Here is a 288,358-nt window from a genome sequence, read left to right as displayed (position 1 = left end):
ACAAAACAGCACAAACATAGCACAGACGTTTGACACCCATTTCGTCTGATTTGAAGAAGGAGGGGGAGCTGGTTGACCTTTGATGACCTTTCATGTCCCACTGATTATTACAAACAAAGAGCTCCACAGCGACATCTGGTGGGGCCAGGCCCCACTGGCCCCAACTGCAGAGACGCCACAATGTGTGTATATATATATATATATATATTAGTGCTGTCAAACGATTAAAAATTTTAATCGCGATTAATCGCATAATGTCGATAGTTAACTCGAGATTAATCGCAAATTAATTGCATATTTTATCCTTTTATTTCTGAAAGTGTAATAGCCTGTTTGGGCATTTTAATATGCAATTTTGCAATAAATGACACTAATAAAATACATGCTTGTACAAAAAATATTTTTATTTTGTTATTTTTCAAGCACTTTTCAGAATTGGAATGAAAACATCCTGGTGCCAAATGTTAAACTATAATGGCTATATGACTAATCATGACGCCCTGATGTTTACACGGCATGAAAACAGGTATTTATTTACACATTTGTTTACACACTAATTGTCAGGATGCAGCTTATTGGCTGCATGCTGAGCCTCTCTCCCTCTCTCTTGTTCCTGCGCAGCCTGATCAGTTTCACCTGGCAGGCTGCAATTAACCCGCAACTGCTTCCACCTGTTTCCACCGCTTTATAAGACTCACCTCTTTCTGTTCCCGTCGCCGGTCCATAGCGTTCACTCCCTGCCAGTATTCTTGTCAGCTCCGTTTGTTACCGTCAGCCTGAAGACTCCTTTCACCTGGTTTTGTTACAGTCAGCCCAAAGACTTTCCGACAGTTTGTTTTCTCCAGAACTCGGCTCAGACGTTCAGCCCTCCACTGCACGGCTCAGACGTTCAGCTCTCCACTGCACGGCTCAGACGTTCAGCCCTCCACTGCACGGCTCAGACGTTCAGCCCTCCACCGCTCGGCTCAGACGTTCAGCCCTCCACCGCTCGGCTCAGACGTTCAGCCCTCCACCGCTCGGTTCAGACGTTCAGCCCTCCACTGCACGGCTCAGACGTTCTGCTCTCCAATGTTCGGCTCTGACGTTCTGCTCTCCACTGCTCGGCTCTGACGTTCTGCTCTCCACTGCTCGGCTCTGATACTCTGCTCGCCACGGCTCGGCTCTGATGCTCTGCTCTCCAGCACTCGGTTCAGATGTTCTGCTCTCCAGTGTTCGGCTCCAGAGTTCCTCCCGGTCAGTCTCTCCACACTCCTCCTGCCGGCCAACTTCTACACCCTACACCTCCGTCTGTTGAAAGACTCTGGTCTCATCCTCCATCTTCCACACTATTCAATAAAACTCACTCATAAGAACTGACTCTGTGTGTGCGTGCTGTGTCCGGGTTCCTCCCAGAAAAATATCATAACACTAATATATATTTTTTTGTCTCTTAAACAAAGATAGACATGGTTTTCTGCACCATGTAATCTACTTTCAGCATTTATCACCGGTTATTGCACCGTAAACTGCAGAAAATACGTGCAGAGTTGCTCTGTCTGCCTTTACTACCGTCGGCTTCTATGGCGGAGGGATATTTCAGCTGGATACACTCAAATGTAGTGCAGGCAGGTCTATTTCGTCACTTATTTTAGAGCCTAAATAAGCGATTTCACTTTCAGAAACCTGCCCAAAAAAAACTGCAACCCGTGACTCATGAAATTTAGAAGCGCTTTTAGAAAAAAGAAGCCCAAAGTCGCATGTGTCCGAGGGTAAAAGAAACTTTGCGCTCACTGTTGGCAACAGTGAGCACAGCGCGGGTCTGTTTTGCTACAGTTTTCTAGCACTCTTGAAACTACGGAAAGCGCCGAGGGTAAAAGAAACACAGTCCGGAGAGCGCGGCGGGGGGAAAAACATTAGGGAACAGTGTGTGTGTTTTGACGCGCGAATAACGGCGACAAAAAAATTGTCGGCGTTAAAATGGGTTTACGTTAACGCCGTTAATAACGCGTTTAACTGACAGCACTAATATATATATATATATATATATATATATATATATATATATATATATATATATATATATATATTTAGTGTGTGTGTGTATGTATGTTTATATACATTTTTATATACATCTATATATGTAAATCTCCGGTTCCTATACGTTCTGCACAACATAAACCTGCAAAAATGCACATGTAAATATGTGCCATGTTGTTCTTCCTTTGCAAATAGTTATTTTGATATTATTATTATTATCTATTCCTGTATTATTTTTTACACAACTTGCATTTGTGTTGCTTATTCCACACCATATATTTCTACATTTACTTGTGTCAACTGTAGGTTTGTCTGTGTGTATCACATTATTAAAGCAAATTTCTTGTACTTGGAAAATAATACAATAAACCTCATTCTGATTCTAATTCTGATTTTGATCAGCTCCAAATTTATTGCTTACTGTTATCCTCACTGTCGTGAATCATCCAGAGACCTACATATAAACAATGAGAAAAAAATAGGTTTGTTGCTTTTGTTTCAGTGTTTTCCTTATGCTTTTCAAAATTCTGAAGTGGAAAATCATATTTCATTATCTAGCTGTGTTTTTGGTATAACTATACAGTTGTCATTTAAAAGAAACAGACAAAAAGCTGTAGAAAAATGAAGAAACTGCAGTCCTCTGATTGACCTTAAACATGTGCCTTTTTTGTCCCTTGTTTCAGAGTTTATTACTGTCAGTAACAACGTGGTTGGATGCATATACAGTATATAGGCCCAGCCTGATTGGCTAAGTTAGTTGTAAAGCCCCTGTAATATCAGGCAGGAAATGTACAAGTAAGGGTGCATTGATAAAATTCTATGAACAGGTTGTAACTGCTTTATGTAAAGTACAGAATTTTTTTTATATGAATTGATGCTTGTGAAATCTCACTTTTCTGCTGTGTTGCCTAAGCAAGTTGTTTAGAAGAGCTGGGTAAAATGTATGAGAATAAAGTTGTGAAGAAGTGAACATTTATTTACTGAAATATCAAAGTGTGCACTGAATGACATGACAGCTGCAGTGAAATGTTCTCGACATGCTGTAGCTGTAGGGGAGCTGTATCTAACAGGGCGAAACGGCACATATGCTATTTATGTGTGTTCATGTGTGGTGTCAGCGTGTTTGTTTGTGTGTGTGCCTCCAAAAGCTGACATTTATTAGTGTGGTCCACTGAATGTGGGTCATTTTTTCTCGCACGTTAACCCAAAGTGAGCAGTACCTCCAGGCATGCTGACTTGTATGGTTTCCAGGGCTGCAAAACCTTACAAGCAGTGGACTGTTAATTCTCCAGATTGTAAAGAGACAATTTTCAAGGTCAGCACAACAAGTTAACTGACTTATAACCTCATCAAATGTCTGGGAATGTGCAATGTAATCCTACTGTCCTCTGACCTCTGGATTGTTCTTATTCCATATCAGATACAGTAATAGGAGTCTTTCAGATCGTGGTCTTTTACGTCAGCATTTAGCTGCCCTTTGCTGAACCAAACAGTGAAACCACACGGATGCTTGATAAACAATGTTTTTGTTTATCAAGATTACTTTTGGAATATGTTCTCCACTGGTGTTGGATCCTGTGCTGCTTGAGGGGTTTTTGTAGGTGTTTTCTTTTTCTTTTTTCCATTTTTGGAACATTTCTTAAGATGCATAACCATAGCAATTAGTTGGTTTTGTACACCTAGGAGTAGCTGATTTACATATCACAAGCTGAAATAATACTTCAACTACATCCCCAAATTCCAGATGAGTTGACAAGGAGGTGCCAAAGATGTAGTGCAGGAGCAAGAAGAAGATAGACAAGGATGAAATTAAGGCATCTCTCCCATCAATTATCATGGACAATGTGAGATGGGAAAACAAGCTAGATGAACTCCAAGCTTTAAAAAGGACCCAGCCCGAATATAGATAATGCAGTATTATGTGATTCCCTGAAACATGGCTTCAGGATCATATTCCCAACTCCAGTGTTTCCCCTCGCAGTCTTTCTGACCATACGAGCAGACAGAGATTGAAAGAACAGCAGCCCACATAAAAACTCAATAACTGTTTACAACATGCAAATGGTTGAACGGGTTCTGATTTGATCATGAATCATTTACATTGTCTCTCAGATGGTGATGTCCATTTGCAGATATGTTTTTCCTACTCTTGGCGTTGCTTGTACAATCGTGCATATTGCATATTTTTTTCACATCGTTGTGTAAAATCAGCTTCTGTATTTCCTCTATTCAAGAGGAGAGATGTAATTAATTCCTAGTGTGTGCATCTGTCAATTAATTTCATTTAAATTCAAAAATACTTTAATCATTTCAAAAAGAAAGTAAATGCTGTTGTAACTCATGTCTATGTGTTTTTGCCACAGTCACATTCAAATTTGCCCACTGTGGAACTATAAAGGAATTTCTTATTTTATCATGTCTTAAGAGCAAAGGGTGTGCTTGTGGTGGTGCTTGTGAATAAGAGATGGTGTCATCCAGAACAGTTTCTGTAACTTTATGTGTCTGCAGCTCAAATATTTAAATTTTATTAGTGAGTTTTGGTCCATATTATTTACCCAGTGTAACAAGGAGCTGAGCAGGCTGGACTCAAATGACAACTCAGATTCAGACAGTTTCCAAGATTCGGGTTTTTAATGATGGTCCAAGGGTCGGTACACAGAGAATCAGTCAAAATAGGCTGAGGTATCCAAAAACACTGGGCAGAGGCAGAGTCGAGGCACAAAAAGGTTCAAAAAATCACTAGAAGCTCAGGGAGAAAGGGCTGGAACGCTTGCTGGAATAGGCTAGACGAACTGGCAAGGAAAGAAGGGCACCAACTGCTTAAATACACTGGAGGAGAAGATAGGTAACAGGTGTAATCAATCAGGCTGGTGTAGGGCAGGCAGCAGAGGTGGGGCATAACAAGTTGCCATGTCACACCCAGAGAGTTTGCCATCGTTATCACCATCGTTATTTTGGTTCCAGCGACGGCCGTTGCCGATATTTCATGTGATGTCATCAGCTCAGTTGTTACTAAGCTACAGACTTCAATTCGTTTGTGAAAATAGCTGGTGATTTTGATCTATATCAATTTCAAAGGTAAATTTAATTTAATCAGGCCTCAGTTTCTGCTACACTACCAAGTTTTCAACAGTTAGCTCAATAGCTCTACTAGAGAAAACAAAAGGACTCTGGACTTGTTTTATACAAATATCAAGAACGCATACTTCTTTAAAACAAGACTTCCTCTTGGCAGAGCAGGTCCCAATGTCATAGTTGAGTTCTTTCTCAGTTTAGGTTATGTCTTAGTTTTGGTTTATGTCATAGTTTGGATTTTGTTTTGGTTGTATTTTGTTTATGTAATCAGCTCATTCGGCCTGCTCAGATCATTTCTCTGTCATCAGCCTCTAATCAGTCACTTCAGTTCACCTGCCAGCTATCTGCAAGCTCACCTCACCACCCTATCTATTTGCTTGTCACTCCCCTGTCTAGTCAATAACCAATCAGTTCTTCTTCTTTTTTTTTCTTTGTTATTTTTAATGGCGGGTGACATCTAACATTAGGATATATTATCGCCATCCACTATGCTGGAGTGTGGACCAGAATATCTCCCTTTAATCTAAATTCTTATATATAATCCTGTTTCCTTCAAAAATGCAATAACTGCTCTATTTATTTTATGTTTAATTAATAACTTATTAAGTTTTAATGTCTCTTTATCATATTTCCTAATTTCTTGTTTTGACTTCTCTCTACTTGCTGTATATTTCTCACAATGAAATATTACATGTTCTACTGTTTCCATGTCCATACCACACTCACAACTACCTGTTGGATGTTTACCTATCAGATGTAAAGTTTTATTTAATCCAGTATGTCCAAGCCACAATCTTGTCATTACTACTTGTTCTTTTCGATTTTCTCCTATTATTTCCATATTCCCTACTTTCTTTTGTATTTGAAATAGATGACGATCTTTAGTTCCTTCCTCCCACATTCGTTGCCATTCAGATTTAATTTTTCTCTTTATAACTGATTTTATTTCAGATTTACAATATGCTATTTCCATAATTTAACTAAATAACACTTAAAAATTTTCATAAACTAAACCCATACGACTTTCCGATGAAACATTTAAAATAGACATTAGTGATGATAATGAATCTGAACATAAGAACTTTTTCAATTTTATTTTGCTCTACCCACTGTAAGGCCATGAGTATTGCTAATGTTTCCACTGTATACACAGCTAAATTATCAGATGTTCTTTGTTTCATACATACATCTAGTTCAGGAACAGCATAAGTGTCAGGATTCAGTAGGCTGCACTGCCTGCGCTGCCTGCGCTGCCTGCTCTCTTCTCTTTTCCTATCAAAGGTGATCGTAGTTGACAGGTGGGTGTGTGCGCACCTGCAGCTAGTTTCGGCAGCTTCGCCTTGGAGCTTAAAAGCAGGGTGCAGTCAGCTGAAGGACGCCGGAGTGGTAAACCGTTGTGGTACACTTTGTGGCCACTGTCACTCCACAGTCTCTCTTTCCTGTGTGATTAATGTTTCCTGTTCACAGTACTAACTCATGTCTCCTGTCTCTTCGTAGTTCGCTCTGTGCTCTAGATTACTCACCGGCCACTCCTCCGAGCGCTGAAGTTTCAAGCCAAGTTCCTGAATCCTCGCCGCTCACATCTTGCTCTGGCATTCCCCTCAAGCCCCCTTGGTCTTAGCTGGACAAGAGTCCCCCCCCCCCCCCCCCCCTCCTGGATTCCCCCTGGTTCCTTTGGCTGCTTTCTGTTCCCTGCTTCCTGCTGTGGTGCTGCTTGGGCTCCCCACCTTTGTTCCTCCTGCTGGCTTACCTGTCACTCTGCCACCTAGTTCTACCAAGAGAAGGAGCTTTACTGAGTCCGTTCTTCCACTCCACTCCCCCCGGATAGGTTACTCATACCTGGCGGTAAGCATCACGCCACAGATCTAGATTCCTGCACTTGCCCACATGTAATCTGTTCCTTTCTTCCCACAGTGTTCCGATCTCGATGTCTCAATCATTCGGCTGCTCATTCTATGAGCATAACATCTCTGTGTACCCCTGAGTTTTCAATAAACACCTTTAACTGCTTTTTGTCTCCCGACTGTGTTCTGCATGTGGGCCAAACACCTAAAAACCATGACAATTAACAAATCATGTCTTATTTTAAACTAAATCTTTTGAACCATCTGTAAATATAATTGTAAAGGATTTATACATATTCTCAATTCTGTCCTTTACAAAATTTACCCAGTTATTATCTTTATTAATCTGCATTTCTTTATAAACCTCTAGATCAACATTTGCATAAGGAAACAACCAAAAAGGTGTAATTGGATAAGGCACCACAGCACAGTATCTCTTTCCCTGTATACCTATTTCCCTAATGCATTTATCCGCTGCCCATGCAAAACAGTCTATTTTAGCTTTTCCACTCTCCCAGCAAGGTCTCAGGATTCTTACTGCTGGATTATTCTCCTCCTTCTGTCCCTGCAAACTCACCCAATAATTCAGCATTTTTTGCTTTTGTCTTAATTCTAAAGGAATCTCCCCCAATTCCCACTTGCACTGCCAAAGATGGAGATGTTTTCAAAGCTCCACAGCATAATCTCAAAGCTTGATTCTGAATTACTTCTAATTTACCAATCACTGTCTTCGCAGCCTGCCTATAAACTACACATCCGTAATCCGGATGACTGCAACACTGATCTGATCAAGGCTACATAAATCTTTTTTAAATTAATCTTATTTGCGCCCCATTCTAATCCTGTTAAACACCTCATTATATTTAGAACTTTTCCCATCAATATACTTTACATGATCACTCCATAAAAGCTTAGAATCAAATACAATTCCTAAAAAAACGAAATTTACTTACTTTTTCTATTTTATCTCCATACATTTTTAAATCAATTTCCTCAATTTTCTTTCTACTGAATACAACCGTCTTTGTTTTATCTACTGAGAATTTAACCCAGTAATAAGCCAAATTTTCAACCCAGTTATAAGCCCAATTTTCAAAAGATTTAATAGCATTTTGTATTTTGTCATTTTTGTATTTTTACATTTTTTCCTTTTCTCCAAAAAGCTCCATCAGCAAATAATGACTGCATGACATCCTGATCTAATTTTGTAAAAACATCATTAATCACGATTGAGAATAATAAAGGACTGATCATTCTTCCCTGTGGAGTTCCATTATCAAGTTTACGTTTATTGGATCTTGTTACTCCCATCTGTACCTGTATAACTCTATTAAACAAAAAACCTTTAATCCAATTATAAGCCCTTCCTGTTAGCCAATCAGTTTGGTTCACTTTCAGTCACCACCCTTCCTTTCATTATTTGCACCTGTTCACCTTCTTATTTAAACCAGTTTCGGTCCACCAAAGTCCCAGATCATTTATGAGCCATTGGTGAGTTTTGTTCCAGTGTTCACTTTACTGATTGACCTGTCGATAAAAACCCAATCGCCTCCAGATTCTGAGCCAGCCTGATCCCTGTTTTTCCTGCCTGTTCTTGCCTGCTAACCTGAGTACCAGACCTAGCCTGTCTTTTGAATTATATGAGCTTGCCTGATCCCTTCCTGTTAAGCCCGCCTGTCTGTGTACCGTTCTAGACTGTTATATGACCACCGAGCCTGCCTGTCCTCGTCCAGCCTGTCAGCCTGTCCATGTACCGTACCTGATTCTGTTTCCCGACTCTGAGCCCGGTTTTTGCTTTGGACTATCTAGCACTTCTGATTACTCGGTTTAGACATAGGACTGTTTTCTGACCATGAACTCTATCTTGTCCAGCTCTGATTACTATGTTGTTGTAATCCTGAGTCTGATCATTACCCATCCTGACAATAAACCTTCTCTTAATCTCGTCTGCTTCTCTGGCCTGAATACAGGGTCCACCTGTCCCGTGCATGACACCCAATCCGGTTTATTCTTTACTGGGTCCACTTGTCCTGTGCATGACACCCAATCTGGTTTATTTCTAAACAGAATATAAGATGCTTTTTCAGAGGCAACCTGCAATAAAGAGAAACTTGTGAACATGGTCACAGTAAGCTTATTAGGCCCTTCAGGGTTGGTTTGAGGCAACAGACGGAGATGCACTGTGCCATCCACATGGAGAGGACAACATTGCCATGACTGAGTTTGTGATTGACCGTATAAACCTCTGTGTGGATAACACCAACCTACTTGAACAGTGAGATGCTTACCCTGTCAAGTTGATACTTTCCATATTTGAACCAGAAACAACAAACTCAGAGACAACCGTGTAATGTTAGAAGGTTTATTGAAGATAGGGAAGAAAGGGTTGTGGTTCTGTGGGTTTAGCCGGCTGGGAAGGCTCTGGTCGCGGACTATGGGACGTGAAAGGAAAGAAGTGAGCACCGACAACTGGCGGTATGGCAAGATGGAGAGGCAGATGCTGATTTACGGACATTTTGGTGACTAATAAACCAGAGTGTGGGAGGAAGGTAACACTTTCTGTGGATGGATGTGAGCAGAGGTGTGGCTCAAGGCTAGTTGGTTCTTTCACCGTGGTGTTTCTTGGATACATATCTGATCTTGGATACGTATCTGATCTTTTCAAATGCGACCTGTGTCTGTGCGGCCAGGTCACATTTATCCAACCTGTACGTCACTGATACTCAACAAACGCCAGTATTCTGCGTCCTGCTATGCATAAGCGGGAAGAAATACAACACCCATGGCGGACAACAATGAGGAGAGCAGTCAATGGAGAGAAAGCTCTGATTAGAAAAGAAATTAAAGATCGCAAAATGTGCGGCAGCATTATAATCCATGTTTACTTCCGCAAACACTGAGCATGCTTGCTATGTGTGATGTCATTGTGTCCTCAACTGCGCATGCGGGACACTTAAGTTGCATGAATTCAGTCCACACAGGAGATCACATACAAGTTGCATATATTTGGAAATGTGAACGGCCACGCAAAGAAATCAGATTTCACAAAAAAATTGAAATTGAGCATTAAGGCCTGCAGTGTGAACATAGCCTTAGATTCAAGATACGCGACTGCAAGGAGATGTACAGGAAGAAGCCAGAGAGCAAGCTCCAGCAGAACAATATAAGATGTTTGGTCTGCGATGAAGATGATCACAGGCTTCAAGCAGATGGAAGATCGGACAGATGGAAGTGTAGACAAAGCCAATGAACTGAACACATTTTTCAGTAGGTTAAATATAGGAACAAGCTCAGTATCCTACTCTCCTGCCCAGAGCCAAAGAGACAACCCACCCTCTTTTGACTTGACCCAAGTCTTCCATGTCACCCCTCAGATGTTTTATCCTCTACCTCAGCCATGCACCCTTCATTGAATTTGTTCTCAACCAAATTTGAAGATAGGGCTGCTGCCTTTGCCTTTTCCTTCCAATTTTGTATCCCTAGAAGTCAGGTGAAGAGGCAGCTGGAGAGACTGAACCAGAATAAGGCTACAGGTACAGATGTATACCCCAGTGTCATGAAGTCCTTTGCAGAGCAGCTCTCTGGGACTCCACAGCACCTCTTTAACTTTAGCCTGACCAAGGAGAATGTTCCAGAGTTGTGGAAGTCAAATTCAGCTTCTGTGCTGTTAGTGTCTCCGCAGTGACCATGTTAATCAATTGTGTGGCTGCACCTATTCTTCTGCCAACATTTGCCTGCCTCAGTCAGTGCGTTGCTGCCAGATTCTTGAAAGCCTTTGTGTGAGTAGACCATCCAGCGTTCCTTATTTGCCTGCCAGTTGTGACCACTTTTCTTGTAGATTTTTGCCTGTTGCTTTGCACTTGTTGGACTCTCCAGGTGGCTTCTGTATATGGACTATGACTAACTGAACTGCTTCTTGACCAAGTCTGCCTGCCTGTGCCCTTGTCTGGACTATTATGCCCTCATTACCGACCATAAGCCTGGACCTCGGTTGGGAGCGCCGTGATGCGAAAGCGGGCCACTTTCAAACAGGCACCCTTTCCACCGGGACGGAAGTCGTGTGCACTGGCACTTCTGCGACGCTCCAAAAGTGGAACTTGGTGGAACCGTTCTGACTGTGTGGAGTTGCAGTGATCGGGCGCGAAGGTGCAGTGCACCCTCAAAGCAGTGCTTCCTCGTCCAGTGGAACCCTGGGGTCAGTCTCACTTCTCAGATCCCGAGGTTAGCTTTGTTGCATTATTCACTTTACCCCCTTGTGTGCCAAATGGCCACTAACCTCTTTCCCTTTCTTTCAGCGGTTCCAGTGTGCACTCCAGACCATCTATAGTCACAAACTTTGTGTCGTAACCGAAAGAACGAGATCCCGGATACAAGCGGCTGAAATGAGTTTTCTCCGTAGTGTGTCTGGGCTCTCCCTTAGAGATAGGGTGAGGAGCTCAGTCATCCAAAGGGGACTCAGAGTAGAGCCGCTGCTCCTCCTCGTCGAGAGGAGCCAGTTGAGGTGGCTCGGGCATCTGGTTAGGATGCCTCCTGGACGCCTCCCTGATGAGGTGTTCCGGGCACGTCCCACCAGGAGGAGGCCCAGGGGAAGACCCAGGACACGCTGGAGGGACCATGTCTCCCGGCTGGCCTGGGAACGCCTTGGGATTCCCCCGGAGGATCTGGCCCAAGTGGCTGGGGAGAGGGACACCTGGGCCTCCCTACTGAAGCTGCTACCCCCGCGACCCGACCCCGGATAAGCGGAAGAAAACGGACAGACGGACTGTTCTCTAGTGAGGGTGTTTGCTTTCTTGTAGGCCATGATTACAGTTTGCTCTTTGTAAGCTCTGTTTAGAAATCTTAGACTTAGACTTAGACTTTCTTTATTGTCATTTTGTATACACAGAGTGCATACAGAACGAAATTTCGTTTTCACACAGCTCAGAAATATTGCAGTAACTCTACAGGATACCTTGCAGTGAATTACAGTACAGGATAAAGTGCAGTGATCAATCGCAGTCACTTACAGGATAAATTTCAATTTGCTTCCGGATAAAGTGCAGCAGTGAACAGTAGGCAGTTGAAATGTAGACAATGTAAACCAAATGTAGACAAATATGCAGTAGGGTGCAGCAGTGATTTAAAAGTAGACAGTTGCATTGTACACAGTTTTGCAGTGCGTTTCCGGTTAAGGTGCAGCCTCAATTTTTCAGGATACGATACAATGTGCAAATGTGCAAATGTGCAAATCAGCGAATCTAGTGTGGTACACTTTTGTACTTCAGCAGTTCAACAGTCTGATGGCAGCAGGGAAAAAGCTTTTGCTGAACCTAGTGGACCTGCAGCGGATGCTGCGGAACCTCTTTCCAGAGGGCAGCAGGGAGAATAGTCCATGGTGGGGGTGTGAGGGGTCCCTGATGATGTTACGGGCTCGAGACACACAGCGCTGCGATGAAATGTCCTTAATGGAGGGAAGAGGAGCCCCGATGATCCCTTCTGCTGTCCTCACCACTCTCCTCACGTTCTTCCAGTCGGAGGCACTGCAGCCTCCACACCACACAGAGAGACAGCTGGTCAGAATGCTCTCTATGGTGCTTCTGTAGAAGGCCGTGAGGATGGGCGGGGGCAGGCGGGCTCTCCTCATCCTCCGCAGAAAGTACAGTCGCTTCTGTGCCCTCTTCACCAGTGACGTTGTGTTCACAGTCCAGGTGAGGTTGTTCGTGATGTGCACCCCCAGGAACTTGGTGCTGCTGACCACCTCCACCGCTGAGTTGTTGATGAGCAGTGGAGCATGGTGAGGCCGGTTTTTCCTGAAGTCGACGATGAGCTCCTTCGTCTTCTCCACGTTCAGGATCAGGCTGTTGTCTCTGCACCAACCCACCAGCTGCTCCACCTCCTCTCTGTAGTCCTGGTCGTTGTCGTCTCTGATCAGGCCCACCACCGTTGTGTCGTCTGCAAACTTCACGATGTGATTGGTGGTGAACCTGGGGACGCAGTCGTGTGTCATCAGGGTGAACAGCAGGGGGCTCAGGACGCAGCCCTGAGGGGAGCCCGTGCTGAGGGTGACGACATCAGAGGTGTTCTGTCCGACACAGACTGACTGAGGTCTGTTGGTGAGGAAGTCTAGCAGCCAGTTTCGTAGGGGTGTGTTGAAGCCCAGATGCTCCAGTTTTCCCACCAGATGTTGTGGGATGATGGTGTTGAACGCTGAACTGAAGTCCAGGAACAGCATCCGCACGTGCGTGTTCTTCTCCTCCAGGTGTGCCAGGCTCAGGTGAAGAGCAGAGGAGATGGCGTCCTCAGTGGAGCGGTTCCGTCGGTAGGCAAACTGGAACGGGTCGAGTGTTGATGGGAGACTGGAGACGATGTGTTCCTTTACCAGCCTTTCAAAGCACTTCATCATGATGGGAGTCAGTGCAACAGGCCGGTAGTCGTTGAAACAGGTGACTTGAGGTTTCTTTGGCACCGGAATGATTGAGGCAGACTTGAAGCATGCTGGCACTATGGCTTGGTCCAGCGAGGTGTTAAAAATGTCTGTGAGGACACCAGCCAGCTGACCTGCACACTCCTTGAGCACCCGCCCAGGTATGTTGTCGGGGCCTGGGGCCTTACGCGGGTTGACTCTCCTCAGAGTCTTCCACACGTCGGCGGTGTCAAGGCAGAGGACCTCCTCTTCCTGATGGGGAACAGCTTTCACTGCTGGAGTGCTGTTTAGTGCCTCGAACCTCCCAAAGAAGTTATTTAGTCCATTGAGGAAGTCAGCATCAACTTCACCCACCGGGGGGGAGGGCGTGTTGTATTCAGTGATCGCCCGGATGCCTTTCCACATGCTCCTGGTGTTGCTGGCGTCATGGAAAAGCTCCTGGATTTTCTGACTGTGGTTCCGCTTTGCTAGCCTGATGGCACGGTTCAGGTTGGCTCTCGCTGTCCTCAGTGCCTCCTTGTCTCCAGACTTGAAGGCTGAGTTCCGTGCTTTTAGCGCTTGACGGACCTCCGCAGTAATCCAGGGTCGTTGGTTGGCTCGGGTGATGATGGTCTTGGTGGTGCTGACGTCCTCAATGCATTTGTTGATGTAGGCTGACACAGTCATGGCGTACTCATCAATGTTGATCTTGTCCTCATAAGTTGCTGCAGCTTTGAACATGTTCCAGTCAGAGCACTCAAAACAGTCCTGGAGCGCCTCCATTGCTCCCTCAGTCCACACCCTCACCTGCCTCGCTGTTGGTTTTGCTCTGATCAGCAGGGGCCTGTATGCTGGGAATAGCATCACGGAAAGGTGGTCTGAAGAGCCCAGGTGGGGGCGGGGGACTGCTCTGAATGCTCCTTTAATGTTTGTGTAGACTAAAGCCGGGCGTACACTGTACGAGTTTTTCAGTCGTGGTACTTATATACATCTCAAACTGTGCGACGGAACCGCGGGGTTTAAAAAGTTCACCGCTCACGATCTGTGCGGCGCGACGCTCGGACGAGACCGGACTGCTCACACTGTACGTCGTGTCCCCTCTGGGACCGCTCGCTGTGGTGGCAGAGGCAGGCGAGCGACGGTAGGTGACAGGGACCCAGAGCAGGGGTTCGAGCCCAGCTCTGGCGAGGTCCGCAGGAGGCACCGGGCGTCGGGGGAACGGAGGGGAGAGAGAGGAGAGACGAGACGCACCGGCGGCCGCGCAGCACGGGAGGTCGCCTGGCCCGCACCCCCCCCCCCCCCAGCAAGCGGAGGAGTGCCGAAACAGGCGGCCAGCGCGTTGCGCGGACCGCAGAGGAGTGCCGAAACGCGCGGACCGCGGAGGAGTACCGAAACAGGCGGCCAGCGCATTTTTTCGCGGACCGCGGAGGAGTACCGAAACAGGCGGCCAGCGCATTTTTTCGCGGACCGCGGAGGAGTGCCGAAACAGGCGGCCAGCGCGTTGCGGACCGCGGAGGAGTGCCAAAACAGGAGGCCAGCGCATTGCGCCGACCGGACGGCTCGCCCTCCCCAACACCGGCCGGAGGTTGCTTCAGGGACGCCCGCTTCCCTCCCTCCGCTGGCGGGGACGGAGAGGAGGGGAGGGCGCCCCCTCGTAGCTCTGCTTGAACAGCAGGATGCGCTCACAAAAACCTCACGACAGCCGACTGAATTTCAAACATGTTTGATTTTCACGATCGCCCGATTCCTGATCGGGAGGTAGTCGTGAGAAGCCAGTCCCCCCTCCTCCCCCCCTCTACGATCAAGCTGAAATTCCGCCCGATTCAAAAAATGCTCGCACGACTGAAGAATCGGCCCGAAAAGGGGAAAAACTCGTACAGTGTACGCCCGGCTTAAGTCTAGAGTGTTCTCTCCCCGAGTTGCAAAATCGACGTGTTGGTAAAAATGAGGGAGAACAGTTTTCATATTTGCCTGGTTAAAATCCCCAGCAATGATGAAAACACCCTCTGTGTGTGCAGATTGCAGCTCAGAGATAGTCCGATAGAGAACAGTCATAGCCTCTGTTGTGTTTGCGCTGGGAGGGACGTAAACCGCTGCGATGATAACAACAGTGAACTCTCTAGGCAGATAAAAAGGTCTGCAGCTAATAATCATAAGCTCAATGTCCGGAGAGCAGAGACTTGTGACTAATCTAGCATTTTTACACCAGGTGTTATTGGTGTAAACGCAGAGTCCGCCTCCTCGGGACTTACCCCAGAGTTCTGTCTGTCTGTCGGCGCGGAAAGTAGCTAGCCCCTCCAGGCTAACGGCGTTGTCTGGGATTGATGATGAAAGCCATGTTTCGGTCAGAATGAGAGCGCAGCAGTCCCTGAACTCCCTCTTTGTAGAGAGCTCGAGTTGTAAATGGTCCATTTTGTTGTCCAGTGAGCGAACGTTGGAAAGCCAGATGGATGGTAGCGGTGGTCTGAATGGGTTAGCCTTTAGCCTCGCTGCTAAGCCTCCTCGGCACCCGCGCTTCTTCGGCCGGCTACACCGCTTCCGCGTCGCTCTCCTCCGGCGTGAGCTGCTCGTCGCGGCCGCCGCTTCACAGGCCTCCGGGGCTGGTCTCCGTAGGACGCCACAGTCACGTAAGCAGTCGAGCGTGGTATTTAAAAGTCCAAAAACACAACTTGATCGTAACTCCAACAGGCGCTCGCGGTCAAGTACTGATCGGCTGGGTAGATGAGGGGTTTCCAGCGAGTTTGGCGGCATTTTTATGCATTTTTATGCAAAAAGTCCGCGAGTTGGTGCAGAGCTGTGTTCGGCTGCTGCCGCCAGGGGCGCCGCCGGAAGTCTATGGCTCATATCTAGAGCATGTTCTTCAAAACTTGTTTCGGTGTCACAGATTCTACAGTTTCTGAAGCTGACTTTAAATAAAGGCTTTTTCAGATGAATCATCACTTTTTGAGTGCCTCAGTTTACTGTTCCTTACCAGTTGAAACTGATCATTGCACTGAAGAGCACCAAAAGGACACCAACACACAAAGGTTTCTTTTTATATCCAAGTAGCACTCCTGTTTGCTTTGACCTTTTTGTCTGTATTTGATTATTGTGACCTTTTGTATATGTGTGCTTCCGCCCAGTGTCTTCACAAGATTGACACAGTTCATCATTCTGCCCAAAGATTTATAACAAATTGCCACAATTTGACCCATCATTGCGAGTTATATTCTCGGGTTGGATGACCTTCTTTGACTACCCGCAGGCTCAATCATTGTTGAATTTTTATATATAAGGCCTAGGCCTTCTTCAATTCTATTTGTGTGAAGTGATAATACATAAGAGCGCCAACCAGTACGCTTTGCATTCGAATGACTGGTACTTGCTCTCTGTCCCGAATGTTCGCAATGAACTAACAACTTAACAGATTGATCTCCCTGAATGATTTTAAAGCTAGAAGCTTGATGGTCTTAGAGATGACTTCTGTAAATGGTCAGTGTTTTTAATTCTGTCTGATGTAACATTTCACAGTTTTGATTTTTTAAAATAGTCTTTATTTATATAAGATATTTTACATGAAATGTTTTTTAACAGTTTTTTTGTCGTTAATTTTATTTGTTTTTATTTCTTCCAGGTCTCCCTTTATAAAGAGATTATTCATCCTGATGCTGACTTTCCTGGTTAAAAAAATGTTTAATAAAAAAGTATAAAAAAATTAAAAACTTACATCATCCCATCATTAATATTTGTTGAATTCAGCCAATGAATGCTTTAGTCGGTTTAGGTTAAACACAACAATAGCTTATAACTGGACCATAACTGTATTTACCTTTATTAAACTTTATTTCTATGTCACTTATTTTGCCATGCCCTTTTTGTGCTGACTGCACCAAGACACATAATCAATGTGCAGACATCCACTTTATTATGTTGAATTATTGTAGTGTGAGAATACAACTTTAATTTTCCATCAATTACCAGTCACACACTGACTTATTCACTCTCCTTTTTCAGCAGCATTGTTTGTTTTTGTTAATTATGTCTTGATATTCTCCATCTCAATAAATATTTCTAATTCCATTGATGAGAAATGCACACGGCGAGGGTTCTTATTTCCTGTTGTTACCATAGTGAATTGCGTTTATCCATTGATGAGGGCTTCTTTCATGCTCACGCTGACCTCAGGGTTGATTGGATGCTGAACTTAATTACCTGTTTGATATCACCTATTCATAAAACCAAAAAGCTGAGTATGACAGAGTGAGGTAGAACTACTCAGAGTATCTGCTCTATACTCAGGGTAGGCCGGCCATTCTTTCTGAAATGGGACCTTGGAAAATTAATGGAAACATTTAATAATAATCAGTGTTATCTCCCAACAAATCAAATAACACAAGATTAATGACAGTAAATACATAACACAAGATAATTGTTTTAGCATTTATCTGCAATTTAATGTTCAACTAATTAAGTAAATTCCTATTTGCACATTATTTTAACTATTTTAGATTAGTTAACCTAAACCTATATGCTAACAAGGTTGAATTGGTCTACTGCAGTGGTTCTCAAATATTTTCTGTTGCACCCCCTTCAAGACTTATAAAAAATTCAGGCCCCCACACCAAAACAAAATGGGTCAGAACCGGAACTTTTATTGTTTTCTCTCTTAATGCATTGAAACAATTGCTCTGAAGATTACCCAGAACAACTTTTACATGTTATAACAGTTACCGTAAATACAAAACATTCTATAACATAAGATTTCTAACAACCAGAACTTTTCAACATCAGCACGTTTTATAAACTATATGATATTAACAACAGTCTGAAAGATGTTTAGCCATCCCAGCAGTCAAAACAAATGAAACTAAACACATCATATTCTCTCTCTGGAAAGACGGCACGTTACTTTTAGGTATGCATGAACCTTATCAATAAAATACACAGAAAATAGATTACGTCAAAATATCATAAAAAAATATGAAGCCATGAATATCAAAGACAAATTTATGTTACATTAAGGGAGGGGGGTTAGTAGCTCCGTTTTGCTGTCATGGCAAGAGCAGATTCAGTCAACTCCATCTCATTTTTAACCAACTGGACATCTAGACATGGAAGTAGAGATGTTTTACTTTTGTTAAGAAGCGAAAGAGGAGTGTCGACACTTTATTGTTCAGTCAATGAGGTGAAACAGATAAAAACACAACTGTTCTCCCGTGATTGTTTCAAAATGCCAAGACTGCCCAATATGAGGAGATTCACTTCTGTTTAATGTCTATTCACAACACTATCGCTCAATATTGCACATCTTAAACAAGTGAACGGCTCTGTGGTCCAGTTTTCTGCTTAGATTGTCACTCATCTCCAGGTATTCTGTCTGCTGTCTTCAAAACTCCCCCCTCTTGAGTCCATTCCAGCTGTCTGCTTTATTCTTGTAAAGTATATTTTGTTTCTAGATAGACCCACATGAATGGATCAAATGAAACAGACCCCAAATGTCCAAATAAAATAAAGTAATAAAGTAGTACTATTTTTTTTTTTAAAGAGTCCCACTCGTGCAGAGTTCCTCAAGGCCCCAGTCTTGGCCTCTTCCTTTTCTCTCTTTACCCCATCTCTTTGGCATCAGTTATAAGAAACCTGTGTTTAGCCTTCTTTTTTAGGTAGAAGACAGTCAAACTTTTATGACACACTAAAAAGGAAAATAGTTGCTCTAAAAATAAATTTCTCAAATGCATTTCAGAACTCAACAAAGTTTATGTTTTTTGGGTGCCTTGATGTATCTAACATCAGTGTTGACCTTAAAGTCGGTATCTGACACATAGAGCAAGACTTGAGAATAATATTAACTTTGATGCTGAGTTAAAATCTCTGGTCCAGTCCACCTTTCCCAAGCTGACTAAAGATTTTAATCTATGTTTTAATTACAACTTGCTTAGATTACTGCACTGCACTTTACTCCGGGCTTAATGCAGAACACAGTCGGGATACAACGAGCAGTTAAAGATGTTTAAGGCTCAAAGGTACACGAATATTGTGCTCTCCGAGAGAGCAGCTGACAGAGATCGAGACGTCGCGATCACAACACTGCGGGAGAAGAAAGGAACAGATTAATGAGGGCAGGTGCGGGAAATAAGATGTGTGTAGCTCTGCTTACCGCCAGGTATGGGTAACGTATCCGGGGGGAGTGGAGTGGAAGAACGGATTCAGTGGAACTCTTACTCTTGGAAGAACTAGGTGACCGAGTGACAGGTGAGCTGGCGGGTGGAACAGAGGCAGGGACCCCGAGCAGTATCACAGCAGGTAGCAGGGAACAGAGAGCAACCGAAGGAACCAGGGTGAATCCAGGGAAGGGAAACTATTGTCCGGCTTTTAATACCAGGGGGTCTCGAGGGGAACGCCAGAGAAAAATCTGAGCGGCGGGGATTCAGGAATCTATCTTCAGCGCTTGGAGAAGCGACCGGTGAGTAATCCAAGGCACAAAGTGAACTATGAAAAAAAAGGAGACAAGAGTTAGCACAGGGAACCAGGAACATAAGAAGCACTAGGACGAGAAACTGTTGTGAGACAGTGGCCACTAAGCGTACCACAACGGTTTAACACTCCGGCGTCCTTTAGCTGACTGCAACCTGCTTTTAAGCTCCAAGCCGGAGCTGCCGAAATGAGCTGCAGGTGTGCACCATGCCCACCTGTCAACTACAGTCACCTGTGAGGGAAAAAGAGAAGAGAACAGGCAGCGCAGACAGCGCCGCCTACAGAATCCTAACAGTTTTAGCAGCAGTTCATTGGCTACTGGTTCACAATCGGATTGATTTTAAAATTATTTTATTTGCTTTTAAATATCTTCTTGGCCTTGCTTTCTGTATGTGTCAGACCTGCTTTATCTGCACACTCCCTCTCGTTTGCTCAGGTCTGCAGATAAGTTTTTATTAGTCATCTGAAAAACAAAGAGAGCAAAGAGGTAATCACACTTTCACTCTTGATTCAAGTAGCTTTACATATCAGACAGGCCATTTCACTTTCTGCGTATAGTTTTCTCTTAAAACAGATTTTTTTTGGCCTTTTACCTAGTTTAAGATGTTAGCTCTCGATGTTTTTATTGCCACAGTCCCGGCCAATCACATGGACTCACCGACTGCCACCAGCCAAGACCCCAGACCAGGTGGCTCACTCCTTCTCCAGGCCCCAGATTCCAGGTGGTAAACAGACAATAGAGTTGTGACAAAGACCCCGAGCCTGCCTCCGCCTGCTCAAATGTCATGATGTTGCATGTTGTTCTCAAATGTGTTTAAAACTGGGAGTGCCAAAGGGGGTGTTCGGCACCATCCACCACCCCTCCATAAGGTAGGTGGTGCCAGCGCCCCCCCCCCCCCCCCGCCCCCCAAGCAACCTACCCAGAACCCTCAAAATCTAAGTGCAAGTGGGGGCAGGGGGCCTACACAATAAGCCCCACCCCAGATGTCTTACCCCCCACCCCCTCCAATAATGCACAAAATTGGGGTCAAGGACGTCACCAGACAGCGAGACCTTCTCCTCGGCGACACCCCCGCCCCCCAAAGTCCTACATGTGTGCCAGCGTGATGGAGCAGGCAGAGGGAGGCATCTGAGGATGGGGAGGAAAGGACTGGGGAGCATCATGCTCACCCAGGAAGCCAGCTCCCCCGGTGACTCCAACAGGCACCCCCGTTCCCCAAAAATCTACCCGGTAATGGAGGCTCCGTGAGCAGCACCACCGTAGGACATCCTAAAGATTAGAGGATCAGTTTGTACATTCATATCAACTCCAGAACCAAAGCTCTATGTGACTGGAACTTATCTTGACAAAATGTCCCAATTCAGACAAATAAACTACAAAAGCTTAGAGGAGATCATTCAGCAGCTAAGGTCCTCCTTTTCCTGTCATAGCGTCTGATTTGACTCAGACAATAAACACGTCCCTTCTATTTTGTTTCTACATTTTATTCCTACTTGCTTTTATTCTGTTTTTTCTTTTTGTTTTTTCCCTGCATTTTAATCATGCAAAGCACTTTGCTTTATCTCTGTACTGAAATGTGCTATACAAATAAATTTGCCTTGCCATGCCTTGCCTGGCGGTGGTCAGAGGTGGCGCCGATGTATGGCAGCCTCACCTCTGTCAGCCTGCCCCAGGACAGCTGTAGCTACTAGCATAGCTCACCACCGTCAGGATGTGAATGTGTGTGTGAATTAGTGAATAACTAAACTGTAGCGTGAAGTGCTTTGGAGGTCGCCAAGGCTAATTAAAGTGCTATACAAGTACAAGCCATTTACCATTTACCAACATCTGTGCCAAGCCTCATTAGCCTAAGTAGGAGCTCAGCCTGTTAGCCTAATATTGTTCATAAAAATCCAGAAAGGAATGGAGGCCAGCATGTCAGCAGTGAATTTTGAGACCGAACAATGGCCGCAGCCAAAATAACTTACTCAAAAAAATAGAGAATAGAAGACAATACCAGGACCTTCCAGCAGAGACCAAAATATGTCTGAAAAACCAGTCCTACAATAATTCATGAAAAATTCAAATAAAATAAATAAATTGGAAGAGAGAGCTGCCCAAAATACGACACGAGACAGTTATACTGAACAATGTGAATAAATACTTTTTTTAAAAAAAAAATGTATTTGAAATTTAAATTTGGCAAGAGTGTGAGCATTGCAGCCACAAGCTATATTTGAGATCAGCCTTGGTAGAGCTACCCCCACCCCAAGTAATGCCCTACATATATGTGTGCTGTGAGAATGTAAATTGAAAGTGTCTAAGATTTATAATAAAATTGGGGTCTTCACCAGACAGTGGGTCTAGGAAATCCTCCCCTCTCCCCAGTGACACCCCCACCCCCAAAGGTCCTACATGTGTGGCAGCGTAATGGAGCTGGCAGAGGGAGGTGTCTGGTGATGGGGAGGAAAGGACTGGGGAGCATCGTGTTGTCCCAAGAATTCAGCTTCCCTGCTGTCTTTAGTAGGCACCCCGGTGCCCAAGAAACCCACCCCGAGAGGGAGGATCCACAAGCCGCACCACCATAGACCACGCAGCCAGAGATGGATGGCAGGGTCCAAGAGCCAACCACAAACCAAGACCAACACCACCACCGCCCATATCACCCACCCACCTTCCAGACCATCCGGGGTAAAAAAACAAAAACAAAGAAAAAATAAACATGCAGACCGAATCATGCAGACCCCTGTTCCCCGGATAGAATCAGCACCGAGAGCCACCAAGAACCAGGACCAAGACTCCAAAGAACCCTGCCAGGACACCTGCCCAAAGACGACACACCATAGGAACCCAGGGCCCCGGACCCACCCCAGACCCACCTAGTGGCAGCACAGCTACCAGGCGAGTAACCCACGTCCACTGGCACAGAACCCCCCAAGAGCATCACAAGTGGCCACTGGAGGCCGCCCTGAGGCCCCCCTAGCCCCACTCCACAAGCTCCACAATTCCAATTGTAGCAAGCAGGAAAAAGAATAGCAAAGCTGTCAAAGTTAAATAATGTAAACAGCGATCGTTAACCACAAATTAAATATATATTTTTTACATTCACAATAAAGTTCTTTATTTAAATATCATATGCAAAACACTCTTTTTGCACCAAATAAGGATTCAGATTTATCATTTCAACATTTAGTTTGAAACATAATCTTGTTTAAATAGATTTGCATCCCGCTTGAAAAGACAACGATTGCACATGCTCTCCTCAGGCTCCAAGGAACATCGGAGATAAACTAAACAAAGTAACTGCGGATGTAGTAGGCTTTGATTTTCACGGACTCAAGGAAGTGGTCTGGAACACAAAGGACATGTACAGTAGCCTTGGCTGTGGAATTACGGGGATAGAGTTAAAACTGCTCAAGCAGCATCATAGTCTAGGACAAGCCTTAAGTCTCATCTATGAAATCTAAATGTTCTTAGCAAAAATTTAAATAATTTATAAAAGTTATTTAGGAAACAAAAAGCAGCACTCACTTCATTTAGATGCACTAAAATGTCAGTTAATATTTAACTAACATTTAAATATTTAAACATTTTTCATTTCAGAAGGGCATAAAGGAAAAGGCTCCAACTAATGTCGAAGAAATAACCAGATTGTGGTTTATAGATGGAAAGCAGGCACCTTGAAATGAGCAAGATTTCCATTTCATCCCAAGAGACCTTCAAAGCACCTTGGAACATGATCATCTATTCAACAGTGATGTGGCAGTATCCAAACTAGAATCAGATGCTGATGGAAAAATCTGTGTTGAGGTTTGGGGTTTCATCAAAAGACAGAGCTCTCAAGGACGTATATAGCCTGCATATAGTAATTTAATCTATCCAACTAAGGAAAGAATAATAAAACAGACATGGCAAATTTGTGTGTAAAGTATTAAAACAATTACTGGTAAAGTTTAATCTTGAGCTTTAGAGTGTATTTACACCAGGAAATTCCATTTATCCACTTGTTTGGTCTGAACCAAACAAGTGGATCAATATATATTTTTTTTGAGTAGTGTTTTTTGTTTTGTTTTGCTTTCACATTGTAAATTTTGCAAGGGAAGTGAGTACTTCCATTGGACAAAAATGACAAGGGTGGAATGTAACATAGACCTGTGTCCACACTCACAAAGAATCCAGGCCTCTAAGCTACATAACACTAATGTGTTTTGGGTTAGGCATTAAGGTTATGACAAACTTTTTTCCCATGTGGGATTTAGGCACTGATGGGACTCTAACATTTGAGTTTCTGATCTACTCAATAAACTGATATATGTATAAAAAGTCAGTTTAAACAAGATTTCTGATCTTCCATTAGGTGAAATGCTAATAGCTTGTTACAAGTCATAGCTGTTTAAACATGGTGTTTGTTTATGTTTGCTCTGCTCTGCCTGATAATTAGTTAAAAGTAAGATTAATGTTGATTACTGGTACTTTGTGGAACTTAAAAGGATGCTATTCAGCTAATTGCTTTGACATCAGCAATCCAATAGATATGCTCCGATATCATTCTATTATTGTTGGAAAAATAATTACATGAAACAAAAATCAAATATCCTGAAGGTTATTGATTTTAATTTGCCATATCATTCTTTAAAGTATTGTTTTCTCACATACTGTTTATTCTAACCCTATGAGTTTATTGTGAATGATGATTCTTCCACTCCCTGCCAGAATGTCTTATCTTGTCCCACCACTTGCATGTGTCTCTTCCCCTGTTTCTCCTTTGGACCTGCCCCCTGGTGTTTAAAGTGCTGTAAAACCAAAAATGTGTATGAAAATAAATTGGTGATTTGTTTTAGAAACTTTAAAGCCTCTTTTTTCAAAGGATTTAGAAAAAAAGAAATTTTTTGATCTAAATCTAATGCTGGACAAAAAAGGTGCATAGCCTCGGCCTTAGCAGCCAATATAGTAATAGTAGTAATATCGTCTTTATTGTCATTGAAACATACATTATAATGAAATGTGATTTCTGCATCTTAACCCATCCCCTTGGGGAGCAGTGGGCTGCCATGTGCGGCGCCCGGGGAGCAATCTGGGGTTAAGGGTCTTGCTCAGGGACCCAGAGTGCCGGCACAGGGGATCAAACCGGGTACTTGCATCCTTCTCTGAGTGCAAACGCACTGCTCTAACCACTCGGCCACGACACCTCCGAACTTTAAGGGATTAAGGTTCAAGGGTTCTTATACCAACACACCTGCTGGAATGAATGTGTTGTGCAGTTTTCTTTACAACTTCCCTATATGTCATTAAGCTGGTTTAAAAACATGTTTCATTGCCTTTCATGAAAAATGGTATTCATCTTACCCATGGTATTCAAATTACAGACTGATGCCATAATGTTTTCTTCTTAATTTTCGGGGATTTATGTTTCACAAAGTCAGAAGGTCCAGCTGAATAAAATATTTTTGTGCAATATATTGGATTTTTGTGTCCTTTCCTTGCTACATTTTCCAAGAGGACTCACTCTATGCTTTCTTTAACCCTCGTTTTTTAACTAAACTTTGATTGCAAGCAAACAATTCACTGATAACAAAAAGTACCCTGTAAGATTAGCCTGTTACAAAACTATAATGATGGTAATGAAAGAGTTGGTTATGATGGATAAACATCATAATTGGCACATTGACACAGTGCCTCTATGATCTTTTTGTGAGATGCTCTGTCTTCTCAAACCCCTTGTTGTTTTTAATAGAGCCCTGTTATGAGGTATTGCTGCAAAGTCCACAAAAAATGCAAGCGACTGTCCACTCTTGCTACAGGCTCATGCAAGAGGAGTGAATGCTCATGCAAGAGAGTCAATGACTCGATGCAATCTAGTGGACTTCCTCACATGAAAAAAACTTTTAACTAGTTATCTTTGTGAAGTGCCTTGAGATAACCTGTTGTGAATAGGCGCTACATAAATAAACTAAATTGAATTGAAACACACCAGACAATTAACAGAAGCAAATTCCAGCTTGTGGCCATTCATGCTTCTGTTTAAAACAGGGAGATTTGAAAAAATGGCAAGTTGGTTCAACAGGAGAGGAGCCTAATAACTAAAAATGTTCTACCTTTAGAAACTCTAGGAACCACCAACATACCTGCAGTGTGAGAGCGAAGGGCTCTGTTGGGAACTCGTGGAACTTATTTTAAAATCATATGCTGGATTTAACAAGGAACCAATGAAGGGAAGCTAAAATATGAGAAATATAATATTTCTTTAATTTCCAACAAATCTTGCTGCAGCATTTTGGATAAGCTGAAAGATTTTTGATAGCATTTTGTGGCCATCCTGATGGTAAACAATTACAATAGTCCAGCTTTTAAGTAACAAATGCATGTACTAGTTATTCATGCACCGTCACTATTTTACCGGTTATTTCTAATTTAGCAATATTCCAGAAGTGGAAGAATGAATTTCTAGAAACCTATTTAATATAGGATTTTAATGACATGTCCTGGTCAAAAATAACACCAAGGATTTTTACTTTATTACCCAAAGCCAATATAAAGTCATCCAGATTAGATGATTAAGCAGTTTCCTTTTTAAAGACTGAGTTCCAAAGATGACATTTTCTGTTTTGATGGTTTTGATGGCAAACCTGGATGGTTTAAAATCATCCAGGTTTGTATGTCATCAAGACATGCCTGTCGTCATATCCTTTGTACACTGATGTTTCTTTGGTGATGCAATTTTTAATATGTTACTTTTTAAATATTCTCTATAATGGCCACATCAGGAGGCATCTGTCAACTCTGCACTGGAAATATTTCCATATACATGGCTGCTCTTAGACATTGTATACGAGTAAAGATGCAGATTCTCAGTCTTTCCATATCCATGCACTCATCCATTGTTACAGTCACATTATGCACCTTATGCTCCCTAAGCTGAAACATACTCGCATCTCTGCTGCACCTTTCTTACCTCTCTCAGCAAAATCATGGCTAGAGATGTTAGCAGTGATGATTTCTCTGGCTTGAATAGTCCCATCATCCTCCCCCGCACAGTTAACATCCCAGACACAGCAGAACTGGATGAAGGCCAGGTCCCAGCTCAGCACACTGGGCTTGACAAGGCCTGAACACTTCCAGGCCTTTAGGAGCTATGTATCATTTTAACTAAGCTTGGTACTAGAGAGTCAGCCTTTTAAAAATAGCTCCATGTGATGCGTAATTAAAGACACTGCAAATGGAGCTGGGTCTAAATTTAAAGGTTATTAGATTTGTTAAGGGTTTGCACAATTTTCCTCACATTAGAGAAGGACAAAAGATAATTTGAGAATCGCTACTAAGCAGGCAGAGGAAACAATCACAATGAACATGGCTCCCTTTCCCTGGCTGCTTAAGATAAGAGCAGCTAAAAAGGTCACAGTGAAACTGTGGTTTAATTTTGCTGACAGTGTTTTCTGGAATAGGCTTAACCAATCCAAATGACATCGGGCTGAATGGGAGGTAAGACATTTGCCACAGTTCACACACAAACAACGTGAAACAGTATATAAATTGAAAGAGATTTTACATTGTTTTAATAAAATAACATCCATTTATTAATGACCCCTGTCATGTCTGACCAAACGTGTATCTGGAAGATGACAAGCAGCTCAGTCTGTAGGTAAGGTCAAAGCCAGCTTTCAGCTCTGTCCTGCATAAATAGTGTACAGCAATTGCTTGTGCTGGATGGGTGGATAGTCTGTGGTCTTAAATAAATATTTAATTACACATTTAGATTCTTTGGTCACGTGCTGAATTAGTCATGTCTGATAATGGTGTGCTATGCAGAAGACTGGGCATGGCACCCTCCGGGCCAGTACGGTCTCCCAGAGTCGTACAGAATAGCCTGCTTACCTATATTACTGAAGAGAAAAGGGAGGTCCCTATTTTGAAGAGAATCCATGAACAACAGCTATATGTTTGATTATAGCAGGATATTAGCTTATTTGATTTAATGGCTGTTTACAAAATAACATTAATACCAGTTTCATTGTTGTGTCTCCACAACTGAGAGAGCTTCAGGATAGATTTAATCTGTTAGAACACAGAAAACAGCAAAAAACACAAAACAGGCAAGGAAGCTCCTTACTTTCTGTTGTTAATGACAATTAGAAATGTTCACATCATTTTTCAGGTACATGTCAGGTCTCAAGCTTCTAACGATAAAAAAACTTTGCTTCATTAAATCCATGTTATCTATTTTGTGTCGTTTTTTGGGCCGTTGTAGCCGGACCAAAGTGTAGACAAGAATTTATTGTGAACAAAATAGCAAAAACCTACAGGGTAGGCAAAGACAAGGACTAGGAATACAACAAGGAACTGACCAGAACAGGGATAGCATAATGGAGGATCCGACAAGGATGGAGAGGAAACCAGCAGTATAAAGGGAAGAGACAGAGGGGAAGGCAGAGGAGAGTAATTAGCAGCAAGTGAATGACATGACGGTGATGGACTAAGGGAGGGAGAAGGTAATGATATGAAAGTGACAAGGAGGAAAGCACAAGGCTAACAAGAATACAAAAAGCCACAATGAAAAAGCAGACTATGGAAAAACAACTAACTGAACTAAAGACACAAGATTTAGAAGGAGTAGAAAAAAATTGTGGAATAAGCTTGATTGCAAAGGATTTGATTTGTAATAATTGCAGAGATTGCGTTCTTAATCCCATGCAAATCAACCATGTCAGTAAATTGTGAAGTAAAAGTTTCCTCGCAAATTATCTACTGTATTTTGCTGAACTCTGACGTCTTGTGATAATACTAATCCAATGTAGGCATCTCTGTAATTTTGACAGAAACGGGAGGGATCCGATTCCTGATTAGGCAGTGTTTGTTTCCTGGGTGCATTTGTTTTTTGTTTTCTCGCTTTTTAAGAAGAATGGAGGCCGCATTGAAGTGTTTAGAAAACCTTTTGAGTCCTAGGCCAGCAAAACCCTATAAGCCTGTAAAGTAGAGCAGCAGTATTTCCACTATATATATATATATATATATATATATATATATATATATATATATATATATGCAGTAGCGTCAACATTTTCCTGTAGTCCCTTCCATGGCCTCTACAGCTAAAGAACGAGAGACATGAGCCTACAGCAATCAATAAAGCGCCTTTCAAAACACTTTAAAAAAAAACAATAAGTGGTAAAAGAAACATTGTCATAATTAAAAGAAACAACACAAACTACACACAGGAAAGTAACAGAAAATCATAATGAAAAGGCAATCTTGAACATGTGGGTTTTGAGTTTGGATTTGAACACGGGTAAAGACTCAGTATTGCAGATGTCAAGGAGGAGAGAATTCCAGAGTGTGGGCACAGAACGAGAAAAAGCTCTGCTCCCCATGGTTCTAAACGGGCTGAAGGAACAACTAAGTGAGTGGTAGAAGAAGATCTAAGTATGCGGGAGGGAGTAAAAATTTGAAGTAAATCAGAAAGATATGGCGGGGAGAGATTGTGAATAACTTTAAAAGTTAGTAGGAGGATTTTGAACTGAATTGTGAACTTCACAGGTAGCCAGTGGAGCTGCTGCAGGACTGGGGTGATGTGATGAAAAGAGGGGGTTCTAGAAATGATGCGAGCTGCTGAGTTTTGCACTGTGTGAAGCTTGTGAATGGATTTTTGAGGAAGACCGAAAAGAAGAGAATTACAGTAATCGATGCGGGAAGTGACCAGACTATGAACAAGAGTGCAGGTGGAGCTAGTGGAGAGAGAGGGGCAAAGGCGATTGATATTGCATAAGTGAAAGTAAGCAGAGCGAGTAAGGTTGTTAATGTGAGAGGAGAAGAACAAGATACTATCAAAGATGACACCCAGGCTCTTGACTTGAGGTGAGGGGGAAATTATGGAGTTGTCAAATGAAAGGTAGAAACTGTCAGCTTTGGATAAATTAGATTTAGTTCCCACTAGGAGGATTTCTGTCTTCTCATTATTTAATTTAAGAAAGTTGGAGGTGAACCAGGATTTTATTTCGGTTAAGCAGGATATTAATGAAAGAGGTGGGATTGAAGAGTTTGGCTTACAGGAAAGATAGAGCTGGGTGTCATCCGCATAACAGTGAAAATGAATGTTGAATTTCCTGAAGATATTGCCAAGAGGGAGAATGTAAATGATAAAGAGTAGGGGTCCCAGGACAGACCCTTGGGGAACACCGGTAGTAACTGGAGAGGATTTGAAACGATAGGATCTAATCTGAACAAACTGAGTGCGGCCAGAAAGGTAGGAATGAAACCAGGCTAGGGAAGTATGAGTGATGCCAATGGAGTAGGGTAGAATGGGAAACTGTGTCAAAGGCTGCACTTAGATCAAGAAGAATGAGGATGGAAATATACCAGAGTCAGCTGCTATTAAAAGATCATTGGTTATTTTTAAGAGGGCGGTTTCAGTGCTATGACGGGGACGGAAGCCAGACTGGAATTGTTCATAAAAGTTGTTGTAAGTTAAGTGAGAGTGAAGTTTAGAAGCGACTGTTTTTTCCAGTAATTTTAAGAAAAAAGGTAAGAAATCCAGCTGGAAGCTCCCAGAGAGGGTTCCTACTGTTTTCTGTCATAGCCAGGGCGTTTAGGTTTTCCTGTAGCTCAGGTGAAAGTCTGTCTGCTCTCTGTTTTTCTTAATGGCCCTGCTGAGGCTCCATTTCACGTCTTGCTGAGGATATATAAGTGATTACTGTTAGCTACCAAGTAGCCCATTCTGAGTCAGCCCCGTTCAACTAATGAACGAGGCAGGTCAATGTGAACAGAAAAGTCATTCTGACTTTTCATGATCAGACAAACCGCAAATCCGCTCTCATCTCCTCTCCTTGTTGTCTCGCCTTTTCGCATCGTTTGTTTCATATGGTTTGTTTCTTCCTGGGTCCTTTCTGCACAGGCACAGCAACATGGGCTGATCCAATGTAGTGAAGACTGAAGGGAGTTGGCCGCGACACACATTACAATATGCATTCTGATGGCATTTTGGTAAAAGGAATTTAATCAAAAACGCAATTAATGTGCGGAAATAAGTAATAAATGTACTAACCATACATGTACGAGGAGTTTTATGGGGCCCAAAGGAACTTGAGGCCATAGGCAACTGCTTAGTTTATCCTAATGGTAAGTCCGCCCCTGAGAAGGATGTGTGCGAAAGCCGTATCTCTATAAGTACTTTTTGCACAAAAGTTGTTTTTAGAGAGCTGTGCTTTTGCACTTTTGTAGACAATGTGGAGCTGATGGTCAGCATCAAATTTACCAAAATCTCTATTTAAATAATCTGGCAGTTATCAGACATCAAACTAGAAAGAACAAGGGAAAACGTGTGACAGGTGCAGCTGGCCACCCATCATCTCCCACTTCCTGTATGCCCGATGACCTCACCATTGACTGCCCGAAAGGTCCACAGAGAAAAACATATGGGAAGTATAGGCGGCCACCCCCTTTCTGCCTCTTTCGTATTCCCTGACCCCCCCTGCCAGTCCAAAGTGTGAGCAGCTTTGGACCGGAAACCCCATTATGGGCTAAATGCCTACACAAAGGGCTGTTTAAACTCTTGTACCACATGAAGGCAGTAATTCTGTGAAGGGCATTGTATTATGTAGAATTCAACTAGTGGCAAAGAAGAGCGTAGACTTAGAAATGAATAACAACCTTACTTAACCCATTTAAATAGCTAAAGAGAATTATCTGGCTCATACTATGCATTGTCATCACTAGTTGGTGAAGAAAATACTCAGGACTCTACTGAATGCCAGAATGAAGGCTCTTGAAAACTGATTCTTTTGTTATGCACAATCCTACAAGATAAATTTTGATCAAATAAGTTTTGTTAAAAAGTTGATCTGTAGTTAACCTGCCAATAATAAACATGACTGGTAACTACAGTAAACCTAGTAATAGGTTATACACCCCCCCCCCAAAAAAAAACAAACAAAAAAACATTGCTGCTGTGAATTCTTGAAATTGTGTCACAACAGGAAGGATGTTCGCAATTAAGGCAATGTGCCCTAAATTATAGCTGAAAACATAGGATAATGTGAAAGACTTACTACACTGCTTTCAATCTTCTGTACATCACAGTAACATTCATTCATAGCAAGCATAATTAATTCCAGGAAAATTGTTACTTATTGCTTCATGTCACTGTAAGGAATTAGGTGATGAGTTATTTCCTTTTTTTTCCTATATTAACTCACCTGGTCACATCAGCTTCTCCCTCATTCTCATCTCCACATCCATTTTGACTTCCAATACTTTAGTTGTACATAATTCCAACATAAAGGGTCTCCAGAAATGTACACAGTTACATGTAAATGCAGTTCATGCTATTGCTGCACAAAACGTTATGCCAGTAACAGAAATCCTTATGGCTGCAACAGCAAAAGAGAATGTTAAGTGTACAGATAAGTGTACTGCCCTTTAGCCTGAAGACAAGATAACCTAAAATATATTTGATGACCACTTGGGACATCAGAGTAATAAAGAAAAGTCTTGGAAACTTCAACGCTTCATTCATTCAACTGATGCCCAACATAAATTATTCATGTGAAACAGCTTGCTCATACGCAGATCTGACAACACCGTTTGTTAAGTGGTCCAGAGATGCCTTTCTGTGTCCTTATGTGCGCTCGCATCCTTGACAGAAGTCGGGACAATGCCAGTGATGAAAGAAAGATGCATTTGTCTGTCAGATCTTTCTTAATTTCAAACCAAACGGGTTTCTCAAGCTGTGTGCATGCACACTGTGGTAATGCTAACTGTCCTCATGAGTTTATATGTGACTAGCAGTGTGAGGAACTCTGCCAGAGGACATATTATGTACATATCAAGTGAAAACGTGAAACTGTGGGTACAGATTGAGACAACACTATAATTACTGTTTGTCCATGAGGATTTAGGGTCATACTGCTACTCTTGAGGAAGGCTAAACCGAAATCTCTCCAAATTCAAAGTGATCCAAAACTGACAGCCTATTTAATAAAAGACTATTCAGAAGTAGAGTGTGCAAAGCTTGCTTTTATAATAAGATGAGGAAAATGTCTCACTTAGAATTTGACATAAACAATTAATACAGTCGTATGTCATATATACACCACAAACTGAACGATAGGATACATGTATAATACTCAGAGGGTATTGCAACCCTTTGATGCACAACATTGGTCAGAAGTGACCAGGCTGAGTTTTCATGTTCTTTGCAAAAAAATATTTACATCAATTATTTTCCAAGTAGGCTACTCTTTTTATGCATCACTATCTTTCTAAAGCATAAGAATAAAAACATTTAATTTTCTATGTTATTTCATGAATATCATGTGTTTGATATACTGTATCTTTGAATTAAGTGTATTTAAATGTATTCACTGTTGTTGGTTTTTAGATAATGACTGGGTTTGTTTGTTTAGCAGAGACCATCTATTTTAGTTGTTGGGATCTACTTTATGAGTCCAGCTTTTTTTATATTTACATCAATGTTTACACGCTCAAGTCACAAATGATTCATATACATTTAAGATATGTAGATTTGTAATCCATATAGGGAAACACCAGTTCCATCTATACAGGTGTTTTGGAGGAACCTTAGATAGTGGGTTATGCAGCAGTTGTTCAGTAGAATCAGACAGACAAGTGAACATACTGTAGAGTTTAGAGCTGAATGTACAAGTTTTAGCTCCCTGACTTCCAAAAGTGACATAAAATATATATATTTTTATTTGATTTCTCAAGAGATTCTTTGTTGCACAAACATATCATGCTTGGTGATATTTCAACAGTTTACAATAGTTTCAGGACAGATACACTTAATAGCTGCTTTATCTTCCTCGGAGGTATGTATTAGAAGAACAAAATGAGAAATAAACAAGTCTAAATGTTTGACAGTTTGGTTCCAATGACTGCTAAGGTAGTTATTTAAAGTAAATTCATGAATTATTTGGCAATTTCATTTTAAAGCAGGTGTGACAGAATGGGTCGTTTTTTTGATGTGTAAATGTTGTGTTTAAAATGATTATCCATCCATCCATTTTCTGAAATGAAATATGAAAGATGAACTTGTAATAATATACTGGAACACAAAAGAGAGAGCCCAGAAGCATCCATGTTTGTTACAATTGTAAAGACCTAACCCTCACACATATGAATAGCTTTTTTGTACAATCAATGAGGTGAATGAACGTTTAAATGACTTTGGGGGTAAACACAACTCTTACTCTTTAAGTTTTTCAAAAACATTTTTTTAACAGGCAACATAAGCAAAGCTTACATTAAACACCGATATTTAACACACATGCAAAGAAATTATTAAATTTTGGGCAAAGGAGCACAAGCCTACGTATCAGTTTCAGTGTAGGGGTAAAAAAAATTAAATAAATGGTTGGTCAAAGGTTTAAATACTGGGTCCGAAATTAACACTCGCCAGACGCCAAATGCAAGTAAATCGGTACATAGCAGCGTTGGTACCTCCTGCTATGCTGGGCAGTCCCCTGGGGGCCTGTAAGAGTCTCACATTTCAGTGGCTTTAAACTTACAATCTGATTGTCTCCCATATGGCTATTGCAACAACAGGAGCGAGCCTTAATATGAAGGTAACATTTATGATGCATCACACTGAAATTAAAGACGTGTACCGTTCAACCTGCCACTTTTAATATCCAAACATGATTTAAGAGGCTGATTCTTTTATTAAGTGTTTTTAATGTAACACAAGACATAAAAAATATTTTTTTTTCATGTTTCAACTGTAGGCTTAGCTCCATAGTACGAAAAGCGTAGTGTATAGGTGTGAACTTCAACTGGTCGTTCCTGCATTCTGAGGAGATGCACACCAACCCCTAATCTGTGGGTTTTGAGCTAGAAATGCATAACCTCTTCTTTTGTATGATTGATTGCTGCTATACCTGGAAGATTGCTCCATGAGATTATTTTGTAATTACAATGAGAAATGTTATCTTAACATGTGGCCATAAAACGCTTTTGGAAAGTTCCTTTAAAAACAGAATGAAAAAATAAAAAGCAATAATGCCATTGCATGTTTTTGTGTCTGCAAGTTGGATCATGCACAAAGATAAAAAAAAATCTAAACATTTACCAATTTTGTAAATGATGACTGTTTTTACTTAGTTTGTGTGTGTGTGTGTGTGTGTGTGTGTGTGTGTGTGTGTGTGTGTGTGTGTGTGTGTGTGTGTGTGTGTGTGTGCTACACACACACACACATTACAAATTTGTTGTAATTTTTTGGACAGTTGAAAGATGTGCACAGATCTAAAACAAGTAGTGTAATGCAGAGTGTAAATTATCTTTAAATTACTGTGCCGCCCTCGCATCACGGAGGAGGGCGGCACAGAGAGCCGAGCATGGAGTAGGCAGAGAGCTGAAACTTGAGGAGCAGACAAATAATAGCTCATGGTGTGCTCTGGCGCTACCAGGAGCATGCAGTGCTATGGGGTGGGATTATTTTAATAGGATAATTTATAGAGGAAACGCTGTAAGCAGGGGCGGTTCTAGACGGGGGCCAACAGGGGCCAGTGACCCTGTAGAAATGGTTCTGGCCCCCGCCATGGCCCCTGTACTAAAGACATAACATTAAATTCACTTACGATTATATGCACTGGCAAAGAAAACATAACTGATTGGTAACTCTGATCATTTTTTTTTTTTTTACGTTTACAGTTTTACATGAGACATTAAGATGTCTCACGTTTAGCTTCAGCCGTGTTGAGCTGGGATTCACAGTTTTCATCTGCTAGATCAGAGGTCTGAAACCCGCAGTTCCAGAGCCACCAGTGGCTCACATAATATTATTGAACTATTAAATATTGCCCAGTTTTATCATTTAATTATTTTGTTGTGTGCCCTTATGATAAAACACTGGGCCCGCCTTGGCCCCCCTGGTAAATCTGGTCTAGAACCGCCACTGGCTGTAAGTGAACAGAATTAGCATGTTCAACCACTTAAACCACCAGAGTCGAACTGCTGGACTATGCGTCTGCAGTTTGACAGATGTGTGGGAAATTTCCAGTTTCCCAACCTAAACAATACCATTTAAATCCTGTCCAATAAGAGGATAGTGGTCGGGCACCCTGTAAGAAAAATGTTCTGCCCAGATGTTGGGTTCATTCAAATACTTCTATTCGGTAATGACTCTTCAGCGAAAGCAGAAGTGCGTCAGCGGTCGCCATAGTGACCAAATGACCAAATAGTCCAAAGCTCCTTTTCTCCCCATGATAGTGTTCTTACTGTTGACCCCATGAAAGGTAATGGAAGAGAAGCTAGAAGCAGGAGCTGGGAGCTATTATTGACGGGAATTCGGATAGAGCTGTTGTGTCAAGAATGAACAGGGAGAAAACAGAATGATTGTCTCGTTTCTTATAGAGTATGTAGCACTTTTAATCCTGACCCTAAGCATAAACCTAACCATTACCATGCCTGTGCAAATACTCCATTATCCGGGTCATCACAACAGCAAAAAGCCTTAAAGGGGAAGTCTGGTCAACAAGGAAAAATCAGGGGATCATTAGCTATAACTAAAACTAATACATTTGTGGTTATTTAATTAATTTAGCATTAATCAATAAGAAAATAAAAAGCATAAATTGTGTCTGGATCACTGTGTATGGGGGCGGCCATTATTGCCCAAATATGGGCAATGATGTCGGCCTGACATCACATCCTTTGATGAAGAATCACGGAGAGCTGAGGGCAGTTCTCCCCGCTTTAAAAGGAAACTCAACAGGAGCTGTTGTACACAGCTGAGATCAGAAACAGATATTTTGGATTTCCAGAGGACTTCACCATTGAAATTTGCGAGAGCTATTGCTGAAGTAACAATGCCTACGTGCATGGCAGTTGGATGTTCCAATACATCGGGTAAAAGTGGAAAAAACATTAGTTTTTTCACCTTTCCGATTCATCATCCACCGTGGGCTGTTCTGTTGGAATACCTACTAGAAGAGAGAGGATTTCGTGCTTCTGGCCAGAGAGAAAACACGTCGTCTGTAGCCAAAATTTGGATAAAGGATGTCTTCAAGATGACATCAGAGCGAGGATTTTAGGTAGGGTTTTCTTTTTTATGATGTAGAATTTGCGGTAATATTTGTTTACCGACCAGAGCCGCGGAGGGATACGACACACTTAAAAAAAATGCTCACTATTGCGAAGCCCACTTATTTTATGTGACTTTGGTCATATTCTTTCTAAAGTCGCTTGTAAATTTCAAGAGTTGCGGGTTGCAGGGGTTTTTTTGGGCTTGTTTCTGAAAGTGAAGTTCATTGTTTTGGCTCTAAACTAAGTGACACCGAAATTTCCCTCCGCCTCATAACGTGCTGCAGCTCATCCTGACAGCAGCAGAGTAAACTCTGAAGGAGCCGATCTGCCCGTATTTTCTGCAGTTTACGGTTGCAATACCTGATGATAACTGCTGAAAGTAGATTAGGCGGTGCAGATCACCATTTTGAGCAGAGATTGGTTCTAAAGATGAGTTTTATACTCATCTTCTAACATTGCAGAACCCAACCCATAAACCATACTTTAATGCTTATTTGTTGTCTTTTTATGTCTCTAAAATGTAAAATTAGTATTAATATAAATTTAATTGCTTAATGCCGTGTCTATCTTTGTTTAAAAGGTTTAAAAAATATTTTGGCATCAAAACGGATATTTATTTACAAGGGGACAGATAGGGCATAGGGACTTGCTCTACAGCCGATACCGCACAGTGACGTCACAGACTGGGAGGAGGCAGTACTGTTCTTCACCAAGATGGCTGCCCCCATAAAAGGGCCTTCAAATGAAAATTACTCTTAATTAGAAAAGCTCATCATTTATTGAACAGTATGTAATAATTTTATATTTAAAGTACTTTCAGCAGTTTGAATTCTGATTTTGACAGGACTTCTCCTTTCAGTCTGTTGCAAGTATAAGTTAGGGCAGGATGATATAGAAAAAAAGCATATCAATAAAATAGAAATCATTGATCAATATCGATAATTATAAAAAAAATCCAAAATATATATTTTAAGTGCAACCTTGGCCGTTTTATGCAGTTGCTTAATGACCTATTTTTAATAAAGAACTCTGAATTTAAACTCAACCCTTTATTCAACCAACTTTTTACCAAAACTGTAATTCTTAAAAAAGGGGAAAAAAACATGCTCTCTTAACTCTTTGAAGCTTGGTGAGGGAATGTTCTTGCGTCTGTGTTTGTAATTGTTTGGGAGGATATAATGACTGTAGTATTTACCTACATGATGGGCTAAAATCCAAAAGGAAGGAAAACTGTTCTTCTACTGGCCCTATTATTGACCCCATTTCTTCTATTGAACCACACATCTATTGATCGATATATATTGTTATTGAATTATTGTACATCTGTAGTATGTACACACACACACACACACACACACACACACACACACACACACACACACACACACACAGAGAGACCATGGTAATTTTGGTGAATGAAATTAGAAATGCTAAATTATTATGACAATTATGCCTATGATGAGTGTATGTAGACATCTAACTAGAACACTAAAAGGCAGTTTGGTCAGTTTTGACCTCCAATGTAATCAGATTGTGTTGATTTACTACAGATACATAAACAACGAAGTGTGAAAGGTCCTTATTGTCACTAAATGCTCATCCTGCTGATTTTAAATTATGGGGCGGGGAAGCTTCACCATTAACATGCAGTGACTGATCACTACTGTAGGACCCCTGCCTTAAAAGTGTACCAAGCTTGAGGTCAAAACAATTGAGGACAGATGGCCATGGCTGAGGATGTTGTTGGTGGAGCATTTTAAACATTTTCTACTATCATCCCTAACAAATAAATCTTCCCTGGCCCACGACCCTACAAAAGCTACCACCTCCCTTGAATGTTTTTATGAAAACGCAGCTGAACACTGATGTGTCAGCCATCTGTCCTGATTACTTACTCCCTATAACAAGACATTTTTAAGTAGAGTAAGAATTTATGATAATCTAGATTCACATGGTTATTGTATCAATTGTTTTTTAGATTTGACATATCATTTACATCTAAACAGGTTGTTTACCTCACCAATTTCTGGCAGAAATTTGTTATTCATGAATTAATTGGGTAGCATTTTCAGAACACCTGACTCAAGGGAGTAAAGTTACAGCTGTTGTCCACCAATTCCAATAAAAGATAATTGCAGCCGTGGAAACTACAAAACACACCTCCTGTCCCACACAACACACCCACATACGTGCAACACTCCCACTGACATTAGTATTAGGGGACAGGGAAAGGTGGACTTAGCAGGGGCGTGTTCTCTGGTGGCTGCTGCTGCAGCTATACCCTTCTCATCAGTTCCAATTGCAGTGATCTCCAGATCTCCAGCATGATCTCCAGTCCCTCCTAATATCAGTGTCCTTCCCTCAGTGCATCCCACTACCTTGTTGTTTGTCAGGTAAGCTACATACACTGAGATAACACCTGGTTATCAAAGAAAACATGACTCAAACACCCATCACCTTCTTCTAATGCTCTGTGGTGCAGTTCAAAGTTCTTTATTGTTATTATGTAATCATAACAAAATGTTGGTGAGAAATTGGCTCAGAACTCAAACATAACATATGAACACAAATCAAAACATAATGTTCAAGTTTAACGCACTAACAACACCTCCTGAGAAGCTAAAAGCGTGCAAAAGGTTCTTAACATTTGATAATATTTAAAAGTTTACATCAAAACAGACAGCAGTCACTTTACAGAATGATGCAACTGTGTGAATGTATCAGACAAACATTCTTGGAGAAACCAAAAGTGTACAGATAGTCACTGGCAAAAATTTAAATGTTCACTTTGCTATTTGCATGTATGTCCAAACAGATACTACTTGAGAAGCTTAAAGTGTGCAAATCGACATTAGCATACGAGAGACAGTGTAAAATATTATTTTCAGTTGGGGACAATAGCCTTCACAGCTTTGGGAAATAAGCTGTTTTTAAGTCTATTCGTTTTTGATTTAATGTTCTTCAATCATTTACCTGATGGAAGTGGGACAAACACTGCATTGCCAGTGTGGATGGGATATGTGGCAATATCTCTGGCCCTTCTCTCGGCTTATGCAGTATAAACAGTATATAGACCTTGTAGATGGCATCCCAAAATCCCTTGTGCTGTCCTCCTCACCCATACTAAATTGTTCCTCTCCCGTGCTATGCTGCTCCCATGCCACACTGTCAAGCTGAGACACTAAATGCTTTCAATTGTAGCTCTAGAAAGGTTTATGGGCATCTGAGGAGAAAGTCCAGTCTGATTCAGTTTCCTGAGAAATAATTGTCATTGTTGGGCCTTCTTCACCAGGTGGGAGGTGTTCACAGTTCAGGAGAAGTCAGAGGAGATGTCACTGCCCAGGAACTATATGCTGTCCACACATTCCAACACTTCCCCATGTAGGCAGAGAAGAACATGTTCAGTCTTCCTGGACATCCTGTAGTCCACTATGACCTCCTTGGTCTTGGTGTTCATGATGAGGTTGCTCCTGGAGCACCACTGTGTAAGATTGGGCACCTACTGTCTGTAGTTATTCTCCTCCTTGTTGGATATGAGACCCACCACAGCGGTGTAAACCACTAACTTCACAACCACGTTTGTGGTTGTGAAGTGGATAGCAGAGCAGTCGTGTGTGAAGGGGGTGAAAACGGCAGGGCTGAGGACACGACTCTGCAGCGTGCCCGGGTTGAGCATCAGTGGGGCAGATGTGAGTTTCCCTATCCTCACCACCTGGGGCCTGTTGGTGAGGAAGTCACAGATCTAGTAGCAGAGCAGTGGAGATAATCCCTGGCTGTGGAGCTTCATGGCCAGCATATCTAGAAACATGGTGTTGAAGGCTGAACCGAAGTCCACGAGTAGCATCCTGACATAGGTGTTGCGATGTAGATTAGCCAGGACCATGTGAAGTGCTAATGAGACAGCATCCTCAGTGGGACAATTCTATTGTTGGTGCTTTCAGCTGTTGGCAGTGGTCTGGGGCTGTTCAGCGCCATTCACAACAAACCACAGCACACTGTGAGTTCTGACATGTTTTTATTAGAACAGTGATGTTCAAACTTTTTGCAGTGAGGGCCAAAAACACAATGCTGAAAACACTTAGGAACCAAAAAATGATTTTTTTAAATAAAATTTTACAAACAATTGTTTTTATTTCTTATTTTACTTGATCTGCTTGATGATAAATTATACATAAAAATATTATTGAAATAAAGAAAATAGTCTGATTTTTGATGAAAAGTGAGCTGTAAATCTTTGTAGAGCCAAAACATGATGTCTTTCTTTTTTGGGCTAGAAGTCCTAGCTTATTAAAAATAATATAGCATGGGTCACTCTTGATAGATCTATCAATGGAGGATGGGGCCGGACCACCCAAGTCTGCTTTTGAGTAAAAGTTGCCTGATGTTTGTGGTTAAGTTTACTACAAAATTCAGACGAATGCAGAAAACTGGTCAGTAACTGATGAATATTTTGCTATACCTAACATTGTTTTTATTTTAATAAGATTTTCTTTGCCAGTGGAAGTGTTCCTAAAATGCCCTAAAAGCTAAAGTGTCCATCTGTATCAATCACTTGTCCTTGGAGGCTCAATTTTTTCCATTACAGAATTTTCAGGGGCTGCATAAAATCCTTTAGAGGGGCGTAAACAGTTCCGGGCCTCACTTTAAGTACCCCTGTATTAGAAATGATCAGTTGTTAGCATTGATAGATAAGAGATTTGTTTTGGAATTGTTCTGACTGAGTTGTTGATTTTTGTTAAAAAGTGAGCTGTAAATCTCTGTAGATCCAAAACATGGTGTCTTTTTCAATTGCATTATTATAATATGTTTTTATTTGAAGTTGTTTTCTTTTTTGGCCTTTTTTGGCCAAGAAATGATCCACTGTTAGCATTGATAGATAAAAGATGTTCTGACTGAGTTGTCTACCTAACATAAACTGGCCCATTTCAAACTCATTCAAATCCTTATGATGCTCATTTGTTCGACTTCCAATACAGGACCAAATGTTCTTGTATATGGGCAACTATTAGGTGCCAAAAAGAAGAGACAAAACATTTGTTTAAAACATGTATTTCTTGTCTAAATGTGGCAGCTACAATAGGGTTACCACATTTATTTGGAATTTTATTTGTGATTATTTGGTGATTTTAAGTTTCAGTATATTTTTCCCTGTAAAGGTTGGGGGCAAAACTATTGTTTCTCTCTTGTTGCGCTGGGAGCGGTAAAAGGGCGAATGCTTCCGCTGTTTGTTCAGACGTGATCTGGAAGAGAAACGATTTGCATCCTGTTGTGATGATCAGAGTGGGGATGAATCCGGTATTCAACCAAACACGGTCTCCATGCGTTTTATGGTGTTTATTAAATGAAAACAGATGGGTGAACAGAATCCAACTGAACTTAGGCAGACATCCGGACATCAAACTGACAGCGAACAGAACTGGGCAATAACAGACAGGACAGGTTAACAACAGACAGGATCAAAGTGCTGATGGTTCTTACCCAACGGGACCAGAACTGAGGCAACGACTGAATGGAAGACAAGAGACAAACCGACAGGGAGCAGGGAACTAGAGCAGGTTAATATAGGTGGACAGACAGGTGAGTGGAGGGAAACTAATCAAGGACAGGTGGAAGTGATTAAGGGAGCAGACAGGAAACTAGAAAATAAACCTAAGACAAAACCAAACAAACCAAGCACAGAACTAAAAACAGAGCAAAAACAGGGACCAGATAACTAACACAATAAAGGGGCTAAACTAGAATCCAAAACGGAAATAAACCCAAAGGCGGAAAGAGCTACTTAACCAAATAATAAACATAAACCAGAACAGAACGTGACAGAGCCCCTCCCTCAAGGACGGATTCCAGACTGCCTTCGAACTGAAAATAAAACAGATTAGACCGGGTGGGTGGAGGGGGTTACAGGACGGAGGGACACAGTCCATACAAAACAACCCGACACGGTGAACAGATGAAACAAAATCCAAAAATGAAAATGAAAATGAAAATCAAAACCTGAACCAAAAACAACCCAGACAGGGTGAACTAACAACTGACAGAAAAGTATCAAAAAACAGACTTTTAGAACAAAAAGTCTGGCGGACGTCCCGGAGCACGGGCCCGGCGTGTCAGGTTCTCCGGCGGACGTCCCGGAGCACGGCCCCGGCGAGTCAGGACCTCAGGAGGCCGTCGGCGGACCAGCGCCCTTGGTGCTTGACGCCTGGAGAGGGAGAGAGCAGAACCTGGCGCCTGACTAAAGACTAGAGACGGCGCCTGACTAAAGGCTGAAGAAGGCGCCGGACTAAAGGCTGAAGAAGGCGCCGGACTACAGGCTGCTACAGACGGAGCCTGACTACAGGCTGCTACAGGGGGAGCCTGACTACAGGCGACTGGTGCGGGAGCCTGGCTACAGGCTTCGGGCAGGGCCTGACTACAGGCTTCGGGCAGGGCCTGAGTACAGGCTTCGGGCAACAGTGCTTTAAAGCTACGAGGAGCTGGCACTGGAGACAGTGCGCTAAAGCTACGAGGAGCTGGCACTGGAGACAGTGCTTTAAAGCTACGAGGAGCTGGCACTGGAGACAGTGCGCTAAAGCTACGAGGAGTTGGCACTGGAGACAGTGCGCTAAAGCTACGAGGAGCTGGCACTAGACACTGAGTCTTTGAGCTGCGGGGAGCAGGCACTGGAGCTGATACTGAGGGCGGGTCCTCCAAGGCCCCCTCATCGCCCGCTGGCGGCGGACCCTCCTGGGTCTCCTCGTCGTCCGCTGGTGGCGGACCGTCTTCGATGGATGCAGGTGCCAAGGTGTCAGCCGGACCCTCGGGGACAGGTTCTGGGTTCGAGGTGTCAGCCGGACCCTCGGAGACAGGTTCTGGGTTTGAGGCGTCAGCCAGACCCTCGGGGACAGACTTCAGGTCTGAGGCGTCGGTCAGACCCCTGGGAGCAGGTGTGGGTCGGCTGTAGAATGTCCTGAGAGCCATTCTGTAATGCCCCTCCAACTCCTTTAATTTTTCCTCCAAACCAGCCGAATAATGAGAAGCTAGAGCCTCCCTCAGACGCTTGATTGTAGGGGCAAAAGTTCTTATTTTATCCTCCAGAGTTCTGTAGTCGGTCTCTGGGGCGGCACTAGGAGGAGCTCTGGGCGAACCAGTTATGGAGAGTGGAGAGCTCCGGTCTGCCGGACAGGAAGTGACAACCGGAATGGTGGGGTCCACTGAACGAGATGACGACTCGGCGATGGATGGGCGCTGTACTGGCCCGTCCGTCAGCCGAACAGAACGGGAGAGAGAGCAACCGACAGGTCTCCGTCCCCTCCTCCGGTGGCGGAACGGCGAGGCTTGCTGGAGGTCTGAACGAGCCGGGATCGGCGGAGCTCACGGCGATCCCTGCGTCTCTTCTGGAAAGGAGAAAAAAAGATCCGGGCGAAGATCCTGCACCACCTCCGCTTCGACCTCCATAAAAAAGTCCGGATCTGGACGGAAACGCACAGAGGAGGGCTGACTGGGAAAATCCGGTGAGTGTCCAGGGAGAGTAGGTGGAGTGTCTGTCCTTACTTGTATTGCTGCTCCGGAAAGGAGACAGCGTGTCGGTGACGGATTCATCATAGTTTGGTCGGTTTGTACTGTGATGATCAGAGTGGGGATGAATCCGGTGTTGTGCGCAATTCGAACAAACCAAGCACAGAACTAAAAACAGAGCAAAAACAGGGACCAGATAACTAACACAATAAAGGGGCTAAACTAGAATCCAAAACGGAAATAAACCCAAAGGCGGAAAGAGCTACTTAACCAAATAATAAACATAAACCAGAACAGAATGTGTCACCTGTTCTCACTTCTCCTCTTTCACCTGCTTAAAACAGGTTAACATATTTGTTAATGTGGTCATCATACTTTGAGACCCGTAACATATACAAAGCTGCATCCTAGCTAGCCTTTCCATTGATCACTGTATTTCCATTTTTGTGCCACATTTCCCATCCTTTGGTAAAAGTGGTTGTCAAAGACTGCTAGAGATTCTTTCCAGTATTTTATGAAGTATACTGTTGATGTAATTGTTGATGTTTGAGTTCTGTAATTGTAAATAATACAATTAGGCTAACAATTAGGAAAAACATCCATGTTCAGTAAAAAGCGGCACCCCAAGGTATGAAACATAGTAAGAGAATATGAAAGAGAGAAAAGAGATGCAGAGACATGACGATAGGGGAAAAATAGGGCAGAGATCAGTTAAGGTATAGTTTAAATAATCTAATTTTACAAAATAATCTAATATTTTATTTTGTACCCTGAACAACTGTACTCAACTTAGAGTAGCACTACAACTACAATATTAAGAACATGTTTTTACCTAAGTAAAAGTTGTTGTGCAATCATTCATGTGCAATAAATCAGACTGTAATTTAGAAATAACATCAAGCGTGACACTTTTACAGGCACCCAGGCACTGCCTCTCACAGCAGGGGGCTCACTGTATAAAGACGAGCTGCCCAGGTTTATCACTCTCTTTTGCCCACTGCTTGGAGCAGCTTTGGGGAGAACACTCATCTCTTTGCCTGTGAGCCCTCCTAACGAGTGGCTTGTACCAGGGAGACAAGCCATGGGCCCACATGGGGTTTGAATACCCACATACGTGCTCAACTGGGAATGGAGCAAAGTCTGCACTCTGTCTTCTGCCTAATCAGACACTGGAGTAAGGAACCAGTCTTTTACAGAAACCTGGTTTTGAAATTTTTCTCAGTTTTTGCAGGAAGCTGATCCGAGACCTCATGAGACAGTTTCCCCATGGCTGGACGATGCCTAAACATTATGACAACGCCTCCCCACCTGTGCACCGCCTCACAGGAAGCCTAAAGAAATACCTGTGCTGCACCGCTTTCACCGCCCAAGCACACCCTTCCCTGAAGCCGTGTACAGCTCGCCCAGGCCTGGTTTCCCAAACGACAGCTGTTTCCACCTTCAAGCTAGCCTCCTTGTTTGTGCTCAGATAACCATCTTTACCAAGGAGTAATTCACTGCAACTGGATGCCCCATCGCTACAACCATAGACAATGGCAGAGGTTTGGCTAGAAATAAATAGGGAAAGTTTAGAATGGTTTAACTTTAATAAGTTTTTTTTCTGTTTTGTTTTAAGCTTTGACCAAGGTAAAAGACCTCAAGCAAACAGAAATAGCTCCCACTAGCTTCTTTGAAACCATGCTATGCTGATGTGGTTTCAGTGTGTTTTTAAGGTTATAATCAGTGTACGATTTACAAAAAAAACAGAGGGGGGGATCATTTCAAGTGTTTTATAAATGAACATAACAACAAGGTTATGTGGCCTGCATACTGTCTGGCTGGAGACAGCATGTAACCTGTCCTGGGCGGGAGGGTGGAGAAATCGGCTGCTGCTGCTTCTTGTCTTGTGACGCTGCCTGCAAATCTTCATCATCCACCAAAGTTCGTCCTATAACATTACCATGGCTGTTTGTCCCGTCATCTACTCTTGACCTTTTCTGTGGATTTTTCGGGCCGAAATATGACAAAATACTTTGTTGCCGTTCATGCTGCCACACATTCTCATTCATTACTTGGTTAGCTAGCAGGTGCTCTTTCAGGTAAATAGCTAGATCCAGTAGGTTAGACTATTGTTTTTAAACTTGCGCCATCTACTGTCTGGACTTAGGAGTGGGTATTAGTTTACTTTAAACACTTCGAGCAGAAAAATTTATATACATTTTTAAAAATCCATAATATTACCTATTTAGACCAGAGGGGGGGAGGAATGTGTAACAATAGTGCTACCACCGAGTAAACGTGACTACAGTTCATTTTAAACATAATGCTGGTTTTCGTTTAGGTCCACCATCGTTCAATAGTGCTGCAAGCGTTATTACAGCATCAATATGGAAGATTAATGTCGATTTAATGGTGTTTGTGTAACTTACGTGAACTCACAAAACTATTGTAAACATGACAAGGACACGCTTTGACACACGTCATTTCTGGTCGTCATCCGTTTACAGCGCCCTCGAACCTCCTAAATTACCAATTTGAGTGTTAGCTATGTTCTGGAGAAATAATTACATTTATAGAAATCAAGTTTCCTAAAGGTTACTGGTTTTTTACTGAGCAAATCATTCTTTATAATGTTAATTCCTCAAATAATGTTTTATGAAACTCAGGTTTTGCATCATGAATGGGTTAAACATAACAAATGTTGTTATAAATTAGTCAAGCTAATTTTTTGTCATTCCATATCCTTTAAGATGAATTTTGGTTCTCTAACTTGGATCTGCAGTGAACCAGGATTCACTGAATCCTTCTGATGATGGTATTTGTCCTTTTGTTTCTTTTGTGTGTACATAGTTCATGCAGAAGAAACACTCCTATTCAATTGTTTCAAAACAAAACATTTGAAAAAACATTGAAGAGAATGTGTAATCGGTACTCCACATTCTCCTGATCTCTTAATGGCTCAGTAGATGGAAACTAACATTAAAATAAAGCTTGTGTTCAAAAAGGAAGTCTCACTTTAACATAAAAGTAGGTGTGTGTCTCTTGTCCATTTTTAGTTAAAGCAGTCAGATCTTCTTTCAGTGAAGTTTCTCGTGGTGTGTCTAACAGGCAGAAGTTTTGGCACGCTATTTTCTCAGGAAGGTCTGATTGTACAGTCCTGTATATGAAGGCTTAAGATTATTGCACAGAATTTAATGCGGGCATGAGCGTATCATCGAAGAAGCTTCGAAGGATTAATACATGCAACTACACAGTAATTCCTATCATTCAAAAAAGGGACTGATATCAGACTTTCAGAATTTGGTACAAGCCTTAGCAGACCCTAAGGACTAGTTTGCATGCTTACACTTCTCAGGAAGGGTATTTGAAAAAAAAAGAAAAAAGGAAGAGTATTTGGCCAGTGCAGTCAACTGATTTCACACACACACACACACACACACACACACACACACACGTATATATATGTATATATATATATATATATATATATATATATATATATATATATATATATATATATATATATATATTTCACTACAGCAACACATGGTGACAATAAAATCCTCAAGTAACAGTGGAGAATACTTTAGTATAAAATAACTGAGGTGAAAGCAGAAAGTAGACTCCAGTAATACTACTCCTGAAAGCACCTCTTTTTTTAAATTAAATGTAACTACACTCAAAAAGTAAACAAGCACTTTTGTCCACTTTATGTTAACATTTAATTTCTGGTTAACACATAATGAGGGGTTTGTTGGAAATCAATTTAACCCAACAACCATTTTTATGAGTTAACATAAAGTGGGCAACACCCCTGCTTCACATTTTTAAGTGTATTACTCATTTCTGCCAATGATTAAGCATAAATTTTGGCAAAGCATTGTTTCACTAATACTACATCACAATATTAAAAACAATGATGCTAGTTCAAGTAACACAGTAAGTTGGATAAAATGTCATCTTGTAGCATTATTTGATGATAAAGGTGTACAAAGGCAAGCCCACTCTTCTTGTGTGGCGAATAAAGGTTTTCTTAATTCTTAATTCCTTCTGCTAGTTCTGTTAGTGCTAGCATGTTGTGCTGCTTCCTGCTGGGCTGTTAGCAGCTATTCTGACCTCCTCCTCAGTCTGTCCCAGCTGGGTCACATCTCTCTCTCTCCTCTTCCTCCTTCTTCCTCAGTCTTACTACTGAGCACTGGGTGGGACCAGTGCCATGTAGCGTTATCTATAACGCTCTGGATGGGACTACTTCTGCATCTGACCCCCATGAGCCCGCGGCTCCAGTCACAACTGTGGTGCCAAATAGATGTGTTATTTTGGTAAATTTGGCTGCATCCACCTGTAGGTTTTTGAACCGATTCTCTCTGGACCCCCCTTGTGTTTTTGTGGTTTATTATCCATTTTCAGAGATGGAAACTGTGGCCTCTCTAACTCCTGTCAGCTCAAATGGCTACATTTAAAAAGCTTGGCCGGAGGATGAGAGGAGGGGCGGCCTGACGAGGGTAAGAGATTTCAAGAAGAAGACAAAACAATGCGGCTTTTGTATCATACCGCTGCAGTTGATAAAATGTATGTAAAAGTTATTTTCTTCATGAATTAATTCAAATGATTAATAAAGTATTTGTTATTTACTAATTATTAAATACAATATATATGAATATGATTATGATTAAATTATGATGCTGTTGTGCACACATCATGAGACATGATTCCCTCTAAATGTTGGAAAGAGTGGTATTGATTAGTTAAGTTGATCAAACTAGTAAAAGATTACTGGATCCCGTATTCTCAGAGAAACTACCAGGGCATGATTTATTCTTAATGTTTTGTCTGTGTGAGAAAGGTGGTGCCACAGCCCAAAGAGGACTTCTTTTGAGGCTGTTTGACTCCAGAAGAGGGGGCTGAAGGGTGAATTTTACACTGAGCTTTGTTCAGCTTTGAACACAGTAAAGATATAATGTGGCAGGAAAAATGGCGATTTGGCTTCAAAATAAGAGTATTCCCATGAGGAAGGTAGAGTGTCAGGGCTGGACTGGTGTGTGTTCTGTTAACAGTTTACACCTGGGGGTAATTGATATTTTTGCTAAAAAAAAAAACAAACAAACACTGTGACATTGTAGACTTTTCCTTCCTTCCTTCCTTCCTTCCTTCCTTCCTTCCTTCCTACTTCTTATTTCCCTCTTTTTCATCACACAAAACATATATATATATATATATATATATATATATATATATATATATATATATATATATATATATATATATATATATATATATATGGTCCCTTTTCTGGCATTTAAATATGTGCCAATAATGTTCTAACAGTGCAGACTGAATAATTAGGAATGTCCGTCTCAACATAGGCTTACTCTTTTCAAAGGGTATCCCTCTACCGCTTTATTGAACCATGGATTTATTTTGAAAGATTTGCCTGGAAGTCATTATGGTGTAATTTGGCTCTCTTGATAGCAGTGCGAGCCCCGGGCTTCCAAATAAGGAATTTGGCTGTCGCCACGCGGACACACGGACGGACAAGGACGCTCCAGAGCCGCGAGCTGGAGACGGCGGTTCCCGAGACGGGCGCGAGCTTCCCTTTGATCTGCGGCTCCGTCTCAGCTCTCACATTCACCTGGAGGAGCGTGCGACGTGCGTGCGGAGAGGATTTCCAATTTGGAGAATCGCCTAACTTTTCCAGACAATTAGGCTCAAAGGATTTTTGGAATTTCTAAAAACAAACAAAACAATTTAAAGAAGAAGACATATGAAGTGAAATAAGGATATTTCTGTCAGAAAGGAAGAGCAGTCGCGGGGAAGTTTGATTTTGGAGCAGTGGCTAAATATATCAGAAGGGGAATACTGGATTTTCTGAATCCGTTTTACGCACTGGGAGCGCATCAAGCGGACAACCCGAACTCCTGACAGTTTTTCTGTATTCTTCATCCCTGAAGCGTCGCACTTATCTTGCTCTGGGTGAGGCGAGTTTTGTCAGAATAAAAACGCGTTTTGTGGACTTACCCCTTCTGGGATTTGTGAATACCCCGTGGACGCACGGAGCACTGACCACTGCCATGCCACGGACGGAGTGGTAACTTATTCAAGGTAAATGATTTATCTTATAATTTCTGCGTCCAGTTCACTGTAACTGATGTGGTAGTGGCTGCTCTGCTCATCTCAAAGTTTCTTGTAGAAACATTTTGGAATACGGTGCCTTTTTGGTTTGGCAGACTAACATTTGGCTAAAGGACAAAAAAATAAAATAAAAATAAAAACGCAAAAAGATATCAGATATTAAAATATGTGAGCTGTGGTTTAATCTGGTAGTTGATCATCTCTGTGTCAGGTCAGGAAGCCGCTGAGTTGTTCCCAAAGCTCACACGCCCAGTGGGTTTGGGGCTCCTCTGTCCGTGGGGACGGAGTGCGGCGCGTCTCTCTGGGGATGCGGTGTGTCCAAACCCAGCCCTGTTCAGAAACAAGGCAGCTGAGCCATTCTTTGTTCTTCTGCTGGAGGTAAATAGGAGCAACAGCGTCCACCGAAAAACAGCCAGAAGAAATAAGCGCAACTACGTGAAGTAGCTCGCTGCGCACCACAGAATTACACGCTTATCCACATTCACTTAGATTTCTCATGTTTTTTATTTTAGAAGGTGCATACTTGAAAATAAAATACCAACATATAACCAGCTATCTGAGTGCATATTTAAAGAATGGAAAGGAAAATGTAAACACACGCAGTAAGCGACTCGGGTCCGGATTAAAATAATTTCTGGCTTTTAATTGATATATTCTACACTTATTCACACTTTAAAGTAATTTCCTAACATGCATTTATTAATTACAAAGACGTCGACCAAGCAAAGTGCAGGACTGCCCCTCAGATTTCTCTATATGCAGCTTCCAGGTGACATGGATCTTCTTTCAAACAACCTGAAACAGGAACTGCATCTGCAGGAACATATCACTATATACTGAAGTCATGTATTGGGGATACTGGATGAATAGGTGGTGTAATCATGCCTCCAGAGTTTATGGGGGGAAATCCGAGTCTTTGCAGTAGGAGGCGGATTAAGGGGCTGTGGCGCACTGTCTCCAGCTGATGGCCCTGCCTCTCAGGAGACCTCTTCACCACAAAATGAGTTGTCTTTCACGGTCTTCTGCTTCGATAGGCCTCCCTTATGTCGTCTTGTGCTAGAGTAGGACTTAGTCTGCCCAAGTTGTGACAAGCAGGCAGGGCACACTCAGGACCTGGGGAGGAGGAAAGTTTGGAAACATTGCAGATATTGGGATTGCTGCGGTCAAATACAAGAGCTAATAATTCATTTTTATTTACAGGCAAAGGTCGATATTTGATCTCTTGAGGTGTTTTTTATAATAGTTGGATCATACTGTTGGGGGCGCTATAGAACACCCATTCCTGCCTCTGCTTATTCCTTGTATAAAATAGAAAGCTTCAGCTTCATTGGTTGGAGACTGAACTGCCGGCTGTTGAATAAATTAAGAATGCAGGGTTTTTGTTTCAAAGAGATCTGAGATTTCTGACAAAACAGCCATAACCCTAACCCCCTTCAGTTTTACTTGTTTTGTGTTGCCAGTCCTAAAACACAGCATCAAAGATCAGTAAGTTTTGAAGGCGTGTGCAAATATTGTTAGTTTTTTGTTTTGCATTTACATAAAAACGGCACAACACCTTCTGTTGAAGGCGGATTAATGCAATTCTGCCTTGGAACTAATTAAAAATCTCCAGTGCCACCTGTTTTTAAAAAGCTTATTAGATATTAATGGGCAAATAAGGCTTGTATTAGAAGCAGCCACGTCTTTCTTGGTAACGCTGATCATAGAAAAGCATTAAACATTATCAACAACAGCCGGTGCATCTCTGACGTATCTTTCAACATTCGTAGCTATGACACGATCTAATTAATTTTACTCAAAGCAGAGTTAATTTTACTCCTGCTGCAGCTAAAACAACGTAGTGTACTTACTAATGGAGCTATAATAATGCTATGTAAAACATTCAGGTCTTGTTTGTTTGTAAGGAATAAACCCCTGCAAATTTAATTATATTTTTTTAGTAAATATACTTGTTAGCAGAATATTTCTTTTGTCGTTCTGCTCACATAAAGCATTATTTGTTAGGACCTGCTTCACATGCATTAAACATTATACCAGTAGTCTTCTAGTTTTTCCAGCAAATACTCAACTACCCCCAATTTCTCTTTCTTAAACATGAGGGATTAAGTGTAGCGGCCCTATTTCAGTCAGCTGATCAGCAGTTTGCAGCAATAGGTGGGGTAGGGATGGCGCTGCATTACTCCATGCTCCCTTCAGAAAAAAAAGAACAACTGGTTATTCTGGCACCACTAGTCTGTGAAATCTCTTTAAAGGGCTTTAAACCTGTTCATCAAAACGGTTTGATGGACATTTTTACAGTTTTGATAGCTTGTCTATACATTTTCAAAATTCAATCCTTAAAAAGTGCTTTAATAAACACAGCTCTCAATGGTACATTCTGTGTCACACGCAAATTAGAAAGTTTAACCATTTAAAAGAAAAATATTCTATCAAATTTTCTGATTTTTCTCATCAGAAATAGAACACTCTTCTAGCAGAAACGGCAGTGAAGCAACATGGAGTGTTTTTTTTTAAAAAAATACAGAACATTTAGCTGCTGAGGGTTGGAAATAAGAGAGCTGAAAAGCCAAACAGTTTTCCACCTCACACTCCTGAAGTACAGAGAATGCAGTTATAATGGAAGATGAAATACGATGGATAACACTTCTCTCACCTGGAATTGTTCTTTTCCTGTGCATTTCTAAACCCCTCACGAAATCACATGTTTTCAAATAGGCAACTGTAAACAAGTTTATTGTGATATCAAAATGGTTGCTTTTAAGCACAGGAAAAGGAATTTAAAAAATGATATTTCATATATTGCTTGTTTATGCTTCACACAGCTGGAGAAAACACTTTCACTGATTTCTGGAATCAGATAAAAAAGGAATTTTAAAAGGAGGAATGGTTGGATTGAAAAAGTCCCTGCTTTTAAAGCCTTGTTATTGATACTGGTTACAAACCTTTGACCCAAAAGATACATCATTATCCAGTGATTGACACAGTACCAAGTATATATGTGTTTCAATTCGACCTTTTTGTCACACTGCCCTAATTTCCCCGTCAGGCCGATGACTAGAGGGCCCAGCATACAGGACTCCTCTGATCTTTTAAAGTCACAGGCATTTCTGGGACTGAGTCAGGTTTAGGGTCTGACAAGCATCACCTCTGCTTCCCTCAGTACAGGTACAGCATGTTAGCAGTCAACTGTTTTATCTCCAGAAAGAAAACAGATAAGCGAAGGGAAGTCAACAGTGGAGCCCTGACAGGCACTGCTGGCTCCGAGTCGCAGGGATGAGACAAGCCAACAACGCAACACTGGCCTTTTCAGAAGCATCCATGCATGTTTTTTTAACCTAGATGTCCTCTTTTGTTTCTGCATCCACATCCTCTTGCAGCTTCGGAAAATACCCGTGCTGTCGACTCCCTCACCCTCCCTCTGTCTTTCCATCCTCTGATCACTCCCGTTTCAAACAAGGCCACAGTGTCCAAGGCTGTGAGCCGTCACAGAAGCTCATATGTGAATTTGTAACATCAGAGGGACCAGCATAGACAGTGAGGGGAAACAGGGGGAGTCACTGAAAGGAGGGAGGTAAATGAATGGACGGGTGACAAGGAGACGGTCAGTGAGACGATCAAAGATGGATTAAAGACGTGATAGAGAGGGAGCGTAGACAGGCTTCATGACTTTCATATGATGTGCTTCTTGGAGGCCCTTGAACTCTAAAAGCTGGTTTACCCATCATGCTTTGGACGGAATATCCAGCAATCAGTCTTAGTGGACAGGTTATTCACACACTCCTAAACCCAGGGACTTTAAAGTGAAAACTAACTGTGATCCCAGATCCCAAATATTCCTCCTGGCATGCCTGCTGTAATGTAGAAAATTACCTTTTTTTTCTTTTTCTTTTTTTTATTGGGACCTGGAGGTTCACCAGATCCAGTAAAACTATTTGTTTCCCCGATTAGGGACAAACTGAGCCTTGGCCAGACACTTAATGAGGCTTGGTGTGTGGGGACAGAGTCAGGAACTGGATTATTACAGATGCAAAAGTTCAACTGCAATATTTAACCGAGTTCTTCCAAAAGCTGTTCGCCAATCTTAAACTTACTAAATGTTATTAGATTGGATTGATTATCCAGTTCAATCAGTCAGACATTAGCATGTAACGTCAGAACGTTTGGTAACCTGGCACAGACGTTTGTGCAGCAGAGGCCATAAGGTTTGGTTGGAGGGGTAGTCGTTGAGATCAAGTTAAACATGAATTTAAGTTAAACATGAAACTGAAAATCCACAATTATCCTCTTAACATGTTGCTACTCATTTATGAACGGATGCTGTGACAGGAAAGCATCATTGGTCCCGTTGCTAAGGTATAAAAGCAGTGCTCAGCTCTTTTATCTGGAAACCACTGCAGTCAGATCATCTGAGCTGAAACAAAGAATGCTAGCTGCTTGTCAGAGGTGTTTATGAGCAGAAAAACACAAATGTTGTGTAGACCGAACACTGTAGAACATGATCCTTTGCAACAGATGGTGTTTTTTCTTCAGTCCAGGCTGGATAGATTTTTTTTTTTTTTTGGTTAAACTGTAAAATCTATTGCATTGTATCGTGCTTCTAAATCAATTTTTAAATCAAAATTACTGTATTGCTTTTTTAGAAGCAAAACACCACTGTGACAGATTAGAGCACACATGTCTGTATTTGCAAGGGCCAAACTTTAGAGATACATGTTATGGTTTGCAACTGCATTAAGCAACTGTGGGGTAAATAATAACCCAGGTGTGATACATGTTACGGGCTAAAGATTTATTAATGAATTTGTTGTCTCTATCAGTCTCTGGAACATGGGAATTATGTTGTTCTACTCTTACTGTTGACCTTTTCCCTCTACTGACCAATCTGAAAAATAAACTGTAATTGATGATGTTTGAAAACCCCCAAAACTGACAGTACGGTTAGGATTTGTTCAAGTATTCTCTTCCACTGTTTGGTACATGGCAGCATCAAAGTATATCAATATGTTTTTTAAATATGATCATAAAGTCAATTTTGTTTTTGAATGTTACCATCAAAAAGGATTAATATAAGTTGCTCAACTAAGCAACAAAAATGACCCAGAGTGAAGAGATATAGGGCCGGATAATAATTCAATAACAATATATATTGATTGATAGACATGTGGTGCAATAGGAAAAAAAACGTTAATAAAAAGTTCAGTAGAAGAGTGGCCAAATGTATACATCTAAGGCTATGCGCTTATCGTTTTGTGTAATTTGATTCCAGAGCAGATTTGCGCATTAGCTTAAGTTGTAAAGATGCATCATTCTTGAAGTGAGAGAATACACGGGTGTGACTTGTCAATACATTTTGTACTTTTTATGCTTGTGTGATTCCAAAGTGGCCATTACGCCACAAGCATTGATCACTGTAAGTATTTTGTATTTTTAACTAGAGATGATCAAATGCAGTCAAGAGTCATTAGGAAGCTGAAAAAATAGCCATTATGTTTAGAGCAGATTGGAAGCTTCACAGCAGACATTAGCACCGTCCCTCGCTAATGCGTAGTCAATTGCAGTGTTCTCACTCTACTTCTATATCAATCACATACTGCCTTTTACTCTTTCGTTGTCCTGTTGTTTGCTACAGAGTACCTGGAATTCTGCCAAACAGTCAAAAATTGGTCGGGGCTACTTGAATGCTTTGGTTAATGAGTGTTTATATCCATTAGTCCACTATGTGAACATAACGGGGCAAATCAAGGTTTACCTTCTCTTTGACTTCAAAATAAGAGTCTCAAAATGGATGCAGGATGTCAAGATTAGAGGACACGCCTTCATATCTGAGGGTCACAACGTTAACGTAAAGTATCAGATAAAGTCCCCTTTTCACAGCAATTGCACAGTGTGTCATAAGAACAACTTCACTTTAATAAGAAATATGTTGACATTTTAATAGCCCAGTTTTCAGTGATTAAAAATAGAATTTTCTGTGATTTCTGGAATCTTTAGACAGACCACAAACCCTGTCCATCATTTTGTCAGACGCTGGCAAAAAACATATGACACTTTGCTCTGATTTGTATGCTGAGGCTGGCTGATTATGTGTTTTTATGGCCGGATCAATTCACTACCTGACATTTCTTTATAAGGCCATGCAGAAACTGTCTCCATCTTTTTATGGCCTCAGTCCTGGACCCTCCCTATAATTTCTCCCTTTCATATATTTCCTGGTTTAAATGAAACTGTAAGAGAAACCAAAGATCTAAATCTTATTAATCTTTATCTGAATTGTTGCGAGATGATGTACGTTATACTGCCACTGCTCTGTGTCTTCCTTAACAGATCTTTGAAGTGAGATTCCATTTTTAAGCTTTTCGCCGTTTAAACATTTAGTCGGTTCTGAAAATAAAGCTTCTCATCCGAGAGCTGCAGCCTTCAGGTGACTTTTAGCACCTCCTGCCAGAAACGCACGCTGCTCATACATCCAGAAGAATGAGCTTTTGTCAGTGTGGTAATAGAGTCTGCAGCGCTGCACTCTGTGTCTGTTGGTTTTAGGCAGGAAATGGATTTCATTTGACTTCTGGGTGCAGCCTTATAGTTGTGTTGCCCCTGAGTGGTAGCAGTAACAGTACGGTAGGATCTGAGGTGAATGTCTGTGAATAAGGGTCTTTAATTAACAGGATTCTCTTCTCAGCTATTTTTGGCCTCATGTTAGCACGTTGTGAGAGTGAAGCAGAGGAAACACCTTCACACCTTAGTCTGCTCCGATGAGAGAAGGCATTCTGACTGCAGATCTGTTTTTAACACTGCACAATATGTAAAACGGGAAAGAGCAAAACCCTTTTTTCTGGGCGCATGTTTCTGCTGAAGTCATTGTCGTTGAATTGTTTTACTGCAACTAGAGCTTTACTTCAAATGTCATGCAGCAGATGTTTTCATCCAATCTGACTTACACGGGAACTAGAGAAAGGCCTAAGAGCAAAACAGTCCATAACAAGCTGACATTCTGGGTTTGTTACTTTATGATTGGAAATGACAAATGCATTTTCTGCTCTGCACAGCCTCCGGAGATAAACGCAGCAAATTATGGATTAAAAGCCATTCACACATTTCACAGCTTCTTTCTTTTACCCCTTTAATGATACAATCCTCGTTTTTGTTTGTCCAAATGTGTCAATATGATTCCAACCCATTTCTTACTTTGCTGAAGAAACATGCTCACACGCATGTAATCATCATGTGTTGGATCTTAAAGCAGATGGACTACAGCGGCAGTGTTCCAGAAAGCAGGTTATGGGAAACTTTCAGTAACCTAATCCCAAAATTTGGGAAAACTGGGTTTTCTGTTCCAGAAAGAGAACTTAATCTAACTGAATCTTTCACCTCGGTAACAGACACTGTAAAGTAAATCCTCTAGAAGGTTTTCTTAGACAGACTTGTTTCTACTGGTCCCGCCTCCCAGAAGCTACATTCTTAAGGTTGAGTTGATATTGGTGCTATTTTTTGAAAAATGTCATATGTTGCCTAAAGTTGAAGATCCTACTCACAGGCACACACTTTTGTTGTATTGTAATTGGCTTCTCCAAATTGCTGCTTTAAGTCAATATTATTCATTAGTTGGGTATAATCTCACAGCACTGATATGCAGACACATTTAGATTAGATTACATTTTCTGCACCGTGCAGCAATTTTATGAAAATGAGAGCTTCTTTATCTGGCCAATAACATGACGCAGAACGACAACATGGTGAGAAAGGCGTCTGAACTGAGAGACCTAGGCTCAGAACCTGTCATACCTTTCAAAGAGAAATTTCACAGGATCTTATCAGGATATGTAATTTAAAAAAAACTATATACAAAGTTAGATATGTTATATTAGTTTTAATTGTGTCAAACATTCTGCTACAGCCTCAGACTGGGAATAAAAACCTGTTTAAGTCATTCTGTCCAGGTCCCAGCTGTAACAAGATATAAGACAGCACACTGCTGCCAAATATGAAGGAGAATTACTTAGTAGAATTATTTTCATGGTGCCACTAGTATGTTATGTCATAAATTACAGTACTAACTATAACCTGTATCAGAATTGCATTCTAAGTTTCACCTTAAGTCCAGCAGCGTTTAACTTCCAGCCAGCATTTGTCTTCCTGCCCCTAACAAATTAATTTGATTAAATATGCATATTCTTGAAATTTTCAAAAGAGGACTTTTGGCTGCAGTGCTTTCACGGTTGCCATGGTGAATCAATAAATCAGGACTCTACTGATGATAGCTTTTTACTCTCTTCATGAATGTTAATCAAGGTTAATATACTCAGGGTTGACTGATCCTGTTAATATCAGCTGTTCCAGAAAGGAAAACTCAGTCTTCCTTCATTCAGGATTAGCTAACCTAGAGTTCATGGAGAAACTCGGAGGTTGATAAACCTTTTTCTGGATTATTGCCCAGATGCTTTGCCTGTCAGCCAAAAACAGGAAACTGATGCTACCGCTCACACAGGCTCACAAGAATCAGACCATGACAAATTGTACAATGTTTCCTGGTTTCAAGAGTCTTAATTTCAGCTGCAGCATTCAGGTCAGAATTTGGTGACAAATCTGCAGCAGCTGTATACTGTAGGTGTATCATGTTCATATGATTCTAAATCAATGAGGAACATTTCCCACACTTTGCTGAATCTGTGCCACAAATAATCAAGGCAGTTGTGAAGGCAAATGAGGGTCAAGCATACAAGCAAGGCATACCCAATAACATGGCCAGCGATTGTAGAATATGCAGTTCAACATATTTATTTGAGGCAAAATTTATCATTGCCCATGACATGGAACTGAGTGACTGAATGAGGAAATTTAAACACGTGAAACCCTAATGACAAACATGAAGCGCTGAGCCATGGGTCTGGGCAAGGACACCTGAGGGGTGATCAGTTCTAGCTTTAATTTGTCTCTCGTGTTTTCCAGGGATTTACAGCTCACTGCATTGCAGCATCATGCCTTAGTGTTATATTCCCAAACAGAAGTAGCAATATTTCACTTAGAACACAAATGTTGACCATAATATGAACATGTACTGACATCTGAGAAGAAACTGAACTTCTTTCCACAACTACGTCAGCTCGTCTCCTGTGATATGCCGTGAGCTGTCGAAATGCCACAGAAATTAGCCAAATGCATGTGGGCATGTTCACGGTGTCTCCTCCGCATGCACATACTGTACACAGACACCTTGCTTGTGAATTCACAGATGGTTCTCTCTGCTTCCTCCACAGCTTTCTCAGTGGTGGCGTGACCTTCTTTTTGGCTGAAAGCATGACTTATCATCAACACATTATGGTGTCATTTCTGTAGTTTTATACCCCTGGCACTCTGCTGATTTGTTCAGTAACCACAGGCTCATGTATTGTCAAAGAACCATTTCGAGGAACATTATGTGAGTTATTGTGGCCATATATAAACTGATGACCATATGTGCAGCAGTTGCTACATACTCAGATGCATGCTGTTCTGTTTGATGCTTGTTTATTTAAATTGGGACAGCTCTGCTCTGTTGCTCCCTTCAAAAGTATCTCAATAAAACAGGCACAGGTAGTTTCATAGTGCAGGGTGAAATGATCTGTTCTTGCTCTGTTATGATGAGTCCAAGGGAAATCTTTGATCTGAAGGATCTGGATAATCATCCGTGGCTGAGCCCTGATTTCCATCTCTATTCAGCTCTCCCCTGGAAGCTCCATAAGAAGCCATCAACATTGGAACTAATCAGGGTTATTACCACTCTCTCTATTGAACTGCATACTCCTCCAGATGTGGGCTCCCTCTTACCACAGAGCTTGTCCTTTGTGTGGATGTTTCACCCTCACTTAATTTTATCTGCTGGTTCATTGTGGCCAATGCTGAAATTGTGTTGGATAGTAAAGTAGACTAATAACTATATATATATATATATATATATATATATATATATATATATATATATATATATATATATATATATCTGTATGTATATATATATATATATATATATATATATATATATATATATATATATATATACCACTTAGAAATACACTGCTGCAGATACGGCAGGGCCGGATTATCCATAAGGGCCAGTGGGCCAGTGCCCAGGGGCACCAACCATGGGGGGGCACCACATGACACATGCTTTAAAAATATATTTTTCATAAATTGTTATATTATTTACTTAAAATTGTTGAAAGACCATTCGTTTTGTGAACACTGATGTCACAATAATAATAAATGATAAATAAATTAAGATTGTTTTGATTTCAACATTTTAAAATGAGATATTTGAATATTGCTCACTGCTTATATGCCTACATGTAGTTGTGTAAGTTAGTAAATAGTAAATTACATTACAGAAATCCCCTTGATTATGTCTGATGTTTTTGACCGGAGGACAGCACAGGTAAGGGGGGGGGGGCTTTGAGGTATAGTGTCGATACGGAGATTTAACCCAGACCAGATGGAAATTGACAAGCGCATTCCATGATTTCAGGGTTACATATTTCCTCAGGTTGCAACAAGAAAATGTATTAAAATTAGAGACATTCAATTTACTGATGTCTTGGGACTTTAGTGAAGGTGCAAATCTTCATGTGGCTTTTTTGAGTGCATTTTGAGTAAAAACACACAATCTCATACTTTTGTCAACTTTTCACATGCTAATAATTTTAGCAGAGTCTGAATTCTCTTTGAAAACTAAAATTTAAGCAGATTTTAAAATAACCTTCAAAAAACATGTTTAAACAAAGGCAAAATGATTTGAAATCTATCTTTCTTCCTATGTTGTCAATTAACACGGTTATCTTTACCAACTTAACAGCATCGTCTTGCTTTATTCCTACGAGAATGTAGGTCCTATCCTTCACTCTGACATTTAAAAAAAGCTACCCACATTTCTAAATCTAACATGTTTCATCATTAAATGAGGTTGACTGCTCAAAAACATCCAACATATATCATTTGCTATACTCCATTCAGCCTTTCTGTTCTCTGCTGCGCCTTATTCTCTCTGAACACAGCAACTCTCCTCTATGGAACATACAATCTTCTTCCCTCTCTGTCCTCACTTATACTAAAAACATCTGTGTCCAATTTTGTGTCCAATTTGCAGAACTGGGCCTGTGCCAGTCATGATGGACAGAGTAGGAGAAATGACATCATAACTTAGACTTTGTCATTCCACTGCACTTTCACATTGTACATTTGAGCAAAATATAAAAGAGACAAACTATACCCTGCTTATGAATAGAGTCCAGGGCGGGCACGGCATAATCTTTTGGCGGGGACGGTCCCCCAATGCCGTGCCATAAACTTCTTGATCCACCCTCACCCCCCCCCCCAAAACAAAAATAAATAAATTCAATTTCAATTGAATTTTATCTATATGTGCCAATTCACAACACGTCATATCAAGGTACTTTACAAAGTCTAATTCAATCAAATCATACAGATATGTCAAAACGTTTCTGATCCAAGGAAACCCGGTAGATTGCATCAAGTCTTGAAAAGTAGCATTCATTGCTGAAAGAGCATAGAGCCCCAGTGGACAGTTGTCTGCATTGTCAGTGGCTTTGCAGCAATCCCTCTTACTGAGCATGCATGAAATGACAGTGGAGAAGAAAACTCCCCTTTACCAGGGAGGAAAACCTCCAGCAGAACCAGGCTCAGTGTGGTTCTGTTGTTCTCTAACTGGGGGTTCTCTAACCCCCAGTTCTGCCTTAACTGGGGGTTAGAGAAGACAGAGCAGAGGCACAAAAGCACAGAAGCACACATTGATCTAGGAATCCTTTCTATGTTATATGGTATATAACATATATCAGATGATGAAATCCAGATCAGATACCTACTCTCAAGAGAAAATATACATAACAAAAAGTTAAAAGTTTAAATAACAACAAACAATGTAAACTGGAGTAGGAGTAGAAGAACTGAGCAGAGCAAGGAAAATAGACCCTGATGTCCTCCAGCAGTCTAAACCTATAGTAGCATAGCCACAGAGATAGCTCAGGGTAAACTAAGCCGCTATAACTGTAAGATTTGTCAAAAAGGAAAGTTTTAAGATTAGTCTTAAAAGTAGACAGGGTGTCTGCCTCACAGACCAAAACTGGGAGTTGGTTCCACAGGAGAGGAGCCTGATAGCTAAAGGATCTGCCTCCCATTCTACTTTTAGAGACTCTAGGAACCACCAGCAGACCTGCAGTCTGAGAGCGAAGTGCTCTGTTAGGAACATACGGGGTAATCAGAGCTCTGATATATGATGGAGCTTGATTATTAAGGGCTTTATACGTTAGAAGAAGAGTTTTAAATTCTATTCTTGATTTAACAGGAAGCCAATGAAGGGAAGCTAAAATTGGAGAAATATGATCCCTCTTGTTGATTTTCATCAGAACTCTTGCTGCAGCATTTTGGATCAGCTGAAGACTTCGAACTGCATTTTGTGGACTTCCTGATAGTAAAGAATTACAATAGTCCAGCCTTGAGGTAACAAATGCATGGAGTAGTTTTTTAGTGTCACTTCTGGGAAAAATATTTCTAATTTTATTCCAAAAAAGAGGTCAAAATTAACACCAAGATCTTTTTTTCTTTATTACCAGAGGCCAATTTAATGGCATCCAGATTAAGGGATTGCTTAAGAAGGTTATTCTGGTCCAAAGATTACAACTTCTGTCTTATCAGAATTTAAAAGCAGGAAATTTAAAGTCATCCAGGCTACCAATCAGAAGCATATATATAGTAAAGAGAATTGGCCGGGGTTCAGTCCTTGGACCACAAGTGGCCCTAGAATTTGAAGAAGATTTATTATTAACATGAAGAAACTGGAATCTGTCAGAGAGATAAGATTTAAACCAGCCTAATGCCTTCCCCTTAATTCCTACAGTATGTTCAAGTCTTTCTAGAAGAGTATTGTGATCAACTGTATCAGATGCAGCACTGAGATCTAACAGGACAAGTACAGACACAGGCCATGAGAATATCATTAGTGACCTTCACCAGGGCTGTTTTAGTGCTATAATGAGCTCTGAAGCCTGAGTGAAACTCTTCAGATAGGCTATTACTTTGTAAATGTTCACATACTTGTTTAGCAACTACTTTCTCAAGAATTTTAGATGGGAAAAGAAGCTTAGATACAGGTGAAGATTTTTAGTCATCCAGGTCATCCCAAAAAAGTTAAAAAACAAAACAACTGGACTTTTTTGGGAAGTTTGAAGACGTTTCACTTCCCATCCAGAAAGCTTTCTCAATTCAAAATATCTGGAGTAGTGTGGAGTTCCAAGCTTTATAAGCATTGCCCAACGTAGGCCTTGTTATGGCTTAGATAACATGCAAATTGAACCGAAACAGGTCCACCCCTTAGTAATGGCTCCCCATTACTCCCCATCAGTGTAGCAAAATATGTTAGAAACGCAGACTGGTTGGTGATGGGCTGAAATCAAGAGCTATGCTTCATGCGCATTGTCACCCAGCCAGCCTGGTTACCCTGCTGCACCAGCTAAGGGGGCCTCTGCTATCTGCTTGTTTTTCAACAACACACATCCAGGCCTCCAATTATCACACCATCGCCTCCAAAGCTACAAAAAACTACATTTATTACACATACTGTTATCACTGAAGGAGGCAGAGAAATAACTAGACATCGGACACAGAGCAGGAGAGAGGGGGAGACTTAGACAGAGATGGAGAAGCTGATGGAAGGATAGGGAAGGATGCCACAGTAAAGCTAAAGCTAGGCTAGGCTAAGCTAGCGACCTCTTACCACACCAAGAAAAGCAAACCGTGTTAAACATGAGGAGTTCCCAAACGTGAAGTGCAGCAACAGAGAATGTGTTAGAAATAGAGAGATGACACAGCAAAGAGACTGAAGATAAAATTGCGTGAGTCTGGAACACCAAACCACAATCCACAAGGCAGCAACAGAAAACAGGAAGTGACACATTACGCCTTACACAATCTCAGGAGTTTAACACCGCCTCCTCAGATTCAGTCTGATCATTGTGTAAAGAAATAAATCAAAAGCTCTGCTGCAATAGCACAAAAAACTTATACTTGATTTGTTGGTTTAATTATGTTACTAGTTTAGTTTTCTTTGGTTGAATTTGTTTCCTAACCTATTAAGAGCCTACGCCAAGGCACAATAAAACATCAAAATTTTAACACTGGTATGAGCATCTCCTGCTCTGAGTAGGTAAGGAAACCTAAGTAGTGTTCAAATAACTGGTCACCTGATTGTTTTGTTTCTCGTTGACACTTACAGTCTGTGTGATCCAGAGTACTTTATATTTTACAGGTGCATGTGTATGTTGTAAAAGGTCAATTCCAAAATAAATGTGTATTGCTCTGGAAGGCTGTCCCTGACCCTCTTTTCCCCGGGTGATCTACCAACTGATTAATAAGAAATATGCCATCTGTGGCTGGGAGGAACTGCTGCTCAAGATATGGGTAGCTTGAGAGCCCTTTGGATTTTAGTTGGTTTATGTTGGAATCTTCAAAGTCTCAAATAACACCAGGAAAAGTTTACGTTTTTTTTTCTTTTTCTTTAGGGTCAACTTTTCTCTATTTATATCTTGTTACAAGTTCAAAGTCCAAATCAGATACCTGCTTCCAGGTTTCAGAGAAGACTGGCTGCTTTAGAAATGTGATATTTTGAATATCCTCTGTTAAGGAATTAAGTTGGAGTGATTTAATTTCCTCTAGCTAGTGGTGTTGAACTGTTTCATTCCTGCCTGGCTTACTGAAGTTCTACATGCCGACTCTTGTAAAAAAGATGTTTGTTTGAGATCCATTCATGGCTTTCTACCAAATATTGATCTAGAGTGCATCACATGGCAATTTGTTTTAATGTGACATAAGTCTTTGTAAAGTTGTTAGGAAGACATTTTCTCTTTATCACTCTTTGTCCCTTTTCAGGGAGAATAGTCACATGTAAAGATTTTGTCTCCCTGAAGAGGGAAACATGTAGTCCTGAAGTGCTGACGTTCCAACACGCTGCTGTCAGTTGTGTTGTACAACAGTTCTGCCTAAGTGAAGCATTTATTTGTGACCTCTCTCTGTTCCACTTCATTACATCCATAATGTTGTTTTTCCCCCACTTAGAGGACATCGCAGCTGGTACTGAGCTCAGCATATTTTGCTGACTCAAGCACTTGTTAATTTGCTGTCTTGCTCTTGCATGTTGAGCTAATGATGGATGAAAACAAAATGTTAACAAAACAGGCAATTTATGCATCTTCTGTTATTCTCTCTCAAGTAACATATTTATGAGCGTTCATATTTAATTCCGTATCTATTTATTTATTCTACTTTCTGGGCTTGTTTTATTTCCTCTCCATCAGCATATTCCTTTTAATACTGTTCTAACAAATGGTTGCTCTCCACTCAGTCCTCCTCTCCTGTCTTCTTGAATATATCTTACCCTTTGTCTTAGTTCTCTTTCTCTCCAATCCTATTTATTCCCATTTTCCTCTCTGATCTTGAAGGTCTGCTTAACTTGTTGCTTTCTGTTCGCTATTTACCCAGAGGTGTTAAAATAAACCCCCAAAGTAGTTAAACAAGCCATGTCACTCCATAGAAAATATGGATGCATATACATATGAAAATAAGTGAATGCTATCATGTTAAAATAAAGATAAAGATAATCTCATTTGAAACTGAATAAAAAAATCGGCAAATTTAAAATTAAACTGAAATTACCTAATTTCAAAAATCCTAATTTAAATGTTATGATGCATCTCAATAAGTCAGGTAGAAAAATCCCCCAAAAATAAACTGGATAGATTTTCTGGACGGATTCTTATTTGTTGAAATGTTTCATCTCCTCTCTCAGGGGTCTCTCGGAAAACAACCCTCCGTTAACAATAAGTGGCCATCAGGGTACGGTCCTCCTCTCCTGTTTTATCTGTTGGTGGTCTGATGGTCCTCTTTTGCATGTGAACGATTAGCTTTGATTGTCACTGTTAAACTTGTTGATCCACTATGCAAAGGCATTGCTTATAAGGCTGGGTTTACCTACTACAGACTGAAGAAGTCTCTTCTTCAGTCTGTAGAAGAGACAAACTTTTCAACAAACCTGGAGAACCTGCCTGCAGAGCACCTATCCAAGTATTGTATTGCTCTTTCAGCAGTATTGTATAATTTAAATGAATTGATATTAAAACATTAAGTTCCCATGCCTTGAACAGGTTGCACAAACAACCCTAAATGTGTAAATGAAGGTCTCTTTCCATAGGGTAATTTCGTAAAAGTTTTTGTAGCTGAGTTTTTCGGGGATTTTTTTTTTGTAAGCTTTTTTTACAACAAGTGTGTGATGTTTTAAACAACAAACACTTTTTAACAACATCCCTGTTTGTGTGCATGGCTGTGCTGCATACATCAGACGAGTCCGGCACCACTCATTATATCATTTCATCTTTTATGTACTTCCCAAATAACCATGCTGATTAAAGCACCTGACTGTGAAAAATTGGTCAGGACCCAAAACTGTTTTGATGAAGTTATAAAGCCCAAGGGAGTATTCAAGTCAGGAAGCAATCAACAAGGGTCTAAACCCAGCAAATTTTAAAATTGCAAAATTAAACCTAAATCATTATTTTTAACTTTACTGTTTTACAAAGTAATGTTAATATAATCCAGATAGTTCATGTGTTACATTATTTTCACATTATTGTGTAAATGTCTAGAGGTGGGTAGAGTAGCAAAAACATGCATTCAAGTTGTAGTGTTTCAATATATTTATACTCAAGTAGATGTAAAAAGAAGTCATTCAAAAATAATTACTAAAGTATAAGTAACATGTATTCGTTAAAAAGCTAAGCAAGAACTGTTTCATTTTAACATCTGATTTAATTGAAGAAAATGATGTAATCAGATGGACAATGACAGTTATGTGCAAAATCCATTTTTAAAGAATAAAAAAAAATAGTAAAAATAAAAACCTTCAATACAAAATAATAAATTCAAGAAGATTAATTGGATATTTTGTAATCTTTTTTTGTTTTTTGCTACAACTTAAAGGTCCTGAAACCGATATTTACAATGTATTGTTGATACAGTATGCTAGAACAGCAGAACCACTGACTATGCATTTGCTGCTGCTTATTCACTTGACCTCAAAATTGCACAGGAAGTTCAGCAGATAGAAAATTAAGATACCTCACTGTAACATAAACCGTCTGGACTAGCGTTACTTTGAAAATAATATTACTCAAGTAAAAGTAGGACGTACAATACGGTAGAAGTGCTCCTAGAAGTAAACATTTTACAGAACGGCAGGTAAATGTTATTGGTAAGGAATGTTTTTCTTGCTAACCCAAGTAACTGCCCAACTACCCTGGAAGCACACGCATTTCTCAATAATTTCAGAGTAAATGTTGCAGTGCTGTAGCAAAATTAGCTTTTTTAACCATACAATGATCCTAGAATGAAATAAAAAAATGCTGCAAAAGATAATATTTACAAAAAAGAAAACACCGGGAAAGCATCCTTGAAATCTCAATGAACATATTAGGTTCTTGTTTGGAGCTCCCTGTTTCACAGCATGCCATTTAGTGAGTAATTTAGATTTACACAGGATAGGTAGTCTTCAACGTAAGGGTAGTATTCTCCAAGTCCATCCGTCTTCCAATTAGGCTGTTTTCTCGGTACCTAGAAGTCTGTAGTCCAAATGGTTTTCCAATAGCCTTTTTTTTTGGTAAGAAATGAGACTGTGATGCTCCATTGAGCTAGTCTTCCAATTTCTGGCCAGAAAATCTAAATTCTTCATAGAATATATCATATAAGTCTGTTTATTTAACAATCTGGCTCCAAATGACTCCTGAATACTTTTGATTATGTGATGTAGCTGATCCAATTTGCCCTGTTCTTCTTCATCCAAGCATTTCACAGTTCTTAAATTATGTGGCAGTTCATGCTGAGTTATGTTGTAATTTGCTGCAGCTTTACAAAATCCAAGCAAGCACCATTAAACAATGAATTTGATTAAAACCACTTTAGAAAACAAAACAAAACAGATGCAATTCTGGAGGGTATATAGTTATAAGATTTACACTAGACATTAGCTTACTTTAAGTGTGCAATAGATCTCAATTTGTAACAAAATAGCAAAACAAATAGCCATACTGACCATGATATTTATAAAGTTATTTTATATGCATTTCACCGAGAAGCATGTGAGTAGTTTTAAGATAGTCATACTGTATAAGTTACGTATGTTTGTAATTTTATGAACAGGTAGAGTGCAGGAGGTGTTTCAGTAGCTGTTGCTAGAAGTTCTGATCATAAACGTTGTGACAAAGTTGAGAGGAATATCAGTTATTTCATATATATATCCATCTGTTCCATAATGGAATGGATAGATAAAGGGAGATGGTGGCCCTCCCCTGTACGGTCTTGGTGTAAGCTGTCCGTCCAAACAAAAACAGGTATTATTGGCTAAATGGAGATTTTAAATACTCCTTTGGTATGACTGTGTCTCTGTTGCAGACAGACATATATAGTGAGTGATCTGCAACACATAAGACTGAGAGGTCAAATGGTACACAACAATAATGTTTAGGTACGTTTCTTACACTTCAATCAAGAAAAGAAATTAGTTCTAGCATGCATATTCAGTGCCTGGGTAGAGATGTTATACAACAATAAAACCATTTGAAAATGGCCAATGTTGATGTTAAAAAATGTTGAAATAAGACTCCATATTTGAGAATTTCACATGTTTAATCACTTTAGAGCTATTTTGATATTTTGGGTTAGGAAAATCCCTTCTCATCAATTTAGATTTCTCCTAGCTATATTTTATTTGATGTACCAGATTAGTCTGATTCAGCCCCGGTGGACTGGGCGGGCTTTGGGGGACCGTCCCCGCCAAAAGATTATGCCGTGCCCGCCGTGGACTGGAAGCTGTGTTTTTTTTTTTTTTTTACCTCTTCTTTGTGGCCAATTTTCTATTATTCCTATGTCGATTTGTCAATCGTACAATTCAAACCAATCAAAACAACAACTGAAGGCAATGGGCAAGCCAACTGCAGCTAGAGAGGTACGGGTCACTGTGTCATACATTCATAGCCTACAAAGACAGCTGTGCTCAGCGTCGGTAGTGGGGCATGGATATTCAGACTTATTTTCAAATAAATGCAAGAAGTGACAATGGAGCAAATGAGGAACAATCAATTTCTCAGGGAAGCAGCACCCCTTAATTTCTGTTGGAAACCTGAGCACTGGGATCAATGTCACTACCCGATCTGGGCCGGTAGGATGATCCATACCATCAGCTCCTTTGTGCATGTTCAAACAGAATAAATTCAGGGTGGGCATTTAATGTGCTTTATTAGTTTAAACTGCTCTGGGGAAAAAAGGTATTTCCATCCTTTCCCACAAAAGGTTGTAATAAAAAAAAAAAAAAATTGCGTTCCAGGAAATTATTCTGTTTGCGCATGTGCAAAAGAGCTGACGGTACGATCATGCTTCTGGTACAAATCATATAGTGACATTCAACATTGGAGCAAACGTCCATGCTAGGAGGGTTAGCTACGGCATCTAGGGAGTAGAACTGATCAGTGAAAACTCAGCCAAATGGAAGAAACCTGGATTACTTGCAGACAGGAGGAAACCACTGCTTTGCTCTGATCCTTATGCTGCCTAGTTCTGTAGTTACAGTATCTCATCTAGTAGGAGTATTCACTTCAGTCAGTGTTCAGCCTGACATCAGTGCTCATGTTTATCAGTGCATATGCTGATGCTTGACTTTTGAGTTAACTGAATGGACACAGAACTACACTCAGTGTTGCCAAATCTGACTGACTGTTTCCAACCCAAACCCAACATATAACCCGCCCAAGTAAAACAAAAGAAAAAAAAACAGCCCAAATCTCAATCTCTCTTGGACTCATGTTAAAATGTAGAACTATTAACCAGATAATAAAAAACATGCCATTAGCACACAACTGCATTAAAGCAAAGAAAAAATGTTGCACATACAGGCTCCCCACAAAATGTGCAATCAGGCAACCGAAAAACACACACATCACTTTAACAATCACATCATAACAACCAGATTTTTTATTTATTTTTTTATCAATAGCCTCCCAACATGAGTTGTAAATCTAACTGGACTATAGATCAATCTAACATTTCCATTTCAAAAACAGGCACAACATTTTTTTATGTTGATCAGTAGAACTCAACTCCGCTTGGGGTGTTTACAACACTGACCGATATTTTTTAATAGTGACGCTTTATTAACCAGAGACTATTGTTCATTGACGATGTCAAGTTTGACAGATTCTACACATTTCAAAATAAATTAACTAATAAATGAGGGCATGGGGATGGCATTTTATTAAAATGTGAAACTTTATTTTTTTGCCACACAATGGGAACTATATTGAAATATTTTGTTTTTAAGTGTTTTAAAAGCTATTTTTTCCAGTTGAATGAGTTCAATAGAAGCCCAATTGGGTGTAAACCTGCCCAATCTGGCAAGACTGACTACACTATTTTTCCCCCTTTTTTTTTTTTTTAGATTTGGGGATCTTATTGAGATAAACATTTTCTCAGCACTGCAGGAGTGGTCACAGAGCCACTGTTCGGCCCAAAGCATATAACATGTTTTTGAAAAAGTGTTCCCCCCTAAAAATATGGACATTTGGATGTCAGCTGATTTTTCTCCAGTGCCAGTGATGTTTACGTTTGGCTTGATTTTGTTTCAGGTGAGTAGTTGAGTTCAGTGCAGAGCAAGCTTTGGATCTTATTGCTGTTGAAAAATGCATACTCTGACATAAAGTTCTGGTTCTGTCCACCTTTCTTCACTGTGGCCACATTTTGTCCCCAATGCTCCACCAGTTACATCTGTCCTGATTGCTTCACCTTCACCCCTCATTTGAAGTCTGTTGTCATCGATTTGGGTGATAAAATACACGCTGCCATTAGGTTTGATAACTACATTAACTCTGCTGTAAAATTACCCTTCATTTAATTTTAGACATCTCTCTGTGATGAAACCTCTCCATACTAGGTGTAACTTGGAATCAGTAATTCATGCTCACCTGTCCCACCTTCCTGTCCCTCCTTCAGTTAACTCAAAATGTAGCATTGCAATTTTTACAAAGAAATTAGAGCGCATCACTCCAACGTTAGCCTCTTTACACTGCCTGCACATTTGTCTCAGGATTCATTTTAAATTCCTTTTGTTTGTAAGTTTTTTTCCTAATGGCCTTGTGCCTCAATATTTGTCCAACCTGCTGCACTTCTATGCCCCATCTTGTTCCCTGATGTCAGCTGATCAGACGCTGCTGGTGGTTCCTAAATCATAGTGAAAATGGAGAGATGATCAAGCATCTTCTGTTGTGGCCCCAAAGCTCTGGGCATTCCTCTCCACATAAGAAGCTTCCCTAGATGATGTTTTGACATCTCACTTAAAAACTCACCTTTGAACTCCTATTCAAAGATTCCACACAAGGATAGTTAAATTGTGTGTGTGTGTGTGTGTGTGTAGGGGGGAGGGGGGGGGGGGGGGGGCTGCATGACCACTAAAGGTTACATGTCACGGGTTATCTTCAAAGATTGCATTTGCAATGGATAAGAAGTGCAAAACCAATTTGTTCCGACCCATTTAAATGAGTAAATTGTCTGTGGTACTGGCAGTTTTGGAGTTGATGTAAGAGAAAGACAAAGTTCTAAGCAAGGTGTCAACTCCTGAATGTAATGTCAATCAGAAACGGCCAACACATAATCTCTCCAGACACTCAGGACACACAGAAACATTTTTTTAATGAATGGATAACTTGTGTTATTTATTTTTTCTTTTATCAAAGACATTATAATTCTAAAAAATAAAAGAAAAAGATGTTTTACGTCAACAGACGTTTTGCAAAAACTGTTCAATTACATAAGAACGCAGAAGACAAAACCTTTATTTTATTTATACTTTTCTGAGTTAAGGAAGAAAATATGACATCTGACAAATTAGATTTACCCCTGCTAATTATTATTCTACACATTCTTGTATTAGTGACGGCGCGCATGTAAAATGTGACAGCTGAGCGGAGATTCTCCAGCCCCCATTGAGTGAAAGCCTCCCTCTGGTTGTTGGAGGTAATAATTGATAACAACTATTTGAAAAAAATAACATAGATAGAGCTGTCCAGGGTGGCACCCTGCCTCTCACATATTTACCGCCCTAGATAGACACCAGCCCCCATGCGACCCTGTATGGATAAGCAGGTAGAGAAAATGGATTAATGGAATAACATTGATAACAATTATGAATATTATTTGTAGTGCACTGTAAAGGTAGAGTGGAGGTAAGAAACGGCCAAGTCCCTTTTTGAATAACTGCGCATACGCAAGACCGTCTTACCTGCTCTTCTGCTCCTCAGGGGGATCGTGTGAAACAATTCTTATTTCTTTCTTCTGAGGACTTCCTCTTCTTCTCCTAAACCTCTTAGCAGGTTGCCTCTTGTGTATACAGTGAGAGCAGCAGAGCTACAATGAACGGCTAACACTGAAGCTAACTGAAACAGTAACACTAAAAGTGTGTAAGCTTAGCCAACAACAGGAAACTACCAAGGAGCGTACAGGTACCTTGGCGTTACGTGGGCACATAACAATGGTTTGTATGTGGGACGACCAATAGATAAGTTCATCCCCCTGAAACTTAAAGCCAAAAAAGATAATCCACGATACCTTTATTTGTCTGTGCAACAAACAAAAGTTAAAAAAGATATATAAATATAAAAAAATGCCAAAAGTTATTTTTTAAATATAACATGTCAATCATAAAACCTGGAAAAGTGAACTTTGGCGGCTCCTCCCTGACTCCTGCTCTTACAGAGTTTAGTCATGCGAGGAGCCATACAGTCAGCCTTACAGTGAGATTCATTTCTAAACAGCTGGATTTACCTCCACCAACACTGCACAACAGCTACTCGAGCCAAAATAATACAAACCTAGGAAGCTCCAAAATAATTTATTACAACGTAATTGGGCTTCGACCACTGAAGTCAGAACATTGAGGGAGAGAGGAAAAAATCCTAGCGTGACCTCACATCCCCAGTTAATGGGGGCCATAACCCTTCTGTTCTCATACTGTTCAGTCTGATTTCTTGATTGTGTTTTGTTAGTATTTTTTGAGTCTCGACTCAGCTTTCCCGCAACAGCTGAGAAAAGTTCCAAGCGGACCATTTCCATGGCAGCCGGCTGTTAAGTTCCGGTGTTGGTTTCAAGAAAACAGATTTTACTTAGCCTGGCCGGCACTGTAAACGTTCGTGGGTGTAGAATCCATTCGGACCAGGCGGTTGTCTTGCCAGTGTGAACCACTCATCATGATGGCTCACAGGTAAAGAGAGCTGAGAGTGTTGCTGCCCTGATGCTGCCCAAGCAGTGGGCAAAAGAGAGAGATAAACCTGGGCAGCTAGTCTTTATACAGTGACCCCCCTGCTGTGAGAGGCAGTCCCTGGGTGCCTGTAAAAGTCTCATGATTCATGTTGTTTCCTACTCAGTCTGATTTTATTCCACATGGCGATTGCACAACACCATGCAAACTGAACCTACAGGGCTGCATCAGCTATTTTTGATAGGAATATGTGTACCGTTACACCCCTAATTCACAGTTTTCTGAAATTCATTAGCACTTGATGAAAACATTGTGTTTGCAGTTGATATGATCATTAGCTGACTAGTCACTTGGTTTCTTTTAATTGCAATGTGGCTATAGTGTCACAGTAAGTCTCCATTTAGCATTTGAAGGTAAAAGAGGTCTAATTGTTAAATGATGCTTTGCATGTATTTGTTGCTCCGACGTTTAGTGTCAGCCTGCTTTAACCTCTACTAACATCATGTCTCTTTGCTCCTAAGGCTGAAGTGATGTGCTATTCGAGCCTCAAAATTTGCAGCAGAATATCAAGCTGCCAAAGAGCAGCCTGTTTGATACACAGCCATTGTTTGGCTTTGGCTCAGGGTCAAAGTGAGAGAAGTAGGCAAAAACTGACAGACAGATACCAAATCAACAGTCTGTGCTCCCCTCTCACCCTGTCTCTGGTGTCTAATGAAGAAGCTAAATGTGTTGGAAGGGATTTTTGTTGTTGGCCTTTATTTCATCCTCTCCACCATCTGCCCTTTCTGGAATATCTTAACGCTTCATCTCTGCATGTGCCGGAGGAGCAGATTAGATGTTTTTTAATGTTGATGAAATCTGAGTTTCTGCAGCAGGCTTTGTTTTCATTGTCTGTTCAGCTACTGCTTATCCTAACTACCCAAGTCTTTCAGTTGTGCCAAAGAAATGGGGAAAAAACATGCTTCAATTGCTTTCCACCCAATGATTTTTCCTGATTGAAGAATCCCAAATGTTAAAACTTTTATGAACTAGCTAAACTTTCCATCAACATGAGAGCTGCAAACAGACTTTAATTCAAATGAAAATGGCACAGTCCATTACTTTAATGTCTGTATATGGAGCGGAAATAAAAAGCTGCCAAAAATAACAGTTTCAGTCTGCTACAAAAAGCTTAAAAACGGAGCTCACTGTAGAAAGGAAATGTTTTGTGACAGGAAGAGAGGATCAGGTAGGCGCCACATGCTCACTGTACAGTGATGAAGCAAACCTGTCAGTGTGTGTAATCACCCATGTACACAGTGGCTAGCCACATGGGAGGGTAACACAACACACCAACACACACCCATATATATATATATATATATATATATATATATATATATATATATATATATATATATATATATATATATATATATAATTGCTGCTATACCTGGAACAATGCTCCATGGGATTTATTTTATTGTAATTGAATTAAAGAGCAACAATACCATTGTGCAACTTGCAGACAAAAACATGCAAAGATTAAAAAAAGGAAACCGTTTGACATATACAAATTTTGTATATATATTTTTACCTAGAGTGTGTGTGTGTGTGTGTGTGTGTGTGTGTGTGTGTGTGTGTGTCACCGTTAAATTTGGTGTTGTAATTTTTTGTACAGTTGAAAGATGCTTGTTCAATGCACAGTTCTAACACAACTATTTAATGCAGAGCTGTACATTGTCTTTACATAGAAAAATACTGCTGTGAGTTGATCTGGACCCTGTATTGACAGGTATTGAAGGGGTGGGAGGTGTTGCAGCAAAGTATTCAAAGTAATTCAAATTAACAGCTTTTGTTAACGCCCCCTTGGCTGGGGGTGATTCTAAAGAAACTTTGAGGCCTGTTTTCTCAATCATCTTTGTTGAGTGCTAACATTCAAATGGTCATATCTTCTTCAATTCTTTGTTGATTTTCACAAGTTTGACATCTTGGAAAGGTTAGATTCCACTCTTTCAGAAGCTGTAAATAACTCAAAATGGTACCAGGGAGACTTGTTCCTGATGTTGCTGTAGCCTGTTACAAATGTTGTTGTTTTTTTCATATCACAAACTCTGTGTCTTTTCCTCCTTCACTTCAAACCACTAACAAAAAATGAAAACCCAAAAGTATGGGTATTGTAAACCTTTTTTGTATGATTCACAATAATTGACATTCAATTTAAACCCTGCCAAAACAGAGAACTGATACACATCCTATTTGATTTTAATTTTGAATAACTTATAAATGTGGCAGCTGTCTCATGAAAATGAAGCAGTGTTGGGCCTGGTCTAAAGTCCCCCAATGTTTCAAGACTCCAAGAGTATATTTATTTTTTATGTCAAACCTAATAAGCAACATTTTTTTAAATCAGGTGTTATTTTTTAGACAGAATAGAAAACTTCCTGAACATTTTCTTCTGACCTAACTGGCACAAAGAAGTATAATTTCTTTCATAGCCAAACACTGTAATCAACAAAGATTGTAAAGAAAATATTCTTCTTTTGGGAGCATATTGTACACATGCAGTCAAAAACATGAAACCAAAAGAAAACGTTGTAACCATGTTTGAATATGAAAAGCTTAATTTTCACATGAAAGCATTTCACCCTGCATTATGAGATTAGAGTGACCAGAGATAGTGTAATCCATTCTTCACTGATAAAAAAAACAGCTTTTTCTGCAGTATCTCCCTTTTTTATAAAACACTATCATCAGTGCAGAGGCTTATTTGAAGCAGAATTTAAAAATAGAACAACAATTGGGGAATGGTTAGACCCCTATCACACTGCACATCTTCTTTTTGTTTCAATGTAGTAAGTTAAGCTTTTTTATGTTAATAATGTTCCAAAACTGCTTTCCTACACTGCTGATACTGTAGCTTATTAAGAAGAATCAAAATCTTTATTATCATTATGTGATACCATACTGAAATATTTGATGAGACAGATCTGCACACAGATTACACATAAAACACAAGCAAAACAATGCATAATGTTTCCAAACGTTTTTCTTAATGAAGTCAGTTGATTGCACTGACCAACAACACTTCCTGAGATGCATTCAAATAGTCCTTAGCATTTATTTTTTGAGTCGAAAAGTCAGATACCAGTCCCTTTATGGGCAGTTGCATATTTGTATCACATGAACGCTCTGTCGTTTGATACACATGAACACACTACAATTCTGGACAATTTATTTAGATCGTCAAGTTACAGAACTGTGTGGTAGAGTAGAATATGAGAGACTGTGTAAAAACAGGGTTTGCCCTACGTACATTTGATTGTGGTGTACCGCCACACCGAAATAAAAGCCGCCACACCTTCAGAATAAAAAGTATGTTAAAACAATGTAAAGCATATGATATAGAATAACTACTATTTATTTACACACTTATTATAATCATAATCAGAGTGTCCAATTTATTTAAATATCATGAGATGTTAAAATGTACTTTATTTTGAAAAATAAACTCATCCGGCTCCTGTCTGTCTCGCTGTGAAGCTGCTAGTGTCTGAGGCTACTGATGACTGCTGTGCTACGCTGCTCTCGGTAGTGAAGGAAAACTAGAGACGACAGTCCATGGTTGCCACTTTAGCGACGCTGTACTTTTGAGACCCCTCTAGCATCTTTTATTAAAAAAAACAACTAGAAACAAATGTAGTGACTTTTCTCTGTGTTTTGACGATTTGATGACAGCAGCTAGAACAGTGTGGGGTCCCCCTATTCCCTCAGCGCTGTCTCACAGGCACAAGCAGCTGCTGAGTCCTGAACGCCGTGCATGTATTGTGAGCAAAGAAAGCAGAGAGGAGACCTGCTCTGTTTTCACATTGCAAATGTATAACACGTGTGCAAAGCTGGCAATGATTCCACCCTGGATTACATGAAATCCAAACATGTGCTGACCTCACCACTATTGCTAAATCCTTCCTCTCCTGTGCCGTGCAGCCCCCATACCACACTGTCATGCTGAGACATAAAATATTTTCGATTGTAGCTTCATAAAAGTTTATCAGCGGTTGAGTAGAAAGTCCAGTCTGTTTCAGTTTCCAGAGAAAGTAGAACCATTGTTGGGCCTTCTTCACCAGGTGGGACATGTCCACAGTCCAGAAGAGGTCAGAGGAAATGTGAATGGCCTGTAATCTGTAAAGTTGTCCACACGCTCCACCACCTCCCCATGCATGTAGAAAGGTCTTCCTGGACGTTCTGTAGTCCACTGTGACCTCCTTGGTCTTGTGGTGCTCAGGATGAAGTTGTTCCTGGAGCACCACTGTGTCAGATTGTGGACCTCCTCTCTGTTGTGGGTCTCATTGTTGTTGGCTATAAGACCCACCACAGTGGTATCATCTAGAAACTTCTGTTAGTGGGGTGGACAGCAGAGCAGTGGCGTGTGAAAGGGTGAAAGGAGCAGAACTGAGGACACAACCCTGTGGCGCTCCAGTGTTGAGGAACAGTGGTGCAGATGTTTCCTGAACCTCACCACCTGGGTCTGTTGGTGAGGAAGTCACTGATCCAGAAGTCCACAAAAATCATGCTAACATATGTGTTGGGATGCTGCAGATGGGTCAGAGCTGTGTGAAGTGCCAACAAGACAATATCTTCTGTAAAGTGATTCTCCTGTATGCACACTGCAGGCTGCCCAAGCCAGCAAGAATGGCGTCCTTGATGTATTTCAGGAGGATCCTGACAAAGTACTTTATGGTGACTGCTGTAAGAGCAACAGGATGGTAATCATTGAGGCAGGGGATGGTTTATTTTTTGGACACATGCAGAATGGCCGAAGATTTCAGGCAGGCAGGAACCATGGGGAGCTGCTAGGAGAAATCCCTGCAGGTTGGTCAGCACATGATTTTAGCATCTAACCTGACACAATGTCTGGGCCTTGTTGATATTCTTTGAGGAGGAGGTCACTTGGTAGAGCTGCCGAACTAGAAGCTGATACTACACCTCTGGCTAGGTAAGACTCCGGGTCTTCAGCAGCAACTGTGCTTTGCTGTCTATCCATGGTTTCTGGTCAGGAAACATTCTGATTGTTTTTGTGGGTAGGACAGCATCAGTGCAAAAGTGAATAAATCACAGCACAGATAATGTATATTGCTCAAGATCAGCGTCCTCTTTAAACATCCCCCAGTTTGTGTGTTTAAAACACTCTTGTAGCCCATAGCAGGGCTCTTGAGTCCAAACCTGAATGGTTCTGACGAAGGGTTATGCATGAATCACCAGCAGCAATCCTGCCTTGTTTTTTGGGACATGTAAAAAGGTTTCCCTGCATGAGCATCTTCAGGATGTTGCTACTACACAATTGTGCAAGTGCTGCTCAGATATCACAGCAATGACTTTGATAATAATGTCACTAAATTGAAGTGGCTCCAACTGGCAGCAGCTTGACCTATTTTTTGATTATTTGAACAAAACATTCTCTGACCACTTGGGGGCACTGTGTATAAAACCTTTCATTATCAGATGGCCAAATGAAAATAAAATTAACCAGTGTTTTGGGAAAATTGATGTAGCCTGTCATGACACTCTAGAAACCTGTAAATTTATCCTCATATACACATGCAGTGTGCAAAACAGGCAAACATAAGTAGCACAAGGTACTGAACAGATGTGACATGACTTGATGTTTGACTGAATGCACTTAATATTTTACATTTTGAGCCACATTAAATAATTTTAAGTATACCAGAATATATCTAACAAAACAATTGTGACAGCATCTTTACATTTTGCGCCATTAGCAATGAAGCAATGAAGCACATTAGCATTTTCTTGGAAAACTTTGGGAGCTAATAAAAATATATATTTTATCAGAAAAAAACATTGTGGGAAAACCCACCTCATTTGTTTCTATTTTATTTTGTCTGGCTCACCAAAAATAAGGCTTCCTTACCAGGAAATACTTTTTTCATATAAAGTCATATTCAATAATTTAGAATAGAATTGAAAGGTTAATTTATTTAGGTAACTCAGTTTACTAAGGGAAACACACACACAGACTGATGATGTTTTAAAGCCTTTATTTCGTTTAATTATGATTTTCTTTCCACCTTCAGCTAATAAAAACACAGCAGATTAGAATATTCAATCAAGACCAATAAAATACAGCAACATTTCCATGCAGAAATGGAGGCATGATGAAAAGTATGTTTAATACCTGCGTAAACGTTTTCTTTTTTTAAAAGGTACTTATAATATGACAAATGAAGCATACGAGAATTGCATATTCTAATGTATTGAATAATACTGTAGATTCTGATGTTAAAGTGGCCTTGTCACCTACTATGATTTTACAAATTCTTATAGCAGTAGCTCACTATGGTTGCATACAAAGGTTTTCCAATTAAACTATCACTCCCTGTTGCTTCATTATATTTTATTTCTGTGGGGTTTTTTCACTTTGGTTTTGCTGCAATTGTTGGTAAACAAAGCACTTTTGTGTATATTTACAACAAAACCATTTAACTATATATCGCATGATTGAGCCAAGCAAGTCCAGCAGTAAGTAACCCTAACCCTGTAGATTGGGTTGGTCTTAATCCAGGCCGCGCTGTCACTTTACTCTGAGGCATTGCAGGATGGTTTATTAGCTCTTACAGTAGCTGCAGCAATTGTCGTCATCTTGCTTTCAAGTTGCGTAGTGCTGCCAGCAGATGGCACAACAATGTTTATGTCTGCTGATCATGCCCGGTTCTTTTGAGACTCAGAAAGGATTAAGTAAACAATATCAGGACAAATGCTTGCTGAAAAATATGTTATTTGAAGATGAATATATGTTTTTTTGTGTTTTCTTTTTCTTTACTCAAAATATTCGACTAGGTCCCTTTAAGGTGTAACGAAGAAGGTTAATGATTTTCTAATACATACATGAGGGATTTTTTTGGGACATTGTAATTAATACAATTATGCCTTTGTGTTGTTTGAAAGGTTGTGAGACAGATGTAGCACACATAAATCTCAGAAATCTTCTTACATTTGACACATTGAAAAAGTTGCCACTGTACATATGGTAATGTACGGAGCCCTAGAGGGGTCATCGCAAAATGTTTTGCATGTTGAGAGAATGTGCGCTCGTTTTACTACATTGTGCTATCGTTTTACTAAACTGTGCTCTCGTTTAACTAAATTGTGCTCTTGTTTAACTATATTGTGCACTCGTTTTACTAAATCGTACCCTCGTTTTACTAAATCGTGTGCACAATTTACTATATTGTGCTCTCGTTTTACTATAGTGTGAGCTCATTTTACTAAATTGAGCTCTCATTTTAAGCATAGTAAAACGAGGGCACAATTTATTAAACGAGTGCACTATTTACTTAAACGAGCGCACGATTTACTAAAACGAGGGCACAATTTATTAAAACGAGAGCACAATTTAGTGAACATGGTTATAGAACATTGTGTGCACGATCTACTTAAACGTGGCCACAATATGTAAAACGTGCACTCAATATTATCTTGACACCCGTAAACATGAGCACGTTATAGTATATTCGAGATCTCGACCTACCAAAACGCACCCACGAAAGAAAACGTGCTTACGTTTTATTAATTCGAGGGCTCAATTAAAGGAAACGTGCTCACAAATTATCACGACCTGAAAAAAAAAAATCACTTAAAGTGAGCTCTCCCGGGCTCCGTAGTAATGTCTTCATTCAATGTAATAAAAAACAATTAACATTTTTTTATACACAGCAAAATTCTATAAGAATCCATTGACTGTTGTTCTAATGCAGGGGTCACCAACATGGTGCCTGCAAGCACCAGGTAGCCCCCAAGGACCACATGTGGTACCCTCAGGCCTGGTCTAAAACAAGCCAAGCCCTACATTGAGCTGCATTTAAAATTTTATTTTAGTCTGTTGCTCTACTTTTGTAATCACAATTGCATTTATATCGATTTAAAAATGACAATATCTAGAAAAAAAAAGCATTGCAAATGTGTTTATCGATGAGTGCTGAACCTTCTAGTTCAAAGGTCAGTACAGGTAGGCCATCGTGTGACACAGTACCGATGAAGTACCTCTCAGTTTCAAAAAAGGTTGGTAAGGTAAGGGTAAGGTAATGTAAAGGTAAGGTAGGTGTCAGGATGCAGCCTGAAGGCTGCATTCTGAGCCTTTCCTGCCTCCTTCCTTCCCAGCGCAGCCTGATTGGTTTCACCTGTCAGGCTGCAATTAACCTCAGACTGTTTCCACCTGCTCTCAGCACTATATTTACTCACCTCAGTCTGCTCTTGTCGCCGGTCCGTAAAGGTTCAACTCCTGCTCAGTCCACAGCCAGAAACTCTGTTCCAACTTAGCCACAGCCAGAAACTCTGTTCCAGCTCAGTCACAGACAGAGACTCCGTTCCAGCTCAGCCCGCAGTCAAGGGTTCGCCGGCTCCGGCGCTCTGCCGTGGTCTCAAGTTCTCGGCTCCTGGGTTCCGTTCTGGTCTCAAGTTCTCGGCTCCTATGTGTCCCGTCCTGTTCTCAAGTTGTCGAGTCCTGGGTTCCGTCCTGGTCTCAAGTTCTCGGCTCCTGTGTCCCGTCCTGGTCTCAAGTTCTCGAGTCCTGGGTTTCGTCCTGGTCTCAAGTTCTGGGCTCTGGGGTTCTGTCCTGGTCTCAAGTTCTTGACCCCTGTGTTCCGTCCTGGTCTCAAGTTCTTGGCTCCTGTGTTCCGTCCTGGTCTCAAGTTCTCGACTCCTGGGTTCCGTCCTGGTCTCAAGTTCTCGGCTCCTGTGTTCTGTCCTGGTCTCCGGTCATCAGCTGAAATATCACTTCCTGGTCAGTCTCTCCGCACTACTCCTGCCGGCCAGCTTCTGCACCCTACAACTCCGCCTGGTAATAGACTCTGGTTCCTCATGTCATTCATCTTCCACTTGTACAATAAACTCTCTTAAAATCCAACTCAGTGTGTGCGCGCTGTGCCCGGGTTCATCCTAGAAAAATATCATGACAGTAGGTTTATTTATATAGCGCTTTTCTGTAACAAGACATTGAAAGTGCTGGTGACCACTATTCTAAAGTGTATGTTGAGAAGAGCCAGGTAAGGTGACAAAATGCTTAAAGGACAGATTGGTAGAATACAGGGCAAGGTTGTGGTACATTGCATATTACAACTCAGTACATGTAAGTAGGTCCTGGAAATCATTTTATCAATTATAGCAAAATTTAGCAGTTTCAGAGTCTGAGTCCCTTGCTGAGTCACATGCTTTTGAACACATTCATACTGTACCTGCAGTCGGATATTGTGGTTTTAGTTTTTTGCTCTTGCTGGTATTGACAGAACCATAAATGCCGCTCTCTACCCAACAATCCAAGAACACGTGTGTTATACAACAGGGCAAAGGCACAACAGCGGGTCCAACCACAACTTGTTCAATAAAAGAAAAAATAAAGTTAAATCCATTTGAGATGTTTTGGCATGGCTTTAAGTAGGTTATTCTCTTCATTGTAGCTGAATTTTTACAATTATGTCAATAAGAGTGGGCTATAATTCCCCCAAGCTGATGTAAAATACCTATTATCACTCTAGCATAGTCTTTGCCATCAGACACACAACCATGTTAGGGGACAACTACATTCTTATTATCGTTACTTGATATTAAAATGTCTTTGATCTAAAAATGTATGTGAAAAAAGCCAAAACTGAATATATCTCTAAGGGGAAGGAACTTTTTCTCAGCCCTGTAAATAGTATTACTTTGAGGAACACAGAGGTCTTGTGCCTGCATCCCAACCCATTCCCTTGAGTAGTAGGTATAGATGAGCAGCAGTGTTTCCTGGCACTGGGTAAGCGTACCCTTAAGGCCCTTCTTTTTTTTTCCCTTTTTTTTTTGCTTCTGTGTAGAGGAATCACAGAAACATGCCACAGGGAGTTAAACAAGTTTTGCTTAGATAGCAACTGCAGGGAGACAGACGAGGGGGAAGATAAACATTAAGTACAGAAGTGATGCTGATAATCATGACAAGTTGAAATTAAAAGTTCAAGTGACGAGTAACTTTAAGTGACTTCTTTTTGCTTCATAAGTGAGTGGTTTGGTCCTCAGGTGTGAGCTATAAATTTGCCCCCATTGATTGTAGTATATATGGATTTTCTTCGGCCCCCTGAAGCTCCAAACTAAAATAATCTTTGTTTGGTAGCTTATGCACTTGTACGTCTGCCTGCGGCATTTTGATAGTGGGTGACACACTGCTGGGAGAGCAAATATAATTATAAGGGGACAGAATTAAAATCTGTCACTCATTGAGTCTATTATCCACAGAACCGGTTTATAGTACCCAGAGTGAGCACTGATAGGAAGCCCAGACAAATGAGTCATGGCAAAAAAAGGAAGAATGAATGAAGCAGGAATAAAGATAGACGTTGGAGAAGGAAAAAGTGTGAGGATGGGACAGTCAGGATGTCCCCAGTAAACAGAGTGGTAAATATTTCAGCCGTCATCGCCGAGGGTAGGCAGCTGGTCCCCTTTGCATGGCAATGAGGGTAAAGGAGCACAGCTTTGTTCAATAGAGCCCTTTAACCGTGGGAAATCTCTTCACTCTAAAACACAAACACACACACGCACACACACACACACGCATAAACCAGCTCAGTTAGAACCACAGGACAGTGAGGGTCTGTACTGCCTCCATAGTCTCTTATAACTCCCAGTGTTAAACTCAATTTGGATCACAATTCAAACCTGTAGAATGGTGCTTTCATTTTAAACCAGTTCAGCACAAGGTGTCTTAATTTTAAAGTTTTTAAAACTTGTTGCTTAGCATACCTTTATTTGTTCTAACATACTGTATCTTGTTTGCTCACTTTATTCCAGTAAGCACTTGTTTCGCGGTCAAAGACTTCCAACAAGAGCTCTATCTCCTGCATGAAGTTTAGATTCTCTGATTATTTTGTCCAGCCCCTTTTAGTGTTTGTCAGACATTTTGCACAAGTTTTAATGGCTATTTGTCACCTTTCTTTGACATGGCATTTCAGCTTTTTTAACTACAAGGAATGTGATGACTTGAGGCATTATCAGTTGTCAGGCGAGGTTGTGTCCCCAAAATGAATTTGTAGAGACAGAAACCTGTTACTGGGCATGGCCCGGTATGACATTCTGACTGTATGACAACCTTGAGCAACAATACCATGGTTTCACGGAATTTTGATTACAGCTCTAAATTGTGTTGTTTTGAAATGTCTGTATTTAAATAAAAAAAAATCCATTGAACTGTTGTTTATTTTTAAACATCTATAATAGGGAAGAGAAGAAATATGCATTTGAAATAAATGTAATTCTTTCTAAATAAAAATAAATAAATGCAGTCCTTAAAGGAGCAATAAGTGACACTTCACCACTAGGTGCTCTGTTGAGCACTGTCAGTAGACCAAAACAATAATCAAATTTAAATTGTGTACTGTTTTCACATAATGGTATAGCCCTCACATGATTGGCCGTTTGGCAGCCATGTTGACCAATCAAAACAAGGGCAGGTGAAAGCGAAAAGGTGGGGCTTGAGCAACGAGTAGTGGCACTCATCTTTGGCAGCTAGAAACTCAGGTGATACCTGGCAGCTCGCTGTGTAATTTTCTTTTATGTTAAATTTAAAGTGTCCCTACACTTTACGTCTCTTTCCCTGTGCTGCTTTTTACCTGCTGCTTTCTGTCTCCATAGTAACCACACTTGGCATTCATGTACAAGCAGGCTGGGCTACCATTACCATTAGCCTGGCCGAAACACAATGCGCTGAATAAATAAACAATGTAATGAAGCCTCTGGGCAGATAAATTTGCCTTAATGAATTTTATGAGTCGAGGTCCTCGAATAATTCGATAAATCGTGACAGTCCTAATTAAATGTATTTCCCCGTACCTGTGCCTGGTACCATGAGTTTTTCACACCAGGGTTTACCGTGAAACTGGTTCCTGGCCCGTGTCTACCTGTGGCATGTTTTTTGATCTTATAGGTGTGTGTAAGGGATTTTAAAAAGTCATGGCAAGGCATTTCAATCTGTAGGCTTTCTGGTCTCTTACTTTGTGACGTGATCTATAAACAAGCAAATATATATTTTTGTGGGGTTTTAGATATCTTTGGATTTTCAAGTTATTTTGTAGGATTGTTGTGTTTTTTCACCATAACAATCCTACAAACGTCCACTAACATTGAGTGGAGCTCTCTGTTTAATCTGCACAGCTGTTTAATGTTCTGTTTGGTCTTAGAGTAATAGCCTGGATTTAGAACCCTTATTGCTCTGCTTGATCACACAAAATGGTGCTGTTTCTCTTCAAACACATACTCACATATAGAGGGTTGCTTGCATTCACATCACAATAGTGTTGGCCTGTCAGTGAATTAAATCTATTGTATACTGGCAGCTGAAATGGTACAGTTGACGTCTCTGTGAATGATTAGGTTAGGAATTTCTGCTCCAAACAGTTCAATAAATATGGTTTACTTCAATAAATATTTTTCCCTATCTACTAGTGTAAACAATGTACAAGATGACAACAGAGAACAAACAATGGGGTCACACATATCTTGCAATGCAAGAATTTATGGGTATAGCACAATGCAACTACAATGATTAATTGTTGAGGGTCCATGGATGCAAACACATGTTATTTTTACATGTCTAATTTGAGATGATGTGAAAGCAAAACCCCGCCTCTGTGAGTCTTAGTTTCAACTTGAATGTGCCAATTGTAAACCAGTTTTTAAAAATGTGTTAATAGGCCAAGTAACACCATAGTTATGCCAAATAAATTAAACCATCTTTTTCTAAATACTTATCATGTTTATTGCAAGGATAATTAATAAAATTCAGCTACTCTCCAAATTCGAAGCATGCTTGCAAACATAAAAATCAACATGACAACATGAAAATCTCACATATTTAACTAACAAGAATGGGCAACATTGGTCGTGTTTTCAGAGGCTATTGCTGGACCAAAACACAGACATGGAGCCACATGATGAGGTAAATTGGTTTTAATTATTTAAAATAACAACTTACAGAGATAGAGAATGCACTATGTAGGCATGGGACAGGGAGCAATAAGGAGGTGACATAACAGATGATCTGACAACTGAGAATGATGACCGGGATGTATGTATATGCAGGGAAGGGAACAGGTGATATGGGATCCAGGTAAGGGCATTGAAGATAAGCTGAGGGAGGGTGAAGAATGATTTGCAGAGCAGACTAGGAGAAAACAGAAATCTTGACTCACATCTCTGGAGATGTGTAGATTGTAGTGACGATGATGGAGGTGGAGACTGAAGTGTAGATGATGGAGAAGATGTAGAGGATGAAGACTGGATTAGGGGTGTGGATAACAGATATACACAGATTCTGCTCTGGAGCTCTGAAGAAACTGAAGCCTAATTCTGGGGGTCTGGAGCTCTGAGGTGAATTAATCCTGGCTCTTGGTCTCAGAAGCGGCTGTGACCTGGATCTGGTGCTCTCTGTCAGCTCTGTGCAGGTTCTATCGCTTTCTAGAGGCTTTTGGAAGGTGTTAAACGTCCTCTGGCAGCTCAGAGCAGGGACTCTGGCGGTAAAGGGCTAGGACTGATAGCAGTAGTTGAAGGCGTGAAGGGCTCTGCAGCAGCTGAGAATGTGGGAATCTTAACTGTTGCTCCAGGCATGGAACACTCTCATGCTGTGGTTGCTGACACAGAGGGCTCTGCTGCAGCCACAGATGCAGGAGTTCCCCGCTGATGACGTCATCTGGGGCGCAGGTATAGTACAGTTGTAGGAAGGCAGAAAGGGCACATTGGCCGGATTGGCCAATCCAGCCAATCCAGCCAATGTGCCCTTTCTGCCTTCCCTGCCCTTTCTGCCTGATCAGAAAGGGCAGGCAGAGCAGCACAGGCATCAAGCTGAACTGCAGGAGTGTTGAGCTGACCCTTAGCATCAAACCCCAGGCAGGAGGCGTCCATCCTATGAGGGTGTCAGCGGCAACTTGGGTTGGAAGCAGCAGGAGAGAAGAAATTTTGCCCCGGACGACACCCAACCTGCTTCCTAAGATGGTATCTTCAATCTCATCCAGCGGCAGTGGAGAAGGCAGGATTTCAGTATGATTTAAGTTTAAACTTCTGGCCTTCTCCAGCTGCTAAAAATAAAAAAGTCTGCAACTTTCCGGGACAAATTGTGGGGCCAAATTCTTCTGTTATATTTATAGAGGTGATGGACCAAAACACAGACAGACCTGGGAGCCAGATGAAGACATTAATACATTTTAATAAATGGAAAAAACAACTTACAGAGGTAGACATAAAACTAAGTAGGAAATAAAAAGAAGGTGACATAACGTAGGATCCGTTATGTCACAGTTGAAAATGATGAGTATGCAGGACAGAGATGAGAGGAGAAGAGTAAAGAATAGGTGGAGCTAATCAGATGATATGGGACTAGGAAGGTGAAGAACTGAGGGAGAGGGAGAATGATTGACATGGCAGACAAGGAGGAAATAGAAATCTGACAGAACCAATATACCAAACTAATACAGAAAAAAACTAACAGAAACCACAAACTAAATCTACAAGGTACAAATCAGCCCACATCAAAGGAAAAATAGCTGAAGAAGGCATGATCCAAAATTCATAACAATATCAAAACACAAACACCCAAGGATCTTGACATCATTTTGTTGCTGAGGAATGGTGCGGACAGAGCAACGATGAGGAGAGTAACACACACAGTAGTGGGACAAACTGAGAGATAACGTTTATGACAGTGAGTTTTGATATTTGAGGGATTTGTGACATTCATTTTTTAATTTGTATGTAGTTTAAGGTTTTGGTTTTATATGTAAAGGATAATGCATAGACTGAATTAACAGACATCAGTGAAGCTCCTTATAGAGCTAGTCTAGATGAGAGAGAGTTGCAGCTTGAGTCAGACGTAGATAGTGAGAAATTTGACAATTATGTGGTGGATCAATCATTCATCTTAGAAATTGACAAAGATGAGGAGGGACATGATGAGAAAGATGAAGGTTTGGCAGGTGTGGAGTCGGCCACTAGGAGATCTAGGCAGAGTAATGGGCGGTGCTGAAAAACTGCAAGGTCCTATCACCTCTGGGACAGGCAGGACTTTGTTGCTGCACTTTATGGACATTGGCGCATCAAATGCCCTTATCTCGCATTATGAGATGGGCGTTTCCAAGCAGGCGCAGCCCAACACAATAAGGGTTTGGCCTTTAAGGCTAGTTTTGACTGCAACTTGAAGTTAATTTAGCTGATCAAGTAAAATATTGCAATGTCCGGTTTTCAGAAGTCTGGTGCACCGGAAAGAAAATATATTAAGAGAACATGGAAGCAGAACCTTGAGGGATTTTATGAGTCAATAAAAAAAATCTGTGGATGTGACTGAAACAAGTGCAGCAGGACAGGAATTGCAAGAGAATAATTCCCATCCAGAGCAACATAAGAAGCTATGCAGCTAATGCTTAGCAGTGCAGCTTGGCAGAAAGTGACCATATTTTTCTAATTAAAAATGGCACATCTCTTGTCTAATTTGTCAATGAAATGAGAGATTCGGGAGTGCGCCTCAAAGGTGGGGGCTAAAAAGGTCCTGGCAAAGCTGTCAGCTGGCCTGGCTATATTTGTACATACGTTTTAGAAATTAACAATACATATTGGCATAAAAACAGTTCCTTACATGTTTAGGAGTTTCACAAGTGGAAAAAATATTTTTTGTCAACTTAGATTTTATGTTGTTGTGTGACCTAAGCCCCAGTATACAACTACAGTATGTCCAGATGAAAAAATAAGTATAAATTCACACAATTGTGGTTGTGCTGAAAAAAAAAAAAAAACACATAGGACAAAAGCACTATTTTCCATTGGAAAGTATGAACATAAAGTCAAAATTAGTTAGAAATGACCATAAACCCTGGAACCCAGAGGGTAATTGAAACCCAAAGAATAAAATGATCTATAGCAAGCATAAAGATCTTTCCATCCCTGAACAACTTCTCAACCTTAAACCAAGAGTTACTGCTTAAAAAACATATAACTAATATTCTCTCAGTGAATTAACAGCATATAAAACACAAGACCAAAGCTAAACTAAATAATAATTTTACCTCCACTGTAGTCTGTACCAATAGAGTAGATAAAGCTGATCAGTTCATTCTCCCAATCTTTGGAAAATTAAGAAACTGCTATTGAGATGTTAACCTGTCTAAGATGTAGAGTTGATATTTCCACATGTTTTAAGTCTCAAAATCTATGCGGTGTAACATTAGATCAATATTTAAGGTGAATAGAAAAAACCATGTCCCATACTGGAACTTGGTTATCACATTTTTACCAAAGACTTACATAAACCCACAAATGTTATCACAAAAGCCTCCTAGTTCTACCATGAAGAAAAGGATTTCCTCAGGAGAAAAATGATGGGAAGAGCAATATTTTTGTTTCTGCAAGCTTCAGTAAAAGCAGAATGGGAGTCCACAGGTCCTTTTTGATTTAGAAACAGCTGTTCTCTTGCTACATCCTGATTTTATTTTTATTTTTTGTCAGTCTGTCAGTTATTCAGAGTTTAGAACAGTTAATGGGGTGGCTTGTGGAATTTGAATGAAAGCCTAGAAATAGATAAATAAGTAATAAAAAATAAATATTTCCCTTTACAGTCCCACTGAGGGGAATTTTGTCTGCATTTAACCCATCCCTTAGGGAGCAGTGGGCTGCCAACACTTAGTGGTGCCTGGGGAGCAATATGGGGCTAAGGGTCTTGCTCGGGGACCTTTGGTGGCAGTCTTGCGAGGTTTAAAATGTTCCAAATGTCTTTTGAAAAAGACTGAAAGCAGTAATGTGATGGAGATTTGGGGAATAATCATTGAATTGTTGCTTAAGACCAAACTGTTCTCAGTCTCTGCTGTTTATATTAACAACTTGTAATTCCGACTTCCCTGGATGCATTCAATCAATCAATGTGAAAGGTTCATCATTTCAACTCACATTTTTACAGTAATGTCACATAAGCAAAGCTCCTCTTCTACTATAGTAATTTAGAAATAAACCATAATACATTTTGACATTTACTCTAAATCATTGTTTTTTGTTGTTGCTGTGTCCTCTGTCAGATTTGATTGTATATATTTGTATAATATTCTTACATTACTATTCCACCATGGGAAATCGTTGTTTGAAGAGGCCAAGATGGGTATAGTGACTGAGTTAGATATAGATGGTAAAGCACTTTAACTAGTCCGACAACCCAAAGCACTTTACACTACAATCAGTCATTCACACCCTGATGGTGGTGAGCTATATTATACTAGTAGACAGAGCTGCGCTGGAGAAGAGGCTGCCATACATCGTGCCACCGGGCCCCCTGACCAGCAGGCCATTTGCTCAAGGACACAACGACTGAGACGGAAGGAGCCGGGGATCAAACTGGCAACCTGCAAATCGCAGGGCAAACTCTCTAGCTTCTGCACCAAAATCTTGCTCACTGCCAACCATACAACATTAAGTGATAACATCATTGAAGAAGAGTCTGAAGAAGTGTGCAGTCCTTCAAATGATTAGCTGCCTCTCTCTGTAGGCACTGCAGGGTTTCCCCCAGAAAACTGGCTGGGGGGGGGGGGGTGGGGGTTGTTGTTGTGTGGATGGAGGAGGGCGGTGTACATAAAAAATGTGGAAGAGGGTGGAATGCACAGAGAGTGGTGTGGTGAAGAACTGCGCAGCTCAAAGGGGAAGTCAAGCAAACAGAACCCCATCATTGGGCCGTCTGTTATTGTCAAGCTAATAACAGCTAGCATTAGCTTATGTTGTGTGCAAAGTTTACTACTAAAGAAGATAGGAGCGTTATTGACCTTTTGATGTTACTGTTCTTTTATCTTTTTCTGGCTCTAGTGACTTATTTTTTTCAAATTAGGGTGGGGGGGGGCATGCAACAAAGGACAGACCAGAATCAAACCCGGGTCAGCACCATCGAGGACCAAGGCCTCCGCACATGTGTTGTGCTCACTACCTCTGTACCATTGGAGCATGGCCCCTTTTATGTTGCTCGTATGTTGCCCATCTTTGGCATCACTGTTGCTGGTATATACAAAAAACATTTAAAATGAAACAAATTACCCTTAGCCAGGCTTATGATAGACTACACTTTTTCTGCAATAGTCTACTGTTGGAGTAATCCACTGTGCACAACCATCTGAGGAAATGTGTAAAGCAGTCCGTGCTTGGTATTTCTACGTCGGCCATTGTTTTTTTTTTGTATTACTTGAATTATCACACAAACAACGTAGATGCACTCTTTGGTGAGTTTCCCATCTTTGCAGCCCTTACTTGATCGCTTCCCTGTATGTTCTGGGGGGCCCAGTACGAAATTAATGGACATCAGCGCAGCGATCCATGAGGAATCGTAAGGATTAAACAATGACATTTGTGAAACCTCAAAACTCCGAATGTTTGCACTAAAGCTATTAGCAATAATATTAGATAGCGTATGCCACAGATTATGGCGAATATTTTAATTCAGTTTGGTTTGCACTGTGTTGCTTTGAGGAGATGACACACTGTAGCTCCAGCAGCTGCTAAATACAACAAAAATGTCTACTGTCCAACACGGAACCTAACAATGATGTAGTCATTCTTCCACTGTAAATATTTCCTGGGAAATAATTACAATGAAGTGATGCGTTATGGTAAAAAAGGAGCCCTCTCTGTCAAAACAAGAAGCATTTAAAAACATCTTGATAGTAACTGAGTCTGGTGTGTGCACGAAAAAGAGACATATGTAGACACGATGTAAGATCTAAATAAGATGACAAAGTCAGATATTCTAAAAGCAAGCATCAAAATCTTTCACAACCTACCCTTGCATAGTAATTCTCTAAACAAGATGAATAAGGATTTATTTAGCCGTGATGTTACATCTTAGTTACAGTATATCTTGGTTAAAAGAGCAGTTTTGAATCGTTATTGTGTCTGTGAGGCATCCTCCATCATCTTCAAGTGCATAACTGTCATTTATTCTCTATTCAAAGTAGATACAGGAACACAAGCTGTAAAAATCTAATTTTAGCATTTAAATAGTCTGAGGAAGAATCCAGCCAGAATCACTTCTAACTCAACACAGCTTAGTTCTCACGGGCTTTTTCATGCTGCCACGAGTGCTTTGACACATAATGGTGTCAGGACACACTGAAAATCCCCCCCCCCCCCACACACACACACACACTCACACACACACACACACACACAAGCTCTGTGATTCCACTGTTAGTTTTCCTAACACTCATACTTTAGTTCTCTAGTAGACATACTCACGGGAAATTGATATTTCTGATGAGTCATGAGGGCCAATCGTAGAGCTGCCACACCGTATGCTGAGGCTGTAGTCCTCAACGCAACTGTTCTGGGTTTGACGCCCGGCCCCGGGCTGTTTATTTCATCTCTTCCCCCTCTCTCCGCTACTTTCTGTCCAACTACTAATAAATAATGGCCACTCATTGAAAAAATAAATAAATAAAATCTGTAAGATATAGAGGATCTAATTCCTAAAAATGTATGGTTATACTGATTTACAATAAAGCTCAATGTAAAAAAAACAAACAAAAAAACACTTGCAAGTAGAGGATTTGAGTTATACCAGTGTTGTTTAGGTTCAGACTGTCATTAATGCAGGGCTGACTATTGCCAACAGTCATCAGGATTAAACACCAAGGCGTCTGTGTGTCTGAAGTGTGACCACTTTATCCTCTGAGATCATTTTCACAGTGGCTGTTTTATTGACTCATTATCGGTGTGTGGGTGTGTCTGCATGTGTGTATAATTGGGCATATGTTTACATTGGTAAGTGATTAGTAATATTCATCTGGCATAAACAGACTCATCATGTCAATTTACTCACATAAACTGTTAATGATAAATAGGCAACATACATTGTCATCTGCTCCCGCTTAATAGCAACTCACTTTTCTTGTCCACTGAGGAAACAGGAACACCGAAATTAAGTTAAAGGGATGTTTTTAACTGAATCAGTTAATCTCAGTACAGCGCTGTCAACAGCAAAGAAATGTTTTAACATTCCTTGCAGGGAGTTTTCTGTATTTGAGCCTGGAAGTATTTTAAAGTTAATCATGCCACAGAAACAGAAATGTCTCTGGCATAACAGAGATTTGGGATCTACACAGGTCTGCCTTTGTCTACTTTTTGAATTTGTTGTCAACCCCCCACAGTATTTAATATACACAGGGAATCTTTTGTTATCAGTTTCTTTAATCTGTTCAAATCTAAGCATTGTTGCCAACAGGTTCAAATGCTTAAAAGCTATATAACATGTATGATACTATAACTGTGTTTTGAAGCTTTTATACTGAAAGGTCACCAAAAGTGATGAGCAAAAGCGGTTCTAGAGGCTATGGTCCTAAGGTGACTACTATGAATGCATCATTTTATACACTGGTAAATTTTAGTAAATTAATAAAAAAAAAAATCTTAAATCTAAGGTAGAGCACTTTATGGTACCAACAAATAATTGTAAAGAACCAAAGACAGTTGGTTGCCCTCCTGTTAACTTGTTTATGTCCTCTCCTGAGTTGGTGAGATAGGCTTGCTTCTGGAGTTTTTGGCACAAGTACACTGGTTTAATGTTTTCTCCTTGGTTGCTGTTTATCTGTCTCAACCAGGAAAGTCGATGTAAATGAGCACCATAGCAGACACTATAAGGTTTAATTATACATGATAGTTCCCTCCTGTGCCTGTGCAGTAGGTCATCAGTATGGGGGTGGATGCACTTGTACCAATTATTGGAACATCCTTCAGAGAGATTTATAATCAAAACTGATGCTCCACTGGTGAAGCATGATGAACACTGTCACTAAATGAGGGCTGCAGCAGTCTTGACATAATAGACTGTAGGATCATGTTGCTTAGAAAAATACATTTACGCAGAGCTCAACAAATTCTACATGTTTTATTTGCTTCCTGTGACTAGATATTTCAATCATAAAGAAAGGAATTGAGAATGTGTCTTTTAACCATCTCATGCAAACACAATGAGTTTGCGTTTTGAAGGCTTTCAAAGGTTTGAGCAAACTATTTTACAGCTGGATGGAGCAGAGCGGAAATGGCATTTAAATGCAGTCAGTTGTATATGATGTTCTCCTTCAGTTTTAATCCCCTTTCCTTTGTGCAAACACATAGCTTTTCTGATTAACTCATTTTCATTTGAATGCAATCTAGCATGATTTGATTTGCCATCCAAAGCAATTGGCTTTCATATTAATGCGATTAGGTTGTAGAACAAAGCGGCCATTATGCAGAGACTTATGGCGCAAGTGGAAAAAACGACCATCACATTGCCATCAGTAACATCCCCACTGAGAGATATGGGCATTAGGAAGAGAAAATAACACACACACACACACACACACACACACACATACACACACACACACACTAGGACAGACACGCATCGTCACATGCATCTTGACTCTAATCTTGCTCTGCCTTTTGTCATGGCTGTGGGCAGAGCACGGTGTGAGAATCCTACAAAGCAAGGGATCTTAATGTGTTTGTCAAACCACTTGTGATCTGCGCTCTGCATGCAGCAGCACTGTAATCCGGGGTTACATATGTTGCAAAGTCTTATCTCAGTAAAATCCAATGATGGTTTTGTTCAACACTTCATCCACTTGAACAAATCCATTGCTCGTTGGAATGACTGCTCTCTGTCACCGTACTTCTGCTTTGTTCTCTGACTTGTGGACAGAGCAGCATTTAACTGATGGAGTAAACAGTCTGTACAGTAAACCTAATAATAGACATGTTCAATTACACTCATGGGGCTTTATGAGCTCAAGTGTTGGAAACAGTGCTGACGTCTGTTTGCTGTCTGCAGTGTGTGCGCTATGGGCTTTGACTGATGCACACTGACAGCATCACAATTTTTCTGCTCCACTAGTTGCTCAGGGAGGATAACGTCGTTGGTTGAATGGTCGCTCCGTCCCACACATTTATCTAGACCAAGACACCTTAATAAATTTGATAGACAAGAAGGAGATGCAATGAGGCAATTGCCTTTTAAGTTACTGTAATAGTGAGCCATCTCGTCTCTGAATGTCCCACTCTGCAGCAGTCTGAAAAAGTTATATGGCATTTTGAGAGTGGACACTGTTAATTAAATATTATACAATATCATGTATTAATTGGATTGTAAATGTTGGACAGTATATGTTGACAATGCAATAAAAGAAACACAAATCTGAATTTTGCTCAATTCTTAAGTAAAATCTTAAGTAAAGGCAGCGTGCCACTAAAGTAAAAAATCTAAAATAGTGAGACAATTTCTACAGCAGCAGTAAATATATGACTCGATATGGTTAGATGGCTTCTAACTCTAGTCTTTAATGTATTAGTGTCTTAATGTAAAGCAAAGCCGATTGAAGGGCAGCTGTGAAAATATCCTCACATGAATGCTGCTGGGATTTTTTTCAGCAAAATAAATCACAACCCTACTTGACTTTATGACAACAGACAACCCCTGTAGTGCCTGGGTCTGCATCGCTCTCCAAATCATATGAGCAGTTATATCCATGACCGGAGACATGTTTACAACTTTAAAGGTGCATTACAGGCATGAGCCAGTAAGATTGGGAAAGTGATGAACGTGATTGTAATACAGCATAGAAATATAATAAATGCAAAAAATACTAAAAGAAATGTAACAGCTATTACTACAGCTGCTAAAATAGTACAAATTGGTATATGATGCAAATTGTTATATGATAAATGGATTTTCCATTTGCAGAAACACTCATTTAAAATGATCTTTATTTCAAAACGCAGTTAGAGCAGTAAGACTAAAACTAAGGGACCTAGCCCACTCCTGTAAAAAAAGCCCCCTACCATAATCCCTTCTACACCAAACTTCACATTTGACACAGTGCAGTCAGGGAAGTGCCGGTCTCCAGACCCAGACTCTTCTGTTGAATAGTGAGGACTATAAAGACTAATGTCTCAAGGAAGAGCTAAAAAGAAATAAATACCACCATAATTTAGTAATAATGGCCCTAAAGCGCAGAATATTGTCCTTTCTGCTGTTCTATTCTGTAGAGTAATGTTTGACTCAGGAATAGGGTTGTCATGATACTAAAATTTTAAACTTGACACCAATCCTTAGAAAAATAGCCAGTACCATATTTGATACATCAGCAACCAATTTCTGAAGGCAAAGGGTTCTCTCTAGTTTAAAGTTAAAAAAATATGGTTTATAACTATATGACAAAATGTTAACTTCAATACAACCAGTAAGTATGAAATAATTCACATAAGTGACACCTCCCTGTTTGGCAAAACTTTAGACCAGATAGCAACAATAGTAGAAGTGGCGATATCCTTTATGGAAGTATGAACCTTTGATTCAGTCATGTAATTATTTTATTATAAGTGTTTATCATTTGTGTGTCACGGTGGTATTCCATTAGCTTGTTATTTTGCTGATGATCAGTGGCGGCTGGTGAAAAAAAATCTTGGTGGGGCTGGCCAATAGATTTTCCTGCCTAACCCAGTACATGCATTTAAATTAAAAGTTTAAAAATTACTACGATTCCACAATAAGTATTTAATTAATTAAAAAAAACATTGTTCACAAAGGATTATTTTGATGTTTTTGTCTTATTAATCCTTTTCACAGACTCATACCACAGGGTTTGCATAAATTGAACATGTACATATAAATATATATCCTAATTATTTATTTATATAATTATTTAAGTAGAACAATGACCAGTGCAAAATTAAGTTGTATTTATCGGAGATGAAGTGTAAACTGCAAACTCTGTCATGGTATGATGGCTCCCACAGTCGATTGGGATTGTCTGCCTGCATGCTTTTCATTGAAATTATCCATTTCTTTCTTCTTTCTTTGTCCTTCGGTAAACGAAAGAAAAGTACATCCAACGATTTGGAATGCCTCTGTGTGCAACCGGGAGCACAACAAGTCGTAGGCATTGTTTAGATTCCAAAAATAAACTAAAAGTACGCTCTAATTCACCCATTTTGTCACGGTGGTAAGCGAAAACAGTTCTGTTTTTGCCTACCAGCGGGACCCGGATGTAGCTTGGGACGTCACGCATGAACTGGTCTATACACCTATCACTGTGTAGCAGGGTCAAAGACTCCAGGAGCCCCAAAGCCATTCATTTTGGCGATGCTGATTGGCCAAATATTTATAAATTTTCCCTAGCAACCGTATACGATTGGTTATTTCGCTACACTTGTGGGGCTCCTTCAGTGACAGCCCCACAAGTGTAGAAGAAGAGAAATGATACCTTCTGTTGGTGGAAATGCACTGTTAAATGAGAGTCAATTGATAGAGTCAATTAGTAGAAGTGTTTTAATAATTCATATTACATGTAGCCACGTACTATTAAGTAAAAACTGACATTAATAATACTTTTAAAATCTAAATATATTTTGACTTTTCCCCTCCACATTTAGGGAGGGCAGCGCCCGAGCGCCCCCTATGGGCCATCCCCGCCACTGCTGATGATACAAATTAAAATTACTACTGAAGGACAAATCAGGAATCATTCTATACTAAAATAAATTGTGTTTCAAAGCCAACATGGATCTGGTGTATACAAAACACATTTTTGTCACAGTGTGGGTTTTTGTTTGAACGTTTTTCCGGACTTCTGTCTCCCCTCAGCCATTGTTCATCGAGCCCAGTTACCTCCAGCCATCTTCCTACCCTAGATCGTCTTCACCTGTTGCTCCTAATTAAGTTGACTCAGTCCACCTGTCCACCAGCCTACATAAACCCTCCTCAGTCAACTCATCACCGCCGGAACGTCTCCTCACTCTCGCTCTCTCACGCTGCCTCGTTCACCTTCACCGTGTTCTGCCAAGTGCCCGTGTCTCCTCGCTGCTGGGCTACCGGTTTACACGCAGTCCCAAACGCCTGCTCTGCCAGCCCTGGTGGTTCCTTGGTTTTTACCGGCAGATTTGCTCGCTTTGAGCTTCTCTCATCAACCTCCTGCTCATCCTCAGCTGCCTGTTCCTGCTGCCGTAATTCACCTGCTCAAGTCTGGTACTGTTCATCTGTTTCTCCTGCCACAATTCATCCTTTTAAATAAACTCCTTAATCGTGACTCTGTGTGCAGCTGTACTTTGGGTTCACCAACATCAGTCCATGACAATGTTTACAGTGTAGACAAATATCTGGCCCATGCAAATGTTTTCAGCAGCAGTCCTGTGAAATGTCTGCCTTCCTGGTAATTTTCTATTATATTTTCTTTAGTGATCAACTACAGCAGCAGGGTAGGCTGCTGGGGTTTCTTATCCATTTTGGTACAATGGAAAGGGCATACTGGTTTGTTTCGTTGCTTCAGCTGATTAATATTTTGACACGCAGTAGAACGGAGTATTATATGCTGCAAAAGGGAATTCAGACTGACAGAACCCGTCATTGGGCTCACTATGTCCATTTGGCTAACGTTTAGACAGATTGCGTTAGCTAATATTATCCGGGGTGTTTACTATTCCACTGTTACAAATATATTATCTTTACTGAGTTTTTCAAGTTGCTCTCACACATCATGGTGTTAGCATTTAGCATTAGCACAGCTAGTGTATGGCATTTAGAAAAAAAAAAGTTCTGTTCTTAGACGCAACAAACACGGAGCATATTGTGATAAAGTTCATTATTTTCCATAATGTAGTGATAAAACTTGAACATTCATATATTTTAGATTCATTGCACGCTAACTGAAATATTCCAGGTCTTATATTGTCTTAATATGGATGATTTTGGCATACAGTCCGGGTTTTTGGGTTTTCATGAGCTGCATGCCAAAATTATCCGTAGGAACGTAGGCTATTAATTGTAGGTTCAACCACCCAGAATAAATGTTAAACCCTGGGTGGGTTCAAGCAAAAGACTGCTTATTGGTCTTCCCCCAGTTTCCTGTCAGGGTCCTTTGGATAAAAGGCACCAGTGCCACAAAATCTAAAAACCAAGAAATAAAGGGGTTTCAATATTCACATTTTGTAGGGTTATAATAGTGTGTGTGTGTGTGTGTGTGTGTGTGTGTGTGTGTGTGTGTGTGTGTGTTCTTGTACTTGCAGCTGAGCGAGAATTGTTTTGCTAATTTTACTAGTAAGGAGATGACTTTGATGTAAAGCAGTAAGTGTGTGTATGTGTTTGTGTGTGTTTAGAGGGGTGGATGCGTGAAATGTCTTCCTTATGTTTATTAGAAAGGGTTTGACATTTATCGCTGCAAAGACATTCATCAGCAGAGACAGATAATTATCTGTTTAATTTCAAAGCATCACAGGTTTTGTTGCAGTCAGATGGGTTCACATTTTCAGAAATGGCTGTCGTTTGCTGTGAAAAGAGCCCTCTGTTATTTGTAATGTTTGTTGGGATATTGGCATTCCTAACTAGGAAGAATTATACTATCAAAACACCTGTTTGCACTGATGGCACTATCAAGGGGAAAAATCATATTGAATAGTAAAAACAGACTCCAAATGCTGAGCAAGAGATGCAAGTAGAGCAGTTTGAATGTTGAATTCTTTTTTTCAGGAAGTGGGTGGTGTTTTGTTTATTGAAAGAGCACTGATGTGATTCTGAGGAGGAATGAAAAGTTAATATCATGTAGAGCCAATGTTCCTGGAAAATTTCTGAATTTAACTGAAACACAGACTTACCGGTATGTCTCTTTGAAGATGTTAAGGAAGGGGGCTACTGCAGAGGGCCAAGAGGTTCAGAGGAATAGATGAAAAGGATGGGAGGAGAATGGACAGGCAGGTCCGTCTGGGTTGGTAATATCATTGGGAAGAAGACGTTATCAGTAGGTGAACCGATTCTTTTGTAAACAGAAGTGGAGGGAGTATGAGTTGGACTGAAGGCTACACAACATCAGGAGGAAATTATGTGACTTTAACGCCAAATTCACACATACTCTTTCATGCATGCATTCTCTGTTGTGTCACAAATAAAAGCCATTCTGGTCAATAGGGCATTTACACAGGTTTCATGGCGCCCTCCTACTCAACCCTCCCCTGTTGTCCGTCAAAAATACGGATCAAGTCTATTTGTGATGGATGATGGAGCAAAATGTGTCCATTTCTAAAAACCAGATGAGCCAGACAGGAAGTCAGATGCAGGAAGTGTAAAGCGTATCCGGTAATATTTCAAAAAGGAAAAAGGAAAAGACAATAATCGATACTTATAAAACACTTATAAAATCAATTGTGTATAACTATTTCTTAAGTGCTAAATATGCAAGTTAAAGTGCACAAGTGAAAAGTTAGGGTGTTTCTTCTTAGACTTAACAAACGGCTGTTTGTTATACCGTCTCACAGATCCAGTCTCCTGTCTCTGTCCATTCAGCCTGTCATTGTCCCACTGTGTGCAGACTGCTCTCAGCCCTGCTCCTGCTCCTTTCTGGACATTTGCCTGGCTAAATCCAGTTTTTGTTTTCTCTTTTATTTTTTTATAAACCTTTTAAGCACACCACCGTGTCTGACTCAAATATAGGGTTATTGTCTGTCTCAGCATTACAGAACCAAGCTACTTGTGATCTTTCTGTTACCGCCAAAATACATATTAATAGGAACGCAATGTTACGACAGACTTGGGAGTTATTTTGAAGTAAAGATTCTGCATTTGTTAATAAATGGTTTTAAACTTAAAATTCATATGCACATAAAATGTAGATTTTGTTTATCATGAATTCAAATTAATTAGGTCAATGATTGTATGTTTTCATTAGGTGAAGCTTTGAGCTGGAAAACCTGCTTCAAACAGAGATGAACGACGACATGATTTTCTAAAGGCTGTTATACATCAGGCAAAGTTCAACAGAAGGTGACATGAACATTTCAGTTTGGCACTGCTGCATCATTATTTGTCATGACACGCCTCAACACCATGCAGTTCTAGCATCAGGTGAGAAGAAGAGGAAACCTACTACTATGATCTTAGGAAGCATAATCCTGGAAGTTAAATCAAACACCCGGATTCCTTCGGATTATTTCTTGAACAATTTTTTCTGCTTTAGTAACTTGACATTTAATCCTCTCTAAGAAATAGTACATTGAGGGCTCTCTAGCTGCTTTCCCGTTTCTTTTGTGATATTTTTGATAAAACTGTAGTCACACCATTGAACAAACTGAAGAACGTCTGTCACACTGAGATAGCTTGTATTTGCTAGAATAATGCTGATCATGTGTCTGTAGTCAAACATGATGCTGTACTAAAGCCTTGTATTGGGCAGAAAATGTCAGTTCAAAGTCACCCTAATCTTCACGCATTGCTCCTTATTGTCAATTCTGCTTTTCCGTTGCCCTCCTCATCTTATTGGTCGACGTGATTAATATTCCTCACTGAATGGGAATATTCTCCTTGGCACATTTTAATGCAAGTGAAAAAACGAATGAGGCAGGAATACACTGATGGGTTTAATGTTTAAGAGAAGAGAAATGCATGTCTGTCAGGCATGTCTTTTCTCGTTCTTGTTTTGTTAGTGCCGCAGCATTGTATCAGATCCCCGAGTTACACTGCTAATCAGTCAGCAATCCCTGTGCTGCTGATGTGACAAGTGATATGCCATGTGACTCTATCATTTTCTCATCAATGCTCTTTTTGTCTTGGTGTCTCCCTGTGTGTCTCAGTATGGGGACTGTTGTTTCACTGTGATTGAGCCATTGTTGTGACTGACTCACTGTGAGCCTGTTGGGTGTGTTTACATGGATTTACGCTCCTAGGTTGCTGGCTGATGCAACCTGTCCCTTTGTGTTTGTGTGTTGTAATTATTTATTTGTTTTTCTAAGCATATGGACAAGGGATGTCTTCAAGAAAAATATTCAGCTTTAATTTATTATTATTATTATTAGTAGTAGTAGTAGTATTGTTGGTATTTTTGGTGGTAGTAAATTTAAATCATGAGACAAAACAGATCATGTGAGATTAATTTGAAGAATGGGCATAAGTTAGTTCCAATAAAGTTGCATTAATTGTGTTTTAGCTGATTAAAAAAAGTGCAAAACTAAAAGTCTGACTCTCATTTGAGCAAAATTGTCCCATTAAACATAGACCACTTGTTTAAATAAAGGCAGAAAAATCAGAAATGTCTAGATTTGTAAAAGTCTTTTGGTAAACTGTAGTTTCTCTCAGACATGGGATTGCAGGATTTAGCAAAAGAAGTGTAACAATAAATCCAAGTCAAGACTCTATACAGCAAGTAAAAATAGTTAAAGGGACTTGACAATATTTTTAGAAAAACTAACACTTTGAAAAGAGACTTAAAAATCTCCTGCAACATTTTAACAAATATATTACAAATACATTACACAGATCTGTGTAATATACTGGTCCAGCTTTGACTGGCTCATATATAGTTCTATTTTTTTTTTTTTTTTTTTTTTTTTTTTTTTTTTGCTGTCCTAATGTCAATAAGATAAAAGCAAAAGTCCAAAACATAAATGTTAGAAGAATTAGATCACACCAAAAACAGTTGCTCTGTTATTGTGTGTCTCTCATTCTATGCTTTTTTCAGAGAACTGTCAGAGAACCTGAAGAGTAGTGATTTCTTATTTGTGCCATGGTTATGGAATCCAACTTGGGCATAGTGATAATGAATTAGTAATCTTCACAAATGAAACCATTTGTTAAAATTATATTATATATTAAAATTGTATTCTATTTTAATTATATATTAAAATAATCTAATAATGCTCTGTTTTCTGTTGTAGACTTGAATTCTAGAGTCTTTCCTGGGGTTGTGGAGGTCAGAGCAGTGTGCTTGCACTCTTACAATGCTGGTTCAAACCCCACAGGTGAAGGGATTGGTTAAATGCAGAAGGCACATTTTGTAGGGAATTACAATGAGAAATAAAGATTTCTTTCTTATTTGTACCTAAAACTTAGACTTGATTAAATAGGTGATATCATGTTAAAAAGGTGGTCATTGATTGGGAAAATATGTCCAAAATTATAAAGTACTTTTTATTCACCATTTCTTTCGTTAGCAGGGGGCCTCAAAACTGATCCTTCTCACTTTCCAAGTAGGTCTGTTTCATGTGTGCTGTGTATCTGTTAGCTTCTCAAATACAAAGATCAATATGGGACGGTTGGGTGACGGTGTGTGTTTGAGTGTTTCAGGTCTGGTATTGGGACATAGCGTGAAGGGATAATAGTGAGTGAGGGTTATCTAATGTGGGATGATAGGACTCCTTCAAAGACAGAGATGGGAAGGAGGATATGGTGTGGGCTCAGCGAGTATGGTGGAGATGTCAAGGTAAAACTACAGCCTTTTGTGTTTGTCTTCTAACGCACGACTCTATTTATTACTTTATTACTGGCTGTTTCCTGGTGATGAAGACAAGGCAGTGTTTCCCAATTGCCTTTTCTGAAAGCAAGCAAGCTGCCAGGATGAAGTCAGATGAACTAAGGTGAAATAGGATAGAATATGACTCAGGCTAATTAATGATGACTCAATGAAGTGGAAGAAAAAATATTTGCTCAAAAAAGATATTGGATATTGCGACTTTGCCAGAGTAAAGGCTTTTGAAAATTCACAACATATTTCCAATTCAAAAAAAGCATTGCTAGTTATTTTAAAGAGGTTATGTTGTTCAGATGGCCAGGGAGTGTTGGAGTCACCTGCACTGAACTGCTGTTCATTAGAAGGAAAGGAGTACATGGCAGACTGTCAAAGTTGCTATACACTGTTTTTATTATTTATCATTATTTATCAGTGGCAGGGCTTGAAAGCAGCTGTTCATCCTATGAGTTATTATTTTAGTCACCAGGAAATGTAAAGAAAACAAAGGAGTGATGCTTGATATTGATATTGACTACGGGTAAAAATTGATACAGCAGCAGACAGCTTGGGGCAACTTTAACGACTAAGGTGTAGACTGATGAAGACGTGGAGTCAGTAGGACCTTACCTCCCCCTGTTATTTTTCTTCTTGGTTTAGCTCTGCTGTGAACCGTAGTTCAGGAATTATTGACTATGTCAAATAACAACAGGACCTGCCTCACATTTCTGTTTTAAAAAGCTCAAATGTTTCTCTTTTTTTAAGAACCAAACTGAAGCTGACAAGTCAAGAATCTGTCGGCCTGCCCTGCTGACTATAGTTGATCACCAAAGAAAACAGGATTCAAACTGACCAGAGTCACAGAAGCTGAGCCTGGCTGCTGCTGAACTAGGGCCCTATTCACAGTTTTTAAGATCTGGTTTTCCACATATTTGTTCCAGAATCCAAGCTGGATACTTCCATCAAGGATGTTGACCCTTCTTGAAAATGTTCCCTTGTAGAGTGTTTTGCAATACAGAAGACTTTTATTATTTTAGTTTTACCAAATTGCTACGGAATTGCCTACTACGTATTCATTTTGCTTTAAATAACACAATAATAATATTGTCATACTCTTTCAACTAGGGCTGGGTATCATCTAGGATGAGCCAATTCGATACGATTCTCGATTAATAGCTCACGATACAATACGATTCTCAATATAGCTCAGCTTGATTTGATTTGACTCCAATATCGATATTTATTACTTTCAAATTAATGCTCAAAGTCATTCAATCAACAAAACCAGCCAAATATTATATTTATGTTCAATTTATTGAACACTGATATATTAACAGGAAAATAAAGTGCATTTGGTTCAATGCATTAAACGTATCACAGAAACCAAAAATGTGCCCAAACGTCTGATTTTAGATTAATCTCACTTGCTCTTCCTCGCTGTGAACAGTAATGGCATGCTGTTATAATGCCCCCTAGGGGTATGGAGGTATATTGATATTGAAAGCCAGAATATCGTTTTTATAAACATCATTATTAATCTTTTTATCGATTTTTATGCACTGCCCTTGAACCCAATGGTTTAAAAAAAATTCTACAGTAATGTTTTTCTTAGCACCACCATAAAGTTTGACATTATACATGACTCAAAAATGATGTAAAATTTATGCAATAGATCCTCTGTAGTTTAAATTGACAGGCAGTTTGTACCTTGAAAATGTGGATTGAGAATTTCCCCATTGAAAATATTGGAAATGACAATAATTAATTCCACTCTCACCCTCACCCCTGTCAAAGCATATACAGTGAATAAGGGGTCAATAATGATCATCACACCAAGGATCAGGATCTGCTAAGTTTTATTCCTAGAACACAGTAACATGGGGCACTTAATTTGCTGGCAGTGACATGCTCTCTTACAGCTCCTCGCTGTAGCAGATTAAAGACAACAGTTAAAGGGGAAAATCTCAGACAAATGTCATAAAAGTTACATTAGTCTCCTCAACTGAATCCACAGTAAGGTTTAAACTACTTAGTACTGGTTAAATATTACATTTTATATTAATTTAAAACATTAGAATAACTTTTAGAATTGTTAGCATAACAACAGACCTCAGATACGTAGACACCTCAGTATGTGCTGGAGCTCATCCTGTGTCACCACCATATTGGATGGGTCTCTCCTACTCAATGCTGGCATAGGAGCTGATGGGAATAAACGCAGATGGTAGCAACTTTACCGTATTTTCTACATTTTACGGTTGCAGTAACCAGCGATAACCACTGAAAGTAGATCATGCGATGCAGATTACCATTGTGGGCTGAGATTGGTTCTGAAGATGAGTTTTTACTTGGTGAGAGCAATGCAGAAACCCAACAGATGGACCATAATGTTATGCTTTTTTATTACTGTATTTCACAAACTAAAGCTGAATCATGTTTTCAAATTAAGTACTGTGGAGTTACAGAGTACCAGCACATGCAAAAGCTGTGCAAAACAGTTGTTGTTCAAAGGTTTCAAGCCGGGTAGTGTCAGACCCTGGAATGACCTGGAAATCTTAAAGAACACTTTTCCAGGCCTTTAAAAAAAACTGTGTATGCATGAAGAAATATGAAGAAATGATTGTATTGTAGTGTAGAGAAGGCTCAGGATCGTACATGTTAGAGAGTGAAATACATTTAAATTAACAGTCCAACTTGTTTCTTTAATGAAATATAAAATGTATTAATTTATACATATTAATTTGGAAATCACATGTTTCTTTGTTTAAGAGCATAAAACAAAGCATTTCAGCATGAAACCATGTATTTATTGACATATTGAATTACATGCCATAACATATGTCTGTCTTTGTTAAATAGCATAAAACAAAGTATTTTAATATTAAAATCACATATTAATACATTAATAGGCCATGTGTCTGTCGGTTGAAGAGCATAAATGCATGAAATATGTTGTTTAAACAACGCATTTCAGTATTGAAACATGTTGTTTTATGTGTAACAGCATCCTGCATCATAACCACATCTCTGCCGTTTGTAACAAACCAAATCGTGTGAAAATCAAGTAAAAGCTCAGGGAGGTATCATTTATTGGTTGGACAAAGAGCTTCTTCAGTACAAATAAACGCACTGGGAGCGCGTGAGAGACCCATCCAAGATGGCGGCCGCGCTGAAACGTCAGCTCCATTAGGCAGCGCCACTCCATGGGGCATCTACCTATAGCATGCAGCATGTCATGTCAATGGCTGCAGCTACGTTACACAAACGTGCTTTGTGCCGCACTAATTAAGGTCCAACCAGCTACAACACTTCAGAACCAAAGACAAAAACGGTTTAAAATGGAAATAACCCTCTTGGAACACACAATTAATATCAAGTATTTACAAATACCACAAAAATGTTTTGAAAATGTTCATTCAAACAAATTATTGATGAATTGACAACTACAGTAGCACCCAGAAAAGCTCAATCTTTCCCTTATCAGATCAAAGTCCCAGTGTAGTTCAGCAAACCCCATGTTTATGTTTGTGATGGTTGGACAGAAAGGCCATTTTTCTGATGTGGTGTGTAGAAAGGATGTAACGGTTGCTAGGTAACTTGGTAACCCCAGGATCTGTCACTTTGCTGCAGGTCTCTGATCGTGACCTTTGGAGATTTTCTTTTACATCTCTTCCATCCTACTCTCTGTGCAGATGACAAGCTAGGCTTTTCAATCGTTTTTGTTTTTCAGATCTACTGATGATAATTTTCTCTAAATGCAACCAATTGGAATCATTCAGTTGAAATAAATATGTTTTTTTTCTGAGAGCAAGTCAGTTTAAATAGTTTTCCTAAAGTAAACTACTTTTTATTTCAACTGAAATTCTTTGACTGGAATAATACTCCTAATTAAGACTTTATTTTGTAATGTTTAATAGAAGCAACAGGCCAACATAGGAAAATAAAGCTTTCGTTGTTGACATTCACTTTAAAGGTAATCAGCTGACGTGTCTGTGTTTAATAAAACAAAAACAAAGGCAGCACTGATCACAGTAGAGTAAGATCAGTAATGAATGGTTGCAGGTGTTGCTTTTTTGTAATTATTAGTCTCCTAATTGGACAAACGATTTTGCTGCCAGATGAGGTGTGGGAGCAGACGTGGGGAAAACAGTCGTCTCTCAGGAAAAGACCAATCTTAACTTACATAATGAAGAAAAACTGAGTTAAATTGCTCCCTCCCTCCCTCCCTCCATCTGTCTGTATTCTACCTTGCAGTGTTCTGCAGAGCTCAAGTCAAGGAAGTTATTCTGAGAAAGCAGCCCAAACAATAGAAGCAGATAGAGATGCTCTATTGTAAAGATAAATGTAATCAGTGTAATCCTGTTGTGTTGTCTGATCGGATCCTAAATCTAATCTGTATCTTGTCTCTCCATTTTCACAGGTTCTTGAAACCTCAGGGTTGACTAACGGACTTATGGGTCTATTGCTGGATCTTTGAGAAGAACCGGATTCCCCCCCCTCTCATCACTGTCTTCCCTTCTCCTCCGTTTTCTATGTATTTTTTTATTGCAAACCAGGGGAGTTGACTCATCAAGAGCCAGACCCCATTGACTCACCTTTGACACCGCCTCATCTCTCTGAACTGTAAATCATGAAAACCTTTTTTCTGATTCCTGGCCAATCAGGATGGCCTTTTCCTGCACTTCTGTTGCTGTTTGTGGCTTTTTTACTGATGAGGGGTTGCTGTCATGCAGCCCCCTCAGGCCCTGAGTCAGACTCCTGCTCCACCTTAGTGCAGAACCGTTTCTTTGGATTCTTTTTATCATCGTCAGTGTTCTCCACTGTGCCTTGTTCCTGGACCCTGCAGAACCCAGATCCACGAAGATACACTATATTCATCAAGGTGACCAAACCCACGGGGGGCTGCGAGCCTTTTCAGCTGCGCACTTTCCAGTATGAGTCCTTCTTGGAGACCACACGCACCTACCTGGGCATGGAGAGTTTTGATGAGATTGTGCGGCTGTGCGACACCTCTGTCCCTGTGGCGTTCCTGGAAGGTGGAAAGCAGTTCCTGCAAATGAGGAAGGGCCCTCCTCGGGCAGGCATGGCCATCCAAAATGGTGATGAGGATTTTAAAACAGAATACCTGGTGGTGGGGAAGCGCAATCCAAGCATGGCGGCCTGTCAGATGCTGTGCCAGTGGCTGGAAGACTGCTTGGCCTCCAGCACGTCTAGCAGACCCTGTGGCATTATGCAGACCCCCTGTCTGTGCTGGGACAAGCCTCCACAGCTCAGTGTGGCTGACAGTTGTTATCACAATGGAGTTTACTTGGAAAACTGTTTACCCAGCTTGAAAGAGAGTGGAAGAAACGCTGAAATAAATGGTGAGTGGTGTTTGTTTCATGGCAGTTTAAAATGAAAAATGTCTGAAATTACCGCATTGTTTTTGGATCAACTGCTCAGCCTTCCGAATCCACTGAAACGCCGAGATTAACAATTATCTCTGCTTGTCTTCAAAACAATGGGACAGACAAGAGTTTTCTTCCAAGAAACGGCAGAGAAAAGAGATTTCTGTTTTGTTTGTCCTTGAAAGGTCAGCATTACTATTTAGCATGCTCTCAGCAAGATGCCAGAGAAATGGTATCTTCGGCGGCCATCAAAGCTGGGAAAATGTGTATGATTTGTGAAAAGTGAGGACAGTTGTGTGACTTTGCGTCGGCAGCACTCGGGGTGCTTTGGCTGCAAATGGGAGAAAGAGGGACAGAAAGAAGCAAATGGAAGGTTTTAGGTTTCCTCTGATGGAAGTGAGCTCTGTGACCTTGCAGTGTCGGCAGCGTATTCAGTCCCTTTGCAGTCCAACAAGTGACACTTGATCGGCCTCAGGGAAGCTTTGGGAAACTGAGGAGAATCAAGTGGTGATACTGGATAGCTGTGAGGAGGCTCAACACAGAATGGGGGGGGGGGGTTGAGTGATGTAAATAGAGACAAAGGAACAAGCTAGACACAGAGAAAGGCACAAACGCAGTGGGCTAAGGGCTCGTGGTTTGAAGTCTAATTGTCTGCTGCTTGATCCCAGCTCCCCTCCCTTTCCCTCTGTGGACAGGATGTGGCCTGACATCTCTATCCTTGCTTTGTCAGGACTATGGCCAGAGGGATAAAACATTTCTTGGCTCCCCTCTCTCCCTCTAACCTTTTTCCAGCATCTATCTCACAGTTTCTTTCACTGATTAGCCTTCGGTCTTAGTCCCTTTCCTCTCTTCTGCCTCCTTCTTATCTGTCCCACAATCGCCGCCTCTCCATCTCTCCCTCCCCAGGCTGATGGTGGGCTGATACTGAGCCAGTCATGGGAAGCCAACCAAGCAAGATGTTGCACTGGGTATCTCCTGCCTCATCCACCTCCAGTCTCCAAAGAAGCTAATATCCCCTTGCTACCTCTGCCTCCTCTTCAGTAGTTATCATACTTATGTAATCCTGCTTATGGTGCTTAACAGCAGGGTGTGGGCTGTGTGTGCCTTAAGGTGTGAAAGTTAAAACAGAAGTGTATCATTCACCATTTGCTTATGAAAGAATAAAAAGCAAAGGACACTGTATAGTTTTTCTATCCCCTTGTGTTTCAACCCACGCAGACAACATCTTCTAGATCATAATCCAAGGTTCTCAGTGAAAGCCTTCTAATAAAACGGCATAATAGGCTAAAGTGGAAGTGGCATACTGTTTTTGGAATATTTGACTGGATGGGTGATGGCTTGGATTAAATCGGTGGATGAAGACAAAGAAAGGCTGCAGAGATGAAATGGATTGTGAATGAAAATGGAAAAGGAAGCCAGCAATTTAAGGCATGCTGTGCAGCAGCGAATGGGGCTAGAAGGGTGTCAGTTGTGAGCAATAAATGAACACAGGAGATCCGGAGTAGACAGACAGAAATGGGATGAAAGAATTAAAGGTAAATAAGCTCATCAGAGCTGATAGATAGAGTTGTGTGAGGTGAAACAGGTTAGATTCAGATTGATGGATTGTAGGTAAGGTGTTTGTCTTTCTTCTGCATTTTCCGTATGGATGGTGGAATGTCACATCCAGCATTTGAGATGTTTCTTCTGTGCTTTTTGTAATGTTTGAAAGTCCTGGGGCCTCAAATGCGTTGCATTTCAGAAAAGTGCTGTTACTCAGCAGCTGACATTCAATGTCGGCAGTTTCTCAGCTGGATGTGGCAGGTCAAATTTCAAAATTTGATGCACATCACCTCCTGTTTAGTGAGGCAGAAGGCGAACAGATTTAGGTGGTTAATGGAGATGTTAATGCATCAAAATGTCCATTTTGGCACTGTTACCATTAATCATTCCTTTTCAATAAAATCTATTATATTTTTTTTTACATGTTCCTTCTGGCAGTGTAGCATTAGGAATTGCTGTCTTATTGCCAAAGAGAGCCCAACAGATTTACTTTCACAGGTGGATCATTACTGCTTTCGCCATAGTGCTCCACTTGATTTATATATGCAAAAAGCTTTATTAGATTTTATTCTGGGACTATTTCACGTTTAATGGACACAAAAACGGGAAGGTAGAAGAGAAAAAAAGGAAGAGAAAAAGATGAGACAAGATGCTAAAAATGAGAAAAGGTGAGACAAGTAGAGGAGAGGAAAAGGAGAGAACAAAATAATGTTCATGTGTCTGACAAGCTCCAAGCCTCCATCAGCTGCTTTGAATGACTTTGATATCCATGCCTCTAAAATCAAATCAGTCTCATGGCTTTTTGATAACATGTGTTTTATCATCTGAAGCTTGAATTAAGGCTGGTTTGTGTTTGACGCATATACTTTCCGTGCTGAATTGAGACATGCAGACACGTCTGCAGCTTGTATGCTATGCTTTTCCTCCAAAGTAGCTCTATTCTCCTAGAATCTAGAGGGCAGCGCTGTGTTCTTACGCCAAGCATACCACACCCCACGACACGTAAAAGTAGACAACAGCTGTGTCCAACATTTTAAAGCCTCTTCCTTTCTTCTGCTAAGACTACGGGTCCGTTCCTACTCCATTTTACCACGGCCTGTCTCACCCATCCCGACGTGCCTTCAACGCAATTGCAAATTGTTTTCTCATCGTACGATCCCAAACATGTCTTTTGACCTTTGTTTTCTCATCGTACGATCCCAAACATGTCTTTTTAACCCTTCCAGGACTCCTGAGGGGTTGGGCTAACCCCCCCTCTGGAGACATCCAATCTCCAGCAGATATGTGTTCCCTGACAGTTCGGCCGTTAGATGTAAGTAACGGCCCTCGCCTGTTTCTTGGATAAGATAACCTTCAGGGCCATGGAAAAGTTTTAAAAACCGTTAACTAATCTACAAACCTTCATAAATAACACCCGAGATGTTCTGCGCCTGGCACCATTTACTGAAGCCTGAATGCAGTCATTGTTCTGCAAAGAACTCCCCATCCCAGGTTACTGTGTTAAAGGTTAAATCTGTATAACTTTAAAATGCTCTATTATCATATAAATGATTATATATTTTCATAACACTTCCAAGAGTGAGTGCAATTTTCTTTAGGAACTGTTAACAATCTGTTGATCACGGAGATATTTTTGGGCTGAATCATAAAGATGTGTACGTTTACGAACCTCCACCAGAAGGCGCTCTTGCTCATATGGCATGTTTTCCACACTGGACTGTTTGCGTAATTAGGAATTTTTCTAGATGAGCAAAAACTTTTGACCGCGTGGAGGGGCGTAGCCAAATGACTTAAAGTGGTCCTGTGGACTTTGCGGATACGTTGACTATAAACCAGGTTTTATATCATCCCACTGAGGTCTTAATGTCCCTGTCATACTGTTGTGGGTATTTATCAGCTGTTTGTTTATTAGCAGTAATGTCTAAGGAAAATGCTGCTCCCACATGGCTTTCCTATGTATATAACCCAATAGTACACACGATTAGATCAACAGAAAAACAGCCTGCTTTAGAGTTTTATTTCAGGACAAAATGTTGCCCATTGAGCTCTTATCATGTAAACAGCAAACATGCACCACTACTACAACACCTTATATTGCAGACATGACATTAATAGCATCACCTCATTTATCACTATGCTATGCAGACGCTTTGGTTACCAGGAAGTCATGGATGGTTGAAACTGATGTGGGATGCCCCACTAGGGGGCACTTATAGAGCACTAAAACTTTGTTCCCAGATGGTCAGCGTATGCTTTATTATTAAAAAAAAATAATAAAAAAAACTTACATTACCAGTAGCCTATCCTACCGGGCGATGTGATGGCAGAACACTGTGAATTCCACATAATAAACACAAAGTTCATCTAAAGTGAAACTCATACTTCAAAGACATGACCTAATGTTTCATAAAATCCCTTTTATTTCATAACATTTAGATTTTATGGGAGAGCAGTTTAGCACATGTACTCATTTTTAGAAAAAGGTTAAACATCTTTTAAACTGTATGGTTAATATTTATTAGAAGGGTAAACATGGAAAATCAAACAAAGCCATTATTATTATTGCCCCCATGACATTGCATGGAGAAGCGGGTATAGACAATGGAACTATTATTATATTATATTATTATTTACATATATTTCCAGATTCTTTAAAAAAAAGTCAATTATTTTGCAGAAATGTATTTGTTTTTTTATTGTCTTGTGTTGAGTAAGCTTATTTTTTTATTTTATTTTATTGCTATCTTATTTAGATATTTGCAATGAGATATTCTCAAAGTATTATAAGCACATGATGGGTTCATGTGTATCAGTGTTTAAGAGGTTTAAAAGAAACCTACAGTGTTTCAGAACATAAAGTTTAGCATGCACTGGTGAGCAACCTATGAGCGGAGTAAATGCAGCTCCTGGACTGTGTGAGAAATCTTTAACCTTTAAGATGAGAGCTACGGTGGGTTTAAGGTTATTTTTGGAATGTCCTGACATTCAAACAGTCAAGGTAAAAGGTCGGGGGACAAATGTTTGTTGTAGTTAACTTCCCAAAAAATATGAATGAATGAACCAAAATCTTTGAATCAAATATCTTATGAAAGGAGCGGCATAGAGTCAATTTAATTTGTGTCGAGCTGGCACAGAAACGCAAAGTTTAATTCCTTCATCTTTGGTGAACAGCAGGACAGTGAGTGATTAAAGGACAGATCAGAGTGATGTGAGGAGATCAGAAAGTATGCAATTAAAATAATTTAAACAAAGGCTGCAAAAATAAGGCAAGTTGCAAAAAAATAAAAAGCCAAATGTGAAGTACAGTCAACTAGAATTCAACCACAAAGGACAGGAAATATGAGGAAGAGTTTTGACCTTTACAAAAGCAAGAAAACAACAGGTTTCACACTGACACTGACTTCAGCTTCCAGCTAATTTCCACTTCAAGAAGGGCCAGCTTTATGAACCTTCCTTAAGCCCTTCTTTCCATATGAAATGTCACAACCCGACCTGTAAAAAGGTATCTGTCCCCTTGTTTTAAATTTTTTTGTCAAACTTAACTATTTCAAATAATCAAACAAACTTTAATATCAGATCAAGCTGACATGAATAAATTAGGATTGGAAGTACTCAATATTTAGTTATTCATAAATCTATAGAATCATTCCTAAATAATTGGGTAAATGTGATGTTTTTTTTAAAGTGTGTGCCTACCCCTCCCACACCATTTTTCTTTATCAGAGTATATTAAACAATATATTCTAGCCTACCATTTACAGTAGTTCAGTAATTTTTTTCTGTATTATTTATAAACATTGTATTTGCTTTTTTATGCATTGTATTTTATGATCTTTAAAAATCTACTAGGATCTTTAATCTTTGCCGTAACAATTATTTTTCCACACCAAAAAATATTTTGATTATTTGATTTGATTTTAAACTGCCATTAGGTGACCATTCAGTCATCAGTTTATTGACACATTCTTCATATTTGTAGTTTTTCCAGAGTCTGGGACATAAAAGGCTTTAGTAGATATACATGACATAAGCTCAGCTGACCTCGCATCACTCCTTTTGCTTTAGAAGGTTTAATACAAAAACAAGTATTTAAAAAGTCAAGGAGCTGTCTTACTTTCAAATATCTATATTATATTGTGATTGGCTATAAAGGAAGAATGGCTGACAGCCCGTTGACAGCAGGGGAAATCTGACTTTCACCATTCTGCTTTAACTCAAGTGTTCCGCCTCCAGTGGAAATGTCAGAATCAGTGTGAGATCACATCAGTTCCACGATTTGATCACCGCTGTCCGACTTTCTGATTCTGACTGACAGCTAAATAAACAACAGAGAAGCACACCTACAAAAAGTGGCATCACGTGGAAAGAAGAAGAAGAACTAGCCATTAACCTCACTGAGTCGCAGCTCTCTCTCTCTCTGGCTGCTGGCAGGCAGCTGCAGCTGAGGAAGATGAATGCGAAGGCTGCGTCCCTCCCTGCCAGCCTCCGCCTGGCTCCAGCTCGCCGTTGCTAATCTAAGGGTTTTCCACGCCACCGTAAGGAGCATCAAGGAATCGTGCAGCAGGGTTCATGCATCTGCTCCTCTCCACACTGTTATGCGTGGATGCTCGCACGCCCTCGCACACAGGATAACGCTGTGGAAAGTGCACACACACACACACACACACACACACACACACACACACACACTGTGACAGCAGAAAATGGCTCATGCAACAGTGCAACCACGCTCTGGTTGCCCGTGTGTGAGGTGGGTGGCTGACTGAGGGAAGAGGAGAAAGCTGATTCTGTGTGTGTGCAGAGAACTAGGTGTGGTGTTCACAGCAGGAACAGAGTGAGGGGAGATGGGGGGGAGACGCTCTGCGTTGATGCAGAGGTCACACCCTCTGCAGGCGGCCTCGCAGTCTCCTTTCTTTTATTTCAAACTGAGGGAGGTTCAGACAAAATAAGCTTTCCCTACTGCTGTCACGTGCCCCCCCCCCCCCCTTAACGATCGGCATCACTTCCCAGAAACAATGACTGTGGTGATCATCACTGTGTTTATTTTTTAACGCCCGTCGAATCTGTCCGCTTGGCAGCTTTAGGCTAATATATGGAAGCAGGGGTTAGACGTACGCTCCAGTGTTTCGCATTATTTCAGCTTACTCCTGTGCTTTGTGTGAAAGAAACTGCCTAGTCTCCGTGTGCTGCTTCTGCAGCTGTTTCAGTGAAGATGGTGACAAAAGCATGAAATAATCCTGCATCAGCTCGTAACAACAATGAAAGCAAATCCAGAAGATGTACATTCAGCAATGTTCAGGAAGTGTATCGGCGTTTTCACAGTACGTGCCACAGGAAGGTGGTATCCCTACTGGAGAGTCTGAAGCTGCCATGGGAGTAGTGTAAACATTAAAAATGTCAGAACTGCAATAATACCTGACGGCTACTTTGAATAAAGTGACAGCGGAAACACTTGTGGTTGTATTTTACCTGTCATGTAACTTTTGATTGTGTTTTGGGGGATAGCAGATGATTAAAATCACCAGTTATTAAATATATTGTAGCTAGAAAGAAAGCTCTAGCAGGACACAAGCTGAGGAAAGCAGACATTATTAGTTGGTTTCCAGCAACAAAAGTAAGTGAGTTGTCTGAAAATATGGTGCAAACATGCACGAGATTTCAAGATAGTAAAAATGGCAGTGGTTGGGATCTATTGTTGCTCCACCCTCTTTAATGTCCTCTAATTAAAACAGAATCATATTAAAAGTATCAGTTTCTGTAAACAACAATGTTGGAGTATTTGATAGTTACACTGCAGTGGTCGGATGATTTTACAGCAACATATTAGTTGGAATTGCCTCCAATTACATTAGGTAATCTCTTTATGTAGAGGGCTGAGGATTTAAAAAGACTGCAACAAAACATGAGGTACACAGGGATGCAGCTGCTTAATCCCAGTCAAACAATCACAGCAGCATAATCGCACATCCACAGTGGGAAGATCTGTAAAGTTATTCACCAGAAAGATTCAGTGACAGCCACATAGCATTGGTAACCTGTGAAACTAGTCATTTAAAAGCTGATGATATGCAATGCTGATGTTCAGCAGAAGCAGTATTATTATTTTACTTTAATCCCTTACATCCTAAATGTATGTGTATTCATAAAAAATAGTTTAACCTTTAACACACAATAGATGCATGGTAATGATGTGGATTGAGACGTTACAGATTATTAGACTTCATGCATGATTAGGTTTTTTTTCAAGGACATCAAAAGCACTCAGTAGAACATGTTTGCAATGGATTGTTGGGCACCGTAGCTTGGAATATTAGCCACCAACCTTTGCTCGTATTGTTATAAAACAAAAAAATACGGGCATATTTTTTAACACAAGTCAATGTGCGTTTCCCTATTGGCTGCTATCATTCTGAAAGTATATTACTTTATCAGAGTATATTATATTGGCTGCTATCGTTCTGAAAGTAACGTGCTGTATTACAATTGGTGGACTGTTCAGATCATTTGGACAAAGACCGTCTGTATTTATTTTCCTTCGCAGCCTGATGCAGACTGAATGATTCTCCAACAGCTCTGATGCGGTCCATGAGTTTGTTTGTCCTCCTCCAGGCCTTGTTTCATCCTTTAACAACAGGAATGATCCAGGGATGGTTGGTGTTTTATCAACTTAATTTTGACGTGTAAGTTTGGCAAATTACAAGTGACAAAGCTAATAGTGCCAAGACAAATAACAATACAGGCCTGTATTATTGTTTGGCTGCCACGCCCTGCTCGCCCTAACAAATGATGTCTGAAGCTTTTCCCCTGCTGCAATTGTTTTTTTTTTTTGTTGTTTTTATTTTTTACACCAGGAAGGCTCTGCAGTTAATCCACCAAACAACAACATGTGTCACACTAGGTTCAATTTAGTGCTCTTGCTGCAACAAAAACCTGTGAATCATTCCTGTAATAAAATATTTTATATTTGCTGCTGTACGTTATGAAATGTTGTGCATTCTAACATTGTGCCTGGTGATTCCGGTTGGATTTTAAATTCAGATTAAGGAAGTCAGTTATCAATGTTCTATATTCACATGTGTAGCCTTAAAATTTACCCTCAATGTCATGTGAATTGACCGTGTTGATGAGTTCTGCCCAGCATCTGTTAAGTTCCACATATTGGGGGGGTGTGGGGGGGGGGGGGGGGGGGGATTGATGTTGGCGGGGGGTTGTGTGATAAACCACAAAATTGGACACATTGTGCAATGCAAGGTGGTTCTTCCTGTATTTAATTCCAATAAATACAGTGACATAGTGGACAAACATCATAAAGATCAAAGAACCCAGCAGAAAGCTCGGAGACAGCTGTGGAGAATCTTAAAACAGGGTTAGAAATGGAACATTCTAACAAAAAGTTAACTTTAAGAACCTTTAAACTGTTCTTGTCCACTGCTGTTTTAAAATCTCTGTCCAATAAGCTGCGCTCACTTGTCAGGTAATTTCAATTTCTTTAAGTCAATGTCAGAGTGTGTCATAGCGACCAAGCCTGTTTTGGGTACGTGGGGATTGAAATCAGATAGTAATGCGAGCCTCATGTCGTTTTAAAATGAAGACATTGACCTTGATGAACTTGACATTTCTGTTCTCCAACTAAAGCCTCAGCTGCATTTCTGGTTGGCTTGAAGCGAGTTAAGTTTTGCTGCCTATCTGCTTCCTGGAGGCTGCTGGTGGACAGTGTATGTCAGGTCCCCCCTCCCACCGCCTCACCGTTTATTAAACATTCATGCTTTAATTAAGCAATTTTACTGCTGATAGTCACTGCTTCATGATAAAAGCGGCGCTCCAGGATGAAAATGGTAAGCAAGAAAATGTTGCCGTGTGTTTAAGGCTCCCATCAATTTCCAGCCATTTGCAAATAAAAAAAAAAAAAAGGATTAGGAAAGTGAAAATATCTCCTGAGTTTTTTCGGCCGCTTTCTCATCAGTCATGTGTGACTGCTGGAGAATAATCAGCTGGTGTACGGCCTTTATAGGGAAGCCTCGGGTTTCTGACAGGGAGCGTGTGACCACTGTTACTCTTTCTCCATCTTTTTTTTTTTAAGAAATGCACCCCAGCAGAGGGGATTGGAAACCCTTTCTTACCCTCACACAAGCAGTCCATTACTAACGAGACTGTTGTATCTTGGAAGTTTGAAATTATGTGTGTGTCAGGGAGAAAATGGAGAATTAAAGAGAGTGCTGGCGGTCTCCTTGGCTGCGAGGACATTTAATGTTAGTGTGACTGTTGCTGTAGTTCTTCACATTTCGACAATGAAGATAAATCACCTCAGACCTCGGCGAGGCCCGTGTTTACTGCCGCCATGTGCCGAAGCCAGACGGTTGGTGTGCCGCTGCCTCTGTGTGCCTCTGTGTCCTTGTTAAGCGCAGGCGGTGGCTCTGCAGGATGGCTGTAAAGGCTGCTCTCCTTGGCAGTATCACCTGAAATGACACCCAGAGGTGACACACTGTCACACCCACAGGCATGCACAGGACACAAACTCTGGTCCACAGAGCCACAATAAGCTGAGCGGATCTTAGCCAAAGCCTGCCACGGCCAGAAAAAGGACTCATTAGTGCAGACATCTTCCATGAAATGCTTTAACAACACTCATACACACACACACAAGCAAACAAACAGGCGCCGAGCAACGCACACCCATCTGACTGCTCGCTGTAGTGGACCTGATTTCTGAAGTTAAGTTCTGCAGCAAATGATACTGACACTGTACATCTGAGCCCTCGTTGCTGTGTCTTGGACAGGTTTTAAAAGCGGCTAGAACGTAGAAGACGTCTGTGAGTCAGAAATGGAGGGTGTTAATTTGATTTTCTACCTTAAGCATTGCAGAAACAAGAGAGTGCTGTGTCACCCTACAAACTGAAGCTGCTGTCACGTCTCAGGGATTTCTCGGCTAGAGACGGCGGCTTTGTGCATACAAGTACTTCATCATTCAGGTGAAACTCAATCTGCTGTTTGTTGGCTTTTTATTTAACTGGACACGAAATGAAGTGCAGCCTCAAAGGATTGTAGAATTTAATTTAATCTAGGCATGGGCCTGTAAGAGATTCTCCCCATATGACAGCCTTGAGGAAAAATATGATATTTTAAAGTATCACAGCATTCACTCAAAACACAATATAGAATAGAAAGACAATGGCTACCTCACTAGCTTCAAGATAATCTAACATTTAGAGCATTGCAGTTGTAAATGTATGTGTAACATCTCTGCATTGTTATCTACCTTGTGATTTATGGACAGTTCTGCTTCTCATAGATCTGCAAAAGTTGCTTATCTGAGCAGGTAGTTAGCAGGCTGTCTGCTCAGGTAGCCATCCTGCATTCAGCTGCTTTAAAGACGTGCAACTCATAGTTTGGCAATTTCATTTTCAAAACAGGTATCTTAATGAGTTATGAGTAGGACAGCTTTTAGTACGATACCATAAATATCTGTGTTTTTTACAACAACAAAATGATTTTCAAACAGGCAGATTTGTGGAAGTGTCTGACTGGCACTGTGCAGCCGCTTGTGGGTGGGGGTATTGCTGCATTTCCCTATGCTCTGTACAACCAATAAAACTCGCTGTGACACTTGCTCTGGCATTTCATTAATATGACTGAACAGGAAGATCAGTGTGTTGTATTGAAATTGTAAGATTTGTATAACTTTGAATATCTTCATTCCAGTAACTGATCTTTTTAGATCCAGGTTTAGGGATCAGTATTTTAGATAATGTGGATAATGTTAGAAAAATATTCCATTGGCATAGACAGTATACTAAAGGCCTCATACAGTAAATGCATGAGGCCAGTAAGCACAGTAAAACACGAGTCCCACAAATTTAGCACATTTAGCATGGATAACAAGCTAGCATTTATAATAGTGTAGCTTATTTTACTTTGTGCACAAGAAAGCATTAGCTGGGTTTTATATTTTAAATTTGTTCAATTCAAGTCTATCTTTAATCCAAAATAAATGTCATATTAAGCCTATACAAAACAAACAAATCCAAGTTATATATAGAAACAAAACAGTTCCATTATAAAAACGTAACTGTCTTTAACTGACCTTCTAGTTTGATCATAGCTATAATTGAATGCCGATAGATTCACCTTTTGGTTTCAATTGATAGGACGTCTCTATCAAAAGATGAAGTACAGGTTTATACCTGCTTATAATTGGTAATATGTAAACTGAGACTTACAGGACATAAACACTAGACAATAATATAGCCCAGGTCTAGTGAGAATAAAAAAAGGTCTCAGACAACCCAAAAATTGTGGCATGGCTGGCGTGCAATTAGATGTGTAATATTCTGATCAAAATATTACACATCTGCACCTGCATGATATGCCAGGGTTGTGCAACCTGCAGCTATTGGACCATCCACGATAGCTCTTTCATTAAAGGGACAATATCACACTTTTCTTTTTTTTCACATTAAACTTTTTTCAGTTGTGGTCCATATGTGGTCTTTAAATCTAGGCACTTCACAACCCCCCTCCCCTCATTATTAAACTTTAAAAAAGTGAAATAATGCTATTCATAAACTTGTGAACAGGCAAAGCAAAGAGCAATGTAATGGCAGCTCTGTGTTAAATCAAAATGTATGACATCATCATTGTAATGTTAATGTTTTCCGCATATCCCCTCAATAGCATCCCGTTGTGCTAAAGATGTTGTTTTTTTTATATCTGGTCAACCTACTACCGCAGGAATGGCAGCACACGAGTCTTACATAAGTTCATTCATAAGTAAAACTTGCTTAAAAATATCTAGATAGGTGCAGCAGTTATTGTTGGTATAAAAATAATGACTTAAAGAAAATAACCCCTCCTCCACCTGGCGGGATGTCAGTGCTGTATCATCACAGAGGTGCTGCCGCTGTAGGTTTGGTTGGAAGTTATGCTTAATGTGGACCAACTGACATTTTTCTATTATGAAAACGAAGTGAACTTTGTCTCTGGCGATGTTGAGAAGCTGTCTTGTTGTCAGTGCACAGCCTGCATTACAGCTCAAATGTTTACCGACGTGTAAGATGAAAGTGTTTCGCTTCCATCTGCTAGTTTACTACCAATATGGAAATGTGTCATCATAATCACCACCGTTCTCTCATTTTTTTCACAATTTTTCTTGCCACAAAAAACTTTAAAGTACGATTAACATTGATTTGCAGTGAATCAAATTAAGCTGTTCTTGTTTTGTTTTTTATTTCTATTTATAATGTTTTAAATTTGACATATTTTTTTTGTGATGCTTGCGAAATCTTGCTTTCAAGCGTGAGCTGGGGAGTAATCCAATGACAATCTAATACAACTATATTGAGAATTGACAAAAATTTCAAATCAAGAAAAATCCTGAATTTTTTAAAAGAATTTCAGGATAACCACGTATGTCCAGAAGCTTGATTTTGGCCTTGCCTTTATGTCACAGATTTATTTGAAATAAATTAAAAAATTGTTTTCATTAAAACAAGGGGCTATTTTCTATTAGTATTCATGGTTTAAAGGTCAGATTTATATGCTTATATTATTCTTCATCAACCATGCCCTGACCCGGTTGCAGGGGGGGGCATTCCACTTTATCTTCAACATTTTGTGTTGTGATTTAGGCTGAACAGTAGCTCTGTGATCACTTCTACACTACTGAAAAATAAATATCTCGAAATAATACCAAAATGTAAAAAAAACAAACAAAACAAAAATAATAGTGGAGTCAGTGTTGCCAGATTGGGCAGGTTCCTGCCCAATTGGGCTGCTTTTAAACATTTTGGGCTGGAAAAAACAGCTTTGGGCAGCTTGTTAAAATTTGGGCTGCTTTTCACAACATTTGGCGAGTTTTTAGAAAGAATTAATGGGAACATTTTATGAAAATAGTTGTCATTGTGTGGCAGAAAAGCAAAAACCTCTACATTTTCATAAAATGGCGTCTTCTTGCGCTCATTTTATTAGTTTATTTTTGAAATGTGTAGAATGTGTGTGATATCATTCATGAATAATAGTCTTTGATTAATTAAGTATCACTATAAAGTGGTCAATGTCAATTTTAAACGCCCAAAATAGGGTTGAGTTCTACTTAAAAATGTTTTTTTGGCTGTTTGTGATGTAGAAATGTTTGATTGATCTTTAGATTTGCAGTTCATGTTAGTAGGCTATTGATAATTTTTTGTAGTTGCTATGACAACATGATTGTCAACATGATCTTGTGTGTGTAGGATATTTGGCTGCCTGATTGCAGATTGTGGGGAGGCTGTATGTGCAATGATTCTTTCTTTGCTTTACTGCAGTTGTGTGCCTTCGTTATTATGCGTGTAATAGTTCTATGCTTTTAACATAAGTACAACAGAGGTTGATATTTGGGCATTTGAATGTTTGGTTAATTTTTAGGTTGGGGGGGGGGTTACGTTGTGTTTGGGTTGTAAACAATCAGTCAGATCTGTCAACACTGAGTGTAGTGCGGTGTCCATTTAATTAACTCAAAAATCAAGCATAAGCATAAACGTACACATTGATAAACTTAAGCACCAATGTCAGGCTGAACACTAAAGTAAACATTCATACTTGGAGACGTTACTACAGCAGCTAGAGTGTACAAGGATCAGAACAAAGCATGGGCATGGTTGGCGGTTGGCGGTTGGCAGGCACAGCCTCCAAATGCTTGCCCGTTCTGCCGAGGCTTGACATGACCACTATATCAAAAATTGTTTAGAATGTTGAAGGAGCTGCAAACATGAAGTTTCTTACAAATTGTTTCTGTCATTTTTACTAAACAAATGTTCTAGTAGCATAGAAACACAAACATAGGAAATGAGTGTATCTATTGTACAATCATCTAAAGATTCTATGTAAGATGTTTTTATTTACTGTTTAAAGATAACAAGCCCAACCTTTTTTAACTTAGTCTTAGCACCACCTATTGGTCAGTGGTGGTGAATTTTGGGATCTAAGTAGCAGGGCATGTACTATGCTATGTTTCAAGTGTGCTGTCCATTTTTTATTTTTACTTTTAATGGTAAAAATGGCTAGTACTTGTACTTGCACAGCATTTTAACTAGTCCAATGAACCCAAAGCACTTTACACTACAATAAGCCATTCACACCCTGGTGGTGGTGAGCTATGTTAGTAGCCTTAGCTGCCCTGGGGCAGACTGACAGGGACGAGGCTGCCATACACCTGCGATGCAACCGGACCCTCTGACCACTGCCAACAGGCAATTTGGTTGAAGTGTTTTTGCCCAAGGACACAATGACTGAGACAGTCAGAGCAGGGGATCGAACCAGCAGGAAGATCTCCCCATCACCTGTGCCACTGTCGCCCCACCAAAAAAAAAGGAAAATAAAAGATCAATCACAGTAAGGTTCCACTTTCAGCAGGATGGACTTGGACCCCAAAATTTGTTAAGAAATCACTAACCTGCAGGTTACGATGGGATCATATTTACAAACAGAAAAAAACGTTTGGTAGTTGTAAAATGGTACAGATGGAGAGTGAGGCAGGTATCAACACAGGAAAAAGGAAGAGAGAGCCCAGAATGCTGGTCATATAAGTCTTTATAGAAGCCAATATCCTCCTCCCTGTCCTCCCATTATCATCAGTAGAAAATGTGTCACCACTCGGGTATTATCTGCCTTACTGTGGAATTGCATGCAGTTCAAGTTTATCCAAGTTTACGTGCTGCCTCAAGATAACTTGCCATTTCCTTTATCAGACCCATTGTATCCCACATCTGTAACCTACACAATGCCCATAAATTATCTGTTTTTCCCAATCACTACTTTTGAGAGCTCCGACAACCTGTAGCTTCATGTAATATCTGATACAGTGAAATGGTGAGAGACAGGAGACAGGGCACAACCTGGTCAAGTCGCAACAATGCAACCACACACACACACACACACACACACACACACACACACTTAATGTTAATTTAGGATGGACAATCAACCCAGCATTCATGTTTTTGAATGTTAAAAGAATTTCGAGGCAAGGCAACGGACGTTTATTTATATAGCACTTTTCAGTAACAAGGCGAGTCAAAGTGCTGAAGAACATTGAGAAAACCTATCTATCCACAGTAAGGACATGCCAACTGCTCACAATCAGGTACAACTCATTTTCACCAAGGACTCTCTTCTGTGCGAGGAAACATAAAGAACAAATTAATCACTGTTCCAGTGATGCAGACCTGCTAAGTACTGTCGTGTTTCATTTCATTGTCATGGTCAGAGTTGTAGCTTCACATAGAGGTTTGTTTTTCTGCTGTTATATGGTTTGTCCTAGACAGTAGCAATTAATCATACTATACATCTGGACCTAAAAGGTTGTTACTGGCAAACAGATGTTTTGAAGCCTTTCATGGTGAATCAGTTGGTTCAAGTGATAATACAGATGGTATCTGCACCATTACTGAAGCAGATTAGTGACTGAAATGGGAGAGAGGGAGAGAAATGGACATGCAAAATAGCTCTGAATGACGTAAAAACAGGAGTTTTATTAACTCAATCATCTCTGTCTCCTGGCCACTACACCCACATCCACTGCTGTGAATCATGCTTGGTTTCAAGAATACAGAACAGTAATATTCATGGAGTTGTTATAACTGTAGGAAAGCTGTGTGAAGAGGATGTTTTAGAAGTTGCACCCCTTCCTGTCTTAGTCTGGATTAATTACTTTTGAATCAAATTATCATGACACGGTTACAGGGTGCCTTTTTTACATGTTCTTATTTATGTTCTCAATAGGTGTTCGTGGTCTTCTTACAGTGCTGTGAAGAAGTGTTAGACAACATAAACCTGATTAAATGCAAAGAACTGTTTTCAGTTGATAATTTCATTTGTTATGTGTAAAAAAAACATATCCAAAACAAACTGGCTGTATGTGAAGAAGTATTTGCACCGCAAAACAAATTACTTTTAAATGATTAATCAATCTTTTACATCACTGGCAGAATTTTTACCTGGTGTTAATCGCAGAATTATTTAATTCAAGCACATCGGACCATGACTAGCTGGTTTAAGGTCTTCGCATCTTTATTGCGTTTAAGTCCCGGCTACAAAGCTTTAAAACAAAATGCTGTAAACAAGAACAAGTTTAAAACATTAACAACCTAATTATGTTAAACAAAATCAATAAAAACAATAGAGTAAAAGCAATGTGCAATTTGGCTTGATGCTTTTTTTGGTTTCCACCAAAAATGGTGTTTTGCGTAATGCCAAACATCACTGCTATGGTCTCAAATGTGCAAAGGGCATTGTTCCAGAAGTCTTGTGCTTCATACATATGAAGATTTGTAAAAGTAACTTGCGCTGCTCTAAGCTTCTAGAAAAGATTTTTTTTTCCTGTGTAATGTTCCGAGGAAAAGGACCCAGAATTCAGCCAGACCAGCAGAGGTTTCTTAAAAAAAAGCTCTTTAATCACCAACCCAAAAAAACAGGGGAAAAATCCAAACAGACTGTAGAACCAAAAGATGACACAAAAAATAAACAGACGAGCAGGGCAGACAAGGCAGGAACAGACCGGACAGAATGGCTCAGGTTTCTGGAGGAAAAGGGGTCAAACATCCAAAAAGCAAACCTAACATACAGAATTTGCAGGAGGAGACTCACCCATACTAAACAGACAACCTGGCACTGATGTCTGGTCTCAGCAGTTTATATGGAGGTGGAATCAGGTGAAACCGGTGAGAGGTGATTGCAGCAGGGGTGGAGTTAGTCAGGTGTGCAGAATAAGTAATTAGACCAGACATCAGTGCCGAGGCTCAAAACAGGAACAGATCACAAATTCAAAACCTAAACTAAGAAAACTAAAACTAACATAAACCATAACAGAACTCAGAATATTACATCCTGACAACTTTTCCATACAACAATCCAGAGTCTGTAATGATCTCGGCTCTGACTACCTGATCTGCTAACCTGCTCCTACAAGACCCACCCCGCAATTTACTCTCATCAGCTCCACCTGTTCTTTCGGCTACATTAATAGCCTTGGGACCTAATGTCAGTGCCAGAGTATCTTGAGCCCTAACAGAAAGAGTATTCCAGCGTTAACCTGACTAATTTGCCCGTATCCGACCTGTCTGTTATCTGTTCCCGAGCCTGCCTGTCCCTATGTCTGCCTCTGCCTGTCTTCCTGAGAAATCGACCCAATCCGTCTCCCGACTCCGAGCCCCACCTGACCCTTTTTGGACTGATCTATTGGATGGACTACCTGTGAACCTTTGAACCGGACCCCAACCTCTCTTAAGGATAACCCCCAAGGATTGCTCTTTGGATTCTGACCACGGACCGTTTCCTGGATCACGCCCCTGAAAGCCCCAAGACCACGTCACTACAGCCGGCCGTTTTCCTCCTCGGCTCTGCGGACGGCGCCTCTCCGACCCTAAGCCTTGCAAGGATAGTGCCCCTCGTTACCTTGGCACGTTTGGACTCTCAGTTTGCCCCGAATTCACTAACCTGTTGTCCTCACAACCAGGAGTTCCGGGTCTGGCGTTGCCTGCCGGACCACAAGAGCCGCTCCCTCCCGCTCATTAAATAAATCACTTTGGAACGCCACTGACCTGTCTCTTTGTCTTCTAGGTCTTCCTTTCCGAGCATCACAGAGTCTTGTAGTCTATTCCTATTCATACTGCAAGAATGTTCTGGATTCAAATCGTGGCCAGGAGTCTTTCAGCATGGAATAAGCGTGTCTCCCTGTGCATGTCTGGGTTCTCTTTGGGTACTCCAGCTTCTTCCCACATTCCAAGAACATGACTGTTAGGCCGACACCTGCCGACATCTGGGTCCATGTGAGCCGCTAATAAAACACACGTTTAGTCAGAACGTCCACACAATAGAAATCAAGTTTCCAAATTACCTCAGCTGACGGATAACCTGGTAGCCTCAGCGGCAGCCATGATGGTAGCAGCGTGATGTTTTCAGCTAGGGAAGGCTGATGCTAACCAACCAATAGGGAGCCGTTTTCCCCTTAATGACCCGCCTCCTCCTCATTTGCATAATGAGGCAGAAATGCATACAGGAATGGAAAAAGGACAGGCATAAATAAATAGGGTTGAAGAACTATTCGGAGTAAAAATATAGAAAGGAATAATAAAACAGACAAAAATATTAAAACTGAGACAACTAAATACATTTAAAGCTAAGTAATTAATAAATAGAGTTGATAATTATGATAAAAATGAATTAAATCATTATTAAAAAGAGGAAAGAATATATAAGCTAATTAAAAGAGATATTTACATTTATGTATCATTGTATAGTTAAATTACTGCTTACATTTATTTATTTGCTGCATTTATGTGTATTTATTTTATGCTTTTGTATTTATTGAGCATGTATTTATTTTTGTATTTATTTCTATATTTATTTTTGATTATGTCAGTCAGTCTTCCATATTCCTCAAGAAACAATAGTAGTGTTGAATTAGATTTTATTGTTCAGAAACAAACTCTGTTGACTGACTTTGCTGAACAATTTAATCTTTAACTTGATCTATTAAAGTCATCACAATTATGGATTTAAAATTTTTTGAAGCTTAGATGATGAAAGCAATCGATTTTAGGGTCTTTTTAGCCTGTATCACTTAAATCCAACAATCTCTCTATGCAGATTTTAGCTCATCTCTCAAGGAGCCGTTGGCAGAAAGATAAGCGATGAATTATCTCCTATTAACCATGCTGGGAAGGATGTCATGCCATTCCTGTGCTTTTACTTTGCCGGATAAATATGTTTTGATTGTGTTGCTTGGTGAAGGTTAAACACTTGCATCACTGAACGCAGCTCTGTAGTTACCGACGTCAGCCAACATTTATCAGCTCACCTCTGTAGGGAGACCGAAGTGCAAGTCTTGAGCCACAGGCAACTCGTACTACCAAAAATAAAAACTGCTAACATTTGAAGATAGCATAAATTCACATGCTTCCAAAAATATTCTGTGCTTTCCCAGTTTGGGCAGAGCTGTGCCCACCCACACAGAGCCTAAAGAAACAAGTTTCCCTGTCAACTGCAGAGAAACTTCCATCAGGCCAACACTTCCTGGATCCACTGGATTCCAAGATGTGGGCTGAGCTTCGTCTCCACATCAAGGTTCTAATGTCATTTTCTCATAATGTTCACTTTAAGATGGACATTGAATCACATTGACTATCAATATTGATTTTAAATTGCTTGATCCAAAGCTGTGGTGACACAATAAAACATATTTCATAAAAACAAAAGTAAATTTCCTGCATTAAATTGCACAAACACAGCCCAACTGTGTGCAGTGCATACTGTATGCGGGCTCTGCAAAACATATCAATCATTCACGAAATAAACATGTCCTTCATCCACCAAACTCAGTTTGGATTAGATTCAACATGAAAAGAATCTCTTCAGTGCTGCTGCAGAAACGTGCCTTTTTTAAAATGCATGTGTTTCCGCCTTCTTTAACCTAGTTTATGCATTACGGGTTTGTCTGCACTCAAACGCAGCAATGTCCTGGGGAAAATATGCAGCCTGTAAAGCCACCGTGTGCAGAGGATGTGTTCAGAAGTTCATGGATGTGTTCTGTCTTACAATGCACCCTGATTGATGCAATCTTCACATATTTGAGCAAAATTTCATTAACAGCAAGAAGTCTAGAAGACAGGGTTTTATGGACATAACCCTTAGCTGGACTTGTGGACGCCATACTGTACATGTCACTTTTGTAGGTTTCTTCTGTTTTTTTTAGGTTAGATGATGTTTTCTGCCATACCACAAACTCTGTTGGAATAAAACTTGTTGGACCTCACCCATCTTCAAAAACATTTTTTACTTGCCATGTTTCGCTAAAACATCCAGATCAGTTTAGTGCAACGTCTTATGCAGACGTGTCCATAACTCAAAACTGACGCACACATGTACGTGTTCGTTGAGATCTCATAGATGTGTCACAAGTCTGTAAATATGGAACCAGAGTACGCATTAAACCATAGTTAACAAGAACAGATGCCAGAGGCAAATCATGCCAGGGCAAGGACAACAAGGACTCGACATGATGCAACCTGGAACCCAACAACCTTTTTTGTGTTAACACTGATCAGCTCTCCTAAAACTGATCAACATGAACCAATTCAAGCTTAAAACCTATTTTGATCACCACCATGCAGCTGTGTAGCAGAAAGTGTTCAGCTCAGCACCTGTTGCAGCGGTTTGAAAACATAAAATTAACACAATGACCATCCTGGATTGTGTATCTAAGCCTAGCCCTAACCTTGCCCAGACTGAAAAAACAAAAAGAAAACTTGGGTTAATGTTGCGTCATCTTCTATGAGGCTGAATGGCTGGATTTGTTCTGCCTTATCGGAACACATCCACGCTGTGCAGAGGTATCAGCTTCTCCTCTGTGGAGAGAAAACAATACGGTAACCCCTCTTCATTCGACTATGAACATAGATTCTCCTTAGAGAATCTATGTTCAGCTTCAATAACTTTGGATTGCTGGCCAATAAGACATGTTCCTCTGGTGGGGAATGGGATCTACTGGATACACAAACGGCAAGATCTTAAGGTTTTCCTTAAGCTTCGGCTTCGAAGGCAAAAGAGCCAAGATTTAACAATAGAAACAAATGTTATAAATGCACTTCTATATATTGCTTCAGTCTGTGACGTTAGAATTGCAATGAATGCTGGGAGGTGTAGTTTGTATTTTCCTATAAGATGACACAACATTTGTTTTATTTGGCAATGACAAATATAATCAAACAAAGATCACATATGGGATTCTCCCTGGGTTCCTTGATTTTGACCCTCCTGCTCAGATTACAATTATGTTCTGTAATCAAAACACATAAACTAGACGTTAGAGGATGATAGTATATTTTGCCAGACTGATATTGATGGCAAACAATGTAACATTATTGTGTCCCCTCATGACCGCCGAGCTTCACAGCCACAGTGTAAATGTAAGTAGCCCGGTCAGTGTTTCCTCCATGTTTGAGACATCTCTGAATGCAGATTTCCTGATGAGGCAAAGACTCATTTTAATCTTTCTTTTTTTTTTTCTTTTATGAAATGTGCATTGTATCTTCTTTATATTTAATGTCAACATTTTAAACACATTTTCAACATACATTTCCCTTTTATATTCTGAATTATTTCTATAATTTCTAATTTGCTTGTGTATTTATAATGTTATACAGATGAACTCGCCTTGACTACACCTGGAAAAATACTTATTTATTAAACATTTTCTTAGGTACATAACATTTACAGTCCGAGTTTAAAACTCACAAAGACTGACATAGTTAATTTGTTAACCCAAACATTTTGATAAAAACGGGCTATCACAACTTTTCATCAACAATCTCTAAGTTAAACAAAATTAGTAGCATTTAGTAATATTGGTAATATTAGAAACACTGCTGTGGGCGGATCAGTCATTATCAGGTCACACATGATCAAACTCTACTGATCAACCAGATAAATCTAACAGCCACAAAAGCAACACAAGGCCTCCTGAAACTGATACACATCTTAAGCCAAAAAGTAATCAAAAGCTAGTAATCAGAAAATGTAAGCAAAATGCAAAAACAGATGTTGGATTATTGTGTTAGGACTACAAACCATAGTTTGTTCCATATGTGGGTTTGCAAGTAAAGCTAAAGAGAAAGATGAGTTTTAATGTGCAATGCCTGATGTGAACATCCAGCAGTTAGTGGTGACTTCCCACCAGAGAACGTCTCCAGAGGATTGACTGTTTGCTTTCCATGTTCAGTTTTCTTGCATTCTATTTCAGCTACAGAGAAGTACAATATTTATTTAATATATGAAAGCTGAAATTGAATTCAGCATCTCAAAAGACCTGGCTCCTTTCTTCCCATCTTTCATTTAAACATAAAACACTGTACTGTGGTACATTTAAAACTTTGATTTCGGCACATTTCGATGGAATATTTGATCCATTCAGTACCACCCACAAAATCCATTTAGGTGGGCGCAGTGGGTCTCTAAAAACTAAAGAATATGGGACCAGCAGTCCATGGTTGTAAATGCTTTGTAATAGCAAGCAACGTCTTGTGCCGTTCTAGCTGCTGATGTAAAACACAAAATATACAGCCCTGAAGCAAGCTGGTACTTCTTTGTTGTGCTACAACAACTCCAGGCATCTCTGACTTGAAACAAAGACAAGCAGCAGGAAGAACTGAGTGTGTCTGTGAAAGATCCTTCTAATCTCGTTTCATATATTATTGGAAGCTCAGCTGTGGCAGAGGCTGGCTGAGATTATTTGGATCTATTCAGTTTCATACAAATGAAAAGCAAAACTGCTGTAAGGTGCCAAACTTTGTAGATCTCTGGCTTCTTTAAAGCCCCAACGATACAGATAAGGATTTTCGGCAATTCTGATTTCGCTGGAGGAGTTATAATCAAAAGCATAAATAATATTATAAGCAGAAAAAACATCACAATGAGTGAGTGAGAGAGGCTTTGTGGTAAAACGGACTTTTACTAAATCCAAAGACAAAATGGTTAGAATTTCACAATTTTTAAACTTTCTTTCACATTTTGTTTAATTGAGTAACCTGGTAAGTGTTGTTACTAAGTGTAAATGCCAGAGTACTGGTGTATTTACTGGCCAATCCAGACTCTTAGATTAACTCCAAAATCTCCAAAATGCTATCACCATTTCGTGTTCCAGGACAGACAGCAATTGAAAGCTTAAAAGGATAAAATGATGAAACTTTGTTGTGATACTTTGAGGCCCGCTCCCTGTTTAAAAGAGGCAGCTAGATTGAACCGCTAAATAAAGTTCCCCTTTCATTTATTTATTTACCCCTTTTGAGATTCCCTTTTAAACACCTCATTGAAGCAGCTTTAATTAACTTTGAGTATTCTTCATTGAGAAAGAGGAAGGTGTTTCTGTAGTTTCCTTCATGAAAGACAGCTTAGGCTTTATGTTTATTGACCAAAAACCACCGGATTCTATAGCTTTTAAGTTGGCGGTCACCAGTTAGGGATGTTCAAGATGAAAATCGGCCAATTCTATTCACCAGCAGATTCTCAGTTCTCCATCCACAACTACTAAGATAGTTACTTGGGTAACTATTGAAATGCATCATCTTCCCAAGTAAAAATTCACAAAGCAGCACTCTGCACCTTCCCATCCCTTGGAATGGCTCAGCTGAACCACAATGGCTCATGAAACAGTAAGATTTTACTGGAACTTGAAAACTCCAGTAAGATGCTAAGTACTTAAGGAAAAATCATTCAATTCACTTTACTTATAAAGTGGCAAATCAACTCTGAGCCAGTATTCAAGTCCAGGAGTAAAGAAAGCACATACCGTCAGTCACAGTAAAATAGCCAGTAGCCTTGTCTAGGTGAGAAACAGGACAAAACACTGAAAGACAGGGCCAGTTGTATCATAGTAGAACACAAAGTCATTGGTAGCAGTAGCCAAGCTGATCTGGCTCCCAGGATGGTGTCACAGCTAAACAGAACACCAACTCAGATGTAGATACGATAAAGACAAAAAACAGAGAGAACATAAAGCTAAAAACAGAAATAAAAACAAATAATGCTAAAGTGGAGAACAGTAGGAGAATGTAGTAGAGTAAGGGAAACAGTCTTTATGTCCTCCAGCAACCTAAGCCCATAGTAGCACAATTATAGAGAAAGTTCAGGATAACCAAAGCCACTCTAACTATAAGCTTTGTCACAAAGGAAAGTTTTAAGCCCAGTCTTGAAAGTAGACAGGGTGTCTGCCTCACGGACTAAAACTGGGAGTTGGTTCCACAGGAGAGGAGCCTGATAGCTAAAGGATCTGCCTCCCATTCTACTTTTAGAGACTCTAGGAACCACCAGCAGACCTGCAGTCTGAGAGCGAAGTGCTCTGTTAGGAACATACGGGGTAATCAGAGCTCTGATATATGATGGAGCTTGATTATTTAGGGTGTTTTTCAAGAACATTTTTTTTTCTTTTTCAAAAGAGAAAAGCAATATAGTTTTTAGAGTGTTTTTATAACAGGAAACCAAATGTTGATGATCATTAGCCAGTTGCCGGCTGGGTGACAAATAAGCCAAGTGGGACCCAACTTGGCAGAGTTGGCACACTGATGTTTATGAGGAATTTCAAAAGATCAGCATTGCTTTTGTTTTTACAATAGCAAATATTAGACATCCTAAAATAAATTAATGTTGTCTGTTTAAGTATAGGCCGCTTACCAAAAGCCACCGTGCTATTCTTTGGAAAATAGTCAAACTTGTAGCATTATTCATGCCAGAAAATGCTATACATGCTGCAGATTTCAAAGACAGCAAATGTTAATTTAACAAGTTAATAATCCTTGGTTTTCAGAAACTTGTTTCACAACTAAACCCAAGCAAGAGACTTCCTCATTTATACTAACACTTCTAACTGGTGATATTTATCTTTTTGCTACATAATTCTTTGTTTTTATTCATATGTTTGCTGATTTCCTTCTGCTTAATGGTTTTGCACTAATTTAAACAATCAAAATCTAATTATGTTGTGGTTTCGATGTGCCTATCGAAATTCTTGTAATTTTTCAGCAGTATTGAAAAATGTATGTAGTTTGAAAATGGGCTATCTCAACAAATGGATCAGTGAATGCTGATGACGTTTAGACTTGCTATTTTTCAGGGCCTGACAAGCAGAAATAACAGGATTTTATTTTCTGTTAGAACATGCACTGATTCATTCTTGACCTTTGCGGTGGCCGCATGGATGACTTGAACAGTAACGCTAACTGCGCTGTCTGAGGTGTCACTAGCAAAGGACACTGTGGTAAACTGTAAGGTTGTGTATGAAGCGTGACGGTCAGAGTCAGTCAGTCTTTCTGGGACCATAAAGCTGAAAACATACTCTGTGGTCCACCGTTGGCTGGAAACATGAGTGAACCTTGCTCCCAAACACAGCAGAAACACAGTTGTACTTCAAAACAAAATCCAAGTTTACATAGATGAAGCCAGTAAAGGAATATTTTTAATATTATTAAGTAAAAATAGTTATGATATTGTGGTTGACAACCTCTAGAAATGTCACTTATAAATGACTTCTAAATATCACATTTTGCAACACTATTTTTTTCAATTATTGGAAAGTTTCCGACTGTTACTGTAATCCTTTAATATTTGGGTTTCATGCAATATTGGCTCAAGTCTTTGTGTCTGCTAGCGGCCCTACCCCAGCATCTGATTCACATAACACATAGCTCTAAAGATATGCTAGTGCTACTGTATCCATCAGATTTAGCAGGCGTGAGCAACTTGCACTATTTGTGTATCTATTTAAAGACTATGTAGCGTGGATAACTATGGCCTGTTTCAAACACAGCCGTCACAACAGAGGCAAAATGAGTAATGTTCATACACTGACTACCCGATATTTAAGCCGCACATGGTATTGCTCCTAAACTGTTTATTGGAAATAAAACACTTAAACAAAAACATGGTGATGGCAGGGTGAGCAGGTAACAGGCAGATCAGAGGGCAGGCTGTTCACAGCAGGAGATGACAGGCAGATAAGGCTGGAGGCAGAAAGCAGGACCGTGACGGGAAAGCAACTCACTCAAGGCATTAAAACAATCTGGCAGAGAATAGCTGTGGAAGGCAGGTATTTAAAGGTGTGCTAACAGGTGGAACTAGTGCAGGTGTTTATTATAACAAAAGGTGTATCTGCTCACTCTAATTAATGGAGTAGAGCAGCGTAGAGCAAAGTAAACAGCCAACCGGATAAAATAAACAGCAGTCAGGATGCATGACATAATGACAGTTAACCCACTTCTCAAATATGTAGGACAAAGAGGCAGAACCAAGTTCAGAACAAAGCGGCATGTGTTTTGAAGCCTTTAGCAGGACCAAAGTACCGGCAGGAACTCAGAAGGCATATGATGAGAATAAACATTAATGAATGATTAAAAAGCAAACATAAACAGGCTCAAGGAGCAAACAACAGAATAGGGCAGAATGACAGACCATGAGGTGGAGTAACGGAGGCAATTTCTGGATTCTTCAGCAATTGAACAACGACATCTGGACAGTTTATGTACAGGTGGAAGTGTAGAGAAAAGCATGGCAACAAAGGTGAGAGTAATCAGGTGGAAAATGAGGAAAAGCTTGGATCAATGAAGACAGAGGGACTGAGATAGGAGAATGATGCACAGGATCTGAGGAGGGACACGGGGAAAAAAAGCTGATATAATAAAACATATACAAAGAAAAAAGATTAACAGCCTAAACTGAATGAACTAAAATCACTACAACTAGACAACATAAAAACCAGAGAAAAACAGAGATGTAAAATAAGCCCAAAAACTCAAACCCCTCAAGATCATGACGCAACATTTCTATAGTAATGATGTCAACAAAAGGCAAGCAGTGGCAGCATTTAATATAAATCTGATTAGTTTACTAAAAATCGTATGCAACACAGTTAGGACCTCCTCAGTGGAGGGAGGAGGAATTATTTTCTGTTTCTGTCCTGTTCTAGTAAAATCAGCAGAGAAGCCAGACCCTTTTTAAACTCTTTGCTCCCCTACATCAAAAATGCTAGCCTTCAGGAAAATATTTCTAACTAATTGCATGTGTCAATCCATCTGACAGCATTTTACACACGGAATTCTAGTAGTTTTTCCTTAAAATATGCCAGATGTTACATTTAAATGTGTATAAACTGTATTAACTAAAAGTAAACTGACTGAGTTTAAATAGCACTTTTCTAGTCATACGGATCACTCTAAGCACTTAGCCACTCTCTCTCTCACACACACACCTACACACACCAATACACAGATCACAACACAGGGTTCAAACGCTTTGCCCAGTGGCACGTCAATATATGGCAGGAGGAACCTGGAATCAAACTCTCGACTTTCAGATTGTAAGGCGACTATGCTTTCCTCTGAGTCAATGACAACACTACGTGAATAATAAATCTCTGTTAATGGGGACTTTATAAATTTGACAGATTTTCAAGTTTTTTTTTCCAGACAGGTTGTGTTAATGCCAGACCACACAGAGCTAAAGTGAATCAGCCCAAATGTTAATTTACACAGTGTGCACAGAATTACATTTGAATTCTACAATCTATTTTAACCAGTGGAACAGAATGTTTTACTTGTGGTCCATTATTAGACTTCTTCTATCAATTATTTATCATGCGTGTGTGTGTGTGTGTGTGTGTGTGTGTGGGGAGGGGGTACATATGAGATATTCTGTTAATCTTGTTTACATGTGGCACATTATTGTCTGATTAATCACACATTAAGCTTTTGTTTACTGCATTTTTATTTGTGGCTATTCAAAATCCTGAATACATCAGTAACATAGCTACTACTATATAGCTATGGGTCAGATTTAGCCACTAAAGTGTCTTCTTTCTGTGGTGAACTCACTGTTAGAATCAGTGTTTCCAGAATTGGTGGCATTAACATGAAAACAAACCCAAAACAAGCGACTCAGTCCCTGAAAAAGAAATCTGGTATTGTGGATGATGAGCAGAACTGGCAAGGTTAAAGCCAAAGGCATGTGTTGTTAAGCAGCAGTATGTGTTGGAGGATGCTGTTCTAAAATTCAAAAAGCAGCAGGTGATTAAGGTGATTAAACATTTCTGTGAAATGGACTATAGTTTAGCATAAATAAGCATAATTTGAATATTACTTGCTCTGAATAGGACCTGATTTGCATAAAGATGATCGGGATCAGAAAATGCTGATCTTTCCGTGAGTGGGGTTCTAATCAGGTTAATATGTGAAAATTGTCATCCTGAAAAAAACCCAACAGGTGGCTTTGAATTGATTTTCTTGAGCAAGAATCTGAAGTGCCATCGAAGTGATGCTTCAATGGAATGAAATGATGCAGATAAATCCAATGTTTTTGGCCAGATGATTCCACGTAAACAGTTTTACTGATGAGCTTTATTTCTAAATTACTTCAAGCCAGTGGGAAACATTACGTTTTGGTCAGAACTCCACTTTGTAGACCAAGGACCATCATCCTGGAGAGTATTAAAGAGAAGCAGTGCAGGGCGTCCATGGAGCAGGAGTAGCGTCCATGTATGAGGGCCCTAGACCACAACATGACACAGTTCAACTACAGTGTGTGGCCCTTTGCCGCATGTCTTCCCCCTCTCTCAGCCCCCCTTCCTGTCAGCATAGTTTAGATAAAAGTGGCCCAAAAAATAATATATATGAAAAAAACAGCAGTGCAGCACGTCTTGGTTTTTTGTTGTTGTCGTTGTTGCATGACTGGCCCTCTTGCACAATGACTGCTGTAGATAAGCATCAGCCTCCCTGTGACCCTACACAAATAGGAGACTATAGAAAATGGACGGATGGATTTTTTTGTATGATACCTAGAACTGAGATTTCAAAATAACGATCTAGAGTAATTAATTGCAGGAAAATAGGGTGTACAAAAATACCATATTTTACGACACTTTCTCTAATTTCAGGCACACCTTTAACACACATAGTCCAAACCAGCATGTGGTAGTGATGCACCTAAAGTTTGGTCATGCTGTGAGCACAACACAGTTTGGTGAGCAGTGATGGGAGATGATATTGCATTGAATAACTTATTGGGTTTGCTTTACAGGCACACCATACAGCCAGCCTAAAATAGACCAGATGTTAGGGTTCACAGCCAAAATAAGAAAGTCTACAACTTATGTGTCTTAGTTCACATCGATGTCTATTCTTTGCTTATCAGACAAAATTTTGCCCTTTGCTAATAGATGCAATTAATCATGATTAAATAATCCTAAACCCTTTAACAATATGATATATTTTATAGTCATGTCTCTTTTGTAGTTATGTGATGAAAACAAACAAAAAAAAAACATTACGACTGCATGGTTGGTTGGAGGGTAATGTTTAATCAATTAGTTAAGGTGTTCAGTTTTAGAAGATGACATTTAATGTCTGGAGTTGGAAAAGAATCAACACAAAAGTCACTAGAAGTCAGAATCAATTTTTTTTACTTCGATCAACACCTCACGATCCAATATGGCTACACAGTATTGTAACCATTAGCCTTTATCTTGTTAAATCTTGTTGCTGTACTTGAAAGAGAGAGGAACATATTAGCTCGCAGATAGAATGGACACTAGGTTTATTGATCCACAAATCCTACTGGTTTTCTAACATGGAGCTGGAACACAGTTGAGTTTTATTTATTTTTTTCTCATGTCCAGTTTGTGACCGCCGAGGTAAATTAAACCAGCTAAGTTTCTCAGCTGTCTGGTCAAGTTCACACAAGGAGTTCTCTGAATTTTATCCACCGTGCTTCTTATTGCCGAAGCCTCTGAAAGAACAGAGTGGTTTATTTGAGCAGCTCATCTTGTTCACTGTTGGAGCGTTTAAGCTCTGTATCACAGTTATTTCATTTTTTTTTTTTGCCCAGCAAATAATGAATGCCAAGCTGTCTTCGGATTACAGCCTAAAAGAGGCCAAGTACCACTTCCACCACAGTTTGAGAAGAGTGGGTTTAAGGAGTTCTAAATCCTAAGAAAGATTGGGGGTAGTCTTTCAACTGCGCTCTTTTACAGTCTCATGAACAAGATCCATGGGTGTTAAAGAATTCTTCATGTGTAAACAAAACTGTTGCATTAAATAAAAGCCTTTTTACCCAGGATATTCCCCCACTGCACACCTAGCTGCATCACCAGCGGTGTTGTGAGAGGCTCTGTTTAATGGTCCACCAGAATGAAACCCTTGCCACCTCCTCATCCTCATATTTCTCTCGTTGTTTCTCTAACTGTGTCTGTAAGTCTGAGTCACAATGCAGTCACCATCCCACACTGTGTGGGGAGACAAGGACCTGTGATGTATGAGAGAGGTGCAAAGCGTGGGAAGAATAAACTGCATTGCTCAGGGATCTGTGTGTGTGCGCGCGTGAGTGTGTGTGCCAGTGGATCTTACAGGTTAGTGATCCCTGGACGCCTCTCAATATGTTTCATATACTGGAGTAGGCTGTATGCCTTTTTAATGGAGCAGTTTATTATGCCCCCAAAGAAACATGGAGAAACATGGAAAACAACGACGCATTCATCAGCATCACGGTGAACAAAGAAGCCACGGAGAACCCAAAGAAAGTCAAGGGGGTGTTCCGTCCCAAGAAGTCTGTGTGTGTTTGGGGGGGGGGGGGGGGTGAGGTTGGGGGGGCAAGGAGATGGGGATCCCATTTAAATTCATAGAGAAAACAGATCTGCAGCCTCTGGGAGTTCCCCCAGGGACAGTTTAGTCTGATGCTTGGCACACTAGGGTAGCAGGAGGAAGACAACTTGCAAACAGCATCCATCTGAAGCCAGAGTCGTGCTCGGCTGTACCTGGTGATTTAAGTGAAGTGGAAAACTCAAAGAGCGGTTAACAGGAGGGACATTCAGATTGATTGGGCTGAACTTTTTTGAGAAGCAGACCAGCAGAAAGGAGTTGAGCTAGCGCACTTGTCATTGTGATCTGGACCCACAGGCTTCATCAAAAGCTGTTCCGACTAAAGATGGAGACGGCTGTTAAAAGCCTCATTCCTGTGATCTGTCAGTCAGGCTGCAAAAAAAGTAAGAGAAGCATCTGATTCCTGCAGTGAAAGACCTCTCAAGCCTTTTCTTATCATTCTCTCTAAAGGAGTGCATCCATCTTCAGAATTGAAATGTCTGCCTGGCTGACCTGCACCTGAAACTGAAGGCCTGCCCATGATGGGCACACGTATTCATAGACAATGGCTCGTGGCACAGAATGTTCAGTGATGGCGTGTGCTGATGAAGTTAAAGGGACGGTAGACTGAAGCATTCGCAGAGGAATAGTTTGTGACGAGACTGGGAACAAAAGCAGCAGCATGACTTTCATTCCTTCACCAAGAACTGTGTCTGACTGATGACACACTACTTTAACCATGCTGCCAGTTTGACATGTTGGCCTTAAATCTGAGAAGCATTCTTAGTCACATTTCTGTCAAAATCACATCAGTCTGACTAGCCCGAGCAACACTGCCAACAACATTTATTTTTAGTTTCTCTTTCTTATCTAAAAGGACGCAGCTATAAGAAAATGTGCATCTTCTTCAGTCTTTACTGTCGCTCTTGTCATTTTATGTCTCTCGCTCTGTACTGTAATTATTTAGATCTAATTAATCTGATTAATTGAATTAGATTTTGGTGAAACACTATTTGCATCGGTTTTTCTTCTGTTCTCACCTGTTAAGATAAGCAACTTTTCTAACTACAAAGTTGTTGTTTTATTTAGGAGCCCCAAATGTAGGTTTTTAAAAGCCAAGCAATGCATGTAGTTGGACCCCAAATCAAAACTACGTAGTTAATGATATTAAGAATCCCTGAGAAAGAAACCCAGCAAAGAACAAAACAGAAAGAGAATGGAGGCGAAATAATACATTTTTTGTTTCCATTATTGCTGTTGGAGAGGTGTGACCACAGCAGAAATATCAGAAAGGCCATTTTCTGTGGTTCACAGAGGGCTGATGGTTTTCCAATGTTCACCACATTTGGCATGTCCCCCTTTCCGATCACCATTTCCTATCTGTAAAACCAACACATGAATACTTGAACTAAAGCATTGCATATGGGGTTAAGCTTCTATTTTTGATAAGGAGTTTTGTGATTCATAGAAATACATATAAATAATTCAATCCCATGCATATCTCAATTCTGCATTATCTTTAAACTTTAAGTAACGTTCATTTACTGTGGCTCTGATGGCCAGTTGACTATTATAAAAATGAAAGATTATGATTTCCGATCAAAGTGAAATAACTCCAAATGATCTCCTGCTAGTAGATATTTCTGTCTGAGTTGTGTTCTCTTTCATTAAGTGATGTATAGGTGATAGAAAATGACTTTAACTTGTCAGTTTTTAAACTGGGTGTCAAACGTCCCCCTGGTGGGAACTGCCTGAACTGATGCATTGTTGGTTGGTGTGAAACGTCCCTTGGGGGCCTGCGTGATTTCATTCCTGACAACCCGGGTACAAGACGTTTAACACTGTGATGTGCAACAATAGGTTTGATGTGTTGAAAAACTATTACTTTGTTAGATGAAGATGTGAATTTGCACGCTGGCAACAGCAAGCCCTACATAGATATACAGAAAAATCACTGTTGACGTAATAAGGGACACCATCTTGTTTTGTTTTGTTTGTTTATTGTTGTGTTGTTATAGAATTGTGATAAAAATGTAGGACTCCTGATGACTGAAACATTGGCTTAGGTGAATAACATGTTAGCATTGCCTTCCTGTGTGTGATACTGTAGCATAAACAGTTTGATAACCGTTTAAGGTGAAGGTGAAAAAAATCTCTTGAATGTGAATCAAAACTTATAGATGCCACATTTATTGGAGAATCCATATCGCTCACTGATATAGATTAATATAAGTGTCGCTTAAAATGGTACAATAATAACCCAGTAATAAAACGACAAAATATCATACTACATTATGCAGGTGTTTCTTCTGTTTAAATGGCAGTCCACTCACCTCAACATGTTGGACGCTTGGAGCAAAAAGTTATATGAGCAAATGTAACTTTCTGCCTCAGATGGTTTGTTTGTCTTTAATCATGAAAAACGAAGAATGTGATAGTATTGCAGAAGTAACATAATGTTTCCTGATACAGCAGAGCAAGGGGAATCCCACGCTCTTCATCCCAATCACACACATTATACAAAACATGGATGCATGAAGAGTGACAGGCATACGTTAACGGTGTGACAGAGCTTGATATTTCCTAAAATGTGCTTTCGTTCCTCGTATTTAGACCCATGTGAAGTGTTTTATTTGATACATCAACAGAAATGCAGGACAGGTACAACGGTGGGCCAGCTGCTTTAATGTCCAGATTTTCTAATGTTTATTATGTGGTTGAATCAGAGACACCAGTTTTAATCACAGTGCTTTTTTTTTAAAGGATGACTTGTCTGTAACTCTAGTGAGCATCATTTTAGTTTGTCTCACTTTGGATTTGGTTGCGTTTAAGATGCAACCTTTATTATCGGACACATTTGGATTGATCTACTGTTGGGGACCATATCAAAAGTTAACACCAAGCTTCTCTTTCTTTTATGTTATTTTCAATTTGTTTCTTTTCCCCAGCAGTGTCCTTGAGGGCTTAAAGCTTAAAGTACGTTTCCTTGAGATAAGTGTCCTATCGTGTCTAAACAGACACTGATCCGACTGATGGCCATGTTTGAGATTATGAAACCTGTCACATTTACAGGATGAGCAGCCAATACTGACGTCTCTGAGCAGGGCTCATACACTTTGAGCTTCAGCTTTAAAAGGATACTGCTAGACTGTGTTAGAAAGAGAAAGAGACAGCAGTTTTGCATGAGGGCTTCCTATGAATCCGCTAATGAAATTGAAACTGAAGAGAAAATTAACCAGTGGAGTTATTTACGGAGACCCAAACAATCATCTGAAATGTAAAACTATGTAATGAATGAGCAGCTTGTGTACTTAAAAGGTCTGATGTAAATAAACATCTCTTCAACTTTGTTTAAGCAGACTAAATAACTAACAGATAGCTCTTTTAAATAAAGTCTGTGACATCATCACAGTGCTGAGAAACATACTATGCAGTAACACAGAACACTGCACCGACGCTGATTCACAGCAGACATTGCCTGCATCAAGGCAGAGAGTATTTACTGAAAGAGGAAGAGCTCAGGATCACAGCAGCTTCATACACCGGCTCCATCACCACACCTCTGGATTATTGCCTCTCTGGTTTAGTAGCAGAAACATTTTCGTTGGTCATTCACCAGTGTTCTATACATCAAATCAAACTACTCCAGGATGAATGCTGCAGGTGAATTGTGTGGGTGGCTGCATGCTTAATGTCACATCTGAGACGACAGGAACAGATTGGATGGTGGGCTCGCCCAAAGGGTAAACCTTGGAGCACTGCTGAAAGAGACTAATCTATGAAAAGCACCAGTGCTGAGATTTAGAATGATTCTTTATTTTCTTATTATATAGTGTGTGAAATCATTTTAACTTTCCTGCAGTTCTATGACATGTCTCCTCTTTCTACACATCTGCTGCAGTAGCTTGTGTAACGTGAATGACCTCCTGCTAAACCGAGTTGCCATGGATTGCTTTGGATTCATTCTGTAGTACTGCAAAGGGATGTCACTAAAATCTCCCTCACTTGAAAGTGTTTCACAATCAACTGTTAGTGGCATTATAACAAGGTGGAAGTAATTGGGAATGACATGAATTCATTCCTGAAGTAGTAGACCTCATCAAATGGCAAAGAGGGGTCAGGAGGTGCTAATGTACAGAGTGTGCAGAGGTCACCAGTTTGCTTCCCAGTCAGCAGCTGAAGATCCCCAGTGTTAATATGGGCTTTAGATTAGGTCACAAACTGTGTGAAGAGAGGTGTATGTAAAGGGTTTCCATGGCTGATCAACTGCATCCAATCTGACATCAAGTACAATGCAAAGCATTAGACACAGTGGTGCCACTGGATTCTAGAGCAGTTTTTGTCACACCTAAATGTTTCAAATTATTAAAAAAAATAAAAAATAAATAAGACTAAGATAACCCGAGTAAATACAGTTCTCATCCTCCCAGTATTTAAGCTCCTCACATATTCCCACTTCCCGCTGGTTTCTACTGTTTGCTCTCTGTCACTTTGCCCGATTTACGTTTTGGTTTTGCTCAGGCTCCTGCACTCCAGTATTTTTGCAGTGCAGCCACAGCTAAGACAAGTAAACTGACAAGTAAACTCATGTCTCTCTGAAAAAAAAATCCACTATAACACACACAAGTAACAAATAACACTACTTACCCATCCAGGTAATCCACCGGTCGCTTCCATGTTGATCTTATAGTTGCGATTGAGGCCAGAACTGGATACCAATGACTGTACAGCCAGAGCCTAGCTATGGTTGCACAACGCCTTTGCACAACACTGCCATGTGCTGGTTGTTCAGTGGAGGGTGTCTTCGCATTCAAATCTAGTGGTATTTATTTGTGGATCTTGGTGTGCATTAGGAATGTCTCAAAATTACATCATCGACATAAAAGCAAAAAGGAGATTCACAAATGCAGATTCCACATACAAAGTCAAGCATATTTATTTTCAAATCTCGAAAATATATTTACAAAAACACATTTATTTATATAAATTTGTTTATTTATTTGTATGTCACATTTTTATATTTGTATTTTGTACTTGGATATTTATAAATGTATGTATATGTATATATATCCTTTTATATTTATTTAAATCTTTTTCAGACAATCCTCACTCCATATGTTTTGGTCATCAAACTGTGTAAATGGTAAATGGACTGAACTTATATAGCGCTTTTCCAGTCATGTTGACCACCCAAAGCGCTGTACACTATAGCCACATTCACCCAGTCGCTCTCACTAACGCACTCACATTTATACACCGAGACGCAGCTCGGTAGGCAACTTGGGGTTAAGTGCCTTGCCCAGGGGCACATCGACATGTGGCAGGGGGAAGCTGGAATCGAACCCACAACCCTCAGATTGCTAGACGACTACTCAACCCACCAAGCCACAGTCGCCCATGTGCAGGTAACATGTTTTCATGCTGCTGGGCGATCATAAAAGGCAGTGAAGTGGTTGTAGGTGAGGCCGGCAGTTCCTTGGCCGCTAGGCAGGGGGCGCTCAAGGAGCACCGCTCCTGATCCTAAAACTGTAGAGTGAAAGCAAGTTATTTATGTTTTATTAGCGAGCTAAACAAGTAAAGCACTAAAAGACTCTAAACATACAGCTGGAACAGGACTAATGAAGGAAGGCTTTCCTCCCTGGCAGTGAGCTCCATTCAGACTGAGAGAGTTTTAAAACTGAAGAAGATAAAGAGTACTTTTACGGGAAAATTACCGATATTTTTGTTCAGAAAGAGCGCCGCATGGACTTAATTTATAAGTAGAGGTAAGACAGCGATGATTATTCATGTTTTGTTTTCATAATGAAATGTGCGTAATGCGTGTTATAGTTTTTAAATGTGTTACAAATGCAGAAATCCATCATAACTCATAAACTGTTACCAATCAAATGACAAAAAATTTAGTTTTAGTTTTTTCATCAAAGAATCAATATTTTTCGATGTATCTTGGTGAATTGATTTGGTTCAATCAGTCTCCTTCAGCACTTTGCAATGAGTCTACTCTGTAGATCAGGGATCACCAACATGGTGCCCTCAAGCTGTGCAAAGAAATAACACAACCCTCCAGTGAGTAGCATTTAAAATGCTATTTTATTCAGTTACTCTTCCTTTTCAATAATACTTGTATTTACATAGATTTAAAATGGATAAAAGCATTAAAACATGTTTATATCACATAAAGTTAAGGTGAGCTTAGACTCTTGTAGTTCACAGGTTAGTACAGGTAGCCCTTCGCAGGACACAGTACTGAAGTAGCTCTCAGTTTCAAAAAGGTTGGTGACTCCTGCTGTAGAGTGTATATATTTGTAAATCTGACTCTGATGACGTACACCCTGGAGAGGTCGCTAGTCTGTCGCAGATATATATATATATATATATATATATATATACACTACTTCAGTTCATGCGTGACGTCACAAGCTACATCCGCGCTACATCCGGGTCCCACTGGTAGGCAAAAACAGCACTGTTTTCACTTACCACCGTGACAAAACGGGTGAATTAGAGCGTACTTTTAGTTTGTTTATTTTTGGAATCTAAACAATGCCTACGACTTGTTGTGCTCCCGGTTGCACACAGAGGCATTCCAAATCATCGGATGTACGTTTCTTTCGTTTACCGAAGGACGAAGAAAGAAGAAAGAAATGGATAATTTCAATGAAAAGGATGCAGGCAGACAATCCCAATCGACTGTGGGAGCCATCATACCATGACAAAATTTGCAGTTTACACTTCATCTCCAGTAAATACAACTTAATTTTGCACTGGTCATTGTTCTACTTAAATAAATATATAAATAAAAAATTAAGATATATATTTAAGTGAAGACATAAATGTTCGTTTCGTAATAATATATGTACATGCAAACCCTCTGGCATGAGTCTGTGAAAAGGATTAATAAGACAAAACCACCAAAATAATCCTTTGTGAACAATGTTTTTTTTATTAATTAAATGCTTATTGTGGAATCGTAGTAATTTTCCGACTTTTAATTTGAATGCATGTACTGGGCTAGGCAGGGAAATCTATTGGCCAGCCCCACCAAAAAAATGTTTCACCAGCCGCCACTGAGGGACAGTGTTACAAAGTCTGGCTATTATAAGCGACATCAGGCTTGTTTTTTATTAAGTCACTTATAAATTTCATGAGTCGCATGTTGCGGTTTATTGGGCTTGTTTTTGACCATGAAGTCTCTTATCTGGGCAACAAACTAAGCGCTAGTTATAAATAGACCTGCTCCCGCTGCCGGCCACTATCCGTCACATACACACATCTCTCTCTCTACTTTATGACCAAGATCTAAAATAGACTCACTCATGCTGCGTTACGCTGGGCTCACAGTGAGGCGTCAGGTCTCTATCGGTCGACACACACAGCTCTCTCTTCGTCACTCTGCTTAGAGTGACAGTGCGCTGTAGCTGTAGAGTGTGGGGGGCACGCAGAGAGGCGTGTTTACAACAGTGCTATTTTAAAAAGGCCCAGTAGGGGGAGCGCTACTCGAAAATTACTTAGCGTAGCATTAAAGTGAAGACGTGGGGGGTAAATTAACAAGGAACTCAGACCAAAGCATTGTAGTTCTACTTTCCATAGGCCAAAAGTGAATTATTTAAATGTAAAAAAATAAGAACTGAAAAGCATAATATTTCCACTTTAAATACCTTCCAAATCAAAGATTAGTGTTGGTGTTTGCAAATAGGAAGCACTAACTAGTATGAGTATTGCTCGCTGCTTTTTGTCTTCCTCATCCTCAACGCATTTCATCTTTTCACATTTGAACTTTAATAAAATGCATTTTAGAAGTCAAAACATGCATAACACGATAAGACACTGTGTGACAGCAGCTTTAGAACTCTTGGGTTTTTTTGTTGTGTAGCATCAGGCTTAATTATGGAAGTGGAATTAAAAACATCAGTGTGGTTGTGGGAGAAAAATACCATCACGTAGCAGAACAACTGCATCTGATTTGTGGCAGCTTAATGGGACACAGATTTCCAAAAATGCTCAGGTGAAGCATTACATATATAACCAAGAGGATTCTGTATGAAAATACGAACCAATTAGTGAACCAAAATCACTCATTTTCTTCGTCTCGTTGCTAACAAAAATGATAATCACCGCTCTTATCTAGTTGAGGATACACAATTTGTTTCTGTTCTTGCTTTTAAAGTGCTACGACACAAAAGAAGTAGCTAAAGAAAAAGTGAGAAATCTTAAACATACACCACACCAAAGCAATGCAAATAGCACCATGCATTTGCTTGTAATGACAACAGGAAATTAAAAAATGTCTTGTTTTTATTCAGTAGTGTGATTTTTAGGTTCAAGGTGATCCAGCAGCAGTGGAGAAATAGAGTTGATGTACAGAAAGCTAGCTGCATGTTGGTGAAGCTCTTTTTACTTGGTTCTGGGTTTGAATCCTGGCCTGGGGTCTCTCTTTGTGGAGTTTAGTTTTCACTCTGCATGCTGTGGGTTCCCCCCTGGTGCTCTGGCTTCCTCCCACAGCCCTAAAACATGCATACCTAATTGGTCTCTCTAAATTGCCTTTAGGAGTGAGTGTTGTGTGTCTTCTGATAGGATGGCAGCCTGTCCAGGGTGTAACTTGCCACTTGCCCACTGTCTGTTGGTGGTGGGCAGCAGCCACACAATGCGCCTGCAGAGAGAAGCAAACAGAGAGGTGGATTGATGGTGATACGGAAAGCCAATCAATAGAATCCATCAAATTCCAAAAAAATGATCACATCAGGCAAATGGACATGTTTGACACTATTTATTTCATGTTTTATCATTGGGAGAACACATTCAAATCAGTGAGGCCTTTTATTTTGCTTGATGTTAAGAAACAAACAATTTAGTGTTTTTTATGCGCTATTTTCTCAACTATACAGATGTATTTTAAGTTTTGGCCTTACTCATAATCAGAATATTTAAAATAGGAATGTAAGTTTTAAATGTTATTTATCATTGACTTGCAACAGAAAAACAACAACAACACACTTACAATGACCTTTTTGGATCTTTTTATCAATAGAAAATATAGAACAGTATAGTTTAACACAGTAAAATTGTCCATTGCTGTTGTTATTTCCTCTGTAGGTTATTGTACTTTTAGAAATAAGTCCATTTTTGACTGCAAAGGAGAGTATCAGTCTGATCAATTCAGATGGATGTCTTTCAATGAAAAAATGCTTTCAGATAAGGAAGCTTTGTTTCCTTTGTATGAGGATGCTCACACATGAGCATTTTCATCTGCGTACAATTTTAACGTTTCGCGCCATTCAAGTGAAGCTTATCTTTTCCCCCTATTCCCCCTCGTCTTATCTGTCTTCGCATTTTCCCCCTCTTTCTGCTCTTGTCTCCCTTCACCCCCCACCCCACCCCCACCCAATCCCTCCTCCTTCATCCCCTCCTTTCACCGCCTGTTATCTCTGCTGTGCAGTTGACTGCTTCTGTCCTCTGGGTGTCAGCACTCGCCTTATCCTTCATTCAGCCACACAGCTTTGTGTGAACCAGTCATCCCGTTTCTGCCTCGGCTTCATGTTTTCATGATTATTTTCCCCCTACGTCCTCATGTCTCTGTCTTTCTAAACATTTCCTGCCTGCCGGGGCTCCTTCCTCCCCAGCTTGGCTGCGTGTTTCTACAGCTTTCAACATCATATTTTAGCCATTCTTTGCTCCCATAACAGCTCCTCAAAAACACGCATTCCTCATGAATCTGATGTACGTGTGTGTGTGTGTGTGTGTGTGTGTGTGTGTGTGTGTGTGTGTGTGTGCGCGCTCGCCTTCTCTAAGTGCTAGCTATTGATCAAAAGTACAGAAACTGGAGCTGTAAGAGGAGATGCCCATGCAGTCATCCTCTCGCTTCAAATAGAAGATGAAGGTGACTTTCAGGAAGTTCGTCGACATGCTCGCATGCACCCAGTGAACCGTGTAACCACACACACTCAGCGAGTGCAGACCAAGTGTGTGTTTTGGAGCAAGACTGAATGTCAACATAAAGTAGGGATTCTGGAAGGTGAAGGATGGAGGATGAGTTTAAGCCCCATTGAGGAGAGATGCTCCTGCTACGACGGGTGCTCAGACAAAAGAACCCCACTAAATTGAGAACATAATGAAATGCCCTTGCAGACCTGGGAAGACAAAACTCCATTACTTCCCTTATGTATTTCTACCCTCTCCAAGACTGGGATTTTGAGGCCAGAAAGAAAAGAAAGCTTGCATTATCGTCATTCCACTTATGTTCAAGCAAAAAAAAATATTTTTTTTCAATGGAGCCTTCTGTAGCCTTGCCAAAACCTTAATTTTAAACAAGGTGTGCTTTTCTTTGTTCAGAACATCTGGTCATTTTTCTGGGTTTGTATTCATAAAGGCAGGCCAGCTGACAGCTTTCCCAGGGTCATTTGTTCTGCTATCACTCTTCAATCTGACATAAAAAAACAGCTCAGTTAATTTTCAAATGTCTCAGAAAAAACTTGAAAAGCATTGTGTAAAAAACTTGGTAACAACGCAGGTGGCTGAAGTACACTGCTATGTATTGTGGAGCAATGCATTGGATTACATGTATTACTACTAGAGGGCAGTAATAGGGCAGTAATACATACAGACCCTTTTTTTATGTGGGAACCTAACATAACATGGTGTCAGAAGTTGCCGGCTATCGGCAATGGATGGCTCAGCACGGCGGACGGGGGAGACACACCCATTAGCTGGCAATGGCGGTGGCAGCCATGGCGGCAAATTTCACCATCAAACCGCCAGAGCTCTGATTTTTCGCCGCTTGAGCGTTTTAGGCTTGCAAGTAACCTGAACAAATGTTCAGATGCCAGTCAAGTAAACACACCTGTTTATTGCATGGAGGATGAGGCTGATGACGTGCTAAAAGGGCTTTGAGCTAACGGGCATGCAGCACCAGCAATTTGATGCTGTTAAAACAGCTTTTGATAGACACTTTGTCTCGAGGAAGAACTTGATTTACGAACGGGAAAAGTTCAGTAACGATGACCTTCTGAGAGATATGATTGTAGTTGTTCTTAAATCTTCATCACTGTCAGGAAGAATGTAGCTTGACAAGATCTGACTCTGGCTAAAGTTCTCACGATGGCAAGGCAATCTGAAGAAACAAAAAGACAGCAAACTGACTTAAGAGGGGAAGCTTATAAAATAACTATGGATGCAGTGCAGGTAAAAAAGACCAAACAAAATAAGTTCAAATGCAGAGTCCCCAAAGCCTCAGCAGATGACACAGGATGGCAAAACATGTCTCAAGTGTGGGAAAACACCTGCACATGCAGCAGCACAATGCCCAGCTACAAATACAGAATGCCATAACTGTGGGAAACGTGGACACTATGGTAGAGTCTGTAGGTCCAACTTAACTGTGAACGAAGTCACTGACTGTGCAGATGGACGTTTTCTGGGTGTAATGGATTCTGGTGAAGAACCATGGCTGGCAGACATACAAGTTATAGGAAATGAGTAGAAGAAACAATAAATCTTTATTTGTGATTGCAGTTAGTCATCTGCATTTAACCCATCCCTTAGAGAGCAATGGGCAGCTATCACAGCACCCAGGGAGCAACCTGGGGCAAAGGGTCTTGCTCAGGGACTCACAGTGGCAATCTATGGGGATTGATCTGGATGCTTGCAATCTTAGAGTGAAAGTGTGCGGCTCTAACCACTAGGCCACCACTCACTCATGTAAGGTCACATTCAAGCTAGATTCTGGAGCAGATGTTACAGCTGTTTTCTGAAAGCTTTGCATCCAAAACCAAGCAGCTGCGACAAGCACAAAAAGCCCTCTATGGACCAGATAGACATGCATTGACAGTTTTGGGGTCCACCACAGAGACTATTGCATATGGCAATAGGAGCACCACAGACTACATATGTAGTCAGAAACCTATGTGTGCCGCTGCTGTGCAGAACAGCTTCAGTGATACTCCACTTAATTGCCAGAGTTGACACTGTGGACTAACAGACGGTGAGGACAGCTTGCCCCAAGTTATGCAATGGACTTGGGCTTGTCCGAACACCAAACACGATAAAGCTGCAACCTGATGCCAAGCCCTTTTCACTCAAGGTGCCGAGGCGTGTATCACTGCTACTAATGGGCAAAGTCAAGGAGGAGCTAGAGAGGATGTAAAAGCTGGGAGTTATAGCTGTGTGGAAGAGCCAACTGATTGGTGCTGTGGCATGGTTACAGCTCCCAAAAAAAGAAAAAAAAAAAAAACAACTAGCGTACACATCTGTGTGGACACAACACCCTTAAATCAGTCGGTGTGCTGTGAAATTTACATCCTTCCCTCCATTGACCAGAGATTAGGCATGCTGATGGGTGATCAGTACCTTTCAAGGCTCGATGCAAATATGGGCTTTTGGCAAATACCACTGTCCAAAGAGTCAGCCTGCCTTACCACATTCATAATGGCACGATCAACAAAAGGCGTTTAACACCCTCAAACAGGATCTTTTATCTGCTCCCTAACTACAGCTTTATGACCCAAACCAGCCACAGAAAATCTCTGCAGATGCCTCTTCATGTGGACTGGGGGCAGTCATGCTTCAGAAGGAGGGTGAGGTGTGAATCAACACACCTGATTCAAATGGCTGAATTAGCTCCTCAGCATGCAGTCAAGTCCTGCTGATTAACTATCCCTCCAAGTGTGCTGGACCAGGGACACGTCTAAAAGCTGCAGCACACAAGACCTCAAGGACTGGAATTGAAGATACTTGCTATATATATGTAGCCAGGTAGACTAACTTAATATCTTATACAAAAAAAACATTCGACACAAAAGGGTGTAACAATGGGGCATTTCTCAAATAGGTCAGCTCCACCCCCCGGAAATCATCTCCAGTGCCCCAGACGGTCGGACAATCAAATTACAAACTGAGAAATTCCAATGTGTGCACCACCAATAATTCTGGAAGATGAGGATGTCCCAGGAGCTTAATTTCAACATGTTTAAATTGAGAAGCACACCGTCGAACAACTGAGACGTTGGTTGACATGTAGAGGCCTCAAAGTTGCTGAAAAGAAAGCTGTATTAGTGGAAAGGTTTTCTTTTGCTAGAAGTATGGTTGGTGCTGTGTGGTAGCTAACACGTTCCAGCATTATGTGAGCTAGGCCTAGCCAAGCCATTTGCAGTGTCCTCCCGAACAAAAATATAAACCTAAACATTCCACCTAACGTTAATCAGCTCTGTGGATTTACCACGCTGGTTCTTCGAGTTATGACCACCAGAATCTGTGTCCACCGTGTCGGGAGCACGCATGCAGCAGGGAGATCCAATCCAGTCTGCCCTGTCTCATTTCCAACCATCTACAAGTGAAAATAGAGAAGTTTTATTTTTGTTAGAGGAGAAAAAGATGAGGGTTGTTATGTTATCGTTCAGATACTGGGTTAAAACTGAACATTTAACACATCGTATGAACAGATCAAGGACGTTTGGCTGACGGATTATCACGTCTGTTTAAACTCGACAGATCTCTCAATAAACCGTTCTCAGAAAGTAAACGGCTCTGTGGTCACTTGCAGATGTCTCATGATAATATTTGCTTTGTGTTAGTAGATTGTCACGTGTCTGTCTGCTGAAACCAAAAATCCCCCTTCCTGAGTCCATCACAGCTGTCTGCTTGTTCGTGCATTTTGTAATGCCAGAAGCTGTTTGAATATGAATATTATTATTATTATTATTATTATTATTAATAATAATAATAATTATAATTAATAATAATTTTAATAATAGGTCATTCAAGCTCAAATAGTAGCTATAGCAAAATGTGGCTCAAATGGTGGTGATACCAGCGGTAAGCTTGTAATAATTTATAACACTAATGCGTTTATTAATTAGTTGTTATGAACTCATTTATGCTGGAACAGGAGGCCTGATCTGATCGGTTCCTTGCAGATGAGATCTATCCAGCAGCTTTGATAACTCAAATTATAACTGCAATTTTACGTACAGAAAGTTTACGGTTACTCCTTTATCACTAATCCAATGATAATGTCTCTGTTTTAATGTCAGATGTTAACACGAAAAGTGGTAACTCTATATTCTGAAAGACCATACAACTGTGAATCAGAATAACCACAAACAATTACTATTCCACAAGTTGTTGCTTTTATTGAACCAAAAGCAATTCCCTGTTACAGTAATTCTCTGACTCAACAACCGTGGAACTCTACTCGCTACCAAACCAAACATGTAAAATATATGTGGAAAAAATGTCAAAAATGGGTTAAAGTAAGAGACAGCAAATCTTAGTTCACTCAGTTGTATAAACATCACATTCAAGATGTCGGCACTGACATTAAAAGACAAACAGCTTTGAGAATCCAGCTGGACGTTTCAATGTTTTCCAACAGCTAGCTACAGCTTACCTATGCTGCGCCTCTCCAAGATGGCGACTATGACAACACGTGACCCTTTATGCATCACCTTGCGTGATACCTAAAGGGGGGAGGTCTAACTGACGTAATCAACGCTTACGCTGATGTTGTGTGGCACCTTGATTAAGTGGCGGCCCGAATGAGATTCAAGAGAAGAGCGCGAACCGAGGTTCACAAAGAGATTTAACTGATAAGGAGAAAAGATAGAACGGGGAAAATATGGAAAAAATCGGCTCTCGGCGGAGCCGCTTATAAGAGCCTCAAATCAAACACAGCCAAAATCACTTACAAAATGCATGCATATACATTGAAAATATTCAACAGTTAAAACAACTCCGTCTTGGAGTAAACAAACATTAAACTAAAATCCTACTTCTGCCCAGGCACACCTAAATCACCTTACGGGTGAAAAGAGAAATAAAAAAAAAGGGGAAAGCCCTTTCGCTTCGGCGAGCGCAGGTCCGTCAGGCAGCAAGGAAAAGGGGGGTGGGGGTCCCCGAAGTCTCTCTCTGGGCAGTGAGACGCTTTGTTCGGCCAAAACGAAAGCGTGCTCCCTTTACGATCACCGGGAGATAAACGGCTCTCAGTCTTTGATCGAAGTGGGTTAGGAAAAGTACTTTTTAGAGTCGACCTCCTGCATCAGCAGTGCAGGGATGGAGTTGCTTCGGTAAATCTCGGTCCAGCGAGAAGTTTGAGCACGTGGCGCGTGGGGTGGAAACCAACTGAGTGAAACAGCTGTGGTGTCTTCCCAGTCTGACGGCGTGCCAAAGAAGAAAGATTGCCATGTGCGATCGAAATAAATACCTTCCTCATAGTAACGTTATCTGTCTTCCGTTGTTAGGGGCGGTGGCCATTTTGGGCCGTGTTGCATGATAGGAGTTGGTGGCCATTTTGACCACATTGCATCTTGGAAAATGCAGTCTGTCAAGTCCCGAACTGGCGTAACAATTTTGTGTTGATAGACTCGCGTGAATGGATCATATAAAACAGATCCCCTGTGATCAAATAAACACTGAATAAAGTTACAGCTGAACTGTAAAGCCCTCCTGCTCACACGCTCTTGTCCAATGATGGCATGTCAAAACACTGGCCAAAACACTGAAGGAAACTTCAATGCGGTACCGCGCACGTGACGTCACCGTCTCAAGAGCAACGCCCCTTTTGCCGCTTAGGTTGGGCATACAGGAGAGAACGCATACAGGAGAGAACGCACGGATAACGGATATGACCGACTTTACAGCCGTTAAACTTTCCCAAGACGATGTCCCAGGCACACGGTTTACTGGTCGCACTGTCGAAGAACACACCAACGTTCAGCTCAAACGATGGCTTGAGTGTCGATGGCTTAAAAAGACTGGAAAACTGGCCGAGTTGATGAACGGTAAGCTTTGTTTTTTTTCCTGCGCGGCGATCATGGCAGCGTCGGCCGTTTTTTTTGTTGTTGTTTGCAATCACCGTCCAGGAATGGGTATATGTTTAATGTTTGTCTCATTTGAAATGTTTTTGAGTAAGCCTGGTAGCAGGCTATCATGTCAGCGCCTGCTACCATGATAGCCTATATGCTGTCATGGTAGCAGGCGCTACTTTATTAACATGTCGGCCACCAAAATACTCTTACCTTGACTTGATGTCGCTGGAATTGGGTCAGGATGTTCTTCGGTTGTGCCCTTTCCTCCGACAAAATGCTTGCTACATATGTACTTGAATTTGGTAACTTTTTCCGGGTTGAACTGTTGTGTAGGCCCACCGCCCCGGTCCCAGCGCACACATTTCTCCTTGGCAGTCTTGAAGAAAACATCCTTCATATGCGGCCGATCAGCGTAACTCGAGTCGCTGTTGCACGTTCCATAGCAACAATGTTTAAAAACCATGGTCTTAGATTTGGAAAAAGCAGTCGTTTACCAAGTAAAACCTAGGCTAACGCACGTCTCTTACAGCGAAACAACGGCGGCTTTCCGGAGTTTGCCCCACTGCGTACCACGTGATGTGACGTCATCGTGACGTTGTGTTTCTAAAAATAGCTCGCGCGCGGTACCCCATTAAAGCAGCCATAAAACTGTTGAAACTGGCATCTTCTTTTGCTAAATCCCATATGACAGAAAAAAACGTTTGTTTAAAATTTCCCAGCACCTAAAGAGCAATGGAAATATTTTTTAGATGCTCTGTATATGTAGCTGTGTCTGGTCAATTGATTTTATAGTCACAATACAAGCTTTTGTTTTTGGGATGGTCACATTTTTATTATACAGATTTATATGTCTTAAGCACAAAAGAGCCCCTTTTATTTCAGGTTTATTTTGTGTCAGATTTTTCCTTGGTGTTTCTTTTGGCCGCTGGGATGTTCTGTTTTTTAAGGTTCAGTGTTGATCATGAAAGAGCTCTAATATGACAATATTGTAATTTGTGAAAATCTTATATGTGCAGTTGTGGTTAAAAAATGGCTAAAATATAACATTTTAAACAAATTTTTATTTTGCGATACATTTTTCATACAAATTTGACACGTTGACATGAGATATGCCAATGCAACTTTAGGCACTATTTGGCTAAAAACATTTGTTATTCAGGGTTATTTGATCATATCGTGATATGTATCGTGTATAGCGATATAGCCCAAAGATATTGTGATATATTTTATTCATATCGCCCACCCCTAGTGAGTTCTATTTTTCATCTTGTTAAAAGGTAGGATGGATGTTTAAGAACTATGAAACAGCTGTGGCTTTAATTTTGTTGATGCTTTTCTGATAGTTAAGCAGTTAATTCATGTTGCTGAGATAACAGCACAAGTTATTGACACATGAATATTGAATCTATTTTAATTTTTATTTGTATATTTGTTCTGACTGCTGTTTGGGAAAGTGCCAGTACTGTTGTCTATTTGTATTGAAATTAGAGAAAATAAAGAGTTATATAACCTAAGCGACTTAGTCAACAGGAGAAAGGTTTTTCTTAGGATTGTTCTCATTGCTGACACATTGTTATTCCAGATGTTTGAATGATCAGAGCCCCAGTTCTGGGCCCCTCCTCTTACATGCGCCCAGGAGAGTTTGCCCCAATGTCTCCTCCTGTTGGCGGGCATGTATAAAGGGTATTCAATCACAATAAAACCAGAATCAGGAGATTAGCTGAAGCATATCTTGGAATACCAACCTTGCATGAGCTCTCCTAAAAGAAGCCTCCACACAAAAAGATCTACTTATTGATATTGCTATGAATGTCTGTTCTTTATTGTTTTCTGCAGGAATAATACACTTTGTTTTGGAATAAAAATTGTTCTTATAACTTAAGCTAAGAATGTACCAATATATATGTTCAAAGGGTCACAACAAGGACAGTTACAGAACAATACCAAGTCATGATTGTTTGTTGGCTCTAAGCTTCTGTAATTGTAGACAGAGTTTGAACAAAATACAGAAAGCAGTGGTTAATATGCAGCATGCTATAAACTAGCATACACCATACAATCACAGGGTCACTGATGGAATTCACGCCGACCACCATGCACACTCAAACTAACGCCAAAGAGTTATTTAGAGACAACTGTTAACCTAATATAGATGTCTTCAGACTGTAGGAGGGGTGAGTATCTGGAGCAGGGCCACACCTTGAGAGGTGAACTGGCAACCTTCTTGTGGGGAGGCAACAATGATAACTATGCATGGGAAAAAAAAATTTATTTGCACAGAATCACAGACATACGACGGTAGTGAAACTGTAGAGTATCCATGTTGGGATCACGTTTTCAGATGATATCATTACAACATATTTTCTTTTTTTTTACTTGCTTGGTTAAATCCAATCTGTTCAGATGATTCCACTTTGATCAAAGATAAAACAATACATATTTAATGCAATATGTTGTGAAGTGAAATACCAGTAGCACGCTTTTCATATCAAGCTGAGGCTCATTGGTTCAATGATTGAGAGCCAGGTGCTTAGCAATCGTACAAAGTTAATTTACAAGACCTTCTCATGAAACTGGAATTTTAAGACAATTTCTATCATTCTGTGTAAAATCCTATTCCACTTAATCAAAACACTTAATAAAAGTGAATTGTTTTTGAGAAGTGAATCGAATTGCATAAAATCTGTGTTGCTCTTGCAGTGTTGGCCACAAATAAAAACCCAAATCTGGTGTTAAGCTTCACACGTTCCTGAAGCCCTATAAGGCTCTGGCCTGTTAAGACCTGAAAAAAAGCTGAAATTGATCAGTTTATCTCCAAACATATATTTGATCAATTGTCAACCTCATTCTGTCAGGAGATGGAAAAAATACATGTTCGAAGAAAAATATATTCAGGCATCAAAAAGCCTATGTTTGGATTAAAATCATTGGGTCTTAAAAGGTTAACCAACATTATTGGGTCTAAATAAGAGTAATTTAATCTATTTATACAAGGTCAATAAATGTTATCATTGATCATAACTAGTTGCACAGAGTATTTTAAATGGTTAGAACAGTTATTGATTTGATACTATCTACTATATTGACAATTCATGGTATACCAGGGGGATGTTCTAGTGCAGGGGCGTCCAAGGATGGTCCATGATCCCACTTTAGGAATGGTCCAAATACGTCCCGCCAGCACAAAAAGGACAATTTGCTCTATTTTTCAGTGTTTGATGTGTTTACTGACAAATTGAAATGGAAACTGTTAAACACAAACTAAAGTATGTTTTTTTTTTCAACCAAATTTTCTTTCTTTCATCCTAATTTCATAGTAAGTAACACAAACATCTTGTGATATTTCCTCCATAGCTGACATTTGCACACCCATTCATTAAGTTTGGCTGATATATAGGTGAGGCTGTTTTCAAAGGTGGACCTTTGTCTTGTTCTTTGTATAATCCATTACTGATCTATTCTCTGAAAAGGTCTGACTACTTTGTTTTATTAAAATATAACAAATTTAGTTTTTATTCAGGAAATAAAAAGAAAAAAAAATGTTTTGCATATTATAGAAAAACAACTATTTTTTGTGGCATGCAAGTACTTTCAACCTTGTGATTTTTGCCCATGTGACAAAAGGTTTGGACACCACTGGCTTTGATGCAATTAAAAAGACAGATTGTATGCTGCGATTAAAAGTACACAAATAATTCTACAATGCTATCGATATTGAGATGCTCATAATATTTCTGAAAGAAACGGTCCCAGTCTGTCATCACTCTGTCTACATCAGTCATATTCTTAGACTTACGGTTCTGGCAAGTTGAGATGACACACTGCTGCAAATGAGTTCTGTATGTCTGTGTGTGTGTTTGTGTGTGTGTTTGTGTGTGAGTGTGTGCGTCTGCTCTGACTCTTTCCCCTGAATCAAGTGCTCTTCACAGTGGCCTCTCTCATCGCAGCCTCGCCCCTAAAGGAAATTGATTTGCGAGTAATTAAAACTGTGTGTGTCTGGATGTTGGCCAACTTCATGTTCTATTCATGCAGATTAATACATATTTGTCGTCGCCTGTGGGGGCTTACAGGCATCTGTCTGTGCCATTAAACATTTATGAGCATGCAGGACACAGGCAGGAGAGAGTCGTTCGACAGCACTTTACCCAATCCTCCTCATATCAGCACACATCTTAATGGCAAGCATTAAATCAGAATGGCCAAACAGGGAATTTGATGATGACAATGGTATTTATCACACCATGGTTTTAGAGGAAAAAATGTCCCCTCAGACACTCCTTCATTGCGAGATAAAATCAGTCTGTGATGCATATTTCATGCTGCTGCAGGTTAGTTTTCAAACTCTTCACTCACACACAGCCTTATCTTCTGTGCATCTGCTTTGATTATTACTTTAATGCCTTTTTTACAATGTGTTTATGTGTTCTTTGATAGTTTGGAAACTAGTTTTTGGACACTAGGTTGTGATGGATGGAAGCTGTATGTCCTATACTTTTCCGACATGGCTTCAGTTAGTGTGGGAATTTATAAAGGTACAGTGCTGGGTATAGATTTTTGTGAAGATGACTGAGGAATTTCAAGGCGCGGTTTAAAGCAAAATGCACACAAAGGGGTGTTGTGCATAAATATGTTTTGGTTTGGCTATGAATAAGTATTAATAAGAGGCTATGGTAATAATTACCAAAGTTAGTAATTTTAATCAGAATGACCAAGTCAGGGAACCACCTGATTTCCCAGTTTCTGTCCGTTACTGTTTCTGAGTACCTGCCTGGTGGGGTGCAGAATTAGAGAACAACAGGCGAAGGAGGGAATTTATTTAACAGCAAGCACCGTACACCTATACAGAATAAATACAAACAAGTTCTCTCCAAAATACAAAAAAATAAAAATAAAATACTTTTGTCAAAAAAACTCCTTAACTTGGTTTGTAATATTTAACTTAACTGCATAATAAAAAGGGAAAGGAATAAAGAAAACTAATAAACTCAAGTAAACAATAACATACTGTGAATCAATGTTGCCAAGTCTGCTTGTTATAAGTGACTTTGGACTTGTTTTTTTTTTTTCTACAGTATAATCTTCAAACAACACTAATGTTAGCATAGGTATTCCAACAACACTCTTTTTTTAAGTATGTATTTATCAGGACTTAGAAGATTGAAGTAATATCTCTTGTGACACTAAGTGGTCTCACATTTTTAGGAAAGGAGACTATGTTCCCACAATTGAGGGATTCACATTTCTTAAGTGTCAGAAAAGGAGGTTCTGTCTAATTGTCAAACATGGTATTAAAGAGGAGACGTGTTTTTGCTGGTTCTTCCAGGCAAAATAGATCAAGCTGAGTCAGACTAGATGGAGACTGGATGATAACATCCATTTTAAAGTCTTGTCAAAAACTCTCATTTGGATTCAGATCTTAGTTTATGTCGGACCATTCTAGCTTTCTTCGTGTCACTTTTTCATTAAAGCCAGATTTATGCAGTCCACAACTATGAGTTGTCTTTTTGTCATATTCTCTGACCTGAGCTGTGGATCTAATCCAAAGTTTCCACAGGTTCCCCGGATGCTTGTCTAGATAATGTTTCCTTGTCTGTTTAGGTGGATAGAAATGTTCTCAGTTAAATCTAAACATTCCCAGAACTTTTCTTCCTGACCTGTCTGCTGTGTTTCTTGGTTTGTTCTCTAAAGTTCTCTGACAAACCTCTGAGGCCCTCACAGCTGCATTTATAATGAGATGCACACATGCAGACACTGCTTACTGTTTAGGTAAACCATGAAAGCAGTTGATTGCATTGGATTTTATTTCAGAGTGCCAGAGAAGACGAGCCTGAACATTGATGCAAATTCAGATTTCTCTTCGTAAAAGGATGCTGAAAGCCATGTATAATTTTCTTTGCCTCTTACAAGTGACTGTCTGTAAAGCTGACTGTGTATCATTGTGAAACAACATTTGCCTATTTCCTTTTTTGGCATCAAACTGGCATCATTCTCCACCCCTTAGCCCATCTGCCATAATGAACTCTGATGTGTAGCAGTCTTTGTGCACTTTAATCTGTGCCAGTTTATTAAACTCATAATTTGGAAAATGTCAACTGTTTGTTAAGAACATAAAGGCATGTTTGATCTTTTAATGAAAAATTGTATTTAAATAAATAAATAAACTGTTGTAGAGCAAAGCTCAGCCAGCTAAGACTTATATTGGACCTAATTGTTGACAGGACTGCAGTGTTTTAGAAATGACAGTGGTGTTGTGTTTGGATTTGTGTCTGCAGGTGGTTGGAGTGTGTGGGGTCACTGGGGGCAGTGCAGCAGCGAGTGTGGGGGAGGAATCCAAACGCGAGCTCGAACCTGTCAGTCACCTCCAGAAGAGTCTTTTCTGTGTGAAGGTGTGGTGGAAGAAGGACGGCCCTGCAACTCCCAGTCCTGCTCAGGTTAGTTCATTACCCTGAGAACTCTTGTTAGATGCTGGTGTTGGATGTCCTAAAGCTATTTAGCTTTACCTTTCCTGTTCAACTACCTTGTTCATCTGTTTCTGTATCTTAACTGTGTGATTCAGCATTTTGACTTAAAGAGTGCATGTTGGAAAGGGGACTTTGATCGATGAAAAAAAAGAAGAAAAACTGCATGGTCAACCTTTTTATGGCCAAGAATGCAAGGATTCAACTATTTCAAAATCTTAAAACCCTTAAAGGGTGACTCAGGCAGCGAACATCTGAGTGCTTTCTTTTGAGTAGCTATTTACCAAGACGTATTAGGGCTTTCATTGAAATGTTTGACAGCTTAAAGCTTCTTTCATCTGTGCAGAACGATTGATGCATTTCTGTTTTTCACAGCAACCAGTCATTGCTGCTGCTGTGATGGGTTTAAGTGTATTTCTGTACTTAGTCACACCATCAGAGGCACTTGAAGACTCTGATGAATGGCATTATACAACAACTGAAAAAAATTGTCAGCACACAGGAACAGCACATGAACACCAACAGCACAACACAAGTCCCAAGTTTGGCTGATGCTGTTCTGGGTGACCAATCACGTCACGGTTGTGTCCCAAATATAAGCCGTTGATGAAGGAGCTCTGGTTGCTAACCCCGCCCCTCCTCCCCCTCCTGGCATTGCCTCATCCTCCTTTAGGCAAAGGTCGCCATCTCTCTCGCAGCCAGTCTCTCCGTTCGGTGGACAGCCGCAAGCGTGATGACACAGACAAGCCCCGCAGCGGACAGCAGAGTCCTCAAACAGGTAAGACAACGGGACGCAGAGGGATCCCATGCATCAGTCACTGTGGCAGCTTGGGTGACCAGTTTACTTCCACATACAGCTGTGACACACTTATAATACACACATCTATCAAAATCTCCCACAGCAGTGCCTTGTCCACAGTGGACTACTTCCAACATGGACCCTGACTGAATATTGTGGAACTGAATTAAATGAGAGCTTTTAACAGAACACTGTGTATTGTCTGTGAAATATGAAATCAGAGTCCCACCTCTCTGGTAAAGTGATGTTGCACCAAAGTCAAAAGATGCATTTCAAGGAATAGCTCAACAAATTGGAATGTCTTTTGTTTTAGCTTCATTCTATGATTCAAACAGAAGATATCATTCATATATCAGTGCTTTATGTAGACACGAGCGGAACATAGATGCAATTCTTTACTGTCCATTAAATATACAGAATATATAAATTGTTCTTTGGTATCTAAAAAAAAACTCACACAAATAAACCCTAAGATGCACAAACGACTCACATGCTTATTCCCATCCATATGCGTATGCATCCAGACACAGATCCATTCAAATGTAAACAGCATTCAAAAATCCAACAGCTACTGTACAGAACCTCAAACAAAAAGGTCCAAACTGTTAGAGTAGTGAACAAAGACATTCACCTCGAAAGATGATTTTTTTTTAGTAATCACCCTTCCAGTATCATGGCCTTATCAGGTCTGTCATGTAAAGGCATTACGTTTGACCTCTATGTATCAAGTTCTCTACGATCTCTGGTCAGCTTTGCTTCTACGTTTTCTTATGTTTAGTGTGACCACTACCTCCATCATTTTAACCCTTTAAGCCCAGAGGGTTTCAGGGGCAATTTTCGCCTGGAATCAAATATGTGATTTAAATCAAGTACAGCTCCAAAGTCATAAAGTGTAAATGTTAGTTTTTGGATGACTCAAAGGCATTAAAGAATATTTTTCAGGTGCAACCACTATTGCAAATGTCACCATGTCTGATTTATAGGTGATTAAACAAAAAAAAAAGAAAAAAATTGCCTAAATTTTATCCCAAATGAACCCTACAAACACCATAAATACCGCTTTGAAAATATACTGCAACAAATCTGGACTGAATCAGTTGAAGTATATTTGTTCGATCAAAGGTTTTAGTGGGCAGTGTGCCAGGTGGACTGGTGATTTTGGCACAGTTGTGCCAAAATGGGCCAAAACTGCACCAAATGTGTTTTTCTCCCCCATAAAAGGGAATCTGGTCTGATAAAAGTGCAGATTTCCATTGTATACTTTTGTCTCTAAACAGAGGTCTTTTATTGAAAACAAGAATTATTAATCCCAAACTGTCTTGAAATGTACAAACAATTTAATTGGAGGTACAAGTGGCTCAGTGTCAGGGTCACCTGGACTGTGCAACATGTCCTCATTGTCATCAGGTAGAGGTGTAGTCTGACTAACCTGCTTTGAAGCTATTTTCCCTATTTTTGTTGGTCTGAATGAGCTGTTGCTTTGTTGTGGGGCAGATGGAACCTTGCACTTCCCAGGTCTTCAGGCTGACCGTAGCTGCCTGGAAGGTGGCAGGTGGCTGATACGACTAATCTTCTTCATCATAATCACTGCTGAAGAATACATTTACTAAAGATTAAGTTGTCTGACACTGACTTATAATGATCATAGGATCTCATTGCAAAGTTTTCTTATTACAAGATCAGCGTTGTGTCCTACTGTATTCATGTGCCCTCTTTCTGAAATAGCAGACACGTAATGTAAAGATGCTGGAAATAAAAAAAGTTACAGTACAACTTACCCATGAACCGGGTCTTTCAGAAGCATTTCCTCAGCTTATTCCACTTCAACAGTGGCAATAGTAATAGGTGACGATTATCAAAAAAGTACACCTTATTAGAACTTTATCCTTTCAACATTATTTACCTGCACAGTTTAAGTTGTGTTTAGACAGATTCTAAGCCTAATGGTCTGTTATTGATTAGATAGTTGTTATAAGTTATTAAAGATCCACACACATAGCAACACAGGATGCTGGACAATTGTCTTAATAAAAAAGGTACTCTAGCCCCAGAGGTTGTGTTAACTTAATATCTTCCGTTTTATACCAGAATATAGTATATATTTTTAAACGCTGATGGAAAATTCTGAAGGCCATCTGTCATTTTGACAGATTGTTGTTCACAGCCCAGACCACTTGGTGGCGAATTAGCATATTAATTAGCTGTTTTTGAGGTGACTAAGTTAATCCAAAAAAATTCCCATCAGAGCATCTGAGCATCATCTGGCCTGGATACTGCACTGAATTCATCTACCTATCTGGGAACTGATGTGTTGAAGAACTATGGACAGAAGGCTTAGCAGTCTGTACCAGTCTGAGACAAAGACGGGTCACAGACTAGTGCAGGAAACCCCTTGTCCGGAGAGTCTTGCCGACATTTGATCAGTTCAACTGCAGAAACTTTGGCTGAAGGCACTTGTATACAGCAAACAGAACAACAAAAAATACAGCCATGAGAAATCTGTTGCCCGAGGCAAAAGTCTAAAACCTCAGGACAATAGACTCTGCAGCAATCCAATCGAGACATTTGATTACGCCACAGCAGGTGATCTGTTCATATTTTAAGTGCAACAATTTAATTTCACAGTTGATATTTAGTTACTGAGAGTGTAACTACAGTCAGTGATTTTTATCCCAGAGGAGAAAAATTGACATGTATTAATCTGATAGATGTGGATTCTCTTTCCAGCTTGTTCAGATGGAGTATTAGTTGAAATTATTTAAAATAAATGAAATTAAATGTGTAATTATGATTATCAAAAAATAGACAAAAAATTATGACAGAAAGGTTTAGCACAACCGCAGACAGGTCACGGAGAAAACATAGAGTTTAACAACATGTTTCCAAAATTGCTGAGCTATTCCTCTTTGCTCGTCACTGTGAGCAGTTTTGAGATCACGTTTGGAAATTCACTGTATTTGCCTAAAAAGGGGTTCAGCCCTAATTCAAGACAAATTCAGTCTAAGTTGGTGAAGTATAAACCTATTGCTACCTGACAATTATGGAGTTTAAACAATGCTAAAGAGATTTTGACTTTGAATGAGGCATCACTTTGATGTGCTTATTAGCTCCCCACCTCCTGTTACTATTCCTTTTCTCCCAACCCATCTGAGACTGCCCAGTTTTCTCTAATTGGTTCAATGACCCATCTAATTGGCAGTCTCAGCCTGTAAAAGTATGAATGACATATCCTAAGGCAATGGCATTTACTTTTACACCGAGTCAATGCAAAGGATATGACTTTTGAGCCTGACAGATAAAGAACAAGCAGATCCAATGCTGGGGTCCATTTCAGGGGTCGCTTGCCTGAGGAGAGCAATGTGTGAATTTGGACAAAGGAGGTTAGCCTTTATCTGTTGTCGCAAGGCAGGATAGTGTTTACAGTGTCACTTGTACGCCCTTAAACAACTCCTTGCCTTGTCCTTTAGAATGATTAGCTGTGATGTTTGGAAGACTGATCCTCTTAATGGACAGTGGGTTTAATCCGCCAGGAAAAACCTCATCTGTCAGCCATAGAGCCAAAAAAAATACTTAATTCATTATTTCTGAAATTCAAGGCGTTTGACAAAAGCAGCCCCTGAAATGTGGCACAAATATACTTTACCTTTTGATACCATGGCCCCTCTTTTTTTGGCCCCACAGGCTGCATCCTGCATGATAATTTGTCATGGCCCTCTCCTTCTCTTCCTTCTCCTCCCAATCCTTCCATCCTTTACCCACCTCCATCTTCCTCAGTAGACTCAACTTCAGGTGAGGAGTGGTCAGCGTGGAGTGTGTGTTCTGCCACCTGCGGGGAAGGCTGGCAGAGTCGCACTCGTTTCTGTGTGTCCTCCTCCTACAGCACCCAGTGTAGTGGGCCACTGCGAGAGCAGAGACCTTGCAATAACTCAGCCGTTTGTCCAGGTAAGTCCCCCCACCCCCACCCCCACCCCCACCCACCACCAACCCCCAGTGGCTACCCGCTCCTGTCTCCTTCTGGTGCTTAGCCCTTTCCCTGACCTTGCATTACCCACCGAAAACCCTCCTGATGCCGCTCTAAAAGCAGATAAGGTTTCAAGGTGTTTTCACACAGGGACAGAGACAGCAGGGGAAGGTCCGATAAACAACATCTAATTTCCTGGGTGTTCTCCAAAAACAACCCCATAGCAGAGTAACAGATGGGTCACCTGTTTCTGTGAAGTTCTGCTATTTTGTCGCAGTTTGTAAAAGGGGCACATATCTGTCTTCTGAATCACACCATAGCTGCTCTGATTGCAGTTCATGGCACATGGGATGAGTGGTCACCGTGGAGTTTGTGTTCGTCCACCTGTGGCCGAGGTTATAGGTCCCGAACACGAACCTGTACTCCCCCGCAGTTTGGGGGAGATCCTTGCGACGGACCGGAGAAACAGACCAAATTCTGCAACATAGCTGTCTGTCCAGGTATGCATGACACGTCAACAATCAATCTGATACTGCCTGTTTTCAACCTGAATGGATGGATAACCTTAGATCACCAGAACATTTTCTCAGCTTGTTATTCACCTCACCTTACAAACAGCTTGGTTGATGACATTGTTTGTCCTTGATGTTGCTGTGGCCTTGCCGGCTGTCAGTGGATGGCGTCTGGAATGAGTGGTCCAGCTGGAGCTCCTGCTCAGCTACATGTTCCAATGGGACCATGAAAAGAACCAGGGAGTGTAACGGTCCCTCATATGGAGGCTCGGAGTGTAGGGGAGACTGGATGGAGACTTTTGACTGCTTCCTAGGGGATTGTCCAGGTATGGGAATTTGTAGCACACTGTTACTGGTTCTTCTGTCAACAAACAACAACATTTTTGTTCTTTTTGAAATGTATATCCCTTCTTCAATTATTCAAACAACCTCTCATCCATGTTGTATTTATTATGTTAGTGGATGGAAAGTGGCAGCCTTGGTCCTTGTGGTCAGGCTGCTCGAAAACATGCGGAGGAGGGAGTCAGCAGAGGAACAGGAATTGCTTTGGGCCCTTTTTCGGAGGACAGCCTTGTCCTGGAGAGCCAGAAGAAATCCGTCACTGCAGTGAAAAGAAATGCCCAGGTGAGTGAATGGCAACCTAATTTCCTTTATAGCATCTGTATCTGAGACGGGCATGGTGTTGTAAAGTTATTTAATCCCTACCTTTACTTTGTGTTACTGATAGTTTCCTTCAGCTTTCTGTTGTACATTTGTGTCATGAATAGAGCCTCATGAGATATGTGGTGAGGACAATTTCTCTAACGTTGTCTGGAAGATGACTCCTGCTGGGGATACAGCCGCAGTACGTTGTCCTCCCAATGCCATGGGTGAGCCTCCATTCTTCATGCATTCACAGAAGGTTCTATTTATGGTGTTTGTAGGTTTAAAGATACTTTATGAGTCCTCAGTGCTCAGATGAGCATTTGTGTCCCCATACAGGGCTCATCCTGCGCCGCTGCTCCTTGGATGAGGAGGGCATTGCCTACTGGGAAAATCCTACTTATATGAAATGCGTTTCCAATGACTATCGCAGTATACAAACTTTAGTAAGCAGTAATGTTATTCTTATGCAAAGCCATTTTGTATGTTTTGGGGAGGTTGTATTAGGTAATAGTACATCCACATCGAGATATATCAGTACAAGACCCTGAGTTCTTCAGAGAAAGATATTTTTTGGGAAAACTAAGAATCAGCATTTTTTTTAATTTCACTTGTTTTTGCAAACAGATTTACTTTTTTATTAATTTTTTTACAAATGGAGAAAACTTCTGCAAATTATGAATTTTGTTTTAACACCAAAAATGCATTGAAATGTTCCCTTTATTTCTTTTTTCACAATCATAAAAATATGTAATACATTTCAACCTTTGTTTAAAGTCTGCATAGTGTAGAATCATTCAGGACCAATTTGATTGGTTTAAGATTTGGTTCCACATGACTGCATGACTCGTAGGTCGTACTGATCAATAACTCTAGAGAAGGCAGGAGATTCCCCAGAAACAAAATAACAGAGAAACTAACAGAAACTTTCTCTATCAGACTCGGGAACATTTATCCAAAGCACAGCGTGGCCTTGTGGGAGACGGAGTTTCGGAAGTGATGACCAAGCTGAGGGTTACATCCAGTGATGGAACAAGTTATAGTGGTGATCTGTTGGCCATCTTGGATGTACTGAAGAACATGACGGAGATCTTCAGAAGAGCCTACTACAGCCCCACCAGTGCAGACATGAGGGTAATTCCAATATGGTCTTACAATGTGGTTTATTCTTTTTTTGTGGGTGGGGGTTAAAGGTATAGAGTTATAATACAATTTAGAGCCATTTTTGCTGTATGGGCTCATTCTACCTTTTTAAATATGTTTTCTGTACATCTCAGGCATTTGGGGAGCTAGTTCCAGAGCTGAGAAAAATATATGTTTCGTTCTAGTTTGAGGAAGACTGAGTAAATATGTCAGATGGCCTGAGAGGTGTGGCTGGGTTGTGCTTGGCAAGTGCCGGTTTTTAAATTAGCCTTGAAGAACCTCATGTGTCATCTTTGTTTTCCTACATTTCAAAAAGTTGTTTCAGTCTTCCAGGCAAGGCATGGACAAGTTTACCACAATGAAAGAAAACTTCAGCCACTTTTTCAGTCTTTCTGTGTGTTATTATCACCCAAGTAAGACTAGATGTAATAGGATTTGATGCATGTTGTAAAATACTGGAAGAAAATACAAAAGTAACTTTTCTGGGGGAAGATGTAGCAAAGAAAATCTGCAATTCTTTACCGCAGTTCACTGGAAGACACTAAGCTCCACATTTCTCCTAAATTGTCTTTTTAAATGCCAACCAATGGCAATGTAGTGGGACAAAAAATGTAACTATAAAAAGCCTAACATAGCGATCCTAGGGATTAAAAAATGTAGCATTTTTGTTTTGCAGAACTTTGTGCAGTCTGTAAGCAATCTGTTGATGGAAGAGAACCGGGACAGATGGGAGGAAGCACAACTGGTGAGTACCACCCTCTTTCTAAAACAGTTCTGCATTGTTTGTAATTTCCTTCCCCCGTTGAACTTCGTGTTCAGTAATGACAACCCTGAAGCTGATGAGTGAAACAATGTCACAACAGCCCACCTGTGTCTTTTCAGACAGACAGTGGTTAGGAGAAAGGACAGACAAGAAGATAGAAATAGCTACAGCTAATGAGGAACTGAGTCAAGGCAAGCGCCCACTCTTCCATCTGCTGCATCCATCCGTATATAGGTGGCTGTGCCAGTGCTGTCACCATGCAGGTGGAGGAGAAGCGCTACATAAACCAGCTGGGCTTCTTAAAGCTCTTAATGAATCCGTTTTTTTTTTTTCTAAAGCAGAAATAAACCAAAGAATCCAGTATAATTAATATTTATCCCAATTGAGACAGAAAAAGGGTTGTTAGATAATACTTAGATAATGTTCCTTTGAGGAACACATACATATTTGATATGATCTATGAATCTTAATTCTGGGGGAAGATAAAATGTATTGCAGTTCAGGACAACGCACATAAAAGCGTTTTAGGCAGCAACCACAGACAGCTCATCAAAAGATGGAATAGAACTTATAGTTATAGACAGATAACTGATTTATTTTTTTATATGGTACTGAAAAATATTTAATCCAGGGGAGAACCCCCCCCCCCCCCCTTCCCCCCACTCTTTTAATGCCGCTCTGGGCAACCGTCCACATGGCACATAACACAAACAGCCAATGTCAGCCCAGGTAGGGTTATGAAATGATGAAACAGTACAGCTGAAATTGTTCTGTCAATCTAATTAGCAGACTAATTGCTGTAAGATGGGCAGATGTCGTTTAAATAATTGCTTTCTTGTGTTAGCAATTGTTACTTGCCAAAAAACAGAATAGCCATCATCCCTTGCATCAAAATACCCTCACTTACCAGGCAATTACTGAGAAGAATGTTGCACTTGAGAAAAAAGGTTTTCCTTTTCTCTGGGAACTTAGTGAGTGGTTCAGCTGCAATGAAGAAGGCTTTGTGTCACCTTTGAGGGTCCAACAAGTGCTAGCATTGTCTTTTACTGAAAGGTAAAAGACATTGCTTTGTTTGCCATCATTGCAGAAATGGCCAACACTATCAGACCAATGTCTTAGAAATGATAGCAGGCTATATTGCAGGATGGACAGGGGAATGATGGTCATTCTCTGTGACAAATCCTTTTTCTTCTGAATGCTTGAAACATGTGGACAAAAATTCATAGAAATAGTAAGTCACCCTGATACAATCCATGTGTGGAGTTATTACTTGTCCAATTGAGAGGGCCCCTCACAAATCTGCCCAACAACACATGCATGAAGATACAGATTGAGATCTAAACATCCTTATAGAGTAACTTATTAACAATAAAAGAACCATTTGATGATGATCTGCTGTATAGAGTGCACTGTTACAAGGCAAAAGTGAGACAGACACTGTCTAAATGATAAGAACATGGAAATTATGGATCCATGACTGTAAAAGCCTTACCCCACTGAAAATGCATGGTTGGTTTTTAATGACTAGGTGGACAAAATCAAAAGAATCAGTAAAGAATTGGCTCTAAAGGACGCGCTGGTGGCGCAGCATGTAGCGAGACCCATGTACGGAGGCCTTAGTCCTCGACGCGAAAGGACCTGCGGTCCTTTGCTGCATGTCTCTTCCCCTCTTCCACCCCCATTCCTGTCAGCCTACTGTGTTAAAAAGCGAGCCACTAGAGCCGCAAAAAAAAAAAAAAAAGGGCCTAAAAGTTATGCTATGCATGTCAATGCTAAGTTATTCAGACGTCCCTGATTTCCAGGGACAGTTTCCGCTTTGGTTGGACGAAATGTCCCCCCCAATGTTTTTTTGGGGGGGTTCGGAAATCTGGTCAACATAGTCAGCACTAAATGAGGAATTAGTCAGTCATTTCTGCGGATATTTACTCTTCACATCAAGTTTTATCAATATAAAGCCTGTTAAGTATGTGACACATTTAATAGTCTTTTTTAGTAAAAATTAGAAACCTGTATAAAATTCATGATTTTCTTACAAAATTAATCAAGTTTAGCTCTGTAGCATCAGTAGGGAAAATAACTAAAGGGGAAAGAATTATTGGGGTTTAAATGGATGCTGCGAAAACGTTTTGGTGAATTTGATGGTTCTTTTTAAAATTGTGTTGCTAATTGAGCACTGGCAGCGCTGCCTTTCATGCAAAAACATTGTAAAATGATTTCACATTGTACAAAGGTGAAACTGGTCACAGTTGGGTGTAAGACAAGACACACTGTGGTTCTCAGTCAACAAGCAACAGTGGGACATTGTTTGCCTTTAGTCTGTGTGTCAAAAAGAAAGTGTTTTTCTTTCAACCAACTCTCATGTCTCTGTGTTCTCAGCTGGGGCCCAACATCAAAGAGCTGTTCCGTCTCGTGGAGGACTTTGTGGATGTCATTGGCTTAAGGATGAAAGACTTCCACGACATGTATGAAGTCACCGATAACCTAGGTCAGCTTTATCTTCATGCAGGATATCTGTGTTTTTATCAAATACCTTCACTTTTTGCTGCTTTTCGTTCACTAAAAACAGAGATCTGTTGGGAAAATGTCAGCTGACCACCCAGTGTTTATACTGAGCCTTCCTTTGCTATCAGGCTGAAACGGATTTAGATTTTTCAGCGACAAGCTTGTCAACATAGTAGTTAAAGAGGTGCATTAATTCATCATGTTCAGTATATAGTATGTTCTTTAGAATCTATGCAGTATATATGGTGGCATCAGTAGGACATTGATGCGTCTTGTGGGAGCATGGTTAACATGTCCAAGGGTGTAAACTTGAAAATATGAGCTTTGGGCAATGCCAGGTGGCATCAAGAGTCAAATTAAAAGTGATAATGGTAGTTCATCGAGCAGGTATAACACCACCCACCTAATACAGAGAAAGTCCCCACTGTTGTTGCAATAGTTGCTGAGATCTGTAAGAGCCCACACTCAATTACCGCTCTGAGTGGTAACTGTCACTAAGCAGCCATAAGTAATGTAATGTAGTCAGTAACGTCCCTTCAGTCCTCCAAGTTGAAAGGTGGAGACCATAAGGCATATTTCTTTTTCTGATGTTTTGAGATTTTTTGGTCCAGTTTTGTTTTGATTATGTTTTCATCTAGTTGGGTCTACAGTAGGTCTTTCATGGGATTGGCTAACCTCCACTCCTGATGCTGATCAGAAATTTTTTGCTACCAAATACCCTGTCACTATTTTACCAACTGTTTTTTCTTTGACTCATTAAAGTCTGCCCAACTGAGCACTGGTCAACGTTAGCTGTGAATGTAGGGATTCTATGCTATGCTGGCCATCACCAGTTAGTCTTTTACTTACTTAAATCCAATGTTACACCCCCAAGGTCTAGGGGTTCAGGGGTGCTAACATAAAAATGTGTCCAGAGAAAAGTGGAATGTAAAATGATTTAATACAAATAGACGGTTTCATAAACGCAAAACAATACAATATAACCCAATTTAAAAAGAAGGGACTAACAATTTCAAGAACACTAAGTGCATATTAAATTACTGAATGTTCAAACAGGTCAGTCTAAAGTAACTCAAAACAACCCAAAAGAGAAAAGGGAAGAAAAAAAAAAAACATATGCAAAGGGAGCACCAAGCTTCCAAAACACAATCTTCTAGCTTGTACAAAGTCAATCTAAACGCAGGTTTAAAGTACTTAACAAAACAAGCAAGCACAACTGGTTCAAATTGCCCAAAGCAGTTGTAGACACCAAAGGTAAGGGAACAGCTTAACAAAACCGCTTCCTACTAGCTGTCCCCATTGAATGGGGTACCGCGCGCGAGCTATTTTTAGAAACACAACATCACGATGACGTCACATCACGTGGTACGCAGTGGGGCAAACTCCGGAAACCCGCCGCTGTTTCGCTGTAAAAGAGATGTGCGTTAGCCTTGGTTTTACTCGGTAAACGACTGCTTTTTCCAAATCTAAGACCATGGTTTTTAAACATTGTTGCTATGGAACGTGCAACAGCGACTCGAGGTACGCTGATCGGCCGCATATGAAGGATGTTTTCTTCAAGACTGCCAAGGAGAAATGTGTGTGCTTGGAACACCGGGGCGGTCGGCCTACACAACAGTTCAACCCGGAAAAAGTTACCAAATTCAAGTACATATGTAGCAAGCATTTTGTCGGAGGAAAGGGCCCAACCGAAGAACATCCTGACCCAATTCCAGCGACATCAAGTCAAGGTAAGAGTATTTTGGTGGCCGACATGTTAATAAAGTAGCGCCTGCTACCATGACAGCATATAGGCTATCATGGTAGCAGGCGCTAACATGATAGCCTGCTACCAGGATAGCTTACTCAAAAACATTTCAAATGAGACAAACATTAAACATATACCCATTACTGGACGGTGATTGCAAACAACAAAAAAAAAAAAAACGGCCGACGCTGCCATGATCGCCGCGCAGGAAAAAAAAACAAAGCTTACCGTTCATCAACTCGGCCCGTTTTCCGTTTTTTTTAAGCCCTCGACACTCAAGCCATCGTTTGAGCTGAAGGTTGGTGTGTTCTTCGACAGTGCGACCAGTAAACCGTGTGCCTGGGACATCGTCTTGGGAAAGTTTAACGGCTGTAAAGTCGGTCATATCGCTAGTTCTGTTGCGCTTGTAATAGCTGGGTTATCCGTGCTTTCTCTCCTGTATGCCCTACCTAAGAGGCAAAAGGGGCGTTGCTCTTGAGACGGTGACGTCACGTGCGCGGTACCCCATTCAGGAGTCTTTTATATGGTGCAGGTGGGCCTCATCAGTGGTCTGATTGGCGGGGCAGTCCTCCGCTGGTCCAATGAGGTCACAGCTCCTCTGCAGCCTCCTGGCAGCCAATCAGGAAGGTGTTCTACCACACCTGAATCTGCATAAATAATAGAAGCCTGCACAGTCTCATGAGGCCAGGGGCCATAACATCCAACAAAACATCTTTAAAGGATATTATCTTTAGTTTATTCCCTAATTTATCCAATATAGTGCCAAGGAGCATCAGGGGGAAAAAAATACATGTTTTCTCAAAACTCCAGTGCCCGTATTCTCAAAGATTGTCAGAGTCCTCTCAGAGAGCTCCTATGTTAGCCTAAAAATCCTACCTAGCAGTCTCGGCCTAAAAGTGATTAAGATAGCTGTTGAGAGTAACTCAATCTTAGTGAGTTACTCTCAGTCTTAGACAATCTTAGTGAGGAGGTGTGTTTGACCTCATAGCTAGGTGTCAATATGTCTTCTTAAAGCTGTGTTTGGTTCATACAAGAAACAAACAAAAAAACAACAAAAAGTAATGACTGGAGACAAATTAACTGATTAGACTGCATGGAGAAATGTATGGCATGATGATGAAACCTAAGCAAATTAAATAATTACCACACAACATTAAAATCTTTGAATACACCTTATTTACATCCTCAATACTATTTTGAATTCACTGTTATCTTCACTAACCATACTGTTCATATTACTACTCAGTCTGTTTGATATTAATGTGCTCTCACCTGCTTGTATAAAGCATTTTTCTTGCCTAAATGACTGACTTAAAAAAGGTGTTGAAAACCAAATTGGACAGAGGAGCAGCACCTCTGTTCACACAACTCTGGAAGAAGAAAAGATTGTTGAAAGGTAAATTTGTCCTGGGATCACAGTGCAAGTCCTCTGTACTTTATATTTTTTGTAAATTTCTTAACTTTTTGTTTGTGATCATTCAATATTTTTCCAATTGTTTATTTATTATGAATAAAATCATGTTACTAGAGCTGCACCTTTAACCTGTCAAGTAAATGATACTAATTCATTTTGCACTATGGAGATGATAAAGTTTGTTATATACATAATAATAAAATAAGTTAATGTGCTCATTTCCTTCACTGTTTAGGTGGTGGACCAGCCAAACAGCCTTCTCTGTTTCAACCATCTTCCCTGCTTAAGACATTCTTAAGAAGCGTTCACACCAAACATAAAACGAGGCAAATGGAGCGAGGGATTTACATGTTATCCATGTAAAGGCCTGATCACGAGCAAATTAAAGGTCGGCGATGCAGATGTGATTTGGCCGAATACAGCGAAGCAAAGCTACAAACAAAATGGTGGACTGGCGACTAGAGTGAAGCGAAATGTTGCCTTAGTTCAACAATCTGAACTTTTCTCTCAATTTGCATTGCGTTAACCAATCAGGGACTGGATCTGGTCATGATCTGGAGCAGGCGGTGGTATTTGCAAAACCAAGTCCAAGTCTGGAGGATCTGGTGGACCCAGGGATGCTGGCACTGATGCCGGTTTTCGGCTTTCTACATTACATAAAGCACACACTCAGTAAAACTGAGGGTCTGCCATGGTGAGTTGAACAGACAAAATGCAAGCAGATCGACCCTCATTCTATTTGATGACGTGGTGAAGCGAGCTGGGTGAAGCGAGCTGGGTGAAGCGAGCTGGGCGCAGCTGTGCAAATTGTTTGCAAGAGAGAGAGAGGCGAAATGTTATCGGCTGGTGAACAAGACATTTGGTGTGAACGCACATTTAGTCTTGCTAAAAGTCCTCCTCACTACCCCTAACATTTTCTTTCACTTTAGGAGCTCTCTTAAGGACCAAGGCAAAAAAATCTTAGAATTCAAATAAATTCTAAGATTTTTCTTAGATTAATGACTTCACTACAAGCTTTGGATTCTTTGTAAATATGGGCATTGATTTCAATGTTCAAAAGATTATGGGTGATCAGTGATAATATTTAGATGTATATTTTATATTATATTATATAAAATATTAGAAATATTAATAATATATATCATATTATTTTGATATACCCTGATTTGTCTTAAGTGTAGTATCTTTTGTATTGGTCATTTACATCTGGGCAGTTACCAATCACATTTAACAAGCTGTAGACTGATCTGTAAATCTACAATATGGTTGGTAAGATATAGATTTTTGCTTTCATCTTTTTCTTGTTTAAAATATTTTTTGTCTCCTCTATTAATTTCTATAGTATTTCCTTCTTAAATATTAGGCATTCTCCAGAATTACATGTTTTACATGTTTCTTGTGAGATTTTGAATCCACTTGCTGCTTTTCTATATTGCCCAGTGGCTGTAAATGTTCAACTTTTCATTTCAAAAGAAAAAAACAACATAAAGTAGTCATCAAAGAGACTCTGTCGGTTACTGTGACTTACAGAAAAAAACAAAACAGGTTTGAGCTGAATTGAAGGAGTGCATGTGGGAATTGAGGCGCTATATGGGCTCCTGTTTAGAGTGGTACCTCAGAGTCTGGAGCCAAATTGCCGCCCACATCAGCAGCATCCCTCTTCTTGGCCTGGTTGACCTCTTCTCTCCTCCCACACATTAAACATAAGCAGTGCTATGTAAAGAATGCTCCATCATAATCCACATTTGAATCAGTTTTTACTTTCACCCTCATAGTGCTAATGATGTAGGATCTTACTATGGGGTGCTGTACAAACCTCAAAATACCCCAAAAGCAATATTTTGGGTTATTTAGCGTGTCCTAAGTGAAAAAAAATAGGATTTAGTTGTTTTCAAAGTCATATTTTAACCATATCATTGATACATTTATAAATGTCAAAGTTCCAACCTAAATATGTAATAAGCAAGCTAAATATTCAGTTTAAAACTGTCAATTAAATATTTTGTTAGCAAGCTAAATATTTAGTTTACAAATTAAATATTTAGTTTTCAAATAAAAAATTTAATGTGCAACCAAATTGAACATTTATTTTCCAAAATAAACACTTAATTTCCTATCTAAACCCAAGAGATGTGGGAGAGTGTTCTGTGGGTGCCAGTGTGAGGAGAGTGTTTGGAGGAGTGGCTCCAGCTGATAACTTGGGAGCGTGATGAGATCCTCTATTTCCCAACAGAGGGCGCCAACGAAGGTGCAGGTGGGCGCAGGATGGGGTTGGGTTCTGGGTCTGAGTCATGAGGGGTGTGGAGGCGGGAGACAGCGTCGGGCTTCAGGTTCCTGGAGCTGGGATGGTAGGTAATGGACGAAAAGAACAGGAACAATGGGCTTGACAGGTGTTGAGACGTTTGGCTCTCTGCAGGTATGCCAAGTTTTTGTGATCCGTCCAGATAATGATGGGCTGCTCGGACCCCTCTAGCCAGTAACGCCATTCTTCCAAAGCAAGTTTTATGGCGAGCAGCTCATGGTCCCCCACATCATAATTACATTCCGGGGGGGTCAGGCATCAGGAGAAAAAGGCACAGGGATGGAGCTTTTGGTCGTCGTCGGAACGTTAAGACAGGATGGCTCCAACACCAGTGTCAGAGGCATCGATTTTGAGTGTGAACTGTTTCTCAGGGTCAGGGTGTTATGAGGATGGGAGCTTGAGAGAAACGTCTCTTCAGTTCCTCGAACGCTGAGTTGGCGTCCGAGTTGAGTGATGGAAGCGCGTGCAGGGGGGCGGCGGTCTGGCTGTAACCTCTGATGAAACGATGGTAGAAATTTGCGAAACCGAGTAAGCGCTTGAGCTGCTTCCTGGTCTCGGGCATGGGCCACATGAGGACCGCTTTGATCTTTTCGGGGTCCGACCGTACCTGCCCACCCTCTAGGATAAGCCTGGGGAAAGTTACAGATGGTTTCTGGAATTCACATTTCTCTGCCTTAACAAAGAGACGGTTCTCGAGCAAACGTTGTAAGACTAGGCGCATGTGATGGAGATGTTCAGTGAGGTCTCTGGAGTAAAACAGAATATCGTCTAGATAAACGAAGACGAATACACTCAGGAAGTCCCGGAGGACATCATTCACTAGGGCCTGGAAGACGGAGGGGGTGTTGCAGAGCCCAAAAGGCATCACTAGATATTCAAAGTGTCATTTTGATGACAATAATGACAATTACTCAAGGATCTACAGTAACGAGACGACCCTTGGAAACACGTGGTCAAGTCAGCCAATGTTAGTTGTCTCTTAAAGATTAGCTTTGCGCATACATGGTGCATTACGGTAAGAGAGCAACAGGAGTGGCCTTGCAGGAGAAACGGATACAAATAACAAGTAAAGGAGAAGCATGACCCTCAGAAAATGTATTTATGACTAAATTATTACTTTCACACACTTATACTATAAATGGAATAAATATTTCATAACTTTATTTTAGATATTTAAAAAAAATACCAATTAGAAGTTCCTCATAATGCCTATACACTATATATGTTTGACGAATTTTCAGGAATTTATTTCTCTAAAATGCTAAGAGGTGACAGTAATCTCTGTTTATATTTGCCAAGCCAAGCCAACTTTATATATTAGCACTTTAAAAACTGCACAGCTGACCAAAGTGCTTAACAAATATATAAAGAGAGTTTATCATCTCTGACTGAAAATTAGTCAAAAGCATATCAATGTATAGGCATTATGAGAAACTTTGACTTAGTTTCTTTTTTATCTACATTAAAATTATGAAATATTTATGCTGGTTATAGTATGTGTGTGCGAACGTAATAACTAATAAAAAATTAACCCACAATTTTTTTCTCTTATGACCAAAAATATTGCTGTAAATTTTTGATTGTGGAACTTTACAAATGGCACCCCTATACTAATGAGAATTGGATTGTTTTTCAACTGATTAGCTCTCAACAAAAGACGTTCTATATAACTTTTCTGAGGGATTTTTTTGTGTGGCACTAATGGCCCTTCACGGTATCAAATTAAAACGTGACCAGTAGCTGCTATGAGAATCAACAAAAAGGTAAGCTAGTAAGCTTAAGGTAAGCTTGCTGTTCTTCTTTCAAAGATGAAATTGTGAAAAAAGACACAGGAGGTGTTGAGGCTGACCAAGTTCCTGTGATACGAAACAAAAGTCCAAATTGGAGTCTTTCAGACGATATTCAATTTGTTCCCTCTTTGAAATAATGGGGGATAGATCTAGAAATAACTTTTGAGTATCTAATCAAAAAAAGAGACAACACAAACCCAATAGCCTTTTTGGTGGAAATTTAGTTATCCATGAAGGCATTAGATGTTGTTTTAGGTGTTCTTTTCAGATTTCCAAACATCTTACCATGACTTACAGTTGGAAACAGTTTTATTCACTAATATTACCACTTTTGGTGGATGTTTTTATCAGCATTGTTCAATCCTCATTACGGGTGTTCTCAACATAACAATTTAGGCAAATAAAAGTAAAGTATAAATTTGGTTTTGGCCTTATGATGCATCTCATAACCTGCTGGAAACCCAAAGAAACGTAGCAATGGAAAGAAAATACTCTTCCTTTTCAGACAGCTGGAAAGAGACATGTTGGAGTCTAGAATATATTAGCTTGGCCCTGCCTTGCTGAAGCTCATGGTTATTTATTCAGAGCTATTTCTGGATCTATCCTACAGCTCATCCAGTAGTCACACATTGTTCATGACAATCAACAAAAGAAATGATTCAAACCTATTTCTTCTTTACCATTTTCCTTCTGCTGGTATTGTTTAGGCTTTGAGAAAGTTCAGTCAGCTGTCCAATGTCTCTGTTGATGCAACATCCAAACAGATGTTATAGAAATTACTGAAATATAAAAGAATTAACAAACAGAAAACCACGCAAACAGTGACATTCATATGTTCACCCTAGTGCCTCCACATACGAACACTCCTACAAAGGGATGCAGTACACGCACTTGCACTCACCACACACATTCTATAATACCAGGATATACTGGGAACCAAAACATCAAGATGGAGGAGGCACACATCCCACCCCGACCTACCCAGTCCACACCCCGATCCTAACCCCACACCCCGATCCCATCCCAGACGACCCATGGGCCCAGTGGATACAACCTAATATGCTGTCCAATGAGTTTAATTTGTCAGATTAGATATACCTTTCACATTTAAGCAGGTATTAAACATACATTCTATTAAACCCACATTTCAGTATATTTTTTATTGTGCTGATGATTAAAAGTGATTTAGGCTAGAAAACATCAAGCTGTGTATAATTATGTGCTTCATTTAGGGAACTGAGTTACTCGGATAGATAAACGTTTAAATAATATTCTTATTTATTGAATATGACTGCACTACAGGATAGGGAAAAATAGCAAAAAGGAGAAACATAATCCTAATAATATTGGCAAGCCCTGAATTTGTTGACACATTGGCATTTGTGTTTCATCTTCTTCGTTACAGTATCATTAAGTTACTCTTATACTGTGCAACCTCTGCTAGAGAACATGCTCCTTTGGTGTTTAAATGCAGAAATGGCTGAGACATGGTTTCTGCTTGTACTGCTGGCTGTAGTTAGCCTGGTCACTGAGCACAACCTTCAGAAAATCCCTCGGGTTTTCACCCTTATAACTGCAACAAGCTCAAGTTGGACATGACTTAATTCCGAGCTGGAGGTTCAGATGCCCTAGACAAATACAGCACAGTTTGTTTTCATATACAAATGGGAAGGATAAGAAAATGAACAAAATGACGAGACCGAAAAATCCTACAAACAGCTCTGTTGGTATAAGCTGTTCTGTTGAAGGGTTTCTCTGTTATGGCTAAGTTAAAAGACACACTAAACCAGGACTCTGTTTTTATTCATCTCATCTAAAAGCACAGGGATGGACTAGACTTGTTTATCATCTTGATTTAAAAAATGAGGGTTAGTAATGCTACCGGCCCTTGTCAGTGATTGGACACCTCTGTGTCCTCTGCGTCCCATCCGGTTCGTTTACTCTGGGAAAATGGTCACACAATATAATACATAGAATACTTTTTAGTAGGAAATGACTCTTGAAACAGAAACTATACTTTAACACTTTTAATCTAAACAAGATAGAGAAATGGTTACAGATGTCAGTTTCGGCTCTTGTAAAACCAACACGGGAAAAACGAATGGGAAAAGAGCCCCGGATAAGGGTTACATCATTTTCTTATAGAACAGCAAGAACACTCCCCTGCAGGAGCGGTGCTCCCGTCACATATCTGTATGAGGCGTGTTACTGTCAGACTGTGAAATAGCATAGACAAGGTTTATCCACATGTACATGCTGCCCCGAGATAAATCCCTAATACCTGCTTTCACCAGCTACAGAATCCTGTAGTGTCATACAATATCTATCAGGGTGTTCTTACATTTTACAGTGAATGTTTAAATTACAAGACCTGAGACACAGTAAACAATCCATGTAATGTCACTATTCTGTCTATAACAGTTTTGAGCATCCACAAGCGTCCAGTGATGGATCATGCTGACTTCAACTTCCCCATGAAGGGTTGGAGGGGAATGGTGGACTGGGCCCGGAACTCTGAGGACCGGGTCAGCATCCCAAAGAACATCCTGTCAACAGGAAAGCCAGGTGAGAGCTTAAAAAGGTCGAATCCAAACATTCTTCAAAATGTGATCACCTGTATTTGAAAACTGAAACGCGTGTTTCCATGTGTGAGTTTGTAAGGACGGAAAATAAGACACGTCGGGACCATTAGATCATTTAGAAAACAGTGTTTACAGCTATTAATCTGCAGAGCAAAGCACCCCGCTTAGATAAACACACACAGAGACGCTTGGATTTAATGTTGCAAATAAAACATGCAGGAGAATGAAAGGATTCTATCTTACCTGCTGTTCAGCAGCTGCACAAAAAAGGCCCGTTGTTTTTAAAAGGACTTTCATAAGATGCTAGTACAAAACCTGTCTGCATTAACAATCTGATGACACTGAAATGCAAACAGCTGTGTCCAAATGCAAATTGTTGCTTACAGACAAAAATTATAATTCATATGTTTGACTTTAAAGGACTTTTAGGGGGGTGGAGGAGAGAGAGAGCGAGAAACCAAAAGGAAATCTCCTACAATGGGCTTTCAGGCTAAAACAAAATGCAGAAGCTCAAGTGGTAAATATCAGGTCTAAAACAAACCAACTTTCCAAAACTTCAAAAGAGTATATCTTAATCTTCAGCTTGTGGAACACATTTCAGAGTAATCAGTCTGTTTTAGCTACATATACTATTTTGCCAACAGTATTGAAACACTTGCTTCTCTACATACATCAATTTTAATGACATCCTGTTCTTAACAGGCTGCAAAATGGAGTTGGTCCACCATTTCAGGCTGTTACAGCGTTAACTCTTGTGGGAATGCATCCAGAGAGGTTTAGGAGTGTGTTTATGGGGATTTTTGACCTTTCTTCCAGGAGAGTATATTTAAGGTCAGACACTGATGTTGGATGAGAAAGTCCTTTTCACATTCTTTGCAAGAACAAAGGTGTTTGACCAAGTTGAGGTCAGACCCATGTCTTTATGGACCTTACTTTGTGCACTGATGTGCAATCCACTCTTAAGCTGTTCCTAAATAATTACAAGTAGGAAATTGTCCAAAATGTCTGATGCTGCAGTATTAAGACAGCCATTAACCCTTTCCTATCCCTTGCTTTCAGTGGAGGTAAGGGTAACAAGCCTAAAAAATCCTCAAACTATATCCTCTCTGCACCAAACTGGTGAAGTGCCAAAGAAGTGCCGTTCTCCTACTGAAGACTAAATCATCTGGTTGCTACATAGTGAAATGAGATTTTTCATTCCAGAGAACTCTGCTCTAGAGTAGTGTAGGAGTGAACTTTACACTGCTGTGTTCAACGTTTTGCATTGAGCTGGGACATGTAAGGCTTGGATGCATCTGTTCAGCCATGGAAACCCATCACATAAAGCTCTTTGGGTACTGTTGCTGGGATTATCTGAATTCTGGACTTTTGTAACAATAATACCGACACCAGCTGAGAATGATTTATAACAGTTCATAAACTGGCTCTGAACCTCTTCTTTCAGAAGCAGACTGCATGCCTTGCTGGTTAATTTTATACACCTGTGGCCATGGAAGTGAGTGGAACACCTCAATCCAATAATCTGGAGGGGGTGACCCAATAGTTATAACATTATTGTTTATGTTTCAGATCTACTCAGGAACGTCTCTTAAAGATTTTCTGATCAGCTAAGATTTAAAGGTGGAACTTGGTGAGGAAAAATTGTCCTTCATTGGTGGAGAGGCGGGGCTTTCCTGATCCCCACCTCTAATCTGAGGTTAAATTATGACGTTGAGAGCGCTAGAAGAAAAGAAAAGCAGTTTTGACAGAGGATCCTGAACTCTGAACCTAAAGTTATCCTGTCACCCGTCTAAGATTGCTTTGTGGTGCAGCCTCGAGAGCAAAAGAGGGGAAAAAATCACAAATGAAGAGAGCAAAATTTGAAGCAAGTTCTAACTAAAGATAAAACAGAAGTTTTACAGCTCCAACTGGACAAGAAACGAATAAAAACTTCAAATCTGTACAATTGCCCTGAAGGATTTGATTCAGTGCAGTTATATAAAAACTGAGCGAATGTCCAGTTGCCTCTGATTTAAGTTGCAGACATTTGCTTTTCATTTCACAGTTTCTGCAGAGGCCTGGTGAAACAGTGTTCCTCCATTCCCAGTCCTCATGGCCTCGGTCCTGCCTGCCTAATATTTACATGTGTCTGGGTCCATACTCATCTGATATATCAAGTATTCATATAGTTGAATTCTCTGCTGCTCTACAGAAGCCTGTGGATCACTAATCTGTTTAAATCAGGCATGTTAAAGCAGGGAAACACCCAACCCATACAGGATAGCCCTGATGGCTTCCGTCGACTACCTCTGCTCCCAAACAACAGTTGGTTGGGAAATTAATCTTTCAGTGGAAAGCAATTAAACCCTTAGTGACATTCATTACTTTCCTCCCCAACGCCCCATTGGTAGACATCTTTAAATAGAGCCATAAAACTAACTAACATCCTACTGATACAGGTTTCACCTCTCAAAGTCATAATGCATTGTGATGAATTATTTTTCCTTCACAGAAATATTTTTCTTTTTAAATCTAAGCTCAGGTCTTTCTGCCTGCAGTTTGCATGTTTGTGTCGTTCTTCAAAAACCAGCATGTTTGGACAGTTCTAAGCCTTCTATGTTGACAAACCAATAGTTTATCTCCTGTCTGCTGGCCTGTGTCGTTTCTTGTGTTAAAGAGCACTTTTTGGGATTTATCAGTAAGTGTGTTGAGGCCATTTAAAACAAGCAGCATACTAATGAGCCCGTCATTCCTAATCAGGAGTCAACGGGATCCAATCAGGTGCAATTAAAGGTAATTTCCTCCCCAGCTGAGGGAAGCGTCTCCCAAGCAGGGATGTTCCATCATCAGCCAGCCCATAATAGATACAGTTTTTACTTGTTTGGATGGTCTAAAATGACTTTGCTAGGATAATTTCAGCATCTTTAAGGGTGTCAAAAAGAATGGTGATGAATGGGGGAAATATTTTTTAATCATTTGTTGCTTAATGTTATTTTGAGTCTCACGTTTCATCTATGTGTTTAAATGATAAGATGGATATTTAAATGTCACATTTGTGATAACTTTATATAACCAAAAATCACTTGTAATCTTATTTCATGTCATGAAGTTTGGCAAAATGTTCCACACATCAGCACCCATCTATGTGTGAAGTTAAAGCTCAGACAAACTTTTAGGTTTAATAAAGTGGCAAATAATTATTGTTTTGGTTTTTATTTTGCCAGATATTAATGATATACAGTATATTCATTCTTGTTACAATTTTTGAGCTATATAGAAACAATGGCTTACCTGCAGTGGGCAGAAATCAACAAAACCAATGTTTTTTTCAAAAGATTCCTCGCAGACAGCTTATGCCAACCACAGCTCAGATCCAAAATAGAGTGAATTTCACTATCCATAGAAACCTGAACTCAAAAAGTTTACTGCCAATGTTGAGTTAAAAGACCATAAATAAAATTGATGTCCATGAATCCACCAGTTTCCTAAATAAAATCACTCTGAGGAGTAAATATTTTTCCTTTCTAGCTATGGAGCCATGTCCATTACACAAAATTAAACATGAGATTTGTCAAGAATCAGAATTTATTTTAAATTAACATGAAATTGGCCCTTAGATTAAAGGTATACTATGCAACCGGGGTTGATTTTCCAGCGAGGCTCCCCCCAGAGGGCGAAAGTAAAAGTGCACTGTCATAAAGATGCTCAGCTGTTCTGGTTTCTCCGTCAAGCCAGGCGCGGTTGTTTTGAGCTTAGCAGACAGGCGAACGCAACGAAAAGTGGAAAAAATCAGGGTTTCCCGCAGCGCTACCTTGGCGTGGCCGACGCCGCCTCGCCAGTTTTATTATTATTATTATTTTATTTTTTTACTATTATTTTTTTTTTTTTTATGTTGGCGAGACGCTACCGCCACCGCCTCGCCAAGCCGCAGCCGCTGCGGTAGCGTCTCGCCAACATACAAAAAAAATTAAAATAAATAAATAAATAATAATAATAATAAAACTCGATATGCTTGCATGTTTATTTGACGTTAACACGCGGTTCTTTGTTGTTGCTTTCGCGCGTGCATATAGTGAATGGCAGGGAAAAAACACATGGAGTTCTCGCCGTAAAGCGAGACTTCTGTGGGTGCGGGCCGTGAGCTCTTGCAATTGCAAGTGCAGTATTTCCCCCACAGACCCCCAGTGCGGCCGAGAAAACCTTTGTTCGACCTGAAATGACTCATTTAATCATCCAAAACGGTATGGAACACATTAATTAACTGAAAAATGTTGCATAGTATGCCTTTAACATTGTTAAAACTGATTAAAGCTGAAAATCAATAAAAGCTGGAACTACATTTTTATCAACCAAACAATATCTACTAACTTTTGATTAACTAAAACCAAATAAACATCCATCTATCCATGTTCTATACCCGTCAATGCTTGTAGGGTTGCTGGGGTGTTTAACTACTGAGTTAGGAATAAATTTAAATACCAGGAAATGAACAATGAAAACAACAATAATTCAAACTTATCAAAAACTAAGAAAAAGCAGGAGACAGCAGCTTTTCAGACCACATAAAGAACGATTTATAAGGCGTAATTCTGATTCCACATGAAGGGAGGATAAGTTTACAGAACCACCATTTGGATCACTACAGAACCCAATTCCTCACCTGAGGGGAAAATAATCCAAATAAAGTGGGTTGTGCACCTTTTATGGAGGAAGATATAATTTTACACACATTTTTCACAAAACAAACCAAAGGCACAGGAAGAACACAACTAAACTTTGGCATAATTAACTCCAAAAAAACATTTGGTGCATTCTGATTTTTATATTTATTATGCATCTTATGACCTCAAGCCACTTGAATAAATAAAACATTTACATTCAAAGTCTGACACAATCAACAGTCTATTAAAGTATACGACTTAGAACAGCTCAAAGTTTTGGGGATTTTTAAAATAAACATAGCAACATTAATACTCCTAAACCTCTTTGCTCTGTCAGGTAAACAAGAACCAAGGCTGCAGACTCCTCATGTGTTGAGATGCCAGGCTACCACCTTCAGCTTGCTTCAAATAAATATATGGTCCCATGACTTCAATTGGACTGACCTTCAAAAACACAGTTATGTAGGATAAGTGTGTGTGTTTGGTCATTGTCGATACCATACACTTTATATGTACACTAAATAAGCAACTGTTTTTTTTCTTTTTTTAAGTATTTCTGTTTTGTTTCAGTCTTGCAGAAAAACTCAGAACTGATTGAATTACTGGTTAAAATCCCTCCAGACAGTTCTTGTTGGGAACAGTCAATCTGGCTGAGCATATTGAATGGGGCGGCCAAAGAGTGCATGAGCAGGACACATAATACTTCATCTCCCTCACACTCCCACACATCTTGCTCGGTTCCCCCGTGATGCCCATGGGAGCTCAGCTGTTGCCCGGGAGCTACTGTCTCTGCAAGCTGCCTGGCACACTGCTGTGTGCTCTCAGGCTGCCGTATAGTGTGCTGGAGCAGAAGACTTGGATGTCTTCAGATGGCCCAGCAGATGGAGACATGTTTTCCATGGCTGTGTGTATGTGTGTGTGTGTGTGTGTGTGTGTGTGTGTGTGTGTGTGTGTGTGTGTGTGTGTGTGTGTGTGTGTGTGTGTGTGTGTGTGTGTGTGTGTGTGTGTATGTGTGTCTTGTTTCAGTCCAGTGTGTGCCTCTGTCGAGTCCAGTTGTCAAGTTTTGACAAATCTCCCCCCGTGCTGCTCTTAAATGGGGGAACTCATGAGAGCTGAGGCCATATATAGTAGTAACACCGATCAGAATGGGCCATGAAATTTCACAGTGCCCAGAGACGACGGGGGTTTTCTGAATAGGTTTTTGCCTTTTTGTTAAATGATGGTACAAACTGAACCAGCGGTAGTCCTGTTAGGAATATTCCTGTGCAAATTCTCAGTTATGACAATGGCAACCACAAACCAGCTTACAGCTCAGTTTTTCAACCAACTACAACTGTTTTTGGTTTATACAATGTGTCTAGACATCCCTTCTTTGCATCACAATACATATCAAGTGCTGTTTTTTAAAAAAAACTGCAGGATAACTTTTTTAGGATTTTTAGAAGACTTCATTGCACTGAAAATGGTTTTAGGATCTCTAAGAACATCCAGAAAGTGCTACTTTTACTGCTGAGAGGTGTGTTAAAGTCTCCTGATAACTTGCTCCACATTGGCAGCAGGTGGGTGTGACACATCTGCAAGCACAATGAGACATCTTGACAGCCTTCTCTCTTAGGAATCCTTCCTTCAGTTGTTTAAGATCTACAGCAGGGGTCTACAGCCCTCGTCCTCAGGATCTACTGTCCTACATGTTTTAGGCGTTTCCCTGCCTCCACAGAGCAGTTTAAAAAAATGGGTGACCTGACCTGTGTGATTAAACAGGCCTCTGCAGCCCATCATGCAATCATTCGACTCAGGTGTGCTGAAGCAGAGACACATCTAAAACATGCAGGACAATCTGTAGGTAATCAATCTGATGCCCTGATGCCAGAAAGCCACCATGCTTGGATGCCTATTTAGTTTTTTTGGGCTCCTGGTTGGGTCTCTCCTGGCTTTGTTTCTCATGGTAAAAAAGATTGTCAACCAGCCATGTTAGTCTGTGGCTGGGAAGCCTTTTGTCTCTTTGGAAGACATAATGTAAGCAATTTAGAATGTTGTTACTGTAAAGACAAACCACTCAATCACATTTCAAACAAACTTGTCCGCTGATTCAACTGGACACGGCCTCCTGGTTCCGCGTGTCCTCTGATCAGTTCACTGTCTTCTGACAGAAGTCACTCTATTATGATGTCATTAGACAAGGACTATGGTTAAGTGCTTTGTCAACATCTGTATGATTTGATTGAATTTGTAGAATACCTTGAGATGATATGTGATGTAACTTGGTGCCATATAAATAACATTGAATTGAACTGACCATGTTAAAAAGATCCATTACAATGTTGACTCCCTTTTAAAATGATTTTGTACATGCATAAATTTAAGCATTTTAATATAACAACAGCATGATCACAAACACTGTGAGTCGCTAGAATAGAAGATTTATTTCAGCTAAATCTAATGTGACTTCAAGGTTTTCTGTAAAGTGCGGGCCAGAGTAGTGACATGTTTACATCTGTGTTTAAATCAGTGTGTTTCTGATCAGCTGGTAGGCTGGGACTGGTTAGGTTCCTCAAATTTAAACCTGGAAAAGAAGGAGAAGTTTATTTGTCATTGCACCCTGTTGTGAGCATTACAATGAAATTGTGTTGGTTCTTGAACCGAGATATAAAAAAGAAAATAACAAACTAATAAAAACATTATAGGTTAATAACAATGGAACTAGAATAAAGCAATTTAAGAGCCAATAAAGAATCTGCAGCTATATGGTACGAACAGTTATAAAAACGTAGTAGGTGATAAAACTGAACTATAGAGAAAGTTATGAATATGTGACAAGTGAGGGGTAAAAACAGACGAGACAATCTGAGCACGAATAAATAATAAATATATCAGACAGAGGGCCATGATATGAGGCAAATGTAAGTAATGATGAATGGATAGACGTGAATTACACACATCATCATCATGTATATTGGACTTACAAGCAAGGGATGTGCATGTATGTGTCTGTAATTCAGACATTTTTGTTAAACATCTGGACTTGTTTATACATGCATCATAGCTCTGTTAATGTTAATGCTAAATGCCACTTAAATCTCAGCAGCCATCCTGCTTTCTAATAATCTCTTTTTCAAATTTGTCAAAAAAGAACTTGGAAGCAAAAAGTGATTCTTGAACGTGATTGGGCAAAAATCAACAGAATTGTTTGAAATAATAACATAAAATAAATCACTCAATAATCTACTAAATATCTTTTTAAAATGATAACATCCTTAGTTTTCCATTATGTATTGTTTTGATATTGCAAGGTGTGGGTTATGGTGTTTTAGGGATGCAGTAGGTATTTATGTTGGATTAGTCATGTGGGCCAGCACCAGTACCTGGGGTTCTTTCTATGAGAGCAGAGGAGTATGGCTCTTACAGAGACCCCACCATTCAGACCACATCAGCAGTCCTTTAAGCACCGTCTGATATGACTTTGACCTGCCTGCTCACTCTGTCCTCACTTCTGCTCTTCCCAAACGCAGACGCAGACGACTCCTCAACCTTTGTCACCGGCGTTGTTCTCTACAGAAACCTGGGCAACATTCTGGCTCTGCAAAGGTAAGACTAAAGGGGATAGATCTCTCTGCAATTAATATTCAAATGGAAATATTAAGGATAGAAAAAATAGTGTTTACATAAACCATTATGCAAGTTTTTAAGTGGATGGTGGAAATCTTTGGGCTTGATGTTGCTCTGATTACCTCTTGTCGTTATTCTCTAGGATTATTTTTAAGTATTAAATAAAGAAAGCTCTATGTTGCTATTCAACCATTTAAAAAAATCTGAGTAACTGATTTAAGAAGGACCATGTTAACCATTTTTAGTTGAGTTTTCTAGCTTCTGAAATAAAATGAATGTTTGTAGTTTAATCATTACATTTAACACCAAATGCATTTCTCCTGTGCTAAAGGTCCTTATAAACATGAAAATGCTGTTGGTCTGTTATGTCACAATATATTTCTTTATTTGTTTAGATCATTTTTATTCATCTACATAGCAATGCATTTTTCAAATAGCATTATTCTAAAACTAATTGTAATTCGTCTCTTTAGTAACTAGACTGAACCGAGGATTAACATTATTGCTTGATTAACAAATTTAAAAAATATTTTCAACAACTGAAGGTGTAAAACATTCATGAAAGGCAGATGTGTGACATACTTCTTTCATTTTGTAAACAGAAAAAAACGTTATTTTTGTATCAATGATTTGATACAGGTGCAGGAATGTAATGGCTGTGACTTGTATTTTATCTCTCTCTCAGTAAAGGACATTTCTGTTGCTGAAAATGTTTCCAATAATGCAGAAGTGAATGTGATAGGAATACATTTGAACTAAATGGACATATCTGTGGAAACCAGTCAGTGGTCAGAAGCAGCCCTTACATACAGCTGTACCGACACAGAGCGATGGCTGTCCATTATGATAATGAGCTAAAAGCACATAATGTGCTGGTAACATATGCTGCATGAAAGCGAGACAGACTCTAATCCTCCTCCCTATCGGTTGCTAATATTTGGATTGCTGCAATTCTTTACATTCCTTTGTCTCATTCTGTGTTTCTCATCTTCACTTTGTATTTTCATTCCTGACCCCTCTCCTGTTCTGCATTTAATGCACCACTCAGGGAAAATGAGATGAGTCTGAAGCAAGAGCCTAGATGACACAAATGTTTAGGTTGACTGATTGTGCTTCTAAAAGCTGAGGCCCTCGATTGTTGGCCGGGGATGCCATGAGGGTGTGAGTGAGCAGGAAACAACGGGGGGGGGCTGCTGAGCACGTCTGGCCGTTTTTGGTGTCCATGCTTCCAGCAGCAATTCATTTTTTGCCTGATTGTCTTTTTCCACATGATTGATAGTTTATATGAAGGCAGAAATTGCAATGCATACTAAGTGAAGAGGAAATAATCTAAAACCAAGTACACTAAAAATCCTACAACCTTTTGTGAAGAAATGCAATTCAGATTTTGGGGGTAAAAAAGAATGACTTTTCCTAAACAGGGAGAGGTCTGAACTTTCCCCTGGAACAATGGGAAGCTCTCCAACTTCCTGTTGCTCATCTCTGTGAGGTGGGGCACATTTAGCTTTCATTCTAGTGTTACATGTCTCTGCAGCAGTCCCAATGATCTACATCTGACCTGCAGCAGTGAGAGGATGCTGCTGCTGATCTCACCTCATGGTGGAAGTTTACTCTCTTGCACACTTGGAACATATTTCAGCTGTGAAGAGATAAACTCATTATAAACCATTTTGGATCTCACATTTGTCTAAACATAAACTGATGCAATACTTTATTTTCAGATTTCATGTCTGACTATTATTAATTTTTATTTAGTTTTTCTTGGTCCACTTGTGCAGCATCTCTATCTTCCTTCATACCTTGAGCAAAAATTTAATTTTTTTCCCCCATTTTCCACAAGGGTGTCTAGTTATTGAAATAAGTGTGAGTCACTAGTGATGTTGGGTAATATAGTTGTCTGTTTGTGTGTGAGAGATGTAGTTTAGGGAGCTTTTTCTTGTTTTTCAGGGTTTTTTTATTTAAAAAAGACGAGAGCAACTCTATAAACACACTGACAGTTAAAATCAGCTTCAGAGCCAAACAAAGAGGAAAACTCACCAGTTAGCAGCGATAAAAGACTTTATGACGTTTCATATGTCAGATCTTATTCCATGATGTGTTTTAATTGGCTGCTTCAGGTCGTCCTGGTGTATTTAGCTTAGTTGTTTTTCTTTCTTGCAGAAACAGCACCGTTCTCAACTCCAAGGTTCTGTCGGTGACCATCAAGCCCACCCCGGCTTCCCTCTCTGCCCCAGTTGTGGTCGAGTTCTCCCACTTATACAACGTCAGTAAAAATTGTTCCACATTTTAGATATCATGTCCTGCATGATTTCATGGCTCATTGTGACCATACGGTTGCCCTGTTCCTCGTTTCCAGGGCACCACCAACCAGACGTGTATATCCTGGGATGAGAGTGACAGGTGAAGTACACTTTATTATCTACCTAAACCTACAAGGGTTTTCATGTTCTGATGTGAGCAGATAAGCTGATATAAATCTTTATAAGAAGGGATCTTACAATTATATTATTTATTGTATTATAAAAATGCAAATACTAAAATACCTGGGTCAAAATATTATAACCTCAAAGAGTTTTCTTTAAAAATCAATCAGGTGCCAGTATGTGATGAGACATATTCATTGCCTGAAATCACTATGTAACAAATAGCTCACTCAGCCCCATTTCCTTGCTTTGTCTTATACATTTCTTTCACCTCTGGCAACATGTGGATGTTTAGCGCCTGTGGGTTAACACCATGCTGTACTGATCACACCACAGGGGCGACTGTGGTTTAAAAAAAAATCAAATAGAGTAGTTGTCTTGCAATTGGAAGGTTGTGGGTTCCATTACAGCTTCACCCGTCACATGTAGATGTGCCCATGGGTAAGGCACTTAAGTTGCCTTCCAGTCTGTTGGTGGATGAATGTGTCTGTCAGTAAGGACGATTGGGTGAAAGTGGCTGTAGTGTGGGGTGCTTTGAGTGGTCAGTATGACTGGAAAAGAGCTACATAAATTCAGCCCATTAACCATGAAAACTACAGTTTCCAACCAACACAGCATCCTACACCGAGGGATTAGACTAGATCAGGTCACATGCTTTTTATTTTGATTCATTTTAAATACCTGTGATGGACTGGTGACCTGTCCAGGGTGGACCTGCCCTCTTGCCCAATGACTGCTGGAGATAGACACAAGCCCCCCGCCATCCTGCATGGATAGACAGGAATAGAAATTGGATGGGTGGATTTTAAATAAAAGTAAGGGCCTAGTTGCGTACCCTTAAGAAATGATCCAACACACGATACCGTCCACTGCTAATCTTCAACTTCTAACAGGAACGAGCTGTATTCAGTCTCAGTTTTATGTATATGAAGATCAATTCTGCTGAGAGATCTTGAAAGAACCTGAAGGACTAGCTTAGTTAGTTTTATCTAGGATTCTGTATCTGCAGTCTGATGTGCAGTCTGATGCATTAGAGGGCTGTATCTGCAGCCCTCTAATGCTGCTGCAAGAATGCAGCAGCATTAGAGGGCTGTCAGCAGCAACAGCATGTTCCCCAGACCCTCACCACAAATATTAGGGTCTTCTCTGACTTTATCGCCAACTTTCAATCACATTGTTTATTTTGAGTGACTGGCCAAAGACAAGCATATTACAGGTTCTGAAACCAAGACAGCAATATACGTTTTTAATAGGCAACAGCAGTGGAGCTGGTCGTATATTATGCCAGGAAGGTTTTTCCTCTCTAGCTAAATCCATCTAAATGATAAAACCACCACAGATTTTATCTCCTTTAAAAAACAAATAGACATTTTATTACATGTTATTGTAGTATAACATAAATCTATCACTTTGTTTTAATTCTGATAATTTGGTTTCATAATAAATAACATTTAGCAACAGATTTATAATCTGACCCAATCTGTATAATCTTATTGATTTTGATTTTGTAAAGTACCTTAAGATGACATTTTCATGAATTGGCGCTATATAAATAAAATTGAATTGAATTGATTTGAAATTGAATTTAACTTGTTTAGAATATTAGCGGAGAGGAAAGACGACCGATATGTGCTTTCTTAGGATCATTACGAAACATGGGCCGATCTTGAAACGTTTTCAAATTATGTCAGATTATCCACGGATAATATTTTAATAATTTAAGTATCGGGAACATTCTTTTCTATGGAATATTAGGGATTATAGTTTTTAGTGTGGAGTATATTACATTTTCTTTAAATGCTCCTGTTGGGAAAACAAGGATTTTTATTCCTGACACATTCAGAGAGCCAGGTAGCTCAGCAGCTTCACTTGGCCATCGCCAGCACTGCTGCATCGTGGGTACAAGATGAGAAAAATTAAAGGCAACTCTTAGCGCATCCCTTTTCTGTTCTCAACCCAAACACACATTTCACCATCTGGGATAAGGAGCCACTTAGTCAACTCAAAGAGTATAAGCAATTAGAGAGCATAAAGGAGAGAAAGAGAATAAAAGAAGTGCATGCAAAGGTTTAATTTTATTGCTTCTGTGGGCAGATTCAAAGCGCCGCTCTTCCACTGCGTCTTGCTAAATGTTCTGCTCCTTTCAGTCAACAGATTAGAGGGAGCATGACAGAGTGGGTCCCATCATGCTAGAAATACGAGGCAGCAATTTTGCAGCCTTTGTGTGGTGTGGCTCCAAACATTTGTGTTTAGCACATAGCTGCGGTTTACATCCGCTAATGGACATGAAAGTCATGTCAAATTACGGCTTTTATTGACTCGGAATGGTTTCTTTTTTTAAATGATGAAATGATTATACAACATACAGCCTTAGGGAAATAAAAAAAACATGAATTTTGTTTACATTCATTGGGAATTTGTTTCTAATCAACACAGATTTTACACTCACACTATAACACATGCATTAAGCTTCCCTAAAGCTTTGAATAAGCTGCAAACTTCTAGAATCCTTTAAGTCTGAAATGATCATGCCCCCAAAGTACCCTTAGGTGTGACTGTGTACATGCTTGTGTGTCCTGTAATGGACTGGCTATGTTTCCAGGGTGGAGCTCACCTCTCACCCAATGGCTGCTGGAGATAGGCACCTCACCCTGCAAGGACAGAGTATAGAAAATGGGTTGTGGGATGGAAGAAATAGTCAAACTGCAAACTACTGAGTAGTAGTAGTGTAGCTGTTAGTTTCTCTTTGCCTCATTGGGTTGGCCAACATGCAGATCTCCACAGAACTCAGTGAAGAGCCACTTCTGAACAACTTTCCTTCCAACAACTATAAGCAAGTAGTGGACAGGCCACCACTTGGTTTACATCTGGAAGAAGACCCGAACAACCCCTCTCAGATAGAAGGAAACATTTTCTAAGACAACCAAGGGACCATCAAGACTCAACACCGCCATGAAATGGAAAATGCTGGACCACGAGTGTTCCTGTGGAGTGCAGTCTTTCTGATTGGGACTGAGAGGATGCAGACCAAGCCTCTGCTCTAAAACGGATGACTTCAAGCTCAAATTAAATTCTCAGCTGCCCACATGATCAAGCTAAAACCTTTTTGAGAAAAGTTTCATATTTGGACAACACAAACATTGAGCCATTTGGCCAAAATAATAACAAGTAGACTCAGAGGAGTCCAATCAGAATAGGTTTAAATCACCAAGTTGCTTCACAGAACAAGGAATATGACTTTGGTTCTACTTTGCTCTTAGTTATGAGATTTTAAGTGCAATATCCAAATTGGTAAATTGAAATATTTTTCCTATAAATGCATATATACATTTAAATCTGAAAAACTCACACGGATAGAAAAGACAATTAGAAGAATTTTATTGATACAATATTTTAAGAGTTTGGCGCTCAGACCTCAGCAGGAAACATTCATGCTGAATTATACTTCAATATGCATAAGCAGGCGTATGAGAATAGGGATATTTCCCCCCGGGCCTGAAACTGGTGGTGGAGTGGAGATAGATGAAGTTGGTTCAGTCCATAGACGCTGGTTTGCGAGATGATCTGCTTGAGCTGAATTGGTGGGATCCAGTAGACTGCGTAAACTGGTACCAGTACTTCACTCAGGGACCCAGAAAGATAGATGTCCAACTTGGATAAACACACGTTTGCATGAACTGTCCATGATGAGCAAGCATGAAGCGACTGTGGAGAGGAAAAACTCCCCTTTAGGAAGAAACCTCTGGCAGAACCAGGCTCAGCATGGCAGTCTTCTGCCGGACCTGTTTAAGGAGTGACTGGGAATTCCATAAGAGTCCAGGAGGAATTACACTCTGTAGGGACGAGGTTGAAGGAGGACCGTAGGAAAGACAGGCGGAGCTTGCTACGATGGTGGAGAAGGGGATGGAGGTGGGTTGAATTCAGTCATCAGAGTCCAAACCAGACATTGCGCAGCCACCGCTTGCTCGCTGAGGAGAAGGCCGAGACGAGGATGTGGAGTTCTTTTAAGATGAACCCAGGATGCTGATTGGCTTCGAGGAGGAGCAGTTCAAAGCTGATTGGCTTGCGATGAAGGCGGATGAGTCTCTGATTGGATGGGAGGTAGGCAATAGAGTTTCTTCAGACTGAAATCCCGCTTTAAGCTCCACGTTTCTACAAAAATGGAAACACAATTGAATTGGTGCAAATAACCAGTCAGTCTGGAAAATCAGCAGAGAGCCTGGGGGAGGAAACAGTCTGTAGCGTCTGTAGCATGGTTTCTTGTTAAAAGCGGTCTGTTGCGCCAACCTGAAGGTAAAACTCTCAGCATGTTGTGTCCAGTATGTGTGGGGTTTGCAGACATGTTCGTTTCCATTTTCCTGATGTAGACCTGTACAAGACCTCTTTGCAGACCTAATTGTTTGTTTGTAGCGTCAAGGTAAAAAATAAATGGAGAATAATGCACCAACTGCTGAGAGAGGGGTGGTAGCAGCATCATGCAGTGGATCTGCTTTACTGCCACACATTGAGACACATTATCAAAGTGGATAGACTAATGAAGGACGACTACTTCCAATTTCGTGATCTGAAATTAACAACCAGATGGTTGAAACATGGACACATCAGTATGACAATGACACACTCAAAAACAAGTTGTTTAATGGATTAAACAGGCTAGCATTAAGCTTCTATGTTGCCTGTCTAAAGCCCGACTTGACTCTCACTGGAAATCTGTGGACTACGCTTAAAAGCAGGACCTTTTGGATAGCAGAGAGAATGGACGTCTTCTTTATTGTCCCTCTGTGGGGAAATTCAGGAGTACCAGCAGTGAAGTTAAAGACAACAGGGAAGCACGCAGAAACACACCAGGTACGATATTATCACAGACTTGAAAAAAGAGACTGTTGAGCCAATTTACAACCTAAGAGAAAATTCTATACAGTTGTTAAATATAGCATACTCAGATTCCAATAAATCTGCAGCTGAGTACGATAATTGAAAAAAAAAACTTTTTCTTTGTAGCCAGAAATGCTATTTTACTGCTGTTTTCAGCACCTGCACCCACAGTCACACCACCTGTCACACTTTATCATGTGTAATGCAGAGCCCACTAGAGGTTCTACCGCTGTTTTTATGGCTTTTGTCACTTTGGAGCCGAGTCTTCATCCAGTTTGAAGAAGGTATGCGAGAATAACACGGAACCCATGTTGAGCAGAAAGCATTGAAACACTGGGCAATATTTGAATAAAGCTTTTATTTGACACTTTACAATCTGGTGTCTGTTGAATATTATTGATCACCGTCGCCTTCTAGCTGTCACCGTTTAATACAAGCTTCGGAGGCAGATCCGTGGAAGAGAGAGCGACAGAGACAAAGCAAGGACAAAAATCCAATCTTGTTGTGTTTGGGAGTTGGGTCGGGGGCTGGAGGAAGACATGTTCTGGGCAAAATTAAAATCCATCTTGGACGGCAGCTATGATTAATGAGTTAATATTTGGAAAAGAAATTGGAGTCTGAGGAGTCGTCCTTGTCATGTTGATAAGAGCTGGGAGACTGCCGGAGCCTTCACTCGCACGCCGCTCCTCTCCGAAATCGATAACAAGTACATCAGCTGCATCTTTCTGTCCGTCTCCCTGACATTACGGCTTGCTTTTGTTTGCATCTTGTCCTGCCTAATGTGCTATAAATACCTGAGCTCCGTTTGATGTGGTGTCAGCCCAGGGTTCAGACAATGTGTGCTTTGACAGCCCTAACACCTTAAAACGATCCATAATGTGGAGCATGTTGTTCTTGGAAATGTTTCTCTTCTCCAGCAACGCTAGCTGATCCCATGCAGGAGTTTTAGGGATCTCATGCATCTTTATTAGAAAGCTGTCAGTTGAGGGGTAACAACGTCTGAGGGGAGAGGGATGTAGGAGCTGAAACATCAGACAGATTTGGACGGATGTTGCTTGTCACTGTTCATGCTGGCTCTTATGGACGAGTTTTAACGCTTAAAGGACTTTACATGGGTCCATGCTAAAGGACTATGCAGTGCCAAATCAGTAAAAAAGTAAAAAGCTAAACATTTTCTAAAATTGACAATAGAGAGAGGATCAGAATCTATGTAATTTGTGCAGTTTTGAGTAATTTTAATGCCAATTATTACTTAATTACAGTTTAAAGTCTAAATGCCTTGGAAACATATTTTGATAAGTGTGGCATGCTTTTGTGATCAGTTCCCCCAGAGGTCAGGTCTTTTAGGGAGTGTTTCTGCAATCTTGCATGTAGAGGCTGAGATGTTTTCCCAATTTGATTTAGGTCTGGACTTTGACTAGACCATTCTGATACCTGGATCCTTTGATGTTAACCATTCCAGCTCTCATTTAACATTTTGGGGAGTGTCTGCCTGGAGACAGTACCTCTGCCTCAGGATAAACTTGTTTGCGACCTTTAGAAACTTTTCTAGAATCATCCTGCAGTTTGTCTCATCTTCCATTCAACTCTGACCAGTCCTCTGACTCTGCTGAAGAAAAGAATCCCTAGAGTGGCTGTCTTCAGCATGTTTTGTGCTGATGTGGAGTGTTCACTCCACACATAGTCATTTGCATGTAGGCCAGAAAGTTCAGTCTTGGCCTCGTCTGGCCAGAGCACCTTCTTCTACATGTGTGCTGTGCCCCCTACATGGCTTGTGGAAAACTCCAAATGAAACATTTCTGAATTATTACTTCCTTAATCCCAAAGGGAAATTAGATTCTGTAGGAGTTCTTATTGTCCTTAGTTCTTCAGATAGTCATAGATGGTTATAGCTGTGCTGGAAGCAGCTTTTGTGGTGGATGTCCATGTCCTGGTAGGTTTGCAGCTGGTCCACCCTCTCTCCAGGTCCAGATGATGGACCTGGAGAGAGGGTGGGAGATTGTTGTAGAGCATGACCCTGCTTTAATCAGGACCATAACTTTCTCCCAGACCTGCTGGGTTCCTTGTTCTTCATGCTGCTGGTTGTTCTCTCATGTTCTGCAATGATACTCTGAGACCAGAAAGACAACTAACATTAGAACATAACTGGATGCACTGGATTTTATTTAGTGACATCAGAGTAGATTGGGCCGATTACATATGCCTGCCACACCTTTCAGATTACACAATTGTAAACCATGAATCACTTACCTTCCCCTTTGGTTGTCTATTACATGAAAACCAAATAAAATACAATAAAGTTTGTGTCCTGACCTGGACAGGGTGTAAACAAACACCAAAAGGCTCTAAATACTTTTGTGATGGCCTGCAATTTCACCTTTTTGATACTTGCCCTTATTAAACAAATATGGGATAGGACTAAGATCTTCACACAATGATTCCGGGCAGACACAATTATACAACAAAAAGTAAAGATTTCCCCCAAAATCTTCTCCATCCAATCCTTACCTTTGAATTGTATCATATCATAAATCCGTCCTTCATATACAGGCCTATATATATATATATATATATATATATATATATATATATATATATATATATATATATATATATATATATATGTATAAATATATATATATATATATATGTATAAATATATATATATATATATATATATTCCCTTCTCAAAGAGCCCTTTCAGATGTCTCTTCTGTGCTGGCACACTGCTCTTTATCCATATGGCCTTTACTTGGCAGAGGACATCCTTTCATGCAGGGCTGCTGGACCAGCACCTAAATTATCCAATTAAACGGTGAGGGCAGGAGAGTCTGCGAGCTACTGTGTGCCTCACAGAGAGACTTAATCACTTCAACAGAAAAACTGCTCTGTGTCCTAATAGATCGGATTTCAGTTTGGGCTGAGGTGCTAATGTCAGCACTGAGTCGCCTCCTGCTGCTAAGAAGCTAAACTAACTACATCCTCAACACTCTCTGCCTACTTACAACCTCAAGCAATGGAGAAACCTGGGGGGGGGGGGGGTTCATACTCAGGAGCTATTAATTATTATTCCCACTAATGATAAACCTTAAAGATCCACTGATGAGACATAATGTAAGCTGCACAATGGCAACTGCTGTTAAGTGCACCTTCATCTTAATGAACAGTTTTAGAGCAGAGAAAGCAGTGACCGTTGTGAAGTCACCACCTAAATGCCTTTAGTTTTTAATGTTCCATTTCTAAAGAGCTAAACCTTAATATAGCAGGAAGGAGCTGTTTGCTATGGAAGGGTCGAATGATCTGAAGTCTGCATCGGTATCTGCAGGCTGGTGGTAGCTGCTCTGATTGCACCTGCATGAAAGTGTTTCATGTTTAACTTTCCTTAAGATCAAGAAAGTGAAAAGTTGTAGTCAGTGTTGGACCTTTTTATGGTTGATGGAACCCAGCAGAAGAACCTGGAACCTATCGACTTTCTTAAAGGGTTCATCTGGCTGTTTCCATCATGACTTCAACTTAAAACCACCTGGAACTTCAGGACATTTGTAATGCGACATCTGCTATGGTGCAAATCAGATGCTGCATAGTAGGTCGTGAGTCTGTTGAGTCGTGTAGACAAAAGAAGCCAAAGCTCATGTCAGCATCACCCAGCTGGCAGACTTCCGCAGAACTCAGATTCACCATCAGAGGTTAGATGACAAACAGATAGTAGGCTGAGTAGAATATGTGTGATAAGTAAGATGATCGGATAAAATGAATACCAGAATCCTCAAACACACACCGTAAACACTGCTACAGCAGAGAATAGAACAAAAATATCAGCTTACATATTCACAGAAATAATTAACACATAGTTTATCTTTTATTTAAAATTTGAAGTAAGGGGCTAAAATTAGATTAGCCTAAGGAAAAATTATGTTATGATAAGGTGAGTCCCTGACCTGTGGTCCTTTTCAATAATGAAAAGGGAGGTAGATTTGGGTGCAGTAATGATTCCGTTTCTGAGTCATGAAGTCGAATGAATACCAGCCAGTCCCAGCGGACCCTCCTGCTGATACCTGCTGCAGCTACACACCTATACAACCCTGTTTACCCAGTCTGTTGACCTCACCAACAGGTGATGTTAAAGTGAACATCACAACAAAAGCTTAACGATGCACTAAAGGAAACATAAAATATCTGAAGCATAGTTTCTCACGCAAGTAATTTTGGAATAGTTATATAATATCTAGTTATCTGAGTTCATACTTGCTTTGGTAACACATTAGCAGTGTTGGATGAGCTCCTGTCTGCATCACACAGCCCTCTGACCCACAGAAATTCCCCTGGCTGCAGAGCATCACATTAAACCCCACCGCCCAAGGCATTATTGTGCAGAGCATCACAGTTTTAAATGACGTTGCACTCTTTGCTGAGTGTGAACTGATACATGTCGGAGACATCCACCAGATGCAGCGCCTCACAGTGGCCTGGGGGAAAAAAAGCACACCTGTCCTCCTCCAGGAGCAAGGTCTAGATGAAGGTCTAGATTTTGGCTTAGCCCCATAAATACCTTGGATGATAGGACTGACATACAATCCACTGATCAATCTTTATTTAAATAAATCAACCTGGAAAACCTGCACCAGCTGCTGCTTTGACCAGTATGGACTAACAATTCTCTATTACAGCTGGATTTGCTCTGCTGCACCACAAGTCCACAATACTTCCAAAACAAACAATGGAGTTCTATCACAGATGAAGAAAAATTTGAGTTGGGCATATTTACAAAAAAAATCTAAAAGCAAAAAAATATATAGATGTTGAGTTTAAAATTGTGGAGACGCTGCCAGTGGAAGGCACAGCCATTAGGAATGTGATTATGAGCTGTGCATATAGGAGCCTTGGTTCAAACATCGAAACATTGAAAAACAATATGGTGGAAATATTTTGCATAATTAATTGAAATGTTAAGAAGAAACCAAAACTTGGATTTGGAAACTTAAAATACAAGAAATACAAACATTGGATGGACGTTTGAAACCACAAAATCTGGAGCAAACCTCAAATAAGAAATCTATAAATAAAACTAGCCAAACCCATAAAATTAGAATTAGGGAAATCAAAATTTACTGGGCCATACTGGATGATACTGGACAATGCTGGACCATAGTGACCATATTGTGTCATACCGGACCATACTGGGTAACAATGGACCATACGGTAGCAATCTGTAAAATTCACAAATGCTACTATATCTCACTTAATGTGTGGAAGTTTGGGGTAACGTCTACTCAACAGCCCTACTACTCTCATACATAAAAAGCAATCAGGATGGTAAATAATGTAACACATGAACCCACTGTTTCTAAAGTTTCTGACTGGCAAATAATTCCATTGAGGGCAATAAAAAGTTTAGTTCCAGGCTGTACTGAAAACTGTTTACTGACAGAGATGGGGGTAATACTTTAAGTGGCACAATGAATAATAAAATAAACATTTAAAATAACTGTGTGCTCATGCAGAGCATGTACGTTTGTGTATTTTGGTTGGTGGAATGGATTTGTGGAATAGGTTTGGTGATGGGTTGAAAAGAAAAGCAAAATTTTAAATGAATCTAAGGCTATGTTCAAACTGCATGTCTTCATGCGCAATGCGATTTTTTTCTGAAATCCAATTTTTTTTTTTAAGGTGGCCGTTCATACTACCATTAAAAGTGGCCGCTATCAGGCTTCTATCTGAACGGTCCAGGACCGCAAAGCCATACACATGCGCAGATAATAGAAGGAGACGACACACAGCAGCGCACTGTTTGGTGTTAATGGTGAATGTAATTGTGTCTAGAAGTGTTCAATGAAGTTATGTTAAAAAAAACGAAAAAAATAAAAAAAAACGCTGATACCGCCCAGTATCTCTCCTTGCTAATATTAAAAAGCTATTGCGCAATGAGAGGCAACAATTTTAAGACCACATCATAGCAGGACTAAATAAGGTAAGAAGAAAGCAGCACAGCTATTAACAATGGTATTTAATGGAGCGCTAACTGCTACTGCTGTGTGTGGAGGTGTAGTGAGAGACAGGAGAGTGACGTGAAAGATGGATAAAATGCGACATGACCGTTCAGACTGCGGACGCTTAGAAAAAAATCTGATTAGTATCACACATGGAAGTGGCACAAATCGGATTTTTTGGGGGGTGAAAAGATCGGAATTGGGCCGTTCACACTGCCATGAAAAAGACGGATATGGGTCGCATATGGGCATAAAAGATCGGATATGGGTCGCATTTCTCTGCAGTGTGAACGTAAACTAATTAAATGGGGAGATCGATGGCTGAGGTTGGGTTCCGGTAAGGTCTGCTCTTTGTTTCTGTCACATGGGACTCAAACATTGGCTTTTATTACAAATCCTTAGTCTTATTATTTGGAAATTGAAAAGAGATTGGACGTTATTTTTTAGGGAAGTCAATAACTGATATAATCAAAAGGGATAGGAATAATTTGTTTCTACTTACATTTCTTCTTTTCAAACAGTCTGTTTTGCATGTCATATACATATCATTCTTTTCTTTTACCTTATGTCTGAAATAAACCATTAAACTAAAATAACTTATCACATACTTGAGTAGGCCTGCACCATCTGAGACCAGGGAGGAATCTGACTGTAGCCTCGGGTCTCATCCAAAATGAGTGTGAGCCATATGTGTCCATGGTGGTCAGGTCTGATGAGTGAGGGTCAATGTTGGCATGTCCAGATCCGGTAGAGCTACCTAAACATGCATCCTCTGTTTCTGGTGACCTTCCATGGCTGTGATGACTTTCCGTCGCTCCGGCAACTGCATGCAAACATCATTACTGTGCTGCCACAGACCTGCAGCTCACCTCTGGTCTGCATGTGGACCAAACTGCAGCCAAGTGAGGCAGTCTGTTGCAGATTCTAAACAGGTTTTTGGTTTTATTTAGAAGCAAGAGCACATTAGTGTGTTTTAAAAAATAAATAAATAAATAAAATAAAAAAATTAAGAGATTGAGGCTTATTATTTATAATTAATCATTTACACCACGGATTAAGAACAGTCCTCTAAGTATAACCAGTAGTTATATAATAGTAATGATGATAATAATGATTTGCAGTGTGTTGCTCTGCAGCCGCTGCACGCCGCGCTCACTCGGCTCTCCGCTGCGCTCCCTCCGCTCCTGCTGCAGCCCAGCCGGCGGAGATGGAAAACGGATTAAAAAGCCGGTGTAAACGCGGTGGGATTTGAAGTGTGCGCTGCCTTTTCTTCTTCTCCCGCCTCTGTATTCACCGCATCGCTTTTCTCTCTGCCCGTCTCTGTGTGTGTGTGTGTGTGTGTGTGTCTCCGTGCAGCTCCTCTCTGCTGGGATCCTGGTCTGCCAGGGGCTGCAGAGCCGTGCTCGTCGACTCATTCAGAACCAAATGCGTGTGTGACAGACTGTCCACCTTCGCCATTTTAGCACGGCTAAACCCCGACATGGTAAGTGCTGCAAAGCTGCCTTGACTTCCCTTGGCGTTAGAGGTGTCGCAGGCTGTGCTTTTTTTTTTTCTTTCCTGGGCTGCTATTTCAATCTATCCGCGTTTCTGGTTTTATTTGGATTTGTGTTTTCCCCCAAAGGGCGTTAATGTCCCTCCATATCAACAGATCCTCTCTCTGTGCCTCTCTCCCTCTCCTTCCTTCCTCTCTTCCTTGCTTCTCTCTGTCTCGCCATGCCAAAGTCGTGCAGCTAAAGGTTATTGTGGTTTGCCAAGGAAAAGGATTTTAGTAGGTGTCTGTATTTCTGTAGCTGCTGGTGCGATCCAAGAGGAAAACGCTCACATGGAGGGCAGCACTTGGCTGAGCTGTGCATTCATTCACACACGACAGACACGCTGAGATTTACATTCATGAAAAGACGATAAAACCAACCCCACCCCTCTTTAACAGCCATACTTCATGCTACAGCAACTATTGATGTCCCTAATAGCATGTTTTCACATATGAAATGGTCAATGGCGTCTCCATGGTTACCATGCTCCTTGGAGATTGTCCTGGGAGGAGGGGGGTGGATGTCTTGCCTGGCGGTTCAGTTTAATCTGATAAAGACTACATGCAACAAAGGCACAAATGTCTATTTAAGGTTCATTTATGTTGATGGATGCATATGTACTGTGAGGTACTGGTTCTACAGCCAGACCCAGCAGTGGCCCCTCAGTGGGATCCGTCCGTCCGTCCGTCCGTCCCTGTGCCGATGGGCTCAGAGGAGCGTGTGGAAAATCCCAGCAGAATCCCACAGCCTCACAACTGGCCCAGTTACACTGGAGAACAGGGCAGTGTCTTTGTTGGGAAATTTCATTCTCTGCCATTAGTTATTATTAGACTGGAAATTGCCTCAGAAGCATTTTTTCACCAGTTGCCCTGGCAACAGCGTTGGCACTAAGGCTTTCTTAAAGACACAGCAGGAAGCATGCTGTTTGTCCTGCTGCTTAGGGCCCAAGGATGAGGCTGGGAAACAGCTTGGCCTCGACTTTTCCCAAAATGAAAGCATTCTGTGGCAGTTACCTGGCTGGTGCTTTCATGTGATGGTCTTTTTGCAGTGACACTGAGAAAATCAAGAAATAATGGGAAACTATGCTTACTTTGAGCCCCAATATACGGTGCCTGGAAAGGTCTATTATGGGCTTTGAGTTAAGTTTTGTATAATTCTGGATAAGCATGAAAGAAGACGGTATGGAAAAAAATTTTCTGAAGATTTTTCATCCTAGTTCTTTAAATATTCCTTCATTTATTTAGCAATTCATGCATCTATCCTTCCACCTGCATGTCCATTCATCCTATTTCCCAACAGTGCATCCATTATCCTACAATGTTTCCTAAGGATGGGATCTGTCTGTCTGTCCGTCCGTCCATCCATCCATCCATCCATCCATCCATCCATCCATCCATCCATCCATCCATCCATCCATCCATCCATCCATCCATCCATCCTTCCATCCATCCATCCATCCATCCATCCATCCATCCATCCATCCATCCATCCACCCAGTGTTTTAAAATCCTCCTATTTGCCCTAGAAGGGACACTATTCCTGTGGAATGATCTTGGACCATGGAATGCTCCTCAGTGGTATCATCAAATGATTTTAAGCTAACATTTTAGAGTAAGGCTGCCTTCACACTGGAGAGAGACCCTGCTAACATGTAAAAGAAACAACTCCAATGTGGGGAAACTTTGCAGAGTCTTCTGGCTCATTTTGAGAAGCAGAGGGTGTGCTGTTAGGCATGATATAATGTGATGTCAGTGTTTTGACTTTTTCTACAAGTTGGGTGGTTTATTCTCCGGGTGGCAGAGCAGGAAGATCATAGTAGCTACCTGTCCAGGACTGCTGGTACCAAACTGGTCTGATCACAACAGTAAGAAGACCAGTTCTGTTGTTTCTCTTTTGCTTTTCTGATACAAAGCATCCTCACATTACAACCAATGTCATTCTAATCACTGAGGGTCTGTTTAAATATGTGTACACTGCCCCACTGAAAAGAAACCTAACATTCACTCTTATATATTGCATCAGCTTTTTGTGATTTATTGTGGATTTTTTTTGCCTCTCAGTGTTCCCTCTCCACCCTTCAACACAGTTAACAAGCACTTTCTTTAATGACACAGATTTTAGCTACTGCGTAATGTGTCAGTCAATTTAAAGGTGTCTTTAAAGTACATGGGGTTCCAAAAATTACATATTTGATATAATATCTCTGCCTTATTGTTTTTTTGGTGATCTTTTTCATCCCTTTATGCTTTCTTGGCTGCACACTGGCCTTAATAGTCTAAACTTGGAACTTGATTGTGCCATGCTTTGTTAGATGTGTGTGACTTTTGTTCTTTGGTTCTTCTGTGGAAAGCTGCAGTCATGCTGTCTTGATGTGTTTACAGGAGCTTTGAAAAGCACATGCTTTGGGATTGTAAACATGAGAAGTGGAAGGGATGTTGTGGAGCATCAAGTCATGTCCCGAATTTCAAACATTTATGTCTCTTTTAATGTGCTCCTGTTCTGAATAGTGCAGGCATATTGGGATCAGGGGTTGAAATTCAGTGTTCTGCTGCATAAGGATGGAGTGTATTACTTTTGCTTTGACATCAATGTCTTGTTTTATTTATTTATATTTTTTTATTTAAGACTCAACTGACTGACTCTCATCAGTGTTACTTTCAGTTCCAAGTGTCCGCCATGCCGGGCGTGTGACTCTTCATCTTTATCTGTGCAGACATAACAGATAGTTGAGTTCCAGATTCTGTTGCAGTAGCACACCTCTGTTTACATGGTGTGTGAGAGCTGCAGTGCTTGTGCAGCAGAATTATTCTCAGGTCTAAAAAGTCTTTGGCAGCCTGCCTTAGCTGGTAATCAGATTGCTACCAATGCATTGCCAGCCAGTGTTGGAGTGTTATTGTGCCATGGCAAGATGTCTTTGTATGGCAACGAAATGATGGACAGATATGCATTAGGGAAGAGCTATTGGTCTTGTTTAGTATTACCAACCTCACTTCCTATTTTCTTTTGTACAATCTGCTCCATATTATCTTCTTCCTTTTGCTGTAATGTTCACATGCTCACTCAATCATTACATCACTTTTCCCTCTTGTGTTTTTTATAGTTAACAATACTCAAAACATATTTATTGCCTAGACTTCAAACTAAAGGTTTTAAATACTATTTAAGTACACATTGCTTGATACCCTCACAGATCCTCTGGCTCACACTGAGAAGAAGCGCTGCTTCATACTACAGTACATACTGCACTCTGTAGGGATGCCTGTCCGAATTCTCACTTATCCGGGTCATGGCAACAGAAAACAGGCTTAAGTCAGAGGCAACCAGACGTTTGCTCGGTTCTTTCTGAAAAGGTTTCAACACCCATCCAGGAGTCTTTGTCAATCTGGTGTCTTGCACTGCAGTTGGTGCGCTGCTGTTGTTAAGCACATGGAGGCCCATCCTCCAAGGTACATTCCAAGTCAGATGCAGATCAATGACCCACCCTTCACTGTCCTGGGTCATTAGATGCTATTGCTTGGTGTGAGAGGAGTACTTGGCACCAGAATCCTGATGAGACTGCTGATGTAATCTCTTTGGAATGAGTTGGAGGACAGAGTTGTATATACTGGGGAATAGATAGCATTATCCTCCCCCTCAGTTCAGTCTTGGCTTTTCTCCTTTGACAAAGAGGGCTTCTTTCAGCCCTCTTTCAAACCGCTTGTTTGCTCCTGTCCAGAATCTGGACATCATTGTTGTTAAAATTGTGTCCTTTGATAGTAGCCCTGGTGTTTGTATTCTTGTCACACCTGGTGTCACTCCCTATTTCATTACCATGACTGTCAGATTATCATCAATGCCATCCACATCTGCATTCCTTTTCTCAGTTATGTTCGTGAAGTCAGTGTTGAGTCCTGCTTTTGCCCCTCCTTGGTGTTAGAAATGCGGCGTATGAGTAGAATGTAGAAATGGAATGAACGAGTGGAACGTCGGTCCTGGGAGTGTCATGCACACCTAGACAGTCTGGGACACAAGGCTGGGACACAAGGCTGGGACACAAGGCTGGGACACAAGGTCATCAGAAAGCACCCAAGTGGTGACACATTATTTTACTGACGACATGTTAGCAAGCGTACAGTCCTTGCATGTGCGTGTACCTAGACTTCTTTATAAGGCTTAAGAAATGATCGGTCAGGGCTCTTGCCACATTCATTACCGATGCGTCGAGTACGATCAAGAGCCTGTCAGCGCTGATGTGTCTGTAAACATTTCTCTGACTTTGCTAGATTAAACCAGTTAAAGTTCAGATTTCTGTTGAATGCTTTTCTAGTGGGGTCACCGTAGGGGTAAAGAGCTGGGGCAACCAAGGGCGTTTCACCGCCGACAGGGTGCAGCAGCTTTAACATTGGTTTTCTTTTATCTAGATGAATTCCTGCCATCTCGTTCCTCCTTGTGTCTTCTGCCTGAGGACTGGCTTGCATTTGGATCTTTCTTCGGCCACTCAGCTTGTGACAGATGCTAACTAACTTGAAGTTAACCTTTAACTTTTTAGCCGTGTCCTAGTACAGAAATCGTACAGGGACAGAAATCTTATGTACAGAAATCTTATGAGCCAAATCAATGTAAATATCAGTTTTTAGATTTTTTGTTGTTGTTGGTTTTTTTGTTGTTGTTGGCTTAGCAATTCACCCAGTCCAGTTAACACTACCAGATGTGTTTCCAGTGGTAAAACTAAAGGAAACCGCTTTCTGTTAGTGGAGCAATAGTGAGTTTGTGGACATTACCTAAACCTCACCTGCACAATTAAGACTCATCGGCTGAATAAAATATGTTAAGAAATTGATTAATCTTTGGGCCACAGTGCAAATTTGGAGCACACTTGCGATCCCTCTGTAGGATTTTGTCACGTATTTACAATCTAATCTTGACACAAGATCAGTAATAAACGTTCATTTTGATCTTCAGTGTTATGAATAATAAAAAAGCCCAGATTTATGTCAGTTTCATCATATTGATGTGTCTATAGTTTTGGTCTTAAATGACAGCATGCTTTTATGGGAACATTAGAAAGAAACTGGTTTTACTGAATTATAGTTCAAATTGTATTATTTAATAGAAGTTAGGCAATGATTAATGTTGCTGTTAAAATACTGGAGCTTTTCAAATGTATAATATAGCTGTAGTATAAGGTATACTTGCAATAATCTAACAAATGTATTTATATTTTTTTATTTTGATACACGTTTAGGGATTTACAGAAGATAAGTGAGTGTGTTGATAATTGTATTGAATCATCAGATGTACCAGTTCTTTGTCATCATTTAGAAATATTTCAAACATTAACTTAAAGCTCAGGAGTCTCAAGTAGCATGCTGAAATCCAGGGGAGGTTAAACAGATGAATACAGTAATAGGAGGTCACAACAAAGGCATACAATAAAATTTGTTTAAGATTTAATATGTTTATTAGACAGACTGCTATTATGAACTCACTGGGTTCTTTATATCAGTAGTGTTTAAAGGCTGGTAGATAGATAAATGGAATGTCTGCCCTACTGAGTTTGCCTTAAGATGACCCTTTTTTTAACAATGGGCAGTCATTTTCCTAGCATAGGGCAATTTTTAGTTTCAAAAGTATGTTACCATGGAAACAGAGAAGAATTACTTTGCTTGTATCAAAGTCATGACTGTTTCCTTCATGTTTATTTCCAAACAGCAGATTATTTTTTTTAAGAAAGGAAAATTTTCAAGAGAATATAATAAAGATATTTTTCTTTATCATAAAATGATTTATTGAGCTATTCTACTTTCCCCACCTCTCATTAGTCTTCATCATACAAGCAAAGCTGCTAAAACAGGCAGTTACCCCACAGAACATTGTATTCTTTGTCTTTCTTATTTGCTCATTAAAGGTTTGCCCTGCAGTGCTTCTAACGATGATAAAATATAAGAACAAGCTGAAAATGAGGGTTCTACACGTTTTCACAAAGATTTGGGATGGAAATTAGAGAAATTAAGTTATTCCATTCTTATTTTTATTGAGCAAAATTGCTCGTTTGAACCAATTCAATTTGTATCGATCTAGTAAGTACCAGGTTTGAAAGTAATTTAAATCTAGCCTTCAGTGCGAAAAACAAACATCACAAATTTAAAAGTGATCCTCATCACTCCTCATTGACAGACAGTTTCATTCTTTGTTCTTTATGCAGTCATTTATTCAAGCGTTAATCATAAAGCAGATGCAACAATCAGAGTATTGAGTAACATTCATTTTAACAGACTTTGTAGCTATTTTCATGTAACATCCAAGGCAAAATTCTCCCATGGGAGACTGATAAAGATACTTTGACTTTTCAATATCCATTTTTTAAAACTTAATTTATGCAGATTTTTCTGACAATCCTCTAAATGAAACTTGCTTGTATCACACTCTGCACTATCAAATGCAATTTTTCTCAAACAGCTGCTTTCATCACATCACCGCAAAAAGTAAGATAAAGTGAAATTTAAAAGCAAGGCAAGGCTAGTTTATTTATATAGCCCTTTTCAGGAACAAGTTCTATATAAAATAAAGTGCAAAGTTATATATGAAGTGCAAAGTTATATATGAAGTGCAAAGCATTCAATTGTACGAAATGATGTTTTATTGTGACCGCTGTTCCCTGGAAGCTGCCCACATGCGTAATCGCACACTGCGTCTGGATTCAGCGCACACAGCAAACCTATGCAGCGCAGAAAATGAAATCCAAGCTGGACTGTAAACAAAATAATAATAAACCAGGTTATTTTGTACCATTTTGCAACTCTGTTGAGATGTTGCTCCATGGTCCCACTCTGTGCGGTAGGTGCTGATTGAGCGCACCACTGATTGACGGGTGGGACAGACGTCTTTCTAGTTGGGCAGGTGGCGGTGTGCGTCTTTGTTGCTCCTGCTGCATGTCAGCTGTTTGTGTGGCTGTGTTTTTGGGATCCGCTTATGTGAGATAGTAAGTGCCGTTTTCAACTAATTTGGTTGGTTTTTGAGCTCTACAACTGCTGTTTGTTTCTGGTGCTCTGTTCCTCTGCTGGTGTTAAGAGCTGCTGTTGGAGTCCTTTGCAGTGCATGGCTTCTGCTGGTTTCTGACCAACCTTCTTGTACCTCCATGTCTGAAAAGTCTTGAAATGTCTGAGGACTACAACAATATATATATAAATGGCTTGTACTTGTATGCCGTTAATCATGTCCAAAGACCCCAAAGAGCTTTACACTACAGCCATTCACCCATTCACAACCTGACAGTGGTGAGCTATGTTAGTAGCCACAGCTGCCCTAGAGTAGACTGACAGAAGCAAGGGTGCCATACTTCGGCGCCACCGGACCCTCTGACCACCACCAGCACATGATTGAGTTAAATCTAATTGCACAAAATGAAAATATTTTAATAAAATTTAAACTCTGAAAGATGTACATGTCTCTCCGTTTTTCCTTAGCAGAGCCCCTACTCTATACAGCTCATAAAAAAATATCCAAGATTTTTGTCTTTTTCATGACATTGGGTTAAATCAGTTGTATCAAAACTAAGTACTCTAAAAGAAAGTATTGCTGTAATTTTGATTCTTTTTATGAGCCATGTAACTTGTTATAATCTCAGGTTTCGGACAAGCGTAATACTGCTGTAGCCTCAGGGTGCACGTGTGATGTTGCTCACAGAGGTCCAGTCAGTGCTCAGACACATGGACAATTAGGGGGAACATTGATTGTGACTGCTTATCAGTAGGTAAATACTGAAAAATAATGGGCTGTGAACAAAATGTAAGCATCACGTTATTCAACTTTGGGTATAACAATAACATCATAAACCTGAATTTGTGAAGATGTTTTTGGCTTCTGATGAGAACCTGAAACTCTGAAGTTAGAGTGGACAAAAACAAACAGTTTAGTCCCCTGTGTTCTGTCTGTCCAACTGAACCAGAGCTGAGAGGACACCCTTACAGAGATAGGTAGTGTTGAGTGGTTGGAGGATTTTTAAAGGGGCCATGACAACACATTTAATTGTTGTCATGGGTGATTGTGGCTTGATGGGTTGACTAGTCGTCTGGTAACCAGAAGGTTGTGGGTTCGATTCCAGCTTCCCCTTGACACATGTCGATGTGCCCCTGGGCAAGGCACTTAACCCCAAGTTGCCTATCGAGCTTTGTCTCGGTGTATAAATGTGTGTGTGGTAGTGACTGGGTGAATGTGGCTATAGTGTACAGCGCTTTGGGTGGTCAGCATGACTGGAAAGGGGCTATATAAGTTCAGTCCATTTAATTTTTCTGAGGTTTTGGGGGTATATGATCTGTTGTGCACTGATGAGGCCGTGTGAATGTCAACAGCGGATACCAAAGAGCCTACTCATGGGCGATCAGCTTTGCTGCTTTGATCAAAAACGGTTAGATCAGAAAACAGTTTATCTTTCTACGTAGGTTATCTTTCTCTGTGATTTATATTCTCCAATCAGAGCCCAGTTTCCTACATATGGCTGAAGCCAATAGGATTGATGACAACTAGGTAGAGCCACATGTCATTACCATACCCAACTCTTTTACTGAAGAGGGAAATCTTGTCTACCAGATCAACCCCCTACAAAAAGGTGATCTTATTTTTTGATTAAATTGGAGAATTTACATTTGCAGCAATAGCAACTACATGAAATGGTTTATACAGTGATGTCATGGCCCCTTTAAAACTGGGTTCCTGAGAATTTTGTTTCTCAGCAAATAGAATCCACATCTTGTCCTTGTGTTGTCTGATTTGTACCTGCATTTTCAATTAAAAAACGTAGACAACTATGCGTGTCATGATTTCTTCTATGGTGTGATAAGATCATTGTTAACTTGTGTTGCAGGACAATGCTGTCTCCTGCTGTAAGGACTGTGGACAGACGAGACTCCATCAAGTTTTTTTTTCTTTGGGTTGTTTGCCATGGCATAGCCCAAGTGAAACCCTAGATATCTACATAATTTGTAAAAGCCCACAATATAAAAGAGATTAGAATTTTTTTTATTATGACAGATATCTCAGACATCAGAAAACAGTTATCTGATAGTGTGTTAGATATCATGCGAAAAATAATGGATTGAGCTTTTATTGAAAGCATTCTTCATGGCTTTGTTTTGAATTAGTCTCCACCCACCACGTAAATGTCACATTTTTAGCACGTTAGCATTAGCTGTGAATGCAAAGTTGCTCTGCCATCTGTGGTCCTTTACAGAACTGCTGGTGCTTCTATTCATGTGATGGAAGCATTCTTGCTAGTGATAACCAGTGAACTAGTGTCCTATTAGAAAGTTGAGCATCCACCAGCTGCTTCATAATTCTGCTTTCCCTTCCCTCACATCATGCTACGGGGTGAGATACCCATGGCTACCATGCTCGATCTTCCTGCTGTAACACATAGTAGCTTGTAAATGACCTGGCCTCTATGTCTGTAGCTATACGGCTACAGACCCAGCATGACAAACACCCTAAAGTCTGTCCTCACTGTGTTGCTTTCTCTCCTTTTAGTCTCATATTCCCTTTCATCACACTATTCGACATTTTGTTGTTATTCTAAATTCCTTCGTTCACTTTGTAGTATGATATTTGTGCCTTTGCTACACCTGCTTGTGACCATTTTACTGTCAATTAACAAAATGAACTGCAGTCAGAGGCTGCATCCATAAACAGTTCTTTGCCAGTACCAGACCTATGAGTGGTTAGGTTTAAATAGGCTGGGTTACCGGTTTCACGGTATACCACAATTTGAAAAAGTCACTAAAAATCTCTGTTATACTGCATCTATGGGAGCACCATCCATCGCTATTCGCTAAAAGTTCAAAGTAAAGTTAATGTCTTGAAATAAACTGGCTACCTTTAGCGTTAGACATTAGTGAAACATATACTATCACCCTATCACTGAGGCAGACAGCTAGGTGCTGGTGCTGGTGCTGGTTGAGAGAGTGGTGGATCATGTTTTGATCCGTTTTCAGCGAAGGGCTATCGAGTGGCTCTGTAGCTTCAGCTGACCAGCTCTTTAGCTGAATGCCCATAAGGTATACACACGATCATACTGCGATTTCTGGGTGCATGTAATGCTTTACATATGATCTTCCTGACATCAAACACCACTTCTGAATATAAAACACTAAAGACTCCCAACATCATACATTATATCAATAAAAAGACGTCGTGCAGTATACCCTGGTTTGTCTTAGTGATCAAAGCAGCGGTAACGCAGTTCTTCTATCAGTTGTAAGCTTTTTTTTTATTGTTCTAGACTTCTAAAAATGTTTTTATTATTTTATCAATAACGCTAAACTACATTATGTGCCAGAAATCATAAAAATGAATGTGCAAGCCAAAGTGGAGTAAGACCCAGCAGGAGAATGAAATTTCGGCAGGACGCCTGCGATCTAAAAACAGCTTCCACCAAGAATTAAAGTTGACTATGGCAACACATTGATGACTGCATTTATTTTAATGTATTTTTTGATTAAGAAAAAAATCAGTTAATTAATCTAGATACATATTTACTATGTTCCATGTTTTGTATATTTTAAATAAACAACTTTCCTTTATAGGTCTTTTCTGAAATGCCGACATTTCAAAATAACACGTTCGGAGTTCTAACCATAATACCATGTGTTGTGCAATTATACACTGTTTTAAAGTTATTTATTGTTTAATAAATAAATCTCTGTCTGTTAGGTATTTTTTGGTGGATATCAGCTTTTTCAATCAACAAATCCTCTACTAGGCTATCCATCCATCCATCCATCCATCCATCCATCCATCCACCCGCTTAATCCCTCATGGGGTTGCAGGGGTCTCCAGCGTTCACTGGGCGAGAGGCGGGGTACACCCTGGACAGGTCACCAGTCTGTCGCAGGGCAACACAGAGAGACAAACAGGACAAACAACCATTCACACGCACACCTAAGGACAATTTAGAGAAGCCAGTTAACCTAACAGTAATGTTTTTGGACTGTGGGCGGTCCTGCATGCATTTTCCCCCTTTTCTCACTCCATTGAAGCGAGGAGAGGTGAGTTTCACAGAAGGCCTGTCCTGTGCTGCTTGTGGGCATTCGAGCCTCGTGAGGCTGGTCAGCGTGGCTGGCTTCCCCAGCCACCCTTTCCTTCAGATGTCCCAGGCAGAAGTAAAGATAGTGTGTGTAGTCTGAAGGGATCGTGGGGAGTGGTCTGGCTCAACAGCAGGGGCTTCCCTGCGGTGAGGCTGTCTCTGCTTTGATGGGTGAAATTCCTTATGGTTAATATCCCAGCACAAACTTATGCTAACCTGACTAAACAAAATGGCAACACAGAAACACAAGACAACAGAGGGGCTTTTGGAAGAAATGAAATAGGTTATTAATGTGCACGGATAATGAGTTTTGGCCTAGTTATTGAAAATCATAGCTGGTTTTGATCATTTATGAGGGACAGCAACAGAGAAGGTCATGTGAACTTCTGTTCTCTCAAATGCCCTTTCTGTAACCGGAGACGCAGCTCACCGCAGTTTTCCTAGGAACAGTATGAGCGGGGCATTGTGGCAAAGCCGCACTGGATCAGGACCGTAACCTGCTCCGTGGTCAGGGCGAGTCCTGGGCTAGCCTAAGGTTAGCAGAATCTAATACCGGCCCATGCCTAGGTGGAAAAAGAGAGAGAGTTTGTGGAAGTACTACAGTATTTTGGGTTCTATGTAAGGTGTGTCTTTGCTTCAAATCTGCAGTCTTGCATTTGTACACGTGTTAACAATCCTTTTTGGTCAATTAGTTCACGTTGTAAAAGGAAGAGAAGGAACAAAGAAGCAAATGGGACTGGCTGGGGTGTGGGGACTCCAGGCTATCGTAGTGTCTGCTTACCAAATCTGCTCACTTGTAATATGCACCAAAATGTCATAATTGCTACTCCACTGTTAATATAGCAAAATTAAAGTGTTCTGGTGCACTATTAGTAAATTATAAAGTGTGAAGTGGGAGTAAAATTTCACTGTGAAAGTCAATCTATTAAAAAGGTAGAATTTTTTGTGGCTCTGATCTTTTGTTGTTTTAGCCGACAATAAAGGACTTTCTCGACATTGTGTTTTTATGGGGCTCTGTTGTGTGTGCCTGTGCATCAATGACAAGCAAATATTTTCCACACATAAGAAAATCTGTTTTTCCAAGTAACTTCTATTTGTAGACAACAATGGAGCAGAACTGGCACTAATGGCATTTGAGATTTGATCATGCTTGTACTTCTGCTCTGAATGTGACAAATCCAGATGCTGAAAATAAAACGTATCTGTAAGCACATTCTCATGTGTATCAGTGTCAGTTAGAAGAATGTGTTGATGTTGTGGGAATAAAGCATCTTGTTTACTGGCTGGACTGAGAAGGTGTGAAAGATTGATGTTCAGCCATACAGAGTGTTGGAGCACTAACCTCGGATTACAAGCTGGGGGAACTCAGACTGAAAGAATGAGATGACAAATAAAAACCACTTTAAGGAGCTTCTTTTAGAATGTGGTGGGGCTTGTTAGGGATAACAACTCGCCTATTTGTTTGGGATTTTGAAGAGTCCTGGTTTGTTTGTGTCATAGAGTACCAGCTAAGGCAGTTTTTGGGATCAATTTAAGATGCCCTAGAGCTTTAACCCTAGTCTGCGATTTTTGCAGATTATTCCCCAAGTCCCTTTTTGAATAACTGCACATGCGCAAGACCTTCTTACCTTGCTCTTCAGGGGGTTCGCGTGAAAGAAATCTCCCAAATACACCCTGGTCTTATTTCTTTCCACTGAGGCCTTCCTCTTCTTCTTTTAAACAAGAACCCGGTTCACTACTTGCGACTCTCAGCTATGTTCTAAGTATACCGTGAGAGCAGCAGAGCTACAACAAACGGCTAACCGCTAACCTAGCCGCTAAGCTAACCGTATACATAACCACTAGAAGTGCACATGTGCATCCAGCAAGCAGAAACTCTGAAGGAAAGAGCACAGACACTGGCGTTACGTGAGCGAGTCAGAATAATCGGTAAGTATATTATATCTATAGATGAGAGGAGGAATAAAACTCTGACAAATCCCTGCCCTTCGGATCGAACGACAGAGGTTGGTTATAGTTTTTACCCTTTTTCTAACCTCCTTTTTGTGAATACATAATGCATTAACTACTTTCAGGATCGTAGGATGATTTTACCCAGCATAACAAAAAATAATTTCTGAACAGGATTACCAAATATAGCTTTAAGAGAAGTAGCATCTGACATTCCCCACATGGGAAATGTTTTGGGACAACCCAAGGGTATAATCTCAGTACATCTCTTGGCTTGCTGGGAAAAGTAATATTGTTTTATTGGGATTTTAGGGACCGGCTATCGGCTGATAACTGGTCAGAGCTCGTCAAGCTGAACGTCATCTGATTCAGGTCTTCCAGCAATTTCCTGGTGCATTTTAAGTATAAAGTATTTCAGCTGATTTTAAGGAATTTTTGAAGGTGACGTCTGATTTTTCTCCCACTCTCGCTTTTTTTTGTTAAGTATGCTGTTATACTGGTCATGTAGAAATATCAAATTATTCAGAAATTATTCATTATTTGACTACAGCCACTGGACAATAAGTATGAGCAACCTCCTGAGTACAGAGGACTTTGAGTAGAAAATAGATGACTTTATACTGCGATTGCACTTTCTCTCAGGTATCCTATTATCTGTTTTTATAGCTTGTAAGGGCATTTGGTCAAGGGAGAAGAGGTCAGCAGTAATTCAGGACTGACTTCTGTAGAGGACAAAGCACTATGTGGACAGTCCCATGTGGAAAACATGACAGACAAGCAAGCGCTCCTTCTGGTGGAAGTTGGTAAATATAGATATCTTTATGATTCGGCTCATAAAGATCATTGTGATCAACAAATTGTTAACAACTCCTGGATAGAAATCACCGTAACTCTTGGAAGAAAGGAAGAGACTTTAAAATGTTGGAAACTACCGTGTCATCTACTTTTACGTGTAGTGGGTGTCGTACGCTTGGTGTAGGAGCACAACGCTGCCCTCTAGAATCTAGGACAATGGTGTTACTTCCAAGGAAAAATGGAACGAAGCATAAATGCTCTGGACGTTGTGTCCACACATCTCATTTCCGCACAAAGCCTACGTGCATTAAGCTTGCAATAAACAAGCCGTAATTGTGGGGATGAGCGTGGGGGTTCAGGACAAAGGGAAGTGACATGTTGAAACAGGAAGAGAGACCACTGGGGGTTTTGCCACGGATCAGTCTTTTGAGTTGGAGGATTTCATTCCCCCCTCTCATCACAAGAGGTTGAGTTAGGCTTTGTGGAGCCCAGCGGGCCTGAGCTCAGTGATGCATGAAGCCGGGGCTGCCAAGGTAGTGGAGAAAAGAGTGGGTGCAGTTTCTGAGTGGTAAAGTTATCAACATCATTGCCAACATGGGCTAATGTTGAAAGCAGTAACAAATGCTAAACACTATGGATCAGTCCTTATAATGCTTGGGATTCCAACTCCTGAGTCTGATTCGCTCCAGGGCAGGGACATGTGTCTGCTGACAGAAATGCTTTTATACCCGAATGTGGGGCTGTGATGACGAAAGCATGTGCTGTTTGAACCAATAGGAAAATTCAACTGCAATAGCCACCTTTCAACCCTAAGATGGCAACACTAAGACGGTTTAAAGACAAATATTGCAGAACTACACAAGTGCACATGAAAATGTGAAGAATTGCCCAGTACCACTTAGGGGTGCAACAACGAGTCGTTAAAATAGCTAAAAATTGACAATTAAAAGCATTGGCAACAAATCTTCCTTGTCAATTCAATATGTTGCGCCTAGCGAGATTAATGTGTTACTGGCCATGTTGTGGAACCATTTACTACATCTTCAGAGTTGTCAATGCTGGCTGTCTGGCGTTTTTTTTAAAGAAAAATATCTGCAAGGAAACAGCATGTAGTATTTACATAAAGAGCAGCTAGTGTAGCTAGTTTATGGTCTAGTCCACACACAGCCGGATATCTGGAAAAATGTATACATTGTTGTATAGTTAGGCCCTTCATCCACACGTAAACTCCATTTCCATCTCTAAGAACGAATTGTTCTGAAAACTCCAGCCAAAGTGGAGATTTCTAAAAACTCAGTTTTTGAGCCTGTGTACATGACACGGCCCTGATGTTACATGTTTGGTCTTTGTTTAGACTTGGCCATATAGTGGAGTTAAAAATGAATGCTGTCAAAGAGGTGCTGATATCTACGTGATGTTTTAATTGACTATACAATATGAGTCTCATCAACATTAAACTGGACAAAGTAATTAACCAATGTCTTTCTTTTGGGTTTTTGGGTTTATTTTTGGACTATTCTGGACTGTTTATTGTTTCATTTCTCTTAGCCACCAGTTATTATTAACAGCTCAGTCAACTCCTCAGTCACCAGTTGATCAGTTGAATCAGATCTACCTGCTGCACTAATTACAGTCCACTCTGCTCACCTGTTCCCCTGACTACATATACCTGCCTCTTTTATTCATTCCATTGCCTCCAGTGTCTTCTTGTCGCCCTCCCTGACTATTTCATGGACCTGCTCTCACCCAGCCCGCACTCGTCTGTTTTACTAGTGCTTATGCGCTCCTCCTGGTGAAGGTCAATCTTGGATTATTTGTGCTGCGCTCTGCATTACTGGGAAATGTTTGCTACTTCAGGTCAAGTCTTCATCACCTTCACTACTTCTGGTTAGTTCATGTCTGGATCAATCTGCATCATCTGTTCAGATTAGCTTCTGCCTTCATCACCGGTTCAAGTTTGTCACCACCTGCTTGCATCTGGTGGTCTGTTTTCTGCCTGCACTTGGTGAAGTCTGGTTCTGCCTGCCTGTTCATTCATTACTACATTTCAATAAAGCTTTTAAAACGTAGCTCTGTTGTCTGGCTGAATATCAGGTTCTCAGAACAATATCATTACACCCTGTGGCGTCTCTCGTCGTTTATTTCCAACTGACGTTACCTCAGCACCGCACAGCATTTCCTCATCTTGGTATCGAGACTTCAAAGTAAAAGCATACATGGAACATTAGGCCTGGTTCACATGCTTTTTGTTGGTTTTTACGAGCCCAGCTGCTCCAATACGGTGAGGTGAAAAGGAGAGAGTGCTTGAAGGTCAGCTGTATTACACATGCACAGTGCTGTTCAACATTATTTTATTTTTGAAGGACCCAGACTGACTGAAAGGTTTTAGCTTTGTGGTACACTGCCCACTATGCATCTGGCATGCTTAAAACAACGATTAGTGGTGAATTTGTACAGGTTTGTGTGGATGAACACAACAATCCTGTGTGTTATTTTTAAAAACAATGTGGGGGAGATAATCATTTTTATAAAGACCCAACTACGTGTGTACAAGGCCTATGAAATGGGCTAGTGGTGTATTTGATCGTCAGCAGAAATGTTCTTGCACTGGTTGCCTCGTTGTGTTCAATTTTGTTTCCCAGGTGCACCAGCACAAAGGTGAGGTGCACCCAAGCTGCATTTGACACCGCAGTTTTACAGCTTCACTTTATTTTTGTTAAATTTCGGTTCATATAGACAATATTAACCAATAAATCATTGACTTACTTTCTAGCCAGCATAAAGTTCTTTATTTGAAGCAAAATTATTTATCACTCTATATTATTTTAACAGAATATGTAAGTAGCAGTCTGTTTTTCACAAGGTTATTTGCTCTGTCAGTCCAAATGTTCTATTTTGAAAGAAAGAGGCGGAAATTAAAAATGTTGAGGTTTGTAGTTTTATTGGTATTAATAATAGTTAGATGTACCTTGTTGCCCTCCTAGTGCAGTATAATTATATACTACAGAAATAAGTAAATAGGTGGTTATAGACCTTCAAAGCATCATTTTAGCTAATGGTGCTTTGAGGGGTCCATTGCTGAGAGCCCCTGCTGACTTCTAAGATGAGATTTCACTGCATTCTTCTACTTTTCACGTTTTCATGTTGTTGGCTCTCCTCATCAAATAAAAAATAATCTAACTATATATAAAACCTAACTATATATAACCAAATATATACACATACCCCAATTCAGATGATGTCTGATTAATAAATAATACAATAATATTATTTCCCCTGTAATGGACTGGCGCCCTGTCCAGGGTGTACCCCGCCTCTCACCCATTGACAGCTGGAGATAGGCACCAGCACCCCTTGCGACCCCAATAGACACACATATGAAGCTGAGTGGCATCTTATTCTTAATCCATGGGGATTAATATGTACTTCTTACAGGAGAGCATGTGTGAGGTCACACTAATGTGGGACAAAAAGGCAAAGATTGTTCAGTTATCTAATCTACCCTGAAGGTGTTTCATTAGGTTCAGGCCATTCATATTCTTCCACACTAAACTTGCTCATCCATGTCTTTTTGGACCTTGGTTGGCGCCCTGGCCAATAGTAATGTTAGAAGATGTAAAGACTATACACAAACTGGTTCCCCAAAGCTGGGAATTTAAATTGTGCAAAATGCCTTGGTATTTTGTAGCATTAAGAGTTTCTTTCACTGTACCCTGCCCCCAAACCTGACATAACAGTCACGCAAGGACTGTTTATCTGGAAAATGCCAGACCCAGACTTTTCTATTGGTTTGCCAAACAGAAAGGCGTGATTCATTACTATAGAAAACACCTCTCCACAGCTTTAACATCCAGTGGTGGCTTGCTTTACACTGCTGCATGTGAAGCTCAGCAATGTACTTGTTGATATAAAACTCGGATGTTGCTGCTCAACCTTTAAAATCCATACAGTAAAGCTTTATATGCGCAGTTACTGAGCTATTTGGACAGCCACATGGAATATGGAGACCTTTACCTTTTGACTCTGCAGAAAGATCAGAGACCTCTGCTCACTATGCGCCTCTACATCTAAGATTTGATTCTATGCAGCCATTGGCTTTGAGAATGGCTTCATTTATTTCCATTTGCTTCTGCTTTGTTAAAATACGTCTGACAGTTGATTGTGGCATATATGGTAGTGAGAACATTTTTGACTTGACTTAATGCACGGGTGGTTTCCTATCATGGTACCAGGCTAGAATTCGCCGAGCTCCTGAGAGCAACTCACTAATTCATAAACGTTAGTGGAAGCAGCCTGCATGTCTAGGTGCTGGATTTTGTCTGTGATCACGGAAGTGACTGGAACAACTGTATTCAATGATTTAGAGCGAATACTTTTGGCAGTATGTGTTACTGTAATCCATTTAAATCTTTACCGGTCTCTGAATAATGTGGTCTGATCACCTACTTGTGGATGCTAATACTCCCTCTTCTGGAAGTGGTTTGAGACTACCAGCCAGGCAGTGAGCGGAGGAGCTAGGAGTATGTCTGTCTCAGCAGACGTCTTTCCATTCCACTGCACCCATTATCTTTCCTCTACCCATTTGCTTTTAGAGTAGGAACTCACTGCAGTGTAGATTAATCAGAGGGATTTAATTAACTTGGCCACCACACACACATCAAACTGAGATACAAGACAGGCTATAAACTCAGCCAATTATCTCTTGCTGCACGGGGTGGCGGTGGACACAGGGGTGTAGGACTGCCTGCCTGTCCCTGTCCCCACAAGTCTACAACCCTCCACCTGTGAACAACAGCAGATCTTATTACTACAGCTGCCCCCATATCTTCCCCCTGACTTTACTCACTGGGATACAGCATTAGAGATGAGCAGCTACCGATTGGGTTTGTGTCATTACTTGTGTAATCAACCTAATCCTCTATACCGTTGGAACCCTGTGCCATTTTCCTTTTAAGGTTGCAGAGTGTGACTTGCTCATTGAACAGGCTTTCTGGTGTTACATTGGATTAAATGAGTTGCCGTTGTCATCTCCAACCTCAATAGTGTGCACAATACTGCAATCACACAGGACTGCTTGGATGGACTCTGCATGCCCTTAATGCTCACACCTGGTTTGTGTTTTAATGGCTGAGATACTTAAGGTCACAGAAAGTGGAGGTTCAATGTGGAATGGTAAAAAAAAGTCTGATAATGTGAGCTAATCATAACAAAGTTTGTATTTTAATTTTCCTCCATAGAATCGCAATGACATATTTTTTCAGATATCATGCAATTCAGGTTCTTAACCACTGTGTTAATGTTTAACTATAATGAACTGATATTCAGATTCTGACCCAATGCAAACCTTGCAGCTCCTCTTACACATAATCTAGTAGTAGATTAGACATCTAAACAGGCTTTTGCACTCCTTTTGTGTAAAAAAACCAACAACCAATAACCAATGTTTTGGACAAATTACAAATCCATGTGACCAATAATACAACTGACCAAATCACACCGTTAGTATTGACTAAATAAAGTGAGATAGCCTACATAGGAGCTGAGTATATTTAGTGACACATCAAACTGATTAGGTTCAGTGCTTAGAAGGGCAGTCAGATGCTACATTTGATTAGACGAAGTTGGCGTCTCACTATTACTCATTACAGGCTGTGGTTTTTCGTTGAAAACAAAAACCATATAAGGTGGCTAGTAAATCTTTTAAATAAGCCATATTTATAATGACCATTGAGGGGAAATGGGAGACAGGCTAAAAGGTAGAGGAAGCCAATTACTCACTCTTCTTCAACAGCATTAATAATCACAAAGCCCACAGTCCAATCAGCTTGTCTAGCAACAATATTCAGTTGAACAACTGAGGACCACCTGTGCTTCTTGTTTATTGGTAACACCATGGGAATGTAAGGCAAGTTTATCTGTAGTGCACCTTTCCATCCATCCATCCATTTTCTGGATGGATGGATGGATGGATGGATCCATCCGCGACCCTCATGGATGGATCCATCCATGAGGGTCGCGGGGGTTGCTGGTGCCTCTCTCCAGCGTTCATGACAAGCATAACATGGATAATTGAAATGAGAACACAAGAATGGCATGTATGCATGTGATGAATTCAAAAGGACTTTCACGAGTTATAAATTGCATTTAATTTGTTACTCTCTAAATGCACGTGGAAAACAGAAAGCTAATGAAAATCGAAGCTACATTGAAAAAATGCAGAGATGCTGCTTTTCACTGCTACTCATAATATTGCCAGAGGCCTCCCTGGAGATCTGAAAACTGAAAATAAGGATTATTTGTTGGCTATTTTTGAATCAAAGCCTAAAGCAGAACCCCTCAAACTGAGTGAAAGGTTCATATGCATGGTAGTGCTAAGTAGAAAGAGAATATTGTCAAGGAGGTATGTTCTTTGGGTAACAAGTTAAAGGAACACAATATTTTCATTTACACTCTGTAGACACCCTGTCTATTTTTAGGACCAGGCTTAAAATGTTCCTTTTTGGCAAAGCTTATAGTTAGAGTGGCTAACGTTACCTGGCCTGGACTATCTCTGCAGTTATGCTGCTATAGGCTTAGGATGCTGGAGGACATCAGGATCTATTTCTCTCATTCTGCTGAGTTCTCCTACTGTTCTCCAATTTGCATTGCTTGCTGTTATTTCAACTTTTAACTTTGTGTTGTCATTTTTCTCTTCATAGTAGGTACACCTGGTCTGGTGTTCTGTTAGCTGTGACATCATGTAGGGGAGGCATATCATCTGCTATTACCATATAACAGAAAGAATTCCTGGATGTGTGCTTCTTTGGTTTTTATGTCTGTCTTGGTCCGTTCACACTGAGCCTGGCTCTGGTTCTGCCGGAGGCTTTCCTTCCTGTTAAAGGGAAGTTTTTCTCTCCACTGTCGCTTCATGCATGCTCAGTATGAGGGATTGCTGCAATGCAGACGACTGTCCACTGTGGCTCTACGCTCTTTCATAAGGAGTGAATGCTGCTTGGAGAGACTTGATGCAACCTGGTGGGTTTCCTTGGATAGGAAACTTTTTGACCAATCTGGATGATTTGATTGAATTTGACTTTGTAAAGTGCCTTGAGATGACGTGTGTTGCGAATTGGTGCTAAATAAATAAAACTGTATTGAATTGATAAATTAAATATTTGTATATGAGGCCCCCTGATAAAACTGTGCCCACCCTCTGGGCATCCCTTGTCTAAAGGTTTAGTCTCACCACTGCTCTATAGTCAGTAGAAGAACCTTTGATTAAAGGATTTTGATGTTGCAAGTGGTGATTTAAAATTTTGTTATAACAAGTTTAGTCATTTTAAACTCTTCATTTTGTAGCAGACTGTTTTTCTATTTTTATGTTCATATTTTCTAAGTATTAGAGCAGTGTTATCAGACAACTCAGTGGGCACATAGTGTTTTTTTATACATTGAGCGAAAGCATTGTTCGCTGTAGGTTCTGGCTTGTTACATTGTACTCATTGTGTTAACTTCTTGAATTCACAGTTGCTCTTTTATTAGCAGAGGCTTCTAACATTTTTCTCTACTACTTTCAGTGTACAGTAATTTTATAGTAATTTTTAGAAACAACATTTGCTTTATTTACCTCTATAAATCTTTTTTTAGGTATGTCTCTACTACCATTGCACATACTAAAAACAAACTCTTTCATCTTTATATAACAGCTCAGGCTCAGCCAGATTAGAAGGATAGCACATGTGAACAGTGATTTTTTTATGTGGCCACAGCTTTTGAATTAGACTTTTAGTCTGGACTTTGATTAGACCAGTACATGAATAAGCTTTTATCTAAACCCTCCATTATATTTGGATGAATGTTTAGGATGGTTATCCTGCCGGAAGGTGACCCTCTGTCCCCTGGTCCCAAGTCTGAAATGCAAATTTGGTTAATTTCAAATCTGTGGTGAATGATCTGGTGGGTTTCCAAATGATGAATTTGGTCAGTAAGAGAATTAGGATACAGTAACAATTTTGATCAGAAATTTGGTACAGTAAAACTGTACAGAAGGCAATCACAATTTTAATCAGCATCAACATTGCTTTAAGGGTTAAATTAGTACCTCTGTTAGAAGTAGGGCTACCTAGAGCAAAATTAATTGATTATATACATAGATTTTCTTAGCTCCAAGTGCAATAAATACATCTTGCATTTCTGTGGCATTTTTTAATAATTTTATCTAATTTAACTGATATTGCAATGGAATGTTTGCCATCCATTTTAGCCCATTTTTCTGGCTGTTTTCTTGTACTATCTTGCGTTGACCAGATCCCGGATACAGGTGGACAAAGTGAGCTACTGCCATAGGGTAGTAGGGTAGGCTGAGTCTGACCACCCTACGGAGGAAGCGCAGTCCGTAGCGTGGTTTGACCAACCTTTGGATTCAGCGTCCTCCGTAGGATGGTCAGACTCATTCTTAGAGGTACGGTGGGAAGTCCATTTTCTGGAGAAAGCTTAATGTAGAGCTGCTGCTTCTCTGCTGCAAAATGATTCAGGTAAAGTGGTTTGGGCTGCTGATTAGGATGCTTCCTGGGTGGCTTCCTGGGGATGGTTTCCCAACTGGGAGGAGATCTTGGGGAAGACCCAGAACTCTATAGCTGTGTCTGATTCAGGGGCTGCATCCTTCAAAGGACCCAGCCCATGTAGACCTGGTCTTCTGATGGACACGGAAAAAACAAAGACCAGGAGAGATAGGCTTTGAGTTCAGGCAGCCTATGTGTTTTGTTTGGCCGGGGAACACCTTGGGATTACCCAGAATGTGTTTGCCAGGGAGAGGGTCGGGTTTCCTTGCTGGACTTGTTAGCCATGAGGCCTGATGTTGGATATGGATGAATGGATTGATGTATTTTTTTGCCTTTTGTTTTTATGTTTACTAAACTGCTGCTCTGATCTAAAGTCATTAATTAGCTGCTATAATCTGTAGTGTGTGGGTTTGTACACTGGAGGTTAGAGACAAATAATTTAAGGACCTGCTTATAGACTAAAGATGGAGATTGACATTTCTGTATATCTACACCTCTATGCTGTTATATCCAAACATAAGAAATCCACCTAAAACAGCTGGAGCCATGTTACAGCATTTTTCTGTTAACAAAGATTATGTAAGTAAAGTAATGCAGTAAGGTTTATTTGTAAAGTGTTTTTCACACACATAAACTCACAAAGTGTTGATACAAAAGCAGAATAATCACATGACATAAAAGTCTGGTAGAATAAGACGTTTTCAGTCGGTTTTCAAACGCGTCCACAGAGTCAGTAAAGTGAATTTTCAGGGACCAACTGTTCCAGAGTTTAGGAGCCACAGACTGAAAGGCCTTGCCCCCCTTAGATTCTAGCCTTGTAAGAGGAACAACCAGGAGATTCTGGGCTCAGGAACAAAGACCACGAGCTGCAGAGTGTTTGGCACTCTGACACAAATAATCAGGAGCCTGGACATTACCACTCCTGTAGGTGAGAATAAGTACTTTAAGCCAAATTCTGAAATCCATTAGGAGCTCATCCGCGCAGCACCTCAGGACCCTGGAGCTGATGCCATCCGGACTTGCAACCTTCTTTACTTTGGTCTTCTGCAGAATGACTAACTTGGATCGTGGAGAAGGACAGGGTGGTGGAGGGGGGCTCGTAAGTGGAGTCATCTGAAGTGGAGGGGTGTGATGATACATGAGAGCCGAGAGATGTGCAGTCCTGGGCAGAAGAACAGGCAGTTGTCCAGGATGGGGGTACTTGCAACATGTTAGACTGAGCTAGAGCGGGATGATATGAGAGTATTTACCAGTTTTAGTAAGAAGTCTTGCTTCTGCGTTCTGAGTAGATTGCAGATGTGAAATTGACAATCTATCCAGACTGATAAAAACAGCTTTACAGTAGTTTAAATGGGATGACACAAAATGCATGAATAATGTTCTCTAGATCTGCTCAAGAGGCAGTGTCTCGTATTTTAGAAGTGTTTCCTAAATAACCAAGAATGAGGAACAGATTTGGTGTGTGAGTCAATGCCCAGTGAGCTCAGTGTCTGTAGCATGATGTCAACTATTTTAATTAACAGTTATGTCTGAGGTTTAAGGTCATTTTATGTATGGCCGGCAGCAAACGCTGTAAGGTTTATTTTTGCATGCTTTCCGTCTCTGTATTTTACTGCTCTTGTAACTAACCTTGAATTCACCTTGCTTTTGAGACAAGACCACTAATCACATTGGCTTGCCTAATGTACAGTCCTCCGCCTGCGAGTCCGCACTCTGACTCCAATTGACAGCATATGCGCCACAAGGCAGTAAAAAAAATCAATCTGTTGTTTAATTAGTCTTGTACTAATAGTATCAACTTTGATTAAGCCTTTTAAAATACAATTAACCTGACTCCCTTGTAACAGGTCATCTGTTTATAATATATTGGCTTGATGTACAGTGGCAACAAGTCTCATATTGGAAAAATGTTGATGAAGGTGGTCCAAGGGAGCAAAGTAGTTATTGAAAAAAGTGGTATTAAAGGAGAACTGTTACTTAATGGGTGTTTATAATTTATAGATATCTAAATATACATAAATAGTAGCATGAAGATGTACAATAGTCACTTTACAGGAGCAGGATTAGATTTTGACAAGATATTTTAGAAATGTTAAAATATCCTGTTATTGTAAATGAAATACATGACTTAAAATGTCTTACCTGTGTGAGTTAGAGTCATTGCTTGATGAAGATATATCCAGTTCTGGTTTGATTGGTCTAAACCTGCTGTAACAGTATTTTGCCCTGTATGTTGGCATGTCTGAAACAGGCATTTTATGTGGGTCCAATTGTGAAGATAAAATCATCAAGTCCTGTCTTTTGTATAAAGTGTGTGCACTCCTAATGGAATGCCTCATTACTTATAATGCCTTGGGCAGATTGAAGGGTGTAAAATGTACAGTGTGCTGGGGCTTCACTATATCCATAAAAAATCTAATTGAGAAATTTACTGAATATTGCAATGGTAATATTGATTGTGACTAATCCATTTTACTTACACTCTTTCTGTCGTCTGCTTTATCACAATATCCTAACCACTCTTTTGGAGCTAGAAAAATACAATGCTCTGCACCCCTCATACTCCTGAGCTCGATTCCTCCACCAGAGGTCTGGGAGCTTTAGAGTTCTTCTTAGGATCTTAGCTGTTCCTAAGATTGTGCTCTTCTGGACTGAGATGTCTGATGTTTCTCCAGGTATCTCTTAGAGCCATTTCTCCAGAGTGGGGGTCACTGCTCCGACTGCTCCGGTGGCCATGGGCATTACTGTTGTCTTTACCTCCCTGGCTCTTTTTAGTTCTTCTCTGAGCCCTTGGTACTTCTCCAGTTTCCTGTGCTCTTTTTTCCTGATGTTTCTGTCACTCGGGATGGCCACATCGACTTTTAACTTTTTCTCCAATTGGTATTCTGACCAGATGTTTCTGTACACAATACCAGCCACTTAGTTGTTGCGTTCCATGTATTCCTTTCCTGCTAGTATCTTACACCCTGCTGTGAGATGCTGGATGGTTTCTGGGGCCTCTTTGCATAGCGTGTACCTGGGATCTTGCCTGGTATGGTAGATCTGGGGCTCTATTGCTCTGGTGTTCAAGGCCTGCTCCTGTGCTGCCATGATCAGTGCTTCAGTGCTGTCCTTCAGTCCAGCCTTCTCTAGCCATTGGTAGGATTTGCTCATATCAGCTACTTCAGCTATTTGTCGGTGGTACGTGCCATGCAGGGGTTTTTCCTCCCAAGATGGTTCCTTCAGTTCCTTCTCTTCCAGCTTCCATTGTCTGAGACATTCACTGAGCGCTTCATCCCGTGGTGCCATCATACTGATATATTGTTGGAGCTTACATGTTTCATCGTCAATGGTGGCTCTGATGCTCACTAGGTCATAACATGTCCTTAGCATGTTATGGCTGTTTTGAACAAAAAGCTAAAATAAAGGGGAGGTGTGTAGTATCTATGTGTCTAAGAGACTGCAGTTTTAAACTGTGACAACTTGGATGGATGCAAACAGTTCAGCAAATATTGATTGTGACACAAAGTCATAGTTTTATAAATTTGTGTTTTTTGTGTTGATTATACAAAAAAATATTGATTAATTTTGACAAGCCTACCTTGGAGGTTGCAGACATTGCATTATGGGATATTGAAGGTTGCAGTATGGTACATGTCCTTAAACACATTATCATTACTGGATTGCATTCTTGCTTTTTAACTTTTTTGTCCTCTTACTTTCAGAACATGGATAAGATGCAGCTTCCATCGGTAACCCTGATCGTCGGCTGTGGAGTATCCTCGCTCACACTGCTGCTTCTCATCATCATCTACGTGTCTGTGTGGAAGTAAGTTAGGGTTCACAAAGGGAACTTCACCGCTGTTGTTGATGCCAGTGTTGATAACAGATCAAGAATTCAAAGGCTTGAAAGGTCCTGTCCCACGTCTGTCAGACAAAGGAGTTAGTAGGTGAAAACATACCCTGGGGGCAAGAAATAAATAATGATCATTTTAGGAGCATGTTGAATTCTTAACAACAGTCAAATGATAAATGAAGATCACTACCTTATCACCAACTTTTCATCTTCACACAATAATCTTTATGTATTGACTAAAACAGTTCAGCTCATTGAAATGTTTTTATTTTTTTATTTTTAGCAAATTATTCAGCCTTAGCTATTCTCATTGGACAGCTATCCATGTTGATTACAAAACATGTTTTAATTTGACATGGACAGCACATACTGTAGTTACCACAACCCATTGCCGGTATGGATATTATAATTATACACTTACTGGCCACATTATTTGTTACACATGTTCAATTGTTTGGTAACACATAAACAATTCCACCAATTACATCACAGCAACTTGCTACATATTGACATCTAAATGTACTGAAGGTTTCAAAGCTAGCATCAGAATGGAGAAGAAACCGAGCTGCACCCTTAATGTGGAGATCAGATGAGAGCTCTGCATCAATAATTAATCCCAGGTACTTGAAACTGCTGGCGAAATTGAGAGTTTTACATTGGGCAGTTGTAATTAAGGATTTGCTGTCTGGGGAAACAGATTAATTGGAATAAAACAAAACAAAACATTATTTTGGATGATTCATTATTTAATGCCAGTTTCCAGTTGCTCCAGATTGATCAGCACTGCATCAAAGACAAATTGAGAAATTCAAATGCCAGTGTGTTTGACTTTGAACAGCAGTGAGTTACAGAATAATCCACATAAAGGTGTTAATAATAATAATGTAGATTGAAAATTGTAAATGGTCTATTCTTGTATATCGCTTCGTAAAGTCCTGAGGAAGTGTGTCAAACTATATTCAGTCATTTACCGACTCACTCACACATTCACACCCTGACAGTGGTGAGTTACACGTACAACTCTGCACGCATAACTGAGTGTAGATAATGGATGGGTTGATGGATGAACCTAACATTAAATATAATTTTTTTTTTTAAATTCTAAATAATGTTTTTTTTAAATTCATCAGTTCCCTGGGAGAACCTCCAAATAATCAGAATCTAAGGTGACACATACACTGGATGACTCAGTTCTACAAGGCTCTTAATGGTTTGATTCCTATTTATTGAACTGAAAGATGTTATACCTTACAATCAAATGAGATTGTGTATTTCTCTGCTCCTCGTGTTCACACTGAAATAAGAAAGAAAGCTTTAAGAATTTGTGCCCCCTCTGCTTGGAACAACATCTGGTTTCATTGAAAACCCTTTGCTCTATATTGAGAAACTGACAACAAAAATCCTTTGAACAACGCCTGTGTTTCAAATCTTTACTGTTTTTAAACTTTATATAGTTGCTGGAACAATACCTCCTGCCCTTTACTTTAAATTGCTCACACTCTATATGTGTTTAATGTTTATTGTTACTGTTGTTTTCTATCCGTCTGGTCCAGCTGGAAGTGTGCTGCTTCTTGTCTTGATCAGGTCATCCTTCTAAGAGAAGTCTTGATCTCAGTGGATCTTTTATCTGGTTAAAATGTGGTTTAATAACAAAAACACTCAAAACTTGTATTCATCTCCCAGCTGAATAAATCACTTGGATGATCACAAACACGATGAGACGCAGTCAACTGGAAGCTAGAAAGCGATGCGGACTGTCATCAATCATTGATGGTGTTTAAAGAAAGCTTTAAAACTGGAGCTTTAGTTGTAAAAGATTTTCTTCTCTTTCTTCTTCTTGCAGGTACATTCGGTCTGAGCGCTCGGTCATCCTTATTAACTTCTGCCTCTCCATCATCTCCTCCAACGCCCTTATTCTCATTGGACAGACTCAAACCAGGAATAAGGTTGGACCTAGAAGGAAGCCATACCTTATGACCCCAGTGATCCAGCACATATGCCTTCACTGTGTCATGTCCCTCTATTTGGTTTCAGGTCTTATGCACCCTGATCGCAGCATTCCTTCATTTCTTCTTCCTGTCCTCATTCTGCTGGGTTCTGACTGAGGCCTGGCAGTCGTACATGGCCGTGACGGGCCGCCTCAGGAATCGCATCATACGGAAGCGTTTCCTGTGTCTCGGCTGGGGTGGGGATTCTGACTGCCGTCTATTTCTCCTTCTGCTCTCCACGGCTCTCTCCCTTCCTAAGAATTAACTTCCATTCTGCTGTTTCCGCCCAGGTCTCCCAGCTCTTGTTGTAGCAATCTCAGTGGGCTTCACCAAGGCAAAGGGATATGGAACACCAAGCTAGTAAGCATGTTTTCTTACTCAAACCTCCTCCTCTTTACATATTAATGCAGTGATAATACAGACAAGGGTTATGTTTACAGCATAATCAACCGTTCTCTGCCTTTGTTTCATCTATATTTTACTTTCCTCTCTCTTGTTATGCCAACACCCCTTTCATTCCAACCTTCCGTGTTTCTGCCCCTCTCTCACCTCACACCAACCCAAATGCCACTTGTTCTAATCGTCTCTCTCCACCTCTGTATCTCCCTGCTGCTCTCTGGAAGCTGCTGGCTGTCTTTGGAGGGAGGCCTTCTCTATGCATTTGTTGGACCTGCTGCTGCTGTAGTCTTGGTATTTAAAAAAAAAACATATTTTAATGTGTTTCTTGACCATCAAAGGTTCTGCATCAAAGCTAAGTCCATCATCGCCAATAGCCACCCCCATGTAACATGTTATCACTTTGAAACTGAATGCTGCATTTTTGCACCAGGTTGCCATAGTAAGAAGTGATTGGAACATAAGACGACCTAAAATGCTTCATTAAAATTGAAAAAAAGGAGTGTTAAATCAGTTTTAAGTGCCAAGTTGCTTCATACAAGGAGGAATTTTACTTTGCCATTATTTGTGACATTTTGAGTAATATTATTTAAAAAAGGTAAATTGTTTACCTTTTAAATGGTCTTGGCCACTAGTTCTCCAGGATATCTAACATGGTAGCTTTTTTACTTGCGATGCGCCAGTCATAATTTTGTAAATCACTGCTCAAATCTTTTTTTTAATTTTTATTTTTTGTCAGTTTTGATTTGTCTTTAATGACTTTTATTTAAAGCATTCAAATATATTTCCCCTAATTGCTGATTGCTGGCTGAATGGGAAATTGGCTTTAATTCATTAAAAATGCATTCACCAGAACAGCTTAAGGTCCCAGAACTTTATCTTTACCACTCTCTAATCTATAATCTAAAGCACAACTGGGATACTTCAACCTGTATAGAGCACCACGTATTTAATGCTGCTCTACTAGCAGCTACCAGCTGATGCTAATGCAGAGAACGTCAGCATTTAGCTGGATGCTTGGGCTCCAGGGAATGGTCGGCTCCTTCTGCTCACCGTGTTCTCAGTTTATCAGATGTTTTGGACTGCAGGCTTTTATTCTTTTTTTTTCTTTTTTTCTTTTTGGGAGAGCAGCAAAAATAATAACAATACAGTTTATGCCTATGTTTTCTTGCACCAATGTGTCAAAGCCTTTGAGTTAGAGCCTAAAGCAGTCTGAACTTCAAACAATGTTCTTCAAATCTAAATAGAAGCATTTACAGTTTCCTCTCAGCTCCTAAAGCACAGCAGTGTGAATGCTGGGGTGCATCATATGTTCTTGCTGCAGACTTTCATGTATCCTGACAAACATATAATAAAGAACACATTCTGAGTGTGTTGGTGAGTGATAAATTGAGAAATAGTAATATAAAAAATAAATATAGTATACAAGAAATATATAATAAATATTGGATGAATAAAGATAATGAATTTAAATAGCAAAACTACGTATACGACTACTAATATTAAAATGTACGCTCAAGCTGAACTAAAGCTAACTGTGATGAAATCGTAAACATTAATCAAAAAGACAAAATGTGATATTCTATACCTGTTATCTAGCAATAGTGTTCTTTACCTGAGTGGTTGTGTTGTTATTTTGAAGTTTGAAATTATTTTTTTTGAATGTGGCAAAACAGTTTGATACACATTAGACTTCATGTCGTATGTATGTCAGCATATTAAATGTCAATTTTTACTATAGTGTGTTAAAACGTTGAAAACTAAAATGCTCTGTGGCTCGTTTTTCATGGGGATTGGGATTTTACGGTAATCAGTTGCAATATTTTACCGTGTCAAACTGATAGATGGTTTTTAGTTAACGCCCAATTCACAAAAATATGCACACATTCAAATATCAGCAAAGGGATTATTGTATAGCACGATTCACACACTGGGAAATTCCAAGAGCTTTACTGGTAAACAAAGAGAGGCAGGTAAAACACAAGATGCACAGAAAAAAAAAACAGTATGTCACATAAAAAAAGGTTAGAAACACAAATATAAGTAAATAAAAAGCTAAGACTTTATCAAGATGACAGCCATTATGGGTAAGCTGCAGTAAACTAGGTTTTCAGTCCAGAGTCACAGCAACCATCTCAGGTTTTCAGGCAGTTGGTTCCAGAGCTTAGAAGTTAGAACTTGGAAGTATTTAGAGAGTATTCAGGCCATCCACTGCTTTATAAATCATCAAGAAGATTTTAAATTGTATCGATAGGCAAAGGTGGACCCAGTGTGTTGTTTGAAGAATGGTGGACTGCACAGAGGTGCAGTTGGTAGCACTGTTGCTTTACAACAAGAAAGTCCTGGGTCCGCACCCTGGCCCAGGGCCCTAATGCATGGAGGTAGCATGTTCTCCCTGTGCTTGTGTGGGTTTTCTCTGGGTGCACCGGCTTCCTCCCACAGTCCAAAAACATGACTGGTAGCTTAGTCAGTCTCTAAATTGCCTTTAGGAGTGAATGTGTGTGCGTGGTTGTTTGTCCTGTATGTCTCTGTGATAGACTAGCCACCTGTCCACGATTGACCCCAGGGACCACTGGAGGTAGGCACCAGCCCCTGTGAGCCAGCGCAGATAAGCAGGTATAGATAATGGAAGGATGGATGGTCAGAGACCTGGGTAGAGACTGTACCTAGTTAAGCACTGATGTCTGACCTTGCACCTTTTCAGTACTAAAACCTTAATGCAATTGACTTCCATTCATTTGTATAGCACCGATTCACAACAAATGTTTTTATAAGGCACGTTACTAACCTAAATTGGTTAAACTGTTTATAGGTCAGTGACAATTGGTAACAAACAAAGAATGTACATTTTAAAATGGTCAGGATCAAGGACTTGACTACAAACGACAGAAGTTTGTGCATGTCTCAACAAAAACTTGTAAGAATTTGAAAACCTTTGATCTAGACCTGCTGAGAATATTCCATAGTATTAGGTAAACATGGCTGCCTCAAAGCAGCCATTTTAGCATGGACTTTTAACATTGTAATACGTTGCAAAGCTCTTAATTCCTTTATTTTCCATTACTTCTGCTCTGTATGCATGATTGTATTTTGTTCTTACTTCTTTTCTAGCTTCCTTCTTCATAATGTTTCCTTTCCCAGTTCGTTTATGTCGTACCCTCCCTCCTTTTCTTTGCCTAATTACTTCTTTGTGCCTTGCTGTTTCTTTCTATCTCACATCTTTGATTTTTTTTAAATTCCTACATTTCAGTAATTGCTTTCTTTGCTGGTGGTATTCATGTTTCCCTGTTTTCATCCTAGAACATTTTCTTTTTTTATGCAAGTGCCTTTTTTCTGCTTCTTCCCTCTTCTTGTGTATATTTCTGTCCTTTCAGACTCACAAATTCCTGCTCTTGCTTGCATTAAAAGCATGTCAAACTTGTTTGGTCATGGTAATGTCTGGCTAACAACAGAAACTAAATCTCAACCTAGGCTTTTTTCACAAAGGTTTACCCTTTGGTTTAATATGTCAAATGTGCATCTAGGGTCAAATAGCTTAAACGATGTAAATCAAAGCTCTGTTTTAATGCTAAATATAATTGTATCCTAGTATAACATGTTCAGAGGCTGGGATCATATAGCAGAAACAGTCAACAAAAGTGTGGAATATTCCAAAAGTCTAAAAGCCCAAAGGATCAGGACAGTAACCCATCATGGGGGATTTTTTAACGCTAATACAGCAGAACAGCAAAGTAAGACACATAAATGAAAGCCAACCCAACACAGCCAAAACCAGGTTAACTCAAAGCTAATGACATTTCCTGTTGTCAAGGTTACAAATGAGAAGTGAGTGCAAAGGTAACAGAAAGCATACATTAATTTTACCTTTACTCCAAAGTGAACGGCAGATTCAAGTTAGAGCTCTGAATTTTTACTGAACCAGGCAGAACCTGAAAAAACATGTAATTCAGTGTTTTTATATACAATGCCTTTAGCAGGGAGTTGTTACCCAAGGGAGATTTATAGAAATGGATGGGAGGCATTTACAGTTGGAAAAGAGTATATATATATATATATATATATATATATATATATATATATATATATATATATATATATATATATATATATATATATATGAATATGTGTGTGTGTGTGTGTGTGTGTGTGTGTGTGTGTGTGTGTGTTTTTAAAATTGGACCGAATCAGACAAAATGTTGTATTTAAAAAACGAAAAGCCCAAATCATACTCCAAGCGTCTACATGCACATGGAGACAAAAGGTAGAGATACACCGTCTTATAACTGTACTTTTATTTGACCATATACATAAATTGTATTGTTTCTCAAATAAACTGTCCGGCACCCCAGTAATGGACCCAGATTTAGGATTTAAATATTACGTCAGAGCAATAAAAAAATATTTTGTCACCTATCTATAATAACGGCCTGAGTAATTTTTTTGACCAAAATTATATTTATTTATTTATTTATTTATTTATTTATTTATTTGCCTAAATCAATTTAATAATTTATTGGCACATTATTCTCTGTGTTTTCTGAAGAACCTAAGAAAAGGACTTAAGCCATTATTTTAGGAAGTTGATGAATTTTTATAATGATTTTGTGTTCAATACCTGCTTAAAGGTTAGTTTTAAAGATATTTTTTACTTGACAAAAGAGCTTCATTCTTCAAAAACTGGGAGGTTGTTGGAGTTTTTCTGCTCATCAGCTCTGCAGCAAACTGCCTGAAAACCTGAATTGTGAACTATTTGGCTGATCCATGATGAGTGCTTGTAATAAGAGATTAAAGATTAAATTTCAGTTTGGATTTCAATTTAAAATAAAACTGGAATTTAAATTATGATTAAAATTTGCCTTTGAAATCTCACTTTCAACACTTTTTCTGTTATACGATGCCTCTAAGTGTGACAAAACTTTCTTCTAAGCATAACCTGAAGATTGTGTTATTTTCATTTTGTCTTTCTTTGATGTGTAGTTTAAGAACTTTCAGGGTTGCCTCGTGTATGTATGGTTCTATATAAATAAAAGTTCAACCTGGAGAGACTCACACAGACAAGAAAAGCAATTAGAGAGATTTAATGACAAAAATTAGAAAGTTCTTTGGCACTTGAACAGAAGACGTGAAATCTGCCAATGGCTATGAGTTTGGATGTTCATGTTAGGATTAGGATTAGTGAAGTCTTCCCCTGGGGTCCGGACAGCGGTGGTGGAGGCCGAAGGGGAGAAGTAGTTAGGTGAAGCTTGTGAGCGTGACAGAGAAGATTGGGTGGTGAAGGGTCAAAACTCAGCTGAAGAGCAAGATAATCCATGGGTGGAGAGCCTTATAAGGAAAGACTTGTTGAATGGTAGGATGAGGACTTGACGCAGACTGGCTGGCTCACACACACCTGACAAGGCAGTCTATGGATGCAGGTGCACAGGGAGTGAGTCTTCCAGCTTGAGCTTTCATCTAAACTTAATTTGCCAAACCTGCCGTCAGCTGGCACAGAACTGCGATATAAAGACAGCCTTTCAAATCTAACCTGAGGTGAACAAATCCCATGCAGCAGATTACACTGTGTCATTTAATAGTAAACACAGATATGGCCAAACCAGTTTTCCTTTTACTGGGGATACAGGCTGCCTCTGCTATTGTAGTAAAAAGTTATAAAGCAATATTTCTTTCAATGAATAACTGCTGCTGGTGCTACCTGCAGCAGTTATTCATTTTTCATTAGTTTTCCATGGCTATTTTTAATTATTTGTCAGTAAGTGTTTATATTTAAGATTTGACCACATCATTAGAATTCTGGTGAAACACATTTTCTTTAAACATCAAGACATCATATTAATATGGACATATCACTGACCCTGGCACCCACCACACTCATTAAATATATATGATGCGAGCTGATCTAGAATATTAGTCCTATCAAAGTTCAGGAAATGCTATTCAATATGCCTACAGTGGTGACCCTCACTAAATAGCGAAGGTAGGTCCAGTAACAGTGGATCCATCATGTAAAGGTATATAGCCACATCATATGCTTATAAAAAAAAGACCATTTGATCATGATAAAATAAGGTTATGTACACCAAGCCTCCATCTTGATAGTGTTTTGATGGTCCTTTTTGAGGCAAAAAATAATTTGCTCTCGGGCGCGATTAACATATATAAACAGACATGGCGACATATATAAATAAATGCAAAAAGCTTTATTTACCAACAAAGTAAGCAAAACCAAAGCATAAAACACCAAAATAACAACTAATGTGCCAGCAGGACGTGATAATCTTTCATACAAAACGTTGCATGCAACCAGAGTGAGCTACTGATGTATAAACTTGAAAAAAAAAAGCATTTAAAGTCTTCTGGTGTCTGTTCTAAATTCCCACCTCTGATCAGCATTTTTACCAAATTTCAGGATAATCAGACCTTCCATCGAGGTGATTCATTTGGTTCTTTCCTGCTTTTATCACTGAAGATGTTTCATGAAGGGACATCATCTTAGATCTTGTGAAACAGCTCAGAATAATAAAGGTCAAGTCACTGTAAAGGAATCCATAAATGAAGCTACTTCAGGTCTAATATTACTGCTGTGAATCAAAGTGTCCATGAAACAGGGTTAATAGGGCAATTTGTAGCTGGAATGGTACGGAAAGCAAATGTCTCAGCAAGAACATCTTGGAGCCCACACAGCTGCTGTTTATCAGAGAAGAAGCTCAGCATGTACTTACTGTTGCCGTAGAATAATGCTGTCGATGTAAAGTGACCCATTAATGCTCATCTCATCTGCTCTCATGTTCTGGCAAAGCCAGAGGTGTCTAAACTAGTCAGCAGTTTTAGAGACTTCAGTGCTCAGCTTTTCCTTCCCACTTCCCCTATTTGGCCGTCATGTTAAAGCCCTGGATCACTCAGACCATTGTCTGACTATGTTTAGACATAAAATGTCAAATTATTAACATCAACTATGCCTCATCACACCCAACACCTTGAGTTTCACTTAGCTCATAGTTTGTACCTGATTTATTTTTATTGCAAACCTTCCCATTCAGCAAGGATTTTTTTCATCCTAGCCAACCATCCTTTCAACTTTTCTTAATAAGCCTTTTGCTTCATTTAATGCCTGTCACTAAAACTTAATAAAATGTGCTTCAGTTTTTGGATCCAGAACAAGCAATAAGTTTGCCTAGAGTGTGTTCTGTGAGCCATTTATGTGCATGCTGTTATAATAGTGTTGACTTCATCATCATCATCATCATCATCATCATCATCATCATCATCATCATCATCATCATCATCATCATCATCATCATCACCCTCATCATCATCCTCCTCCTCTCTACAGTGGTGCTGCATGTTCTGAAGTGTTGAAAGTGCCCTTACTCTGCTTTAACCCTGTGCCTCTTGTCTTTGGCAGGTTAACATGGTTATTGGGATTCTCGTTTTTAACAAACTGGTCTCCAAAGACGGCATTACTGATATGAAACTAAAGGAGAGGGCGGGGTATGCCTTAAATCACACATTCATTTTATACAGTGACCTATAACCAGCCTGGCTGCTTATGGAGGGGAGAGGGATAGCTATCATATTCTGCACTGAATTGATATTTGGCTGAATTGGCAAACGCTGGCTCTGGAGTCCTCTGAGCAAACTAGACAGAAATAAAATAATGAAGGGAAGGCTGTCTGGTTATTGGTCCTGGACAGATTGAGCAAATTGATGACTCATCTCATTGCTTTCTTTTATGTTTCTAAAGTGTTGCATTTTCCTTCAGCCACTCTTTGTTTGCAGGTGTTGCTCTTGAGTAAAAGCTCTGTAAATCCATCCCTTTTCGATCTTCCTTCTTTTTAGTAAAGGGAATCAGGGTGCAAAAACAACAATCTATTGGGTTTAACTTCTTTATCTCTAACTATCTACTCTTTTCACTATGAGAAATCTTTTTAAGTTGCATTTTTACATGTCAGCAAAAGGCTTTTACAGTTATGGAGGACCAACTTTGACATATTTAAAAAATAAATACAGAAATGAAAACAATGCTCAATAAATAAACGTTGAATAAAGTTACACCCGTAATTATTCTTAACTATTTCTTTATTCAGTGTTTATTTGATCACTTGTGGGATCTGTTTCATATCTCGACACATAAATATGTTTTAAGATATACCAGACCACTTTTTCAGTGATGAACTCAGAAAGGTGGACAAATCAGCAAATAGTAATTTGAACAAACTAGTCTAATCTAAAATTAGCTCTAAAGAAACACTAAGAGTAGAAGACAAAGAAGTAAATAGAGTAAATAAATATGGTATAGTGGAAATAGATGTGATTAACCTCATTTTAGGCAAACATTCTCAGTGTGTTGAAACAACCACATACCATACCATGGAAGAACAATAAAGTGTAATTTTCTGTTGTAATCCACTAACTGAACAATGAGGTAACAGCACTCTACTTTAATTTTTTAACAAAAGCTAAACATCTCTACCTGGATGGCTGGAAATGAGACAGAATCGACTGAATGGCTCTTCCTGCCGAAGGGTCGCTCCAGCCACAGGGGCTACAGTTTCTGTCAGGGGGAACTGGTTTGGCATGACAACTGCTGACATATGCTTCCCTGTGTGCCGCTAACTGAAACACACGTTCAGTCAGAGCGTCCACATGACAACTACCATCAGGAGTTACAGCATTGTTTTCAAATAAAGTTGATAAATGCCTCATCTCAATGATAACCTAGGTAACCATTGTGACTGTAGCTGGTAGCAGCAGCCATTGATATCAATGGCAGCAGCATAGATTTGAGCTAAGCAGTCTAAAGCCTGGTTCACAGTGTAGGGTTTTAAAATAGTCAGCCTATTTTCAAAGGATGAGAGACACCACACGTAACGATAAAAAAATCGTAGCTAGAAGAGGTTTGCTTGTACAGTGTGTGGTGTCCGGTCACCCGGCTAACACAACACATCACACACAGATTTCACTCAAGTCATTCAGATCTTAGACGGGAAATCTTGCTAATCCTCTCAAGATCAGACAGGAGTTCAGAGGAAATACACATGGAAGATGAGAAGAATAATCGCAATACTTTGTGGAATGATTTTAACGGAGAAAAAAAAGCCATCGGTTAAAGGAATGTAGACAGCGCGACCGGGGGGTTGTATCTTTGATATGGAGGTAAGTTGGTCAGATTTTTTTTTTCTCTCAGGCTTTCCCTCACATCACTTTCTGATTGGCTACATGTCACATTCAACTGACTATGTGCTCGTTTGTCCTTGGGGAACACCACACATGCTAGGATATTGGGGTAAGACAGTCCAACATGTTGAATATCCCCAAGATGAACTTGGAGCAGCCCCGACATTCTACAGAGCGGACCAGATCACACATGGCAGGAATATCTTTTAAGATTATCTTAAGAGACACACCAATAGTCAGCGCCTCTCAGAAGGTGGAGATCGGGGCAAAACATTGGGCTAAAAATCCTGCCATGTGAACCAGCCTTAACCAACCAATAGGCAGAAATTATCCCCTTAAGACACGCCCTCCTCATTAGCATAATGAGGCTGAAATGCTTACAGAAATATAAAACAGACCGGAAGAAATAAATAGGGTAAATAAAATACAAAGAAAGAATAAAACAGACAAAATATTAAAACATATGCAGAAATATAAACATATAAATAAAATAAACAAAATTGAAAATTATAATATAATAAATAAATAAGGAAATTATTACAAAGGTTAATAAATAAAAAAAGTTAATATATATATATATATATATATATATATATATATATATATATATATATATATATATATATATATATATATATGTATGCCTCATTGTAAAATTACTTCCTACGTTTATTTATTTGCTGTTTTTGTGCATTTAATTGCATGCTTATTTATTGAGCATTTATTTATTTCTGTATTTATGTTTTAGATAATGTAGGTCCTCCACATGCAGTGCCTAATAAAGAGTAGTGCTGCTGACCAGAAGTAAGGCTTTCTCTTTATCTAATAGAGCCAACAGATATTGAGAGATATAGTTTCCCTTCAAAGGAAAAAAATAACAACAGGAGAGATTGGAGAGATTTTCATCATTTCTTCCATGGAATGTGAGGGTTGTTCTTCCTAGCGGCATATTAAGCAGTCAACCTGCTGTTTGCCCTCTGAGAAGACAAGAGAGGACCGCCTTGGATTGGCCAACTAATGTAAAGGTTAGCTGTCTTCAAGAGTGTGGTGTTGCGATGACAAACAGGTGGTGCTGGTACCTAATTTACAACCAGAATCAATGTGGTATGGTGCATCATAGACATCATTTCTTGCTGTTTACACTCATTGGACAGGTCAGGTGGAAGTATGTTGAGATGCAACAGATCAGTAGATTTCAGCCAATGGTAGTTTTTATCAGTAGCCGATATGGTTGAAAGTTGAAAGCTGATAAGGCCTCACACACCACAGATGCACATTAGGAGTTTTCTAACACAGATTTGTGTGTAATGGTCCTTATTGATCCTACCGAGTACCACTTTACACGCCATTTGGTCCCTTGATGCCGGCAAGATTTATGAAAGGTCACAAATGTGCTAAATAATACCCTGCAGAGCAGCTTGTCATTTGATGTTTTTGACTGAACTGTTTTGTTAGAGAGGTAAAGATCTTTTTATCACATGGGCTTAATCATAAATAAACAAACATTGTCACAAGTTAACATGACAATGTCAACATCTGGTGGAAGCTGACATCATTAAGCCATTGTTCAGCCTGTTGAGACTCCAGCCTGATTCAACCACCTGCTGAAATGAAGGAAATGGTATTCTGGTTTTTGTTCACTATTTTGTCAAGCATTTTGATCCATAATGACTCAGTTATCTCTAGCAGTGTAGCATTGATGTTTTGGAGCTTGTCGTCAGTGTGTGGAGCTGCGGGTGTTTGAAACTTTGCCTCACAGGAAGAAGGTTCTGGATTGGATTCTTTGCTGGGGCTTTTCCATGTGGAGTTTCCCTGTTTCCATGGTGCATGCATAGGCTTTCTCTACGTACTCCAGCTTCTGGTTATTTAGGCCCTCTAAATTGCCCTTTGATTTGAATGTGGGCTTGCGTGGTTCCTGTCCTGGGTGTTTATTTCTTTTGGTCCTGTGAGGCACTAGGAACCTGTGGTGGGTTTTGCCAGCCTCTCCTCCATTGTCCACGACAAAAGCTGCCAACCCTCTTCAAGGATTACTGGGTTTTAAGGTATGGATTCTCCATGTGTTTAGTAGAATTTTTAATTCCATTTGGATCAAGTCATAGTTGAGCTCAACCACCACCAGTTGTCATATCAACATAGTTGACAACACCAAGAAGACAAGATAGTGTGCTTTGATGGTAGCACATTCCTAGACAGACCTCTCAAAGCCTTTGTTTTACGTGCTGCCTAAGTTCTATAAGTTCTATAATCCTCTTTAAGCGACCTCCACCTTTCCCAAGCAAGCTGCTTGAGTCGGCCATGCTCCATGACAGTGTAAGCTAAACTGCAAAAAGGGATCTAAAAGTAAATCATATTTTCTTGAAATTACTGTGTTTGTCCTTGATTTGAGCAGGCAAGTTTAAATGATCTGTCAATAGAATAATATTTTTGCCCTTAAAATAGGAACAACTCATCTCCATCATCTTATTTCGAGTGCAGTATATCTTAATATCTTAGTTTAAGGGTCAAACTACTTATTCCATTGACAGATAATCTTATCTACCTGCTCAAAATAAGTGTGAATACACTCATTTTAAGACAAATTCACTTATTTTTAGTCCCTATGAGCGAGGGAAAGCAGCACTGTTGGCCATAATAGAAGCACCCTCTGCACATAACACAATATAATTTAATTACATTGAAGATAGCACTGAATTCCACATGCTTTTAGACTTTGGTTTGGACTTTTAGGTTGGCTCTGAAATGTGTTAGTTATTAATTAGAGCTGACATGCACCCTGATCCCCTTCACTCTTCCGGCTGTTTGCCATCTCCATAAGCATTGTTGGCACATACAATTGATTTTGTTTGTTTCCCTCTCTCTGAAAAGTATTTGCTGTCTTCAATGCTCTCTCTGTTCACTGTATTCGGTCTGCTGTCTGAAATGTCATGTTTGAGTTTGCACAGAATCCCCTCTCTCTCACTCAGGGCTCTCCAATCAGGAACACCTCAGTCTCAGAAGCCCCCTTCCATCTCATCAGTGATTGGGTAAAAATATCTGCCCATCCCACTTTCCTCTTTATGGCCAGTTAGCAAACCAGCTGGTTTCTCTAGCAAACATCTCTGATTGGCTGACAATTATTTCCTGCCTATACATGCTAATATTGCCCTGGTCCTGTCTCCTGTTAGCTGGATAGAACCTAACACTGCTTTTGGCCCTAATCATTCCTCTAGTGCTTTTAGAGAAGCTGCCTTTTTCTTATCAGTAACTCATAGCTGTAGAGTAGTACAATTAATATTTTCTGTTCCTATACCAGTTTAGAATGGTTGTTGTGAATGAAGTCCTCTATGTGGTGTATGTGTCTGATAGTATGAACTAACTTCAATTTGAAGTTAATACTCTATATATGAATGACAAACATATAAATCCAGCAATATTTTACTGGTGTGTAGTGTTCTGTAATATAGTAATAATTCACATATATCACCATCTAAGTTAATGCTTCATATTCTTCTTTAGAACAAGAAGTTTGACACTTTTGATCATGAACAAAATGTGTGCTATAGTTTATGATTCATGCTACCACAATCACCCGATACATTCTTTCATAAAAAATAATCAAGTAATTATTGTGGCTAATTTCAGGACTGTAGCTTTTAGATGATCGTCCAAGCTTGTCTAAGTTAGATGAAGTCTGAAGTTTTACTTAAAAATGTTTAAAGATTGGAAATGGTTGTCAGGTTTGCACCATAAAATTAATACTAAACAAATCAAACAGTCAAATACTTTTTTAATAAAACCAACCAAGCCCTGTCTACACACCCATTCACAACAGCAACTTTTCTTAACCGCTAAAGCCACACCCTTACTGGTGCAGCCCGTTAGGAACACTACTCTTTCCAGAGTGGTGTAGCAATGCTACAAGGCCAGTGAGAGTAAAGACAGGTGTACTGAGGCGAGTGAGTGTCGGAGCCAACAGAACCTTTGCAAAGTTTAGCGTCAGATTAGGGGACAATAACATCACCTTTTGCTACGTTTGTGTAGCACTTACGCACCCTGCATAATTTAGTTATGTGCCACATATGTTTTATTACTTGGTTTTGAATGCTTATACCAAAAAATTATTTTATTTGTCCAAAATTTCTGGATATTATCATAAAGTTGCACAAAGATGACCGCTGCACTGCAATATCCCTGAAGAGCCCTGTCTAACATTTATGTCACAACAATTGGAACATAAAACTGAGATTTCAAGCAACTTCCCTTAGCCCCAGGCGCTGTGATAGCTTCCCACTGCTCCCTATGGGATGGGTTAAATTCATAAGACAGATTTCATCGGAACGTACAGTTGCAATAACAAATAAAGCTTTCGTTCTTTCTTTCTTAAAAAAATCATTATTAAAAGATCATCTTTGGTAAACGTCTTCCATAACCAGGCAAATTAAAAAAAGGGATGACCTCAGCTCAAGTCACAGTCGCTCAGCTCCACTGCAAAGTCTGTGGGACTGCAGATTGGTAAACAAGCTAAATCCATATTCATTTAACAAATGACGTAGATGTGAAAAATATTCAATGAGACGAAATTGTGTGTACAGAGGATGTGGATGAAGATGTGTCTAAATGTAGTTGTAGGAAATCAGTGAACATCTGTTGATGCCCAGGCAGCACAGTGACTGGCTCCTTGAGTTCTTGGTCATACTAGAGTGGTCACTCCTACCAACATTTTAATGTTTTTTGTTTTACATACACATCACATCATTAGGACCTAGGTTTACAGCAGACACACTGCGAGGTCACCAAGGCAGGAGCATTTTAGCTGCCTAACCCATTAGTTAGTGCAGCTGGATTGAGACATTTCTATTAAGCCAACAGCAGGGAAAGCAGAAAAACAGCAACAAAGTTGTTGCCCATGCCCAACTATTGTTTTACTGCCCAGCCTGAGTATTCTTTCTCATTCATCTGGTTAGCAGCAGGCCTTGGACCACCATCCTCATAAAAAGCCATCCATTATTTTCCTTAAGATGTCCAGCATTATTTTATCTATAAAAAAAGAGTCAATATAAACTTTCCTTGGAGCAAAAGTTATTGAGTGCACCACTGTTGTCTAAAATGCTGTTTGAATTATATATAAGTAGAAGTTATTGACGAGCCCTACTGTCTGTGGTATTGTACAGCCCTGAGATAGAACAACTTATTCTATATGTATATATCTTATGAAATAAAAAAATAACCCAAAATTGTCATTTTGATCATGATTGAGGACTATGTGACCAGGTTAAATTGTTAATTACTATAGAGAAATGCAGCAATCAGCTTTGCATTCATTCTTTATCAACTCAGCTAGACCGCACATGTCAGTTCTTAAAATAAAAATGATCATCTGTCGAAAACTTTCGCAAATTTTCCCAGATCTTACAAAATTTTAATAGGAACCCAGTTCAGTTTTCCAAGTATGCTTTAGCAGTTTAGTTGATTTTGTTTTGCACTTGCAGACATCCAGCACTGCAGGTATATGGGAAGCTAATTCAGTATTATAATAACAACTGGCCATATCTGTTTTGTCGTGGTTAATTGGTCCTTAACTCTTAATTATGTCTTTTCTCCGATGTTGCTCCCTGCTAGTTCCTCTGCCTTAAAATCAAACCAAGCACACTACATATGTGAGGTTGCCCTCGCAACTGTGATTCTTTTTCTAATACATTTAGTTTGAGTTACATTGAATAATGTTAAAAAAGTTTCTTTTTTCTATTTGACTTTAAATAAAGATGGTACAATTAAGTCCTACATTATTCACCCCCTTTCATATTCAGATTTAAAGTCCACATTTATCGTTACCACCAGGTTTCCTCTGACTGAGTGTTAATTTCTCGAAGTGGTCCGGCCAGAGACTTGAATCCAACAGAGAATCCGGCAGATTACCAGGGGACATTGCAACCTCAAAGACTTGGAGCTCACTGCAGCCTCTCAGCAATTAAAAGAAGGGTTTGATCGCCATAATGCCAAGTTTTGTCCATTCATTACTGACAAAAGCCCCATTTACACTACCCTTGTTAAACTGATCCATGCTGAGCTCGGACCAAGCTTGGATCAGTTAACCGTGCCGAGCTTGGTTCTGACGACCGTTTACACATCACGCAAGCACGGTTCCTCGCCTCCTAGTGACGATCTACGGTACTACTGCTCTCTAGGATTGAAGGAGGGACTCAAGCAAATCAAAATGGCGGCGCATGTAACATTCAGGAAATTATGCTTGGTTATAATTGTGATCAGAATCAGAAATACTTTAATAATCCCAGAGGGAAATTGCTGTTTCAGTACAATCACTATAACATAACAAACATCACAAACATTTAAGGGGGAGACGATTTACTGAGGCCTTGGTGCCAAGAAACCGCCTAACACGGTGCCCACATGGCGCTGCCATTACTCTGTGAAAAGATAGAGGCAACAAAAAGGAAGGAGGGAGGGAAAAAAACATAACTCGAACTTTATCCTATGACAGGATACAGTTTGAGATATCAAAAACCTCTTGCACAAAAAGCACAAATAAGACGAGACACATATAGCAGAAGGTAAACATTTGAGACTAGTCGCGTGTAAGTTCATCAGTTTATATTAGCATCAGTTATGTGTGTCTGTTTGGGTGAAAGTGTTTATATTTCCGTGAACGCTCTCCAGAGGCCATTGTCCTTGATGTTATCAGCCGGCCAACAGTTCAGAAAGCATCCGCAGGTGTCAGCGGGGGAGGAGGGAGCAGGGAAGAGTTCTGAGCTCTATCGACATAACAAACCAGAAGTGATTAGATAAGGAAGGCATAATACAAATATGTTATTTGTTATGAGACCAGCTGCACTGACTTTCCTATCAGCTTTAAGTCTTGCTGGCTCCAAATGGTGAAATCCAATTTTCCAAATTGTTGGGCTTTTCCACGCTTCACTTCCAGATTTTATCCCATCACCCCTTTGAGTTCAACCACCGAAGACAATCTGCGTACCAGCACATCCAGCTTTTCGGCTCTGCTCCTCCACCTTCCAGAACTGTCTGTTCACCGCCTTAGTGAGCGTGTCATATGCAGCCGGCAGCCTGATCAAGGCCAAATGGCTACAGACATTCACTGTATTTGCTGATACATCAAAAATCAACCAAATCCAATAAGTAGAAATCCAAGTATCCTGAATTCAAACATGCAAACGTTTCGAACGTCCAGGAATGACAAAGTCAAAAGACACATAATTTTCCATCCAAGAATATAGGGTGCATCCCACAAAATGAGTCAAAACAGGACCGGACGGGCCCCCCTTTCGTTTGCTACCCGTCGAAAAAAATGTATCAATAGCATTGAGAGACAAGCTTACCAAATGCATGTTTTTCAGAGTTCGGTTGATATGGAGAAAGTGCTCAGAAAGACAAGACATAACAGCAGAAGCAGGAGAGGGGGAGCTGGAGAGGAGAGAAAAACACGACCGACCTCGAAGAGAGACAGAACAGAAAGTTATTTTGTTGTTGGCGGAGAGTCAGGCGAAGAAGCTAACCTTTGGTGAATTTACTTGACGGAGTCGGCTTTAGGGAAGTAGATAAGACAAACAAACGTCTAATCAGGGCTTGCAGACACAGGAAACAATGACAGACATTGAGGTTCATCACACTGCTAAGCAGAATCTTCACTGGAAATCGTGTGGCACGGTAGGGAAGCTAATATTTTTATGAACGTCTGAAACTGCGAAATTAGTCAGCTGACTCTGAGGAGATGACGCGGTCTGCTGATGCGCTCTTTGTTATCAGAGAACTGTGCCACTGAAAAACCGGGCCGAGCCCACCCATCGAACTGGTCTAGATTTAGCGCGGTCCGGTTGTGTCTGGCACGGTCCAGTTCAGTTTGCGATCCATATACACTCGAAAGTTATCTCAGTTACCGAGCTCGAACTGGTCTCGGCATGGTTAAAAAAGGGTAGTGTAAACGGGGTGATAGATATTAGTCATTTTGACATGCTATTGTTGGGAAAAATGGCAACCCTTCTCCATTATTGTACTATCTTCTGTGAGATACCTGTGACATTTCCAAATAGAATCCAGTATTTTTGATTGAATTAAAAATATTTAATAGTTTTGGACCTAACTTCACAACCAACAAAGACATCTTTGTCATTTATATCTAACGCTGAGGTTGGGACACCTCAGCGTTAAATACCAATTCCACTTTTATCAGTAAGGTTTAATTTTGTTGTTGTTTTGCACCAGAGTGTTGTTGTTTTGCACCAAAGTGAGTATTTTAATTCTGGGGTAAGTGCTCAAAAAACTATAAAGTAACACATGATTGTTATTCAGATACTTAATAAAGGCAGCTCACATGTTGAACTTAAAAACAGTGGTGCTGTTCATCTACATTGCATTGACCTGGAAAGCTCAATGTTAAAGGCTGATAAATCTTATTGTGACCCTGTCTTCTTGGAAGACCTCAAAAAAGGATACAAATTTGGTTAAAAAAGCAGCAAATGTGCAGCATTCCAGCAACTCTCATAGAAGTTTTAGAGGCCGTCCTTTCAACTGCATAGTTCTTACATAATTCTGGACATAGCATGCTGTGTTGTCTCAGATTTCTGTTGTTTGGTAAAGTAATAAAGGACGTGGTTTATGTTGCTTTATAGTGACCCCTACCAGCCTCCATCCATGGGCCCCACTGACCTGCTTTTTATGAAGAATCAAATGGGAAGCATGCTCAGTGAAGGTGATATATTTGTCCCACATTTTATTAAGTGCGTCTGCGCCATGAGGTCAGTTGTGCTTTGCTGCTTCCTTTTCTCTGAACATTGAAGTAGTTAAACAAGACAAGACATAACCAGATAAAGCAAAAGATACTGTATTTTTCACAAACAGATTTAGTGGTTTCAGCCCCAAAATTGTGAATTCATAGGTCGAAGCAGCAAGTTATTTATAAGCTTTTAGATGTGATCTTTTCAACCATTTATTTTAGTCAAACTTTCTATTCAATGTCATCTTAGGTACATAGATGAAGCTCTCTGTTTGGCTTACTGAATACTATATCAATGTGATGTGCCTATGTAACCTGCAGGCATATTTTCACTAAACTTAAAGAATCTCAATCTACCCTCCCAGACTGCCACCTTTTGCCTGTCTGTTCTTCAGTCCAGCGAAACGATGTGGTTTCGGAAGCCCTAATAGCTTTTTAATGGTGCTGCCTCTAGTGTAAGCTTTACAACTGTCTTGCCCTTTTGCTTGGAATTGAATTTCCTCCAACATATGATTTATTTATTTATTTATTTATTTCTGGTCGTCCGATTGCAAAAAGTCGATTCCCTCAACTCTGATTGTTGTTGTGTGAAAGGCCATGTTAAGAAGATATTAGTTTCTTATAATCTTTCAATACTGGCCATTTTGTTCTCAGTACCAGTCCTACCATATCAGTATTAATATCCATAGAATCATTAAAAGTGATTTATTTAGAAGATCAAGCTCTTACTACAATTGTATAAAAGCTTATATCATTGAGTGGGTCTTCGGTGAAGTTAAAGAAATGCACACAGCATGACTCCTGAGTGATCATCAGTAACACTTTTAGTGATTTTTATATTTGCTACAAACAGAAACCAAGTGATAAATATTCCTAGGGAGCATATGTCATTTATGTTAGAGGCTGAAATTCAGCTAAATGGATGATTCAAATAAAGAAAACAAGATGAAAATCGACTTGCTTGAAAATTTGGAAATTAAAGTGTAACTTTTTGCCTTTTCCATGGAGAACAGTGATACCCCTCTATGTTTTTGGTCATATTTTAAAGATTTGACTTGAAATGACAGTAAAATACTAGAGTAAAATACAACAGGTCCCCTTTTTAAGTCAGTTTTAGGGATGGGGGGTTTTAGTGAGCCACTGTTTACACCCTCACTTCAGGAAAAGTAGCTGATGGAGAGAAAATAAGAAAGCTGGTATTTATTCTCCTTTGAAAACCTCATTTACCAGGATCAATTCAGACCTCAGTGGCTCCAAACAGGGGTTCCAGGTGTGTGCTGAATGTTTTAGCCAATTTAAAGGGTAGTTAAGCTTTCAGTTAGGAAATCTTAAAACACCGTACCATAGTCACTAAACCCAAAAAGCAGAATACAAGAAGTTCAATAAACTTTGTGTTGTGAATCAAAATTCTTGTGTACATCAGCTTTTACTTTGGCTCTTAACTTATTACCTTTCTATTATATCCCTGTTCAGAGCTGTTAAAATGTGTCACAGCTCCTTCAGATAAAAGTACACAGAGTAAGGCCTGACTTACAGCTGGTGCACATCAGGATTTTAAAATAGTCGGCCGATTTTCAAAGCCTGAGAGACACCATATGCAACGATATCTTAGATAAAACAGGTTTGTTCGTAGTGTGTGGTATTCGGTCAGACGACGAGGACACCACACACAAACAGATTTCATTCACGATCATTCAGATATAAGACAGGAAATTTTGCGAAACATCTAAAGATCAAACGTGAGTTCATATTAAATAAACATAGCCGACGGGGAAGAATAAGGGTGATAGTCTGTGGACTGATTTTAACGGAGAAATAAACATAACAAAAATAAACGCCATTTAATAAAGGAGTGGTGACAACGTGGTGACAACTGCGGGGTGGGGGGGGGGTGTCTACGTTTAACGCACTTATAAAAGGAGGTGAGTTTTGTTTTTGTTTGGTTTTTTTCTCTCAGGGTTTCCCTCACGATCCTTTCTGATTGGCTACACATCACAGTCAACAAGCTGCATGCGCATTGGTCCTTGGGGAACACCACACGCTAGGACATCGGGGCAAGACAATCCAACATGTTGAATATCCCTCATTTGAAGTTGGAGCGGTCCCGACGTTCCACAGAGAGGACCAGATCACTCTTAACACACTGCATAGGGCTGGAAAATCTCTTAAGATCATCTTAAGAGACACGGCAATATTCGGCGCCTCTCATTGGAGGAAGATCAGGGCAAAAATCGAGCTAAAAATCCTGCCTTATGAGCCAGCCTTTAGGACTAGGTGATATGGACTAAAAATAATATCTCAATATTTTTAGGCTGAATACTGATCTACAATATTTATCTCGATATGCTTTTTCTTTCATAAATTATAAAAAGGCATCTCTGAATCAAAGCTTTATCCCAAATGTCTCGTGGGCACATTGGTTTAACAAACAGCTGTGATAAATATGAGAAATGCCGCAAAACTATAACTTAAATTAACATTTTCCAATCAAACACATACCATATGTTGCATTGCTCTAGGTTAGGAAACAACATTTGTACTGTTTGTCCCTAGGTTCATAATTAACCCTTGAATTTTTAAAATTTTTCTTGTAATCTTTTTATATTTAATTCAACATAGAAAATGTTATTGGAAGCTCGTTTATTTTATTTAGATTATATTTAAAAGTGGTAAAATGAAAAGTTCCTTGCCTTCATATTATCCAATCCTTTTTTTTACTGTAGTACCTAAGCTTTGGAGAGCTTTCTTCACCTTACTCGGAGTTGGATGATTTTAAAGATTATCAGGAAACCGTTTTCTAAATCTGCATTTCATACTTTTGTTGTCACGTTTGGACAGTTTAAACAGTAAATGTTCCAATTTACTGAGTAAATAACATCATAAGGAACATTGCAGTAAATTGGAACTTCAGATTGTTCAGTTTGAATTAACAGAACTGAAATGGCTTTTATTTTGATAAACCAGACATATTTGTCATGATGCAAGTTTAAGTGCAAGAGAATAAGGAGTCTAAAGTAAAATACCTTAATTTTTTTCTGAAATGACTCAAATGAATTTAAAATAGCATTCCATTGGAGAGACAACCTTGTGGTCAGCATCATGAAAGTACTGCTAACATAAACAGATTGTGATAAGCCAATTATAGGCCAGGGTCCACGATCATTACTGGCTAATTCCTAAAGCAGTGCACATCACATGTCCGAGCTGCGACCCTTAGCCTGCATACTGGCTTTCGTACACCTTTTATTTTGTGAGATAAAGAGTAAAGTATTTTTCGAACAATAAGGCGCACTTAAAATCCTTAAATTTTCTAAGAAATTGATCGTGCGACTTATAATCGAGTGTACCTTATTTATGATTAAAGTTGTGGTTACTGACCGATTATTTGTGGTACAATGCACTCAAAAATCTGTTAAATGACTTTAGTAAGCAACAAAGCCGCTCCGCTTAATGGATGTTCGGAGCATTACGGTACTGTGTCACTACCTGATCAGACCCCTAAGCTGTCTACAAGACTGCCTGACTGTAATGTCCAAACTAGAAGTGCATTAATGTAAGGCATCCCACAGCCAGAGTACGAGCTAGCAGTGTAGTCCAACTACTCTGTCCTCCCAGCAGAAACGGATTGCTCTCCCTGTCAGCAGAGAGCGGTGCGAAGGAGGAAACACACCAGACGCGTTATGGTGCATAAGCACAGCAAAGAAGCATACACACATATTACAGTTAGCTTCTCATTTCAATCAGTTCAAAGGTATACACTAGAAGCATAATACGCACGTATTCATGCTACGCGATGCCTAAATTAGACTGAAGTTCTTATTTCAGACATGTGTACACTCCTGTTTGGCAGGGAATAAATGGGAAAAACAACATCCTGTGTCAAGGTTCACTTCCGGTAGTATCCCAAAATAAGAGTCGTCAAAAATAAAGCGCCATGGATGATGTAGTTGTGACAAGCTAACAAAATGAAATATGTGATTTCTAATGAAATATGGTCAAGGCACAGACTTTTAGGTGATCAAAACATAGGATATACTACTGGTAATTTAATACCTTACCCATATATTACTGGTAACTTGTCTTTCTTTAATTACTTACCCATGATGAAAGTTCTTCTCTCCGCAGAATCACGCAGCTGCGTACTTTCCAGGGTCTTGTGTAAATTTAAGCCCTACCGCTTAAGTTACGTGGCCAGTGTACTTCCTCCTTAATGTGAACAGATTTGATTTCTCTAATGAAAACTGGGGACATCTCTGATTTTGTTAAGCACAAAATCTCTGCCTGTGGGTTGGTTTGTTTTTTCTGAACTGAAACGGCAACGGGGGGCGGGGAAGGTGCGTTTGTGTATGACCGGGTAAATACCTCTTGTAACGCTGAACTTTTTTACTCCATCATGATACACTGAAATCTGGGACATTTCTGGGGACAGCTTTTGCCAGGGACAAAGTCATCCAAAGCGAAGTGATATTACACACTTTGGAAGAATATGTAATGCGCCTTATAATCTGACACATCTTATATGTGTACAAAGGCACACATAAACACGTTAATTCACAGTGCCCCTTATAATCTGGTGGGCCATATGGTCCAAAGAATACGGTATTAATAACTCTTTAGTGTGTGACTCTTAAGTCAAATCCAATGTCAAATGTGATCTCTTTATTTCTTCAACATAAGTGTGCCTAAGTCACATTAAGTCACTATTCCTGATCAGTTCTCAGTTACATAATATGCATGCATCTTGCCAACAGTGAAATTGGAAGATGAATCTGTGGTCATTTCACCAAGGGAAGGCAGTAGTGATAAAGAGAAGGGGCTCTACAACAGAGCCCTGAAGGGTTGGTTCCGAAATTGGAAGTTATTGTTGTTGGGATCTAAACTAACTTCTCATTGTAGAGAGACAAGTTGTAACAATAATTGAGAGGAGAACGTGATCGGTTGCTTCCTTCTGGGTTTGGAAGGCAGCTTGTGTGCGTCATTTCTCAAGTTGTTGTGCTGACTGGATAGTCACAACAATAACTGGCTTCTCCACTGTCTTCCTCGCTTCTTTCATCCAAACTCTTTACTTCAGATTTGTTCTCTTTCCGCCTCCTCCAGTTAAAAAATCTTTGTCATACTTCAACAACATAAGAGTCGTAATGTGACATCATCAGCTAGACTAAGGTTGCTTTGACTATGTGTGGAAGTGTCCTGGTTCTGATTTTTTGTTAATGGTTTGATGCTTAAGATTGACATAAATCCCAACTAACTCAAATATAGGCAGCAAATTTGGATTTGAGATGCTTTTGCCTACTGTGGGAATGTAGCCATAGTTGCTTTTCTAAGCCTTAAGAAAAGGAGGAAATCTTGTGATGAAGCAGACAGGTTTAACAGATTTTTTTTGCAGTTTTGTTTTGGATGTGTATTTTGGAAGCATTTTGATCAGTATACATCTAGCGCATAATCAACATCAAAGCAACAGAGAGGTACACACTGTATTAAGTAATTATTCAAACAAAGCTCTTTTTGAACCCCTGCTCCTTCTTACCCATATATTGGCTTTCTTACAGATAGAATTAGCCATGTTTTATACAATAACCACCATGGGCCTTGACCTGTCCCTACCTGTCATGCACCTGGGACAATCCAAGCTAAACACATATAGACAAAACCTTATGTAGGACTGTAGCCCTGAGAGAGAGACTGTGCGAGAACACTGTGACTCACTGTATGTATGTATGTATGTATGTATGTATGTATGTATGTATGTATGTATGTATGTATGTATGTGTGTATGTGTGTGTATGTGTGTGTGTGTGTGTGTGTGTGTGTGTGTGTGTGTGTGTGTGTGTGTGCGGACTGTTCTACGTGTGCTTGTTTGCACACATTTCTGTGTGAGTCTATGTATAGGTGCATTTGTATCTGTTTGTGTATGTTACAGCGTGTTAATTTGACTTTGCAGTCAGATGACAGTGCCACTGTACAATATGACGCTCAAATGTGCCAAGTGCGGAGTTATCTCTTCGGCTGACGTTTCCACCACAGCTACCAGTAACGCCATGTTAGTCCCGCTAATTATTTTACCTTAACTCTTCTCACCTCTGTTCTCTCCTCTGCTGTATGCCGTCCTTCTTCCTCACTCGATTCGTTTTCTGTCTTTATCCTCCTGTCATTTTTTTTCTTCCCACAATGCCCTCGCAGTCAGGGTCTTGATATGATCCTCAAAAGAAAACTGTTAACTTCTTAACTTTGTGATGTAAATGCCTATTCCTCTGTGTTAAATGATTGAATGAAAGTGTGTGTGTGTGTGTGTGTGTTTGTCCCATAAGAGTCACAAAGCTGTCAATAAGGAGGCCATGTTTGCAGAGAGGCCAGCCACACACAGTAATTATTTGTGTGTGTGCGCCTTGCTGTGATCCGTAAGTGCCTCCATTGATCACCTCTATTATTTTGAACATAATTTTCCAATTTTAGCTCTGACATAAAATTCTGTTATGAGTTAGCCGTTTGGTTTTCCACCATCTGAAGCACAAAGTGCTAGAGTCAACAAATGTTTGCCAGAAATAGCTAATTTCTGTCTTTAATTGGTGTGCCTAAACAATTACAACGTATCATTTCACCTCATAGTTTGTGTGCTGACATGCTGACAACTCATAAACAGCAGGCATTTTTGTCAAGTTAATGTGAGTGTGCCAAATATCAACATTCTGAGTTTTTTTTTTTATGCAAACCAGTTTTTAGAGCTAGAACAGGTATATACTCCAGATAGGCTGGTCCATATGTTGATATCAAATTGACAGCAGTCAGAAGTTTGGACACCTTTTTGCTTCCACTTACAACTGTAAATAAACAAATAAATACTACTGTTTCAAATCTTAAGATTAGAAAATAATTTACAAGTGTTCACAATTCTTACATCTAGCTTTAAGTTGAGCTTCAAAATGCAAAAAAAAAAAAAAAAAAAACAGAGACAAGAGATAAAACAAATAGTATAACCAAAATATTGAAAACATTCATCAGCTGATCAAAAGTTTAGGACTATCAGCCGAATGAAATAATGCAAAGCCCCTTGGCTTTTTATCTATGTATCTATGTACATGTTATGGATCTCCACAAAATAAAAAAATTAAAACATGTCAGGGACAGCTGTTGAAAAGTACAAATCTTTTCTCTCAAGTAAGGGCTTCCCAACAGAACTCAGACCGGGCCAGGAGGGCATTAATCAGAGAGGCAGCACAAAGACCAAAGGTCACCCTGAAGGAGCTGCAAAGCTCCACAGCAGAGACTGGAGGATCTGTCCATAGGAGCACAATAAGCTCTACGATCCATAGAGTTGGGCTTTGTGGAAAAGTGGCCAGAAAAAATTAAACACTACTCTGTGTTAAAAGTAAGAAAGCATGTTTTGTGTTTGCCAAAAGACATGCGGACGACTCCTCAAATGAATTAGGGAAGGCCCTTGGGTCAGATGAGACTAAAATTTTAATTTTTAGCCACCAAGGAAAACATTATGTCTGGCACAAACCCAACACATCCCATCACCTCAAAGTGGAAACTGGTTCAAATCAAGATCAGGATGGATGGTGCTAAATACAGGGATGTTCTGTAGTGAAACCTGTCTGTCTGCCTGTGATCTGAGACAGGGACGGAGGTTCACCTTCCAGCAGGACGATGACCTGAAGGAGACTGCTAAAGCAGCACTTGATGGATTTATGGGGAACATTTAAATGTGTTGGAATGTCCTAGTCAAAGTCCAGATTACAATCCAAGGATTCATTTCTACTATGGAATATTCATGTCATGCCAGCAAAATTGTCAAGAACTCAAATTTGAAATAGTTGATTTTTATCTGTCAAAGACCAGCCAGGGGAGGATATATGGCCTTTTGAACATCTTTTTTGTTCTTAAATGCCCTCCGTCACAGATGCCGTCTTATGGTTATGGGTTGAGCATCTGCCTCTGTCTTCATGGACAGGGTCTTTTATGTAAATTAAGATAGCTGTTCTGCTGTGTCAAACCTCAGCAGCGAACATGCTTTGTAAATGGATTTACTTGTGTATGTCCATCCTTCCCTCTGGGATTATTAAATCCCAGAGGGATCTGATTCTGATACCACATTCAAAGATGGGATGCCTTTTTGCCCCTGCCATCAGGGAGCTATGATATCAGGCAGAAAGGCCTGGCAGAAAATAACATGAAATTCAAATGTATGTAGGCATTTTGACTATTTAAGGGCAATATACTTAAACTTTGAATCAGCTGATTAAATGCTTGTTTGACTTTAAATGTAGTATTCAACAATTGGCCAGCTCCATATATTTTTCTCCAGGGCATATTTCTTCATTATCCATAAAACAAAATAAAAAACGGTTATGATCCACATTCACAAATTGGAAGTAATTGTAATTTCTACCACCTTTAGATTTTGGTAAATAAGTAATTGGGTCCTGGTTATCCGCTTATTCACCTTTTTTTGTGTGGCTTTGTTGTTTTGATTGTTTTGTACCTGATTTTAAATTGTGTGATTACTTCCCCACCATACACCAGTTTGTACCCATAAAATATAAAACACATGTGGGAAGGGATGAGATGCCAATGCTCAGGTAAGTAATACATGTACAAGTTATCAAACTGACCTAGTCTAATATAAATAAACAGACATATAAAGACACCAGAAATACATTTCAAGATGTGGAATTTAAATAATACCTGCCATTTTGCTTGATGACAGGTTTGCACACTTTTTGCCAGTTGGGAATACAAAGCAGAAAAAAAAGCTATGGTGTGTTAATCCTACAGCAAAAACCTCTAGGCATTCAAAATGCATAGCGCACCGTGGTAACTATTGATGGCACATAATATTACGTTTATGTTTAGAGTTTTAGGGATATATTCCCTAAAACTCTAAAGGGGATGCAAAAACATCACCCCTTCCCTAATGCTATTGGAGGTAAAACAGTGTTTACTGGGTTAGGCAAACAACAACAGGACATTAAAATGCTGTGGGAGGAGGTGTTAAAGGATCAGTATTCTAATGCCAGAACTTCAAACTTTGACAATTCAGATTTCATATTTATCTATAGTGATGTATCGATCACATGCAGTTTTTCAAGAATTAAAGTATATATCTATTAAAAATAGATTCTTAGCTCAGTCAACAGATTTTCATCTGTTGAGCTGGACATTGGTATTGCCACAGAGTCTGAGCATTTACACCAAAACACTCAGTTTGAGTTGTGCTTCTATGGATATATAAATGCTTTAGGATGATATTTAGAAATATTTATCACTGGATTTGGATCATACAGTTAACTCTGGTGTTTATTATACACAGAGTGGACAGCTGATTAGTTTATTAGAATTAATGCAGATGATATTCAATAAATTAGGGAAATTCTGCTTTATTGAAAAACTGCAGAAAATTTCACGTTTGTTATTTTGAGACATGGCGGACCTAAAAGCCCCATTGACTATCATGTTTAATGTGAGAAAGTCACATTATAAGAACTCTAATGTGCTGCTGCCACATTAGCCATCAGCAAGTAGTGTTGAGAGTGCATTAGGTGGTTAATTTGATATATTACCTTATTAATTTACACCATTAACAATTTTCCTCAGGAATTCATTTTGTACTTAATTTACATAAGTGTTGCTTTTTGCTTTATTACTCTTGTTTTTTTTTTTTTTTTGTTCGACAGCTCCTCATTTATTCAACTTTCTTTCCACTAAACTAGGATGGAGGTATTCTATGTATTTCTGAGGAGAAAACTTGTATCTGTCAATAAATATGGGGGCCTGCATAACACATGAAAATGGAGTGAAATTGGTTAAATTAACACAGATTCAACTTCCAGTTTTTCATTAATGACTTAAACCAAAGTTTATTGATCTTATAATTCAGCCAACAATTAATTGAGAAGAGTCCCTTTTCTTAAATACCTGACTTTTCTCTTGTATCAAGAGGATCTTTCTATAACATGGTTATTTTTTTTTACAATATGCTGAATTTGAAATAAGGTACATCAATATATTTTACTTTATTGTGCCACCTGTATTAAATACTGACTGAATAAACAATGTTTACATATATTATTAAAAGACATATTAATAAAGTATAACGAAACAGGAACATATTAGGTTACTGAATGAGAGGACGCAGTAGTCTGGCTTCATTTAAGGAGGACCAGCAGTGCTCTCCTCTGGATGCTGGCCATTCTGAAAGAAGGTTCGGCTAGCAGACATTATCAGCTAATCGGAGGGAACAAACTTTTATCTAATAAACCATTGACCGATAATTAATTGTAAGTCAATTGTTGGTTTGCATCCCTAGTAGGGATACATTTCACAAAGATAAATAAAAGGGAAACTGATGGTGTCCACGTCAGGACATAGCGAGTAAACATAACAAATTATTCTCTAGAGGAATTTGCTTAACTTCTTAATCAAATAACTGATTCAGACCCTGTAGTTGTGGTTTTCCTCTTTATTAAGTAAAAAAAAAAAAAAAAAAAGAAGAGTACCACTTAACCGTGCCCACAAGTTTGTATAAGGATTTTGCTGGGCCTAAAAAAGTCTTAAATTCATTAAAATATTGTATTCAAGTCTCAATAAAAAAAAAAAAGTCTTAATTTTCTCATGCTCATTTAACACTATATCAAATGCACAATAAAATGCTCAACACTGTGTAGCGTATTTACAACTAAAAGCATGCAGCCAACCAATCAGCCTCCGTGTTATTGGTTTGTCCATATCACTCCACTAAATACTGATTTAACACCACTTACCATAAAATGAAACAGTTTCAAAAAGCAACTTTGAGACCAACTGCTGCTTATTCATAATAAAATAAATATAAATATACTATATTAAAAGTAAGACAAAGACAACATAATTCCAAAATAACAAATTCATGAAAAACAAGAAGTCTCGCTAAGACATAAACTTTAAGTGTCTCTCTCTGGTGCAATTCTGGTTAAATCAAGCCTATTTATTAATTCAGTAAAGTTACTCATGGTGGATAGAGTTGCCATAAGTTTCACTCCAGTAAAGGGTAGTGACACTAATTAATAATAAAATTCAAATTATTCAAGTAAAATGAATAAGTACATAGCAGTGAAACTACCTCCTATCTCCAGCGTTCACTGGGCGAGAGGTGGGGTACACCCGGGACAGGTCACCAGTCTGTCACAGGGCAACACAGAGACAAACAGGACAAACAACCATTCACACAAACACTCACACCTAAGGACAATTTGGAGAGACCAATTAACCTAACAGTCATGTTTTTGGACTGTGGGACGAAGCTGGAGTACCCGGAGAGAACCCACGCATACACACACATCTTTTAGTTGCATTCATGTACTATGTTCTATGTACTTACTATACTGTATATGTACTTACGATTTCTATTGTATAAACGGTATAAACGTGATCATTTATAATGCCAACATTAAAAAGGTATCGATAGAACATTATGTTTTAATGTTAGAAAGCAAAGCATTCCATGTTTAAAAACGTCGTTAATAGCTTTATTTATACATATTTCAAGCAGCTTCCGTTTGTTGTAGTAGTCAAAATGCCACATTCATTTGGACAAATTTTAACATAGGCCTGTGAGTTCTAAATTATTTTTACTCAAGGAGTTACCATCTTGATCTGCGTGGAAAGCTCCTGCACAGATAGGCATCTGGCTCGCCTGCTCATCCTTCTTCAGTGAGATTCTAGCATAACTCCTTAATATCTTGAAAGATAAAATAAACTTAATGGACACCTATTACTTATTTAGTCTGGGTAAAACATGTTTGCAGAAAACCCATGCCTCCTGTGTGCAGTTAGTTACAAGACCTTTGTTCATGACGTGTCAGTAGTTGATGTTCTGTGTAATAATCAATAATCTCACACTCAAGCTAGATCCGTAGTGTATTTTTAGTTTTAATTACAAATCATCCTGAGAAAGTCTGAGCTGTCACGGCTGCTTAAAAATATTTATTCTAGAACCTAAAAACTTTTTTTCTGTGTCCTTTTCCCAGTGTTCCCAGTTTATAATATAATGAGTTTAGCTTTTATTTGCTCTCCTAAAATGTCCTAGAATAATAATTAGGTTAATTTAATGACACATTTGTGGAGCAGTTGAGCCCTTCTGCAGTCAGCGTCTTTAATGTTCACTGTAAATTAACAAAGAAGAGAAATGATCAAATATAACTCACAATACACTGTGATGGATGGGTGACCTGTTCTGGGTGTACCCTGCCCCCAAAAACCATTGGAGACGGACACCAGCCCCCACCCACCCCCCGGGACCCCTGCAAGGAAAGGCAGGTATGGATGGATGGATAGATGGAAATCAGAATAATAATGGATATAATTTTGCACAAATATGAACTGATGATTCTACAACACAACTGGATAATATTTGCTGCGCTCCAATCGCACACTGACATAAACCTGCTCAACCTGAGAAATGTGTAGGCTTTAAGGAACATAATTTAAATAAATCAAATGAGAAAAAAAATATTTGGATGGGAATGTGTGTCCAAACTTTTAACTGTTGTATATCAGTTAAAACATTATGTATACATTTGTGAACCAGATTTTATATAGATTTACAGTAGACTCAAAATAAGAAACTTGTGACCTCCAAATACTTGGAAATTTAAACAACTTCTAAGATAGTATCTAGTGCTCCAGACTAAAACTATCAGCACAATGGAAAGGTTATTCAATATTTGAATAACTAACATCAATTTTTTAGCTATTTGCCATAAAGAAATCCTAAGATAAATCCTAAAGGTGAAAAAACAGGAAGTACAAAGCACTACTCTACACACTCTTCTTTCTTTGATGACATATTAGGCTTTATCAAATATGTATATATATATATATATATATATATATATATATATATATATATATATATATATATATATATATACATACATATATATATATATATATATATATATATATATACATACATACATATATATATATATATATATATATATATATATATATATATATATATATATATCAGAGATAACGAATTTAGCAGCTAAAGTCCAAACCGTGGGCTGATTACAATGAAGCAGCCAGTTATTTGCAGTCTTCTGAGTTTGCAATAGAAAAAATGTTAGCTCCGACATTTTTCCCTCTGGTTTTGTATGCATTGCTATGGATTAATTAGGAAGATTCTGCTGTCACTGCATTCACTACATTGTGTTAGCTGAGTACTTTTTCCACCTCTGGATATTCTGTAATTAAAAGCGAAAGTGCTGATTACGCTCGGTTAATTTCAGAACACTTGCACCAGGGACAGTAATTGTCCTTGTTTATCTCTAATACTCTCATTAGAACAAATGGGATCAGTCAGAAAAACAAACAAGCAGAGAAAGGCAGGAACAACGCTTCCTCAGCTCAGACTCTCTATCTGTCCTGCTCTGCCTCCTCTGTTTGTCTTTGCATTCTGTTTCAGCCTCATTCCACGTCTTTTTTTTACCTCCACCATCACCCTCGCTCCTTCCCTCTCTTTCCTGTGGCACTAGATCCTACATGGTTTGAATAAACCATCTTAAACATACATGCATGTGATAAATGTGATTTAGAAACGTATGTGTATTTATACATTTATATACTAGTTATAACATATAATGGATATTCTTGTTTGTGATAGAGTAATAAATGCATTTTACACGTAGAAGGACTGCTGGATAGTGAGAAATCAGATCAGTTGAAATGTTTTTATTCAGCCTTATGTTGTGTTTTGCTTTTTGAAAAGAAAGTAATCATGATTATTTCAATGAATTATTTTGTGTAAAAGAGTATTTGCTAAATCTAACTAATCATAATTAGTAAAATGAGAGCAGTACAGATGGTAGAAGACCTTGTAGTTGTACCGTCTGTTTCACACAGGCAGCAAACCATGACTGTAGTTCTCTTCATGTCCTCCAGGGCGTCACTGTGGAGCTCATGTGTGGTTCTGCCTTTGTTGGCTCTCACATGGATGTCTGCTGTCCTGGCCATCACGGACCGGCGCTCTGCCCTCTTCCAGATTCTTTTTGCTGTATTTGATTCACTGGAAGGTTTTGTTATCGTAATGGTTCACTGCATCCTGCGCAGAGAGGTACCTGACATGACCACCGCCTTTATTCACTGGATGTTGGCCTCCATTTGTCTTGGTTTAACACATTTACATAATGTGGGCGAAGGGCAATGTTACTGTATTTTGTGGTTTATTAAAAGTTTGAAAACTAGATCACCTAATAAATGGACTTTGTTAAGTAGGTTTTAGATTTTTAAGAGGTTATATTTATATATAAAACTTTTTTTTTTCAATTGCGTTGTATTTCTCAATTAGCTTTGCTTTAAACAGCTTCTGTGGTTACTGGTCCTTACAACTGACTTGTTAATACTCAAAACTATTCATTTTCAGCTTCAGTTCCAGTCCAATACTTCAAGAAAATTGATACTGTATCATAAAATACCACATTCTGAACAGGACAGTATCACGGACAGATCGTGTGTTCCAGCAGGAGTTTCTGCGGAGCAAAAGGACCTGACTGGACACACATATCTATAGCCTTTAGCAACACACATCTTGGTTCTTATGATGGTTATCATGTCATACATGAAAACCATCATGTGTCAAATGACAACTCCCTTCTTTTATATGGCCTGGTGATCATTTAGGTCCTAACGTTTCAAGTCGGTTCTAGTTAACTGTGCGGGGACAAGACTTAAAGATACAGCTGTTCTCCTGCTTCATAAAACATCTGCTTTTGCCATTGACCATCTTCAACTTAGATAAAGACAACAATAGAAGTTAGTTTGAATTGTTTAATGTCCAGCTTTAGGTCTACTGGGCTGGTGCCTGTGTTGTTAGAACGCCATGCGGCTCCTTCTGTATCGTGTATGTTGTTTGCCTTTTGCTCATTCTGAGAGATCTCTGCTCCGATGCTTTGCTGCAGGTCCAGGAAGCAGTGAAGTGTCGTGTCGTGGATCGGCAGGAAGACACTAATGGAGATTCAGGAGGATCTTTCCAAAATGGTCACGCTCAGCTCATGGTAAGCCCGGCTAGGGTTTCTTTGGACACATCCTACATTGAAACTGATGTGATTGTCACAGTTGATAAGCATGGACTGTGTTCTGTTCTCAGACTGACTTTGAAAAAGATGTGGACATGGCTTGCAGATCAGGTAAGTTTCATGTGTCATACGTGTTTAAGTTGTTTGCTGTATTCAGCATCCAGGACTTAGGGTTAGTTTAAAAACGTTCCTGCATGGCTCCTCCGTCTGTTCTGACTGCTTCAGATTCCTCGGCTTTTTATGAGCAGATGTGAAGCACATTCTCCTTTTTAACGGCACTTTAGTGTCTCACGACCATGATAGCTTCACTTTGTTAGGGAGCTGTTCTGACAAGAAATGCAGCTTGGCTGTTGTGTGCCATAGTTAAATCATGGTGAATGGAAGTGGGATGGACACGTGCTGAGCAGTTAAATGCAGATAAACATGGCCGCCCGAGTCTCTCCTAATCTGCTTCTGTATAATGAAGTCGCTTCTGGCGGTATCGCATCAGATACAGGCTCTGCTTTTAAATCTGCTGGGAGGTGGAGTCTAATTCTGATGTTAGGCAGGATATTAGGAACAGCATCTGGAGCAGAAAAGCTACTGAGCTGCAGAGAAAAACTGATGGAAAAGTGACAAGAGACAAGATTGCTGTTTTTGTTTTCCTTTGGAGATGTCAAACAGGAAGAGGGACCACAGAGAGCGATCTTTGGAAAATTAATTTGCAGCATTGTCTGATGTATCACAGTCACCTGAACATGTTATGGTATACCCCATCCTGCAATATACCAAGAATATTTTCTGCTTTTTACTTGAAGCTATACAGCCTTTAAAAACCATAAGAACTGTATTGTCTGGAGGAGGAGTAAACTACAGACTCAAAGTGAGCAGTTGAAGATTTAATAAAGTAAGGCTTTCATAAAATAAGAAATGTACAATGCAGACGACTCTCCCTGTGGCTCTACGCTTCTCCAGGAGTGAATGCTGCTTGTCGGGACTTTGATGCAATCAACTGGTTTCCTTATATAGGACATTTTTGACCAATCTGTATAATCTGACCCAATCTGTATAATATGATTGAACTTGACTTTGTAAAGTGCCTTGAGATGACATGTTTCATGAGTTGGCGCAATATAAATAAAATTGATTTGAATTGAATTGAATTGAATATAAAGCACAGAGAAGTTCATCCTAAAGAGGAGCAGAAAAAGCAAGGAACAGATGAGACATGGGCTAAAATGGAACATATGTGAGAGAAGAACACAAACCCAGAAAGCACTTTGTTGTGGATTCTGCCCTCCTCCAACCAACACCCCAGGTGTGTGTCAACATGTACCTTACCCCTCATGCAATATTGATTGTTTAATGTGTTTATGGACAATGCTCTGCAGCTGTATTCATATGGCTTATCACATTTTATCACATTACTACTGAAAAGGCTTGTCTTCATTTTTTGTTTTTATTTTATGAGGATTGTATTTATGGAGCATAATTGGACGAATTGAAGCAGGCAGATGTTTGTTAGAACACATTAGAGAACAAAGAGTATGGCAAAGACCAAGGAACACAGCAGACAGGTCAGGGAGAAAGTTGTGGAGAGGATTAAAGGTAGGGTTTGGTGTTACAACAATGTCTCATCCTTGGATGTTGAAGAAGCTGCTCTGCATAGGTGAGACCAAAGTTGAGCTTTTTCTCCTACATACAAATTGCAACGTGTTGGAGATAACTAGCACGCACCTCGCCTTGAATACAACATCTATATGAGGAACCATGGTGGTGGCAACATCAGGCTGCAGTGGGGCTTTTCTGCAGCAGCTGCTCAGAGTTGACAGAGAAAGAGAAAAACACAGGCAGTCCTCGAATAAAAGCTGTAGAATCTCCAGAAGTATAAAAATGTGGACCGAACGTATGGTCCCAAGCATATTCATGTGTTAGAATGGTCCAGTCAAAGTCCAGACCTAAATCCAATCTCCAGTCCAATCTCTCCATGCAATCTGACTGAGGATGAGCTATTTTGCTAAGAAGACAGAAATGTAGCCTCTAGATGGAAAGCGTGGGAGACGTTCCTCTTCAGACTTGTAGCTGCACACGTCATATTCTTATCTTGATATTTTTTAAGATTATAAAAAGCTTGTGTGACATTTCTTCCCACTTCGCAGCTGTCCTCTACTCTGGGTTGTGCTGTCGTATGATTTCCATAAAAGTACACTGAAGTTTTTTGCTGTAACGTAGAGAAAGGTGAAACGTACATGTAATGATAATTCAGGTAACACCTGACTAGCGTTCCTTCTCCATTTTGTCTCCAGGCACAGCGAAGCGCTCTTCCCTCCAGGGGGAGGAGAAGGCCTCCTCTGGGACCCTCACCCTTCAGAAAGGATCCAACTTCAACACAATGCCAGCCAGCATGGCCAAGGTTCACCTCCAGAATGTGGCAGACTACTCCAGCCACACTCTGACTCTGCGCAGGGAGAAAGGTGCCACAAAGGGAATCAGCACCGAGCTCCCGGGTGCCAAATCCATCTACATCTGCGACGGAGAGCTCTTCAAGCAGCTGGATGGAGATCTGCCGCGAGGGAACGGGGAGGGCAGCAGCTCGGAGAGCGCTGGCAAGGGCCCAGGGTACGTGATTCTACCAACAAACAACACGGGCACCCTGAAAGCTGCCAAGGGGAAAGATGATCAGACCAAGTACAACATCGCCATTGAGCAGCTCCCTCAGAGCAGGCTCATCCATCTGGCCAACCCAACCAGTGGAGAGCCAGTTCCTGGTTTTGGGCTCAAGAGCCTTCCCACTGACCAGGTCAGTGTGTCGTGTTCTGACAGAGACTCACCTGCTCATAACCTGCAGAGCATGCCCAGAGACTCCCAAACAGCAAACAACTTGGCAGATGCAGGCGAGTCTGGCAACTCCGGCGGGATGTCCAAGAGTGAAACTGTGTCCACGCTGTCCATGAGCTCACTGGAGGTAAGACCACTACAAGGAGCTTCACAAGCCCCACTTATTGCCAGCAACTCTAAGATTTAGGGGGCCTGATATTAAAGTTGTGGGAGAAAAATGTTTATACAGTATACTAAATTATTATGACTCTGTTTCCAAAACATGTGGATAACTCGCGTAACTGCAACATATGTATGTTTAAAATAGATGTTAAAAATGGTAGATCAAACATTTCATGTGTCTGAAGTATCAGTTTAATTAGATCAGATTGAACTAGAAAGTTTGATTAACATTTTCTGCAGATCGTCCTGGTTTTGGAAACATTGTTTCATGTTTAGATTATTTGATTGTTTTGCTGTTAAATGTTAACTTACTCATTAGAATGATACCAACCCCATCAAAGCAACAACCAGAAGCACAATGTCTCATTTGATCTAAAACAGTGCTGTAAAGGAGGCAGCAGTGTCTCATTTCCACATGCAGGTGTGTTCCTAATCCAGTCACCTGGAAGTCCATTCATTACTTTGGGGAGCCCAGAATCCCTGACAGGTTGTGCACGTTGTCATTTACTTTTTCTGTCATTTGTTCACCGTTATACGTAGACAGTTTCTGTAGAGAAATGAGGGAGAGCAGGTGGAAATCATTACTTGTTCTAATACTGAAACAGACTGGCAGAAAGCATCCTTGTTGTTGTTCAGCTATTTCACTGCTATAGCTGTATGAGTCTAAGCTTCTCTTCAGACGACTCTGTAAAGCCACATAAAGCAAAGGCACTCTACAGTGTGCCGTTTAGCAGACTTAGGCAGTTTGATTAGAAATGTAGCTACAGCACCACACAGAACCCTGAAAGCCATACAGCCTGCTAGTAACATCAGGTGATTTTCATCCTTTTCAGATCATTTCTAGATCTGTTTCCTCGAGACCCCCATCCCATACTCCTGCCACTGCAGGAGGCCATCTGCTACAGCAGATTTTCACCGATTAACTATTTTCCTGTGAGCATTATAATTCCTGCACCTTATCTATTAATAATAGGTTTTGTTTGCAGACAATTAACTGGAGGCACAGAAAATGTGCTGAAGCCCAGTTATCAACGAGTCTTATCAGCATGGCAGCACTGTCCTGGCACACCAGCAAATGAAAGACAGGCCGAGTCAGAAACCTGCTTAGAAATGAGGAAGTGGCTCATATTTCAGCTTCAGTATTTTGACAGCATTATAGGAGCTTTCCTAACTTAGTTAACATGCGTTAAAGCAGCGTATTAAGGCTAACCAGTAATAAAGGAGATCTCCCCCCACGTTTCTCCCGTGGTGAAACATGGCGACGGCGGCATCATGCTGTGGGCAGGCTGTTCTTCAGCAGGGACAGGAAGCTGGTGGAAGATAGCTGCCGCTAAATTCACAGCAATCATTGAGGAAGGATTAAATCTGGTGTATGTTCCTGCAGGCCTGAAACTAGATTGGAATTATTTTAAAACTTTAAAAGGACCGGAGGATGTTTTATTGCATCCTGAGTGATATAACAATAGCTATTAAAACAAGAATACTTATTTTTTTCCAATAAATACAATTAAACATAAAAGCATTGCTGTCTTCTCACTGCAACCCCGAAATATGCAAAAATGGGGCAAATTATCAGCACATTATACAGAATTACTGGCTAAACACACATGGATGTGGAAATAAAACATTGTTTATTATTTGAAATGGCTATTAGAAAAGTCTTAAAAAAGCTCAGTAGACTGAACGCTGGAGTGTACATCATTCAGGCAGATGATGTCATCATAACACACTTCTAATAATTTGGCTGTTCTGATGGGGTTAGTTCACTGGAATATGGTAATATACAACATTTAGAGTGTATATTTTTTTATTTATAGCAGACAGACTGTAAACAATGTTAATTTCATCCTTTCATCACATTTTCTCCTTTTTCTGTCTCTAAATAAAGAGACATCAGCATTTAACTTTTAGCAAGTTGCCGTTTCTCCCTCGTCAGTCATGAATGATGCTGCGTCTGATATTTAACATGAACTTATCGTTAATAGAAGCAGCTGAAGGAACAATTAAATAGTGTAATTGCTTTCTGGAATAACTTATTGTGCCTAGTAAGTGTTTAACCATCGCAGCATTAGAGTGAGAAATGATTCCCAGCCATGATCACCATATGAGGCAAACACTATTAGACTGAATAATCAATCTGAGGAATGCTTAGAAGTATCATTAATTACTGCCTCAACATTTCATTTTTTCATCCATTTGGTCATCCCTGAGCTGATGCATATCAGAGCTGCTTGCCTTCACTCATAACAAGCGCAGTATCACAAGGAGCATTCCAGCTTTTCTGGGCCCGTGCAAGAAGAGCATCTTTGAAAAGGTTAGTTCTCTGAGAGCTGGCGATGCAGACAGCTGCATGGGGATGAGACAACACGCCCATCAGCACAAAGTGGCTCAGACATCTGCCTGCTGGTGTCTTTTCACTCCGGGGCAAAACACACTTCCATAATGGCGCGTGAGGCAGCAGCTGCCAGAGGAAGCGAGCAACCTGGAGGTCAGGCTTTCCTTCATCACTCTGGGACAGCTGACCTAAAGGTCATTCGGTCACAATCTGTTTGTTGCAAAGCCGTGCCAGCGGGCTCTGAATTACCAACAGCGGAGCTCGGTTCGTCCCCCGTGACTCACTCCTCCTAAGCCCACAAAAACCTTTTCTAAACCGGTTCATGTGGTGCTACACTATTAAACACTTGGCTATTTCTGCTCACAAGACCTCCGATACCAAGACGCAATTTTAATCTCTCTGTCTCATCTCCCCCCAGAGACGAAAATCACGCTATGCAGAGCTTGACTTTGAGGTAATTCTGGTCTCTTTGCTTCCTACAGAGATTCTTAAACGTAAAACAAAGAGCCTGATGTCTGTTGTCAAGACTTCTAATATTTGAACTACTTTTATTTTGCAGAGGTGATAGTAATGTGCAGCGTAGGGACATTTCATGTGCAGAGAAAGCAGAAGTAGAACTGATGGCAGTCTGTTCTATTTACCTTGTACATAACGTGCAATGTTCCTGTGTAGAAAATAATGCACACCCGGAAACGCCACCAGGACATGTTTCAGGACCTGAACAGGAAGATTCAGAGTGCAGACAAGGATAGAGAGTCTCCACCTGTTGATGCCAAAGCTGCCAAAAGATGGAGTGTGTCCTCTACCGGCAGCGACAAGACCAACATGAGTGTAAATAGTTTGATTTTATTCTGCCCCTCCCCCTCTTCAGTACTGAATGTTTCCCTATCCCTCTAACAACCAGCATCAATTAACACCAGAATCAGGTCTCCTGTTTAACTGTCAATGCATATGTTCTAAACATGGTGGTTTATTATTCTGGGTCGTTAGAACCAGCATAAATGAGCTGTGGGTTCAAGCTGTGGGTGAGCATGTACGGTACTGACTGCAAAAGTACTGTCCCATTTTGTCACATTACAACCACAAACTGTCAAATGTATTTTATTAGAATTGGATCTTTTAGAGCAGGGGTGTCAAACTCATTTCTATATGGGGCCACTTTGGCGTCACGAAGTCATGAAAAGGGCCGGTTGCACGTGTATAGACGATACTTTTCATTCCATAATTTCATTCCAGTTCAGATAGAAGTATAAAAAATGCACAGTAACATAAAAGTAGCAACCTTAGGCCCAGTTTATACAGTTTATCTGCAAAAAACGTTGATATTGGGGTGAGTTACACTTACAGGAGGCACAGTTTTAGCCACTTTATACACTTTCAAAGGATATATGCCTCCACTTTATGACATGATATGCTGTTTTTTTTGGCTCTTGAGGGCCGGATAACTTACCTTGACGCGCCGGATTTGGCCCGCGGGCCTTGAGTTTGACACCTGTGTTTTTGAGCAACAGAAATCGCTTCCCTTCACAAGTTTCCTAACTGCTGTATAGAGTCCAGTTGTGTGTCCTTTACCCTCTGTCCAAACCCAACTGTCTTCTTTCCTCCCTCAGAGGTGTTAGAGAACGTTAGAGAACAACCATCGTCATACAGCAGACAGGGAGAATGTTGTGGAGAAGTTTAAAGCAGGGTTAGGCTATGAAACAAAATCATCTCGCGTCTCTCGAGTTGGAAGAGGAAGGGTTTTGTTGACACAAGCCATGCAGCAGACATGCGCTCAACATTTAATACCACTGCCAGCCTATAATAGCAGTATGTGGTGGAAACTTGCCCATGACTTTGAGAATATCATCTTCATGGTGAGACATGGTGCTCAGCAGGAACAAGGAAGCTAGTCAGAAATATGGTTGGTGCTAAATCCTGGAACACCCTGGAAGAAAAGCTGCTAGAGGCTGCAGAGATTCACACATGTTCCCTTTCTGTTTGTAAAGAAGAACGGGCAGCTCTATCTCTAGGGGTGCAAAGCTGATGGAGGCAGACCCTAAAAGCAGAAACTGCAGCAAAACATGGTTCTATAAAAGTATTGGCTCCCCGTGCACACTGCGCTTTTTATGAAAAAGAAACATCATATAGAATTTAAATAAAATATATTGAAGTTTGTGTTTTTAATGTGACAAAATATGGAAAAGTTGATATACTATTTTCTGCAAATAGCTTCACAATATATAAACAACTAAGACTTTACCCAAAAATAAGGTTGAGCAAACAAATGAAGTCGAGGCAAGAAATGGTAATATAGAGCCGGGGTGGTCAGTTGGGGTATAAAGCTTCACAGGGTAATAAAATCACTGCATACCGAAACAGTGCAGGGAATATGTGTAAATATGACACTCAAGAGTTTAAAAAAGCTGCATACGGACTTTACTCAGCAGCATGAATGGTCACGCTTACATATTTCACATCATCAAACAAATGTGAATATCAGCCAAAGTTAAGCATGGTTAATACAAAACGTTTTCAAATGATGATTTCATTTGATTAAGGGAAAAGAAACAGCTTAATAATGTTTTGAGACTCGAGTGCATACTAGACACATTAATTTTTGTCGAGATGAATATGCATGCACGCATAAATCTCAACCATATGACACAAACATTACTTTGTTATGTGCTGAATATTAATGGAATCAAACACGATCAAAATAAATGTGCTCCAAAAAGTCAACACCCACCACTGCATCTCAGAAAGCTGCAGCCAATCAGGCATCATGTCACCTTAGCCATGGGGGTCTATATGCAGAAGCATGTCCAGACCATATGTGACTAAACATGGGCCTTTTTTAGAGACATGCCATGACATAAAGAGAGCTTCCCTTACGTTGTTGGATAATGGAGTCCCTGTGTCTGGCCTCCTGGTTTTCTTCCAACATCAGCTAAGAGAATAACCTAATAGGTTGCTTTTTGTTTGTTAACCAACTTTTTAACTGAACTCTGACTACTTGCACTACAAAAACAGTGTAAGTGTAAAAGGAAATGCAGCAGTCTCCCTCTCTGCACAGATTTTCAAATATACTCCAGCAGTTTGTATATACTGAAAAAGTCCTTAGGAAATAACAAAGTAGAAAGGCGGTTTAGAACTGTACCTTTCTGTTCAATTATGAATCCAGCTTCCTGTCTGCCCAGAAGAGAGTAATGTTCAATTATTCATATCATGTTACACTTAACTCTATGGTTTCCATGGTGGCTTAAAGGGATTTCATTATTGGAATGTATACAAAATTAAACATTTAAACAGAGGCTGTTATTAATGAACATTTTTACAAATAGCCTGCCTTCCCTGACTGTACATCACTATCAGCATCCCATCCAGGACGTCACACAATATTCTAAACAACATTAAAGCGCCGCAGGCCTCACTTTCTTCAGTGAAGGTCAGTGTTCATGATGCAAGAAGAAAGAGGAGGCTGGGCAAAAAGGGGCATCCATGGGAGCTTTGCAGAGCCAAACCTTCTGCTCACCCAGCAGAACAGAAAGACACATCTCACTTTACCATCTTGATTACTCATTGGGAAGTCTGTTGGGAAGATTCTCTAGACTGACAAGACAAAAACATGTACGATTTGGGGATTTTTTTAGGACCTTGACAACTTGTTTTAATTTACAGAATTGAGAATTCTGCTCTTTATCCTGAGTGAGAATGTCTGGACGAGTCACTTTGGTTGAAAGTTTAAGACTGGCCCAGCCCTGAATTTAAATCTGCTTCCTGCAGCGATCAAAAGCGAGGAGATGGCATCCCACAAGTAAACTGATAGATGATCATTTAGGCTACTGACAATATTATGAAGTACAGAAAATATGTTAGCATCCCCTTTATATATATTCTTTGTAAATTTCTCCACTTTTTATTCATAATTATTCAACATATATCCCATTATTTATTTATCCTCAATAAAATTACATTACTAGAGCCATGCCTAAAACCTGTTGGGCCGCTGAAACTAATTAATTTCCCTCTATGGGGATGATGAAGTTTATCTTATCTGCATATTAATAATTGTGTGATTGGTAGAGAAGTGTATGTGCTCATTTCCTTCATTGTTTCAGTGGTGGATTAGCCAAGCATCTTTATTTCCACCATCTTCCCTGCTTAAGACACTCTTAGGCTCACTAAAAGTTCTCCTCACTATTCCTAACATTTTGTCACTTTAGGAGCTTTCTTAAGGCCCAAGATGTTTTGTGAATAACTTTTATCTCACTGGGGTAAAGGTACTTTTAGGAAGATACTTTTAGTCTCAGGAACCTTTCTGAATACGGGCACTGATATCTTACTGCTCACAAACATTCTTGCAACCAGTGAGTTTTGCATTTTCACACTTGGATGAGGCCGATCTAACTAAACAAATATTCCTGTTTCCATAACAGAGAGATGCCTTGCAATGTAGGATTTTAGAGACATATAGCCCACAAGTCACTGTCTAGTTTGAACGGAGCAGATATTTTTAGATTTTTTTTCTTTTTTATTATAATTTTAAGATTAAAGGGGCCTAGTCACATACTATCACTTTACAAATGTCTACACCAGCAACTCGATCTGGTTGCGTACAAAGGTTTTTGGGTTAAATTATCGAGCCAGTTGGCTTATAATTTAATTCCACTGTTATACACTTTGGTTTTGCTCCATTTATTTGTAAACAAAGATTTTTTTTAACCATAACAACACCATGTGACCCGAAGAACGATATTGCCCATGTGCGCCAAGAGTAAACAAGGAGAACCAATGGAGCCAAGCGAGTCAGTAACTTCCAGTGGGGGGGGGGAAGAATGAGGTTAAGTAAGCCTATCCCTGTAGATTGGGTTACTCTATGACCACACCATGTTGTCACTTTACTGCGTGGCACTGAAGGACAATCTACTTGCTCGTACAGCACCTATGTCAATTGTTGCCATTTTGCTCTCTGAGAGTTACACAGTACTGCCAGCCGATGGCATAACGATGTTTACGTCTGCTGATTGTACCCAGTGCAAAACTCTTCAGGCTCAAAAAAGACAAAGTTAAGGGCATCAGGACGTACACTTGCTGTATATTTTTTTATTTTGAAAATTAATATTAGGTTTTTGTGTTGTTTTTTTAAAGGTCAGAGTACATGACTAGGCCTCTTTAAGCTACCAGTTGACAAATCCTGCTTTGCAATGTCTAGCCTGCTACCTAAGAGCCTCTTCAAATGTAAGGCAGGTTTGTCTTTCGTCTTTTATTTTGTAAGGATTAACCTCTGAATCCTTCTGCCAAACCTTTAAACCGAGACACATACCAAACCAATGTCTGTGTACACTGTTACAACTTCATTATAAACAGAGGTAGACAATTTAATCTTTGTATCTTATTTTTGTAAATAACAATTAAAGATGAGGCTAAAACCTCTTTTTCCCCTTTATCCACAGAACGTAAAACGTAAACCATTTTAGGACATTAAATCCAGTAACCTCAGATGGCATAGCATCCAAATCTTTCCTTTCTCTCTTAGTGAGAAGAATATTCAGAAAGGTGTTGATTTCTAAAAATATTTGGACACAAAGTCTTGATTTGTCAGTAATTAGTGTTAATACAGCATACATCAGCAGCTGCTACAGAGAGTCCATGTTGGCTTTGTAGCTGCATCTAAATGCTGTAGGACACCAGCTCTCGGGGACTGGAGTTGGACACCTGTGCAATAAATAGATGAGCCACTGTGTGAAACTGTGGCAAGTGGGTCTCTGCAACCGCAGACTTCCAGCTCATCTGTTATCAACATACATGGACAAATAAGTCCGTACACTTCCAGTGTAAACAGATGTATCCTAAAATACCTGAAACTAACTAAGGTAGAAAGGTAGCTCTAACAGTTTATTCCACAATCACCACAGATCAGGATTTGCTTCTGAATTTGTATTTATTAGAAAATGTAATATGATTAAACAAACAAAACTGGCCTGGACAAAAGGTATCTGGAATTTATTATTATGTGGCAGAATATTATTTCTGTATGTCATCATGAAATGTCTGCATTTTCCAGTTTGGCTCACTCTCCCCAACCAAACTATTAGAATCAAGCAATCTCCGGTTTGAAGGAGGCACCCAATGTTTGACTGTATATGGGATTTGTTTCATTAAAATCTTCTTGTTCCTTCTTTAAACCTAGAGGTTCTCTGAACTGCCAAATAAACTCCAGTTTGTGTCCCATCTATCATGGAAGCCGGTATATATTGGAGAATTGCTTTAAGGAAATCACTTGTTTGGATAAATAAAGCAATATTCCAGTGAGCAAGTAGGGTACCAATACATTCTGAATATGATGCACACAGCAGACAGTTTTATACTAAATTAGGTGTTCATTGCTGTCTGATAAGCTACACATATGTAGGTGACTAGAAAGCAAGTTGAGATGCATGATAACGTGTCATTAGTTTCAATAATATAATGTTATCAAATATGATATATATTCATATTTAAAATACGATCAGTTTTGGCTTTTTCATAAATTGTTGCATAACAACAAATACAAATTCATATTTTATTTTTTACGTTAGACCACTGACATAAAATAAGAAACAATTTCTTACTTCTACCAGAGTAGAACACAAATGAGGCATAACATTATGACGGGTGAATTGAATAACACTGAACTTCTCATCGTAGCTCCTGTTAGATGGCTGGGTGTCTCAGGCAGCATGTGAACATTTGTCCTCAAAGAAGTAGGAAAAATTGTCAGTTGGGAAGGTGCGTTCATATTGAATGCAAATGTGGCAGGCCGAGTAACAGATTTACATGATGTCCCTATGCACAGGTGCAACACAGGTGCAACACAGGAGCGATGTGACACTAAGCAAGGCCAGAGGCAATTTTAGTGATACAAAACATGCAGTTTTGGTGATTAAAGCTAAACCAATGCAACACGAAACCTGTGAGAGATGTGAAGCAACAGTTTCTGGAGTTGAAAAAGCTGGACTTTTGTATATTTTTGCACTGCGACAACCAATCAGGAACTGGATGTGGCTGTGATGTGGGGTGAAGGACTGTGGCACAGACGAAGCTGTTTTCATTCAACATGGAATAAAAGCTGATAGTGGCGGTCAGCAGTCAGCCTGAACTGTATGACTCAGTTACCAATTATTACTACTGAGACAAGTCCAGAAAGAAACAAGCCTGGAGAAGAGTGAGGGAGGAGACTGGAGTGGCAGCTAAGTGAAAGCGTCACTAGATAGAGCCATTGTACTGCTGTATTTCTGGCTTGTTGCACGCTATGAGAACGGTCAGCAGTATGTCAGGAGAGAGACAGCTAGCAAGAATGGATACATTGTGGCGCCATTAACGTTCAGTGTGAACGCAACACAACGATTTGAGTGAGTTTGACTGGTAACAAGTTGTGGTGACTGGTCAGAGAACATCCAACACTGCAGATCTTGTGGAGTATATCTGGCCTGGAGTTTGCAGTAGCTCTTAGAAATGTTCAGGGGAGGACCATGCAGGCTCATGGACACATATGGGGATTTAAAGCTCACCCATGGGGTCTATCCTAACAGATGAGCGAATGTAGTTCATGTTTCCTTTATCACATTGATGGTCCAATCTGACCATCTCTCACATTGGGAACACATGATACCACTATGGTAAGAAGTCAAGCCAGCAAACACAGCTTTTGGACAATGTTCTGCTAGGAAGCCTTGGCTCTGGACAACTGTGTGGATGAGATTTTCACACCTACTAAACCATTGTTGAAGACATGTTCACCCCTTTGTGGAAATGGTGTTCCCTGTTAGCTGTGGCCTCATTCAGCAGGATAATAAACACTGTTACAGAGCAATGTAGTTCCGGAATAGTTTGAGGAGCACAAGTTTGACGTGACTGTTTGGGCTCCATATTTCCCAGATCTCAACCCAATTCAACATATGTGGGATATTGTGGGCAAACAAGTCTGATCCATGGTAAACAAATCTCATCCATTGTATAGCAACTTAAAGTATCTGCTGCTAATAGTGTGCTGCAAGGTACAACAGCACACCTTTAGCGATCCAGCAGGGTCCAAGACAAGAAGAGTTAAAGCTGCTTTGGCAGCAATTTGGAGACCTATAGCAGGCAGGTCATAATGTTATGCCTGATATATCTACTTAGTATATCAATACTTGCCTCAGCTGTCAGCAAAAAATATTCGTAGAATTTTAGTGTACATTATATGTCCATCAGAAATTAAAGCAATTACAATATTCTTACAATTAGTATTGGAATTTAGGTTTTAGTATTGTGCTACCACTGTCAGTATATAATGCCGGCCTATGCCCACACTTTAATGACCCTAAAAAGCTGCAAAGATCCAATGACCAACCTCACCTGACAGGAGGAGAAAGATAGTACTCTTTCTCTGTTTCTCCCATTTCATATTGGAATTATGTTTTTTTAGCATGCTCTGAATAAATCTCGTGGATGAAGCAAGATTATCAGATTACCTGTGAAATGTTCTTGACCTGAGAACAAGGAATAGGGGGGCGGGGGGGGGGGGGCATTCATGCCACCTCATGCTTGCATTGAGCTCCTTTACTGGAAAGTACACGTGCTTTCCTTATTTTTCATATTTTAGTTGGATCACTGTATAAAAACAGTTTTTGTTCCATTTTTTGCAAAGATATAGACATATATTCCATGACCACCATTTCCACAAAATACATTTATTCTGTTAATAAATATTGCTAATTGTGTTTACAGTGCTGTGGAAAGTATCTGCCTGCTGACAGGTTTCCTCTTTTTTTTTTTTTTTTTTTTGCTTTCTTGCCACCATCAGTCAAAGATAACCTGATAACAAACTATAATTCTTTGTTTCAGACATTTCTTTCATTAAGGGGAAAAGTTATCCAAACCAACCTGGTTTTATGTGAAAGTTAATTGTCTTTGGAAAATGTGAGTCCTCTTATGTACACCTTTCTAAGAAATATGCACTTTGATGTCGTCAGTCCCCAGAAATTTGCCTAAAGTGTTTAGATAATCAAAATATTTTTTTTGGCACGTGATTTAGCAGTGTTCTTGGACTTGGAGCTCAGGCTCTTTCTTATTGTTGAATCATGATAGTGAGGCTTGCAGATCCCAGAACTACATGTTGTTCTGGATCCCAGAACTACATGTTGTTCTGGATCCCAGAACTACATGTTGTTCTGGGATCAGTGTGTGACTGGTTTTGGTAAACCAGTCTCTCCTGGGAAGTAGTGACCTCTCAGTTTTTGTATTATTTTCCGTCTGAGGATAGTGGCTTTCCTTGTGGTTCGCTGACGTTCCAAAGCCTTAGAACAGTCTTTGTAACCCAGACTGATACCTGTTATTGACATTGTTTCTCATTTGTTCTCAAATTTCTTTAGTTCAGGGCATTGGGAGATCCGTTAGCCTACTTTGACATCAGCCTAGCTTGGTGTGGATAGCTGTTTTTCCCTTAATGATTGAAATCATTAGCAACCTGCTTTTTTATTTACAGAGATTACCTTTGTCTGATGGTAAAATGAGTTTGGTGTTCTGAAATATTTAGGTAAAATAAAACAAGAACTGAATAAACTGTTACATTGTCCCTACACAGCACATAAGAATAAATGTGAGTGTGAGTAGACAATGAGTTTATATCTTTTGAGATGCTACTTATTTTTGAAATAAGAAACTTTTAGGTCAGGGGTGGCCTCCTTCAATCTTCAGGAGCTGGTGTTCCGCATGCTTCAGATGTCCTCTGGTTAAACCTACCTGAATCAAATGAGTGGTTCATTACAAAGCCCCTGCAGTACTTGAAGTCATTTATTTAGCTGTGCTCCAAAAGGGACACCTCTAAAACATGCGGAAAACCAGCTCATGACAACTGGAGCTGGCCACTTCCAGTTAAGGCAATATTATCTGTGAAATGTACAAAAATACAAGCTCTGTCATCATGTCCCTTCCCCAGGACAAGCAGCAGACTCCCAGTAAGAGGGCGTGGGAGGGCATCCGCAAACCCCACTCACCCCCATCCTGGGTAAGGAAGGAGCTGGAAACCGTAGCCGCCTCCCCTCTGGAGCTGCAGACAGTGGAGTGGGAGAAGACCAGTGCCACTATTCCCCTGGTGGGGCAAGAGATCATGGACCTGCAGACAGAGGTCTGACATCTCATTCCGGCCTCACACCCTGCCGCTCCCTGTCTTCTCCAGTGCTGTCAGAACACCCACCACACACATACACTCAAACACACCCACACAATGCCATGCTCAACACACAAAGGGGTAGAGTCTTCTGCAAGGATGGAGAGAGAAGGAGGTCTGAGGACGAGATTCACAATATTGGAAAATAACGTTTCGATCCAAGAGGAACGTGGCGTCCCTGTTTGCGTTTTCATTTGATGTTTTGATGTCAGCGAAAAACTGATCACCATGTAAATGATCGGCTGGCTCATGACAAAAGACAGATTACTTCTACGTGTGCATTATCCACATGTCTTATAAACAGCATAGCAAAGGTAATTATACCATGTCCCCCCCTGTATTAAATGGTTACAATGTAATAATCTTGCTTATGTCTCCTTTTCCCACTATTGAGACTGTTGCTACATTACTGTTCAGCTCTGTTCTGATGTTTCCTCCTGGATGCTGATGTTGTGCACAGCTGAAGATGCCTCTGAGTTAAACCTGAACCATGGTTTGAGGAGACAGACTACCAAGACTACACCTATCTGCTCATTATCAGGACTTGCTCCTCAATAGTGATCAAGCCACAGTGATTGGAGCATGCCATGGCCAACGTGACTGTGACCAGAAGGGTCACAATGAAGAGGGGAAAAAAAGACCTTATCCAGGGAGAATTCAGAGACAATGGCGTGCAGGTGGGCCATGTATGAGCTCTATGCTCCATCATCAAAGCCTTCCCAAAATGGACCTTCAGGGCGGTGGATCCAGTGGGAGCCCGGTTCAGCAAACACAACCCTTAGAGCAAGAGATGCTCAACATGATGGCAGTCTGGAGATTCTAAGTAAAAGGGCCCAGTTTGTGTGAGTGTGCCCTGAGAGATGAAGGAAGAGTAAGCGACTATACTTATATCTGGTTCATTGGTCAAAAGTAATGATTTTATCAAACAGGATGGGGGCTGCACAGAGGGAAAGCACAAGGCTCATTTGGAGTCCTGATGTATAGCATTGTAATTATTTCAACAGAGTTCTACAGAATGGATTTTAGCCTATAAATATCTTTCTTACTGTGCTTGAGGATAGTTGTTCTCATTATTATGAATATGAACATGATTATTCTGATACTGATTCTCCCATTCCCTCCCCCTTTCTCATCAGGGTACTGGACTACAAGTGTTCTGTATCACAATGTAACTGTGTGTGTTTTGATATCACCGCTGAGTCACTTCCTCAGATCTGTGTTTGTCTAAACCCTGAACCCCCCCGACCTCTACCAACATCCTCTGATCTGCACTCCAACCCCATGACATGCACAGCCATCGCCTGTCCCAAACCCACCCCACCCCTCACCTCCATTTTATTTGACCAGGACCGCTTCTTTGTTAATGTACAGTTTTCAGAGCACAATATGAATGTGTCCTATTTCTAATAAAAACATATCTATATAATGAATCAGTGTCTGTTTTCTGATGTTAAAAGGTATACATTTTCACGTTTTGTCACAAAACATCGACAAACATAAATGAATTTTATTGAACTTTTATCTGATGGGCCATTATTGTGAGATGAAAGGAAAACAAAGTATTTTTCAGATTTTGTTTTACAATTGAAACTCTTGTCTTTCTGGAGTTTCTGGAGTGTAGTTTAAAATTGTAATCAGACCCCCTCTGAGTGAATACTTTGTAGAACCACTTTTTGTGACAAATATAGCACAAATTTAGATTTAAAAGCATTTGTGAATATCAAGTCCTACTATACGTTGTGTAAATATATGAATCTGCTCTGATCTAGACCACTCTCCTGCAGTTAAGACTGTATGTTTATGGTTGGTGTCACCTCAGTCTCAAGTCTTCTGCAGCCACATTCAACTTCCCACCAACTGAACAGTTTTTATGTCCCTTCTGAATAAATCCATCCCCACTGCATATGTGCTATAAGGTGCACTTAAGATCCATAAATTTTCTCAAAAATTCATGGTGCGCCCTATAATCCGGTGCGCCTTATTTATGACCGATATGATTGCGCTTACTGACCGATTTTATGTGGTACATGCATTCAGAAATCTGTTAAAATGTGTATGTACAACTTTGGTAAACAACAAACGATATTCGGAGAATTACGGTGCACTGTGTCACTACCTGATCGGCTCCGCAACAGGACCCATGAGCTGTCTACAAGACTGCCTGACTGTAATGTCTAAACTAGAAGTGCATTCATGTTAGGCGGCCCATGCCCAGAGTACAAGCTAGAAACAATAAACCAAGTAAATTAATTCAACATAAAAGTTCCATCTATTTTGGCCTTATGTTAGAAACAGGGCAGTGTAGTCCAACTACTCTGTCCTCCCGGCAGAGTCGGATGGCTCTCCCTCTCAGGAGAGAGCGGTGTGAAGGAGGAAACACACCGACGCATTGCGGTGCGCAAGCGCAGCAAAGCAGCATTTGTGCTTCCTACGCTTAGGTTAGCTTTTCATTTTAATCAGTCAATAAATGTACACTAGAAGCATAATAAGCCCATACCATGCACATATTTACGCTACGCAATACCTAAATTAGACTGAAGTTCTAATTTCAGATGCTTATACGCTCCTGTTTGGCAGGGAATAAACGGGAAAACAACATCCTGTGTCAAGGTTCACTTCCGGAAGTATCCCATAATAAGAGTCGTCGAAATTAAAGCACCATGGATGATGTAGTTGTGTCAAGCTAACAAACTAAAATATGTGATTTCTAATCAGATATGGTGAAGACACAGACTTTTAGGTGATTAAAACATAGGATATAACACTGGTAATTTAATACATTACCCATACATTACTGGTTATTTGTCTTTCTTTAATTACTTATGCATTACGAAAGTTCTTCTCTCTACAGAATCATGCAGCTGTGGAGCGCACTTTACAGCATCTGGTTTAAATTTACACTTTTAAAAACACAGCCATAAGCCGCACTGCTTAGGTTATGTGGCCAGTGTATTTCCTTCTTAAGGTGACCAGATTTGATTTCTTTAATGAAAACTGGGCACGTCTCTGATTTTGTCAAGCACAGAATCTCTGCCTGGCTGTTGGTTTGTTTTGTCTGAACTGCTACGCGGACGGGGAAGGTGTGTTCGGCAAAGCTGTACTATTTTGGGACAGTGGCAAGACTGGGTAAATACCTCTTGTTGTAGTAAACCTTTTTACTCCATCATGATACACTGAAATCGTGGACATTTCCAAGGACAGATCATCCAAAACAGGGTCTGTCTCCGGAAATCGGGGATGTCTTGTCACCCTACCGGAGGGGCGGAGTGATATTACACACTTGCGAAGAATATGAAATGCACCTTATAATCCAGTGTGTCTTATATGTGGACAAAGACACTCATAGACACGTAGGTTTACAGTGCGCATTATAATCAGGTGTGCCTTATGGTTCAAACAATACGGTAACACATAACTTTGCAGGATGAGAGAAAAGCATAAGAATGGAGCTAAATTAATAAGCAAGATATTTGGGGGCAGCAGGTTCAGCTACCACGGGAGATCTGGAGTGAATGAGACTCAGAAAAGTGTTAAATGTTCAAATAGCCAGTCTGTTTTTTTTTTATTTTGAAAATGAAATGTATTAAACAAAAAAGAAGATGGTCTGCAATACAGCAGGTTGGTACCAACAGAGTTTCCAATCTCAACAGTATACTAGACACTCACCGATCTCTCAAAAACAAGGCAGAACAAAATGGCGGCGGTATCTCAACGCTTCCGATGTCTACAAGTAAAAATATAATTCTCATATAAAACGAGTGTACACATGGCTCAAAGCCTCGTTTTTGTCATGGTTTGTCTTGGATGAACCCAGAACACAGCGCACACACACACAGCACACACACACACACACACACACAGAGCTAGTTTCCAGAGTTTACTGAAGTGGCAAGAAGTGGATGATGAAAGCCAGAGTCATTTACCAGACGGAGGTTGCAGGGGTACAGGAACTGGCAGACAGGAGCAGGACCAGGACACGAGCAGGAACAGGACAGGCATGATGGTCAGAGGATGACTGACTATGGACAAACTGAGGTGAGTTCTTCTAGGGGTGTGAGCAGGTGGACTGAGTCCAAGGTTGATTGCAGCCTGACAGGTGTTCCCAATCAGGGCTGCATTGGGGAAGGAGCAAGAAAATTTCAGAATGCAGCCTTCAGGCTCATGACAGTTTTCATATTGCAATTAAGCAAATAGCTTTATAGTATTAATTGGCTTCAAGTAGACATCATAATGCTGAAATATTTACCTCCACAAAATGCCGTGAAACTCTGGCTCCGTCCCGCTAGCATGAGATGCTAATCAGATAGCTCGTCTAAACTTATTTTCAGAGCGAATATTCTTCCTAGCAGATGATTCCAGGTGGTTCTCGCTGGCCTCTGTCCTTGATCTGTCGCAGTTTAATAACTGAATGATTGCTTTGTTTATTTTCTTTTCCTTTTTTTCCCCACTGTTCAAGTGAGGTGCTGCTTTCATGGGAGCTCCGAGTATGGGAACTGATGAGGCAGCGGGGAATATCATTAGCTAAGAGCACTGTGAGATACTCTTGGAAAGAGTTAACGCTTTAGTTGCAGCTTATGTACTTTAATAGCTTAATAAAGCATTTATTGTTCATTACTTTTTATTCTTTACGGGTCCTAAATAATATGGGCTACACATAACATTACCACCTCCATGTTTCACAGAGGGGAAAGCTCAGGCATATGTGCACCCCTGGGCTTTTACACAATTATAGACTAGGGAAGTTTCCCAAGTAAATTCTGGTCATGTCAACAACAACAAAATAAAACACTCCTTTATTTAGTATGGTTAACTTTCACATTGAACTTTGGAAAGCAGACCAAACCACCCAGGCAAAATCACAAAATTATATTGGAGTGAAATCATATTTCCACAGTTCTACCGACCCTACACAGTTTGCTTGGGGTCCTCCCCGCTCATCTTATGTTTGCAGGATCGTCACTAGAGGCTCTGTGGCTTAAGAGAGAAAAATGTTGACTGGGGTTGCTTGACAATTCAGAAAGCCAGATGAGGTTCAGTCCAACCCTGCAATACTTTAAAACAATCTGAACTGCAGTGGCTTCAGGGATGTCACAGAAGGTGAGGGCATGAGAGCAGAGAAAATCAAACTGGTCACGTGGGGGGTGAGGGTTTGACTGTGGAAACACAACAAGCACTCCTCTTCAGTTTGTGAGTCTTAAGACAGATGACGACACAGACACAAACACAAACAATCCTTTCAAACAGATTCTTAGCTGTTAATATCCAAAAAGTGGTCAACAAACAGTCAACAGGGAGGCTGAGAAACAATACTTGTCTGCGGGTTCAGGCACCAATTGTGGGGCAGAACATGGTTCATTGTTCAGATATTTCATCCATACATCCATTTTCTAACACGTCTATCCTTTGTGGGGTTGTGAGGGGTGCTGGTGCCTATCTCCAGCTGTCAATGGGCGAGAGGCGGGGTACACCCTGGACAGGTCGCCAGTCTATCGCAGGCCAATTGTTCAGATATTCGATCAACAAAAAGAATCTCTCTTGGGCAAGGCAAAAGGGGGAGATCCACGGTCAGTAACAGATCTAGAGAGCATGAAAGGATGCCAGATTTCTACTAGCAGACTACAGCTGATTATCCGACAAGGAGGCAGAGACTGAGGTGAACCTAAATAGTGCAGGTGAAGCAGGAAGACATTCACGCATGGCACAGGTGGGCTTAATCACTTTAATTAGTTCACATAGAAGGCAGGGGAGTGTTGAAATGAAAATGGGCCTGCTTCTGCTAAGTTCTGAAGACCCGTCTTACCCCGGTTTAAGATTTGGCAGTAAAGGAGAAACAGA

The 288,358-nt window shown here is 40.1% G+C and overlaps 1 protein-coding gene across 9 annotated transcripts; it reads left to right on the top strand.

The window, feature by feature from the left end:
- Positions 1-49,739: 49,739 nt before the first annotated feature.
- Positions 49,740-283,953, top strand: adgrb1a (adhesion G protein-coupled receptor B1a). 9 transcript variants are annotated; one of them, XM_036128777.1, is made up of 32 exons: positions 49,740-50,350; positions 108,396-109,338; positions 162,118-162,276; positions 162,977-163,081; positions 166,877-167,044; positions 167,384-167,563; positions 167,737-167,901; positions 168,035-168,199; positions 168,343-168,444; positions 168,557-168,663; positions 169,157-169,351; positions 170,037-170,105; positions 172,500-172,608; positions 182,300-182,443; positions 190,610-190,685; positions 192,867-192,969; positions 193,063-193,106; positions 205,348-205,474; positions 231,569-231,672; positions 233,543-233,645; positions 233,734-233,884; positions 233,978-234,047; positions 234,311-234,377; positions 241,486-241,571; positions 258,291-258,380; positions 265,906-266,077; positions 266,922-267,017; positions 267,110-267,149; positions 269,324-269,982; positions 272,771-272,806; positions 273,025-273,183; positions 282,293-283,953. In XM_036128777.1, the coding sequence occupies exons 2-32, from the start codon at positions 108,606-108,608 to the stop codon at positions 282,485-282,487; spliced, it is 4,779 nt and encodes a 1,592-aa protein (XP_035984670.1). In that variant the 5' UTR covers positions 49,740-50,350; positions 108,396-108,605; the 3' UTR covers positions 282,488-283,953. The 9 variants fall into 9 exon arrangements, with proteins under 9 accessions (XP_035984670.1, XP_035984702.1, XP_035984666.1 ...); XM_036128773.1 differs by lacking the exon at positions 258,291-258,380 and adding an exon at positions 257,924-258,022 and having other exon boundaries at positions 49,741-50,350; positions 166,880-167,044; XM_036128781.1 differs by lacking the exon at positions 258,291-258,380 and adding an exon at positions 257,924-258,022 and having other exon boundaries at positions 49,741-50,350; positions 167,399-167,563.
- Positions 283,954-288,358: the final 4,405 nt, after the last annotated feature.

The sequence above is a fragment of the Fundulus heteroclitus genome, chromosome 3 (genome assembly GCF_011125445.2).
Source record: "Fundulus heteroclitus isolate FHET01 chromosome 3, MU-UCD_Fhet_4.1, whole genome shotgun sequence".
Lineage (NCBI taxonomy): Eukaryota > Metazoa > Chordata > Actinopteri > Cyprinodontiformes > Fundulidae > Fundulus > Fundulus heteroclitus.
This window is presented reverse-complemented; position numbering and strand designations above follow the sequence as displayed.

What these genes read in the sequence shown, in the direction of transcription:
- adgrb1a (XM_036128768.1), top strand. Translation starts at nt 108,606, where the DNA reads ATGAAAACCTTTTTTCTGATTCCTGGCCAATCAGGATGGCCTTTTCCT. An exon ending in ATCGCAGTATACAAACTTTA is followed by an intron (nt 168,664 to 169,156) that starts GTAAGCAGTAAT and finishes TTTCTCTATCAG; the next exon opens with ACTCGGGAACATTTATCCAA. An exon ending in GGATATGGAACACCAAGCTA is followed by an intron (nt 234,048 to 234,310) that starts GTAAGCATGTTT and finishes GCTCTCTGGAAG; the next exon opens with CTGCTGGCTGTCTTTGGAGG.